We start from the raw sequence: 220,792 nt of genomic DNA, 5'->3' as shown, positions 1-220,792 counted from the left end.
TCATATAAACCCCTTTTTTTCCCTGGGATGTTAATGTTGGCATATAGGTGTTTTCTATCAACCTTCTCCAGAAAATTTAAGTTGTTCTGAAAAGGGAATTAAGTAAGGAAGATTTACTACAGTTTAAAAAAGACAGCACTTCAATGCACAATCCCAAAAGAATGCTTTGTGATCCAGAGCATCATTGCCTATCATTACATTGGCAATTCTTCCTTAGTCAAAGCCTTTCCACGTTTCTTCCTAGGATATTAACATGGATTTAAGGATCAGTTAAAACATCTAGTGAGATAAAACTTGCTTGTAAAAATGGGTTGAGTGGAAGGGACATCAAGTTATTTATCTTGCATTTTTAGTGGTATTTTTTGGAGCATTGATAATTATGCAGGTTATTGGTTTTGCCTCCCCTCCAATAACAAGGACAAAATTTGGAAGTGTTTCACACTGGTCTTGGGAGAACAAGAACAGAATGTCTTGTTCCCTGCATAAGATTCATTCTAAATTCATTGTTATTTCCAGGTAACCTCTTCATCTGGCTGTTTCCCCTGCTGTCTCCCTGGCTGTATGTTGTTAACCTAAAGATCATTAGAGATAGTTGCAAGGTGGCTCAAACTTTACCATCCTAAAGGTGAGTTAATGGAAGTAAGTGACACTTTTTCCAACTTTCTCAACAGGAGCGCCGCTTGCCATTACCACGGCTGGCTGTGTCCTTAAACCGCAAATCAAAACATTTCCAGAGTCTGGCGTCCTTCTCCAAGGTCTCCAGAGCCATGGCTGTGATGGCCAGGGCCGTTGCTTGGTAGTACCAAGCTGATGAAAAGCTGTCAGTCGTCAGCCCACTCTACATAGACACACCAGAAGTCAGCCGTGAACATGGGTGACTGTCTCCGTGAGCCCAAGAAGAAATGTGAGTGAGTTTTGTGCCGGCACATGCCTCGGCAACAGCCACACATCAGAGGTCTGCAGCCCCCTTCCTAGCAGGGCATGGAGTGCCCTCTAAATTCAGGTGACTCTTGCAACCCCGGCCAAGATGAGGCTTTAGAGTGGCAGATGTATTTTAGAAACACGAGTTTCAAATTATTGGTTATCCCAAACTTATTGCCTGCTACGGACAGTCCTAAAGGATAGGTAGAACCTCCTCTGTCACTGCCCTCTCTGAGTGCACAGAGCATTAACCTGGCAGGAGCAAGCCTGGGTCACGCACAGCACTGCCACTGTCACAGCGTCTGAAGCTCTCCCAGGCGGCAGAGCAGGGCTCCTCTGCCCGAGCTTGCACTGAAGTTGTGGAGCAGGGTGAGCGCAAATGTCATTTCAAGGGACATTTTTATTTCTAAGCGACCTGCTGTGGCAGCAGCTGTTACTTGCAAAGCAAGTTTTTTCTGTTATGGATTTTTTTTTTCCTTTCTTTGTAGTTCAGTTAAAGTAATCGTGGATGTAAGTGTACAGCTGGCTTCTGTATAAGAAAAAACCACACACTGTCTGCTGCAAGCAAGAGGCTGCCCTGTCAACGCTGCTACCCAATGCAGCCAGGGCTGGCTTGCCCACAGACCGGCACGTCCCCATCCTCAGCCTCGCAGCGGCGGAGCCATCTGGGGTGCTTTGAGCTAACCCCAACTCCCTTCAGCCGCTGCCAAAACCCTTGCAGGCCCAGTGTTGTCCTGGTATCATAGCGAGAGCCCTTGGGGAGGTGGTCTCGCGGCTCCCGGCGAGCGTCCCCGCCAAGGCAGGCATCACCTGGCCGCCCGCCTTGGCCGCTGGGCGATTCCTGGCAGAGGTGACTCACAGGCAGGGAACCCTGCGAGGGCCCTGGCACATGCCTGCACTGAAACACTGCCTACAGCCTCCTGCCTCTGCCCAGCTCACCCTTCCTGCCGCCTTTCCCCCGGGGTCCTAACTCCCGACTTTGTTGCTCTATAAACATAATAACAATAATTATTCTCTCATTGGACACATAGCCATCTTCTTTGTTTGCAGGCTTAGATAAATATCATTCAAATCATGGAGTCTGATTCATAAGTCAGGATGATGGCAGCCCTCCAAAATCTCCTTGCTCATGGAGAGTGTGTTTGTGTGAGAGAGATAGAGAGTTTCACTGTATGAAAAGTAAGAAACTGGAAGCCAAGTGAATTAAATACAAAGCAGATAATTATGTGTAATTCATTTACTGACTAATGATTGCACCTGGTACGGAGGTTTATGAATTCATTTGACTCTTCTTAGGTTCTCAAAAACAGTCTCCCTGCTACAAGATAAAAACTAGGCTGACATTTCTTAACAGACCAGTGTTTACATTAGTGTTATTGTAAGATTCTGCCTTTTTGGCTCGTTTCTTATTTTCTCTCATGACATTTCACTTTTCCTGGGTTCATCTGGTGTCTCTTTGACAGTGACAATTGCTCAGTGCTGGTTGAGGCTGGGTGTCACTGCAGAATGAAGCCATCACTCCACTCCTGAAAGCCGTGCAGTGCAATTAGACACGGCACTTATCTCCCATCTGCTGCAGCCAAACCTTGCCACAGAGACTGTGCCTTTGGCAGGGGAGCGGCAGGTCACGCCCCCCCTTTCCCCTCTGCTGGGATCACCACCAAATTGGCACTCTTTTCATGGTGTCACCCAGTTGTCGCCGCAGCCTGATGCCATCAGCTCCTTCCAGCTCAACACCAGCAGACAGTACCAACCTTCACCTGCTAACTCCTGGGTTGATTTCAGGTTGAAGACCCAAAGACAAAGCCTTTAATGGGGTGAAAAAGCTGGTGCTAACCCAGTGAAACCCAGCAGCGATTCCTCAGCGTTGATGTCAGCCTGAAGAATGTAGCCTGTGTGACACCACTCACACCTGGCACGCTCAGCCCCGGGTGACCTGGGCGAGCAGTGCCTGGGCGCTGCATCTGCAGTTCCAGAGTGGAGGTCTGAGCCATGCCAGGCAAAGCAACGTGCCTGAGGCCTCGCTCAGTGCTTGCAGCAGCAGAGATGCTATGCAAGGTGCTGTTCTTACCAAGTGGCGGAAACAAAAGAGCTTTTCCAGTTGTGTTCCCCGTGCAATCGCTAGGCATAAACTGGAGCCCCTCTCCCAGCCTGTTAACGTGCTAAAGGCAGCTCACCTTCATCATCCCCTCCACCCCCCCAAATTACACGCTCAGTTAATTGCTCAGGTCCTCTGTGATGGTGGTTCGTCAAATCAACAGACATTTGGCTGTGTTTCCTGCTGAGACTGTCTGGACCATCGTATAACTGGGATCCATTTTTTTATTAGTCAGTTTAAGCACAGGGTGCACGAGAGGTAAATGTACAGCGTTTGTGCACGGGGGAGAGGGCTACATCTGCAGGCACTGGATGAATGCACATTTCTATGAGATGCCCTTTAAGACTGACTTTGGGAAGGGAACAAAACAAGAATGACATATAAGGGAAAGGGGAAGTTAGTTGGCAGTTTGAATAGAGGCTATTTAATAATTAGATGATCACACTGAAGGAAGAAAACCCAATAAGCTGATTACACTTACATACACTTTCTAGCATTATTTGCTATTGAGTGTTTACCGAAGTGTAACACGGTGGAGCTGAGCTCATGGCTGCCAACAGAAAAGCTGTAGCGTCTGATGTAACTCCCATTGCTGCAAGAACACATATTCAGAAGTGTCTCCTTGGAGCTGTCACCAGCCTCAGTGTGTGGTGATGGGAGAGTGACCTGAACTCACTGCACACCCAGCAATCCCTCTGCACGGCGCCGAGGCTGCGTGCCGGGTCCCCAACGGGGTGCCGGCCCTGCGCCTCGCAGCCCTCTTGGCCAAGCGGCGGAGGTACTGCTTTCTCCATCCGTGGCAGCCAGGTAATGAAAACATCAGCAACAACAACAAAGTAACCCTATGCTCTGCTATTTTTGATTTGAGCGATTTGTAATTAGAAAAGCCAAAACCAGCTCATCTTGTTCACGAGTATTCCCATTGACTAAAATGCAGTCAGCATGCGCTTTAATTTTGAACCTATGCAATCCTTTCCCGATGAAGATCTGGCAAGCCAGAACAGATTGCAGTCTGTGAGATACTTGCAATATGATAGTATTTTACCTGTAGGTGGATCCTCATTTTAGATAGTGAGATGCAGAGCCAATGAGCCTGATTCACTGCTGCGTTACTCCAGTTTTTCAGCGGAATAACATCACTGAATCATCAGCAAAGTTGAAATAACAAATGATAAAATGGGAGCATTGTGTCTAAGCTTGCAGCGTGTGCATGGAAATGACTAGCTCCTTCTTGCAGAACCATTAACCAATATGGATTTTTTTCAGTTCAAAATGTATCAAGAATATGACAATGTGTCTAGGCTAAAGTTTGACATCTCAAAAAAACAATTAAAATCTAAAGTAACAGCTAGTGTGGGACTCCCTCAGTATGTCGATGTGGTGATTAATTTTTTTTATTATTCAGAAAAAGAGGATTTTTGAGAAAAGAGCTTAAACAGCTTTTGAAAAGATGCAATTTTTGGTGCAGTTCATTTCTATGCACCAGATGGGCACCGTGTAAAGCTTAGAAATAGGATAAGTTAAAAACCTAGTCCTGGTTTCTTTTCAGTTTATGAAAATACTCACCGAGCAATTAAAAAGAACTGAGTAATTGTGATCTTTCTGCAAGTGATGCTCTGGAAAAGCCAACTAAAGGCAGTAAGCAAGCTTGCAATTAGTAGTTCTAATTATAAAGTGTATACATAAAACAATGTAGCATCATAAATAAAGGCCAAATTCAAATGATGCAATAGCAACAGTAGAACATCATATAAAGATGGACAAATGATCCAGCAAGAGAAATGCTTCTAAATTATCCACATTTTTCCAATAATAGCAACAACAACAAAAAATAATAGCAGTGCTTTGTTTGATTTTATGTAACTTTTACAGTAACCCTGTCTCAGTGCCACCTGATGCTCGTGCTTCTGTTGTAGACCAGAGTCTTCCTCGGATGACGGTCACAGTCACAGTGTCAGACTCAGTAATGAGCAACCGTCACAAGCTGGTGTGGGAGCCTGTGGGTCAAGCAGCGGGCTCAGATCATCTATGTCATTTGTCTTTATCAGGGGACCGCTTCATGACTCACTTCCATTTCCATCACTGAAAGCAGCTATCAAATGCCACAGCTTTTTTTTTTTTTTTTTTTTTTTTTGAGCTTGAGCCCGTATGCTTTCTAGGTAAGCCAGATTTATGTCAAATGCAGGCTATGGAGCTTGAACAACAACTAACTTAAGTACAACGCGGGGACCGTGCTCAATAGTCTGTGGTATGTTTAGGTATGTGCACACCCTAAGCTCCACCAAACTATGACAACGGTTTATGTACTACACGGGAAATTTGAAACTCCAGTGTTGTGGAGCAGCATCACCGTAGCTCTCCTCTGACTGAAGCATGTGCAATAGCAGAGCAGGATTATATGCTGCACTCCTAACAGAGCTGCTCTCAAAATAAAGTCCTGGATGCAACTAGAGAAGATGAAGAGACATAATACCTTAGGGAAATGTTTTTATTTATTCTCCTTGGGTGCATACATGGCAGTCACCCATGCAGCATGATCCAGGATGTTGAAAACCATTTCATTATGTTCTATAAATAAAGGACTGATGTGGTTCAATTGTATCAATTATGCAACGCTCCTAAGTGGTGTAGTCAAGGGTAAATGCAGGCATAGGGCACTCCCTTTGTACCTACTTCTACTCTGGGCACTGCTAGTATTTACCTGCTCCTTATATACCACAGACAGATGAATCTACCCACTTTTATTTACCACTGTACCACTGACTCCTCTTTGGTCAAGAGCTTTTCCTATGCACAGATGACACAATGAAATAGAAAATGGAAGTCAAGACACTGCTATGTGTTAGTCTGTTGTGTAAGATGTAAGTGTGGCTGTACAGTAATTTTGAGCAAAGCATCGGTTTCAAACAATGTTTAAACTGACACCATTATTATGCAATATAGTTAATTATGGCTAGAAGGGCATTTGAGGTTAGTTGGCGCTACCTTTGTCCATTTTACAATTATACCAAGAAGAGGATGACTAAGTTGTGCCTAAGCTAATTGTATCCATTTGGTTTTATCCCTCCTCTTCAGCATTGTAAGTCACTTGCGTTCTGAACTGTAAGTTTTTTTGAGGGGTTTGGGTGCATTTGTGCTGAATACAATGAAGCTCAGCGCTGACTGGGAAGCCTCAGGTAATATTGCAATAGTAGCACTAACAATAGCAATAATAACTACAGCTAGTCAAAGTGATAAGTACAAAACAAATGTCACTTTTTCCTGCTGCTGTTACAGTTACCTGCAAGAGACTGATCCTTATCTGCTCCTGCTCTGTGTGTTCTAGAATGCGTTTGTGCAGCTAGAAGAAAAAGCTTCGCAGCATGATGTGATGTCCTCCAGACGTGCTGTGAACCCAGCAGACACCTCCAGAGAGCAGCTGAGGACCAGCGATGGACTGACGCAGCACCACATGCTGTGGCCAGCCCTCTTTCCGAATGTGCTGGGGGGTTTCAGAATTCAAAGGATGCGCAATACAGCTCAGCTGCCCGGGCTGACGGAGCCGGGCACCCCAAACAGCAGGCAGCCTCCTGCTCTTCAGCCCGCCCCAGCTCCCATGGAGCCAGCTCAGCGCTTTCTGCACCGTGCCTGCCAGCGGTCCCCAGCCCAGGCCAGCGGCTGCAGCGCAGACGTGGCACTGCGTGAGAGCTGCTCCTCTGGACTAGCAGTTTGCTGCTGGTGTCAGAGCCACGGTGTGGACAACAGGTTACCTGGGCTCTGGAGCCAGGCTGGCTGCCACAACAGCCCAGCCGCATCCGCAGAGTGCCGTGTTTGAGCTAAGTAGCTGCCCTGGACCTGAGCTGGCAGGCCTTCGCGCACCAGCCAGACAAGCTTCCCAGAGGTAGTGGCGCGTAAACTGTCTCTTTTGAATGTTACCTGGCAGTGTCAGGATTAAAAACAAACAAACAAACAAACAAACAAAAAACAACACCAAAAAACCAAAAACCCAATGACAATAGATTTACTCCGGAAAGGAATTTGGTAATGCATGGTCTTGTTTGGCTATGACAAAAGGCTATAGTCTTCAGTTGATGGCTGGAAACTAGATTGCACTTATGTAAAATAGAACTGCCTGCAAGGGTTGAATGCCATAATTAACAGGCAGTTTGAGAAATTATTGGCTAATGCCATTTAAGAGAAATACTGCCAACTATTGTTGTAAAAACTTGTTTTGTTCCTTCGGTGGTAACATAAAATGACTCAACCCGGCTTCACTGGGAAGAGATACCTTTGTCTGTTACATATCATTACCTACATTTTTAGAGTGGTCTAATACAACAATACAAATTTTGAAATGTAAATATATTTCCCAAAACTAGAGGGCCAACTGCCTGCTGAGCAATCAATATTGGTGACACAACCAGGCCTATTTATCATAACGTGGCATTACTGACCCAGTCCCGCTCCCACAGCAGCCAAGGTAGCTTTTGCCACTGACAGTGTTTAAGCAGTAGTAAGTTTAAACGTTTCTGTAACAGGCAAATATGTTCACGTAAGCCTGAGCAGCTCCATCTGGAGCATTTCCCTTGCAGTGTGTACAGCATCACTCAGAGAATTAATCCACATTTTTGGTAACAAACTCTCTGCACCGTACTGGAGGATACAGGTAGCTCTGAGATAATGTGCTCGCCTCATGTGATGCAGCTGTTTTATCACCTAAGAACATTTTCACAACGCTGCAATAGTGACCGAAAGGTTATTTCTCAAACCTTGTCACCCAGAAGGTACTAGCTGAAAAGTTTCTGTTTGATTGCTAAAGAGTAGAAAGCAACAAATGAATATTGGCAAATCTTAGATGAGGCATGATGTGGATGTTGCACACCTCAGCCTAACGCCCACCTTCACTTCAGGGAAAAGAGAAACCAGACCTGCAGACACGCTAATCACCTTCTGGTTTAAGAGTTCCCACTCACCTGTTTGGAAATGAAGTCCAGAACCTCACCGCTTTCTATTTACTGCTCCAAGAGCCAGTAATCGCATAGTGCTTCCAAAGAGTCATTAATTGCACCCTGATTACAGCATTTTATAATGCCTTTTAATGTATAGATTTACAAGAAAAGGCAGTCCATGTGGAGATTGACCTTTCTGATACAAGAAGGGGAGGTAAAGTCCTCTCTCTGTTCAGCTGGAAGTAGCAAAAAGGTGAGGCACCACTTATGTTTGGGAGGGCTCGACAGCGTGGGTGTCTGACCCGCCAAACCAGGGTCACCTCACCTCAGCTGCAGCGCTGGGCTCTCAAGGGCAAGGCTCAGGCGGTCAGATGGTGTCAGACAAAAACAGAGCTCCCAAAGCCTGGTTTCTGGCTGCAGCCATTGGTGAGTTTAAGCACACAGACTCTGTGCATCCTTTCAAGGGCAAGAGCATGTTGCTGTTTCTAAAGGCAGGCACTTCAGAGCACACGGGCATCGACACTCAGAAATGCTGGTGGTTGACACCTTCCAGACATGCCTGAAGTAAGCAAGACAGGTATGTTGACAGCACCAAAGGGATTTGGGTACACCATCCCACTGGCTTTCGGTAGTGCTGACCATGACAAGCTCTTGGAGAACCCTGTGAAACCCAGCCCACTGTCCGACGCAGGTTACAGCCCCCCGAAGCTGAAATGCTGGTTAACATGTATGCAACCTGCACTGCACTTGGAGCAGCTGTTATGCAGTAATCCCAGTCAGCAGAGCACAGTAACTTCCCTGATTCCCTTTTGCAGACCCACATACCGGCCTGCGTACGGTCTCAGTGAGGAGCAGAGCCTCAGAAGAGGAAGGCTGGCCCCAAAACACACACATGGGTCTGGAGGCTGGGTAGTCCTAGTGCTGGGGTCAGAAATGAAACTGCTGCTGCAGTAAACATTCCAGTGTATTGCATGGCTGTTGCTAACCTTATCTGCGAGCCTCCTCCTCAGCAATCTCCCCATTAGTTGACATGTCGCATGCCTGTATCAGATGACACTGATACTACAGTGCTTATAAAGGTGGTGAAGCTGGTATATTAACAAATAATATTGAGTGAATTGATTTCCCCTTCCTGCATTGCTGTCTCTGCTCTATTCCCTCCATTGATCTAGGCATTAAAAGACAATTTATTCCCTTGTCCAGACCCCATGTATCATTGTATCAGGAGAATTCTTGTCCACCGGCTAGAAACAGTGAAGATGTGAATGCACCTTCTCTTTGGAAATGTTACTCCATCCTCCTACACCTCTTTCTTTTTCACTAACTCCAGTCAACCATCCCCAGGACCTACACCCACTCTGATCCCAACTCACTGATGAATATACATGAAAACAGACCTTGCTAAATAGATTGCAGCTCCCATTCCATAGCTGTGTTTATAGGATCTTTTGGATACTACATCTGATCCATAAATGAGAGCCCACTGGTTGGGTAAGGACTCTGGGGTTTAGCACTCGCTCCATGGAACAGGTTACTCATCACCAGCACTCGGCACCGCAGCCCTGAGGTGCTCCAGGACCTCAGGACTGAGCCAAGGGGAGGCTACACCTGGTCCTGATGAGGTGTTTGGGAACATCCACTAGAGCCCCTCACCTCGCTCCTCCTGCCCTCCCTCCCAGGGAAAGCCCTGCACGCTGGGGGCTGGGGCCCTACAGGCTTGGACTCGCTTCTGTTAAAAGTGTTCCACTTTGTACCAACAACCTCCTGCGAAGATGGAGGATGCTGAGCAAACAGAAAGCTTGGCGTGGGACACTGGTGCAAAAGAGGTTTCGAAAGGTGAAGGGAGGAAAAGTTACCTAGCGTTGATAGTATAACGGATCAGCACTGATGCCATAAATAAAAGGAAGTGTGCTCAACATTTTATTTTGCTTGTGTGGTAAACTTTACAGTTAGAGTCTGAATAAACCTCTTCTGTCAATTTTATTACCTTTCTGATATAAAAATAAATAAACTTAAACAAAGAAGGAGTGGAGACCCTGCCAAGCCAGCCTGGTTCAATAAGAACTGCACTGACAAGGGAGTAATTCTGTCCTAAAGCTGAGGGGACAAAACGGTAAGTTTTCAGGAGGGGAAAGCCCCTCCAGAAGAAGCTGTGTTTTACACAGAAGGATCTAGAATAAAAGAATTAAAAAGAGGACTCTTCCAAAAGGAAAGGAAAAACCAAAAATGCCATAAAATTTTTGCTACCAGAACTGCTTTCTAGTTTGATGGGAAGGCTGCATGCAAATAGCTGCTGAGAAATAAATAGGAGCGTGGCAGGATAATAGCAATTAGGAGCATTTTAATGATCATTAAAAAAAAAAATCACAAGTACATGATACAGTGTATTAAGTAACTTCTACTAGGCTGAATATAAAACAGACATCAAGAAATCATGTTTTTACTTTGCAATTAATCTCAGCAGTGAGTTCTAGGCTTACCACTCTGATGCCAACATGGGAACTTCCAGTAGGCAGCAACACATAATTACCGCTGGGTGGAGGTGAATCAACCACTTTCCGTCATGTAGCCAAGGAGAGACCCTCAGACCATCTGCCAATGGTGGGTGGGTGGGTGAAGAAGAGTGTTACTTTCTTGCTAGACTCCAGTCAGGGCACCACACCTTGTGATAGTATCTCCGTAATAAGCAAACAACTTTAAATGATATTGTGTCACTGCAGGAGGGTGACCCAGCAAGTCCGGTTTCATTAATGCACGAGGGACTGCAGCGCGTAGGTACTCACACTTACCTTGGGACCCTGGAAACCTCAGCCTGCTGTGCAGAGGAATCTACACTCTGAGATTGTGTCTCCTTCATTAGAGGTGGACATGGCTCCACAGCAGCGTTGTCACTACACAATGTCCTATTTGCTTTTCTGTGCATCACTGTTAAAAGTCTTCTAATGTGCTAGTAAGGAGATTATGAGTGTAAGTCCATCACAGAAATACAATCACATTAGTATGGGTACAACAAAAGAAGATAGGATTATGTATGTTTCTTCTAATTAGCGAGACATGCCCGATGCTGCATGCCCAAGTGCTCCTACAGAGTCATTACCTCCCACCGTTGCGCCCGCCTCTTTCCTCAATTGCAATTACATGGTCCAGTTCCAGTCACATGGGACGTGTCTGCTCTGCCAAGCTTTTCCAGCCATGAAGGCCCCAGTGAATCCCACAAGGCTTTCCGTGAGGCCGGCCCAGCGCTGTACTGACCAGCATTTCCAGGAGTTTTGTTTTCTACAGAAAGAGCGATTCAGGGGACATCACAGATGCCTCCCCGGCTGGGAGCAGGCGCCGTGGCTGCAGCCAGGCCCCTGTGGCAGGAGTGAGCCTCAAGCCACCCAAGGGCATGCCAGCTTGGCAAAGCAGCATTTGTCCTACTCTGGCTCCACAGTCAGACCTGGTGGATTTCCAACCATTTTGTTTCTTACTTTCTATAGTAGTACTTACCTCAGTATTGTACTTCAGACCCCAGTGAACCAAAGTTATACCTAGTGAAACTCAACTGTCTTCTGTGAATTCAAACTACTATAGGCCATTGTGCAAATGTGTATTTTGGCAAGTGCCTGGCCCTTCCTGTTGACTGAACTACTCATGCTCTCTAGAAACGACCGTGCCTGTCCCTAGCACTCTGTGCAGGGACTCTCTTTCTTCTTCCTTATTTTTTCCTTTTACTTAAACTAGTTGAATCCTTGCCAGGTGCCAGGATCTGACACTACCATGCTCTACTGTCCATTGGCCTGGTAGCCTCATTCCTCCTCTTTTCCCATTTCCTCCCCTTAGGGCTCCTGCCCTGAGGTAACACAAAGGCCATGGCAACAGCCACGGGAAGATCGTCCTTGGTGGTGAGGCTGGGAAGAAAGGGATTCCCAATGGAGGAGAAATAGGTGTGTCCTGGTTAGGTAGCTTCTGAGTTTGACCTGCTCAGACACTCCCTACCAAAAATTCCCTCAACCAACACTGCAGGCTCATGCTGAAGGTCTCACAAACTCAACACATGTAATCAACAAACAGGCTTCTTCCGAAAGGGATTAGCCAAAGCATTAGCAAAGATGAAGATGTCTTACATAAGATATCTGTACATTTTTCCTGGGAATATTATGGAGCAAGTCCACACAGAAGCCATGTCCAGATACAAGAAGGTAGCTACAAACTGCCAGCATGGATCTACTACAGACAAACTGTACCCGGCCAACGTGGTGGTCATCTGCGCTGGAATGACAGGCTGGATGGACAAGGTGGGGGAAGCAGTGGATGCCACTTACTTTCGTTTTAGCATGGCCTTTGACATTGTCTCCCATATGGGCCAAACTGGGGCGGTATTGCCTGAATGGATGGACCACAACCTGGCTGAAAAAAGCTCATGGCTGGGCCATGAAGGTCAAAGGATAATAATGGTCAACAACTAGACATTTAATTGGCATTAACAGATGGCATTCCTCTAGTGACAACGCTAGGGCCAGTCTTCACCAGCAACCTGGATGACAGAGCAGAATGGCTCCTCAGCAAGTTTGTGCAGGACATTGAATTGAAGCTGTAGGTCATTGTGCTGGAAGACCAGGAAGCCATTCAGGTGGTCTTCAGGAACCTGGAAGACAAGCTTGAAAGAAATCTTCTGAGATTCAGCAAGGACAAATATAAAGTCTGCACCTGACACAGAATAAACCTGTGCAACAGCACAGGCTGGGAACCGAGCGGGTAAAAAGCAGCTTTGCTATAAAAAGGACCTGGGGTCCTGGTGGACAAAAAGCTGAAGAGGAGTCGGCAGCGTGCCTTTGCAGTGATGACAGCTAACGGCACTCTGGGCTGCGTGAGTGAGAACAGAGCCAGGCTCTCCGCAGAGGTGCACAGCACAAGAGCAATGACCGTGAGTTGCGGCAGGAGAAATTCCATTGGACATCATAGACGAAATTTTTCAAAATAAGAGCAGTTAAAGTGGAGCAGGTGCCCAGAGAGGTTTGTGAAATCCCCATCCTTGGAGATTTCAAAAATTTAATGGACAAAGCCCTGAGCAACCTAAACTAATGTTGAAGTTAGCCCTGCTTTGAGGAGGTTGGAGTGCAGCCCTCCAGATGTCCCTTCCAACCGATATTATGTTGTGCGTTGTTTTGTTGGTTTTTTTATAGCTGTTGATCAGGGAGACCTGGCTGGAGTTAATGATTCCTCAAAAAGAATGAAAGCTGTTATCTCTATAGCGTCACCTGCCAATTATTTATTTATAATATGAACGAATTCTGAGTATGCATCACAAGTCCAGACAGTCAAGAGACTTCACTTCAGAGATTTTATGTGTAAGGATCAAAGAACCGAACTTTCTCTCTCAGATCTTCAAATTAAGCAGAAAAGAGGTCCTGCCATTAACACACAGGAGTCAAATTTGCAAAAAACTCCTCAGTTCAGAGCTAGCATGAGAAAGACTATTTCTTGGCTTTGTTTTGGATATATGCAGCTCTCACACATTCTTGTGGTGGCAACTTAACGTGTTGAGAGGCTTTCTGATGAAACCATTGTTTTGGCCTGAAATGTGAAAGCAACGCCTGAGATCCAGCCTCCAAACCCAACCCCTGCCTCAGTATTTGCCTCCCACCATGATCTGTTTGGTTCAGACAGAAAACCATGGCCCATCTCTAGTCCTGGATCTACCCTGGCATAGGGGTATGAAGCAGCCTGTGTACTCGGGTATGCAGGGGACAACCTTCCAGGACCTGACACAATGCTGGGGGGGGACTCTATAGACCAGGACAGATAAAGAGCATGTACGTGCGCAGTGCAACCCATCAGTGCAACCCTACAGCACACACGGGTTGCTACAGTGCATGTGGCTGAGTCCCATCCAACACGCTGTGCTGTGCACTATTTATGTGCAGCCATTTGTCCAGCAGCCCAGGCTGCCAAAAGTTCAGAAAAATAGCTAGCTGCCACGAAAAAAAAAAACCCCAAAGTTGGTTGCGGAGTCTCAGCAGAACCACACTGCAAATGGGGGGCATGGGTCCATGAGACCATGCCTCCAAACAGCACTGGCTGCAATGCCAGGTGTGTCAGCACAGCAGGAGAAGCAAAGGACACAGCGCTCCCTGAGACAGGCCAGGATATTTTTACCTGCCAGTCTCTGGAGAGACACAGGTCACTCCTTTGAGTCACAGCCCCAAATGCCCCCCACCTCCAAAGCGCCAGACGACCCAGCCCTTCTGCAAGCTTCTTGTTGTCAGAACAACAACGAATGCTCAGAAAAGGCACCAGATTTGTCCCCTATCCCTGCACCAGTTAGGTTCTGTGACACAAACACAAAACTTGGGCCAAGAAGGAACAAATAAATAAATAAAAGCAAAAACCCAAATGTATTTGAAAGTATGTTCAGAAACAAACAAGCAAAACCTCTTATCCAAACAAATCATAGTTAGATCTTGGGTGAGACCGTGTTTATGAAGGTTTAGCCAAGAAGCCTGCTTGGAGATACTTCTCCAGCCTTAATATAACACTACCAGCCTGGACAAGTGCTACTAGAAAACACCTCATTAAAATGCTGTTGTGGTATTTATTTATAGATAGTAATTTATATCACACCCATCATACACAGCGATCTGGCAGCTATGATGGGCAAATTGGACTGCTTCTCCCACAGCACTCCCTGCCCCAAATCCACTCCCCGATACCCCCCACTCCCTTACCAACACAACTGCTTCCCACTTGGTATCTGGCATGTATTCAGCGTGACAGCAGTGTCGCTCTGAATAAGCCTCTCTTTGTCCGCATTTATTCAGCCCTGCAGCACTCTCCAAACATGCAGGTGGGGTATCAAAGACGCAACAGCCCCATCAAGAGCCAGACACACATCTGTGGTGCTTTGTAGCTAGGTATTCTTGGGTACAATCATCAGCCACTACAGAGCTCATCCCTGGAGTGGACAGGCAGCTGGAGTCTGCATTTGCTGGAGGGTCCAAGCGTCCAAATGGCTTTCAAATGCACCAAGAATATCAGAGAAGCTCATCTGCATGTCATAGACACTAGTGCAACAGCCAGTGTGATAAAACACCTCATAAGAAAGCATAGGGTGCGTCTTCGGGGGGGGGGGGGGGGGGGGGGGGGGAAGGAAAAAAAAGAAAAAAAAAAGACTGGCCAAAAAAAGAGGTTAGATGAGGTAGCTGGGACTGCCAGGGGCAATCTGAAATCAGTTTACATTAGAGCAGGTTGCTCTTGATTTCGCTACAGCAGTTGTCACGCTTGGTAAGAATAACAAGCTATTCATACGGCAGCCACCACTGTGCAGCTCAGCACATGCAGCCTAGTGGAAACAAATCCAAGCAAATGCAGTGGCTAGGATGGGACTTCTTTTTTTAAAAAGCACATAAAATGGTTATGTAAATAAGTTTCCACTTCAGGAATCTGTGAGAACAATTGTTTCCCTGTAAGAGGACTTTGTTACTGGAGCACCTGATGTTTTACCCTAAATCTGCACTTTAGATTGAAATGCTGGCATATACATCCCATTGCAGCTCCTAGGTCCTTCCCACTATCTGGCCCCTTCAATCTCCAACTTTTTTTAATACTTTCAAGCTCATCAGCTATCTAGAGTTTCACCTTTGTGCATGTCCAGAACTGCCCCAGTCCTGACAGGGCCAAGCAGCTCAGCCCAATTCACACCTAAGTCTGATCAGGATCCAGAAACTGGGCGTTGCTTTGCCTAAAGCCCCTGAGGGCTTTGATCGGGGATTATATGTTACCTGGTGACTGCTTCATGTAAAATGCATAAACAGTCCTGGGAGCAGAGTCCAGAATCTCAAACTCCCATGTGAATGCTTGAACCAGTAGGTAAGACAGCCATGCTCCCCCACATGCACTTGCTTTCCAGCCCAATGATTCAACAGCGCGTTGCTGTAGAGCAGCAGATCCTCAGCAGAGAGTGGGCTAGGAGTGTCCAGCTCCTTGCCTTGTGGTTTGGGTGCTCTGCTAGAGGTGGCAGATGGGAACAAACAGCCTGAGGAGAACAGTGACCCTCTTTGTCACTTTCTGGCTGCTGGTAATCTGTGTTTCAGATTAGACATCTTTGCTGTGACAGAAAGGCTGTCTGTACTCACCTTCCAGAGGAGCTGCTGGGCTGGGCCACTGCAGCAGTAGCATTTAAGACTTAAAATTTCCCTATTAGTCTCTCCGGCCACCATGCTGAATGTTTTGGTTCTCGTGTGGAAGTGCCAGTCTTGCCTCAGGCACACTGCAGGGATTGCTGGCTCTGAAGTCAGAAGCTGGGCACTAGAAATCAAGAAACACAGAGCTTAATACTGAGACATCAAAGTACTCTTGGGTATAACTTCACAAATTTGTAATTGCATCTGCAAATGGCTACACCACATATAGTTACTCAGGCTGGGCACTCAGGTCTTGGTGCGTAACATAAGGAGTTTGATGAATTAGCATGTGCTAAGGGAGAAAGCCACTGGGAAAATCTGTACTGCTGCTATTGCTACAAAGAAACAAAGTCTTAACCTACCCCAGCAGCACACCAGCTCCCTCCCTGGTAATTCTCTCCCTAACATGCATTGGTGCATTTGTCTCATCCAGCACAATTTTGGGGAGAAAGGAAACAGCTTTGTTTTGTTTCTTCTAAAAAAGGGGGAAAATTGTATTTAGATCATTAAATAGCAAAATGCTTTCTGTATCTGTTTGCATTGCTCATAGATATTAGAAACATTTTTTCATGAGCAGAAGAATTATTTTACCATAAAAATGCACAAATGATGACATTTCTCTGAGGAAACATCCAACTGGACAAGCTTCCATTGGGACCAAATTCATGACAATGTGCAGCTTGGTCTGGTTGTTTTCCATTTTTACTACACAAATTATATTTGCGACAGTAGAAATTGCTAATTCCACCCTGGACCAAATACACGAAAATGCTCTGGAAAATGCCATATTTTGCTCACAAATGCAAAGCAAAAGTTGTTTCTAAGTTTCACTTACTGCAGCAACTGTTCCACAGTGAATTTCCCCATTTGCTGCAGTGCTCAGAAAGCTCCTTTGGAAACCACTCAGCACACCCAGTACACACACAGAAAACACCAGGAGAAAGCCACAGGCCAAGTCGCTTCTAGTAAATGCTCTCAGGCTTCCTTCTGTCTGAGATGCCAGGATAAAGAGCAAAGCTGTTCACATTGCCCTCATGCCACGATCTGGGGGCAATACCTCCTTCTGATACCTCAGAAGAATGAAAAAAGAAAGAGAAAGCCGGGAAAATGCTTCTGAATTGTGTACTTCAGCCAAAAGGAGGCCCACCAGGTTTTTACCACTAATGCCACAGCTCATCTTTGGATTTCCATTGCGTTCGCCATCGCGGGCAACGTTAGGGACTCTCCAGCTAAAAGCAGGGGCAGGTACCAACCAAGCTGTAAGGCATTACAGCTGCTGCTCTAAGAGATTCGTCTCCTCCACAGCTCAGCACAAAGCAGAAGCAGAAACACAGTCACTGGTGGGTCCAACCCCAAGACCACCATTAGCTACAGAGGGCTATGGATACCGCAGGGCACATAAAGAAGGCTGACACTCGTTGCCATGAAGATTGGTCGGTATTTTTATTGTCACACACATGTATGCATTGGTCAAATTGTAAGGGTCAAAGGGGACAGCAGACAAGGAGTAGTCTTAGCCCTTGACCCCTAAAATAGCATAGCCTTTGTGTGGTGATCTTGGGCTGCTCCTGAAGCATAGCTAGATACCTGAGTATCTCTAAATGTATGCAAATACGGCAGTTTATGAGCAAGACCTCTCTTTATTAGACGGGCTATGGGCTACAGAAACTATATAGAAGAAGGCCGGTGGGTAAACAAGAGGGGCTCACCTCTGCCACAGGCTGAGGTGCAGCAAAGCACAGTGTTTATGGGAAAACAGAAGAACTTTCTCTGAGGCTGATGATCGCCAGGTGCCTGAAGCTCCAAGGTACAAGCTGAGGAAGGATGTCACCATGCTATTTCCTGTCAGTGGAGCTTGCTTGGTCCAGCAACAGCAGTGCAGAGCTCTGATTCACAGCACTGTTTGGAGGGCATTAGTATGCCACCCCGTGCAAATCAATAATGGCTTCAGGGGAAAATTAACAGATGGTCACAGGGGAAAACTCCCGAGGGTTTTTTTCCCCTCTCCTCTGTGATAATAGGCTACTTATGATTTTCTGAAACCACCTGCATATTTTCCCAGGCATCCTGGCTGGTTAGAACAGAGCGTGTGTCTCTACAGTGGTGTTTGCAGCACTGGGCTTGCTTTTCATTAAATGCCTCTCATTTGTGTGCTAAAGACTGTGCAGTCCAGAAGTTCACTGTCGTGATGCCACTGAGGGGTGACATGGCGGTGATGACTAATGCTCAGGCTTGGCTTCAGGGAATATTTAACATTTTCTAGCTAATCCCACTGCTTCAGGAGAGTCATCTGATGTCCTGGTACCCCAGTTTTCCCGTTCCTGTAAGGGTGTCCTGGTTTCAGCTGGTATAGAGTTAATTTTCTTCCTAGTAGCTGGTATAGTGCAGTGTTTTGGATTTAGTATGAGAATAATGTTGATAACACACTGATGTTCTCAGTTGTTGCTAAGTAGTGTTTATACTAAGTCAAGGATTTTTCAGCTTCTCATGCCCAGCCAGCAAGAAGGCTGGAGGGGCACAAGAAGTTGGGAGGGGACACAGCCAGGACAGCTGACCCAAACTGGCCAAAGGGATATTCCATACCATATGATGTCATGCCCAGTATATAAACCGGGGGGAGCTGGCCGGGAGGGGTGGATCGCTGCTCAGGAACTAACTGGGCATCTGTCAGTGAGCGGTGAGCAATTGCACTGTGCATCACTTGTTTTGTATATTCTAATTCTTTTAGTATTATTATTGTCATTTTATTATTATTATCATTATAGTTATTTTTCTTCCTTTCTGTCCTATTAAACTCTTGTTATCTCAACCCACGAGTTGGGGGTTTTTTTTGATTCTCTCCCCCATCCCACTGGGTGGGGGGAGTGAGTGAGCGGTTCCATGGTGCTTAGTTGCCAGCTGGGGTTAAACCACGACAAAGGGAAAGAAGTAACTCCTCACTGGTCTTTAGAGGAAGAGTGCAGTGTATCAGTGTTGTTAAAGACTCCTGCAACTCACTAGGCAACTCAGAAACAACAGCTGTCACCCAGAACAAAGCGCAACAAGAGGAAATAGCACAACATCCAGGGACAGGAGCAGAAAGCTCCACCACCCTGGGTGTACACTACTGTAGAAAGGCAGGGATGGGCAGTAAATGCGTATCTCATAAGTAATGAACACGTGCAGTTTCATGTGGCATCATCATTCTGCAAAGGCTGCCAGCTAGTAACACTTACTGCTCTCCCTGCCACAATGTGTGATGTAGGGCATGGCCACGTGCTTCTTCAGAGCAGTGTGGAGGCACGGGATCTAGGACTTTATGCTGCCATCCTCTTAACCTTGCTAAAGCGACAAGATATTTGCCCAGATCCCGAGCTCAGCCAGATTTTATGCAAGTGAGCATCAATTCCACTGTACTCCCTGCTGCCCACACCAGGTGTTCTGGGATGAACATCCTGCACACACCAGATCAGTTCAAGGATCTCTGTGAACTGTACTGCTTGCCAACGACCCAGCTGCAGCTCATCATGCAGTACAGACACGCAGAGCAGCACCAGCCATGCCTGCTTCCCCAGGACACCGTGTGTCCTCCACTCCCCTCCTCCCCTCCCCTCCTCCTCTTTGTGTCAATAACACAGAACAGTAAGGCAAACATGAGGGCTCTGGGGCATCCAAAATACCCCTTTCCTGGCAGCCAGGAGCCACTGGTGCTGCCTTCTGATGTGTGTGAGCACTCAGTTGCATGAATCCTCTTTCCATCCCACTACAAAGACCCTACAACAGCTCCCACATGTGTTCTTCCCTGTATACTGTTTCCTCACATCAGCATCTGCTGCTCAGCCTCACTGTCTTCTGGTTGGTGCCAGAGGGGCAGCTCTGTAGAAAGCCATTCCTCCCCTTCCCTGCTCGTGTGGCCCTGCCTTGGGTGGAGGCAGGCCCTGGTGCCCTCTAGGACTACAGAGCTCAAGAAGACTCTTTGTTAAGGCTCTGGCACTGGAAAGATGCTCTGAGCTCACAGCCAAACGTGACCTGCTCTGCAGGGAAAATCTTTCCTCACCAACCTCTCTCCCTCCCCCTGGGTTAACAGGCAGTTGGGACTGCCGGAGCAGGGGTTGTTGATTTGTTAAAGGATCATTGCCTTTCAAAATTGCATTTCAGGAAGCTAGGAATTGTAGTTCGCAATCTGCATGGGTTTTGTTTCCAAAGGTGACCTCGTGCTTATGTGTGTGTGTGTGCCCCTGCTACCTTCCTTCAAGAAATAACTATGCATAAGGCAAAACACCCTCACAAACCGGCATTGCAGGTGCGTGCCAACAGTGCCATGCTGTCTGCGCTTTGGCTATGTCTGCTCTAGCACTGTGTACATCACATGCCCTATTTTGAGTACTAGATGTGTACCTCAGGCCAGTACAGTTGAAGGACATGAACACCAAGGGTTACAAATGAGAAGCTGTGGTTAGCTGGCAGCTGGCACAAGAATTGCTTTTTTGATAAGGACTTTAAGTGGCTCATTAATGGCAAAACCTTTGCTAGTGAATCCTACCTGCAGCCAGTAGACGAACCACAAAGGACAGACTCCAGCCCCTTTCCAGAATACTGCTCAGTGGCTAAAGGCAAGTGTTGCTTGGAAAATGACCTTTTTTCTTTTTTTTTTTTTTTTTTTTTGCAAAAGACAATGACAGGGCAGGGGTTGCAATGCATAAAGTGCACATATGCTCTTGGAAGAAGGATGTTCTCTAGCATCCATGTTTGAATTTTAACTGTTGACTGTGAGCCAGATTCAGAGATGACGTAAGTGGTTTTGTAAGTTACGTCAGTAGCTTAGTGGGGTGGCTGTAAGCGGGCCAGCTACACCACAGCGCTTGACTGGCACAATTCCATAAGGAAGATGCACAGGTCTAAGCCTAAAGGAGAATTTCCCAGGAGATAAATAATGCCCTATCTCATATTTCAACCTTGGTTGCCTACAGTGTCCTGAGACAAACACTGGCAAAAATATGGAAAGGGGTTTTTTTCTGTTGTTGCTGTTGTTCCCCGGTTACAAATCCTCTCCATAGATTTGGAGATGTTGAAAATAAACTATGAGAATGTGGATTATTTTTGAATTGGCATTTTAGTCCAGAACTGGATTGGAAATAATGGTGATGGAAGAAAAGCTAAGCTGGGCTGATTTGTTACAGTAAAGCTGTGTTGTACTTTAGATTACTTATTAACAAACAGCAAATGGGCCTCTGCCTTGACCTTTTTTCATTTGAGCAAATATACTCTTCCTGCCCCTGGTAAACAGCAGTTACTGGTAACTGAGTCACGTACCCCCGCACATCACTGGACTTAGGTTTTTTCATCTGTGGCAAGGATTTTAGTCAAATTGAATTTTGCCAGGCTCACTAAGGTTATTAGCAGTATTATTAGTCTTAATAATACCAACAATAGTAATAATACTCTGGATCACCATAAACCTGAAAGCATCTAAGTACTTCACAAATATTAATTAACAAAACTCAATAGGAGGTCTGAGAAATCAGCAAAAATTGTGAGCCTCGCTTCAGAGCTGAAGAGCTGAAAACAGAGCCACAGCAAGCAGAAGTGCCTGTTTGCTTGATGAGTTTCAATTAATGGCTGTTCCTTTGGTGTCATGAAATGCCAGGTGCTCTGTGCCTCTGGCAACACTGCCAGGTTAAAAGCAGCAGCCCACAGCACATATCTGGAGCAGCAGAAGTCAGTAATAGGGTTGGGAACAGGAGTCAAAAGGTTATTCCACTGAAAGCTGGGCTTTCAGTAGCTGCGCTGCTTAGAATAGGACTATCATCGGATGTGCCCCAGGTGTCTTGTGCCTTGGGATCCATGACCAACGGTTCCTTGGGCACTTTGGAAAATCCCACTCCTGCTGATCGTCAATGAAGCTGAAGACCAAGAACATGCCTAGAATCTGCACATGTCCCAACAAACTATGGATACCCACTCCTTTGTCAGCCTTTACATTAAACCTTTCTGAGTGGAGGAGGCAAACTCTGACAACCACAAGGAACCCCTCTGCAATAGCTGATGACTACTTTTCCTACCTAATTATCTCCCTGGCTTCTCTCTACTGGTATTAAAGCTCCAGTGGTGGCCAAATCATGACAATGGCACGAAGGGGTTTGCAATATTCATCTTGGTTGTAAGTTAATTTATCCTGCAGATATCACCCAAATCCATTCTGAATTGCACAACATTGGGCACTCAGATTCTTAACTGGTGATGTCTAAGAGTCTTTGCAGCAAGGGGTAATTACTTGTATTAATTGCAGACTCCTCTAAGGTACATTATGCCATAGCGTACAGAGAATTGGACGTATAAATTGCAGGAGTGAATTTTTGTTTCTTTGATTTATTCAAAAAACTTACCATTTGTAGGCATAGAAAGGACACAGGCAAAGTCAATCTGGATGTGTTGTTTGCAGTCAGGAGGACGCAGTGCCAAGAGCAACAGCCTCACAACTGAGAGATCCAGATGCAGTTTCTCACTCTGACACAGACTGCTCATGTGATCTCGAGCATGTCATGTAACCTGTCTGTCCCCATCTGTAAAATTAGGATAATAGTAGTTAGTTCATGTTAAAGCCTGAAAGATGTCAAAACCGTAAGAAAAAGTGAGTCTGTCTACACCGAGTCTTCACCCATCAGTGTCTTCTAGGAGTTACAGAAAGCACTGTGACCAGACTGACTCCATTTCCCTGTCTATGATACAATCACTGGTCTTTGCCTGGTGAGCAACTTTTCACTCTGTGACTGTGCTCACTCCCTATGCTCTATGCCTTGTGAAGACATTCTCTGAGAACCTTTTCTCTTCTCTGGAAAGGTGGATGGCAACCAGCTGCTTTAACTTCACAGTCATATTCATCCAATTTACTCCACTTAATGCCCTCAAGTTCTTTACAAAGTTAGGTTAGATGTTCTCCAACTTTGCAATGAATTTGAAGCATCTCATTTGCTGACAATAAATCCCAATGTCTCACATGTTCCTTTACATCTCCTGTGACACCCACTATAATTGCTCCTTACAAAAAAGACACAAGCCCTACAGGTGAAATTTTGTGAGGTGTTGCTTTTCGGGGCATGGCGGAGTTCATTTTCCTCCACTTCCCTTTGTCTCAGCAGCCCCAGCACCAGCTATTCCTCTGCAGAAACACACTGGTGTCACAGAATTTTTCAGTCATGTGATGCATAGTAACTTTAATAGGAGTCCCATAGCTGCCATCCCACACAGTGCTTTGAAGATCCAGGCTCTGTGTTTCATCCCAGATATAGACAGTCTATAAAAGTCTCACAAACAATTCAGGCACAGTCTCTGGCTTGGCCAGCTCTCACCACTGACATGTTATCCTACAACAGAAGCAGCCCCCGGGCTTACATTCGGGCAGGAATGGAAGTGATGCCACGTCTCTTTGGGAGTCCTCCTAGCCAGCAGATCCTAGAATACACAACACAAGCAAAACAAGGCAAGGGTCCTCTGCACAGCCCTCTGGTGTTACACTCTCCGGGCATAACATTTGGCAAACATCAAAGAGGGGCAGGAAGAATCCCCCTCACACCAGCTCAGCAGGAGTTTTGGGGGTTTCTGCGGGGTAAGGCACGCTCCGTCCAGGCACACACCCTTGGCCTGCAGTCATTCACAGAGCCATGGAATTATACAGTGCTTTCTGAAGAGCTTTTGTGACTGTGATAGAAAAAAAAAATCAAGGGCAGAATGAAGGGAAGGCTGCTTGAGTCTGCTGAGAGCCTGAGAGGACTCCTTTGCACAGGAGAACTTCCCATTCACAGGTTGGGGACAGCTTTGTGTAACCTCTGCTTGCCATGGGCACAGCCACTCCGGATTTGCGCAGACCCCCCTTTCTCCTAGCTCTGTCTCACCCAGCTGTGAGCTCTGTGCTCTACAGATATGGTGGCCTCCACTACCGGCCCTGTTTCCCTCGCAGAGCAGGGAAGGACAGACAATCCTACAAGCAGGGAACAGGATCACAGTGCGGGACTACAGTAAGGAAATCAGTACCCTGATGGGTTGCTGAGGTCCCAGACTCATGGGCACATGGATCCAATGCAGGTATCAAAGAGCAGGATCGCATCACCACAGCTTGCTGCATCCCTCTTCCTCACCTCCACGCATCCATCAGCTGCCAAGAGCAGCTGCCTGGTGGGGCAGGCCCGCTCCACGCAACCCAAATGTACAGGAGCTGTTCTGCACCTGCAGCGGTGCAATGGTGCAACAGCTAGTGTCCTCGCCTAACCCTTCCTTCTTTACCTTTATCTCAGACACCAGGCTTGTCGGTAGCTGTCTCCTTTACTGAAGAGCACGCCCAGGTGTGCTGCCAGGTGAACTGGGACACAGGGAACAGTGTCTCACCATCACTCTGTTCTATGGCTCTTGCAAAGCTGCAGCAGAGGGTGTAGGATGACCATCCCTGGGACTAGCTCAGTGCCCAGCACCTCAGCCCTCTCCTTCTCTGTGGCTCCTCCGTGGAGGTCCCCCTCAGCAGTGTGAAGGCAACAGGAAGGATCTGGAAAGCTCTGTGCTGTTTTCATGTCTGTTTACACGCATTACTCTCTGAATGGGCAGAGGTCTGTGAAACTGCTGATTCATGAACATCTTTGCCATCCATGGCCTCTTCAAACGAGAGTTCACCCTGACCCAAGGATGATTTACTTTTCTTGGCTGTTCATCTCAAACTGATGCTGTCTCCAGTCCCTCAGACTTCAAGGGGTTTGGGTAAAAATAAATATTATTGAATCTCTTGCGAAGCTGTTGAGTTAAGTCTGAGCAGCGAAGCATTCAAGTCTCCGATAGAGAAGGGAAAGATGTCAAGAGTTAGTGCCGGGGGATGACTTCTCACCAACTTCATACCCAGCCATCTCCTTCAAACCTACCAGTGTCAGCATATTTTCAAAGCCAGAGTTTGGAGACCACTGAAGAACGAGCGAGAGCCTCTGACACTCAAGAGCCCTGAGCTGGGTCTGAGCATGGATTGGAAACGGAGGTTAAGCTGCCAAATACCACACATGTCCATCCCAGACAGGCTACAGCCACCTCCTGTCCCATCACCAGAAAAGCTTCATTTCCTTCTTCCTCACCCCAGCCATCATCAGCACCTGTTTTTTGCAGATGATTTCAGCTTTAGCCCTACTGCCTTTCCCTCCTTTCTTTTCTCGCTGTGCTCTAACAATCTGTTGTTGCCGATCTACTTTCCCATGAATGGTCAGTCTCACCAAGCAGGGCAAAGCTGTGGTCAGTAAGACCTCCTGCCAGGGCATGTTATATGACACTATTGTGGGCAAGCAGCTGCCCCCTTTCTCCCCCCCAGCTACGTCTTCCTACTTGTGAAACCATCCCCTCAGAACCAGAAGAACCCGCTCCAGGGTAAGGTGCCTGAATAGGGCTAGCAGGAATTGGCCCTGAAACTTTGTTATTAGAGCTGACACCAGAGTCCAAAGAGGTGCTGCTCAGCTGCACCTCCCACTAACGTCACCAGTGTGGAAGGTGCTTTGCATGCCTCAGTATTAGCCCCAGCGTTATCACAGGACAAATCATAACCATCATAATAATATTTTGCAATAACCTCAGTTTAATTAATAGTAAGGAGAAAAAAGTCCTGCCAGGCCAGATGGCAAACTCTTAGTTTCTCACGTGATGACTGTCAAATTACCGTCTCCACAAAAGAACGTCACAGAGCACATTTAATAAACCTTGGAAATGTTTATCAAAGCAGCAGTAAAGATCCTGGCTGATCCGCCAGGATCTGTCCACATGAAGGAGCCAAATGCAGAGTTGGGTTTTAAGGAGCTACCACCAATAAAGGACTTACTTAAGTGCATAAAACTAGGCTTTAACTGAACTCAGGCACTGAAGTCCAGAGGCGCAGAGGTCACTATCTCTCAGCCACCTGCACTCTGTAGTGTCGCCTTGGTTCACATACAAGTTTTCTGCTTCCACACCTGCCCAGAACAGCATCTCCAGGGAGATGCACTTTACGATATCCTCCATGGGCATCCAGAGATGAGGCGCCCCTTCTCTGAATGCCCTAAGGCATGGGGTCTTGCAAACCAGCTCCAAAACCACCAAACGCAGCCTCAGGGTCCTCACACCATGAAGCTCTGATCACTTCACTCTAAAACAGAAGCTGCCGACCAACAGTGGGATGGGGAGAGCGAACATCCTGTTAGTGGAAGGCATGGTTTCACTCTGAAGAGCTTCACCCGGAATAGCTGATCGGCTGGCAGTTAGACAGTCTCATGGGAAGTGAGAGACGAGCATTCTCAGATTGAGGAACGCATTGAACCCAGGTCTCCCACTTCCTCAGTGAATGCTCTAAAATAAAAGACAGTGACTTAGAAGACAGACACCAGCAAGAAGGAAGGAGCACTACTCTCTTACTTCCAAGGTATTGCTGGCACTGTCCTTGGGAAGAAGCATGCCATCAGAGTCCTTATAGGATTCAGGCATGAAGTCCTGAGTGAGGTTTCTGTGCTCTGATGGGATGGCAGGGATGTGAGAGTGGAAGAAGATTTCTGAAACACCTGTATTTTCAGTCTGCCCTCTAGACATCAAACATGCTCTCTGTTTGGGAGAGAGATGTCTCAAATGTCTAGGTTAGGTCTGGATATAGCCCTGATGTGAACAGGGCGAATGAGGGGGAAGGAAAGGCTAGACCATTGTACCGCATTTCTGCTCTGGTCCCTGGGAACACATGCTCATCCAGGCTACAATCTCCTCAGCCCGTCCCAGCAGCCTGGCCTGCTGATTCCTCCCTGTCCACGGGCTAGGAAGCCTTGGCACAACAGCGCTGCTTTTGGCTCCAGGGTCTGGCTCCTGAGGCTAGAGACGGCGGCACCTCCTGTTCAGATACCTGTGCCCTGTACTGAGCCTCGCACACCCCGACCCACAGTCAGTTAGCACGTCTCTTATGGCTCAGGGGACTGGGGTGCCTGGGGGGCACTATTAGCACAAGGGTCTTTCATTTCACCTGCTCTCTTTGGATGAAAGGCTGTGGTTCACTGAAGCTTTATAGGTCTTTCGGCTAGTGAACGGACATGTTCTATGGGAATTTGTTTTGGCTCTTCTATGTTTTTGTCTTCTGGTGGGACAGGACACTTTAAAAATTGCTTTTTCCCCCTTTGTAGAAAATAGGAGAAAAAATGACTTGACACTTTCACGCTGCAGTAAAACACTCTTTAAAGTGTACTAAGTAAGTTCTGCCTCATTTGGGTGAAAGTGCATTGTACTTTCATGGCCTTATGTGTTATCTTGCAATAATAACAACAACAAGAAAAGAAACCTTCCATATAAAACAAAGCAATAAAAGTGCATCAGTTTCAAGTGTTGGCTGGTAATTCCACATAGAGCATTTTCAGGCCTGTCATGAAAAAAGGCAATGTAACACAATTTTTTGCAAGCTGTTTCTCTTGGCAGATGGCATTTCCATTTTCAGTGTAACTCAGAAGGCTGAAGTGACTGACACCACTCTTAACTTTAGTTAAACCCTACCATAGCTGCTGCAGCCACTGCAGAGTTCTGCTTTCATGTTGCTGCTAGCGCAGGGAGTTTCAGAAGAATTTTGGATTGGCTTGGATACAAGTCTAGCAGGGTGCTACAAATAGAAATAGCAGAAGAAGGTAGTAGAGTAAAAATATGCAGTGTTAGATCACGGGTAGAGAAGTAGCGCAGACAGGAAGTCAATGAAAGGGATAGGCATGCTGTTGCTCTCTGCCACTTGCTATGATTTTGAATGCGCTCCATTTCCAAATCCCTGACAAAATTCCCAGTTGCATTAACCTTGCCTCCCTCCATATTGACATTGGTAGCCATTCTGCATAAAAAGGCAGCCACACTAGGATGGAGAACGGCTGCTTTTAAACCTGCCCTTTCAAAGCCGCCCTGTGCATTGCATAATATTTCACATGGTCATCACACTATAAAGTTTCATCTCACAACAGGTACAGTGGGGCTGAACAAAGAACCCTGCACTTGAACCTTTCTGACCTTTGGGGATACATGTTTGCAGTCTGGGCTCAATCCATTCATATGGTGGCCCACATCTAAAAATCGGGGTGCCTGCAGCCAGGCTTTGTTGATGCACCTAATGGCCTGGCTTGTTTTCCAAGGTGCAGACCACGTCCAGTTCCTACTGACTCCTGCGGGATTCATCAGTCACATTAAGGAATCTGAATATGGATGGGGTTTTCCACTTGGGGTGGAAAACTTTAGCCAATAAGACTGCACAATCCTATTACCATGACAGCTCGGGAATGTGAGAACTCAGCAGTTTGGAATAAGGCGCCACATTAAAAATAGATTAAACTGAAAAAAGCCCTTACGGCCTACGGCACCTAGGACAAGTGTCTGCCAGCTGAAATGCCTCGCAGGTAACTGTTTGCTAGTGAATCAGGTGCTGGCTGAAGGTGCCCACAGTTGCCTCAAGACACAGACAGATTTTTTTTCCAGAGACACTGTATTATTTTTTTTTTTTAGCACCATATGAAAGTCGGCAGCTCCAACCCTAAGGGGATCCATGCAAACCTCCTGCTTGCTCTGGTTCCCATGGCACTCACATCCACTGAGTTTCACTTTGAATTTCAGCCTCACAAATAAACTGTGCCAAGCCTAGGCTCCAGCTATGGAGCAGGACTGTTCCCCTTTCTTTTAACACTACTGTATGAAACAATGGAGAAACCAAGTCACCTTACTGTGACACAGGAAAAACATGATCAGCATCCAGTGCAAGGTGTTGGGAGGACTTATTTCCTGGTCTGTTTGCAGCCTGAGGGTGAAACAAAGGGTGAGCTTGTCTCCCTGGCTGGCGTCTTCCTCCTAGCCAGGGACAAAAGTCACTTGTCCCTTTGGTTCTCTTAGATCTGTCCAGTAATGACCACAGAGATTTGCTGACCTGCCGGTGGGCACTTCTGACAGTTGATAGGGTTGCATTTCAGTGGCTCTGCGTTTTCTTCTCCGACAGCTCCCAGAGGACAGTGATGCTTTTATCCTTAACATATGCTGTCATTTTGTATTACATCTTTTCTTTGGAAGTAACTTCATAAATGACCAAAATAAAACACAATCCCAAACCCCAAAATCCAAACACCAAAGAAAGCTGAGGAGTGCTGCAGACATCACAAATGAATTACTGCTCCTTCAGCTGACATGGAGTCAAAAGAAGCCATAGCCCTGCCTGCTTTACAAGAGTGATCTGCCATAGAGTGGTGGTTACTGGTCACTAACATTACTTCCCTGGATTTCTGCTCTTTTTCTTCTCCAGTCCCATGATGTGGTGAAGCCCTTGATAGAGGCTTTTGCTGCTGTATCAGCATTTGTGGCATAAAAAAAAATTGTGACAATAGAGCAAATCTTTGGATTCCACAGCTGGGTTGCTTAAAGACATAAATGACCATGCACAACTCCAGCGCCTAACTGTCCTCCTCCTCCTCAATCCATCCCTCCATGCCTGATTCATGCAGCAGTCACAGAGTGACAGCAAGGGTTACAGTCTTGCATAAAGAACTGACAAATGACTTGCTCAAAGCAGACTGGATGTATTCACATGTAATGGCTCAATGTGCTGGAATAATATTACAAGCACACTCCATCCAATTTCATCTTCAGCTGAGTATAGTAACTCACTGAATATTGCAATACACTTGACAGATTAAGAAACCTTTTTATTTTATTAGGTTTAATTCCCTGCATATCTCTATTTTCCCTGCAGGATTGTTTGGGAATGCCTTACAGTAACAGGATCAAGAAAAGCATAGTATATACCAGGTATGTGAATAACTAACTCTGCCCCATGATAAAAACAATGCCTGAACTTTGGGGGGATTTCAGAGTAATTTTATTTCTGTAGATACAGGTTATCATCTGAAAACATCATTGACTAGGTTCTAGTGGAACAAATAAAAACAGGTAAGTGATAGATGGGGATATATCTCCCCAAGCCCTAGGGTTTTCAAAGACATCCCCTACTCCCTACACTCTACACACAACCTATATATTTTAAGATCCAGAAGGCACCTTTTTTCATACGTAACTTTAAAAATTTACACTAGACTTTATAATCCTAAAATACCTCTGTGGCACAAAGCCACATATGCAATACGTGGGTGGAAAAGCTGTCAGCATAGCGGAAAAAATATTCTGCTGAAACTCAAAACTTTGCAGAAACAGCTGAGTCACTCTTTCGCAGTTAAGGTAGTCTGGGCTTGTTACCCTCTTCTATGCCTCTGGATGGTGTCTGGCACACACACCCATCCCCTGACTGCCAGTGACTCCAGTACACCTCTAAACAAGAACTGCCTTGGAAGTATCGGGCTGACTTTCCTCACACAGGTGTATCTTGTCATCCATGTACACGAAGTGAATGAATGCTGACTGTCCTGGAGACTCAAAGCCCTTGGGTACACACAGCAATGCAGGTAGATTTGCACTGGCCAATTCATATACATCAGCTCTACTCTGGTATGCAAGACAAAACTCAGCAATATTGGCAACTTATGATTTGATCAGTTCTCAAGGCAAACAATGTTTTCCTGACCTCCTGAGAATTAATGCTTTTTTATTAAAAAGCATGCACATAGTGAAAGTTTGAAAACCTAGCTCAAGTGCACTAAGCTAAAGGAGTGAGACAAAAAATTGAAAAAAGATCTCCTCATTTATCGTTCTCTTTTTTCCTTTTCTTTTCCTTCTTTTTTTTTTTTTTCCTTTTCTTTTTAAGTCTCCTGATTCTTCAGTCAGCATTATTGTTTTGGCTGGGAAGAGGGAGCTGCCCATGAGCCATTTATTAGCACATAAAATTACTGAAATTGCAAAGGTCCAGAAGTCATTACTGCCAACAGATTATAGACTCTACTAATGCAGTCACATATGAAATCTATAAAGCTCATTTTAAAAGGAACTCTAGTACAGCCTATACATTTTGATCCCCAGAAAATATAATCTGGCTTGAAAATCTTTTGATCCTTTGACCTGCATTTTAATCAGAATGCAAGATTTTCCTGAAAACTTGTATTTGTGTGTCCAAATCAAAAAAGTCTACATACACGTAAACAACAGCTTAATTTGTATGTGCAACAATGTGCCAGATTTTCAGCATGTAAGAATAATTTTCATATGAGCTGCAGCAACAATATATACTCATTAGCTGCACTGTACACACACAGCCATGCAAATGCTATCACTGGGATTCACAGTTGCTTATGGGCAAGTTTGCCACTGTAAAATGGCAATATCGGAAGGTAACTTTTGCATTTTAAGCCCTATGACGACAAGCACAGTCTAAGTGACAAATCTTCCATAAAAGCTTATTTCCCAGTTTTGTGTTACATGCTAATATGATAGCTGCTAGCCAGTTTAACTTGCATCCATGTGTTTCCTCCTCCAGTGGGAGAATATATTCCATATTGTACATCATAAAAGGGTGCCCAGGATGTACACATACCCTGAACTTGAATTGTTCCCTTACACTGCTCTCCCATCACACTGGAATTATGGGTGGGACACTTGTGATGGAAGAAATGCAGGGAAGGATTCCCCTATGTTTCAAAATTTCCTGAAACTTTTCATGTTGTTCTCATATTTCACAAAACCCAGCAGTCCTCCAGCAAGAGCACCTTGCTTTTCATGGGAAATGACTCTGACTGGGACAAAACTATGCTTTTCTAAATAAACAGATTATGTTATATAGCATGAAAACTAAAAAAATAAAGTAGCCTCAGCACGCCTACACCCTGCTTGCCATCACCAAGCACACATATATGCCCAAGCTTTGGCTGGATACCATTTCAAGCGCTAGGCCCTCCAAGAGCAGATGTTGGACAGCTTGTTTTCTCTCAGGCCCTCTCTCTCCTTTTCCTGGATTCCTCTCCTTGAACGTTTGCTCCCAATCCAGTTAAACTCAATGCAAATTTTGCCACTGGCAGAATCAAACTCTAAATATCCTCACTTCTACATCCTAACTGCAGCTTTTTTCCTTCTCTCTTCTCTAACTTTCCCTCAGTATCACATTTTCTTCCAAATACATCCCTCCTTATGTCCAATGGCCTTGTTTATGCTTCTGCTCACTGGTGGCTGCCTGTAGCTGGCCTGCAATGACCTGTGCTGTAGCACCATGCTCACAAAGGGAAACCTGCTCTCTTGTTCCCATATGTTTTACACACACGGCAGCACTGGAGACAGCATTGCTAGGCTCATGTCAGATTCTCACTGTGCTCGTTTGTTCAGCCCTGTTTCCTCAGTTCAGAGCACAGTGCCTGCTGCAGCATGAACAAGCAGAGCTAGGACACCAGCTGAGCTTCTATCACTGTCAACTGCATGATTGGCAAAGGGAAGAGCAGCCACTTGAATATGTAAACTTTCTCCCTATTAGCAGCGTACCCAAGAAAGAAAAGGTAGACACAACTCAGTGTCCTTCCAGGAAGCTCCCCCTGAGTCAATCAGTAATGCTCAGCGAAACCAATGAAAAGACACCTGTAATCCATATCGGGCATGCAGCAGGCATCTTGCACAGAAGTATGTAAGCCTTTAAAAACCATTGCTCAGTTATAAGCATGAAATACAAATACCACAACATATACTGTTCAGCTACCACAATATATACTGTTCAGCTGAGCCCTAAAATGTTTTCATTACTTGAAATCTTCTCCTATCGGCTACTGAAAGGGGAAGAGTAAATTTCACTCGATTAAATGAATACATGAAAACTCTCTCTCTCAGCCAGTTGCTCATGAGCTCTTGCAGGGATAATCCGGGTCACTGATGTAACACTGAGGAATATATCCAGCTACTGAATAAAAGTCATGACGAACACCAGTCATGTCAAGAAACATCTGCCACTGTTTAAAATTCTAAGGAAATCATCCTTACATTGATGAGCTAATAAAAGTTACAGTTATATTACTGATAGCTAAAAAATCGGACTTCCTACACCACTTGGTAATCAAATTACAAAATAAATTACATGAGCTAAATTAAAAATGTGAATGACATTCTTCACATATTATATAATGACCTATATATTGTTATGGGTCTCGTGAAATATGCACTTGGAATTTGCCTTAGCAAAGGCCGCCTTTCAATTGGTTTTATCAACTCAGAATTCTTGATGTGATATTTGCAAATGTTATTGCTCACAATGCAAATATAAAGTAGTATACCTAGAGCTTTATTTATTTACTTTACCTACATGTTCACTTAAAATCAGAACTTGATGCTTTCATGTGGTAATCATATACTGACTTTTTCAAATAAATGTTGCCAATACAGTTATTATATACATTCCTCACTTAGCAAGCCAAATAATACAGTGCTATTCTTAAAACTGCAGTCTAGGGAATTAAATCCTAGTTTTATTGCAGTCAATAGCAACCCCCCTCGCCTCCAGAAACAACTGGAATAAACCAATTCTGTAACCAATAATAAGATAGGTCAAGAAATTTTTGGTATGAAAACCCTGGCAATCCCATTCTTTTGATATTTAACATGAGTTCCAGTAAACACAGGAGGGTTGCTGACTGGAATGAAGCAAGCAGCACTGGCACACAGCCTTCCAAATTTTATATTATTTTATGAGAAGTCTAAATGCTAATTTGCACAATTATGAATCAACAACAGACACTCATTTCAGCCTGACTCTGTCATCAGGGTTTTAACTGAACTGGCATGTCAATAAAAATGTGAAAATAACTTTTAAAAAGTTAGTGAATATACATTCCCAGTCCACCAAACTGAACTTGGTTCCACCGAAGCAAATTAAAACCTAAAGTATAAATGACAACATAATGAAAGTAAAATGTATATGTGATAGAGATGACTATAAGATTGTATATAAAAGCTAGAATACGTGATACTTAGTGACCAACAGCAGGTTAGGCATTCAGCCCTGATCTCACAGTTGCTGGTTTGGGTGTACTTACTGGTTATCCTTCGCATCTTCTCCTCTCCCTGAGGGACTTCAGTACAAATCACACGGTGGATCCAATACATATCAGCAGCCCAAGATTTATTTGGTTCTTGAGGCAGGTTTACAGCCAGATGCATTAGAAGCTGTGGAGGGAATACCCAGAGTGAGAAAACTGAGGTACAAAAGTTCCCCAGTATTCAAGAAAGTCTGAAACATTTTGAGGCATTTATTCAGCCAAGACTTTCCCTGACTCCAGTGGGATTTTGCCAGAGAAAGTGGTTTGAATGCCTAAAGTAGGGTTAATTCCTAACTGTGGTTCTTTATTTTAAATGTAAATAATTAGAAATCACAAAACCCTGCTCAGAAAAGGTGCTGTGCTAATACCTCTCCACAGGCACTTGCTACTGACTCTCAGTAAAGCTGCACTCAGAAAAGCATCCATTGCTGCCTGCTACCAAGCATCCTCACATTTCGAAGGAGAAGTCAAGTCATCAAACTAATAAAGGAAGGAGTAATGCCTAAAACTAGGGGAGGTCTTGAATCTCTCTGTTGACTAGGAACTGTTGTTAAAATGTAAGAAGTTGCCCTGCTGCACAGAAAATACAGTCAGTGCAGGTAACCAGAGCCAGCTCCCACCGCATGGGCCCAATCCTGTTCCCACTGAAGTCAGTGGCAGAACTCCAACCTATTTAATGGGAACGGCAACAAGCTTTCTATCTGCTTAATATAAATGAAGATACACATCTCCTCTTTGACATATTTTGGGCTCAAAGCCATTGGCTGACACTTGTTTGGTTCTCTGCATGTATGTGACTCATGGGATAATAAAATGCCTGATTTCCATTCCGCCAGACCTGTCTTTCTCCGTGGTTAACTATTAATTTCAGAGGCAAGATGCAATACTGCAGTAAAATAGGATGGTGTTAAACTAAGAAAATTGCACTTAAATATTTAGAGTAAATGAATCGGATTCCCTTTTGTGAGGATTCCCTTCCAATTAAAGAGGTATACTCACATAGCCCTTAAGACATCAGCTCATTGCTCCTGCATAGAGAGGGAGTTTGCGGAAGTCTCTAGCAAAGTACTTGGGAGGCAAGGTAGTGTAAACACACTGCCTTTACCCCACCAGGACGGCTTGAGGAGAAACCTGATAATGGAAATGACATAAAAAAATCTGTATTCCAAAGAGCTGATTTTTGTTTCAGGCTACCTACATAGAACTGGGTTACTCTGGACATACAGGTGCTCAGTAAACTATGAGCACATGCTGATTTTCCACCAGAGTTGTAAACTCTTCGGGACAAGGGCTGACTTTCTCTCTTTGGATCCATAGCCTAAGTTTGAGATACTAAATAGTACCATAAAAAAAATTTAATAATATAATATTGGCTGGAAGGAATTATCCGAACAAACTTTCTGATTCTTCTGAAGTTTCTTGTGATATGCTTATTATTACTAAGTGTTGCCTCAGCTTTAAAATGCAGTTACCTCAGATATGATACAGCAAATCACACTGAAACACAGATATTTCCATGCAAGGTGTGTGTTTGTATGCGATTTCACTTGTATAAACACGGCTTTCATCACAGGGGAAGAAAGAGACGCCCAGAACCAGAGACGTCAATGTATAAAACATTATTTTTTACTTAATCTATTATACCAAGAGAGGACAGTGGGTCTGTTCCTCCACCCTTTACTCAGCTAGATATTTGCCATTCTTTTCACCACTGAATTGGGTAAAACCCAATTCAACCAGTAAATTCAAACCAATAAGCACAAAGCACTGAGAAGCACCTGCTTTCTCCTAACAGCAAAGCATCTTCCACCACCCCCCTTCAGTGTGGAAATTCGTGTGGAGCACTCGAAAAACTGTTCCTATCCTCCAACCCCCTGAAGCAGGTGGATGAGGCAAGGTCCTCAGGGGCAATTCACCCGTCGCAGCGGAAAAAAAATAAACCACTGAGCAATCTTGACATTCCTCTGCCACCCCCAACCTGCAGCAGGACTTCGCTATGGTCGTGAGCCATCTCTCAACTCTGTACACAGTGCCAGCAGACAACTACTCCCTTCCTCCCCAACATGTGATTACTCGCTCGGCCTCTCAGTCACTGCCCACTCCCATGTCCCACCCCCTCCATGTCCCCAACTCCATGTCTGGGACTGGCAAGGGTGAGGGGTGGAGAAGGAAGGACTGCACAGCCACACTTGTGTGGCAGGACGGGCAGACTCTGGCAGCATCGCAGCAGTGCTGCGTATAAAAGGAACAGGCTTGGTGGGAAACTTTCAAAAAGCCACCCCGCGGTCGTGAAGACAAATGCCGCCGAGTATATACACACCCACGGCACCCCGCCCAGCGCTGGAGCTGCTCAAGCCCTTGCCCAAGCCAGGATAAATAGTCTTGGTGCAGGGAGCATGTGTGTGGGGAGATGAGTGGGAATGCCATGTGTGAGGCCAGCCCCCACCCACAGTCCTGCCACACTTTTACCTGCTGCATCCACGGCACACTGCAGCAGTGCAGCCGCCGCCTGCCATCCTCTTCTGCAGCAGTGTGGACTGGCAGCTGTTTTCACATGAGCGTGCTGGACTAGATGATCGCCAGAGGTCCCTTCCAGCTCCAGCTGTCCTGTGATATTTGGAGTAGACAGTGCACAAAAATCCTTTCCACCACCCAGCGTTTATAATGCGTGCCTAAATACTGCTGAAACAGGCAAGGCATGGGGTCACGCATGAGACCAGAGCGTTGCAGTACTGCTCGCTTTGACCCTGGTGTTAAGGCAAACATCCCTGAACACGCTGCTGTGAGAACTTTTTCATCTGGGCAATGACTTAGGGACTTGTCGAAGGCTCAGCCGTGTGCCGGGGTAAGGGTTCAGTTTGAGAGGAAGAGAAAATGCAGAGCTGCAGCTGGGGAGGGCTGCAAGGGGGCTGCCAAAGCAAAACACGGGCTGCAAAGAGCACAAAGAGGCTGCAAAGAGCGCCGTGCTGTGAGAACTTTCTTGTCTAGGCCACAGCTGGGGGCCTTGTCGAAGGCTCAGCCTACAGTTAGGGTTAGGATTAGGGAATGCTGCTCGCTTTGGCACTGTGTTTAAGGCAGTGTCTCTAAACACTTTTCTGCTATCAATAATTCACTCTTCGTAATATTCCAGGGCATGCTGTGTTTATATAACTATTGAAACACCTATGTGGTAGATAGGTGATCTTAATTTTGAATCATAGAATGGTTGATTCTTCTGCCACTGAAGCCCTGTTTAATCTACAGTTCATTTAAATTAATGGAAAAATCTGCTTTGTCTGAGACCATAAATGAGTTGCTGAAACCACACACACACACACACACGGTGAGTCACAGTTCAGAACATAACTCAAACGACCAAGACTGTATTCCCATGCTCTAACCACTAGATTACAGTCCCTCCCACATATACCCTGCAATAATCTTTGCTCAAATGATAACAGCGTTTCCCCACTTTACACGTTGGACAGCATTGCTCAGTAAGGCACATCATACCCGACAGGAGTACAGCTCTGCAGGGCTGGGGGAGGAAGGAAGCACAAGTAAAAGTCATTATTTTCGCCCAACACCACTAGAACTTAACTCTTCCCTTGGAAAATTACCAGCTCTAAATCCCCCAATTTACACCTAACTGAAAGATAAAATCCTTAATCCTGATCCGCACTCATCTTTTACCCATCTCAAGCAGCAAATGCTTGCACACCGACTGTCACGGTGGATTTTGGACGAGCAGCCTTACCTTTCCTCCACTCCGCAGACTGGCACGAACCCCGCCAGGAAGAGGCAAAGCCCCTGGGCACCCTCAGAGCTGCCCCCACTGACCGTGTGGTGGGGCAGCTGCCAGCCCAGGGGGCCGAGCAGGAGTCACACAGCTGCACCTGCACCAGGCTGAGGTGCTTTGGGAGTCCTTATGAGGACATGGCCTGCCTCATGGCCTGGGCATCACCGGGTCAGGCACCTGTGGGTCCAAATCTCTCTTTGGGGTGTTTAATTTCTGCTGTTGATGTGCCACGCTGGACACACCGTGGGGGCAGTGAGTGATGCGGAGCTCAGTTCTCCTGGGTGGATCACCCTCCCTGGGAAAAGGTGGACACAGGTGCTGCTGAAGGGGACGGGACCCGGGGCAGCTTTTCCTCACACGCCTGAGGCGCAGCCCCAGCCCCGCCGCGGGCCGGCCGCCGATCCGCCGGGCAGGCGGCGCCCAGGCCCGAAGCCCCGGCGGAGGGGAGGACGGGCGGCGAGCGGGGGCCCCGCAGACCTCCCCACACGACGGCCAGGCACCGCGCCACAGGCCGGGCCGGGCCGGGCGTTACTTCACCTCAGGGCCGGCCGCCGCCACGGGGCAGCTCCGGGACGGCCCGGCCGGAGCCGCCTTCTCCCTCACGGCCGCCCCTTCCCGCCTCACGGCGCGGGGCCCTATCGCCGCCGGGCCTCGCGCCACCTCCCCTCCGCGCGCCGCTGGCCCCGGCCCCGGGGAGGGCAGGGCGGGGCGGGGCGGGGCGGGAGCCCCCGGCGGGGCCGATCGGCGCGCGCGGCGGTGCGGGCTTGTTGCGCGCAGCGCCGGGACCCGGCCGGAGCAGCCGCTGTCCGCGCGGAGGGGCCCGGTCGGAGCCGGCGCCGGTGCCCCCCAGAGCCCGCACCGTCCCCCACGTCCCGCCGACACCGGAGAGCCCCGGGGCGGTGTCTGTGGGCCCGACCCGGCCGGGGCGAAACTCCCCGGGGGAGGGGAGGGGCCCGGGCCGCGTCTCGCCGGGAAGGGACGGGCAGCGGCCGCGCTGACGGGCGAGCGGGGCCTGGCCCTGCCCGCGGCCTGCTTTCGCAAGCCCCCGCCGTGCCCTGGGCGACAGCTTGTCCCCTGCGCCCCGCTGGAGACCCACGGCGTCCCGGGGACAGGGCGGCGGGCTGCCAGGCCGGACGGGGCCCGTGGCTGGGGCAGCCGGCGGCAGGCCCCGAGCACGCGTGCGGTGGGCTGCGTGTCCTCGTCGCCCGGACGCCTTCCTCGTCCCTCCCGGCTGCCTTTCACCGCGTCCTGAAGCCCGGCAGGGAGAGGCGGCAGGCCCGTCCCAGGCTGGACGAGCCCCCGGCCCAGCCACGGCGCGGGTGGAAGGGTGAAGCGAAGGGTGACTCACAGGCACACATCTGACACCACAAGTATTTAGGAAATTGCCGTTCTCTTAAAGGCAGCCGTGTGTTTATTTCTCTGGGGCAAAACCGAGGGAGTTGTGCTCCACGAAGGTGTTTCGGTCACCAGTCCTGGCAGGACAAGCGGGTGCCGGCAGAGAGCGGGATGCGTGGTCCAGAGGAAGAGGAGGGCTTTCGCACTCCTGCTACAGAAAAAGAACTGGAAACACACAGAGAGGCGTTATGGTAGAATATATGCTGTTTATTTATGAACGTAACCAGGACTTCTGACAAACTTTATATGCAGTTCCCACCCCCCCAAATTCAAAAAAAACCCCACCAATGTGTGTGCATATACATACATGTATACATACCCATACACACACACCACATACGCACACAGCACGCGCATACACACGCCCCCAGCACTGCACTCCCACTGTCATGCTTTCAAACAGCTTCACGTCTCCACCTTGTTCTCCTCTCCCATCGTGACTACTTCAACTGGACAAATTCTTGTGCAGCTACGACATGAGGAAGAAACGCTCTGCATGGCTACCAGCACTCCCTGGAAGGGGGCCTGTTTTTGTTTGTTTATTTTTCTCTCGCCCTGGGAGAAGCTCCAGAGTCCAAAGGTGCTGCAGCACCACAGACGAGCCTCCTCGTCCCACCGCAGGCGTCCTGCAGCCCCACGGCCCGTGCCCCCTTCCAGGCACCCCTGCCTTGGGGTTGGGAGGCAGCTGCCAGCCCAGAACAACATGAAGAAGGCAACACACGCTCACACTCACCCACCCACCCACACAAATAATAAAATAACTTTGCAGCACAAGGGCATAGTCTCTGTCACCAGATAAGAAAGTCGTGTGATGGCAAAGATCTAAGTAATGCAATAAAAATAAAGTGTAGCTAGTATACACGGAAAGGCTTTCACATTACATGAGGCACAGCTTGGACAGACAGAGACTTGGAGAGGAGCTAAATGTCCTGGAATAAAGCAAAATACACTGAAAGTTCATAGTAAATACCCGCATCGATAGGTATTTATTCATTTGTGCTTCACCACGTCGTGACATACAGTACAAGACACTGCAGCTCTTCCTTTTGATGGAGGGAGCTCACCACACTCCCTCACAAGCTGCTGCTCCATCAGTCCCAGGCTGTCCATTGGTCCCGCAGCGGCGGTGGCCCCTGCCCCGCTCCCAGCCAAGGCAGGGGACAGGGCTCGGCAGAGGCAGCCCAGCCAGGCTGGGACAGTCCTGGCAGCAGTCCGGCAGCTGCCCCACACCTCAGTGCTCCAAATGGGCGTCTGGCACTGCATGTCTCTCAGCCTCAGCCCTCTTCTCCTCTCCGGCCTCCCCGCAGCTGCCCCTGCCTGCTGCACCGCAGGCCAGCTGGGGGGGGCCTGGCCGGCACCCCCAGACACCCCGTCCCTCAAGCCTGCACATCTCTCACCCTTTTTCCTCACGCCCTGCCAGGCTGGGGGGAACAGATAGCCCCAGAGTTCCTGCAGCCAGCTTCTAAGGCACATCTGGATTGCTATGCGTGCTTTATTACTATTATTATTATTATTGTTATTTACCCTGTGTAGACACGTGGGCTTTTTAATTTCTTCCTTCTCCTCGCCTTTCTCCTTATAAAACCCACCATGTTTTCAGCTTATTCGTGTGTCATCCCTAAGGCACAAACCTTTTAATACTACAGCTGCCTGGCTTCTTGTATTGGTCGTTAATTGTTAAAAAACAAACAAACAAAACAAAAAAAAAAACAACCAAAAAACCCAACCGCCCCCCCCCCCCCGAAACAATCTGCGATCGCAGCGCTCCGGTACGTATAGTATCTATAGGTGAGCGAGGGCAGCCCGGCACCGGGCGCGGCGGCCCCGCGAGTCCCGGCGCGGCGCGGCGCTAGGCGCAGCTGCCCATGGCCTTCACCAGCGAGCTCTCGGGCAGCTGCCTGAAGATGCCCCGCAGAGTCTCCAGCTCCCGGGTGAGCTGCTCCACCCGCTTGCGCAGCCGCTCGTTGTCGGTGGTGAGCTCCAGCACCTTCTGCTGCGTCTCCACGTTGCGCTGCTTGGCCTTGTCCCGGCTCTTGCGCACCGCGATGTTGTTGCGCTCCCGGCGCACCCGGTACTCGTTGCTGTTCTTGTCCACTGTCTTTTTCGATTTGCTCCGGTGGTCCGCGGGCATCATCTTGAGGGCGCCGGCGGCGGGCAGGCCGCCGGGGGGGTGCGGGTGGTGCGGGTGGTGCGGGCTGGGCACGGGCGTGGGGGGCGGCGTGGGGTGCCCGGGCTGGAGGTGCATGGTGGTCTGGGCGCAGTGGGCGATCTGGTACTGCAGGTGGGACGGGTGCTGCTGCGGAGCGTGGTGGGGGTAGAGGGCCGACAGGGCCGCCGACTTGACCTCCTCTTCCTCGCGGGGCTCCTGCTTAATCACCAGCGGCCGCAAGCCGGGCGCGGCGATGCGCTCGTAGAGGGGGTCGAGCTTGCCGTCCATGTAGCCGGCCACGCAGCCGAAGAGCGGCTGCTGGTGGTGCTGCTGCTGGTGCCCCGGCGCCGAGGCGGCGGCGCCGGCCCCATGCATGCTGTGGAAGTCGAAATCCCCGGCCAGGATGGCCTTGGCTTTCTCCTGCTGCTGCTGCTTGCTGTGCTGGAAGAGGTCGGCCAGGAACTCGTCGTTGAAGGCGGCGGGGTCGATGTAGGCGCTGATGTCGATAGAGTTCTCGTTCTCGCAGATGTCGCCGAGCTCCGCGCCGCCCGCAGCAGGTGCCGCCGCCGAGGGAGCCTCTCTGTAGCTGTAGGCGTTGCCGGGCAGGGGAGTCTGGAGCTGGTGGTGCTGGCCGCTGCTCATCGGGGGCCGGGAATCGACCTCGTAGAAGTTGGCTTGCTCCATGAAGCACCTACAGTCTGCCGGGCATGGTGAAGGGCTCCTGCAATCCAGGTTTCGGACGGGGCGGCGGCGGCGGCAGCGGCGGCTCTACCAAGCCCGCGGCACCCCGGCCCTCGGCGGCGAACGGCACGGCGGCACGGTGCGGCGCGGCGCGGCGCGCCCGGAGCCCGTCCCCCGCCCCAGCCCGCCCGAGCCCCGCTCGCTGCCTGCCTGCCCTGTTGCTAGTGGGTTGCCGCGGTCCTGCGTGCCGTATATATACACCCCCGCAGCAGGGCCGGGGATCGCCCTCTAGTGTCCAACCTCCTGCTGGGAACCTTTGACCACCGCGCAGCCGGGTCTTAGCGCCCCGGCAGGGCAGAGCCGCCCGGCCGCCCTCCCCCGGGAGCCGCCGCGGGGAGAGCAGGGAGAGCGGCCCGTACGCCCCGGCCCCCCGCCGCCGCCGCCCCGAGCTCGGCGGGCGCAGGGCGCTGGGCTACGCCCGCCGAGGAGGCTCCGCGCTGATAAGAGGCCCGGGGAAACCGCGCGGGGACTTTGCGCCCTCCCTGCCCGGGGCCGCTCGGCGGGGCAGAGCGGCCAAAGGCGGCTGGTACATTTCCACCGCCCGCTCCCACCCCTGCGCCGAGCGCTCCGACCCAGCGACTCCCCGGCCGCGCTACAGAGAAAGTCTCAAAGTTCACCATCACCCGCGCGTACTTACAAATATTTGGCCAGTCGGGAATATTCGCCCCGCCGTGTTTGCCTGCGGGACCCAAGGCGCTGCTTCACCGGCGGTGGTTACCTGCCGGCAGCGCCCCGTCGCCGGGCGGGCTCGGAGCAGGCCAGCGGGGCGGGCTGCGCCGCATCCCGCTGCGGCCCGGCTTCACCGGCGGGACCCGCGGGGCTCGCTCGGTCACGGCGGGACCCGCGGAGCCCGGCCCCGAGCGGCGCTAGGACCCGTCCGGGGATGGCGCCAGGCGGGCAGGGGCGGGGACCTCGGGGGGGCAGCGGAGGCTCCCCGGCTCCGCTCTGCTCGGTGGTGATCGGCCGGAGGCCGCCCTACCCTCTTCTGCGCTGGCTGTCGGTCAGTCAGGCCCGGAGGAGCTGCGCTCCTGGGACGGGACAGCCCGAGCCGGGCCACCTGCGGGCCAGCGGCCCCGGTGCCGCCGGCCGCCCCGCGGCGGGAGCCCAGTGCGGTGCGCTCCCGGCGCCGGCAGCCCCGCGGCTTTCGCTGTACGCAGGAAGGGTGGGATAAACGCGCGGGTCTCCCCCCTCAGCCCCCGCACGAATCAAGCAGGTAAATTTAATTACAGATTTCCCAAAATGCACACACAGCAATCTCGACCAGTGTCGAGCGCGGACCGACTCCCGGCGTTTACCCGAGATAAACCGGGGCGCAGCCGGGCCCCGCTCCCCACGGCGCGCAGCGCGGCAGTAGCCAGGTAACGCGGCGTGTGCCCGGCCCCGCGGCGGCAGCCTCCGTGGAGACGCTGTTTGCCTTCCCAGCCTCCGTTTCCTGGCGGCTTCGGAGGCGGCGATCGATGTTCCCGCACCGCGGCACTGGAGAGAGGAGCTGCGTGTCTCAGCCACCGCGACTCCTCTCCCAGGGCAGCAAGGGTATGTTCCTACAGCAGCTCCTGTGTAAAGCCACAGCCTTCCTAGGAGCCCCCGTTTCAAGCTTCAGCTCGGGAGGGGTGAGGATGCACCTAATTTCCTCCTGCTGCGATCCCTCGCAGTCTGCAGAGCAGATGTATCTGTCCTCCCTTGCACACCTCCCAGGTGCACCTTAGGAAGCCCCACGGGCATTTAGCTCTGCTGGTCCAGAAGGTCCCTTCGAAACTGGCATAGAGAAAGGACAAGCCAAGGCCGCTGGAGCAGATGCAGGCTTAAAATTGCTACAGGAAGATTTGCAGAGAAAATGATTCAAACATAGTGATGGCTGGAGAAAAAAAAGTGGCTGCAATTCTGTTTTGGATGTTCTAGTAAAACAGAAACTTGTGACAGTAAATTCCTTGCTCAGAGCGGGTTTGACAGATTCCTTGCAATTAAAAATAATTGACAAAGTCTTAAACAGGAAACAAAATTACAGTGTACCAGGAACCCATGTTTTTGTATCACACAATGCACAGGTGAACCTCTGTTTCACGAGCAAAAGCAAGGCCAGTGGAGTCAGTTGGCTTTTGCATTCTAGTATCCTCTTAGGAGAATGGATTCTGTAATTGAAGCAGGGAAACATATTAATTTACAGACTACAGAATATACTTTTCACCTTTCACTATCAACAGGAAAAAAAAATCCTAAATTCTTTTTATATACAGTCAGTATTTTCTAAAATTACACGTTGGCTTCAACGCAGCAGGAGTGCCTCGCAGGGGTGCTTCAGTGGTCCATGGGGAGCTGTAGCACTGTCTAAACAACCAAAACACTAGTAAGAAGAACTCTGAACAAAGTCATGACACAGAGGAAGAGCCTCAAGTCTGTGACAGGAGTGAGTTTTGGACACTTCAGAGTGGAAAGTAAAATGTCCCTGACTGCACCCCACTGTCCAAATTCTGCTTGTTCTACTCAAGTGAACCCGTTCCCAGAAAATGGACAAACCCAGAGCTGGACTTTTTGCCTGCTGGGAGAAATATCATCTGGAATAGTAGCTGGTAAGCAGTTTATACTTGGAGCTTTCGAAAGGCCTTATCTGACTCTGAAGTCAGCAGAAACCGGAATAGGCCATGGACATTTAAAATAAAAGGTCAGTGCTGCATGAAACAGCAGACGCATGTAACTAAGTTTGTCATTTAATAACAATACCTACGCCTCTCTACTCTTAAAACGCTCTCACATTTTATAATCATTCTGAAATTAAGGCCTAACCACATATTAAAAGAAATTCAAAGTAAATCAGAAAGTTTAGGATCAGATTCCATTCCTAATTACTGTAATTAACGAACAAGTCCCCACAATTTAAGGACTAGTTTGCTCAGTATTTTTTTTTACATAGACCCCTTTTATCTAAGCTAAGAACTTTTAAATAATCTCTTTTTACATGAAAACATAAATTCCTGTTCAAATTGTTTTAATATGGTATAAAATGAGGTTCCTAGACTTAGGCAAATAAGACAATTCTTCATCTTTTTATTGTCCCTCCTTCTTTGAAGGCAAATAAAATGTTTAGAACCTGATCATCCCTCAGACAAGCACAAATGCGTATTTCCACATTCATATCAACAGTGACTGATACCAAATATTTCAAATCTTATGTCAAGAGAAAACTTTCGTTCTCGTTGCTTCAGTTACATGTGTCAGGGAGTTAATTTAACTAAAAGAGGAAGGATGTGTGTTGCATACTATGGATCCCTGAAGCAGTGTGGCTGTCAACTCTTGAGGGTGCTATTCTTCCACCTCAAAGCAGATCTCACTGTCTAGAAGCTAGGGGAGGACGGGAGAAGTGCTCCACAATTCAAACCAGCACCAAAAGTCATTTATACAAAGTCAGCTGCACTGGTTTCTGCTAGTAGGGAAGGAAACTGAATAGAAAAACATAATCGTGGAGGAATGTGAATCTCTATCTGCTTTATATAAGGTGAATTTTGTGACCGCTAAGAGTTTTTAATTGCACTAGAACACTGAAGTCTCTTCATTTCACCTGAACTCGGCTCCTGTGCTGTTCTCAGGCCTTTGACTCCCACGGGCTGCAAAACAGGTTACCTGGCTACAGGATCCAGGCTGGTTTTATAGGCTGTGTGCACAGTACAGCGCTCTGCTTTCTGATCCAACAGCTCGGAAGTATATACAGAACATGGCATGTGGCAGCCCCATTAAGAATCAGAGTGCTATTACACATTTATTTTACTACCTTGTTAAACTAGAATATTTCATTGCTACTGACAATGCTCCAGAATGTCCTGTCTGCACGCAAAACTTCTTCGGGTGAATAGCAGCATGGCCCAACCTCTCCTCTCTCCCACCTGCCGAAGGGATGAGGGGGAAAGGAGACAGATCTGGCTAGGGCAGGGACAGGCACTGTGGAGCAGAAAGGACAGTACAGCTGTCCTGGAAGTGACAAGGGGACATTATCCTCAGCGGGGTGTAGCACTGTGCCCCAAGTGCACCAGGGAAGTAGGCAGGGATGGAGCAGCAGTAGTTTCCTATGCGAATAAAGAGCTGTCAATCTACCATCTTACTTCTTGTGGTGTAATGAAACACAAACTTCTCCCCTCTCCTGTGTTTTCTGCGCCAGGGAGAGGTAACATGATACTGCACATAAAAGCTGCCACACATGACAATTTTCAAAGGAAAAGGCTTTATGTGCCAAAGCCCTGGAGGCCGGTAGATCAGTATGCAGCATGGTATGACAAGTCAACCAGGACCTTCCCTTCAGCTGGGCAAGGCAGCTGGTGACTGATTACCATTCTTGATGTGCAGTTTGGTCCAATGACAGATGATTTAATTACTTATCATTACAGCTTTTCTCCTTTGGAGAAACGCTGTTTACAACTCCAAAGTGAACCAACTCAAATCCATGCTATCTTTCTCTTCCCTTTTCGTATCATTCCCCTCGTCTTCAGGGTCTCTATGACTGTGTCCTCAACCCTTGCTGTCCTTGTGCTCTACTGACTTCTGGCTCCTCTCCTGACAGATCAGTCCTTTGCAACTACCAAGCTAGCTGACTGGGAGCATCTTTTCACTTCCATTTGCCTGATTACTGCTCACCTCCATTCAAATGGCACTCATAACCCAATCTGTTTCCAACTTGTCACCTGTAATCATGTACAATCAGTCTGTGAAGTTGTAAGTGGTTTATCCGTTCACAATTTTTGCATGGTTAATGAGCGATTACATACATAGTTCCTGTTTTACAGTTAGGACCATATTTCACTGACCATATTCATGGTGCCCAGAACATTCCGAATGCTTTTCAGATACAGGATTAAGTTCTGTTCCAAAGAACATACAGTTGAAATACCACAAAAAAAAGGATGTGATAGTATCGCTCCTCACCTCTCACCATACTGTTTTCTTCTGCAGTATAAAGCCATCACCTTTGCCTCAAGACTTCCCCAAATCGTGTTTACAGTTCTCCTACTGGTATGCATCAGTTACCCCTTTGCTCAATATTTGGCCTATCCACAAATCATCCATCCTCTCTCTAGTCTTTTACCTCAGACTAAACAATAACCTCCCTTCTTTCACACCTGAATTTACTTTCCAATCTTCTGTCTACCTTACAAACTTCAGTGGTTTCTCTCATCATGAATAGCTCACAATCTTTAATTCATTCATGGTTACATCTCCCTGGGAGGTGGAGCAGTGTTGTTACTCTCTATTTGACAGCTAGAGAGCTGGGAGACGGAATGACTTGCCAAGGCCATACAAGAAATAAGTAGCAAAGCTGAGAATTTCATCTCTCCTATGTCTTGAGCTAATATTACAACCAATGCGCATGCAAAAGTTTGACTACTGCTTCCCTACAAATGAAACACTTTATTTTTCATACACTTCCTTGCTATTTTAAAATTTTTTTTAATGGAAAAGTTAAATTAATTTTTATCTTGAAATAAATTTATTTCTGAAGTGAACTGCCAAGAAAACGTCATTCTTTTCTTTTTGATTTTTGCTGTTGTATCCTTAAGGGAGCATATAGGAAATACAGCTGAGAGCATATAGGAAATACAGCTTATTTTTTTCTAGATCCTAGCCCTAGTCTATTGAATTGAAGACTCGCATTGATCTCAGTAGGAACTGGTGCAGACCCTTAGCTGGCATACAAATTATGCAGCAGAATAGTAATAGGGTAGTTATCATACTCCAAACTCAGTTCCCAACTCTGCTTTTAGGGGCAGAGTGTTCTCAAAATACTCTCTGAAGATTATAACTCCTAGAATATGGCTGGCTACTTTTGATGGCATCATCCAAGATGTAATCCAAAAATGGAGATTTAACCTCCTGTAAATTCAGAAAACTGGAACATAGCTTGTACTTGTGTTTGCACACAGGTGACACCAACTTCAGGCATTTATTTAGATGCTCTCAAAGTGCCTACATAAGCTATGAAAGGAACTTAGCCTCACAAATCTCAGTGTCCTGAACTGCACCTAAAACTAGATACTGAAATAACAGGGTCTTGATAGTCTTGTCATGCATAAAGTCAGCTGGACTGCACACCTGGGTTAGCACCACTATTTAACAAAATCCTGCTAGTTAGAGCAACAGCATCTCCTCACTTGTAGAAGTAATTCACTCTGATACCCAAAGCATATTACGATTATCAGCTCCTCCTAAAAATACTAATTTGCAATACTAACTAAAGTAGCAGCTAAGGCTGAACATGTATATTGGTAACTGTTCCAGAGCACACCTATGTGAACACTGCAATGTAACACTGAATCACACAAGAAGAAAATACTCGTTTGTCTATTATACATGTGTTCTGACTTTGCATTAATCCTTTGAAAATATTCAGGTTGTCATCCTGTAACATTATTCACACCTGTTCTTTCAATGCAAAAGGTAGTTTATTGGGGTAAGCATAACTTTGGCAATGTGTAAGGAGACCATGTATAGTCAATCCCAAATCATCCAGTTTTCACAAGGTACATTTACAAAGATGGGCTAATACATTTTGAGAAGGCTACTTAACTAATGAGGAACCTTGCCACTGACTTAGATGTTACCTTTTGCTGACCTCAAAACACTTTCAAAAAGAAGATGGTACAGCATGGCTCAGGCTTCATCACTCTAAGTAGTTCTTGTTTGCACTCTGGATATTATTCTGGCAGTATCTGCAAAAATAAAATAAAAAGATTTATATTATGGAAATACCAGAATATGTTAGGCACTTTCCAGAAGTATAGAAAGAGACCCTTTGCTACACAAAGAATTTACAATCAGAAGAACAAGATATGAAAAGTGAGAGTGATGGGACTGGAAAGGAAGAGGAAGAGCAGCTTATAAAAATAGAGTCATGCCATTTCTTAATTATGTATTTTAGTATGTGACACATCCTGTCACAAAACTTAGTCCCCGACATGGACTAAATTCTATGTTCTCATCCTCTCTAAATCAACTTTACTCCCCTTTAGGGGAGATTGTTACAAGGATCAAAATTAAACTGAAGAGTAAAAATGTGGTAAAAAGTTACATTCTGTAGTATAGTACGGATATGAAAGCCTCATGCTGTCCTTCCACAGATGAACACATTGCTGAATCCATGGCAGACTTCAGGATGAGAACTGCACAAGGCCTCTCAGAGAATTCAAGGATCTGGTGGGCTTTTTACACTTCTCTTACATTGAAGCTATTGTGTGATTCACAAGTCAGACAATGGGATAGCCTCGCTACCCAGTAGCTCAGAGTTTTTGATTCCCAGCCTGCAGATATTCGATGCTTAAAGTATCTACGGAATTAAGGACTAAGACCTGGAAATATGAAGATAATACACCTTTGGTGCAACCCTTTTTTTATTAATGTCATAAAGCATTTGACTTCAGTGGCAGAAAGGTTTGGGGCCACACTTGACTCATATTTTAAAATGTCAGGTTTTATAAGTATTGACTCTATACTAATAGAAAGCACTTTTACTGCTCAGTGTGGATGCCGTCTTGTATCTGAAAATTTGACCTCCCTGTTGAGTTAAACTCAGCTTTCTCTAATTATCCCACTGCCAGCCCAGGGATTACTGGCATGAGTAATCTAAGCAGGAGTTGGCCTACTAAATGAAAAATGTCAAAGGCAGCGAGAGGGAAGGGAGTCACAAGGAAGCTCTGCAAAGTTCTTAAGAGTCACTCAGTGACATCACCAATGAATCCAAACCATGATCAAAGCAACTGCCAGCACCGGAGAACAACAGACGCACAGAGGAAGGAAGCAAGTCAGAGGCAATCTCAGCTTGAAAACGATTGCAGTTTTGTCATCAGTTTCAAGCTAATAGTAGTGATACTTCTGGCATCAGAATTTCCCTGACTCTCCTAAGAATAACCACTGCACAAAGATGAGACTTAAAGAGGCAGCTTACACTTACAAGCTGGCATACAGTGCTGAAGTTCCCATCTGCAGCGTGTTGACCCTGCCACAGAGTGATTTCACCTCAAGACTGACCATGCAGCAGGCTGACGGGGCAGCACCGGCTCTCCTGCAACCACTGGCAGGTGATGTGAGATATGGCCCTTCATTTCCTGCAGGGATTCCAAAGGTCATTCAAAAACATCCAGAGAAAGGATTTGGCACTCCTGCCTGCTGAATTAACACCTATTCCGCCTTCTAAGCCTTCATAGAAAGAGAAGTTGCACACAATAACATTCAGCATGCCAGTCCTGTTCATAAAAATAAGGAGACATTACTCACTACTGCATGAGTTCCACAAGACCTTCATATTTACATTTTTCTGTTCAAACTGGAATCCTATGCTTTAGGTAAAACAAGTCTTAATCTTAAGTGCAATAAGAGTTAATCACAAACCAGGTGAGTCAAACGATCAGCAGGTTTTTCCTGAAAGGATCACAGTCCCATAAAAATCTAGAAACTGAAGTTGGGAGGTTACAAGGACATTTCAAAGTTTTAGAGGAAAACAGGACTGGCTACCTCAAATTATGATGCTTGGAACAAAGCATTCCTTCTGCTTAGTTTTTAAAGGCAGCTGACAGCTGAGCTACAGAGTGCTTTAAATAAATATTATCAGAATTCATATGAATAAAATCAGAAGACTTTTGATGGAAGCCATCATCTTTTTCATTCATTTTAGGGAAGCATAAAAATGATATTTTGTTTGCAATAATATTTCAGAAAGTAAAAAGCCAGTGACTGCTAGGCTGTTTGCAAGATGTTTTGGTATCTAAATCCTCATAAAGCAATGGTGAAAAGGCACTGCCCTTCAACTAGGAGGTAGCAACGATGTCATGTGACATGGCCGTATAGTTAACAGTGGAGCTAGGTATAATCAAAACTTAGTAATTCAGCAAGAGCCCAGGGCTGAGAGGTTTCTAATTCCAAACAAAAAGTGCATGCAAACTACTTGTGTTTCTAAGTAAAAAATGAACCAGCTATGAATTGGTTCCCATACTGCAAAAATGTCTGGGTTTTTTCCTTCTACTGCTGTAATTAAAGATAGGAAATGGGAGTAAGTTTTTGGAGTCTAAATTATTCCCTTCGAATAATTCTTTCAGGCCTAAACAATTAAACTAGATGTTAATTTTATGCAAATTACATGTAATATATTAATATGAACATAAATCCTACATTCGTTAACAAACCCCAACATTCTATTAATGGGGAATATGAGCAGTACAAACTGCTCACATTTATGACATAAATGTGGTAAATATAACATTAAGTGAAATTTAACATGGCAAAGTAAAATTTAATTTTAGGAAAATAACTCCTATATTCTTTAAAAGCAGGCAAAAATTCCAGATTTTTAATTACATGAGTTGCACAGTTCTAAAAAGAATTCATGCAACATGTTTTAATGTTGGGTGCTACAATACTGGATTTTATTTTACTAAAACATAATGATTTTAAAAGGAAGATGATGATTTAAAAACCTGCATGCCACAGAACCCATAGCATGGGGAGTATGAATCCACGCTTGTTGTCTGCAATCTGACACTCAGTTGCCAAAAGTGAAGCACAGAACCCTGTTGCTCCCTGTCAGAGAAACAATTGCTGAGAGTTACCACAGCCAACACAGCTGGTATTTAGGTTGAATAAGACAGGACAGTTGATAGTGGGTCAGTATTTTCCATTAAAAAAGGGGCTGTTCCACACCAGCATGAATGTTCTGGGGCCTTTTAGAAAGGCTTACTAGATGGAAGTATTTATATAACTAAGTGCAGGGCTTATGGATCATTTACATTTAACTTAAGTCATCAAGAGATCATTTGCATCTATGGTAGGGTCTAGACCACATGGGAATTACTTTTCTCCTTTATTAATTGTCCTGGTTTCGGCTGGGACAGAGTTAACTCTCTTCTTAGTAGCTGGTACAGTGCTGTGTTTTGGATTTAGTGTGAGAATGATGTTGATAACACACTGATGTTTTAGTTGTTGCTAAGTAGCGCTTATCTTCAGCCAAGGACTGTTCAGTTTCCCGTGCTCTGCCAGCAAGCAGGTGTGCAAGAAGCTGGGAGGGAGCATAGCCGGGGCAGCTGACCTGAACTAGCCAAAGGGGTATTCCATACCATGGAACGTCATGCCCAGTATATAAACTGGGGGGAGTTGGCCGGGAGGCGCGGATCGCGACTCGGGAACTAACTGGGCATTGGTCAGCGGGTGGTGAGCAATTGCATTGTGCATCACTGTTTTTTTTTCCTCCCCCCCCCTTCCTTTTTTTGTTATATTCCTTTTTATTACTATTATTATTATTATATTTCATTATTACTATTGTTAGTATTATATTTTACTTTAGTTATTAAACTGTTCTTATCTCAACCCACGAGTTTTACTTTTTTTTTTCCTTTCCTCCACCCCACCCCACTGGAAGGGGGGAGGGGGAAGCGGCTGTGTGGTGCTTAGTTGCTGACTGGGGTTAAACCACGACATTAATAAACTGAAATAAACATCACTTACCCAGCTCAGGATGTCATTGATAACAGTTTGAGGCTCTCATTTCCTTCTCTTTTATGGAAGTGCCAGACACTGTGGGTCTCCTAACTATAGTTGCCCCTTCTACGCAGCTGTGCAAGCTCAGCTGCTGATTCCACTGGATATGCAAAAATTGGTGCCTGTATTTTATGGAAGACTATCAAACCCTAAATATCTGTGTCCCTATTATGAGAAAAGGCTAAATGTTCAAACTGTGGGAAATGCTGCAGGTAGAGCTCAGATCTTCCGACACATCAACTGCAAACTCAGTCTTCAGGAAGCCAGACTTTGCCCCAGTGTCCCTTGCCTATTTGTTTCAGTGGGCTCAGAGCTATTCAGTCAAATCTCTCTTGCAGCACTGAAATATTTCTAAGTCCTAGGATCTACATATTTTGGTCAGGGCTAAAAAAAAAATCCATCTGGTGGTAGAGTATCAGGACATGTGATGTATCAAATTTTAAGCCTACTGAAAATCTTTCCAGAAATCTATTTAAAAACACTCAGAAAGAAAGTAAAAGCATGCACGCTCTTCAGTTTTCCCATAGCTCAGCTACCAATGCTGCTATAGCATGAGGTATCTGAGAGCTGTCTGTGAACTCTCACTAAACCTACGGCCACAACTAGTGTGCCTTCACATGATGAAAGCCAAAGACATATAGACTGTTTCAGAATATGCTGCAGTATTCTCTCCTGAAGCCATACACTAGTGTTGAATAAATGTCCCTACATTAAGACAGTGTTCACACAAATGAAATATTTTGTTATAAACTTTTTGTGCTTAAGGCATTGGCATTTGTGCCTGAGGTTTTCCAGTTATTATGGCACCAGCGAAGCACAACATTCCACATTAGCTTGTTAGCAATAAGGTAGTCTCTCATAGCTAGAGTTCTCTGGGACTGGCTGCCTATGTGCATATTCCTGCTAGGAGTACACGTGCACTCATCCTGTCTTCATTTTGTTCATAGGAAGGAAAAGACCAGCACATGCATTACACCCCTCAGTTTTGTCCTACCTGCTGAGTCCCTTAATGTCAAAGGGCTTTACCCAAGAGGAAAAAGAGAACGTGAGGTGAAAGTACACATAAACAATGTACCTCGAAGACTTTCATTTCCTGGTAAGCAAAGTCCTTTTCTCCAACAGCCAAACAACACTTCCACTGGGACTGTGGGTGACTTCAAAGCAATGCCTGTACTCCCTGGAGGAGGGCCTCGAAAACCTGCATAAACGATTGTGACTTTTACCACATTCATTGTGCGCTTTGAAGGTTTCTACGATTGCGTACACCTTGGTAAAGTCCTCTTTGGAATGTGTATGTTCAGCAAATATTGGGTATGCAGAGAAACAGTCTTCAGGGAAGCCACCGTGCTTTAGTAGAGTAAGTCTCAGTCTCTGCCAAGTGGCTGTTGGCATTATATTGATTGCCAGTGCACATGCAGCACTGGGAGTCTACGAGAGCAGGTTCAATATGTTTTGAAGTGTTCTGTGTTCCCATCAACTTTTCCTTTGCATGTTACTCTTTTTTGTCCCATATTTTCGCAGACAGGCTGTTCCCCTCTAAGTCACCAACATCAACTTTGTTGTAATATTGCTGATTCTAAATTCTTTCCTCAGGCAAAATTCCTGATAATTTCAGCTGGTGTCCTAATTATGTAAGAACTTCTGACCAAATAAATCATGCCTGATGCACGAAAACCCCACACAAAGGCTAAACAACTCAGAACAAGGAGAGTTTCCTCTGTACAGAGATTTGCTGAGTTGGTTTTTAAGGCCAGGGAGGTGCAGAAACATGACCTCAAAAGACATGCTGGCGATGGAGGGAGCATAAAGCTTCTCCCAACTATCAGAGGGAAATCTGATCTAGTTACTGCTGAGAGGAGAGAAAATCAGATGAGCCCTTCTCCAGTGACATTGTTGTCCCTGGTACATGCTATGAAAGTGGCTTTTTCTACAAATTTGGCTGCAGTGTTTATATTCAATAGGAACCTAACACTAGATTGTGTCTGGTAAGTTCACTATGACAGAGATATTCAGGCGCCTGTAAGTGTAATTGCTTTGTTCTTCTGGGAGTCTATAGTATGGTAGAAGGTATGCACAGCCAAAGAGCAGAGCCCTACTGTTTCTTTGGAATTTGCTTCCATTTCAGGAGGCAGACAAATTAAAAACAGTTAACTCACCAAATGCAGAGAATCAACTCTCTGGAAGGAGGATGGCACTGTTGAGGTAAGTACTTCTTTTCTGTTGGGGACAAGAGATAGACTCTACTTGCCTGATGAAAGTATCACTGTCACTGATTATCTAGCACAAAATTCTCCTAGATATTAGTAGCAGGAGGTCAATGACAGACGTGCTGTAATTGCCAATACACGTTCTCAAATTGTCCTCCCACATATTTTGTATGATGCAGGCATAAATAACTAATTTTCTGTTAACTTCTATGAACAGAAGTGAGGCAGAGTAAACAATCAGGTGGACTATCCCCCGCCAGGTGACAAGCTCTCTGTTTCTTTTTTCTTTTCAAGTGGCTGTTCATTGAGCTTTTTATGGTATTTCAGAGGTCATATAGGTTGCAGGGAATAATAATGCCATTGATAAGAAAGAAGTTTGTGTCCTCATTCTCCCAACACCATGAGACTGAAGAAGAAACAGAGCTATGCTTCTCCAATTTCATTGCTTTTCTGGAAGGGTGTCGTGGTTTAACCCCAGCCGGCAACTAGGGACAAAGGGTATTTATTTTAGGCTTCTGTTCTGAAGAACCATTTTGAAGTCTGGATAAAATTCATGCGTAAAACTATTTACTCTTTTCGATATCATATGAATAAGGTAAAGTTCTTCACTAGAGTATACCCCATGACAAATAATGCCCTAGTAATTATGGGTGGGGATTTTCATGCAGTGACTGATGATGCCTTGGAAGAGAGCCATGGCACTGTGCATTCAGAAGCTAAGCTATCTAAATCCTTGCAGAACTCATTTATGCTTTTGGGAATATAGGACAGGTGTGGCAGTTACTAAACCTGGATACTTGAGAATTCACCTCTTATTCACAGGTGTGGGCCATTAATTCTCGCTCAGACTTGTTCAGTCCTAACAAGTCTCTTTTGAACCAGATTTTATATGTGCACATATACGCACACGATACATAGCATTTTCCTTTCAATCCATTTATCTACTTTGTTTTTACTCATCTTTAGCTGTGCAGCCTCACCTTACCTAACATTTTACATACACGTGGCAGCAAACCCCAATATTGATCAGTGGCAGTCTACAAATCCCTGTCACATTCTGTAGATATCAGAAGACTCACAACTTGCATTGTTTAGTAAAATTACTGAAGTTCAGGTAAAACTCAAGCCAAGCCCCAGTGAAATTCACAACAATGGCTATATCGATTTTAATTGGATCACTAGACTTCAGAGCAAAGCCAGAGAACACTCAAACACAAACACAGGTTGATAAAAACTGTAAAATCCTGTAAAAAACTGTAAAGGAACGTGGCACTCCTTTTTGTTAGATGCTCTTCCAGAAATCTGAACACTTTGGAGTAATGTGACACACCTAAAGCCTCCTCCCAGACCAGGCATTCTTCAGGGACACACTTGATATTTTCAAACTCAAATACCTACAAGAAAGCTTCTAATTCCATATTCTCGTATTTCTATAGAAGGTCACAGATAGTAACCCCAGCTGCTTTGCTCACTTTGAAGGGACTTGTGGCTACTGAACACTAATGTATATCTGGTCATCTTTATTTACTCAAAATACGTTGGTCATCTTCTAAGCAGTCTTCTGGAATACCATGAAGAGAGGGGATGATATAGTTACATGTTAAATTTTGAAAAAGCACACATTTTTGTGACAGTATTTTTATGTGCAGAGAATTGTCACAAGACGATAACGGATTACTTGGGGTAATGAGATGGCCTTCTACCTCCAAATCCCTCAAGAGGCCACTGCTGTAGTGGTACACTTCTCAGATCAAAGTACCATCTTGTGAAATGAAAAATCGGTATTGGAGAACCTGAGCTGGTTTGGCTTGAAGCACAAATTCCTGACAGCACGAGGGATAAGCATAGGCTGGGTAAGAGTTTCACTAAAAAATAAATTTATCATCAACAAGTATTTTGTAGCTATGAAAGAGATGCCTCTGATATGTGAATGTTAAAGAACCCAGCCTACTAACCAGAATAACATACAAAAAAGTGAAACTTGCGAAAATGGGCACACCTTTACCTATGCAGCTGGCTAATTCTAAAAGTGCTAGCTAAAAGTGTCTGATTAAAAAGTTTAACTTCCTGATAATGGCATGAAATGAAAATATGGCAATTAAGGAACTAAATCTCAGGGCAAAACTATTGCAGATTCTACCTAGATCAAACCAGTCCACCAGGCATGAAGTACCAATCCCGCACTTAAAACTGTAGAGGAAATGGGAACAGCTGTAGCTGGAGAGAAGTGTGGCATGTAACACCTATAAAAGTGACATTTTTATATAGAAACCCAAAACTAGTGGGTTTCTAGTAAAAGTGATCATCGATATATTAGTTTTCTCAGACACTGTAAGATTTCTGTGTTAGCCTGATTCATTTTGCTATCACCCAATAGCCTGCTGAAGATATGGAGGAGAGAACAGCTGTCTTTTTTTTTTTTTTTCTCCTCCATTTGAGAAACATTCCCTTTATTCTGCCCATGTAATTGAGTTAATCTCTTTTCAGAAACCAGTATAAGTAACTCTAGATATCTGGATAACTTTAAGATTTTGATAACTGCAAATAAAGGAAGTAGTACTGGAAGATGCAGAACTAGAAACTGGAAATATTTAGTTGCAAGACTTATTAGCTGCATAGAGAGAAAGAACAAAGGCATTGGATTTTTCCTGTAAATGAACTCCAGGCAGTGTTACAATAAAATGGATGTTTGCTATTAGAACAGAATGGTTCCTTTCTTTACTTAGTATTTTCTAGAACAAAAGCGCTGTAACTTTCCAAGGCTATAGTGAGTCAGTGCTAGAATTAGAAGTACAATCCTGAAATAGCGGTCACCACTAAGCAATGTTTCCTCTCCTTTCTCTTCACCTATTCAAAAAGGCTACCTCTGACAAATCATCTATTAATAGACAAGTTTCTCTAATTTAAATTATTAAATCGGATTGAAAAAACACTCAGAAATTCTGTGCTTAACAAGTATAAGCTTTTTCAAACAAATAGACAGAGGTATTCATTATGCTTTTTCTTTCTGAATTTTATTTTTTTGAAATATAGCCAGATTCCTGATAAATGAAACTCAGCAATCCTTCTGCTTTCTGAAGCTTTTATAACCTCAGCTCTGCAAAATTTAGATTTCTAACAATAGATTTTGGTCTTGGTGCAGGTCAGTCCTGAATGTGAGAAGTAATTCTTGTAATACCAAAATGCAAGGGCTATTAAGAGAAGGGAGGTTTGCAATAATAAGATTAGGGAGAACCTCTATTACAGACTTCGTATTTCTGGGATATTCCTGAATGAATGTCATCTGCTTGGTGATCATAAGGAATGCAATCATATTCAGTGAGTCTTTCTATCCAGTTTTGAACAAATCTAGGTTGAGAGAATAGAGGTAGCAGTTACGAAGAAAAGCTTTTATTTCTCTAAATTCAGTGCATTTGCCCTCAAATACATTAACACACTGTAGATCACAGCCTGGAATGGTGTGTTTTTACCTAAGGGGCCTATTTATTTCCACTTGTAAAATATATATACAAATACATTTATTTTCCTCTCTTCTAAATCACTGGAAAGGAAATGACTGACTTCTCATCTAGAAGAATTCAAAGGCACGGATGTTAGACCAGAGGGAAAAACTACACAGTAGCATCAAGTGTGAAAGTAAACTGTTAACAGAAATGTGCAAGTCTGAAGTAAAAAAAAAAAAAAAAAAAAAATCCAGTGAAGGCTTATCCATGAGGGAAATAGACGCAAAGAACTGAATGCTTCCAGAAAAACGTATTTTTTAAAGTGTAGGTTGTAGTCCAGGGTGTTTGTATGGTTTTTATTTTAGGACAAATAATAATTGCCCATGAAGACAGAGGTAACACACATAAACAGTGGAATCGGACACAACAGAAATGTTTCAAACAGCAACAAAATAGTTTTCATACTGTAAGTGGAAGGCTGCAGAAAACTTCTTAAATGTTTTTGTAAGTGTTAAGGGAACATACTGAGTGGGTACTAAACAGTGACATTTACCCCAACAGGCTCCTCTCCCCTTTCCACCTTCTGCCTCCAATTCCCACAGTTTCTATTTCCTCAATAGCCTTTCTGCCTCTAACTGTGATTTCCTGTGGATTACTTGAAGGTGCTGAATACCTGTGTAATTTTTTTCAAGGACTAAAGTCTTTAAAGAATCATGAGACTGAATTATGCACATGAAAATAAGATACTATTACAATGTTATCTATAGGTAGACTGTTGCTATAGGAACACATTCAGAATCACAGTGAAAAGGACTCCACCCCAGCAGGGACCAGCCTGCTTGCGACACCCGACTCCAGAGCTACTGCACAGCTCACATAACTTGTAAATAAGCAGGTAAAGTGTGTATTTCAATGCCACATCTCAAGAGCAGTTGCCCATATATTTCTGTGATTACTTTTTAGATCGCTTCCATCATATTCTATTTTTACTGTAATGCTGTGGGAAAAAAAAAATCCTGCAAACCCTGAAGTACGCCGTGTGATGGTTTTCCTGTAATAGGATATAATGCCAACCAAGCACTGAAGCGCCTTACGTGCTTGGAATTATGTGTGAGCTTTAATGTTTGAAATAATCAGACTCTATGATAATAAGTTGGTCTACATTTTATTTTCTTCAGCTTTCTTTGATGAGGATTAATGAATGAATGGTCATAAAGTGCTCTAAAATCCTAGGAAAGCATTCTAAGAGCACACACTTACTTAACTATTGTGAGCAAAGGATAATGTTTAATGCTTACCTGGAATTTCGCTCTAGCTGTAGATGGATGAGTCATTGTCACAGAAAATGTTACAGTTTCAACTGAGAAACAGAAAAACATTAGAGATGTTAAAGCAAATACTTGATGACTGACAAGGAAAAGTATCTTCATGGTAATGAGCAAGTAAAACTGTTTGCCCAGACTAATCCTCAGAATTCTTCTGCAAATGTGGTTTATTTTCCACAGGGCTTTACAAAAACAACAGCAAAACCCCTATACAACATCAGACAGCCATAAAAATAACAAATACAAATAATTATATCTACAATACTGAGTTCTGCAACTGTGTTTACAAATCTGATTCTTCCAACATCTTTTGCAGACATAAAACATTTCCCAAGCAGGTCTATGTGCTAAACTGGAGTAGCATACAGATTGGTACTTTTTCTCTCTGCATTTAAACAAAACCTACTTTTTTCACACTACTGTTTTCACTCTCTGCACACCTAAACTTGTTCAAAACTTGCTTACCTTATAAACTGATGATTTGCAGAACTGCCCACTGCAAATATGCACACCTATGTATTGAAGTGTGTGTTTCCCATTCGAAGAGCTATAAACACATCCTGCACACATATAACTTAAGAGATGCGAGCATATATATTTTTATACTGTGCTTGTTTAGGCAGAACTAAAGTGATGTGAACCAAAGTGTCTGGAAAATATTAAGTGCCAAAAAAAATTCTCTACAAAAAGTGGAATATTTTATAATAACAAACATATACCAGTGAATCGGTGCATAATCTTCCTATGACATTTAACTCTATGATCTAGATGTTTCCTAATCTGCTACTGTTTAGCTTTTTTTTTTTAATATGTTTGAAAAGGAAAATTAGCTAATAATCTATGAAATTTAGGAATTTGCCATAATTTCTATTATCAAGAGAACAGCTAAAATTTTTATTTGGTGTCTTTGGTATTCCTTCCACAGTATCTCACAACATCCTACAGATGCAAACCACACAGCAGCTAGATTGAGATGGAAATACACTGCCAGGTGTTAATTAACAGCCCAGGAACAATTAAGAGATGCCAATCAGTACAGAAACACAACACGATCTACTTTGATGCCTGTGGGGCACTGGCAAGCTTCGTGCCAGCTACCCCCAAGAAACCACCTAGCCTGGCCCGAGCCGGCGGGAAGGCGGCAGCAGCCTCCGGGGGGACCGACACTGCCTTCTCCCTCACGCGTGACCGGGGGATGAGCTCCCCGCGCTGCCTGTGAGGGGAAGTTACCGGGGAAACACGGGTTCGGCTTCTTTCCCTCAGGCGGAGGGCAAAAGGGAGGCGTGGGGCCCGTCTGGAGGTGCCATCAGGCTCCTCGGCCAGGAGGGCAGAGGGCGGCCGCCCAGCTCCCCACAGGCCGCGGGGGACACGGCCACCTCGCTCCCCTTCCCGCCAACCCCCAAGGCGGGAAGGGCGGCCTTTCGACGCCTCCTCCAGCTCTCTCCCCCGTTGAAGAGGGGAAGATGGCGCCCGCAGGCTGGGCCAGGGTGCAGCCAGCCGCTCCGGGGACACGCGTGGCCGCGCAGCGGGTTTCCCTCCACCCTGGCTGCAGCAGCACGGAAACACAAACCCAGGGGAGGCCGTGACACCCCTCGCGCCCTCTGGGCTCCCAACACGGCGGGCGGAGCCAGCGGAGCCAGCGCCGCGCAAGCACGGCGCAGCCCCACGGACACGCACCATCCGTTCCCCCTCCCCTCCCCAAACCCCCACCACAACACGGCCTCGCCCTTTAAGAGGGGCGGCGGCCTGATTGGCCGCGCCGGCTGCCAATCCAGGCGGCTATTGCATCATCCCGGCGGCCAGCTGGGTGGCGATTGGCGAGGGGGCGGGCGGAGCGGGAGGGTGTCGCAATCGCCGCTCGCCTGCACGCCACACTTTAAAGAAAGAGGCTCGGGCCCGGCCCGGCCCCTCCCGCCGCCGCCACCGCCCGCTCGCGCCGCCACAGGTAAGCGCGGCCGCGCGGGGGCGGCGGGCCGGGGCGCGGGGGGCCGGGGGGCCGCGCCGGCCCTCGCTCGCCTCCCTCCCGCCGTGTCGCAGCGGGTGCCGCGGCGGGCGCCGCGCATGGGAGCGCATGATGCAATCGGCGGGCGGCCCTGGCTCCCCTCCCCTTCCCTCCCCCGGTGAAGTCACGGCTTGGCAGCGCCGGGCACCCCCGCGCCCCGCACGGGCGGGGGAGGAGGAGCAGCGCGGCCGCGGACGGGCGGCCCCCGGGCCGCGGCCCGCCGGGGAGGGCGGCGGCGTCGCCGCTGCAGGCCCGCGGGGGAGGGGCGGGCCGGGCTCGGTCCCCGCGGTGGCTCCGGCCCCGCCGGGCCTCCCCGCCCCGCGACCGGGGGAGCGAGGCCGGGCCGAGGCGCCTCCAGGCGCTCTTGACAGCGGGGTCGGGCGGTCGTTACGGCTTGTCCTCGGCCACCTCAAGACGCGGCCGTTAACGAGTGTGCCTGGCCTAGGGAAAGGTCTGCCAGCGGGGCTTAGAATCCCTCCGATGCCGTTCACCCCGCTCCCGGGAGCGCGCAGGGCCGCAGGGATCCCAGGGGCTGCCCTGAACCACGATAAAATGCCGTGCTTTAACAACTGGTATTGCTCTTTTCTAGCTTCTCAATGGAGTTTTGAATGTCTTGACAAATCTTTCTGGTTCCCAACAAATTTTTATAGCTCCAGATGCAACTTTCAAAACATCTATCACAGAAAGCTTGACGTTGGCTTTAGCTCTGACATCTGGTGGGAAATAGCAGTCATTAAGACAACTCAATATTCCCCTCAGTAATAGTGCCATGCTGGTTATAATGCCTCTTTGGAAAGTATAAAAATCCATAATTTGAAAAACTTTTGGATTTAAGGAATTAGTTCATCTTTAGAAATAGCTACCTTCATTATAATTCAAAAGACAGAGTCAAATTGATACCTCCTTGCCTCCTGGCATCTGGGATTGTTTTTGATTCTGTCATCAACGCTGCTAGCCTGCAATTAAAATACATACTTTAGATGTTCTGAGCATATTTTTTTTAAGGATGTTGGAGTGCATTTTTCTTGTAAAGTGTATGAAAAAAAAGGAGATTCTGAGAAAAATATGGGAAAGTGATGTTGTCAGCTATGGCGACAGACGATAGGTTTGAGCTACTTAGTCTCAAAAAAGTTGTTGCCTAGCCTTCAGGATGTGAATAACCTATTGCTGTTCAGATTGGGACTGATTTTGCATTAGACAAGACAGCTGAGTGAATTTGTGCAATAAAGTAATCCTGACTAATGATCAGGATCAACACAGTCACATCTCAGAAAAGGGGCAGAGAGAAGCGCTTTCTATTTTTTGCTACTAAGTAAAAAAAAAAGATTTAATTAACAAATTAAAACACATCTTTTGTTTTTTGCCAAAACAAACATTTGTAAGTTTAATTTTTTGAAAATTTTTTGTGAAAGCAAAGATAATAAAGCCCTTGATTTGCTTGGGAGTCTCTGTGGTCCCTGAGGAGTGCTGTCAGACAGTAAGAAACATCTCTCTGCCTGAGAAGACACCTCTAAGTTACCAGCTATTATGCTGTAGTGGGTGGCCAGTTGGTGTCCTGGGTGGCCAACTGGTGGCCCAAGGAGAAAACAAGGCAGTTCTAACTGGCCACTGGAAACACTACCATGTGCTGGGTGGAACCAGCCTAGGGCTGTCTCTGAGCTTAAGCTAATGAGCAGCTTTATGGGAACAAGATGCTTGGAAACTTGGCTGGCTCTCTGAGGAGCTGCCTCCTGCTGTGCTGGGGCTATCACCCATTCACAGGAAACCAACCTGTTTGCGGAGAGGAGCAGACCAGCTGCATTTGTGTGCGCTGTGTCTGAGAAGCTAACTCTGAGACCCATCTGCCGTCCCACCCTCGTGGCCTCTCCCCAGTTACTGTGTCCTTTACCTCACCCTTCTTGACAGCCCCTTCCATATGTCTCATACCTGCTGCCTTTAAATCTCCTTGCAGTATTCCCTGAAGGATGCCCCGTAGCACCTGTTGATATCGAGGATATCCTTCCCTCTTATTTTTCTGTTGAAGAACTGACAATTGGTAATAGGGATCCAGCCTCCAAATAACCAGGGGGGAAAATTAGTTTCAAGCCTCAGCTGTTACCACTCCTGGGTTATCTGTGATGCAGTACAGTTAATGCTACTTGCTCTGCATAAATATTAGTTGGAACAGGACAAGAATCCAGGTGTCATCTCTCCCAGGTAAGTGTTCTCATCATCAGGCCAGATAAGAGTGTGTCTCTCAAGAAACAGTTGTTTGATACAAAATGGATCAGTTCCAGTGGGAAGGAATTGAGGGAGATCTGTTCTAGCAGGGCTAGAATGCTTGCTTGAGAGCTGACACCGGTTCATCTTCTCTGCTCATATCCATGTACTGCCCAACTAAAATATTCCATTAAAATTTGGTTTAATGGAACAAATAATTTTTCCTTTGAATTACAGGGGAATTTGATAGATATCTGAAGGGAATGTTAAAGCATTATTAAATAGTTTTGATAACATAGAGAGAAGTAGCGCATGGAACCTGGTGATGTGAAGAAACTTGTTACATGTCGGGTAATGTGCCTGCAGAGGCAGGAGCCACCCCTTCCTCTGTGGTATCTCATGAAGCACAAAAAGCAGATCGTGAAAATGGTATGGGTTACTTAACTGGGCTGTCCAGATGAAGTTAGCAAGCACTGTAATGTGTTGAAATAGAGGGGACAGGAGAGCATTCTGTCTGACTTTGAAAAGATGCCAAAAATCAGTGGAAAAATTCAGTTGTCAGAGGCGATCTAACAGCTATATACTCTTTGAGGGCTACAGAAATCCTGTATTTAAAAATAAAGCTGAGACAAAGCCAGTATATGCTGCAAGAGGAGCATACACTTGCATCTTGACTAAAAATGTCTCTGCCATCACACATGCACAGCTACTACAACTGGCCCTGCCAGTTTGGTATTTGTGCACAGTGACATCTTGTTAGCTGTATAGTCAGTTTAACTGCTGAACCAAATAGCTTATTCAGTCAGAATCTAAGACTTAAATGTGGTTTGCAAGAGTTGCTTTAAGAGTTGAAATCAGGAAAATACTAAATACAAAGGTTAGGCATGTATGTATATAGATTTGGCTATACAGATGTCAAAAAGAGTTGATGGTCTCTTTCTGCCCTGAAATATGAAAATGAAAAGATTTCTTGATAGGAGGGGTGTGGGTGTACTTGCCCATCTTCACTTGTTTTAAGTGAGAAGACTCTCGGTGACAGAGAATGTTAATTTTGAATAACACTTACTAGGCTTTTCTGTGAATTTTACTGAACCACACTCTGCAGCTGCATCTTGTTCTGGCTCCCTCATTATGGAAGAAAATTTGCAATTGATCTAGACAGTAGAATTTTAACCTTTTTAATGATACCCTAGCAGAAGGTAAAACAGCAACTCAGACTGCTGAGAAAAACAAACAAACAAGAACAGTAAACAGCTGATGAACCTGTGAGTTTAGAATGACCAGTGACACACAGCAGCTTGTTTACAAACATCTCGCCACATCCATTCATCAGCTAGACACAGGAGTGCAGTCGTCCATCTCTTGTGCTGTTACTGATGCAAGCCATAATCCCTGCACTGGACACTGCCGATACTGAGCGGTTATCATTGCCTGCTGCTAACTTCAACTGCTTGCTTTCCCAGCGGGTCCTCTTGAGGATTGGCAAGGAGGATGTTGAACACTAGTTGTGTGATACTGCATGTTTGTGTGTGACAGAGCATAGGGCTGCACCGTTGCAATGCAGGCTGATCTTGGAGTAGGATTGATTTATGCCAGTTAGATACTTTTCTTTAACATGACAAGAAATCAACACTCATTTGACTGATCACAGAGTACTTTTCATTGGAGCCATAGGTAGGTGTTTCAGGAACTTCGAACCACCCTGTTGCCCTTCCCCTCTTCTCTCCCAAACTTCTCTCCCAGATATTTAGGAGGTCATCCCGTGAGATGGGAAGAGAAGGGGAGCAGCTGTTAGCCTTGCCAGGGCCGTGTCCCTGCAGCAGCTGTGGTGGAGTCCTCCTTGTGCCACCAGTAGGGTCAGGAGCAGGCTGACCTCAGCAGCGGGAGAACGTGAGTCAGGTGAGAGGGTGTCCTGCTTGTCAGGCCTGTTTGTCTGCTGGAAAGGAGAGTGGACAATGACCGGTGCAGGAGCTACAGCAGGGGAACGTATTTTGTGGACAAGTCAGCTGTGGCTGCTGTCTTCCTATGGGTGGCAACAGTCCCGTCTTTGCCGTGTAGTGATTCTCACATTGCCATCACCCTGTGTTCCTGTCCCATGTGCTCGTTACAGTATCATTACAGGCTTAGCTTGTCTTACCTTGCTTGTGGTTGAAGGGGTTCCTTTGATGTCACTCAGTCACAGCCTTTGCAGCAGGCTTTTTACCTTTTTCCATAGATTATTTTTTTCCACTCAGTACTAGTGAGACCTTAAAACAGTCATCAATTTCGACATCATCTTCAAAAGCAAGTGCTGTAAGATGACTGAGGAAAGGTGGACAGTCTGAGCACCCTCACTCCAGAGAAAAGAGACCAGGGAGGAATTTGTGCAACCCAGAGGGATGGTCTGAAGAGGACAAGGATCAAGTACTCCTGTTGGTCAAGAGTCAGGCTGTTAATAGGTTTAAGCTGCAGAAGGAAAACTCCAGTCTGAAAATTAAGAAAATTATATAACTGGAGGAAAAGTTAGACAGTGGAACCTGTTGCCAAGACAGAGGTTGTGAAACTGGAGATATTCAAGGCTAGGCTAGACATCCATCCATCAGGGATGGCTTTGGAATAACTGAGTAAAGCCAGTGAACAATGCAAACAGCTTGACTAGATGACCCAGTAACAGTCCCTTCCAATCCAAATACGTTCGAGAGGCTTCTGAAATGTAGTTGGCAGCTTGTCCACTTCCAGCACAGTTGTGATGTGTTATTGCCAGATGTACCATCAGTACCTTATGCTAAAGCCAGTGATGTATAAGATTGTAGCTGAAGACAGCACCTTTAACAGCATTTTTTTTTCCTGCTAGGTTCACCTTGCCCTTAATCCATGTGAAGACCTGTTGGAAACACCTTCCAGAAACAAAACAGTTTTCAGTCTTCTAATCCAATTCTGTCGTGTCCAAGAAGAGCCTGTCCAAATGAGCAAGACATCCCAACAGAACACCGCTACAGATGCGAACGGAGTAAGCGTGATTCACACCCAGGCACACACCAGTGGTTTGCAGCAGGTTCCCCAGCTGGTACCCGTTAGTCCTGGTGGCGGAGGCAAAGCTGTGCCTCCGAGCAAACAGGGAAAGAAAAATTCCTTTGTGGATAGAAACAGTGATGAGTATCGTCAGCGCAGAGAGCGAAACAACATGGCAGTGAAAAAGAGCCGGTTAAAAAGCAAGCAGAAAGCACAAGACACACTGCAAAGGGTCAACCAGCTCAAAGAAGAAAATGAACGTTTAGAGGCAAAAATTAAGCTCCTGACCAAGGAGCTGAGCGTACTGAAAGACTTGTTCCTCGAGCACGCGCACAATCTTGCAGACAATGTGCAACCTGTTGGCACTGAAACCACCACAACAAATCCAGAAAACAATGGACAGTAGACACTGTTGCAGCCTTATGAAATGAACTCTCGAGGTGCAGCTTGTCTGCAACGCCCATGCAGTAACCAAGCAAAAACTCTGTTCTTTTAACCATCATTTTGTGGAATTTTCTTGTTTTTAGGTTTAACACTGAAGATTTGATACAATTAAACCAGAAACTGCTTAGGGTATTTGTTTTAAATATTTTTTTCCTCTAAAAGATTTATCTAATAAATGCAGATCTAAATTCATAGTCAACAAGGAACTTAGTATTAGGGAAATAGCATTTTCACAGAAATGTTCACTTACTTTCTTATAGTTTGCATAATGGGAGGAATCCAGCAAGATGGTTCACTGTAGTATCAGAAACTCATCATTGGATAAAATGTCTTTTAAATACCTTTTAGTGTATTTAAGCCCATTGTTTTCTCCATTACATGTTACAAAACTGCAAAGGCCATGGAGGGTGTGTGCTTTCCTGTTTGATGGATTACTTTAAATCTGTAGAGCAAGTCCTATAAAGCCCCACTTACTTAGGTCTTTCCTATCCAGTTATAGTTAATGGGGAGGGTGTAGTAATAGCGAGCTGGGATGCTTACTGATGTTTTCTAGAAAAATAGCAATATACTATCATGATATATACAGGCAGTTGGCTTCCAAATGGCAAATGAGTCTGAAGCATCATGTACGAGAGGTAAAGCAGCACACTGACAAAGCCTTTTAAGCCTGTGTTCATGTTGCTCACATAGTGACTGGGGCCTTATGAGAACATGATTTTGGTTTTCAGAAAATGTCAAAATGCTACCAAAAAACTGCTCTGCAAAACTGCATTCTTGCTGGGGTGCAGGCATCAGGGAGAACAAAATGTGCAGCTTGGCTAAGCAATGAAAGGGGTAAGACAGCATCTGTTCAGCCACAATGTATGGATCACTGCTCGTTGACATTCATCTCCATTTTCATGGCTGTTCAGATTTGCAACCAAGATCTTGCAGAAATTCACAGTGATGTTAAAAATGGCCCTAGTTTGAAAAACTGATTCAGTGGAATTTCTATAGCCATCATATAGTTGTGTTAAGGAGTATCTTCAGTCTTGTTTTATTTTCATAAAAGTTTTTCTATAGCAACTTTTTTAATGCTAGTGCTAAGTCTTTGCCATGATCCATAATGCAGTGGTATGTACTATATTGAGGATTTAAACAATAAAATTAAAGCAGGAACTTTGATGTAACCTTAATTTATTTTCATTTTTAAGTATTTCATTGACGGTATGGTTGTGTTACATTTAACCTGTGTGTCTGGCTAGTGGATTATTACACTGTCTTAATTTCCCTCCTACACTACCTTTTCCGTAGATTATTTTGTAGGATGCTTGTTTGCCTTGTATCTGTACTTAGGAAGAGAACTTGGATATTATTTCTATGAAGATGCTGTTAGAAAATGAAACCTTGAAAAGTTGTTTTTTAATTTAAACTTCTAATACATGCGGAAAACGTTTATGGATTGTTTTGGATTATGGTAGTCTTTTTACAAAGATATGTTTTTTGGTTCTAGCTGCAGCTTAAGTAGGTAGGGTTGAAGTATGAGAAGCTAATAAAAACCTTTTGCTTCTAGTGGTGGCCTCATTTTTCCTGTCTCTTTTCTATTTCCCTCAAATGCAGAGGTGCGCACCACAAGCAGCTATCTTTGAGAAATCAGTGCAACAGTCTCCATTCCTGTCTTCCACTCGGGTTTTTACTCAGTGCAAAGAATCAGAAACTCGTTACAGTTTTGGCTGAATTACTGATTTAACAAAAAAAAAAAATTAAGACTGAAAATATAGTGCAATTAAAGGGTGTGTGTGGGGGTGTGTGTAGGAACAGCACACCAAAAACTACAAGGAAAAAGATGACCTGAAAGTATCATCTCAATTGTTAACTGTGTACCTACTCTGGTGCAAAAGGCAGAAGCTAGTGTCTTCCCTGGTTGTCTGCTCAGTGAATTGGGACTATGTGGCCCTGTTGTCCTGCAGTTGGTTTGACAGGCTGATGTGGGGTCCTCCCCTAATAACCAGAACAGGGGCTCCAAACCTCTGGTATTTGCTTCTGATTTTGGTGAAAATTCTTAAATTTCTTGGAGTGAGAGTCATACTCTTTCTGATGCTCTGGAGGGTGACTTCTCCACCAGTTACTCCTGACAGCTCTGATTCCACTTCCTTCTTGTTTAAGACAAAACCACTGAGTTATGAAAAGTCATTTGTTTGCACAATGACATTTCTGACTTAGCAGTCTCTGCACTTGCTTTGTTTGCCTAGGGAAGCATGTAGGCTGTGTGCAGCACATCACTTTAATATGTGAAGCCATGGACCCAAGATTATAACAAATTATTATTTTAAATCTACCCTCAGCGAGAGTTTGGTTGCAAGAAAGGTGTGAGTCTATTATTCTAAGACCCCTCCTGCCAAAATAGCTGTCTCAGACCCCTGACGAGCAAAGGCAGAGGCGAGGCTTTCCCTCTCTTTGCCCCAACGTGGAGCAGCCCAGGCTGTGTGACAGCAAAATGCCTCATTCTAACCCCTCCACTGCAAAGCATAGGAGAACACTCATACCTAGGTGACTTGGACGATTCCCTCTTCTTCCTAAAGAAAGGCTGGAACAAATACACATCTACACAACAAAATTTCAGTGTAGGCCTACAAAAGTTAAGGTTTTGCTTTTGACACATTTTTCTTAACAACTATAGTCTGTGACAGAATACAGTGCCTGTCACTACAAGAAAGAGCATTACAGCACTATACGTTTCACCAGGAAACCTTATTCCCATTTTCTCACTGCACCACTAAGAGAATGCGTCTACTCTAGCCTCCATGAGCACTAGGAGGCTCTACCACTTTAACTATACTCTGTAGCTGCAGCAGCGTAATTGGCGTGACAGATAAATCCAAAGTGCATCCAACCCCAGGGAGCTGAAGCAATTTAAATATATCAGAAGTGCTCGGACCTTTCTAAACACAAAACTTGCTCAACATAACACACTCTTTCTATTATTTTGGTGCCACTCTATTAGAGTCTGTTTGCACCACAGGGAAAAGGCATTTAGGAAAACATGATAGCTAACAGCCTAAAATATCCTAATGTAGTCAAAAAGAAAGTTTGCCGTAACCTGTATTTTCCCCTCACTAATACACTTGAAGTGTATTAAATATCACTTTGCCTTTTTTTAAAGGCTTACTTCCCTGCCCTCCCCATGCTAATTTAGAAAAGAGTTCTAATTCACTTTTTGCTTAAGTGGATAAAAATTATCATAATTACAGAACAGACTTCTGGAAGGAAGAATGAATTTATATTCACCAAGTTCATGGGCCTGTTTATGAAGGAAAATGGGAGACGGTGCACCATCCCAGACCAAAATGCATCCATGTCTTGGGCAAGCAAAACAACAGAGAAGCCAGTTACGTGAGTGAGTGCTTTCCCCGCAGAACTCGTGGTAGGGTTTGTTTGCTGCTACATGTCGAAGCAGAACCAGTTCTGCCTCCTGCAGCATGCCAGATTGCTCGACCTGTTCTGCAGCAGCAGAGCCCAATATTTGCCAAGATTAATCACAGGCAGGGAAAGGCCTATTAACTAGACTGAGGTTACGGCTTAGTTGAAACAATTCCAAAACTCTCTTTTTTTGAAAATCTGTGCAGTGTTACTTTAAAATAGTAACTGCTATTGAACCCAAGCAACAGCAGGTTTCAGAGTGCCCAAAGCAGTGAGTGATCCCATGGGTGTGTTCAGAGCATGCCACAGGAAAGCACTTGGACGTGGAAGGAACAAGGCTGAGGCCACGAGCACCGCCTTGCACTGAAACACCTCCCGAGTTTTAGGGGGAAACAAGTCTGGAGCAGCGCCAGTGTAGTTTCTGTGTTCTTGTATCTGCAAAGCTAGCAAAGCAAAGCCTGATGTCCTCTACACAAGTACTACATTTCAGAGGTACGAGACTCGCAGTCGCCACAGAAGGAAGCCTCAGCGCAGTTGCACATACAAGCTGCTGATCTCACACCCTCCCCTCCTTGCCCCTTCCCCTTTGCAATTGAGACCTCCTGCACTTACCTCTACAAACCAATACCAAGCAACCTTTAAAAAATGTAAATTGGCTCATTTGTTAATAAAGTGACATCAAACATAAGGAGTGAAGGCCCCTGGATTATTTCACAATGTGTTTCTTCAGTCTCCAACATGCAGTTTCCTATTTAGCAATGGGTCACCAAGCTGTTACGAATAAAGAGCAGGTTCTTGTCACACACATCAACCCAATTAGCAAAAAGAGCTCTCTGTAGAGCAAAACATTTGACAATTTTTAAGGAAATTATTTCAGACCTAAATCCAGACCCAGGTGGGGGGCACAAAGACAGCAACACAGTAGTTTTTGACACCGTTCAAGCCCATGTTGTGTTGTATGCTCCATGTAAGACAGGCACTTGCAGGCACCCAGAAGCTCACAGTTGGTCCCACTGCCTGCGTGCCAGCTTCAGGATGTGACCAACAGAACCGAGATGCTGAGATGATCAAGTCAGACGATCCCTTCACAGGGGGAAAATCCTCATCTGGCAAACGGCAAGACTCAGAAAGGCCCTGACATCCTGCTGTGACTTCAGTTCCCCCTGACACGGCAGAGAGATGTTCTGAAGTGGCTTTGCAGTCAAACTGTGCAGCGGAGCCTGAAGACCAAACAGGAGTTTTGATGTGTTCATAAAGTGAGCAAGATTATTTTTACGTAGTTACAGCAACTAGTGCTATTTTATGATGCAAGAAATGTATTTATTCTCCTGCAGGCTGATGAATACCTACAGTACAGAAAGGCTTCTATGGGTAATTTAAATCTTGCATGAATGGAAAATCATTTTATGATCGTTATTAATATGTTTCTGGTGTATCCAAATAAAATTTACATGATTTCATTCTGAACTGGCTAACACTGGACAGTTAAAAATAACTCTATCATTCTGCACAGCATATACTGCTGACTGACCCTGAGCCCTGCAGCAAAGATACTCCCTTCTTGCAATTCCTAAGGCTCATGAACATCACAGCAATCTACGTTTTTAAGGAACAAATAGATGGACAAATCTAATAGGCATCAGGCTGTGTGTGAAGGATCAGTACACCCACTACCCAGAGCAGAAAAATCTGGCTAATGAAGGGTCAAAGTTTCCAGAGCACAAATTGGTAGAAAGGTCAGATAACGAAGGAGGAACGGGAGCAGAAGAGCATGATGATCACAAAATTGTGAGCATAAATGATGCCAAGGATGAATTTTAATAAAAATTTGATTCTGCTTACTCCATTGACACTGAAATAAGATCCATAAGAAAAATATAAGTGTCATTATGTCCACTGAGAACAGCTTATTTCTATGTTTTTTGCAGTACTTATGATGAAGTTTAAAAAAGGACTTGTATTGTTACAATTGCTGACAGCATTCAGATAATCCATTTGGTATTTTAAAGAGTCCCAATCATCAAAATTCAGATTTAATGGGAAGATACATCTGAGCTGAGATTTGACAGAAGTATAAGCCCCACAGATAATGCACCAGGGTTATTCAGGTGGCACTTGGTAATGTAAACTGCTGATTGCAAGCAGCAGCATTTGAGTTACCTGGATATCAAGTGCTGAAGCCTTCTACCTTCATTTTTAATGAATGAATCATTCCAGCTAATAGCCTGCCTGCCTCTCTTGCTATTAAGAATTGCATGCATTTTATTTTATATGCTGCAGCATTAAATCAGAACGATGACTGATTAGTGTGAGACAGTAAGTATCATCCTGAAGTTTACTGCTTTTGGCTGGAGAGGCAGTCAAATGACTTGGCACTGCTTTGGCCTTCTGCCATGAAAGCCTCTATTTCTTCAACAGTACGTGGGACGCACGTTAGCAGCTCCATTCCACTGGCTGTCACTGCGATATCGTCCTCGATCCGGACCTGTTACAGAGAACACGTGGTTACCAAGGTATTGCAGCTGGGGATGAGAAGCACATCAGGCAGCGACAGCAGCGAGAGCACAAGGCGTGTTTCAGTCTGTGGTGCTGATGCAACACCAGGCAGAGCAACATACTGCAAGCACCGGAATTGTCCACCACCACCAGCACCGTGGCGCAAAGCTGTGTAGGGTCCAATCCCCCTTGGGCCACAGGCCCCTGCCACCCTCCTGGGATCACACAAGCTCCATGGTGACCCCCGGCAGAGCAGCCCCGCAGGTGACTCAGGTGGTGCCTCTGCTATGTTGGGTACACCAGGGACAGGCTGAGTGAGATGCTGCATCAGGGAGCTCATGCTGCGTAATTACATGGGGCCAATAAATCTGAACCCCCTGACATCAGGAGCAGCAAAAGGAACATTCTCCCCTGAATTTGCCTCCAGCCTTGCTAGCGCATGGCTTGCTAGGGACAGGTTCAACAGCAGTGCCTCCTGACACCCGAAGTGCCTGTTCTCAAAGCAGTCCTGTTGCTGAGCTGCAGTTAGTTGCTCTTTGCACTTACACATTCTCTTTTCTCTAAACACAATAAACTTTCAAAGGAGGAACTGCAACATGAAATAGCTTGTAGCTGATATTCAAAAAATTGATTTCTGAGCTGATGAGAAAGTCCTAAGCAGGTCAGACGTTCCTTTTAAAATACAATCACTACATTTCAAATCATGCAAAGAAAAAGCAGATCCTCTCAGTTTCCCAGCTCTTGTTCTGTTAAAATGAAAAGTATGCTCCATTTCTGTTTGACTCTAAGCTCTTCTTACCAGTAAATATGCCTACACAGTCATTTCCCGTTATCTTATCAGAAAAATGTTAGTAAGTCGCTAAGCTGCAATAAAAGCAATTTTAGTAAGGTGTAAATCCAAGAGAACACAAACTCTGGGGACTCCCACCTTACAGTTGCTTTAATTGTTTCTGACCTCTTGACATTTTCAACTAAAAATAAAGCTGGTTAACATTTGTACTTCTGATTGCAAAATAAGCCATTTGTTCAAACAAAATGAGTCATCCCGTCCTTATTAAACTGTTTAATGATGTCTTTGCCAGATTACTTCTTTTACTTGGTATCAAGTTAAGTGTATTATAAAGCAGAATTAAACAAACAAACTCCATCGAGTTCACACATTTGATTTGGACAGCTGTAAATTTGAAAGCTGTGAGGCTCTTTACACTCAGCATGCCTGAAAGGCCGGTGCCTTGCTGCAGAAGAGGAAATCAGCAACACATTGAATGACTCTATGCACTTGAACAGATTTTACCAGGGTGGCTTTTTTGATTCATTGCTTCGAATTTGGCCAGCTGAGCAAAAAATAACCCAAGGATTCAGCAAGATGGTTGCATTGCATCTAAAGGTGAATCATGCCCTCTGCCTCGCAGCAGCCCCCAGCATCTGTCCTGCCGGGTCTTGGGGCCGGGCACAGCCTGCCTGGGTGGACCAGCCCCTGCCAAAAACCTGCTGGTACCAGGCGAACCCTGCAAAAGTGCCAGAATCCAGGGGACAGATCTGGTGACATGGTAAAAGCCAAAGCATCACGTTGGCAAGCACACCAGTGTAAATGGAGCTGCGCCCAGCATTGACGTGGAAAGCCAAAATGTTAGTGCAAAAATAAGTCTTGAGAGCAGAGGGGAGGCCAGCCAAAGCTAGAGCTGACTCTGCCTACGGAGACAGCCTCTTCCCGAGCACCACCGGCTTCACTAACCTTCACCTGCTTGAGCTGAAATTCCCCAGTGTATCTGCTACAGAGAAATATCAGCCATAATTCATCTGCTTAACCAGTAAGATTAGCAAAAAAAAAGAAAAAAAATTGTTGGTGTTTTCCAGTTCAGTGTTTCATGCCTTCACCAATACCTCAGCACTCTTTGAGAGGATGGACTGACTTGAAAGCAGAGCAGATGCAAGCAAGACTAAGAGGGAGGGGGAAGAACAAGTGGGACAAGGTGTCTGTCAATGCTGTGCCCTTTCTAGGCCACAAGAGAAAATCAGGATGGGGAAGGAGCTGAAAAATGGAGCTGGAGTGATGAAAGGAGCCAGGGGAAGGAAGATCCAGTGAGGCGAGACAGGACTGACAAATAATGGACAAAGAGAAATGGGGCTGGCTGAGGAGTCCAGGAAGGGAGATCCTGGTGGAGGTAAGAAGCGAGACACCCTGAATGAGGAGAACAGAGCAAGCTGCTGGAGCCACCTAAGCCCAGGAGCTGAGAGTTACCAAACAGGGGACGATGGGGAAACCCATCAGTTTGGAGTGCCACACACAGCAACTCATCATATAGGAGAAACATTGTTAGGAGATCATATAATCAATCCACAGCTGTGGATTGCTGTGAAAAGCAGGAGAGCCAGCACCATCACACCAGCCTGCGCACTATCAGCAACTCCAAATGATCTTTGGGATGTAGCTGGAGGCGCACGGACCCACCGCTCCCATGGGGCCTCACACATCACTCCTAGGAAAGCTCCAGCTCCTTCTCCAGGATCTAACCATTTCTCTTGCCTGGATGAATCTCACCTGAAATGGGTGCTTGCCATAACAGAGAAGACAGACTTGTCACTCTCAGTGCACATTTTCCCTTCGCCTAAAAGCAACACAAGTGCAGAGGAACACAGGTTCTCAAGGGGGAGGAAATTTTTGCATTTGCTCTTTTCCTTCACACCCTCCATGCTTCACCCTGAGCTTAAACTCAGCAGCAGCAAGAAGCAGCTTCAGTGGACCTGCAAAACCTTCCCTATAGGAGAGCCCAGCATTTGGTCTTGTCTTCTGTCCAAATGGACAAAAGATGCTGGATCTGCCTGGCAAGGCTCACTGGCTTGGGACTGCCTTTCCCAGTGGGGGACAGTGGTTATGAAACTTGCTCTCAGAGCTGTCCCTGCTTGCAGGCTCTTTGTTCAACAGTGCTGCTTGTTTCAGCGCTACAGAGTGGTTTGGAATCGAACACGGCTTAAAGGAACAGCAAACTGAGGTGTGAGGTTTGCTGCACCAGCAGCCTTCAGGGCACTCTGCAAACACCCCAGGGGAGGCTTTGCTTTTTCAGTGTGAAACGGCATGCTTCCAAAAGCACTCCTGCAAAGGTGAAGTGGCCAGGAATGCCAGGACTGTCCCTAAAATGCCTTTTTCTTATCAAGGGTAGTGGCATGATCTGTCTAGATAGACCTGATTGCACAACTGCCTAACGCCAGCAACAGACCATCATGTGGCTCGACTCAATGGACCCAACTCTGTCCCAAAGCAGAGTTGTGCGGGCATAGCCAAGGACAGCACAGTAGTTAAATACCAGGGCTGCTGTCAGCTATATATACAGCCTCGCACTTTGTCCTGACTTACTAATAGTCATGCTCCCCAGAGCCTCCTGTGTTATCTTCCAAGGGAAGGGGGTTGTAGCACTCATTCATTTCTTTTGGATGATGATATATATAAAAGGCTTTTGAGAATCAAGAAACAATTTTTGCCAATTAAAGAGTCCAGATTTGCATGATGACAGATCCCAGATGTGATTAAAAAAGACCACTGGTGACATGTCTCCTTTTTTTTTTAATCTATTGAGCATTTGTTTGATTATGGCTGTGGAAAGGAGCAATACTATTGCTGCAAGATCTTAGAGTGGGAGACTCGCCTGGGAAATGATGACAGGACATGGGCCACACATGTTACCCCACAAAGTAAATCAGCACACGTGCTTCTGTCCGGCTGAAGGATCCACGTATCCTGTAGCTGGTATCCTACAGAGGCAGATCCATGTAGCCAAGGGGACTTATTTCGACTCAGCCATTGACTCACCAATAATTTTTAATAGAGCAAACTTACCACAAGCAGGGTTCGACTTCTGTATTTCAGGGGGACTGGTTAGGAAATAGAGCTGCCCTTACGTCAAACCCAGGGATAGGCGGGTACCTTGCAGGGTTGGGGAAGGCACTTTCCTGTTATCACATCACACAAAGTGGCAACGCCAAGATGTTTTCTATAGAGGCTAATATGCTCTGTGCTACACAATGACTCTTTCTCATCCCATGCTGCCAGTCTTTCCCCTTCTTATTCACAAGCAAGTCCTCATGTCAGGCACACTTTATTTTAAAGGTCCACATATAAACATTTTATAAAAGAGGATCAAGATTAGTAGGGTGAGGCCATGTATTTTATTAGATCAACTGATACAGCTGGAAAAAGAAGCTTCAGGCACACAGTCCCTTCATCCAGGCTCAAAAAGAAGCAATAAACTATAAGCTAAATACAGGTTAGAAACAACTGCTCTTACTTTAACATAATTATGTCAATTAGACAACTTAAGAGAAAAGGGATAAAGAAGGTTTATAAGCAACTAGTCACTGTTTTTGGGTTGCCTACAACTATCACTTCTCTTACATAACCTTAAAGAAAGCTATATATTTCATTATGACAACTGCTTTTCTATGAAAACTTTTCCAAAAAATGCTGTGTAGCATTATTACTGCTGCATAATATGAAATGTTAAAAAGCAGATGAGCATAATGTTTATTGCCTAGTAAACTATTTCATTCCACAACACACATTCACCATAAACCCAGAAACAGAGCTCAACCTTCTGAAAAATAAAAATCAGGACAGAGACAACTGCATGGCTCTGTGAACCAAAGGTAGAAGCAATTAAATATCCTGCTTTTTATTTGGTTTAACATTTGTTCCTGAGTAAGGGAAGTACTATTGTTTTGAAAAATATTGTAATATTAGCGGATCTTCAAGGTCCTGAGCTTTGTAAATCTATTCAACTTTTAAATGAGAAAAATCTGCAAATGAAAGAAAGTAATGTATTTAACATTTAGCTGTCTTTCAGCATTTTCTCTAAGTTGCATAGAGTTTTCACATACTAAGTCTAGTGCTAGTTCTACAAATCCTAGGGAAAAATAAAGCCTGAACAGAGACTGAATATTTAAGGCCAAAAACAGATTGAATGGTTTTACTGGGTCTTTGAGAAAACATCATATGAACTGCATGAATCAGTAATCAGCTTATGCAGAATGGAAATGTCAAACCCTAAAGGGCAGCATTTGGAGTCAGTATTTCCCCTTCCCTGAGGAACTGGCTGCTTTTCCTGAGCAATATATACAACCATATACACACACCTCTATTTGCACATCTATGTTTATTTATGAGAGCGGCGCGGGCAGAGTCCAGGCAGAGCAGAGGTGCCCTGCGATGGGCACTGCGCCAGCGCCTGACGGCAGCCCTTGCCCCACAGAATTTATGACCTCGGTAAATTGGATGTTAGTTTTGCAGATGGAGAACTGAAGTACATGTGACTGAGTGACTTCCTGAAATTGGCTGAGGAAGCCTGTGAAGGAGTGAACTCAACAGCTGTAAAGTAAAGAGTTCAGGGCTCCAGACAGGGCAGCCCGTGCTCTCAGAAGCAGATCCCCTAGCAAAACTTCTTGCCTCCCTCCAGAGGGATCTGTATTTGACCCAGAACAGCTCTTGTTTGGTAAAGGCCCAAATTACGAGGTCCCTGAGCAGCAGTTACAGCCACAAAGCCTGGGTGTCTGTGTTACAGGGACGCAGGAAGGCTGGGCTGCCGATGGACCTGTTCTGAGTGTGCACAGGAGCTGTGCTGGTGCTGCCAGCACACGCCCCGCAAGCTGGCAGCAATGCAGAACGGGCAAAGGAAAACCTTGTGTTGTCTCTCATTCTTTACTGCTCCTCCAGCTTTTACAATCTCTTTATGGCTAATACCAGGCAGCATGAATTACAATAAATGGCTACAGTCTTGCCATTTTTGGCACGGCAAAAGAGTTTCTCTTCTCAATGCGGAGACTTGTCACAGTCAAGAAAATTATCCAAAGCCCAAAAAAGACATGAATTCAAGGTGAATTCATTAAAATCCACAAATCCCCGGTGTGGACAGAATTACAGCGGTGTTACTTTGGTTAATGTAAGTTCATTTTTGAAGTGAATTAAACTAAACCAAATTAAGAACATTTTAATTAGTGCTGAGCTCTGCAGAGGGAAATGGACTACTTATTTCCTTTTGTAGAACGTATTTTTCTTTTAAACTTAAAGTAAGATTGGACTGGCTGTAGCAAGCTCTTTAGCTAGAACTGACACCAATACTAACCCCTGTACTCTTAATATCTGTCAGTAAAAACACTGGGCTTCACAAGATCTTTTTTAATCACGTAGAGAGAAAGTTTTCTGACATGCCTTTGAGAGAAATACTCACTCATTCTGGATAAACTAGAATGAACCAGCATGTAGATAACTAAGCACACTACACAGCACAAATTGCATCTTCTATTTATGCGGAATCAAGTCAGAATTGTAAAGATGGAAAAACTCATTTTGATTGCATTATGATTCAGCTTTTGTGTTGAATTCAGAAATATTCGGATGTACTTCAGTCTCGGATTTTATTTTCATTCTTCTCCTGGACAAAATCAAGTGACAACATCTGGCACAGGGTATGTGTGTATTATTATTTTTTTCTCTCTAAGTAAAATGTATTGTTCACAGGGGGATCGGAGATTTAGATTTTTGCTCAATCGTTTTTGGGCAGCTCCCCCTTTTAGCAAAGTTTGTTGGCTAGCTCTCCTTACAAGTCATCATTATAGGAAGCTAAGCAAAAAACAGGGGAGAAAGTTAGACTTTGCTTGAAATCTCTGGAACAAAAGTGCCTGATCCAGCAACTTATTACCAAGGTAGAGATCCTGTGCTGTCACTCCTATTCCATGCAAACACAGGCAGCAGGTGAGCCACATGCACGCCTCAAGCTGCAAAGCTGGAGTGAGCATTCACAGCAAGCCATGGAAAAACGTGGGCTTTGCTGAGCATTTCCAGAGAAAGCTCACCAGGAATCAATTCAACTGCCAAAAAACTCGTACAAAGTGTTTACAAGGAAAGCAAAGATAGTTAAACCTGTTTTTGTTGTGGTGTCAAGCTACACAAGTGTATTACAGTGTTCCTTTAGAATATGCTTCAGCATGCGGTGCCATATATAATGTGCTCACAGTTAGAAAATGCAGAGGTAGCTGCCTTTCGTTACCAGTATCTCAGTTGGCTGGCTGGCAAGTCTTGATAAAGAAACATCACAGAGACAGGTAACATCCCAAACCTCAGCAGTGAATTAAATACCAGCGAGAGTAAAGTCCCACATCTCTCAGTAAGGCTGCACACACATCATATGGGCAGTCTCCACGGGCGGCTGCCCAGGAGCCCAGCTGGTTCACATGACTGGTGATGGCACACACAACTTTCCTGTCAGGGTTGGTGGTTCAAAGCCAGCTCAGACCAAAAGCGTTACAGTAATTACCCTCTCATGGCTGGCGTACAGTGATAAATTAGTCGATGGCAGCGGCAGACAATTCCTAATGAATGACTTTTCATACCAGAAAGTCACCGCTGTTGCCAGTGATTGTTAGCTTTGTTGAGACTTAGCAGAAAAGCCATGAGGAGGATGGGGCATTGCAGCTGCCTGCTCTATCTTCTCTGTGCATGAATACGGAAGCTCGGAGAACAATGCGGCACCCGTCAAATGCTCGGCCTGCTAAAATGAAAACCCACTGGAAGCCACTGCAACTGCTAAATGCTCTGCGAGGGCAGTGGCTTTGAATGGGAAATGTGCCCTGGAGAGCATGGAGAAACAAGGCCCCTCTAACTTGTACAGCAGCTGCCTGCATGGGAATGATCGCGCAGATCATGGCTACATCCAGAGTCAGCCAACCTTCCTGCGTGCACACTGCTGCCTGAGCCTGCAATGTGATACCTCGAGCACGGGTGCTCCTGAAGACTATTGGCCTTTCCCTTGGAAAACAGGGAAAGCTTTACATTCACAAGTTTCGCGCCGTTCTGGCAATAGTCCAGTAAGAGCAATTATTGCTGTTTTTCTCTACGGCCTCCCTGACTTAAACAGTGTCAGGCTTTTCTGCCCTGGGAGGGAGCACCGGACTGTGCTGCTGTCAAGGAAGCTAACTCTGGAATATAGATCTCAGTCTAGTATTTCATAACATACACGTTTCACACATTAGACAAAACACCTACCTGGCAAGTCACTGTACAGTGCTGAGAGAAGGTATTTCAATCAATGGAAAAATATGGGTCTATCGTTAATCAGATATCGCAAATATAAAACTGCATTTAAAAATAACAAAAAACCCCCCAGTTTGTCTGCAGGGTCAAATGGCCCAAGGTGCTGCTTCAGGAACAGCCCTATGTGCAATACATTACAACTTCCAAAAGATTTCTTCTCAAGTACATAGTAAAGGCAAACATACAGAAAACCAATTTCAGAAAACCATCTGGTTAAGAATTACTCACCCCACCAAATCCTCTAAAGCGCTGCAGGACGTCATTGTTGATGAAACACGACTGCGCAGGATCATGGAGAGCTTGGTCCAAGAGGTGGTCGATGAAGTAGATGCCTGGCTCGATGGTCAGCACCATGCCCTGCTCCAGGCTGCGGGCAGTGCGCAGGCTCCTGAGCCCTGGCAGGTCAATGCGCTCTACTCCCTGCGGAAGAAACACTGGTTCTGACAGACAGAAAGGCAATCCGTGGTGACCTTTTATCAAGACCCTCCTACACTGACTGCTCCATAAGAGACCCAAAATACAAAAAATAATTGGGAAGTAGAGGACTGAAACCGTCCTGTACAGTTACCTCTCTCTCATCAGTCCCTCATCTAGCTTTCATGTACAGCAATGACCAGCTTTCAACTCAACACCCAAACTGTTCTTTGCACCACAGAAATCCTGGCTTTGGATATGCTTGGTACTGTCACGCTCTACCTTGGGAGAAGTACAGCAGTATGGACCAAAAATAATTACTTGCACTATTTCTTTCTATACCCTCCCTTGCAAAGTACAATATTTTAAGCGACGTGTAAATCTTGAAATGTCCCCTCCACCTCATGGCTGAAGTAACTGAACTATGCAGCAGAGAACAATTTCTCCAAGGATATGCAAATGCTTATTCTCACTGAATGTTATTAAAATTACACATTTATGATCTTGATTCAGGAGCAATGAGTCTACACATGACCTCATAAAAACAGCCCATTTAAAACTAAACTTTTGTCAGATTCAGACTTTCAGGCAACATGGTGCTGACTGATATTATTAAAAACTAAGTCAAAACAAGTCCTGACTAGCAAAACATTCTCTTCTTCCCAAAAGCTGGTGAAGTAAAATGATATATGAGGACGTGCTTAGTCAAGGAATTAGAAACACTGCAAGGACTAGTTCAGGATATTAATTTTCTTCCCCCAAACGTGCCAGGTATTGCAACATCGGAATAAATACATCTCAATCCCATTAGCTTTTTGAAAATTCTTTGCAACTGTAGCAAAATTTCATCAACAACATATCATGATGACCAGTAAACAGCTCACAGGCCCACTAGCTTGCAAACATGCACGCACACTTTGCTCATGAACACTTTTCCGCTTCAGCCAGTAAGTCAGAGGTTAAGAGGTCTGCAAGACCAAGGTGTTATTTATCTCGTCTCCAGGTAGCATTCCCAAATCTTGCTTCTGGCCAAAGTCACGGTAATTTTCCTTGCCAGCAGAAGGGGCAACTCATTTCCGGATCACTAGCAGTGTGACTGGTATCATGAGGATGAAACATCCCCTTTTCTCCAGGACAAAGCACACTGCCCAGTGATACCCTCAGTGCCTGACAGCCAGGGCATCACCTCCCAGCATGGCTGCGCTGCCGTGTTTCTGCCAGATCAATGCAGGGGGGTGGAGGGAGGCAGGAGCATACCCTCCAGATGAGCCATGTTTTCGTCTCATTGAATCATTCACTCTTCAAAGTGTATATAGCCCCACAGTACTGTTTGCTCCTGAGCTCCACTTTCAGTTCAGAGAAAGCCTATTTCACAGAAATCCTGCTTGCAACTGCCACTCAGCAGTGTTTGTTTTATTCTCACTGGTCACCCAAGCAATACTGGGGTTGCTTTTTTCCCTTTGCAGAACTTCTGTTCCAATGCACGGCATCCTAGAACAGCCAAGATGTTCAGAGCTCACCAGCCTGGACATCCACGGGTAGGTTTGCCCATTTTTCAGAGACACGGAGCATTTGCTTGCCCTCGCAAGCCAGCAAGTGTATCCTGACCATTTTCACTGTGTATTCAATACGTTTTATTTCATATGTTTGATCTGAATTTCGCAGAGCATTATATTACACTAAAATAAGAAAGCACAATTTTGTTTTACTGAGGCTAGGAAACAAGAATACTCTGATATTAAGCAAGGCACTTTGCATTTATATTCTTATCAAAACCCAAAGAGAATCAATATATTTCTAAACTTGAAACAATAACTGCACTGAAATGGAGCCATTTTTCTTTCTGCTGCTGCCCCATGGGGTTTGGCATCTCACACATTCATTGTAATGCGTAAAGGAAATGAGGGCATCCAATCTTGTGGATTAATCTCTCCATGAGCTGTAAACAATTAGATTAGTGTCTGGACCTTTTGGTGTCTTGCCAACTTTCTATCAGCTGCTTTACAACAAACAACCCATATTTGGCTTTTAAGTACACTTCTCTTCAATTCTACTTGTAAATGCCTTTTCTGAGGCAGTCAATCCAAGACAGATGCTAGAAAGATGAATGTGCAGCAAGGAAAACAATGGCAAACATCCTCTGAAGGCAGCCCTGGCACGGCATCCACATTTTTTTGCCTTTTCTTAAAACAAATGAGGTTTACCACCAGGTGTGACAATCAAGCCTCAATGCCCACTTCATGTACCTCTGTACAGCCATTAAAGCAATGTGTAGATATTTTGTCTGGACTGCTTGCAGTCTGAGTCTGCTTTTACTACTTCCTCCAAGAAGCTAATAACACAATTACAACCCAGGAGCAAGACCCGGGGATTCACATTTGGAAACCTCCTTCAGCAGCGCAGGCTCCCTGGGCTGTCAGCAATGCAGGGTGGGCCTCTGGGCACCTGAATACTCCTGCTCCCCCAAGAGTAAAATCTTAACTTCTCCAGAAGGAATTCACAAACTTTTTTTGATATTCCCCCCATTCTATCTCAACTTTAGGTTGCGTCAGCTCTCGGTTTCATCTCCAGATATTTGGATTCTGCAGGCACTGAAGTCACTGTGTAAATGGCAGCAGCTACATCTCTTCCATGAAAGCATCTCTAACGGGCCTTCAGAGAAAGGGTAACACAGCTCACTTGTCAAAGACAGCAAGGAGAACACCAGTGGGTGGACTTGCGGCGAGGAAGCCCTACGCTCTCTTTTAATGGAGGCTAGCAAGGTGTTCACCAAGAGATGGGTGAAATGGATGAAGAGAGAGACAGGTTCTGGCTATCATGTGTACATGGGCATGCATACCCAGAGCAGAGGACAGCCCCAGTCCAACTTGCTGCAAGGCTGAAGGACAACGTGAGCTGGGACAGGGAACGAGCAGAGTGGGGAAGGGGGAAGCTGACCAAGCAGGGGAGATGACAAAATTCCTTCTTTTGAGAACAGCACTGGATTAAAACATACATCAAACGATGGCTTCAGCATCCCAAATGACGTCTGATCTCTGGGCACTCGTGACCATCTCGGTAGCCACCACGGTCATCAGGTCCAGGAGCTCACAGTTCTCAGCTCTCAGTCTGCTTCAGTTCTTTATGAAAACTAGAACAAACTGAGGATTTTTTTTAATGACAAGCACCACCACCCTCCAAACAGAAGGTGACAGGTCTGAAACAAGGACATTACCATTTTCCACCAAGTCAAACCCTGTTGGGAGCAAAGCCTCGCACTGTCATCCATCAGTATGAATCTTCTGCCATTAATGGATTTTCTTCTTTGTGAGGAAGAAACTTCCCTATATTTTGTAGCATAACAACTAATGCCTTGTTTTCAACAATAACCATGATGTTGTTCTGTAGTTAAGATGAAATGAAGAGTAAAAAATGTGAATGCTGGCGCAGCAGCTGTGTGGATATCTGTTTCTATTACTGTTACATCCTGGAGGCCTGGCCACGGAGCAGGACCCTGTCACACTCAGTGCTGTACAACTGTAAAGCATAAGCTGGTAATTTGCCTCAAAAAAGTGTAGAGAATAATCTAGAAAATATTAACACCTAGGCATCTAAAAAGAGACTCCTAGTGACAGCCTGGAAAAATCACTTTTCGAAGAACTGTTTATTTTCCTGTATATTGCAACAACAGACTATATCTGAAATTGTTTTCTAAGACATTTTATTTGGAGGTTCTGCTCACATTTTAAAATTGAGACACTCCCCCCACAGTAAGCACAGATGTATGACACTGTCATTTGTGACTGTACTCCTGCCAAGAACATCAGATTCCAATTATTGGTTCATGTAAGGTAACAAAAACCAGCATGTCTAGGCAATAAGGACTATCAAGGGAACAAAAGAATTATTATGTAAACTGATTTCATTACTATGTAAGCAAAATAAAAGTTCAAATTAAGTGTGCAGCAATATAAAATATAGATCTATTTTTGGAATAAGCAGGGAATCAGGAAGTATGCAAATATTCCTATCCCCCAGAAAAGTGGCTGTGGAAGACTAGAAGTTGCAATATCCTCAGAACACCTCAATATAAGGATGAATTACTGCCTGCTCCTAAGCAACTCAATGGTTAATGGGGATATATGTTGCTTTTTCCATGGAAGAACTGCAATGAACACGCTGGATCTTGTCCCACAGACACCAGCTACCAGGCAAAGCTATCAGAAGCAGAAATAGCTCCAGGCCCACTCGGGTGAGTCTGATCTCGGGTCTGTCTTTGGATCAGGACAGAAGAAAACCACAGGTGATGTTTCTGTGCTGGCTGGTCATTGCCCACAGGGCCATTACACTAGCTAAGGATGCGCAAGTGCAGAGATGCAAGGACATCCTCCCTCCTGAAACCACGGGCTGCAACGCTTAGTTGGCATCACCCAGAAGTTTCCTCAAGCCAGCAATGGCAGCAAAACACGGCCACAGCAGAGATCACCAAAGCTACTCATAACTGCAAATACTGAACCACAGTAAAAGACTCATGTAGCGACACAAACTAGTTTCTGGTACTTTTTTCCAGCTAAATCATCATAGAACTTTTTTGAGCATGACAAATAGACTGTCCCAAGTGGACCACATCCAATACAGTGAAGTCCTAACCACTTTACCAAGCTAAGTGCAATCAAGTATTTAAATTAGTCAGAATACTAACATTATATTTAGACTATACGAAATCAACACCGAAGCGAAATCTCAACTCTTTCACTCTTCCCTATTCTCCCACTGCGTATACCCAACTTCTAATTAGCTCATTTATTGTAAAAAGAACAGAGCCCTATGCAGCTAATAAAATAAAAGTCTTGAATTCCATTTCACTTGTCTCCTGGTCCCTTCTCTCTAAGCCCTTGTTTCTCTTGCTGAGTGCTACTAATGAAGATTAGTTTATGCAATCTATCCTGCTTTTTCCCAGCAGCTTGAGCTGCCTACAGTCACCCGAAGGAACTGCTCGTCAGTCTTGCCTTTGAAATCAGCAGCAGGTTACAGGAGAACATGCCCCAAGCATCACATACCACTTGTGGCATTTGCAAGGCAAAGCTTCCACTTCTGCAGGAAAATCTAATTACTAGCTGGAGCTTTTGGGACACAGCTCAAAGTTAATATTGGGGGAATGGAGGGCACATGATGTTTAACTGGCTATTTTTATTTGAAACATTTTTGTCTTTTCCTAGGTATTAACTCTGGTATCAGGTTTAAGCTGCCTAATAACTTTCCTGTTATTGCAGGGAATGAAGAAGAATCACCTGCCACTTATTTGAGGCACTGCTGCCTGCTCTGAGTCAGATAGAGCTGAATTTCAATCCATTGCTACAGCATGGTTCTGAGCATAACTTCCCATGTTATTTTTGCTTCCTGATCCTCAGATGTCACCAAGCTCCGCTGCTATCATAATGGAAATAATAAAACATACAGATTATATTTTTTTCTTTTTTTCTTAAAACCTAACCATGAGAAAAAAAAAGGAATAGCAGATAGTAAAAATCACCAAGTTGACAACTACAACATAATCCTGGAAGATGAGGAGAATACTTAGACGGAGAATATTTAGATAGATAATTCGTAAGACATGAGATAAAGAATTGCAAAAGCTACCAGCAACACTGTTTTAAAATGAGACCAATGACAAGCATCGTTCAAAATCTAATGGACAGGTTTTCTTGTGACACACAGAAAGCATACACAAGCAATGGCCTTAAATGAAAGGGCTTTTTCTTTTGTGATCTTTTGATACTAATATTAGTGGAAATAGCATAGCAAAACCCCTAAAGCATACCTATGATACTTTTTATACCTTACTTTTACATATAATGGAAAGTAGAACTGTACTATTTTGGTTTTTCTCTCCTCCTGCACCTAGAATGAACTGTTCAAAAACACACAAGCTCTGTTAGTCTCTGCTAAAATTTCAGAAAGATTTGGACAATAAATATTCAGATAAAAACTCTCTTAGCACACAAAGTCTTTTGCAACAAACTTCAACAAGTAAAACAATCATAAGCAAGTATCTCCTTCAAAAAAATGAACCAGAACTAATGAAACCCAAACCAAGCAACAAAAAAACCCCAAGTACACAACACTTTCTTTCTCAGAGGAGGAGGGAAACACTGTGGTACGACAGGGCATGGTCTGCACCACAGCACAGCACTGATACAGTACCTGAGCCTTCCCTCCTCTTCTGCCTCTGCTCAAGTCCTAAGCTTCCATAAACACCCAAACTCCAGCATCTGTCCTCACAGGGAAAAGCTGCCGGGAACCAATTATAATTTTTCTGAGCACACGTAAGATGCCGCAGCAGTGTAAGAAGATCTATTAACCTAACTCTGGGAGGGGTTTAAAATCCCACAGGAGAATCTTACACTGCAGGAAACTCTCCTGGTTGGTGTTCAACCCAACAGATAACAATAAGCACTATGGATTTCAGTGCTGCTCTGCATGGAAATGCTGTAGAATTGAGTCTTCACCAATTTATTTCTTGCCTGCACTCTGCCTGCTCAATGGCCCACACAACCGTATGGCTCTGCTACGCAGGACTTCAAAGAATCAAAAAGAAAGTGATTCAAGGGGACCCCATAAAGTAGAAGCAGTATGTTTTTTCTCCGAATCTTTTCTCAAGGTGTACAATCGCTTACAAGAACAAAACCTAGAGCTAAAACTGGTGAAAGGCCCTTTTATTCTTTGCTCATATAAGCGCCTACCATACAGGTTCTTTCATGCTTGCAGGTCCTCGGTACACACAGCTAGAGCAATGCTTTGCAAGGTTATGACCAAGCAAAGCAATTTGCATCACTGGGGCTCTACATAACAGCTTTAGGCTTCTTGGTAAATTCACCTCATCCTCTGCTTCTTAAAGGAAAAAACATTAATGCATCATTTGCAATGCTAACCACAAAAAAATGAAATCTTCTGCTTCAGCATAAAGTAGGACACATAAGGAAAATAATTTTCGCCAGAACAAGAAAGAGAACAAGATTATTCCTGTATTCTCTAGTAGGTTTGGTGACCTAAATCCCCAGACAGTCATCTGGGATCTGGGAGCAAGCTTTCTGTTAGAGCCAGATGCAGCTTGTACACCTCTCTGAGCAGCAGAGATGTTCCCCAAGCATGCACAGTAATGGAAGGACATGGATAACTCCAGGATCAAAACAAACCTCTAACCTTAATTTGCTGATGCAGAATAGCGATGAAAGGATCAGCTTTTCATGAGAATAGAGAATTGAATTAAAACTTTAAACTAAGGTAAATCTTATAATTTTAAAAGACAAAACAAAATGAAACTCTTAATTCACAAGATGTTAAAATCACAGTAGTTATTAACCTAACTTAACTGGCTTATTATTATAGAAAGTCATCAAATGTACTTAGCATTCTTTAGAGCCTTACAGTCAATTAATATAACATGAAATTGAATCAACTCAAGCATCTAGAGACGCAGAACCTAGATTTAAATGAAAACTTCAGCCCCATCTACCTCAGGGTCTGAAAATTTGGGATCACCTACCACATTTTCTCCATTGCAACAGGCACAAACCCTCATTTATATCCCATATCGAATTTACCCAGAAACAAATGAAAGAGTGTGGGAAAACCATCTCCATGATTAAATTTTACAGCTGAAGCTAAGCCCAGTGGAGTTTTCACCCTTTGAAGCTAGCTCTGTCTGACTAAGGGCCAGATTTTCTGAAGTGATTAGTACCACTGGGGCCAAATTTTCAGAACGGCTCAAGTTGTAGTTAGACCCTTAAAAGAAGCAGACAGATTTTCAAAGAAGTGTTCGATGCTTGGTTTCCCCGCGAGGAATACCACGGTACACTGCAGGAGATCCGATTCCTGAAGGAGCTCCTGACTGCTGAGTACTTCTGAAAATCAGGACATTTACTTACATGCTTCAATGGGAAATACTGGTGGTTACAGTCTTTCAAAAATCTTGCCCTAAACATAGTTGCTAAGCCGCATTTATTGCTGGCCAAACCCAATTATTCTTTATCATGGCAAAAAAAAAAAAAAAAGGAAGGGAACTTATATTTTTCTCATATCCCAGAGTATCCTTTGCAGAAAATGTGCAAGTTTTTTACATTGTTTGTCAAAGAGAAAGAAAGTGCTTGTTTAATGCTGCATGTGAAAGCAGCTTACTGGAAAAGATGAAAACTTATTGCCAATTTTGAAAAAAGAAATCTTTGGCTACTAATGAATAACTAATCTAAGCTAACAATGTCTGGAAATAGTTTTTTTGGAACACACAAAACTTTGTGATGGATAAAAATTAGGAAATTAAAGCTTATTGTATTATTCCAAATGTAACTGTTTACACTTGAGGAAAAATAATGGAATAATATCCACTTGGAAAGTTTTTATTTTTAAAAAATCCTTTGTAATACTCCCAAAAATTCCCTCAGCCAAAAGCAAATAACTTGCTTCTTAACCAGCTAGGAAAAAAGAGCATGATACTACAGGCATGGGCTCAGTGTACAACAAACACACAAATGACTTTATGAAATTCCTTGTGAAAATCTCGTTAGCTGGTAAACTTTTAAAATGCACCAAAAATCACTCCACAGCGTACTAGCTGTCTTCAAAATGTGTTTTCTCATGAAACAACGAGGCATAGATAAAAAACCTTCTCCCATTTAATACAGACACGTATCACACTCGCACAAGAGGTGCCCAATTGCTCACGTTTAGATTACCCGGGGAAAACCACGTCCCCCAAAGCCTTCCAGTGCCTCCCCGGCCCTGCAGCCCTACGGCTCCCTCCTGCTGCAGGCAGGGACCATGCCTCCCATTAGACCTTCAAGCCCAGAGAAGCCTAATGAAGTTCACCCCATTGACAAGCTTTTGATGTGGGTTTTCCACCATCAGGTGCTCTGACGCTCAGGTACCTCACCTTAGTCAAATGACCCAAAAGCGCCTCATGCTTTGGGTCAGAGAGAAGTGACAGGTCTAACAGAGGTGGAATTAACGCTGCAGAGAGAATTTAAAGGGGCTGCTCTTGTGCAGAACCCCAAATTCATTATTTTTCAAACTAAGCTGACGCCACACATCCATCTACGTGCACATTTATATGCAAATACAGGACTTTAGCTAGCTGTTTGTGAGCTCGCATACACGCTTCCCCCATATTCAGGAAATTTGTTATTTAGGATTGGATTTTGAAAGTAAATTAGCCATGCAAACATTCTTAATGTAAGAATGCAGTTGCATGTCTACACAAACAAATAATTTTAATATTTGCAGGTGTAAAATTCTCTATCTGCATAGAGCTCTGGTATTTTTACACACATTAAATATGAAAGTGGAGAGCCTAACTCATTTGATAATACAATCCCTATATCCATTTTTATCTATAACAGGTTGCTCTTTCAAAACTGTGGATAGATTGGTCTGCTTTCAGAAAAATGACCCTGAAATTATATAATATACCAGATAATTAACAGTTATAAATTTGGTCATACGTAAATAAAAATCAGTTTCAAAAACTGATTCTGTTGCTCTTATGCCACACTACTGAAACCTGCTGGGAGACGGAAGGTATACAGGGTCCATTGCTCTATACTCGCCCAAAATCAGTTCCAGAAATCTCCGTTGAAATTAAGGTACTTGCTCTAACCTTCAAAGCATACAGTTTCTAAGTAAAAACCAAGCATGGTACTTTTCACTCTCACAATTCTTCTCACTTGTTCCTAAAATTTAGTTATCTCTTTACCCTACCAAATCGTGAACATGTGCTCCAGTTTATGTAAGTCCACCAAATTCAGAAAGGTTATTCATAACACAAGTGAAAACAATCTAAGCAAAGGCATGCAACATCGGGATCCTGGATTTTTAAGTCCATGAACTCTCCAAGTAATCACATCCCTTGTGCTTTGCTGAACGCCTCTGTTTGTACACAGAGAGAATGCACTTGGGAGAGATAGAGGGGCAAACATTCATCCTTTCTGTATTAGCTAGTGAAGAAACTTTAAAATCAGAATACGGTTGCTTTTGATTTTTCTTTTTTATTACATATAAGTTTATTAGCTGATGCCAATACATTGTCATCACAATATTGTGTCTCAACAATAATTATATTGTGAACGTAACAAGTACCCTCAAATATTATATACTGTTTCTTCCCCGCCTGCAAAAGTGAACACAGCAATAGCAGCTGTTACATAGCCTGTTCGCCCAACATGAACAAGCTCCAAAATATGCTTAAACTTTACCTAAAAAGTTCTTAGTTTCTTTTTCAGGTTCTTGTAAGAGAACATCTTACATAACAGAGAAGGCAAATGATCCATTTTCATACTGTATTATTGAAAACCCTTAAACAGTTAGCCTCAAATAACCAAAACATAACACACAGAAAAACCTTCTGAAATCTTTCTGAAGCTGCTGCTGTAAACTTCCTTTCTTTATTCAAACCTGAACTTCAATTCCCCTTAGAGATTTTTTTGTTTTAGTATCATTGCAAACATCTTACCATTCATTGGTTACAAAATTTTACCCATTCTGCTTTCAGACCACAGTCATGAACCATCATGTTAATTCAAGGAAAAAGGTAATAATTCTGTGTTTTCTGCAGAAACTCAGAATACTATGAGGTTATGCTTTCACATTTGCAAAGACAGGAGGACTTGATGGATTTTTTTCTTTCTATTCTCATTCCAGGACAACACATCTACATTGGTGCCCATGTTAACACTGGAGACAGGAATATGAGCCAGCTTGTTTCCATATGGCACAGTGTTGTGGTTTAATCCCAGCTGGCAGCTAAGCCCCATATAGCCACTCGTTCACTCCCCCCACAATGGGATGGGGGAGAGAATCAGAAGAGTAAAAGTGAGAAAACTCGTGGGTTGAGATAAAGACAGTTTAATAGGTAAAGCAGAAGCTGTGCACACAAGCAAAGCAAACCAAGGAATTCATTCACCACTTCCCATCGGCAGGCAGGTGTTCAGCCATCTCCAGGAAAGCAGGGCTCCGTCACACGTAACGGTTACTTGGGAAGACAAATGCCATCACTCCGAACATCCCCCACCTCCCCCCCACCCCCAGCCTCACATTGCCAAGCATGACATCACATGGTACGGAACACCCCCCGGTCAGCTGGGGCAAGCTGTCCCAGCTGCGTCCCCCCCCAACCCCTGCGCACCCCCAGCCCACCTGCCGGTGGGGCAGTGCAAGAAGCAGAAAAGGCCCTGACCTTGTGCAAGCACCGCTCAGCAACAACGAAAACATCCCTGTACCATCAACGCTGCCCCCAGCACAAATCCAAAACACAGCCCCATACTAGCCACTATGAAGAAAAACAACTCTATCCCAGCCAAAACCAGCACACACAGCCATCGGGATTTACTAGCCTAGGTACAGCACCGGGCTCCCACAGCTGTCTCACATCTGGAATGGAGCAAGTGACTCTTCCCACTACAGGTCTCGGGTAGACTGAGATGCTCTCTGCCACAGCATAGGATATGCTTGAGTGATATATGTTATAGCGGTGACTCATGGAGGAACAACACAACGTATGTAGAAATTGAACAGACTAAGAATGCCCGAAGGGCAGCGTCAGTTGACTTCTCCCCGTAAGCAATTTCTGTTTTAATGAACTAATAGATTCCCTTACAGTAAACTGCATAAAATACCACATCCAGAAAAAGACACACTTAAATGCACATCTGCTCCACCTCTGAGAAGATGCAACCAGCTAATGATGCATAAACTAAGAGAAATGCTGATTGAATTGAGAGGGGTTAATCTGCAAGGCAGTTGAGAATGGACTGACACTAACCTCTGGGTAGCCTCCAACGTCATGCACATCGATTCCAAGTAGATGTCCAAGTCCGTGTGGCATAAATATTGCACCCAGATGAACCTTCACCATGTCATCTACATTGCCTTTCAGAATGCCAATTTTAGTCAACTCCTCCAGATGGACTCTGTCAGCCAGACGGTGCATATCAGGCCAGGCGACCCCTTAGAGAGCAGAAACAAGCAGCTGAGTTAACTATTGCTAAAAGTTTATAAAGATAACTTTCAAAAAGCAAATGTAACACGTGCCCTTTGTTTACATAAAAAACAAAGGTGGAAAGAGCAACTACATTAGCACAAAAATACTTCAAACAAGACAAAATTATGTTAACATGCATGTGAAGCACAGAAAACGACAAGAGAAACAGCAGCACCTTATAATCCAGATCCACATGAAAAAATGTTAGACACTGTATCTAAGCATGTCTATGCAGATGCAAATGTATCAGTGAGTTTCGTAAAAGAATGTCAACTGTAAAATGCAGTTATTTAAAATGCAGAGCAGAAAATATGACTATCCTATAATTTTCAATAATGATCATACCCATTTAGAACATTTGAGATGGACAGTACTTTTCTACGTACGTAGAAGATTTAAAGCCCACATCTTTCTGGCAAAGACACTCTCCAGAAATTAATGATTCCCTTGTGTTAATGGGCTGTGTAAAACACAAGTCCTCTAATACACGTACTAAAACAGCATTACAAAATACTGTTGGTTGACTAGAGGCAGAGTGCCAGGATACATTAGATTTCTATTATTTTGGTATAGGATACAATTCTGTTTGACAAACTGCTGGGGGGAGGAGGGAGGAAGAAAGCAGCTCTTTTGTTAGTAACACAGTACTGTCTTAATTAGTTCACCATGGCTTTGAGTCATCATCAACAGAGTGGTTGCAGAGTCAAGACAACTAGGGCTAAGGTACAGTAGAAGAATATTTTCCTTGTTCAATTTTGGCATGATTAAACAAATAAAAAACGAGCAATTTTTAAGGCCAAAACCCCATCAAGTTCCATTTGCTTTAATCCGGTTAAACACGCAGCTCTAGGGTCTTGTAAACATGAATGCCATATCATAATTACATTAACACTTTTTGCTGAAAGTACTGAGGCTTCAAAGGCTGAAATAAAATAATCCTATGGGAGTGCTTAAATAAAATTCAGTTGTCTTATATGGCTCTGATATACAGGTCAGAAACAAACTGAAGAGCAAGTTGCTGCTCCGTCTTGCACACCGTCCACACAGAAACCGATGCACCTTTACGCTCCCATTAACACTGACTGGGAATCAGCTCAGCATGTAAGTTAGTTAACAGGCAGCCTCCTTTTCCCCATCAGATTACTCAGAGATCAAGCTTTTTAGCCTCTTGCATGCATGCAGCTGAAGAAGCACCTTCCTTGCCCAAGCAAGACCACAAGACAGGTGTGCAGCACAATACGCTGGACAAACTCTTGGTTGCTGTTTCCTCACAGAAGCCAACAGTGCCCAAGTGAGTGATGCTGACCCACAAAATGTGTGCAGTCTTCCCCTTCAAAATGTACTATTTTTGTGTTTTCCCTCCTTTAAAATGAATTTAGATTTTTCCTTCAGTAAGAATTAATGCAACTATAACCAGTTGTTCTCTGCCAACTATGTTCAACATGATTATATTTTACAAGAATTTATCTATCTTTTTGAACATTGATTGTATTGCAATTGTCACTTCTCTAGATTCACCTGTGTTTCACAGCTATCTCACAATATGCTCCAATCTATTGCATGATAAATTGAAATCATTACAATCTATCACATCGATATTACAGAGATCAAACTGGAAATATTACCGAATCACAGTTGCTTTCCTGTTTATTTTGTAGTTGTGGGAATACAGAATTTCTGTGTGTAACTCCCAGTTCAGCTTCTGCACTTTGTAGTCAACTCGTAACTGCTCTAAAAGTCTTTAATATTCTTTCTGGGGACACTAGATGTTCTTTTGAGATCTCTCCCATGATTTCTTAGCTGAGTATTACTACAAGTCTTCTATTTTCGTCGCCATGACTGCAAATCCATATGTAACGTCTGACCCTGGTCAACTATTTGAAGCCTCACCCTCTCTTCATATAAACGAAGGTCAGAACTCTGTTGCTGTAAGACAAAACACAACCATATCTTGGATGCTCTGAATCAACTTAAGATGAGGTGCCCAAGAGAACTGAAGATGAGGTGCCTGTTGTTTGCAGTACAGCTTCCCTCTACAGCTGTGCTGGTACTATTCGTCTCAATCCAAACCCACAGACTCCACTCAAAGAGATACAGTGACCTTTATCAAACTAAGGAAGAGATACAACTAACAGGAGATACAAAGATTAAACTGATCAGAAATAAAAACACCAAAAACACATATCCATTTGTCTGCAGAAGTTTAACAGAGCAAATGAATGACTCTACTGCCCTAACTGAAAAGACTGCTGTGGTTCTAAGTCCTGAGTATTTCTGGGCACTGAGCAAATCTATTAGAGCCCCTTCTTCCCTCGCCTCTACTTTTTTCTTTTTCTCTCATTGACAAAAAGCATGACTATTTCCCCTCTCCTCTTCCCGCCCAGAGCTCTGTGTTCTCCATATGGTTTGGTTTTTATTCATCTTATCTATTTCATTAGAGATTGAGGACAACAAAAAGCTCCACCGCGAAACAAATAATGAGTCCTGTTTGATATGAGCTGATGCCCATCATGCTAGGAATAAACTTTAATAATAAGGTATTTTCCTTACAGGTTTTCCCTCCTTCTTTTAAACAGGCAATTTGACAAAGAAAGAGGACCTAAATGCAAATCTTCAAACATTTCCTAGTACCCTTATAATCTTAAAAACATTAACTTTGTTAAGAGAAATAACTACAGTAATAAGGCAATTACTTAAAAGTACAGAACACAATTTACTGAAGAAAAGAAGCCACCCTAATTCAAGAAAGATCTCCTAGTCCATTTTATACATAAAGTGTATTCATATGTTGTATACATTTAATGTATAGTAAACAGAAATATACAACTCTTCAAATTTATTTTAAACCTAAAATTGTACTAGGTTTATCTGGCAATTGGAATCTTTACAATACAATGGCCTGTGCAAACCCAGCTGTCTCTGGGACTGGCTGGCATGTCTGCACTCAATTGTGATTTAAGTTAAGTAGTAAGTATACTTGAAGAGTGGAAGTCCTCAAATTCTGCTAATGTAATTTTCCTACATATATACTGAACTTCCAATAATTGTGAAAAGCAGAGAAGGGAGGAAAAATTAAGTATCACAGCTAACTTGACTAGGAAAGCCATGAACAGAATTTTTTGGTACTCTCACATGATGTGCAATTCAACAATCTGGACGTGCCAGAAAGACCTGCAGTGAGGATATGTGAATTCCTGTGTTAAAGCGCAGAGAGATCCATATTCTGTTCAGATGTCTGTGTGCACATCTACGTGTGGATAGCTTTAGCATGTTAAAACAAAGAAAATGATAATAAAGAAGCCTCTGTGCAGGCAGCCAGGGAACAATCTGCCCAACAGGACAGCATTTGCAGATGCGAAGAAAAAACACTAACTAAACAATGCTGAATGAATAACATACAAAGAATCCTTAATTCATGGAGGTTATTTGATGTTCAGGCACTTCAGTTTTTTGGATTAACAGTGGTCCAGTGGAGAGCTCTGTCACCTGCCACAAGCTGACGCAGCAGAAGTCAAACACGATATTAGCATTCTTGTAGCAAGAAAAAGCAGTTAAAAAACAACTAAAACCCACAACAAAACAACTTCCACCAAGTGGCTCTAACATGAGTTATGTGAGTTACCGCAACGGCTGACTGTTTTGCAACACCAGCCTGCGCTAACCTCCCACCACCAATCACCCACTAGGGTATTTTACTCATATATTATTCAGGACTATTATTTTTAAGCTTTGGTGAAGTTCATCATAGTTGCAGACATGTTTTTTGTGTAAAAAGGTTTATCATAGTTGCAGACATGCTTTTTTGTGTAAAAAGGTTAGTTCTGTTATTATCTTCAAGCCAATTTATAAACCAATTATAGTCCACTGACAGATGAGGTTTAGAAAGCTAGATTGGAGGGTCCTTGGACTTTGACAGCTTGTGCCAAAATGAGTCTGCACTCAGGAAAATCTGCTGATGATGTGTCTGCTCCATTCTTAATTCTCTGCCAAACGAGATACTGGGTAACACAGGTCACTGAACCAGCGACTGGCTCCCCAGGAAAGCTCAGTTACCAAGGCTCATTAGGTTGCGATCCGTTACGTGCCATGCAGCATGCGCTTGGCTGAGAGGCCAGGACAAAAAGCACCTTTTACAGCAACCAAAGCATTTGAGATCCCTTGAGATACAGAGTGAATGAACTACATAGCAACAACCAGACAGTGGATATGTCCGATAATGAAATGTGACAGATCATGGATTAATTAAATAACATATAACTACAGGGGCTATTAGTTTTCAGATACCATGTAATCAGTATAGCAGAGGTTTGCAGACGTGTGAGGTACTGTGTTTAAAAACAGCAAACAATGTATTAAGTTTACTAAAAGGGTTTTTTTAAAATTTATTCCCATTAACCTAAATGTTATCTGATATTCTCAGATACTACTGTGACAGAAAAGAAAAAGATAAAATGAGTACAGTTTTACTTCCTTGAAAATATTTCCTCTCTAATTATCTGTTTGCCAAACCCACCAAATTTCAGAAAAACCACCATGTTTCAGGGACTCAGAAACATCATATAAGGATCTCTGCAATAATCTGTGACCTCTTTGATCACACCATTGATAGGGAAGATTTTTGTTCCCAAAAAAATAAAAAAAAAAGAAAGAAATACTTCTAGTGAAACCAGAAATCAAAAGCATCCCTATCTTTTAACGAACATACCATAACTTTTTAAACAGTAGAAATAAAAAGATGAGCTGTTATAACACATCACACTATAAACTGTTCCTCAGTTGCTGTTAACTCACTGGTATTTTCATTCCAGTGATTATTTTCTGATGTTTTATTAGAAGCTATTCGAGAACATAAAGTAGAAACAGCACATAAAAGTAATTTAGAATTACTGCATGGTATTTAGCCACTTTGGTTGGAAAGTGCTCTGAAAAGGCCTAAAAGGATTTTTTTGGCCACTATTTAGGGTACTTTGTGGTTGTAGTGTGACAATGATTAAACCACAAATGATTTAGCAGGGTTTTTTTGTGTTGTAGGGTGGGGTTTTTTTGCCAGCACAGATGTCACAATCTTACTAAAAAAATGAGTATGGCGAGGTTGTAGTAATTTCTCCCCAAATTGTGCTAAGGTTAAGTTACATTTAATTTCTTAGTGTCCACAGACAAGGGCAAAAGGCCCGATGTCCCCTGGCAGTGCCACTGAAATGCAGACATAACACGCAATCCCTGTCCAGCCAGCAACCCACTGGAACAGATTAAAATCTGCCAACACGCAGTGACTATATCAGACATAAAACAATAGGTCCTTAAAAATTCCAATCAAACCCAGTTTAAAAACCAAACCAAAACATCATTTAAATACTAAAACCAATTATTTCTTTCCTCTTCACTTGGGTGCTAGAGAAGAATTTGTTGTAGTTCTGATTTTCATGCTTTCCTTTTGGCCCACTAGATAAAATACTCACTAGTTGCTCAGTTTTCGAGCTTGGTTTCTTGCAGCACCAGGTAAGGCAACTCTGCAATGGGGCGAGGAATCAGCAAGTGAGAAACCAAAATGCTGTACTCAAACACTGACAATATTTGGGCAACAGTGAAGCTGTTCAAAGCTCCATATACTGTGTAGATAACTACCTGTAAGCCTCACAGAGTCAGCATTAGATGGCTATACAGATGCCCTGAGATGCAACTTTAGCCTGTATTTTACAGTGGTGGCATGGCTGCAACTGGCTGCCATATGATGAGAAGAGCCCATTAACTTCCCCATCCTAAAAAGGTGATGGGAACTATACTGAATTTGCTGCTGTGTCACACCTACAGATACCTGCAGTACTGACTGCAGGGATTACTAGACTTTAGCCTGCTCTGTGTCATGAGTCCCAGTGCCACAGCTCCAAACCAGGATGGACTCCTTCAAAAACCATCTCTCAATTCCCCAGTAAAATGCACCTGTCTGACAGGAGTGGGAGCTACCAAAGGGAAGCAGAGATGACTCCCCATTGCCTCTGAAATTCAGACCTCTTCTTCAAAAGGCTGAATAGCATTGTGCTATTCGGTTGTACCATGATATTTCTTTTGCATCAGTATGATGGAAGTTTTAAGTGGTAAACCCATCCTCCCCATTATAAACCCTGGACATGATGATCTATAACACATCAGAAGCAACATCAAGATAACAGTCTGCCATACTGAAACCTTAAGAAAAGCAATTTGAATACATGCAGATGTGGAGCAAGAGGAGGGATTTTTTCCATGTCTGGAAAGATGCAGCCCTGGGATTGAGCAGCGCTGGCAGACACTATGGATTATACTGCATGTTCCTTCCAAATAGGTGTACGTTGAAAAGAGGAGGAAAAAGATTGGGGGAAGGAGGGAAGTGCTTGGAGGGAGGGACTGCAGTGTGGAAACTTACCAATCTTTGAAGCTTAGAAAAGACTCTGTTTAGATAAGATTCAGGGCAAACAGCATAATCTGCGTCTAGCAGGTTTGCACTGTGACAGCTACAGCTGATGCAGTGTCAAGATCGAAGGACTCACGAATGTTGTACTTCAACTCAAATTACAATGTATAACGAGTGCATTTCCTGAATACTGAACTGGGAGAAAATCAGTGCACATCAGACCATGTAAAAGCAGCTTATTCCCCCCAAAGTCACTGTTAAAATTAGAATTCTACATTACAATATTACAACCTATCACAATTAGGAAAAAAGGATTTTTTAAAAAAAAAAAAGCCTTAAATCAAAACCCATTCACGAGAGAAAGGCTAAAAAAACCTCCAGCCAATTTAGGCTCTAAGTCTGTAAAGACTTCTAAAACGTATTTGCTTTGTACAAGCAGCACCTTTGAAGAACCACTGAAAGTAGTGGAAAAACCCATGTGAGCAGTCGGGCTGGAAAGCTGCAGGTTTGCCCCTGAACCACAGCAGCTCCTGCAGACCCTGCCCCCAGAAGGGCTGCTCAGAGACCTCCACACAACAGGGACTTCAGGGCAGAAAGGCCCAACTGTTTTGAAGTGCCTGGTTTTATACACTTGGAAATAACTCTGTTATTTTAGTCTTCCTAACGTTGCAGTGGTCACTGTATGCATGGGTCAGCTCCTGTGCATTAGTCACAAGCGGGGAAGAGCAGCTCCCAGAAGGTTTGCAGTCAGACTCGCAGTCTGAAATCTTGCATTTCAACAGATTGCTGCTTGCACAGAGGGACTGGAGGATCTGCTGAATTTGACAGAAAATACTGCCTTTTTCTTTCACCTCTTGCCATAGGTTACTGCTATTCCGGGCAAGGTTAGGTTATGTGTCCAACAATGAGAGCTCCAGTAATCAATGACACTGTTTTTATTTAATAATATCTTGCAAGAATTAAGGATTGCAACTTGATTGTCAGTATTGTCTGTGCATCCTTTAGTTCCTTCAGCTTTTATTTCCTAAGTGATGGCTGATGCTTTAACCATTTATACTGACAAAAATGGAATTAACTTACCACAGAAAGCTGTACTACCTTTTCTGGGTCAATCTCAGAGAGTTAGTTTTCAAAGGGAAACTTATTTATGATCATTAATGCTAGCAAGAAAAATACAGCCAACTCCGTTCAACAGAGAAGAGAGAGAACAGACTACAAATAGCTTTTTAAAACATATATCGACAAGATTTACTTTCCAATCTGTCTTTAACACAATAGCACATTCTTAACTGCAACGGGGGAAAAAATAATACTGCGGTGTCATTCGGCAGGATTTGTGAATATCAAGTACTGGTTACAACATGCCCTGAAAGCATTTTTTCTTCAGAGGAATTGGTATAAAATCTTCAACTTCTGTCATTAATGTTTTATTTCTGAGAATAATTGTTTTGCTTCAGATATTACAGCACATTAAAAATGATCAGCAGCACTTTGCCTAAAATATGACAATCTGAATGGGAATAATTCATACGGGCATTTTGAAATTATACAAACTGTAAAACAGATTGTGCTCCCACACCCTTCCCTGTTGTGCTACTGTCAAAAAGTCCAGTTTACAGTGCAATTTCTTTCTAAAAATACATCAAATTAGCTACTGTTTTTATACAGCACAACAGAGAAGCATGCCCACATGGTGTTCTAAGTACAACTCTGGACTACATAAAACTCAAATGACTTGCAAAAACCTCCCACTGCATGTGAATGAGAACCTTGTATGTAACTTCGAAGGAATAAATCTTAATAACAGTTACAATTATTTTCTTTAGGTATAATACATTTTAATCCTAGTTGAATACAGTGACAATTACTCTAAAGCAGTATTCAAAATAGTAGCAAACAAAAATAAATCTGAGTTCTAAAGAAGTTACAGAACTGTCATGGACAAAAAGTAGTAGTAATCTGTGAAGTTGCAAATTTTGAATTTGCATATGTTCCTAAGCACAAATCCACTCAACTTAATAACAGAAACAACTGCCAGTAATATGATCTGCTATGTCAAATACCCTAGCTATTAGTTTCCAATTAAACAGTTCTTTAATTATTTGGGTTGTTCTAATCCCTGGTCTTAGTACTATCCTACCTGAGCTAAATTCTTCGCTATTCTTTTTTTGTTAGAGAGATGTTATTAGAACATAGAACAGGGAATCATACTGCTACTCTGAATTTAAATCACAGCATTTTCTGTTGTATAAAATAGGTTATTTATGAAACTGGTACTTGTTCACTGAACCTACTTCCTCCTGACAGTCTCACTGAAAGAATCGTGCCTCAGTATTTAGATACCAAAAGGTTTTCAGGAGTACGCACCATCCAAAGTTTACATTCTGCTGTACATAAATAAAGACCATTCACCCTCTAAAGTCCCTGGGCTTCTATCTACCTCCATGAGCTTTACTACTTGAATCCTTTAGCAGCAGACGAACAGGGAGGAGGCTAAACACTGGAAAATAAAGCGGCTGCTTTGGTTTGTCCTTCTAATTGACAACATTCCTTGGAAGGATGTACATGGGGAAACTAGCTAAGGCAGGCCTCTCCGTTGCAAAGTGGTTAGGAAGCTACACCAATGAACGGAAATTGAAGGAATCAGGAGAAAGGCACAAAAAGTGGGCATAGGGTTTCACACAGCAGCTCAACACTTGTGCAGTTACAGCTGCCCAGAAGACAAAGATCAAGACCTTGTTTAGCATCCTGCACCTACAAATACACAAGGCTTTCTTTCGTCCTCTGCCACCAAGGGGAAACCAGAAAGAAGAGTGGCCAGCACTCAAACTCTAGGCACGACTGCAGCAGCAACCTAAAAACTAACATGCTGAGCCTGGTTTTAAGGTTGCGTATGGCAGGTGGCACACCATGGAGTTATCATGTTTCATCCTAGTGAACTCCCAAGGACCTTTTCTCCTGGTCTTTAAAGGAAGGCCTCAGAGTTAGACCTACAGAAGGGTCCAACGCCCTTCTCTGAATCATTCTGCACCTCACACAGTTTGGCCTTAAATCTACTGACCACAAGAAAGAAATGCCAGAGTGCTAACTTGAGAGAAACACCTCCAGACACCTATTCTCAACTGCAAAATGCAAGACTCGACCTGGTGAGGCAGGGACCATCACCTACAGAGAACTTTCTGTAGTCTAAGCCAGACAGCTGCTGGCCTGCGCTCACTGGCTGTTTGCTCCAACCCTCTCCCCTTGGCCTCTTTACCTCAAAAGACCTTAGTCTTTTGGGAACTACTTACTACTTTGCATTTACTCAGCACCTACAGCAAAAGGAGACCCATTCCTGGTAGGCTCTAAGGATCAGCTGATATCTACATGATTAATAAAAGGATGTTTTATTTGCTGGACACGTGGGTTTACTTCTTTGCCTGAAATGTTTTTGACTGCACTTGATTTTGAATGATTTTGAAGTGTACTTGACTGTACTTTCTTGCTCAAAGATTATATGGCAAACCTGGCATCAATGAAATCTGCAACGGCTGATCTTTGATCCTGGAAGAAAGGATTTAAGAGCTTAAAGACCCCTTGTCGTTATGTGACACGAGTTCTGGAAAAAGCTATAAACAGGCAAGGAATCTTCCAGCCCCAATATGGAGAAACTTCCATCTTCCATTATCACAGATGTTAGTCCTGGGATGGAGATTTCTTTCAAGACGTTCCTCAACAGCATTTATCAGAAAAGCAAAGCCTGAAAGTCAGAGGCAACACGATACTTACTCTCTTGGATAGTAAAATGCAGGACCTGGGGATATGCATATAACCCTGAGCATGAGCTCCAACTTGAAAAAATGCAGAGATACATATCCTATAGGGAGACCCTATAGTAATGTCAGCATCCCGAGCAGGAAAGCTTTCACACTGCACATAAGCTGACTTGGTGAACAACAACTTCTGTGCATATTTGGAACTATTTTTTATTTTTCATTTTATTGAAACAAACAAACATCAATCAGCCAATATTCCCAGCTGCACAGCTAAAGTCTGAATGCAATTTCGATTCAATGGGGACTTTGGATATACAAGCTTTTTAAATTATATAAATGTAGAGATAGGGAATTGAGTGGCTGCCAACCCGGCCTTACTCAACTGTTCCTTGGGAACAGTTTGCTAGACAAAGAGATTTTTTTTTAAACTGGAATTTAGGACAATAGACCTTACTGATGAAGGTGTTTTAATTCTTTTTCCCTCTCCCCCCAAATACTAACATGTATAACTTAGAGATTGAAAAAAGTTTTTTCTGTTCTTTTTTTTAAACATATGCAAGTTTTGCAGTAGTACCAGGAATGCTAAGCACAACAAGCTCCCTTCCTTCCCCTTCTCCTGTGATTTTCCATTACTCTACAGAGAAGACAGGGAGGAATGTTCGGAGGTCCCAGTGTGCAATTGCAAAGGGATGAAAATGGAAAGTATGTGATTGCTCCAATGTTTAGCTCATTAATCTTAAAGACTCTGTTGATGATCTAGTGCATTAATCCAAAATAGCTTTTAATTGCAAAGCAACATACTTCCTTTTTATTTCTTCTCAACACAGTAGCAGATTTAATATATTTGAGAAACTTCAATGTTTCTAATAAATAGAAACTGTATATAGAAACTTTCTATATGTAGAAACCATACTGTCCTCATCAACTAGGAATTAAATTTATAGAACTCCAATTATTAATATTCTCTAAATGCTCAAGATAATAATCCAAATAATAAATAGCAGAAATCACTTGAGAGGCTGGACATGGTATAAATACACAGTCATTTGCTAAAGAATAAAAAAGAAATTACTCCACAGCAACTTCCCAAACACTATCGGACTCGTATGTATCACTGACAGTAAAGCATCCACATGAGAACAAAGTGATACTCAAAGCTGGGTTAAGTATGAATGCGCTTCATACACAGAAACTGAAGCACATCACTATCTGTTGGCTTGCAAAGTACTACCTCCCCTGTTAAGAGCTAGAGTTGAGCACACAGGCATTGATTCTCATCAATATCTCTTTTTCTTACATCACTGACATTTTCATTTGCACGTTTCAGAACATATTTAGAGTCATGGACTGATTTAGGTTAGGAGGGACGCCAGGAGGGTATCTGGTCCAAACCCTGGCTCGGAGTAGGGTTAACTTCAAAGCCAGATCATGTTTCTTCAAGAAGTTGTTTTCTAGACGTTTCAGAGAGGGACTTTCAGCAAAACCAATTATTTTACATGTTTCTTCAAACAGATTTATATTAATGACAAAAAGCAAACAATACTGGTCTCCTAGGTGTAACTTATGACAAATGATGGTTAATAAAGCTATTACATTAACATTGGATCTAACTTATGTGACTGGGATAAAGAATGGAGTGAGACAGGATTTGGGAACAATGCACATGTGCCCTTTCAAGTTCTTCAGATCTTTCCACTATCAACAGACATGTCAAACTTACTCACAAAAGGGTCTAATCTACCCCTGCAGTTCAATCTTTCAACTGCTACCATGACAGTTGTCCATTGGAGGTACTACAGACATTAGAGTTGAGACCTCACAGCCTGCCATTAACCATTACACTATACAGCCTTATGCCTACTGATGTTGTGCTACACAATACTTTTTTTTTCCACCACAGTTTGCTTTTTTAAGCCTGGGCAATTACAGGGGTGGGGGAGAGCTACACTAAAAGCAGTATTTTTATGGTTACACCATCAAGGACTCCAGAGTTAGGCAATAACAATTGATACTGTCTGTGCGAGCTTTGCTTGGAGCTGACATGTTTCGGTCCAGTCCTTTAGTTACATGACCATCTGCTCCTTTAGATGAGATTTCAATAGTAGCAATGCCTTTTTGATGATGATGCCTTTTTCAGTCCTACAATAAAACTTTTAAAACCTTTTGGAGATTTTCAGTGACACTCACCAGAGGAACAGACCCAGTGCTACATTTTGTAATGTAGGCAGCTGGCTAAAAGACAGAAGACCTGATGCAAGCAAAACTGCAACATCCATTCATGCGTTACTACAGACAGGAGAACTCACATGGAGGAGAGCCTCAGAAGTACCTCAGCCCAACCAAAGCTTCCTACCAACCACAAAATCAAAATCCACAGGAAGCCCCAAGTTCATTTAGTTCCAGGGCTACCTTATTTCCAGAAGACTCTAACTCCAAGGCAAGCACAGCTCCTGCTAGACCACTGAAGATATCTGTTCCTCATGCAACTCCTCTTCCATCTGTTGCAAAAGCTGAAAGTGTGCAGGAAAAGAAATGAGGGACTTCACAAAAAAGCAAGCATGGCAAATGCACCTGAGTGTTGCCACTGGGAATTAGCAACCTTTCTTGCATCAGACTCAGACTCCCAGCAGGATGCTAGGCAACTTGCTTCAAACACAATTTTTTATTTTTATTTATTTATTTTACATTTGTTCATTAATATTTTTCTTTCATTTTACCAGTGTCTGGCTTGACAATCTGGAGTCTGATTTGCAGAAAGGCTGGGCGCTCACAGCTGTAACAGAGGTCAAAACAGCTGGGGTTTGAGCAAGAGCAATGTTCAACTCCCTTAAAAAAAATCTCGAGTCTGATGAATTTCAATCTTAGAATCCCAAATGAGTCAACAGATTTTACACTAGCTTCTCCAGCCTGTCGCCACTGCCTGCAGAAGGGGAACCGCTGCACACTTCCACATCACTAAGATGAAGTGCAAGCGAACTTACTGCCTGCCAAGCACCTGCATACTGTTATGATGAGCACTCTGAGAAAAATTGGTGAGGATGTTAATAATTCTGGATTCAGAGCAGGTTTTGAACAGTAGGCAATAAACAGCTCTGGGCCATGCATGGAACAAAAGGTTAAAGTAAATTACTGAATAGCTGCTCATTAGCTCAGCTCTTTCTGTTATACGCATTGCATGAAGATAGCAGAGGGAGAAACAATGGATGTATCTACAAGAAGATTTTAATTCCAATCATCCTTGGAGGTGAAATCTCTTGGTTGTTCCTACTTACTGTGTTTTGGTTTACACAGTGGAGTTTTGAAGTGCATGAGCTGAACTAATTTCAGATGAAAGTAAACTGGGAGATGTGCTCCAGGAGTGCACCTAATGTGCCTCAACCAATTTAGTAAATCTAATGAGATTAAAAAACAATGCAGAAGTGAGACAAATTAGGACACTAACTTCTGGAATACTCCAAGTCAGGGATACTTGGCTTTACAATTTCACTCTTTTTTAACAATTCTTTTTATGTAGAATATCTATGTAAAGACAAATTGTTTCTCAAATCACTGTTCTGAGTAAGAAGTAGATGATGCCTCAGCCACCAAAGTGAATGGAAGTGTCAATATTCTGCACATAGGCCCCTGTATTTTAGTTCTGTGGAAGAATAAATTTAACCTAGATGGACTTGACACATTAAGAATATCCTCTAAGTAGAAATGCAACATTCCTCTCTGACATTTTGGATCATGAGCCTGACTTCGTAGGAAAGAGACAATTATCCCACTGCCACACAAGCACGCCTTTTTGACTCTTTTGCTTCAGCGACAAGCATCGCTGTCTTCATATGAGATCCATGTTCAGTAGATTCAAAATTGCTGCTTACGCAAGACTGAATATGTCTTTCTCCCCTTTTTTTTTTAAACAGATTTGGTTTGTGGCCGGAGTTGTGACGACTGCACTGAACTTGGGCTCTAATCCCACCGAGAGCGTTTCTTAACTTTCGAAATATATTACTTGCCTCGCAGAAGGAATTCTGTTCTTTCACTTGGAAGGTAGGGAGACCCATGCATGTGATTTGAGCTGTTTGCATGTTTGGACCATGCACAGGATGTAGTCAGACAAATACTTTTCTACAATAAAATACAATGTTTTGGAGTATTTTTAAAATTATGACAACTGTTTGTATATAGAAGTATAAACAAAATGTATTAAGAGGTCTATTATCTCTCAGAAAGTAACTTCACTCGAGAGTCAATTAGGTTCATATGAGAGCCAAACTGAAAAAAGAAATGCAAATCTCTGAACTACACACATCTATAGAAAATGTTTAAGGTTGCTAGCAAATGTGTGTTCTTCCATACACAGTTATGTAACCCAGTATTTGGTTAGTGACTCTCCCTAAAGTACTCGCTCCGTATCTTGCAATGAGAAAGACTCTGGGAATCATTAACCTTCTGAAGACAACAACTAGATGTCCCCCGTGACCCTTTGCCACAAGGCATAATTAAGGCCCCAATTCTGCAGCGGGAGAGAAATACCATTTTCTACAGTTGCTGACTCTGCTGTGTACACTCTTTCTGCGCAGCCTGCCCCATGAATGGTTACTGCCATGTGAGCCAAGTCACTTGACTGTCTTTGATCTTAGGAAACCTGGGAAATGAAGACAAACAAAAATAATAGCAAAATGAACAATTGCTTCATAATTCAGAAAATCTGACTAAAACATGATGGGGCTGGGTTTTACATTTAGTGCCTCTAAACCCACAAGCTTTTCTGCCTCCTTTTCTGGAGACCTAAAGTATTAACTTTCCGTCAGACAGGGAGAAGAGACACTTGAGAGCTGAATTCACATCATCCCTTCCTGCTCCCCTCTGTGACAGTACCCGGCTCCCCCAGGAGCGGACCCTGGTGCTTTAGTCAATGAGCTAACAAATTAGGTTTGTTCAGCGAGACGAAGGGGGCTGCAGCCTATCCCACAGAAACAGCTTTCTCTGGGCAGCAGTAACAATACATTCAGTTTGCATCCACCCCTTTGAGGGGCTCTGGGGTTTCTCAGCAGCCTGAGAAGTATGTGACACTAACCATGCTATGAAGGTCAGTGTTCCTATTTCTTCTTTTTCTACAGCAGAATATTAGCCTTCCAGGAGATCCAATGCCACTTTCAACTAGCAGTCCGACAGTACATGACATGGCAGTTTTTCTGTCTGTCTCAGTGTTCAACTAAAACAGCTAGCCAAAACATTTTAAAGGAATTTGGTGGAAGCTACAAAGCAGATACATTTCTTTAAAAGGATTTATGAAAGCCTTTTACAGAAATGTCTTATCTCCTATGTCCCCTTTAGTAAGAAAAGGAGTGTGATTGGAAACAAAATAACTAAGTAACTATTTGAATAATTTCTGATTTTTAAAATTATTTAAAGTTGTCTATAAAAGAGGATCTCTCTCTAATCCAACTCATCATTTCAGTTTGAACTGTCTTTAGAACATTGTAAATTCATTTCAGACATTGTAAATACTTTTCTGCCAACTACCTATTTTAAGTGTTTCATACCAATTTCAGTAGTAAAGAGTCTTTGGCCTTTGGTGTGTTTTTGAGAGCACATCAGAGGAAAATATAATAATATGTCAGATTTTTTGCATCAGTGGACAGATGTGTTAAAAGCTGCAAAAGAACTAGGGTACAAGCCATACGGACCTAAAAAGCAGACTTTTCCCGGTGGTGAAAATTTTTGCACATTGCAGGACTCTACCCAGATGTGTAATTCAACAAAGTGTGCAGGGTCCAGGTTGCATTTCACTACACAGATGTACCAAACGAACCAAACCAATGAACCAGTCCACAGAACATGTTTAACCTGCTTTCTGTAGCCAGAAAATTCATGATTACTAGTCTCATAAACAGCATAAATGTATTTGCACCATTCTTCTGAACAGGCAAGACAACTAAAGCACAGTAAGAACAGAAAGTTCAGTCCCATTTGCTGCCAGACATTAAGAATGTTTTCTGTGTCTATGAATCTCAAACTCCCAAGGCTAGTAAAGGATCCTTGCAACTACTTTTCAGAAAAACTTAACTTAGTATGTCCTTATTTTCTGACACTGTAAATGAAGTGTTAAGTAAACTGAGGAATTCTCTACACCATCGTGAGTACAGCATCATATTAGCTCTCAGGTTCTGAAGATAGTTCGCAATATTGCCAAAAATGTTACATGAAATTAAAGGCGGCACTGAAATGCAAAGCAAACTATGAAGAGGAAAAGGAACAAGATTCTGCAGGGGAGAAACAGCAGATGGAGAATGCACATTGTTATTAAAATGGCAAAATATCTAGTCTCATTTTGCAGATAAGCTTCAAGTGTTACTGCTCCCTTCGAAGCTGCTCAAATGAACAGTGCTGCTGCCAGCTTGTAGAACAGGAAAATTATGTATGTTCTGACTGGCAATCCAGAAAGCCCATACACTCAAGGCCTGATGACTGAAAGCTAATATGGTAAATTTAAAGGGTAAGTGTGCTTTGTGCATTAAGTACATTTTTCTCAAAGCTGTTCTATTAGTAATACTGAGAAATGCTCAAGTACCTTCACTAGTGAAATACTCAAAATCACAGCAGCAGTTACCTCTAAAAGCATTTATTTGCTGCCCTGAAAGCAGAATCGGAGAAAGATAAGATTTTCATCAATCCAGGCAGTTGTTTCAACTATGAAAATGTATACTTGATGAATTAGCTTGCCTGCAATTTAAAGGCATACAGTGAAGTACCAACAGCCAGTGCTTTCTAAACCTTTTTAAAGCTAATTGAGTATCCTTCCCAAAGATGCACACTCCATCCTCTTTTTCAACAGAAGATTTCTATTGAGCTTACACGTAAAATACAGAAAATGCTTGAAACAAACCGAAGCACGACACACGTTCACTCAAACTCTGACTTGAGTCTTTGGCATAAGTTTCCTGAAAAGATGGCTGCCAGTGTAAACACACACCAGGATAATAACTGCCACCACTAGATTAAAGGAATTAAAAAAAAAAAGTGGAAGATTAAAATACCTTTTTAACTTATTAATAATTGTTTATGTGTTATTTCTTTAAAAGTGTTGTATGGAAAATGTTGTGTGTCCTACCTCTATCCTCCATTAGGAGCTGTTTAAACACGGAAATTAATTTTGTCATCTTGTTCCTTTCCAGCACTTTCTAGAATCCAAACATAATTGTCTTGACAGCTGAATGCTGCCATCAAGCTCCTCAATTCCTGCTGACATGTACTGATCTTTTACCTGGCCTGACTGCTTTCATTACAGCCCGTGATGACTTCAGCACCGCTTCATAGATAGCCCTCTGGTCAGGAGTGAACTTTCCATTTGCAGGGAAGGTGCAGGTGATGTCGGAGCCGTAGCAGTAATACTCTCCTCCCATATCGAACAGGCTAAAAATGAAACAGAGGGGGAAGAAGTGAAAATTTAATTCCAAAGAAATAGTAGAACAGAAGACATTTCTCTTGCTCCGCACTTAAAAGTCATCTGCATTTTGGTAGTTGGCCATATAAGCACCACCTGAATGCTGTTCCTAAGTAAAACGAGATGAGTCCCTTGGAATCTCCTAGCAGAAGGGTATCTGCATTACATATGGCTTAAATGGACACCCTTAAGGGCTGCGCTGGTCCTGGATGGAAACACTGAGAAAACGCATGAAGGAAGATAAAAAGTACATGAGGAATCCACTTCAAGCTCTTCAGTTCCAGTTTCTAGGACCTCTCCTCAGAAGAAAAAATACGTCCTTTTTTTCTTTCCTGAGAAATGCTAGTACCACATAAAGGGTCTAACCTCAAAACTTAACAGAGAAATGTTTATTAAATTATGGCCTTTTGTATCTAAGTGTCAAAACGCATCTGATGGTTTAAATAAAATGTCCCCAATAAAGGTTGACTGCCACTGCTCACAATATAAACTTTCCTTTAAGACAAACTTGCCTAACAGGGATTAAAGAAACAAGGATTATGCGAAGATCCAATCAGAAAAGAACATTTAGTACAGTTTTCTGCATCAGAGGTAGAAGAAAAAAAATATTAAGTGCTTTCTTTTATGGGGACAAAAACCCTGGTTTACCCCTTGAGAAGCATATTTATCCTATACGTGAATCAATGATTCACCACTGATTGCTCAGCTGCCAGAAATCAATCTACAAGAATAGCAAGTGGGTCTCTACACCCTTGTAGAGAACCAGGTTAGACATCTGCAATACTATGCTTCTTGAGCCTACCTGATAAGGCACTGCACTGGTTTCAGCAGGCTCAAAAATGAGCAAATACCCAAATAACCATTTGGACCAAGCAATACTCAAGCAAACAACCCCCTTAGTTCATCATATATTGATTACAACAAGGCACATTTTACATATAAGACTTTGGTCTTGACACACAGTGTGACCTCTTGATTTCATAGGTAATGAATCAGAGCTGGTATCTGCTAATTTAAGTCTTCTTCCAACCACCTCAAACAACTGTATGAGACTCTTATCATCATATGAAATATAATTTTCCTTCACTGTGTTTGAAAACCTTGGATTTTTCTTCCTCTTACTTCTGCTTCACAGCAGGGTCGGTCAGACAACACAAGCAGAAGGAAGGACACTCCACTGAGGCACCCCCTCTGCCATCGAGTCCTAATTACAGCAGTAATTAGGAAAACCATGCAGCGTAGCTCTGTCCCCAACCAGCATATATGACTAGGTAAAGATAAGTATAAACTACCACAAAATGTGCTACAGCACTCAGCTGTAAATGTTCACTGTTTCCAACATAACTGCCACTGAAAGCAATGGACAATAAGTAAATGAAGGCAATCATGATAAAGCTAAATAATATTTCAGCAGGGTTGGGACTCTAGCTGCATTGCATACACAGACACATACTCATGAAGATTTATTCCAAGAAATTTTAAAATCCACCCTACAATTTCCTCTGTGAACAAATCTTTGCACTGACTTCAAGCCCCGCTGAAGTCATCGCCAGCCTCCCCAAAGTGGGCAAGGTTCACCTGCAGAGAGACTTGCAGGACTGGAACTTCAGGAACAAACCCGATGGTTTACAGATGCGGAACTGCACGAGGCTTAAAGCTACAGGAGCAAACTCCTTAGGAGAATGCTACAGAGAGAACTGCAAAGTTATGTATGTACATGCAGAGCTAATACAAACACCATATACATTCATGTAGATATGAAATACGGTATGTTAAAACAGTTGCTAATTGAAAAAAGATACACAATAGACAGCAAATGTCAGACCCACAGGGTAAAAAACCATGCTTCGACACCAACACAGCAACTGTAAACCAGTGTAGCCAAACCTCAAAATCAGAAACCCCTTCAACACTGCCTAAGTTTTGATTTTATGGTTAGACTCACTTCTAAAAATAACTAATGATACACACAGAAAATCTAAGGATACAGAAAACTAGTTGCAGCAACTAAGAATCATGTAAGAAGCTGCTACATTCTCTAACATGCCAACAAGATACAGATTTCAGATTAGTTATAAATCTGTCAATCTATCCCAGACTGAACCCTTTCAAAATCACAAATCAAATTTCATGGTGCTTTGTGGGATTTGCAGCAGTTTTGTGGCCTAACTCTGTTGCATTTATAAGTGTAAGTGTCTTTTCAGCATGGTGACAGTAAAGCTGTGACCAACTTCCAAACGCCCTGTCCATGTCTACTGGAAGTTGCTATGCTTTCTATATTTTACCTGGAGAATAGTTATTCTGAACTCACCACAGGCAAAATTTTAGCTATGTCTTTAACCTTACAATTATCAGCATTTTCTCAAACCCATTCATCACTCGGTGGTTGTTAAATAGTTTTTCGAGTTACTGGAGCACTGAGTAATGGAAAAAAAATATCGCGAAAATGATGGTACACCAAAACAAGGCTCACAAGCTAGGAAGCAACATGTGTTCCGGTTTCTCGGCTTCCAGACAAGAGGAGACATGAGGGAAGATGATCTTTCAAATTCCACCTCAGAGCACAACACACTATCCAGCCTGTATGCTTCAGTGAAAAAGCATCCAAACCAAACTGTATGCTTGGGAGATATTTTGGCTCTTATTGGGAATTCTCTTCCATTTAACTTCAGTTGGGAACATATCCATTAGTTAAAATGTTGCCCAAGACATGGAAATAGCCCAAATATTGTAGTTATCCTGAGGAAATAATGGGAGCCTGAGAAGATCCCAGTTTCGTATCTTTGCTTGCCAGGCAAAATAAGTGGTGAAGCACATTTAAGTCGAATAAAATGTATGTGAGCTACTATCTTCTCCTGTTGACTAACTGGAAAAAGCAGGTTTCTAAAAGCAGGTTCCTTAAATCCTGGTTCCTTAGAAAAAAATACATTTATTTTACCCTGAAATTAGATGGTAACTGCTAGTAAAAGAGATTTTACTGATTTATTTTAGTACATTCTCAATTGCATGTACAAAATTACCTGCCTGATAATGCAGTCTTACAAGGGTCATGTACAGAAACAACTACTTAATGTTATTTGGACTGTTATCAAATGTAGTGGCAATCTAAACAAATTAAACGTGCAAATGAAAGTAGGCCTTATAGGCATCTTGATCTATGGCTAACCTTTTAAGAACTGTTTAATGTAGACTAACATAAGCAATAATATAACAAAGTATCTCCAAACTCTATTTCCCTTTTAGATAAATTAAGTGCTACACATCTAGCAGATTGTATATGTTGTTCATTACAAAACTTAATTGTGAATTCAGTTTTCTGTTGAATGAAGAAAAATTTCATTCCAGAACAACCCCCTCCCCACTCCTTTTTCAGCAAGGATGCAATTGTTAATTGCTGATTTCAGTGAATGCAGAGATGATGTGTCTGAGGTGGTCAGGTTTCCAAGGCATCTTGAACGGGAAGGCGGGCAGAGAAGGAATGTCGCTGATCAGAGAGAGGTACGTGGTTCTGTGTCAAAGTTCTCATTGATTTAGCTTAAAGCTGATGAAGTCTTTTATTGCACAGCTCGATCTCTTTCAAAACCTTCTAAGAGAGAAGCTAATCTTGCTTTGCATCACTTTGTTGGGAGCAAAAGCAATGCAAACCTACCTGGCTTCATTTCAGGGTGAAAAGTGCATGATGTATACAGCAGATTTAACAATCAGAAGACCTGAGCACTCTCTAAAAATTCCATGTTACTGTTCCAATTTGTTTTCTAGAATTAATAAGAAGCTATACCACAAATAAAAGATGCATAGCAAAAATATTCCAAACTCCTTCTTGGAAGCATGGGCATAGCTCTCCTAAGGGAGGCTTCAGTTCTGTGTATAATCTTTTCTCCCAAACATATTGCAAAATACTGTAAACATTATTAACTAAAACTGAACAATGCAAAGTATGAGAAAAATCAGATAACCTGTCAGTTGCTCTACTGACAGAATGACTTGCTTACATATCATTAATACAACATTAGCCAACACCATCAAAAGTTGCCTTCTGCACCTGTTTTAGAAGTCCCCTTCAAAAATGACTAAGAGCATTTCATTCCTTTCACAGGGAAAAGATCTGACACCACAGCTTAAAATAATTTTGTACATAAAACGGTATCAAGTTGAAAAGAAGCAGAAACAGGTGTCACATGCCACAGCCTTGCAGAAAGGATTGGCTGGATGTGCACCTCCTTGCAGGAGCTTCTCAGCCCTTCCCCAGCAGGTCCCCAGTGCCACTGGCAGCGGCCCTTCTGTGTCTGACTGAACTGGGCTTCTGCTCCCCGCGCAGGAACCCAGGACAGGAGTTTGGAGAAAATATTTCAAGTCCTGTTGATTTTAAAGTGAATACAGGCTTGTAAGTCAGTACTGTAACTGAAATGCTACATGACAATGCGCAAAAGCTCTTTTCCCCTCCCGTCCCTCTGAAACAATACAGATGAGTAAGACGTGGCCGTGTTACTTCCACAGAATATTGGCACCACAAAATGCAAATTTATAGTTACATGTTTGGCTTTCAATCCCAGAAAATTAATACGCATTTTGATATCGATTTTAGCTTTCTTAACCTCTGACTGTGAAGCATTACAAAACACTTTGCTTAACACCTTAGATTTGAAAACCGTGGACTATAAACAGCCATGGTTCTTTTCTTCATAAAGTCACTGTATACTATTTTTTTAAAAATAAAACATCATCTTCCTCTAAGCATGTGTTTTACTTTTATAGGCTTGCTGACACTTTTATTGTCAAATAATTTGAAACTGCCAGGCAATGAAGCAAATTACGGCCAATATCACAATGGGAAGTAACACTTTATTTGGGATATCTGAGCTATGTGTATGAATCGTAACAACCCAACCACCAACCCAACCCAAAGACAAGCTCTCGCAGGCATTTCTCAGGAAGCGTACAGCTACTCCTACGAGCTAACACATAAAGCTGTCACCTTCCTGCTCTACAGATCTGCTTGGTCTGTACACTCAGAACTGGATCACCTCACGATAGTTATAAAAACAAATCATTCTTCTGCAGTTGTTAACACCACAGAGCAATGACTGCGGTGAAACCCAGGTGGATTTACTCCTGGTGCAAAACACTCTGGCACGGGGTTGTACTGAGTGTCACCCGCCTGCAACCCACGTCCTCCCCAGTTTCTGTTCTCTGGACAAAACCTTCCCTTCCCCCAAGTGGGTTTGCAAGACTAGCAATTAGAAAACTGATATTGCCGTATCTTACTGTGCCCTCCTCATACCTCAGGTTAAAGGTAAACAGCTATGAATGCTGATGCACTTTACTCAGCGACGTTTACTGAGGTTTTAGGGTTTTGAGCCATTATTAACCAACATACCTATGAGCAGCCACACAGATCAACTGGTGCCAGCCCAGTCCTAGGACAGAAGGAATAAAGGTACACACCACCTTTTCCTCCTCTTATTGCAATAAGCGCAAGTCATCCCCAGCTGGAGATTTTATTCTGTGTGATCTCACCATACTCTGCTCCAAGTTGACAGAGAGCGCTCTGTGCTTTACACTTCATGCAGCAATTAAATCTGTAAGTATTCGTGCACTAACAAAATCCGACCATTTGCTTCCTTAAACACTTCTAAGGCAATTTCAAGCTTAAGGAAACTAGGTATCAGCATTTCTATGAGATACATCTTTGAAAACATGCCAAGTGATTTGGAAATAGAGTGGTTTAATAGCAGACCACAAGAATGAATTATAGTAAATGATATCACAAGTAAGAAAATGGAGAGTTAAGTGACACACACTTTTTCATCCACTTGTGTCCTGACTAGCCAAGAGTTATCAATTAAAAAAGCAACACCGAGTAAGATAACATCGCAAACCCCAACAGAGAACTGGAACAGTATAAAGTCCTACCACACTCAGGAAAGTGTTTTTTGTTTTTTTTTTTTAAGAGGTGCCCTGCTGCGACCAGCTTCCATCTGACATGGTACAGAGAGAGCTTGTACTGGCTCTGTCTTGAAGCCAGGCTTGGTTCACTGATTTAAGGCCAGCTTTTTGTTGTCAGCACCCCTGGAGTCAAGAGTAACCTTCGAAAAATGCTAAAGAATATTTTTTGTGTAGGAAATGGGGTTCTGGGTATTCACAAGAAAACATCAAGTTTTTGTTTAAGCCTCCCGTTCAAAAGAAGATCCTGTAGCCCACACAGGTAATGCAATTAGAGAGACACAAAACGGCTACATGACTATTCTTCATCTAGCTGCGATTTACATAACCATGTGGCCCCATATTTTTTGTGTTTGTCCTCAGCCGTCTTTTCATCTTGTCTATCTTCTCCATGACTTTCCCATCTTTGCCCCTCTTGTAGCACTGTCTCACTTAAGGCTTTCCCAGACTATTATAGATAATGGGAGGCTTGTCTCAACCTTCTCTCACAGAAGATGACAAGACGTGCCACTAAGCTTTGCTCAGATAGGAAGGGGGGGGGGGAATCTGTCTACATTGAATTTTGAAGGAGAGAAGATTGCATGCCTGTACCTCTACAATGCCAGCTACAGAGACTTCACTGGCTGTAGCAAGACTATACAAAAGTTTGAGCTGACTGGGGGGGGGGGGGGGGAGAGAGGGAGAGCGCGAGCGCGCGCGTGTGAGTGAGCGAGCATGCAACCAAACAAAAAAACTTCTCCAGGTGTTCATGGCCTGCACTGCCAGGGCTTGCTCTCACTGCAACAGACACAGAGACACTGGCTCCCAGAAGCAGGGCAGCAGCGTGATGCAGAGATGAGCAGCAGTAGGTAGGTGTGCCCCCTCTGCCTCGCCGTCACAGGGAAGGTGTGCCTCTGCTCTGCTGCTCCATCCCCATTGCTGAGAAAAAATGGTTTCCTCAGCCAACAACAGCGTGTGGGAGTGTCCTCTCACAATGATTTGAGCCAAGCAGAAGAACTTCAGATCCATTTATCTCACAGGCTATGAAATCTCAGTTTCATTGAATACACCAAATGAGCTGCACATAAGAGTTGGTTCAGTAAACACCCACATATTCTAGTAAGGTTTTATGTGCTATTTTCACACACAGGTTAAGAAGGAGTCCCTTGCTTACAGTATTTATCTCTTGAAGAAATCTAAGACAACAGCCTTAAGCTTCTGCACTAAATAAACCAATTTCCATGATCAAGTATAACCCCTCTTCCACCCCCATGCAGTTCGCATTAATACCTTATTAAAAATGTTAAGTTTGCCAGAGCAAAGAGCCAAAAAACTTTTCATTGGCTTGTTCACAGCTAAATTTGCCTGAGTGACATCTCCCAGTGTTTCTGATAAGCAGAGGGAAGTCTCTAATCCAGAAGTGCTGCATACAAATAAAGAATTGGGAACACCAAGCTAGTATTGCTGGGTTAGGAGAAGGAGGCGGCAGCAATGGAGGCTTCACAAGATGCAGAAGGTAAAGTGTCAGTACTGCCTACAACATCTCTGCTAGACCCACGCAGGCAACATGCCAGAGATCAGGAAAAGTCTCAAGTGAAGTTCTGACAAAAGGGTTACCTGTTTGACTTGTCTGTTTGCTGAACGGGTGATTTTTTTCTGGCTCTATTATCCTAATTATTATCCATTTTTAACTGGCATATTTACTAAGCAACAGTACGCTCTTTAGCAGAGACAATTCTTTGTTGAAAAGTCAACCTAACAGAGATGGCAGCAAACCCCAAGTTTTGGCCAGTTTCCATCTGTTAGGAGCCTCCCCATTAGAAATGCAGTATCTGGGGCATTCACGGCTCTGGCTGACTTGCTCAAACAAGGAGCAAGGATGTCAGAGCTGCAGGGAAGAGAAGGGAGTGTGCAAGGAGAAACCTGTATTAGCAGCTGAGTACTTCCCAATCAAACCGAGGACAGCAAACCTCATTAGCTTCTCACCAGAATGCGAGATAACAACACAGGGTAACAACAACACAGCTACATTTCAAGTTACTAAAATTTTGCAGTTAACTAAAACAGTCCATTTCTAGATGTCTACTGAGAAGCAGAAGGTACTTACTGAAAGTGAACTGTAGAAGTTTGATACTTCCAATGCAGGCCACCATTCTCAGGTGCTAACACTTGGACTTAAGAGCCTTAGCTTTCAGCAGCTGTTTTTGGACACTCTGACCTGTGTTCCCCAGCCTGGACAACCACTGGAGATCACAGAAGTAGGTGAAGTGTCAGACCTTACTTATAGATTTTTATTGTAAACACTGTCAAGTTTTCTTCTGTGTGTATGTGCACATTTACACTCACACATGCGTCCATGTAAGTAAAAGGCTAACACTTCCAATTTTTTTCCATGATGAAAACTGGGCCAGTGTCCAATGGTACAGGTTCATTTAGTTTTTTAGACATCCTATAGTTGTTCTTGGGGTTGTTCAAGCAACCTCCAAATTATCATTTCTCAAATGGAATCTACCAGACAGGGGTTTCAGAGTACTCTACAGAAGATGACATGCAATGCAAAAAAACAGACAAGACAGTTGCTAGCCTTTCCGTGGAGAGGTCCAAATGTTCAAGCCAAGTGCACAGTAATGAAGGCAGCAACTAGTATTTCAGAAAAGGAGGCTGCCCATTCCCTAGCCAAGCATGCTATTTTGCCAGTAAGAACATTTGTTTCCTATTCGGAAGAAATACCTACTCTTCATGGCAGCACCTCAAGTCAAAAGTATAGTACTGCAATGTACAATTGAAATCAGAAATATTCTTGCCTTAAAGACCTAAATTGGCTCAGCCTAGATGTGGAGCAGTATTACACTAGCAGGACTCCTCCTGAGGCCCCAGGTCTGCAAGACTGTGCCTCCACCATGGGGTAACAAGGGGTTCTCTGAACAGACACAAGAGAAGACCCAATGGTGCACTGAACACAGGGACTGGGAATTACATCTGGTTCAGGGGGGATACCCAAAGGGTGTGTTGGAGACTAACTGTACCTTCCCTCTGAGTCATACAGTGGTTCAATAGCCAGGCAGACTCTGTCTAAAATCGTATTTTGACCTATACAATTGAGTTCCCCACACCAAGAGCAAGGAGAAAGATTTTGCTACTGAAATCCATCCAAGATGAGCAACATCCATCAAGAGTACTTCTATCATACTTTATGTATATCTGTATTAACAAAGACCACCATAAAAAGTGGATTACACTAAATGGCATTTATAAATGATCAATATTAAATCAACAACTATTAAAAAAATATTAGGTTTTACCCTGCTTGTTTTCTTTAAAGAGATGAACACCCTAGTCAAATCAGTCCAACAGCAGCCAAAGCAACTTCACGCTCTCAGGTTTTTTTCAGATTACGCTGGGAATGCTAAGCTAAAACTACGACAGATAAAACTCATTTACAGGTGACAATTAAAAAGACATTTCACATACACTATACAGAGCATAAAATTAAGAGGCAGACCATAACACAGCACTTAAAGGAAAGCTAAAATTTGTTACAGCAAACACACTATTAATACTTAGCGACCTCTGCTTTGGTTAAAAGGCTTATACATTTCTGACAGTAGGCAACCTCATAGCCTGAATTAACCAGTACTAACAGAACACATATTCAATTAGAGCAAAATTATTGTTAATTCTAGCAAATATATTTTTATATTTTAATCAAATTCAATTTGTCTAGATTAGCATAAAATTAATATAGTCTATAGGTACAACAAAAAGAAAAATACCTACACTTGATGAAAATAGTAAATATTAATCAAACCAGAGGAATCAAGCCAAAGGAATTATTTCAGAAATGGATAGCCAGTTGATTTTGCAATCAACCAGTAAGTAGTAGCAATGTACTTCGTATTATTATTAGAAACAAAACCATAACTAACAACAAGTTGTTTCAAAACTGCAGACTGAAAGGTTAAGGCTAACCGTAATTTTTGCATATTATTACAGCACCAAACTTCAAAATGCATCAAAAGTGCACAAGGCCAAATGAAAATACTAGTCTTACCCACATAAAATAGTTGAGCATTTAGATCTGACACATTAATATCCTGGGATCTTAAAAGCAGTGCTTTCAAGAAGTAATAAATACAATATTTTGTTCCTTAGGATAAATTGTTTTAATAGCAGACAATGAAGTACTTGGGGTGGAAAAGGGAGGACTTCTATTATCTGATGCAAAAAGATTGGTCAGTTCCTGCTTTTTAATGCAACATTGCCCCCACCTGGACAAATGAATTTTGGTTTATAGGTTGTCATTAGTATTGTAAAACTTGATAAAACACAGTGTACGTTCCAAAAGAGAGCTTAGAAAAGAGTCAGAGCAAACTTCTATCATCTTTTGTAGTATACTTTTTTCAAGCTCACCTAAGTCTTTTAGTTGACTTATTGAAAGTCTTCTCAACGTTTTCCTGAAATAAATGATAGCCACTCAGTACTCATAGAAAGTCCTTTTATATATTTACTCATTCCTGCAAAAAAGAGAATAGTGCATTTTCTACAAATAATACTGTATAATATTAAGATAAATATGCTGATATAGTTTTAATGCAATACGTATACTGCATATGCATATTGTGTGTATAAATAAAAGATAAATACACATAGCTTATACAGAAAATGACAAATCTTTGATTGTAGAAAACCATATATTATGCTTTTAGATCAAAGAAGTAAAATTAGCAAAGTAACTTCTATTTTACCTAATAGAAGGCTTAGCCTTCATGAATGACCATGAACAACTGAATCTGACCAGTTCTTGCAATAAGCAACTTTCTTTTGCAATATTCTTCACACACCTTGGAGTGACCAACAACTCCAGGAAGCCTGAAAACTGTCCGTCATCTCTTTTGAGTAATTAAAAAATAAAAAGCCCCAAATACTTAGCATCTTCCCTCTCTGTTTCATCCAGAACAACCTTTTGCAACTACCTCTGCTTGCAGTCAAGAAAAACTCCCTATGATGAACAAAGCTTCTGAAATGACAAGAGGAGGAGCGCGAGAAGTTAAACAGGATCTTTTGACAGCACCAGAAGTCATAATAGTAAAACATTTATTAAAAGGTACATACAAATGCCAAATGGAAGGAAACAAACCCAAGTTTAACACAATTGGAGTGGAATGTACATTATACACATAAAGGCAGTGCTCCTGGAAGGCTGCTGTGTCTTTGCTCTGGCAAGTACAACATGTTACCAATATCAAAACATGGGACAATCATCATCTCCTTCCAGAGAGCACTTAGTGCCCCCTGGTGTCAGTATTATTCTGATGCCTTAAATGTGCATTAGGATATTAAGGAAAGAAATAGAAACAAAAATATTCCTCAGAGTTAAATTATTCTGATAAAGTCCTTTTGCAACACTAGACTGCTTTCCATATCCCCAACTCTATTATTTGACTAAGCAAATAACACTACCTGTTAATATAGCCAAGACATATTTAAAACATTTAACATAGATACATTATTCTAAGATTGTACTTTCATGACAGGATGTGTTCGATTTCGTGACACTAACAAAACTTCCCTAGTGCTTAAATTCTGTTACCTGAATGCAATAAAACTATTTGCAAATAAAACTTGTTTTACTGCCATCACCAGTAGGTCATGGAAGCAGCAGTGAACTTTTGCAGCAGGAAATGTCCTGCTTCACCAAGGATACTGTACTCTTCCCAACGCTTTCACTGAAATCAGTAAGCTTAAATTTGAGAGTGTTAAAAGAAGCAGTCAAATAAAATGAAAGACATCATCTGATGATCCAACCTGCTTCCATTTAAACTTCTAAAGTTAGTTTTATTTTATAAATAATAGATAGTCCCACTGTGAATACAAGGTTAATGGTCTCTCTCTCTGAGGTCTGCTGCACTCCACAAGCAGTTGATGCTGTACTCCCCTTATTTATGCTTTCACCCAAGCCCTCTTAATAAATTACATTCTGGCCCTCGCTCCAGGGAGGACTAGTATCCCCCGCTAATTGCTCATGCTGCACCGGGCCCCGGACCCGCAGGTGGATGCACCAAAGCACCCGTCTTCCTCGGGGTGCGCAGAGCAGACACAGCACAGCCTCGGGGCTCTGCTGGTGAAGGTGCTCCAAGCGGGACCTGCCCATGCGTGGGGAAAGGAGACCACACCACACATCTGGCAGACCTTTGTTAACATAGGAGGATATTTCAAAATGTTAAAAATGTCGAGTGCTTCAGCAGAATAGACAGTTATTTTCAGTATTTTGCCAAGCCAGAACGGACCAACTAACCCCCAAAATGTCATCAAGTGCTTGAAGGTCAGTGAACCTGCCAATAAAAGTTGCTTACTAAGTGCTGAATTTTCACTGAGACACATTTGTCAGATGCCATAAAAAGACCAAAACCTGCAACTCATGACACCTGCAGAAAACCATATCAGATAATAGCAGTATCTATTTCAGTGACATCTGGGGTCAGGTTTATTTTCTCACTTTTCTATTATTTAAGCGTGAGCTTCATCATGAAGAATCAATCTTTATTTTAAGATCATAGAAGCATTTTCTATTTGTCAAACATTGCAGGAGCCCTGCTGATCAATTGCAATAAAACAATCAACTCCCGATGTGCCTCCGGCGTGTGGCAATGCCAAGAATCCAAAGGCAGTCTCACGAACCGCTAGGCTGCAAATTGAATGCAATAAACTATCATTTTCCTGAATACTTTCTCAAAATCAAAATGTGAAGTACACACTTCACATTCAGCACCTCCGATGGCTCCTACAACAAACCATCGAACCACAAAGGTGAGAAGAGACGTTTGCCTTGCCCCAGGCTTCCTCTGCTGCACCCTATCTATTTTGATGGCCAATTTTCTCCTTCCCCGACAGCCATGGTATGGCTCCATGCTGCTGCACCAGTAGGGCAGGGATAGAAGACAAAAGGGAGGACCCAAGGGGATTTGCTTCCTTAACTTTTAAGAAAGCAGATGCTTTCATTTTTCAGAAGGCAAATGCTGATTTGTTGAGACCAATGCTTTTCACAGAAACACACTGGCTTTGACTGAACTTTTCACGGACACTATTTCCCAGGGTCAAGTCATAACCTTCCAGCCAAAGTCAGAGATCAATTTGAGGAGAGATGAAACCAGATGTTTCCGTCTCCCACGAGGGCTCTCTAACCACTGAACCAATCTCTTTCCCCAGTGCAAACAAAAGCAAAATAGCTGCAAAAGGAGAGATCAGGAGACACTTGTCCAGGAAGAACAAGTAATGCAGGGGATGTCATTCAACGGACAGGAGCCCCATGTGCTCATTTGCTCTTGATTTTTGCATAGCAGGGAGTCGGATCTCTACTCCTTGAATTTATTTGGGTTTTTTTCCTTCTTGAGTAGCAACTTTTAATTTCATTCTACTCCCCACCAAACTTTGAAAGACCTTTGGTTATCCAAACTGGATTGCGGGGGCTGGGAGGGTGGCTCAAAAAACCCTAGAAAATTTGGTTTGGTTACTTTCTGGCTCTGGCCTTGATGGAGGCCTCTCATGTACAGGGTAGGAGACTGCAAACTACAACAAGCACTTTTGCTTATGACTCCACTTTCCGTATTACAAAACGTAGTTACAGCCACCCTACAGAAACAGCAGGCGTCTTGGCACACAACGAGTAATGTAATACCTTGGGATAACGCAGTAAACCTCAGTCTTGGGCTCAGTTTCTATCCAAGCTGTCACAGGTTTAAGATGGCAGAAGAAAATCAGTATTTGTACGTTAGCCTGACTGTACGTCATCACTGCAGGCCATGATTTGCAATATTTTGAGTAGAAGATTTTATTTAAAGGTAATACCAAGTGAAAGGGTAGAGTGCCTAGAATTGCGATTCATCAGGGTGGTCAGTCTACCCATTTATCTGCATGACCTTTTTGACCATGGAGACAATAGACACTTGCTTAGGAAAAGTGTTTGGTTTAGACCATATTGATCATACTATTTAAATGTTCACCACATAGATGTTATAGTACATGCATTATTTATATAAAACACTGACTTTCTGTTATTATAGTATTTACTTTTAATATCAGTATCAGTTAAGTGCACATATCTATTGAGTACCTAAACTTCCTTAAAAATATTGATTTCTATGTCAATCATAATGCTTTGTGTTAGTTAGCTATTTTGTTTTTAATATTTAATAGACCAAAAATGACAGCCCTGCTTAGCAATACAGTCCATATTAACAAGAAGCGTCAGAAATTCTCTTTACAGTCCTTGCCTTGCACTGAGATCTTTTGGCACAAAAACTGTACCTGTAAAAATGTGGATTACGATGCAGTATCAGAGATGTAATTCCATACCAGTTTCTTATAGAAGCAATAAATCCATTTGATGTAGATTAATTTTCAAAAATGAACATCACAAAACCCGGCTGTTCTAAACCTGCCACAGTTTTTAAAGGAAGAGTCAGAATAACAGTCTTAAAAAAAATAATTAAAAATGCAATAGTGCAAGTATTTTTGCCTATGATCTCCTGTTGATAGTACCAAATCCTTGTAACTCATAATCTTAAAAGAGCAAACAAAGCATGTACTTCAGTGTTTCAAAGAAGCAAAGCATTAGTCTTCCAAATGTATTTTTTCTAACATTCAGGTGCTTTGTTGACTTATTTACTAACACTTAGTGCACTGCACTGCTTTGTACATAAAAAACCTGAGCAGTAAATTTCTGCAAAACTCTGGAATGTTAGTCATATCCACTAAATAATGTTAAGAAAAAGACATGAAATTCTACTGAATAATTTAATAAAAATCATACCAAATACCCAATCTTCCGATTCTATTACACAGAAGTATAGGAATCGTTAAATTAGATTTATACCAAAATACTGGCAGAAGCAGAAATAACCCTTAAAAGACTTCTATCTCTTTTTCACCAAAAGTAAAGCCATTTTTTCCCTATGTTCAGGGCTTCCTAAGATTATCCAACAGAGGGCTCCCAGTAGCTATTAAAAAGCTTAATTGAGAGCCATATATACAAACTCTAACATATACATACAAATCAGCATACTGTCATTTTAATAACCTATCTGTATGCACATACACGTGCACCTACACCCAATTTAGAAATTTGTAAAAGCATACAGTAAAACCATCCAGGTAGTGCCCTGTCATAATTTATATGCTGCTACAGTACGCTAGCTCAAGATTTTTTCCAAAGCACTGTTTTTAACTGTGGAAAATGAGTGTATTTTTAAATTGTCTTTACACAAATGAAATTATATTGTCTTATAATTCCTTTACTCTCACTTGAGAAAAATACTAAGAAAATCATGTGGAGCAAAGTTTGACTGCTATGTGAGTATCAGCCAGTGGGAGAGGCAAGGGCAGAGACTGAAGCCCGTGTGGATGCTCGTGCACACAGAGCACTTATTCGCTAAAGCCAATCTACACCTAACAAACTTCACCTCATCAAGACGAAGATGCAACTGGACCATTTCAGCAAGAGGATATTTCAAACTAGGTTAAACCTTGTTCTCTTTGTTGAGATGGTTACAAAGTGAGGTTGCAGTACAGTAGTTTTGAAATGCTTAAGTGATCAATGTACTTGGTAGATTATGCTCTTCTGACATTCAGATATCTGAGGCTAATAAAACACAAACATTTTTTAAAGATTTTGCCAATACAGCAGGAAATCTGAGTTTGCAAAGAGTCTTGGTATATGCTCTCGGGGTTTAGGAAGGACTTCAGCCATCCACTAAACTGTCCTCAGAGACTGTAAGTAAAAGGGTCCTATATATACCCTTCAGCCTGAGGTCTCACAGTGTGGGAAAATAATGGAAGATTGGCGAGGAGGACTGTAAACACGCTCGAGTGACTTGCAGCTGGGGTGTCAAAAAACCACGTATATCATACTAATTCCTGTTTGGCCTTGCGTGTTGGACAGTGGAACATCTGTCTTTAGATAACATAGGCCTGTGATAGACTTAGAGGCACCCTATCAAACATGCTTGAGATTCCTGCCCTGCTGTGGGAAAGATCAGAGCACAGTGGTAAATTACACTTGCACAAATCCCTGAAAAAGAGGCGCAAACAGGAGGTTTGGCGATCCTCTAGCAAGGACCGAGCTCCGTGGTGCCTGCATCCCCGCTTGCGTGCCTCTGCCCAGGTACTGCTTCAGGGATCCCCTGGTTGGTGAGGTAACGAAAATAAATTTACTCTTTGCACTTCAGCCGTGGTTTTGTGGTTGTTCCTGCGTCCTGCCTGTGCTGACTCACACACCCAGTAATACTATTCCCCTCACCATTTACAGGCCTTAATTTTAAATACAGGACATCATAATGCGTTGTGGCATATCTTCTCTCAGTAACATATGCTGAGATTTCCTGTAGGCTACACACTTTTTTTGAAAATTTAATCAAATGCCGCAGCCAATACAGTATCATGTTGGTGTGTCCTGCCTGATCAAAAAAACCTCACAGCATATTATCTACTCAAACACAATATGGTCATAAGTCAAAGCTATTGTCCTGCAATAAATTAATGTTAGTATTTGATGGGTTTAGTGAGCTGTTCACCAGATGAAGATAATACATAAACTATTGAACAAGAAGCTTTTAAAAAAGTTTTCACAGTATTAAAAAGAAATTACCTATCCGTAATGCAGTAAGTTCATTCCGTAGCACTTGCAGATGTGCCCAGAACGCTAGTCAACAAGGCATATTTTTTTACTTCTGAGATTCAATTTGTTTTCCATAATAGCTTTTGAGCTTATCTATGATAATACTAATTTGCTTTCCTCCACACCTTTACATTCAACTGTGAAAATACATACCTGCACCCTTTTTGCACATGCTACAAAAGTAATCTAATACGTATCCTCCACTGAATGTCAGTGATTAACTCCCCTAGAACTAGTTCTGCACTTTTATAAATGCAGGCTTTTTGACCAAAGTCTTAGGAGGTGAAGTACAAAAGCTATACTCTGCTATGTTACACACCACATAATTAGGTTTGTCTTTCACTTTATAGCAATGTATTTAGTGCTTTCATTCACCTTGCTTTTACCTGCAGTGATACTGCGAAGCATGTGGACATGTAATGCAAGTAGAGAAAAATTTATGGTACTTGCAACTGTACTATGGCAATGCTAAACTCTAAGCAAAGTCTTTTTAGAAATTTTCAGCACAATACGCAACTAGAAGCAGCCTGCCCTAACCTGAACTGATGAGTTTGATCTCCTCACACATTAAAAAGTCTACTTTCAGGCCAGGGTGTCTGCGTGCAATTGCAATTTGATGCAACTCTTTAAAAGTAGCCAACACTCTCTCGACCCTCCACCCCACCATCAGAGCTGAGGTTTGGATCTGAGGTTAAAGAGCAAACTCAGATGCCAATTTTTGCACTTGTACTTAGAATACAGCCATTTCTTAAACTAAATTCTAAGTGCCTTTGGCACAGAAGTGTTTGAAAAAACGACAGTCCTTTTTGGCGCCAAAACATGCTGTACCAGCTACTAAGAAAAAAATTAACTCTATCCCTGCCAAAAACAGCACACTGTTTCAACTGGAGATGCAGGTATACAGGACCTTTGGAAGAAATCAGAATAGTCTGGCATGCAAAATTACACACTATTTTAAAGATTCAGACTTTCATCATTATGCAGCCATCATTTTACTAATTAACTCCAAGAATACATACAAAGCATGTATGGAAACAGCAGTAGTGTAACAAAAATATCAAACAAACTCTAACCCTTTACTTACCACAAGTCTCCGTCTTCAATTGTCTTATCATTTGGGGCTCCAGCATGGCCATAGTGCAAAACAGATGAGTTCTCCCCACTGATACGCAAAAAGAAAATTCAGTACAATTAATGGAAGAAGAAACAGTAACACACACAACATGAGAAGGAACTTTGTAAACATGTGACACTGTAAACTTTAGTGTATTCATATATTAAGCACGAAATTTTGCAGCCTGTGAGAACTGCCACAGGCCCTGCCCCAGTGGGGGCTGTAATAGTGTACCTTGCAGCTTGCTCAGCAGAAATGGGTATGGAACGGGCATTTTGCTACTCTGGCTGCAAGATATGACCTTTCTGCAGAAGGAACTTGGCACAGTTCATATAAATGTTTCCCACATCCATGACAGTGTTAAGGAAGCAATTATGCATGAGTAATTTTTCAACCTATACCCATTTATTGCCTTCTGGATTTTTTTTAATTACTAAGTGATGTGTCTCCCTATTTGAGGTTAAATATTCTGAGGCATAAAAAACTAACTTCCATTGGAGTAAAATCCAACATGTTTCAAATGCTCTAGGAGTCACTGGGACCGGAAAAATGCAGCTGTCCAAGTAAACAGCTCCAGTTCACCTCTGGCACAGCTACACGTGATCTCTGCTGGAGCGGAAACATGGCACGCTGCTTAGGGAGCATTTGCAGCATACAATGTCAGCAGCAGTAACAGGCACGAGAACTGTCACTCTATTCTTACCCGCTTATTAAAAATCACATTACAAAGAAAAGATTTTTATTCTTGGAAACCTTTCAGACTAAACTGCTGATTCACAGGAATAAAACATCTCCAGAGGAGGACGGATCCTTGTTCTGCGCTTCTGAAGCTCCACAATCCACTCGGTGACCTATATTTGGCCTTGGCATCCTCTCTTGTCTACTGGTATTCCCCCAGGCCTATCAAACACCAGTTAAAAGACTGGTAAAGGTCTTGAGCTCTACCTGCTTTTCTTTTACTGTTCTCCTCAGATAGATGCTCTCTCTTTTCTCTTCAAAAAGCTAGAAGAATTATATCATATCCAAAAACACATGTGTTGGGACAGGGTTACTGCGGCATCTCTCTGACCTCTCCAGCTGACCTGCCAGTCTGTATCTCACCTTTCATTAAAATCGTATTGGTCACCCTGCTCAAATTTGATTCTTTCAAGTTGTGATGGCGGAACAGCTTCATATATTAGGTGAAAGGAATCTGAGGCTCAATTTCAATAAATCTTTTGTGGTATCTCAAGTAAATGTGCCATACTTCTCATATTAGGCTTCTGATATGTGCAATTACAAGAACAGTACACATGTACTGTATTCAAAAAGAGATTACCTTCAAGACACTTTAAGTACTTGTGACCAATTAGATATTTAATAGGTCATTGGTCATTCAGATATAATAACTCCATAAGCAACGATTATGGAGGAAAAAGTAGATGCAGCCTTAAGTTTCTGAAGGCTCTCAATCTAAAGGGCTGGATCATGTTAATATTTTGAAAGCAATAAGTTTTTATTCTTAAGTATTTTTTAGCATATAAGAATCGCTATAAGGCAGTGAAAGACAATGTTTCAGAATAATGGGAATGATTTTCTGATACAAAGTGTATTTCTTATAATTATACACACTCCAAAGGGAAAAATTAAAGTTGTTAAATAAAGAGTTTAAAAACCCCACAGAATTAAGGCTGCAACAAACTTGTTTTGTGATGCTGGTCCAATGGCTTAAGCACAGTTTTACAACTGGCTACTAGCTGGCTGCTTTTTAGTTCCTGGACGCCTAACTTGGGAACCTATGCTGTTGTGCAGATAACTAAAACCGGCCCCATAAAGCTTGCACACAAGATGAAAACAGATGTGAGCTTCCTTCTGAGAAGTCCTGTCTCCTGGCCACTGGTGGAATAGTTCCTTCTGGCCACAATTCCAGTTGTCCATGCCAGGACACTTTCAAACTTAGTTTGCTCTGTCTGAAAAAAAGATCTATAATAGGGCAATGGACTACAATGAAAAGAAAAGGGCCTTCTGTGCTGGGTGATGGGTATGGCGGGAACCGTGTTTCCAGCCTCAGCTGTCTCCTTTCATGTGCAGGTGACAGCAGTGGAGACAGCTCCTACCTCTGTGTTGGACTATCAGCCTGACGAGAAGAGGCAGCCATCATTTCCTGCCTGAAGAACTGTTTCCCAGGTGGAGAGCTACGATTTTGGGGGGGCAGCATTTGGAAGCAACTGGAATGACCTTGGTGGTGAACCCACATGCTTGGTGTTTAAGGAAAAACACAAAAATAACTAAAAAACCCAACACCTGGCATGCACACACACGCTCACACACACATGCTCCACAGCAGTTTGTCAGGATTTTAGCTGCAGATACTATTCCTTATCTCCCTCTAAAAATGGGGATAAAGCAGGAAAAGCAAATAGCACATGCACATATTTATGATCAACTTTTAAAAAATCATCATGAAGCTTAAGGGCATGACTTGATGCTAACGTATTTGCAGATAGCTTGTTTACTTATCATCATATGCTAGCACCCTCGGTGTCATATACCATACCAGCTGCATAAACAAGTCATATATTCAAATATGAGCACTGCACAAATGCTTTCAACAATAGACATTGCAAATACAAAGATAGGGGACTTCTTTTGCACGTTTTAATGTAAAGGTTTTAGTTTACAAAATATTTCTGTAAGGTTCGGCACCAACTGCTACAGAAGATGCGTGAAAAATCTGTTTTTGAGCACTGCTAGTGAAGTGTTAAGCAGCACACAATCTTTCTTGGCATTTGGGACTCCTTGTCTGTCACACACATCTTGGCTCTGTTGCATAAATGGGATCGTAACACAGAGAGCACAGTTGGTGCTGAAGACCAGATATGCACACCATATGCATTTCAGGTTTTTTGTCTGTTTGAAGCGATTGGGGTGAGGAGGTCTGCTCATTTGGGACTCGCTCTGGGCAGGTCCCCCAAGCTGAACGCCCGTTAGCAACCAAGGCAGAGCAGACCTGCTCCTGAAAGCTCTCCCAGCTGTTTTTCACCCAAAAGAAATCCAGCACGTGCACTGCAGGACTGGTCCCTGGCTCCGAGCAAAGCCCCGCAGCTGGGGACGAGTGGGAGATCTTGCTTCAGAAATGCACTACCGACCCAAATTAAAACGCTGATGTGGACACATCTCCAGCCCGTTCCTGACAAGAGGTGCAAGCCCAATCTTCCTCACAGGAAGTGTCTTTACCACCATCCCGAGATGAAGGCAGGAAAGCTGCTTTAGGAGCAATGCTACAGAAATGATGTGTACCCACAAGGTAAATACTACAGCTAGCCAGAAATTGTTCATAATGATTCAGTTAGACTTTCAAGGTGGCTTCAAAACATTTTAAACAAAACCCCCAGCCACTGGCAAAGCAAATGAGCCTTCCTGTAGAAGCTATTTCTTTTCTTCCCAAGGAGCAACAGTTGAAAGGTCTGGCATTAGAGTGCCAAAGTCGGGTTTAAAATGAAGCGCTGTGGGGAGGTGTGGATCACTGGCAGCTCTGCTGCCTTCCTGGAGGTCAGCACCTCTGAAAACCACCACACGTGGGGATGCCGATGTCTGCCTTCAGGCAGCCAACCTGAAAAACTCTCTGAGAGATTTCTGTGTATCTATTTTTATTCCTTTAATAATTTGCCTCTAACTTGTGCCAAAGACGTGTTTGTTACAGAAAGAACTGCGTGAAGCAGCGGAAAAGAAGCAAATTAACACCACTGAGAATGCAAACAGTAGGAAGAGATTCAGATTACTAGGAAAGGAAAAACAGGCCCCAAAATACATTTTAGATCAGAAAACACCCTGAAAACAAATTATTAGAAGAAAGAGAAAGAGGAGGAATGCCAGCAATATTTTAAGAACAGGATTAAGCTGAGCATCAAGCATTACAAAAAGTGCAGCTATTAGCTCTACATTAAGAACATCTAAAGAAAAACCAACAGACCATTAACTAAAACAGCAAACTATTTCCATCATGATGTGAATAATGAAATCAACCCAGAAGGAAGCACTAACAGCCTTCTCTCCACTTTTTCATCTAAGAGATGAAATCTTAAAAAGTTGTACTGAAAAGAAAGAAAGAAAAACAGATTCAATAAGTACTCTAATCTTATCCAAAAAGCTTTACTTATGGTGATCCTCAGATAGAGGAAGGCATTTTACTGTACTATGTTATTCTTAATAACTGGTATCATCTGCTGACAGCTGTCATCTGCCTGGAGACATCTGTCAAGAAGACTTGAACCTAAGTCTAAGATGCTGCAGTATCAAGTAGCAGCTCACCATGGCTTCTGTGGTGGTTGCAGAGATACTGATGCCTCCACCTCCACCTAACTCCAGCTGGAAACTCTGTGCCTGGTTACCAGTGGATGCCATCCATCGTAGGGTCACCAGGACGCACTGTGCATGTAACTCAACCTTTGTTTTCCCCTTTGTAAAAATGGTTACTTGGTACACTAAGACATTGCAATGAATAATGCATTAGCATTTGAATACTACTCAGAAGTCAACACTTTGTAGATTAGTGCTAAATATATCCAAGTACTCTTATCAAATACTACCATTCTCATTTAGTTGCACTTACATGAGGTCTGTTTGCTCTTCAAACCATTTACAAGTTAACAGTGTTTGAAAGCATTGTTAACTACAGGACTAACCTCGCTATGTGACGACCTGTAATACTAATATATGTATGTTATTATTCTCAACTGATTGGAGAGTGAATACATGCAAGTGAATACATAAAGCATACTTGGTCACACCAAATATTCATTTACCATCTCCTGAAGAGTGTAACACTGGACAGGGACAGAAAAAACGCATGCACTCAATGTGTGCCAAGTGATTTATTTCTGTATATTTCTGAAATATAGTATTGATTACTCTTGATTGCCACCTTAGTGAGCATCTTTTCTAAAATCTGAATAACAAACTTGTTTTTTATTTAAAAGCATGATTCTCTTCCATGGAAATTATTATCAGGCCTGTAATCTAAAAAGGAAAGATCCTGTCAAAATGTCACAGTTTTAAGTGTCAGGAAAACAACAAAACTCAGCATGAATAGAATAAGACATAACTATTCAAAAATCCTAATTGCAAAAGCTATTTTTAATCAGAAATGTAGTTAAGTGTAATATTTACAATGCATGACATTCTCATGGTAATAAAAAATGCCTATTATTTTTGCCATTATTATGTTAATTGAATTAACCAAATAGATCTATTTACATTCATTTTATTAGGACCTTGCTTAAAACTGTTAATATTATTCATTCTTACTTCGTCACTCATAGTCAGAATGTAGAAATTTATGGACAAAGGCCTTTGTATTCTATCTCATGTAATTATATTTTTTTTTAAATCAAGTTTGTCTGCACTTTTAATTGTAGTGGTAGGATACAATGCCAGCTCCCAACTATAACAGTGAGTCATGTTATTGTTAGGATCTTGCATTTCAAGGGCAGCCCTTCTCCATGTATTAAATCCTCCAACAGTTCAGAGGCAGCTCAAACGCTGCTCCCATGCCCTGCTAAGCCCCTCCAGTGTGGTGGGACAGGACATCCAGGAAGCTCCTGTCGTCACCCACTTCTGAACTACTATTGGGGCTTTCCTCCTCCTGGGTTCCCTGAGTCACGTAATGCAAGTCCTGTGGAGAGGTCACAAGGACCCACTACACAAGCATACAGTAGATGTTTCTATAGGTTTAGCAAAGCCATTGATGTTCTCTAGCACCCAAACCAGATCCTGCAGCATGGGTTCTGATTTACTGTAAGTGAATGTGAAGTCTGTACGGCTGTGAAAAACCATACACAGAGACAACTTGATTTCACCATCACAGCCTGTGACAATACCATAGAGATGGAGTCTCATTTCAATGGGATGTTAATTCTCAAGTTATACGATCGTACTTAAAACAGGAAACTTTTCAGACAATTTAGATGCACAATTTGCCATAAAACTGCTCATGCTCCTACTGCAATTTTGCATATAAATTGGAAAATTGCATTTACAAATAAGCAACTGAGTAAATAGCAGAAAGAAGCGAAGACGCTAATTGTCCTTATCACCTCCAAAGCAATATAACATTATTGTCATTAACGTAAAAATTATTTTTTATAAGTGTATGTGACTGCAGTGTAGGGCAAATGTTTGTGAGTAGCAGCAGATCTACAAGTGGAACATATATAGCAATGTATACGCCTCATCTAACTGTCATATATGTCTGATTAGATTAATTCCACTGACGAAATAAGATTAATCTCTGCACAAAGCACACAGCTGTCCTTCAACATGTATCCTACGCTATTCTCTTGAAATTCTGCAAATTAAAAATGTGCATTTCCACAACTGCAGGGAGAACTTTTATAATACTTTCCCAAATACAATACCTTCAACACTAGCTGTTCAGCAAGAAAAAAAGAGAGAGCAAAAAATGTTTAAATTCCAAAAAGATTAGTTTAATCGCATCCTAACCTTTGAGGCAAAGAATTTTGAGGATGATATGAAATACTTAAGGTGTATTTCAAAGAGAGTATTTTTGAGCAACAGAGAATAGCTCTAAAGCCCTTCTCCATAACGCTATTTAATAAAGAAGACAATTGCAGCACAGATGTGAGCATAAACATGATCTTGGCAGTAGCAGCAGTCATTGGGGAATCTCTTGAGTGTAGCAGAATCTGTTACTGAGTTATTTCTTTAAGACACAGCGCTAGCCACCTTTCTTTGGCTTTTCCAGAGGAAGGAGTTCAAAACTCACTCTGGCGGCACTTGCAAACACATCATGTGCCTAAAAGGAACAATTTTACGTATATCCAGTGGGAAACTGACCATAAAGACTGCAACAGTTCAGTATAAACCATCGACTTACCTGCCACAGATGCAAGTGTAGGAAGTGTGGCGCATGCCACCTCGAGCATAGCAGTAGTGCTGGAACAGGCTGCAAAGAAAGGAAGGTGGTAATTAATAACATATTCAAAACCACCACAAGACAGGGAGAAAGGCAAGTCTTGCTTGAGTACAGCTGTGTTGGTGTAAATCCCTGGCTCCCTGACAAGGCTCTCTGCCCATTTCTGCTCAGCTGAGCACTCAAATTCACCCACATCCACAGCTCAGCAGTCCTGCAGAGCATCACACGATTTTCAAAAAGCCCATTAAGCAATTCTGCAGCAAAGAAGAAAGGCTCAAGCGCAGCTCGCTAACTTCAAATGGCAAATTGCTTTCCTTAACAACTCAACATCGAAAGGCAAATTATTGTTGGCAAAAGGTAGATCATCTGACCATAGAACGAATGGGATGGTAACAGTTAAATGCTGAAGCTGGCCAAACTCTCTGAAGTGGAGTTGAGAAAACCACTTCTTGCTGCGTTTCAGGTACGCAATCACAACCATGATCCTTATTTTCAACCCTGCTGCCTTCAGTCTACACCGTGTAGATTCAGCAAAAGTGAAGTCCAACCAATCCTTCACGGGGAAGGAGCTTGCCAGACAGGGCAAAGCTCTTCTTCAAAATAATTTCAGCAGAAGCTCTCTCATTTTTACCACCTCACTGATACCCTCTGCTGAAAGCTGAACTAAATATCCCTACATATGTAAATGTATCCCTACATACATCCCTAAATATCCCTGCATCTGACCGTGCTGTACACCCTCCTCTCCAGACAAGCCAGCAGAGTTCTCCCATTATGTCAAGCCAGGCACTTTCTGCTAGCGTCACAGTCCATGCCGGAATGGATGGTCTCATGTTTTCTTGTCTGTAGCACAACAGACACAGAGAAAACATAAGACTATTCAATTTCAGATTGTGGTACCTAAATACCTCTATGATTTTCCCCTGCCCAAACATGGAAAAAAAATTAACACAGACTCAATCCCAACAGCAAGAAGGTAACGTGATAACACTAAGCTGAGCTCTCAACAACCTATAAAGAACATTACAACACAACATTGTTTGCTTTTGTGTGCATGAGGGACAGGGAAGGGAAGGGAGAGCAGCCCCGTGCTCCCCAACAGTACTCCTCCTGCACTGCTGTCCTGCTGGAGGAACTGTTTGGCCTTAGAAGCATTAAAACATTTTCATGTTCACTGTCAAAGTCCTCTTCACATGAGGGCAGATGTGCCCAATGCATGATTAATACAGGATTAGGTGCTTTAAGAGCTAAGCACATATCATGGATCCTTTTATTCTTTTTGAAATATGCTCTAATTACAATCCAATTCCCTTTAATACCGAATGAATTTCAAAAACTCATTTGTTGTAATACTGAAATCATTTCATTAACACAGAGTGATAATGGTGCTATTCAAAGAATAGATATGTTGTGATTTTGTCCTTCTGCAGCAGCAATCCACAGAACACAATTCAAATTCTTTGAAGGATATTAAAGACATTACATGCTTGTAAATCCAAACCAGATTTTAAAATTACACAAAATGACAGTATTTAAAGAGAAACAAAACAAAACATACAAATTAATCACACAAGGAAAAATAAAAGCCTACATTTAGACACTTAGTAGGGAGACCTAGTTTACAAGATCTCTTTTCTGCTCAAAATGCTGTGGTTTTACGAAGTAGAAATACTAATTTTGTATTGTCCCAGAAACTAGTAATGGCAAAGAGTAGGTCAAATGACAGAGAAGCTAAGGAGAAACTCTGACACAGTGAAAGCACAGCAGAGATATCACTAAATTGAGCCAATAAAATTTATCACCTAAACTGTCATTTGCTCTGATGCAGACATTTTTTCACTGAATGGACATTTCATATGGAAACAAAGTTACAGATCTGCTCTTCCCTAGCACGCTTGCAGGCAAGGTTTACTCTGACACTATGCACAAACGTTTTGCACAATAACATATTATACTGTTATATATGTATAGTTACATTTTAGGAAGCAACTTTTAGTGTATTTTATAGACCCTTCACCTTAAATGATTGAATAAACCTTCTCCTCTAGACAGCAACTTTCAGTAACCTTCTAAAGAGCTTTAAAAATGAAATAATGAAGGTTGTAAACATCTTTCCATCATCAGTGATGCAGGGATAGCAGGGTTTATTTTTCCATATGACAACCGATCACATATTCATGGTTGCAATTTATATGAAACTGTGCAGCCGAGTAATAGTATTCACCTTTTGCAGTACTCCCTGATTAGCAGTAAAAAGTGGTAAATAAATTAAGACATGCTTCATATAATCCAGCTGTTGCCTGAACTTTGTTTCTGTTTTCTAAAAAAGGAACCTGATTGTTTCATCAAACATTATGGACTTTCTTTTAAGTAAGAAGTGATTGTTTACGTGACTGAGCTGACGATCGTACAACTTTGCCAGGTAATGAGTTTTCTGCTAGTAAAACTACTCACATCACTTTTTTCAATTTATTTTTCTGGGCTACGACTCATTAGAAACATGTTCATGCAGTTGGAAAAAAAAATCCATTTCTATCAGAGACAGCCAACATCCCTGTATAACATGGCTTAGGTAAGTGAAGGATGGCATATCCCTTTAATGGCAAATGCTGGCTCTTCAAAGTTGAAAAATGTATATATAGAATTAGAGAAGCTGCCAGTACTTTGTAGTTAAAATCCTGGTTCCACTGAAGTTAATGCAGATTCTGCCACCAGGATGTCACTGTCTACACACTGCAAAAGCCTTTATCCAAAAGTGTGACACAAAAGTATGAAGTCTGAAATAGTTGGATGGAATATCATTTAATCTGGCACTCCACATATATTGCAAATATTGCATCTTGAACTTTGCCTGGTCTTTTTGACTGGAGGACATGTGTGTTTAGGGAGTTCTGTACAGAACTTGGAGGATTTTCCGTCTTTTTTTTTTTTTTTTAAATAAGTAGAGTTGGAATACGTAGGTGAGTATTAGTTATCTGTGCACCAAGTTACTTTTGAATTACAACTAGAATATGCCCTTATACTTTTGTACTGTGTAAATATCAAGCGTAGCCATGAGACAGGCTAAAACCCAAAGCTTTTTTAAAGAATTCACAAAAGGCCAAATTTTCCAAAGCTGATCTCTCTATTTATACCAGGATTGAAAGTCACTGTTTTGATCATTTAGACACAAATATCTTCACATGAGAAAGCTATAAAGCCCAAATAACACAAAATTGTTAAGGCACAGTAAATATCATTTGTCCATGATATCTAAAGTATTTATACTTAGCATCAAAGTAGGCTGGAAGAACCGCATGTATGGGAAAGAAGAGGCGGCGTCAGTAACAACCCATCAGTGGATATACGAGCAAGGTGAGCAGTGCTTCCTTTAATCCCATGCTAGACACTGTGAGGTTCTTAAATACAGAGCATTTTTCTTTGTTAACCAATTTACTTTGGTAATGTCATTTATTTTCCATGGGCAACTAGATGCTTTAAGGCTTATTTTATCTAATCCTATTTTCATTTAGTTCAGAACACAACATTGCAGTATTACAAAACACGTCAGAGGTTGTTTTAATACAAAAAAAGTCAGTACTTTGTTGCGAAAGAGTAAAGAAGGGGAGTGGAGAAGAGTAGGAGAAATAATTCAGTTTACTATTAATGAACAAACGGTGGATTACAAACTTGCACCAGAACAAGAAAATTAGCACTATGAGCAGATGAGCAAAGGTTTCTTCTACACCTCAGAGACAGTATCATTAAAGATTTACGAAAGCAGTGTTACTATTTAAGTGGTCTACATGACTGGAAATTGTTTAGAACAGAACTTACTGTTCCATGAACAACAGGAAACAAAACCACTTCTATGCATTGACTTCGTAAACCTGTTTAGGCTACTTCTAATGAAAATTTTAGAGATTCAAAAAAATGGGTTATTTTGCATGCTCATGGAGTGGCGCTGCTGAAGCTTCTGCATCAACCAGAAATACTGAAAGTAGCTATACTTTGAAGCATCTCTATTTAAAATTGTCCTAATTTGTATCATGCACAAGCAGAAATAATGTGTTATTTTTTAAAAAATGTTGATCCTTTTGAATTCCAACATCTAGATTCTGTTCTCATTTTTGGTGTGTCTTCTTTAACTAAGTTATTTTTATTTATATGCAGCAAACTCTAGATAAGAATAGGTCCTTAGAAGAGAAAAATGTTATTTGAGTTCAGCAGGGATACAAGAAATGTAACTTTAGCAAGCAGGTAGACACATGAAACTGGCATCATATTAATGTAGCTACAGTGCAGAACATCTATTATGAAATAAGGAAAAGCTGTGTAGAAGCAGCATAGAAGTGAGTAGTCTCACCTTTGTAATCAAAAATTCACGTTGGTATTTCTAAATGTGCTATTTCCCTTTACTAAAATGGATGACAAGCCAGAGCTCAGGGCAGGAACAGAGGGTAAGATTACCCCAAAACGCAGATATATTTTAAGAATACAAAATGACACAGATCAGAAGGAATGCCATTCCGTCAGGAAACAAAGCCCACCAAGGCAAAGCCATTTCACCAGCCATTAATGCTACCTGGAAACCAGAGACACATTAAACAGAAAGTCCATAAATAATACAAAACTCAGCGCTGTCACATATGTCATATATGATTTGCAATGATTGAAGGTAATTGATAATCTCAGTTCAAGAACAGAGAGTTTAGGTGAGGGGTAATTAGCATTTTAATTGCATAATTGGGAATTATGAATTACCTGTCTTATGTAAAGAATAACTGAAGAGATTATATGACATTAGCTGGTATTTCATCTTTTTGGCTAAACTACACAGGTTGGTGAATTTAGAGAATCTGGAATTGCATTTTCCTCACACACACATTTTCTTTTTGTTTTTTAATTGTCCTTTATTACCACAGTTAACTATTCCACATGAAGCAAGTTTTCCCCCATCATTTTGCAAACCTAGAATTTTTGAATAATTTTTGGGACAGAGAACAAAGAAACAACATGACTCTACGATACCGCAGTAGTTTAAGAATGCCTGTGGAATTATCTCCCCTTCTCCCTCCCAGACAGATTGATATAAGTTTCTTCTAACAGTTCTGAGTCTAAAACCCCCCCCCCCCCCCCCCAGTATGAGGAAAGGGCAAGAGTTTTAACAGATGCAGTTTTAAAGAAGTGCATATACCCACTCTCACTTGATTTGTCTTTCATCTAATTCTACGCTGGTGTGGCATTTCTCTACCTCACTCTGAAAATTCATCAAATTATGCATTTTCACAGCAGTTCTTCTAACCCATTTCATTACCAACGTTCAAATGCAAACAATGATTATGTAAGTCTATAACCTCATACTCAGCTGCTGCTTTTCCAGAAGCTTGGCAAGACAACTGAACAGGTACCCTAAAGACGGGACAGTTGCCAGAGTGCTCTGTAAATACATGTTTTCAATAAGTCAATCTTTAAATTAACACTCAAGAAGCCTTTTAAGAAAGTCTTCAAGTATGGATGTCAAATTATTATTTTCCTAAAACTCTTTTAACTCTACTAGGAAAATTCACCTATCATTTGTCAGAACTGTTTGATTCATCTGCATAAAAACCAGCTGACTTACGGATTCAAATATTATGACTACTGAATATTGAAATCCTTACAGTTACTGTTCCATAGCAATTAAGCTGATTAAGATATTCATAGTACAAACCTGCAAAGATTTTAATGTTAATTCTGACAAACTTGCAAGTCAAAGTCTACCTCACTGTCTTGTTTTTTCATATGCAGAAGCTCAACTAGCAGTGTGTGCGTGCTCTGTCAGCAGAGGAACATGCCTCTTCCAGAGCTGCTAAGTCTGCCACGGGGCTGTTACAGAGAATACAAATAAGGTTTACCCAAAGGATTGCATCAGAGCTCCAGTGAATCAAAGAACCACCATTAAGTAACTGACAAAAAAAGCACAAATAGTACAAGAGATTGCCATTACTGAGATTCCAGCTATGATTAAGACCATTGCAAGTAATGAAACTGAATTGATTTGAATCTGCTAGTGACAGAAGTAACAGACCCTGTGTGCACTTCTTGAGTCTACTGCAACAGCAAGTAAAACAGTCAGTCTTCAGCTGCCCTCCAGCTGGGTGGTTCAATACTGGCACCAGGGAGAACACAGCCGTAGAGCATGCATTTTAAGGTGGGAACTTGTCCTTCTTCAACACCATAACAACATCACCTTCTGTACGTTGCTTCATGCTCCTGCCTGCCTGTCAGTCTGGAACTCCCCATCTGTTGTATTTAGGTAGCTAACACAGCAGCTGGATCTCCTCGTGCACTGCTCCTGTACAGCAATGTGGAAGCTATAAAACTTTGAATCCAGGATTTATTTCCATCCATTTTCTACAGCAGAAGGATTTTAAAATGAGTTTTCAATCTTCACCAAATACATAAATGGAAAACAGATCTCACTGCCACACTACAAAGCAATGATCATGAAGAAGGGTCTCTGTTTTATTTCTTCACCAATTCTAAAGTCCACTTGGAGTCATGTCCATTAGTAACAAGGCAGAACTAAGTTCTGCACAGGTCTAAATTTCATACTTAAATCTAATATTATGGAAGGAGATGGCATGAATTTTTCTTAGACTCGTTGCTCCATTTCCAGCTCCAATAATTCTAGATCTCAACTGGCATATTTTAAATTAAATTTTTTGTAGTTTAAGCCTATTTATCAACAGCTAATTAATGAGGTCTAAATCCTTTGATGACAGAATGATTAAACTGCGTTTTAACTAATCCATCTTTAATTAAAATGCTGCCAGCAAACCATTTCTGGATGTGTAAAAAGAACACATTTATAGATGCTCACTCTTTAACTATGCATTATGTAACACCAATAATTAGAAGAACTCATGATTTCAATTATGTTTTAATTACTGTTACATATAAAACATGCTTTAATAGATGTAATGCAATACATTTTCTTTCTTTACAACCCACTAATCATTCCTATTGGGGTGACAACCAAATAAAAGGAAGTTTAATATATGCGCTAGTACAGGAATCTTGTTTTAGCTTTGAGCCAATTCTCTCTCCATTTCTTCTTTGCAGCAGAAAGGTACTTAATTATCTCCAAACCTAAAACACAAATGAATCCCTATAAATCCCTGCTAAAACTCTAAAAGGAGATTAGTGGTAACTGACCATAATAAAGAGAAATGCTTTATCCTTATTATTATACTTGCATGTCTTCGAGTTTCTTCAACTCAAAACACCTGCTAGTTAAGGAAAAAATATAAGGTGACATCTGTACCAATTTTCCTACTTCCTTCCTTTACAATTTTAGGAAACAACATGAGCCAAGAGATAATTTAGTTATTGCAGGAGCCATGAATTTCCATTTATTTAGGGTATCCCTTTGCCTCCATCTGGGAGGGGAAGGTGGTAGATTAACATAATGTGATGACTGCAGCCAGCTCCCCATTATCTGCATTAATGGGAGGCTGAGACTTTTAAATATGAAAGTGATGGAAGTTTAACTGTTCTTTACTATGGCTAAGTCAGTTTTTAATGCAAATATGGAACAAATTATTTCTTTCTGAATCACAGAGAGTACAGATAGCTGGTCAGGAACACTCAATATCCTGTAGCAATCCAACCTTTAAAACTGCATGTTATTACAATAGCTATTTTTTGCTGAGACAACCTAAAATTCGATAAATTACAGTTATTAAACATGTTTCTAAACTCTGCATGTACCAAGTAGTTGTATAATACAGGAAATTCAGTCTTAGGGTTTCGCTGCTTTCAGTGATCTGAATCTGGCAAGAGGAAACTAATAAGCTTACAGCAGAAGCCTGCTTAATTTACCCATTAAATTGTACTTTACAAATATTCAAAAAGGTGTATTATGTTATTTCTACTGACTCAGATATGTTAAATTTAATTTTCATAAGCTGATTTCTACTGTTTGGATAGATTAATGAAATTGCTGATATTTCAGTTTATTCCAAATTTTCTCTAAAAAATATTTAGCATTTAACAAACTCTGATAGTAAGATGCTGTCACATCACAGGTGCCTATGATGAAGTCACTGAACATACGGATATTGAAATATCTGCACAAGACTTAAGCTACTACATAGTTTGATTTATATAAATGCTCTCCTCTCATTTCCCTTTTTGTCTATTTCTGCTTATAGAGCAAACTCTTGGGGGCAGGGAATATATTTTACCACCTTTTAAAGTGCACTGCCCATTTATATTCTGATTAAACAACAAGAACAACAGCTTATTATGAAGAGTATATGAACTGTATCTCCTCGAGAGAGAGCATATCTGGAAAGGTCATTTTGAATATTTAAGTATTCATGCTTAACAGATGTCAAGAATAAATGCTGATGTGGCAACATGCTTTATCAAGGTTTATCGAGAACACTCCTTACTTTTTAAAAGATTACAGTAGATCTACCTTGGAAAAAAAAAAACCAAACCACCTCTTAAATTTATTATATGTGGCATCCAATTGCTGTTCCATCATGTCAGGAGTCTTGTAGCGTCAACACAAGTGACAAGCAGACAAATGAGACTGTACCTCCTCACATCACCTGTCCTCCCAAGTAGGTTACTGTTTTTACTGTCTCTTATGGTGCCTCCCAGTATGAGGCCAAGGACAAATATGTTTAAGGACTGCATGTACAGTAATATTAAATAAGAATAAATATTCAAGAAGAAGAAATATTTTAGCCATTAGAAGCGCTGGGGAAGGACAGTAATAAGGCCAATACCAGAAATAACATTATGATAGAAGTTAATCAGATATATATGGATGAAAGCAACAGCTTGTCTTACTTTCAATTTAATTTCCTGATGTATTTAAATGCTAACTATAGTAACTGCTTTTGTTTTAAGATGGCACTTTGGCCACTAAGTGCTATGATTTCCTTCTCTGTCTGCAGAGACTTTCTACCGAAGCAAGGACACAGCACACAAATGCCAGCTGCCTACTTGCTTTCATGCTGAGCGAGTCGAGTATACCAGAGTAATGCAGGAAGGGAAAGGTGACTAACGTTTTCTCAGGCAGATACTTTTTTGGAGGAGCTCATGCCAGACAATTTTACTTCCCAGAAGGCAGGACTCTGCAACCCTGCCTGGATCTCCCATATGCTTTCTGGAGTAACGCAGTGCATTGCTCCTTCCCTAGCAGAGAACACGCAACCGAATATTGAAAACCTGGTTAAGCATTTCAGAATCACCTAGTTAACTCCAGAACACTATCCAAACTTTTCTTAAAATGGCATTTTCCCCGCCCCCAGAAGCCTAGAGTAAGATGGTGCGTTTGGCTGGGTCTGCTCCCAGATACTGTATCATCAAAAGAAAAGAAAAGTTTTCCTGGCTTGTGCAGATAAATGACAGATCAGAGATGTCCTTCTCTAATCTTTCTGACCATGTTTCAAGGGTCCTGGTCATATAAAATGAGTGAATAGCTGCCCAGAGGACTACACCATTTACCACAAATTACTTCTTTATGGAAGAATCAATTTTATACTCTCCTGAATTTCAAACACTTGCCTCTTCAATTCAGTGGAATTACTCTTTTGAGAGCCAAGCCTGAGATAGATGACTCCAAGGATCTACTCTTGGGGCTATGAACTATCTGTTATAAAAATCTAGAGAGGACTTATAAGTCTTTGAGAAAGACTCCGAGTAAAGAAAACATGTATCAACACTTTAACATTATATGGCTAAAAGTGTCCAGATTAATCTGTTGAGTCTCCAACAATCTTCTGTCCCAACAGACCAGAAAGCTAAATTCAAGTCAATCTAATACGACAGAACCAGAAAGCGTTTTCAAGAGACAGAAGAGGCTACGCTCCCCTGCATGCTGTCCTGGAAACTCCAATATGCGTGTTTTTCTGCTCATGCAGCGAGAATTTTGCAAAGCTGAACTCATGAGAATAAAGCTTTAAAAACATATTAACTAATTTCAACTCCTAGGAAGACAATACGCAACTTTCAAAATAAATACCATTGCAAGACATGGGGAATAAAATGAAATGTGTTCAGCAGAAATGATTCCAACAGCTCTCAAGCTCTTGCAGTCTCAAGAAAAAAATCCATAACACTGATCATCGTTCCCTTAGTCCACGCTGCAGAGTACGAATCATCATTCAGGTGAAAGCAAAGGGAAAGTACACCCTGAACAGAACTTTCAACAATTCAAGCTGTCATGCAAGGCTTGACAAATCCACTTGCCTGCTCATAAGTGACACACAGAAAATTGCCCAGCTCAGTGCTCATCAGTTTCTGCAGACCTACTGCTTTTATTAGAAAGAATTAAAAACATAAGGATTAGAAAGATGACATCAACCAACTATAAATGAGCCTAACATTTCACTGCATGCCTAAAACTCTGAGGATGTTTTGGTTACTCCACTCCTGCCATTGCAGAGCCTTTACTAGCAGCAAATAAAACAAGAATTCCAGTACTTGGCCAACAGTAGAATTTTTTGATCTGTCAAAAAAAGGAAGGAAAAAGTTTTGTCTTGATGCTGCACGTATACTTAGGGCTCGAAACTGCTCGTGTCAAGATGTGAAACTGCATAGCAAAGCCACATCTGCCGGGAGGCACAGTCATGCTCTTGCACCAAAATGGCATCATCTGTTCTCTCTGTATAGAAGATTTGTTACTCACCAACGACGGCTCCTTCTCCCTAAAGGAAGATGAAGGCACACAGGAAAACAGGGCAACATGCAGAGGCAGTACTTGCAGGACAAGAGCTCCCAGACTAACCCCACAAGGTCTGCGGTGCTTCCTGCTGATGTAGATGAACACGCCATCACATCCCCAAAGACAGTGGAAAAAGATCTACATAGGCACACTGCCTTAAAGCATGCCCCAGGGTTTAATGCCACATCCAAGCAGCAGTGGGTTGATCCATAAAACTCTCAACACTTATTTCTTGTCTTGCAAATCTCTGCTGCAGGGATGTGAGCAGCTCCAACACACAGTCCAGGATGCCTACAAGCCATAGGCCCTAACTCTGCCAGGAATATAAAAAGTGTTTTAAATACTTCTTGATTCAGCTGGCAGTTATCTTTTCACTAGTATATTACACCTTTCATCTCCCTCTGGAGGTGCCTACACACAGAAGATGTAAACCTCTTTCACTGGATTCAGTAAACTTACGTGTTGGGTTTGTGTAGCAGGGGAGGGGCTATGGGGCGGCTCCTGTGAGAAGCTGCTAGAAGCTTCCATGGCTCCAAGTCGGACCCGCCGCTGGCCAAGGCCCAGCCAGTCAGCGACGGTGGTAGCGCCTCTGTGATAGCATATCTGAGAAGGGGAAAGACTGCTAAAAGAAAAGAGCTGCAGCGAAGAGAGGAGTGGGATGTGAGAGAAACAACCACGCAGACACCGAGGTCAGTGAAGAGGGAGAGGGAGGTGGTGTGCCGGAGCAGAGATTCCCCTGCAGCCCGTGGAGGACCCCACGCCAGGGCAGGTGGCTGGGCCCGGAGAAGGCTGTGACTCTGTGGGAAAGCCCACGCTGGAGCAGTTCGTGGAGGACTGCAGTGCATGGAAAGGACTTGAGTTGGAGAAACTCATGGAGGGCTGACCCCCGTGAGAGGGACCCCACGCTGGAGCAGGGGAAGAGTGTGAGGAGTCCTCCCCCCGAGGAGGATGGAGTGGCAGAAACAGCATGTGATGAACTGACCGCAAGCCCCATTCCCCGTCCCCCTGCGCCGCTGGCAGAGAGGAGGTAGCGGAATCAGGAGCAAAGCTGAGCCCAGGAAGAAGGGAGGGGTGAGGGGAAGGTGTGTTTTTAAGATATGGTTCTATTTCTCATCATCCTACTCTGATTTGATTGGCAACAAATTAAATTGATTTCCTCTTTTTCCCCAGGTCAAGTCTGGTTTTTGCCTGTGACCATAATTGCTGAGTGATCCCTCCCTGTCCTGGTCTTGACTCATGAGCCTTTTTATTGTATTTTCTCCTCCCCATCCTGCCGGCGTGCGGCTGCATGGTGCTTTGTTGCTGGCTGGGCCTAAACCACAACAGCTTACAAGAGATAAACAGAAATATGGGCTTTATTTGCCATTCCTCACTGACAAAGCGAGTATCAGATGAGATCAGTGCTGAAACCCCATAAGCAGGCTATAGGAGCAGCCACTCTTACCATCACATTTGACAGGTCTCCACAAACACAAGGCAAAAAAATCTAGCTCATGCCCCAAGCGCCAGACAGAGGACCAAGACCAGGGGGGATGTTAGAAGATCAGGACATGTTGTTGAAGACCATGGCACATCAGGGAGCAGTGAGGGCTGCTGAATTCTCTGAATTCAGGGTAAAGTTTAGGAAACATTGACCACTGGTTTCCTCAGACACATGCGTTTTTACACTTAACTTGCTTAAGTCCTTACTTAGAAAAGTCTTTGCCAAAATAAGCTGGTTTTCAATTTTAAAAGTGTTGATTTTGTAAACAGGTAGAAGTCACCATTTCCCTTGTTTATGGTTTATATCTTACCTATGTACCTCAGTTTCTATTCAAGTTTGTCTTGCTTCACCATACAGCTACTAAACACGTGGGGGCTTTTTGTTTAAGTGCCCAAGTTGCCCCCACAGTACCTGTACACTCTTTAAAGGATTGCCTATATTTACTAAAATTACTATTCTTGGATAATTCAGTGTGTAGGCACTCTTATTTCTCAAGGAAAAGGTGTTCCTTGCCATCACTTTCAAAATGGAGCTGACATTAGAAGACATTAGCTGTGACTTGCTACACAGACATCAGACACAGAAATACTACAGAGAGAGATTTAAAAACCATTACCTTGGACTAGATTCATTCCCCCTGAGGTAATTAAGCCTTTGTTCTGATGTATATATAAAAATCTCATTAGCTGTTTCTGAGAGAGTTTCACTACACAGAGGACATGTTCAATTGTTTGCAAACTCTCATGTCTGAAGTCCAGTATTCTCTAGCTTTCATCTAAATTCTTTCTTCTTAAACTTATGACCTCTCTCTTGTCTATATTAAAAAATTTTATATTAATAAGCTCAGCTGATCAAATGATCCAGATCTTACTGCTCAACTTTCCCATCATTTTGATGACCTACTAACTCTCAAAGGTCTACATCTATATGATTTATTGGGATCTAGAAATTACTTCTAGAAGTAGTCAAATACCATCAGATTTAATAATATCAACTCCTTTGTAACCCCACTTGTGAAAAAAGAACAAGCATTAGAAGATGACTCGTTCCTGACAACTACTTCTGTCAGCCAGGTTTTAATCCATTTAATGTGTAGCTTATTAATATTGTATACAACTAAACAGAATGTTGTGTAATAATAAATCAAATGCATTACTGAAGGCTAAGTATATTACAGCCATGGAGTTAACTTTATCAACTAAATGTAATCTAATTTCAAAAATTAAATCCAAGTTTCTTTAATAAGATGTCCTTCATAACACCACATTAACTCAAATTAATTAAATACTTGTCCTCCGTTACTGGAACCTTGTATCAGCACTGTCATAGTTGCCAAATAAGCTTCCCTCATCAGGAATTGAACCTGGCATCTCCCATAATCCCAGTCTGCACCTACTGGTTGTTCCCTTTCCCCCTGCCCCAAGTGTAAATCAGAACCAGATGATCTGCTAAAATTTAAGCCACTTTTTAGATCTTCCGTATTGCATACATATATCAGTATTAAAATAGTTAGGAAACAGTAACAGCAAACAAAGATCATTCATTTCCTCATGAAACGAATGTGCACATTTTTTCACTTTTAATACTACATCCACTGGAGAAGAAATGGAAGTGTTAAATGAGATCTGTCTACATCATGGATTCATTTAATAAAGTTAATCATGACATGATTTTTATATTCAAGAACATAAATGTGATATATTAAAGCAATTGATAGCTAAAAAGCTAATTTTAATTCTTCACTTTTCAAGTATATTTTAAACTGTATTTTTTAAGGGACTACTTATTTAACTACAGACATCAGTTGTCTGGTAATTCCACCAAACGAATGACTCTTCCCCTTCATTTTTGAGTTCAGTTACTTTTATTTGTCCCCAAGTATTCAGCCGAAACCAGTTACATCAATAAAAAATGTCAATTTTGATCTGCCTCATGAGATGCAACAGCTCCAGATAGATTTTCAGTCAGAAAACAGGGTGACTAGAACAGCTATTATTAACAGCCATTAGACAGAGTGGCAGGACCTGAAGACAGCTCCCTAGATTTAGGCTGGATTAAGTGGATACTGTACGCAGACAGACCTTCAAGCACTGTAAATAACTTTAAAACTCTACATTGTGGTTGAACTCTCTCTGCTGTCAGAACTGGTTAGGTCACATCACATGAGATGGTTTACAGCAAAGTGACAAGCACTTTGCTAAACGGCAAACTGCATATGGCTTATCATAAAAAATTAAAATTACTTAATACAGGTACTTGAGCAAAGGTCTACAAGAACGAGTGAGGTAAAGGAGATTGTTTGACATAGAACTAATCAGAAAATCATAGGAAAAGAGAAAATACAGCAGCTTTGCTAGACTTATCACTGGCTTTTAAATAACATTTTCTGCTTCTCCCCTGTGCTATCAAATCATGCTTTGGTTTTATGCCATCTGTACTTAAAATGGACTAGACAAATTGAAATAATTTTTTATTGGGCAGATGCCCAAGTTTTATGACAGATAAAGCATCATGAGTAAATACCCAGTTTTCATGATCCAAAGACAGGACATCAGTATTACTCATATTAAGAAAGGAATCAAAGCAAACCTTTGCAACTAAGATGTTATGTGGCAGTTCCTGATTTTGTTTAACAAAATGCATAGTGATCATGATAGCATTTAACTTTCCTTTTCCTTTCATACTTGTTTCATTTTGTTTCTGACACATTTGCCACCATCCATTTCAAAAAAAATCCAAACCCAAACAAAACCCCATATAGAGCAATATAAAACTGAAAAGGACTCCAAACCCAAATAAACTTAACCCAAAACAGCTACTGGAGAAGGGCTCAAGTGATCACAGAAATGCTGCCGTTTCTTCTTTATTATTAAAACTAGGACATATGTTCAAAGTCCCCCTTATTGCTCTCTGAAGCTCCAGGTTTGTATTCTGTAGCACTGCAGCATTCGTAATAGAACAAACAACGGGAAAACTACTTTTAATCAAGTATTTAATGCTTTTATGCTAATTACCTCTGTGAACTTCAAGACAGACCACTTTATGCAGCATTCTCCTAGTGCCAGAATCCTGCTCGGGACAAGATGCAGGAGCGGTTCTTCCTGAAGACCTGCCTTTGCCTCTGAGCTGCCCCATGCTCACTCCACCAAAGCGGTAAACTGTGTGGTGAACCTACGCTGCTGCTCATTGGCTTCTTTAACGTGGTACTAGGGAAGAGGACAGCAAGCAGATTCTTCTGCACAAACTTCTGCCATTCCTTTTCATCAGGAGCATGTCTTTATGCCCCTCCTGGATTATTACTAAGGCTTTTAAATCAAGACTAGCTGAGAAGATACAAGGTCATTTCAGAAAGCATCTAAATAACTTGGAAACTTAAGCCCACATCCCCAAAATACTAAAGCACTGATCATACTCTACCCAAAAAGATACAGTTGCCTTTAAAAATCCAGCCTTTAAAAGCTTAAATTCTACTGAAAAGGCACTATGGAAGTGGGACTACAGCACCTTTCAAAATTAAAACCAAGGTCTTTCCTTACATTAGCAGCAGCTCCTTTGATAATCTAAGCTGAAAGGAATCCAATACATTTTTTGCTCTCTAGCCTTACTTTTAATTCCCTGTTAGCTTGGATAACGAAAACAGATGAATCCATTTCACTCACAGCTTCTTGTGCACCAGGTGAGCTCACCAGCCCCCAATACAGCCTGAACCTGCCTTTGGGAAAGCATAGCTCCTCCAGGCTTCTTCAGGCAAGTGAACTGAATTATTTCTACCAGTCTTCATTAGAAAAAATGGGAAGAGAGGCTTAAGGATAACATTTAACAATTGTGGTGACTCTGTGGGAAGAACACAGATTTTTAATTTCTCTTTTTGAACTTCTAATAATTACAACTGAAAACAGACACCTTTGTTAAAATGCACGCAATATGGAAATAAACTGCAGTTCTCCAAGCTATTTTTTTTACTTTCCTACAAAATAATCAACGCAATAAAAGCTCTTTAAATTGCTACAAGTCGTCTTTTCCAAGTGTACAATCATTCAGATTTTCATATTCTTGATCACAGCTAGTCAAAACAAGACCAAGATGTACAAAGCTAACACAGCTAAAAAAAAGTGGTATTTTTTCTTTGTACTACTATTCTTATAATACGTTTTATCATGTTTCTCTTAAGTGAGTTTTCTACATAGTCTTGCAAAACTCCTTTACAAATACTCCAAGCTTTTGGGGGAGAATAAAAAAGTTTCACCTATTTATTCCAGCTGCTTTCAGTACTTGGAGCAATTACCGCACTAGGGTGAACTGCAATTTAGAGACTATCCAGACTCATGTTCCTACTCCATCATTTACCAGCAGTTTAATTTTGTTCGCCTTATATTCACTAACTGTGTTAAGAATCTTTAAAAACAAGTCTACTGCTCCTTTAATTAGTAATTTCCTGAGTTGTATTCTGCTTTTATTTCACCTCTTAATGACTAACAACAACAAAAAAAACTCGTAATAAAAGCAAACCTTATTAGCTTAACAGAAAACTGGAATTCGACCTTAATATACCGAACAAGCCTAACTGTGGAAGCTGTATATTGCATTTGAAAGGGAAGTGTGCCTTCCGGGTGGCTTTTAGGGCACATTTGAATATTATCACAGAGGAGTAAGAGATCCAGCTGAGGCTGGCCATTTGCTGTTACAGGTACTGTATGGAGAACTGGAGCTTCTGCTCTGTCTCCACAGAGAAGAGAAACAATGAAAAGAAAAACATGAGGTGGTCAAAGAGACTTGTTTAGAATCTCCTGGCAGAGCTTAGTACTGAAACACATTTTTAACTTCTGGTCCAAGCCTTAGCCCCTGGATATGCTGATCCTTGTCCCAGTTGGTTGAGTTGGCGGTGTCTCAGCTGGCAGCTTTTTTGACTTCTGTTATTAGATGAGCATTTATTCTAATTCTAGTCTTCTGTTCTGTTCTCATATGACAACTGTTGTGCAAGGCCAGTTCATCTACCTCCATTAATGAATTACCTGTATTAACAGTATTAAAACCCCAAATATTTTCATACCACAGGATGTATGGGGGAAAAGCCTTCATAAGGCTATGCATTGTCACACTGGCACTTAGTGATGTTTTGATGCACTTGCACCCAGGCAACAGCAATCTTCAGCCTTAGAGAAAATCATACATTTAGGCCAATATGTAATTCATTTACTAAGGATTCTCATGTGCAATAAATCCTTAAATAGCGAATAACACTAGACTTTACAGGAAATTAGTCTGATACAGTCTCCTAGCTGGAAAAAGATAAAGTATACAATATTCTACGAACTACCTATTTTTATTTAGAATAAAGATAATTATAGAAGCCATATACAGCTTCTGAGTTTGCTTTCTACAACTACCAAACTACCTCCTCTCTTTGAATCTTCCCTGAATAAAAAGGAGGAATAAACAAACAAACAAAAAAGCAAACAAATAACATCTTACCAACTTGATGAAATCCTAGTGGCTTCTCACACTCTCAAAGGTAAAAAGCTATCCTTTTGCTTCCCGTTTCCCACTCTCCTTTCCTAAAAACCCTGTTAACATGAGGAATCTGCGTTTGTTTTTACAACTTCTTGATTTACTCTACATTGAACTTTTCCAATAACAGTGAGTTCATGTAAAATTTGTCTGTGTAGATTCTTTGTTGGCTAAAGATCATGTCTATATTTTCTTGTACTTGCTATTAGATTTAGTAGCCTTATAAGCATTCCTCTTCCCTAATCCCTTTGGACTTCTGTATCTTTCAACGAAGTCTCTTTGTAATCCTGCACTCCAACTTAGAGCAGTATTTGCTTTCTCTAATCACTCTGAAAATCAAGACCTTTGAGTGAGATTATAGATACTGGTTTTTATATTGCCTAGACTTCTATGACAAGAGATCAGAACTACACACCAAATCCCCACTAAATCTTTGTGTGCTGCTGAGGCATTCTCCTGCAATATACCATTCCCTCTTTTATTTACTTATACTGAAATCTGGGGTGTGCTGCTTGGTTCTTCTCATTTCAGGGGTCTTCACCACTGTGCTGCAAGAAACAACCCAGTGTTCACAGGCTGTATACGGCACAAACATTTTTTGCACACTTAGACACGTGTAACAAACCCTCGGGTAGGAGTGAAGTATCATGGCAATGGCCAGACTCACTGGCTTTTTCCTTCTCACCTCTGCAGACACAGATGTTTAAGAGTTTGTTTAACAGCCCTCTGCCAGACTCTTCCATGTAGATCAGGAGGGATAAATGGGGAATAACGGGTCTTGCCAAGAAAAATTTGGCAAAGTTCATGTGTCTTCTCTCCCTGAAACTGTAACTGTAGGATTGGGACTGCAAGAATCTTCAGAAGTTGCTAATAACCCCACAGGGCACTGCTGCTCCCACAGCCTTTTGAAAGAGATGTGTTTCATACCTGTAACGACAACTCCCGAAGCTGCTAAAGCCTCTAAGACATTGTGCTCCATCAGGGCTTATTTAAAGCCATTTTAAATATTATATATAGAGGGTGGTGTGTGTACATTCCCTATAAACTGGAATACATACAAATAATATTTTAAACATACACAGAACCTGGCTAGAGTACCTGACCTTCATTCTTCTTTCACCCACGCAGCCTGTTTCATTATATCACACCTTTCAGACTTTCCATGATCAGTATTTCTAATAACTTCATCAGTGATGAAAATGCATTTTGGAGGCTAACTAGTGCTATTTAAAAAATAACAGTATTCTTTTTGGTCTCTTTCCACTCAACTGGTATAAACCCTCATTAACAAAGGTTTTGACAGCCCGTGTATCTGCAGAAAGCCCTCCTGAATCTTTCTGCACTTTGCAATATTGAACAGAGCAAGCTCCGTGCCAAGTACCCAGATCTTGAAAACACTCCTGATAAATTCTGAAATAAATTAACAATTCAAAAATCACTATTTTTCAGCTCTTAAGAGGTCTTAAATTCTCCCTGCAACAACAGATTGTCATTACTTTACGCTTTTAGAAAGACAACATGTTGAATGGGAACAAATAAAAGATCAGGCTGATAAGCAAAATTCTGAGCTCAGGTATTTTTAATTTCTACTCTAATCTCAATTTTTTTTAGCTTCTCTACTTCATAAATCATTTTTTTTACCAAACTCCTTTAACTGTTATTTTCTGAACTATCCTCTCAGGTTCATTACTGCCTATTATAATCTGTCCACAACATTTCTATAAAACATATATCCCAAATAGTGGGACAGATACTGTGAGACACCTGTCCTTGTTTTAGTACATTGCATGTGGCTAAAGAAAGACTAAAAAAAGATCGAAAGATACAAGTGAACAGGGAGGGAAGGAGGAGGAAATAAAGATGCTTGCAGACTGGCTCTCTGGTGCAATCTAAATAGCAAAAAGGGAAAGAAGAGTAGAAAATAAAATTAAAAAGAATAAATACCAGTTATTAGGCTGGTTCTTCTGAAATAGCATGTCTCCATAGTCATTTCAGAAATGGCTGCCAGCCAAGTATTTTTAAGCTATTTCAAAGAAACAAGATATGAAAACAGAGATGTTAAAAATGAAGCTGGACATTTAAACTGATGTCTAATGCCATTATAAGTCTGGAACGCAAGAGAAGCTATAGTTTCAGCCATGATTCTTTGCTGATACACGTGTACAGGAGCCTCTCCAGAGCTCTGCTCCCTGCTTCAAACTCCATGTCAGCAGCTGGAAACACAATCGTGGCTGGTACAGAATTTCCACATTACCTTTTCTATACATCCTGTTCAGAAAAAAAAGCAGCATGTAGCATGCATGTAAAAAGCCCTATTTTGAATTCCGAGCAATGTACATTCAGTCCACTGTGCAATATGATTTCACATGTATTTTTAGAGGAATATCTTGCAAGACAACAGTTTGAAGTATTTGTTCAATGAAATGTCATTCCTATCAACAGTCCTATTCTTTGGACAGTCACATCAGACCATTCTTTCACAGCAAGAGGTAGCATGAGAGTTTCAAGGCCAACATTTTTTGCTGAGTCTTTTGCATAAGATCAAGTTGGTATTGGAAAAAAATACAGCTTATTTTTCCCCCTCCCAATTGTTAACAGCTTGCTTTTTTTTTTATTACTCCTTAAAAATGTTCCTCAGCACAGATTGAAAGCTTAGGTTGTTTGCACTCAGACCAGCATTACCATGCAGGGTTCATACATATATCTCAGAGAGGCACACTTCTAGGGAGTTTAACAGATACTTTGTTATAACAATACAAATCAGCAAGACTAGTGGCTTTAAAAAAGTATTCTTGTTAGCAGTATGCTGTGTGAACATTACTTTTATCAAAACCATGTGCCAACTCACCCTACAAATAAATTGCAACCTCATAAAATTGTCAAAATTGTATCCCTTAGGAACAACAAAAGTTTGATTCACATGCACTTTCTGCATTGTAAAATATTTCATATTTTGTTTCTCCTATGTAAAGCATAATAGGCTACATAATTTGATTTATACTTTGGGGATCCAGTACATCTATTAACTATGTAAAAGACAGCACACCAAATATTTCACAGTTTATGCTCCAAGTTTCAAATATTCCTGATACTGAAATAATGAATGGGTGCAGGCAAGAAAGCATTGGGGGAAAAAACCAAAAACCCAACAACAAAAAAGAATTGTCTGCTGGCTATTGCCAGCCTAAATCATTATAGAGTAAAGCAGGAGCCAGACTGGGGAAACTTTAAGAGCTGAGAGACCAAAAAAAAAAAAACTAGCTTCCTAAGGAAGTAGCAGCTTTCTAGTATTGGGGTGAGGAAACATTTTCATTCATGCCTATACCATCATTTACATTGAAATTAATATTCTTATATGAACTGAGAAAAATTATTTTATTATGAATAAAACATAATTGATTAATTTGAAATATGAAGAGGAAATAACTCTAGATAGATTGTTACTATGAATGAAAACCTTACCTCAGTTCACAAATTACTAATTTTGGAAATGAAGATCATATATGCAAGTTAGTAGCCACTTTTCAAAAAAATCCCCCACAAATCCTTGTTAAGTCACATCAGAAAAGTCTGTCACATGCACTAAAAACCCCTGACATTATGTGCACGTTAATACAGGAACAATGACATTGACAGCACTCGGTGCACACGACGAGTTAAACCTGTACTTTTGAACAATTCTTTCCATTTTTCAGATGATGAAAACACAAGTTTTCTGGATTTTAACAGTAAATAAATTGTTCTCAGTAATGGAAACAACTGCTATAATACACATATTAAAACTTTAAGATCGGAATGATCAGCTCTTCATTATGTCCAAGTTTTACGCATGTACCAAAAAAAGCCTGTGCATGTGAACAGTAAACGCCCAGGCCCCCAAACAACAGTATTGCCCCCCAGCTATAAAAATTACAAACTACATCCACAGTTGCAGTACACCCAAACTCTGTAACAGATTAGATTTAAAAATGAACAATGCACCAAGGCAGCTATTAGTCTTTCAACTCAAGTGTCAACTTCAAACAAATTAATGACCAAGCAGTCTCAACCAAATGGTGTCTTGACAATTACAAACTGCATTTGTAAATCCAAATTCCAGCACAATATTCCTAAGTTTTCTGAACTGTAGTGATTTACTTGAATAAAAAAAAAAAAAATACTGCCACATGTAGTTCTGAAATATTCTGCAAGCTATCGCATCCATTTCACCATCCAATTCTTTCATTAAAGACACATACTGGAGATGAAAGAAAAGGAGATCAGAGCAGGAATTTGATATATAAGAGCTGAAAGTTACATCCCACATGCAATCCTTGTCAAATTCTTCCAACTACACCTATCTACACATAATCTATAGCTAAGATGAAACTGAATATTCTCTAAGAACCAGCATGATGTGAACCATATCTCAGCTTGAATCTACAAAGGAATTGACCAACAGTTGAGACTTTTGCACACTATCATCCATTTTCAGCACACATTCTTGGAATTAGAGAAGACAAGTAAGCAGACAGTAACAACTAATTGTATGGCCCTTCCCTTTCCCTTAGAGGTTTATATTTTTCTCTTCAAAGCTTTATAGATTGATTGTAAAGCCATGCTGTAAATCAAAAGAAAGCCACTAGTCATTACCTAGTTAGAATTTCCTGGGCTCTTACTGTGAAGCTATTTCTCTGCTGTTTGATCTCAAGGCCACCAGCAATGTCTACAAGCACACTACCTATCATGGCAGCTGATACGCATTTTTTCCCAGATCCCTTTTCAGCAGCTTGATGAATTTCCACCTGCTTCCAGTTCTAAAGAGAACCACCAAGACAAATGATTCGTGGATTCAAAATACTTCTTCAGGTTGAAAAAAAGAAAAATATATGTTAAATTAGCTAGGAGTGACTCAGAGTTAAAGAAAATTGAGTGCATGGTCTACTGGTGTAGACCAACATGCCCAGATGTGATTGCCTATGCTCCACCTGAAAATATAAAGGAAGTAATGCTTTTTTTTTCCCCTTCAGAAAATGAAGATTTAAAACTACTGTTGCCACTGTAAAAGTTATCCCCCAGCAAGGAAAAATACATAAAAAGACACATGCTTCCTGCTCATCCCTATCAGCTTCTAAATTTCTTCCTGATGTATGAAAGATAGCATGGAAAGTTTTATTTTTGGGTTTTTTTAATCTCTGAAATACCAGGAAAGGTCAAGCCTCTTCTTTCCAGCGTTACTGGAGGGCACTGCTCAAACAATCCACTTCTCTTTTCCAGTCCTTCAGCAGGCAACAGCACTCAGTCCTTCACTCAGGTTCTTTCTAGATAAAAGCAAATACTTTAAGCCAAGTTTTCATCACTGCCAGCTTTGAGAAGCCCTGTGCCTCTTGTTTTAGTACACAGTGCACAAAGCTATGAACAGCAGGTCCCCGCCAGCAGCCCAGCCCACTGCCGCACAAGCCCTAGCAGCTGTGGCTCGGGCTGGGCAGCAGCAGCCCTGGTTGGATGCAAGAGAAAGTACCTGTAGGAGTTTGAGCACACCTCTGGGGTCTGGGGACTTGTGCTGTGAGGGGCACTGGATGCTAGCAGAGGGCTAACTAGCAGGTGTGGAAGCAGTGAAGGAAGATGAATGGCAGCTGATAATGATCTGGCATTTATTTGGAGTGATGTCGTGTTTTAACCCCAGCTGGCAACTAAGCCCCACACAGCCGCTTGCTCACTCCCCTCCTCCTCCCCCCCCCCCCCCACGGGATGGGGGAGAGAATTGCGGGGGGGAAGTAAAACTTGTGGGTTGAGATACAGACAGTCTAATAGGTAAAGCAAAAGCCGCACACACAAGCAAAACAAAACAAGGAATTCATTCACCACTTCCCATCGGCAGGCAGGTGTTCAGCCATCTCCAGGAAAGCAGGGCTCCATCAGGCATAACAGTTACTTGGGAAGACAAACGCCATCACTCCGAACATGTGTCCCCCCCCTTCTTCTTCCCCCAGCTTTATATGCTGAGCATGATGCCATATGGTATGGAATATCCCTTTGGGCAGCTGGGGTCAGCTGTCCCGGCTGTGTCCCCTCCCAGCTTCTTGTGCACCCCCAGCCTCCTTGCTGGTGAGGTGGGGTGAGAAGCAGCAAAGGCCTTGACTCTGTGTGAGCACTGCTCAGCAATAAGGAAAACATCTCTGAATTATCAACACTGTTTCCAGCACAAATCCAAAACATAGCCCCATACTAGCTACTATGAAGAAAATTAACTCTATCCCAGCCAAAACCAGCACAAGTGACAATGGTGTCAGTTGTGATTTGCCGTGATTTGTAACTGTAAGTTGGAAGCCTGGAAGCCTCAGGTGTTGAGGATCAATGTGAGGCCACCAGCAGACTGTCAAAATGAACTTGGTGCAGAGCACTGGCTGGCATGGAGGAGAAGGACCCCATACTTGAACTGGTCCCACTAGCACCCTATGAGCTCCCAACTCAGCCCCACTGACCATAGCCAAGCAACCTAGCAAAGTACAAACCTGTAATACGCACCTTTGTCTCACACATTAAAAAGTAAAATACTTGAACAGTCTCTATCTACGCACACTTACACCTATTGATTTTTCCAAGGTGTCTTTAAAGAATCAAAGCAGTGGCAAAGAGCATAACCCTACCCTTCCTCTCCGTGTCACCTCACTGAACAGGAGGGGAAAGTGGAGCAAGACAAAATGTATAGACTGAACCCTGAAGGAATGAACACACCTAGCAAACAGCAAAGTAATTTAGCTAAAAATAACACACAGGGATCATGCTCGCAGATGGAGGTACAGCCAGGGTGCCTGTAGAGAAGCAGTACATTTTGTGTAGAGCAAGTGGGATAACGTGCAGAAGGTTACAGAGCTCCGTGTAAGATCTGGCCATCTCACCTGAGCTCCATAACATGGCACATAATCTCAGGGCAGTGCATTTCCCCATAATATTTTGGAATAAACTTTTCGATGTTTGTCACAATATTTTGGAATAAAGTTTTGAACTGCTGAAAGGCCTCACAAAAATCTTTTAAAATTACTTCTTCATACAATTATGCACACTAAGCATAACTGAAACCAAAACCTAAGATAACTTTCCTCCAAAAAATTTGTCAGATTTCAATGGAAGTTGTACACAATAGCCAAAAGATACCACTTGTGTCTGCCCACACAAATGAATCTGCATCCTTTAGCATGAGCCTAACAGAAAAAACTTATCAATTTTTACTTGCAAGGTCCTCTCTTCATTTCTCACAACCAGAAGCTCTTCACTTAATGTTGCCTGAGACTATTTTGAGTATTATCAATATTTTAAATTTAGAAAAGTACCAAACAATGTGATAAATACAAATCACTGAGAAAAAAAAAAAGTACAAAATGAAGGTGACCCTTCCTGTCCTAGGGTTCACATATTTGGGACCGATTTTGTCTTTATGCCTCACCACAGTATTATGGTGAGTGAAAGGTGCTTCTGCCCATCTCAGACTTGAACTTCAGAGATAGGTAGCATAACAACCCTCTTAGCATCTCACAACTACTTTCACTTTGCAAAAGCCTTTGAACACATGATGCAAGTTTTATCCGTTTTATCACAGTTAATGACCAAACTGTACTCAGCACCGAAGAAGATACATGAGAAAATAGAGAGGGATGGGGGCAGGAAATCTGCTGGGTTTGGATCTGCTATTTTAAGTCATAGAAAAATATTATTTTAATTTCTGCTAGGAATAATGCACATGCTTTGATTGATAAGACTTAAACAAACACACACCAGAATTAAGGAAGTGAAAATGCACACGTTGCATCTCTTCAAAAGGAAGCAGACTCCCCTGAAGGCAAGCATCAGCTCCTGCTACCCACTGCTTTCCACAGACCGATGGCTGGAAGATGAACATATTGCTCTTGTTCACCAAAACATTTCACTCATGCATACTGAATATCAGATGCTAACCCATGTTCCTAAGCAACCCCACGCTCACTCCACATTCTCCCCTCTCTGCCACCGGCAGACAAGAGGTTTTAATCATCAGTTCACACTGCACCCAACATGCAAGAATCCCATCGTGAGAGGCTTGGGCACAGCGCTGCATTAAGCAGCATCAGGCAGCTTCAGCCCCTGTTTTGTCTTCACCAAGGCATGCAGACTATAACTAAAAGACAGCATTGTTACCTTTGAGTTGTTTATAAAGACAGGTTTTTAAAAAATCCTGGCTTAAACATAAAATGCTTGCAAATACAAGCTAAAAATTTATATTCTTGCCAGCAGGTATGGAAACATTCTTTTAGAGGTATTGAGGGTTAAACTTTTTTCTGACATTTATAATATTCAGTGCTGGAAAAAAAATCTCTGCAAAGAATAATTGCTCCCACAGGGACCAATCCATGGGTCACAGTTTTTTGCACTTGACGGCAACAGAGCCTTGAATGAGATTTTCTATAAAACCTAGACTTAAGCTTGCAGCATAATCACAACGTTTGCCCTAGCTCTAGAAGCCAAACTAAAGCACCACTTCTACAGTGTAATTATTCCACATATGTTCCAAAAACCCATGGGGAAATTTTATTATTCAGAAGAATAAATAAGGTAAAAATAAATGGGTTTTAATTTTAGCCAATTTTTACACTCCTTATGAATTTTCATTTTTCTTATGCAAGTTTAAGTCCATGGAAGAGAGGATTTGCCTTGAAGAAATAATTAAACTTTCATCTTCAGTTATGCTTCTTAGCAAATACACAGCCACCCACATAGCACATAACACACAAGTGCTATTCAGTGACACAGAATGCCAACATAATCCCCAACGCTTCATAATCTTCCTTTCAGTTTCAAATTGAATATTTGAAGTTTGAACTTCTGTTCAACAACACAGAGTAAGCAGAAGCACAGTAAGGGCTTAGGTTAGAAGGAGGTGGGGGTGCCAATATAGAACTTAATTTGCCCTCAATACTTTTTTGAATACTTGAACTATTCTTAGAGAATAATGCAGTAATTTCTTATATGGGATATGTAAACCTACTACCTTAAGGATAATAAAAGATTATAACACTCAATTTATGATGACAATGTCTGAATCAGATTTAGTCAGCTGCAGAAGTCAGAATTTTTCTGGGAAGGGAAGCTGAGGAAGCAGAACTCCATCTGGTTCAGGAAGACGCAGGCACATTTTGCGACTAAGTCTACCCATGACACCTTCTCCAATTCCTGGGAACATTTCAACGCTCCTTTCTTAATGCAGGGGCCAAACAAATGGCTACACAGGTACTCTGCAGGCAGGTCACAAAATCTGCACGTCCCCAAGCTCATTCGCAAACAAGCTGCACCCTGTTCACAGGGTCCCGCTGATCCGTTCACTGGCCTCAAGCCACACACTATCTCTGCAAGTGCTGCTCCTTTTTCCCAGAGCTCAGGCTGTTTTCCAGCACCTGAGCTGGCTGAAGAGAAGGGTAGAAAGACCAAACACCAACAGTGGAAATCAGAGGTTAATGCAGACTGATGGGCTGAAATATAAGAATGGATTAATTTTCAATGCTTATTCTAAACTGCACTAGGGACCCAGAGAGCAGCAGTTTAGCAGTCTTCCTAAAGATGCCAAATCTAGCTCCAAGGGCCTATCGTAGGTGGCAAAATCACTACACTGATCCCAAGTGCTAGAATCAATATGAAAATGAAGCACAAATCCAGAAAACTACCAGAAAGAAGTTACAACACCCCTTCAGGAACTCTTTCAAGTAACAGAGACCTCCTTGCTCCACGGGCCCCAAATAACCAACAGGCTCACCTGATCTGAACAAATCCTAGACCCCCTAGGAAGGTCTTATGGACACAAGCCTCTTTGATCTGCAACAGCAACAGAAACAGCATTGGCCAGGACCTTCCTCAGTTAAATGGTTTCTTGTCATACGATACCGACTTCCTTCTCACAAAGACAGAATTTCTGATGGAAACCAGATGACTCCTCCCTCAACACAAACATCTCTGAAATTCCCCCAATCTTGCAGGACTGGGAAGCCAACTCCTGAATGCTGTTGCCATTCCCAACCGAAACAACACAGTAGTCACAGACATGTTCTCCTTCTCCTCCTTCAAACACACAATAAAGAAAAAAAATTTATCCTGGAGAGTTGACCCAATCTAATGTATTACACCCAGTGTCAAACTTCCATTACAGAGCAAATCTAGAGATCAGACAGGCAAAAGGTTCTTAATAAGTCACATCTAACATCCTAAACTTCACACAATCCGAACATTTACAACCTATAGGTACACCTTGCACCCAAACAACTTCACACAATTTTTACAAATTATCTGCTAACCAGAGACTTAAGAATGCCTGCCCACCTCTGCCATTCAGTGCTGACCAAGAGAACATAGCAGATTCATTTTGAAGTAAGAAAGAGCAGAAATCCAGTTCAATACTCCTGAAAGAGATGACATTTTACAAGAGGATTGTACCAAGTGAGAAGTGATGGCAACTGTACCTTACACCATCGGATTAACTTGTGGAGCCTTCAAATATCACATATCTCATTGGTTCTTTTAAATATACAGGTTTCAGTAGATGAATCAGAAGACACAGAGTCAGTTGTCAGCAAAGCTCTTCGTATCCCTCACTGCCCAAGACTGCCTCAAGGCTCAATTTGATCTACTCAGGAAAAGCTGTTGAAAGCAAAATCCAAGTAACCCAGAAATGATGTTGGGTTTTGAGGAGTTCTCAACAGGGGCAAATTCCTTTTAGCAGAAACATCACCTCTACTGTCTAATATGATTCAGGTTCCTCCCCAATCCTAAGTTTCACTTAGAGTTCATTTTCCATCACTTCCGCCTGGCAATTCAACTCTATTCTGCCCTGCTATATGACTCAACCTCAGTTACACACGCCGTCTTCAGCACTTCTCGGACAGCAGAAATGCAGCACAGTTAGGCATAAAGACTTCAGCACTAAGCAAACTCCAGTACTCTGGCATCTGTCACTACAGGCAACCACCTGCAGCTTTGTCCTTTGGTGCCTTCATTGACTTCCCATACACATATTTTTTCAATTATTGTTTGTAATCGCAGACCTTAATAAGCATCAAGTGACCTAAGCCTACCATCTCCAAACAACACTTAAAACCCCACAACCAAGAGCTTCGTCAAAAAAATTACAACACTTGAGAGCAATACAACATTCTGCAAATGAGACCAAGCTCATCTGCATGGAGAACCAAACTAAAAAAGACTATCACATATCATCCTGTAATTATAATCCTGACCTTGTGTTTTTCAATACTGCTGATAATGTGTACACTAAAAAAGCAACCACCTGCCAAAATAGTACACAGTTCTGCACAATTCTTCCCCTAGAGAGATGATGCAACAACAGAAAACCAAACAAAAATCAAACAAACAAAAAAAAGAACCGTCAGGATAGATGTTAGAAATGCTGCTTAATAAGCTGGAAGGTGGCACTTGCACACCACAGTGATGAGGATGCTCTCAGAACCAATTTGGAAAAGAATTTATGCAGGGGGCATGCCAGCAGCAAGGAACAGAATCTGCTCATTTTCTTTTCATCTGCGTAAAATGGTTTTGATTTTCAGAAGGTCAGTGTGCAACATCATGTTATTAATGGACAGTCTTGGTATTCTACCCATTTCCTTCAAGTTGGGCTTCTACCCTCTGAGCATGATCGTGCAGCAATTCTGGTTATCAAAAGATGAGGTCCAACAAACACAAAATTCTGATCTCTCTGCTTTGACAGTAATTAGCAAAAATTATTGAACTAAAGCTCACAATGCAGATAAAGCCTCACATATGGTAGAATCTTTGCTTTTGACTTGTCTGAACAAGCATGAATAAAATCCACAGCAAATAATAATCAGTTCAGCCTGCTGTCTTTTACAATGAGTTCCATTTCATGTATCTCCAATCTTAGCTCGTTATTAGTAATGCTAATTAGTTCACTATCTCAATGCCACGCTAGATTCAGTAAAAACTGAGATCATTGCTAATTTGAGAAGAAAGCTTGTTCTTCCCTTAATATAAATAATAGTAATAGTCATTCTACAAAACACCCACAGAAATTAATATTGCTTGTAATTTTCAATCAGATTCAAAATTTAAATAAAAATTGCGACTACCTTTTGATTTCCAAAAAGCTAATAAAAGTATAAATACGAATTATCACAGCACTAACTAGATTAACAACCCTGTAAGGACATACAATGACACAGCATTTAAATTTGGGTTATATCTTGCTATGCAAGCAAGCCCAGTTCTGTACTCATGCACATTGCACATCCTTCCACAGCTCTCTCTCTGAAGGGAGCCATTTTCTAACACCAGCATGGTAATTGTTCTTTGGTATCTTTGGGCTGATAGAGGGTTTTAGTTTAAAGCTCTCATACAGTCTGATTCCACAATTTTTTTGTAGAAGATAAAACCCAATTATGTGGAACTTCAATCACAAGGCACAAAAGAGACCTGTGCAATTAAACAGCACTCTTCTACACAAAGAGCTAATTAAAGTGACACCCAGGAGGTGAACCAAGCTGTCCTCTACTGAAAGTGAGAACATACGAGCTTGCCACAGGACCTCCTGCCAAGGGAAAATGCTGAGAGGTTACTGGGAATATAGTGGAACTGCTGTGCTCCCTCCCAGCAGTTAATGGAGTCCACCAGCAACCACCATGACCACACAGACCAGCAGTTCAGGCAAATCAGGTCTCAGAGGTTCCAGTGCCCCACGCTCCCCTCCCCAGGAGGCTTCTGCCCCCACATTTCTCCTCTCAGCTGGGGAGAGGGGGAGAGCAGGGTGACTGGAAACAGGTATGTGTTTGCCAGGGCTGGGGCAGCTGGAACCTCTCAAAGCGGATTTACCACAGAGAAGCACTTCTCCTAAAGCAGATGAGGTGCTGAGACAGGAGGTCTCCATGTTCAGGAGGTAATCCTCACCCTGACTTCTGCTGAGTCGAGTGTGTGTACATATGCATTTGTGCCTCTGTGTGTCACAGAAGAGGAACAATGCTCGGGGGTTTTCTAAACCAATTTTTAAATTCAGATTTATTTTAAGACTATTTACAACCTTAATTCAGCTGGATTAGGAAATCAGCGGAGACAGCCTAATTTAAAACATCAAAGGACCAGCTGTACCTGAGGGAAGGCAGGCAGAAGAGGAAGGCTGCAGGAAGTGTCTCTCTGAATCCAGTTGCTCTTCCCAGCAAAGATATTATATCTGACTTCCCTCTGGGCACTGGACACCTGAGATTCAGTGGCTCACTCAACCTAAGCAATCAGCAGCTACCCGACGTGTGCTGTCAGAGCTGCACTAAGCTGCCTACTTGGCCCTGGACCACTGTAGGTCATTTTGTACCACCATTTTTAGGAAGTTCTGGGTGATCCCGAGCTGCTGTCTGCCACCAGGTGCTCCCCCAGCACAGGTACAAAACCACCGGCTCAGCTAGTCGCTTCCCCGCCAGCCCCAGTACGATCTTTGTTGAACAGAAGCTCCTGCGCTGCTGTTCAAGTGCGGACATTTTGCTAAAAACAGAAATTGCTGCCGATCCATTTCTTCCTTCGACCCTTCTACTAGAAATGGATATAAAGGCAAATAAATACTATTGTCTTAGTACCAAAACACCACCCAGACAGCAGGCAGACACATACACCAGTCCTATCACACAGGCATGCAGAAACAAAGGAATAGAGTGGATTTTTTTTTTTTTTTTTTAAAACGTGGGGAAAGGCCACCTTCCTCCTCTCTTTCAGATGTCTTTCATGTATTTTAAAGATTTAAATCCAGCCTTTTGATAGCACTAACCTATTTGATAGCAGTGAGCCATTTTCAGGCTACACAATGCTACCAACTGTTTAAAAAAAATTAAAGGAAAAGGAAATCACATTTCAGTAACTGAGCAGACTGACATGCTGCTTGAGATTAATGGAGTGTTGGTCTCTTGTTTAATAAAAATAAATCCTATACACAAATACCGGTGAGGGTCATGGCACAATTCAACACCATTCCCATGTCAAAAAGCAACTCTGAAGAATTCACCCATGTATTTTTGTCAGCTGCAATGGGCGTTCTTGTTTACTAACCACACATACACATGTGAAGGACTTGCAAAGGCTATGCTTAAGCTGAAATTCTAGATACAAAAACTGGATCATGAAAAAAATAGAAATAGTTTTAAACATTATTTGCTACAGAAGTCAGTGACTTTCTCAAGAACATTCAAAGAGCAAAACCTATCAGGAGATGGTAAGTGGCAAATCCTGATTAGCTAAAATAATCAGCATTTCACTAAAAGGAAATACCCAAAGGAAAATAAAATTATTCTGGCTATTTTCTCTTTTCTAGTGAAATAACATGTATGTTTTATTTTCAGTTTGTTCCACTGGAGCAGAAGAGAGAGAGAGAAATGAAAGCTGAGAGCCATAATCCATGAGAGCACTCTCAGACTTCTACAGATAGTGAAATTTAACATTGACAGATATGACAGCAACTCATCTCAGAGTCTAAGCTCTGCTTTGGAATCAGGGACAGCACTAAAAATAGGGATAAAGAACTCGTATCAGCCTCGGCTGGTAAGAGAGGCAAGGTGTAAAAATAGTCTGTAAGCATTGCAAATCAAGAAGGAAAAACCTCTGTAGCCACCTTCTTGCCGTTTTATTCTCTAAATTGTTGCTGTTACAGCAGAGTGGAGTTTAAGTTTAGTATTAACTACTACAAAATCCCCACAATTACTTGTATGGTTGTACAGACCTAAAAGATCCACTGCACTATATACAGAGGGGGCATTTGTACAGTTGGGCAACAAGCTGTTGACCTGGCTGGTACATGCTCTGAATAAACTCCAACTCCCCCCTCTACAACTGCATCTGGAGAACCAGTGTCACACCCAGGAACCTCTCCAGCTGACTGGTGGTAACTGGCTGCTGCAAGATCGTATGGAACATATATTGCGCTCCATCACTTGTATCAGCCTTAGCACCAGAACATTTAAAGTCATAAGAAGGAAATGCAGGCAAACCTTACAGAGAGGAAAACAGACACGTGGAAATGAAGTGGCTTCCCCTAGCAAGCCGATAATAAAACCAACAGTGCCTGAGCAGTGCTCAAGAGCTACAGGATCACGCATCCTCTGAGCGGGTATGGTCAGATTCTTCTTTGCTGCTTTTACTGATAGAAACAACATGCAAAATACTGTTACCCACCTCTGACACCGCACATCACACTACCTGCCCTTTACACCAGCTAATTGCTCCTTTGTTTTGAAAGAGCCCACTCTACAGGATCAGGATCCAAGTTTTTGGATCCTGTGTACTGGAATCACAGTTATCTGCATGGTACCATTAAGGTGCTCCTGTGTTCAGCAGTCGCAGAGAGTTCAGAGATAGTCAAATAATCTAGGAAGATCTTGGAGAAGGGAATGAGCATTTAGGCCTGGCTTAGTGCTGCCCAGCATCATCAAGGCAATGACGACTACATTATCATTTAGTGAATTCAGGACTGTGCACACACTCCTATCACAGGGCTTTCAGTGCTATTAAGAACAGGATAAAAACCCACAAAAATGGGCAATGCATACAATAGCTACGTGTCCAATACTCTTTATGTAGAAAGTTGCTCTTCTGTTGCTACAGCATACACTTTCACATCATTGCCCAATCAAATTAACAATTCCAAGTAGCCATCCCGATCTTAAAACTGTTCTCTTCAATAAAAAAAGGGAACAAATGAGAAAATGCACAGAAGGCTCAAAACATCATTTGGTAAATACTAAGCAGATGAATAGGCAACACTCTAGAAATTGATAAGCACTGATCTAGAGAAGGTATCTCCAGCGCTTTAAAGCATCCTGAAACAGATGATTGTAGGTCCTAATTAGTACTTTCAGTGTGTATGTATATATCAATATATATACACAAAATATTTTTATTTATATATACACACTTAAAACAACTTAGCTGAAATCACAGATTTTTTCCACATACCTCGACCTGAAGAGATTTCTTTTATCATTTTGCTGTATTTTAACAATATATTCACTACAGAGCAGTTTCCTAATTAAAAGCCTTTAATTAAAGAAGATTAATTAAACATGAGATAAGCACAAATACTAAACAAACTACTTAAAGAAAATCCAGTATCTGACCTACCAAAATTACTTCATATGCAATTACACATGCTGTGAATTACTGTTTGTAGATAATTGCCTTGGCTGTCTCCTTAAAGTCAACCAACCACATCTTAAAGTTAAATAACATCAAACCAAAAAAAGAAGTCAGGGCTGATTGGACTTGCAGTTAAATGTGTTGATTTTTTTATATACGTCAGCATTAATGCATTACTGGTTCAAAACCATTTACCAGTGGACCTTAATCATAAAGAATAATTCCAGCACATTTCTGAAGCTAGCTTTCAACCCTCAAAATAAAAGATACTATCTTATCTAGAGATTTCTCCATAATTTACTTGTTTTCCTTCAAATTACTTCTCAGAGAGTAATCCCAATCCTAGAAATATAACTAGCTTTATATGTTGCTGACTCTTAGATACATTTCCTAGAGTATTTTAACATGTTCTTGCTGTATGATACCTTAGAAGTGACTTATTTTTTGTAGGAAGGCTGCTTAACCGAATGAACAAAGAAAAGGCAAGGCTTAGGTCCTACTAGTAGGAACGGAAAGTTTTAATTGCTTTTGGGATCTCTTGCATTATTCTTCCTAGCAGACAGGGTCAGACCAGCTTTGTACCCAAAACCACACGTTATACTCCACAATGTCAAAGCATAAAGTAAAGCAATATCAAAGGGGGTTTATTGGCCACATTTCAAGAGATATCTACATTCATTTCAAAAATTCACGATTTCACAGCCATCAACTGCAAATGCCCCTGGGGAAGAGGGCCACACAATTCAGAAAGCTTTCAAAGGGACTGGAAGCCCTAGAAACATTAGAAAATGAAAAACTTCATTAACTTTTAATTGATCTCTTAAATACAAGTGTGAATACTTTAGATAAATCTATACAGACTAAGAATTTTGGTGCTCTGCACCCTTAGACTTCAGATGTACCAAAGCTGCCGAATGCAAGCTATCTAGCCTGTTGACAAAAAAAAAAAAAAAGGAAATATTAAAAAACTCTACTATTTCAATGAAAATTGCCTATTTTTGGATGTTACCTATTTTTAGGTCTTTGAAAGTTCCCTTCTTAGACTACATTAATGGGTTTATCTGCATACAGAGTAGATATTGCCTAGATTGTTCTCTAACTTCATTTATAAACATTTCAACTATGCGTTTCTGGCCAGAAAGGTGCGGGAATGACAGGTTTACATTTTTAGGACCCTTTTCCCCTAAGCAATAAGGGAACAGAAACCAGAGCAGGGACGAATTCCACCAGCAACAGAAACTGAACTTCTAATTATAGTCTCCAAGGCAGACGCTACAGAGGTAGTCTGCCAAGACCTCTTTCATTAGTGAAATAACTTCAAACTCTTTCAAGAAGTGCAATCTATCAAGACATATGGAAGAACAGAAGGCAATTTTAAATAGGTTTAATAGACAGTTGCCTAATTTATTTATTTTTTAATTGAAAGACACAAATAATCTTTTCAGAAGGTTGATGTGTATGGAAGAAGCTAGCCAGAGAAGAATGGAAGGCCTGGAGTGAAAATGCAATATATCTCATAGACTTACAGAAGAGTATATATATATATATATATATATATTTGTTGCATGACATTTAAACCAAACTGCCAGGATCGTGACATTTAAAAGCACTTGAGAACAAACTCTGCTCTATGGAAATTTTTGATTACTATTGACTTCCAGAGCCAAAATTTCACTATCAGCATATATAGGATGGGCAGTGAGTAAAATGAACACAAACACAAGGTTCGTTAATAAAGTTAACGGGGAAACGTATACAACATATTTTTTTCCCTGTTACCTGGTGGTATACGTAACTGCAATTTAAAGCACAGTCAAATTAGAGGCATGAGCCTATAGTCTGTAGAAATTTAAACTGCTTAAATGTAACATTAGTTTTTCCATATTGCATATGTTCTAAGGGCATTATTTGTTTTCTGAGCTACCTTGAAATCCTGATGACAAATATTGAGGTCACTTTATTTTCCCCTCACCAGGCGCTGAATTAGCCTGCTTAAGAATGTTTGAAAAATTACTGTCAAGAAACAACAGTAACTGAGGTGACTGCTATTTCCTATTTCTTCATTATGCAAATACTTTGAAAACTGAAAAAACTGTATGCGAGCTAAAAATAAATGGACTTGGTGATCATAACCATGCTTTATAAGATAGGCTGCTGATGATCTAATGTAAATATTGATTTAAAACAGGAGGCAATGTTTTCTTCGTATGTAGACACATCACTACTGTAACAGTTAGGAGCAGCCAATCCTTCCTATATAGGCCTGTAGAGCATGTTTTCTTCAACAGAAGAGATATGCTGTATTCTTATTGACTTCTTAACAGCTGTAGTAACATCCATTACATTTGCGAGATGAGCTCCTTGTACAGGCTAAGTACAGGTAATGCTGACTTGTAATTGCAGGCAAAATGTAATTGAACACAGCCTTTTATAAGGTTCTTAAACACTCATACGTGCAGCCTTCTAAGCGTAACAAGCATAAGGGCAATGTTTATCCATAAACACCATTTTATTGGATGGCTTCAAACAACAATAACAGCTATTTCGTAAAGCTTCTGTAAATTACTAAAAGTCCATGAAGAGAATTATGCTACACTAAACCATCACCAAAAAATAATCAAATGCATGTTTGAAACTGATGAAGTACCACCTCAAAATAATAAAATAATGCTTATAACAGTCTTCAAACAGCAATGAGCTCTCAGTCTCAACTGAATCAATGCTACTGCTTTGCCTCAGCTATTGCTTCTACCCCTACTACGGAGAGACTTTCTCCTTTTTATTACAATTATTGAAAGAACTCTTACCTCTCCATCTCGTATTCTTTCATCCCTGCTTTTACTGCCTTCATTACCTGTAAGATACATATTAACATGGGACATTCATAGCAGAAGGGAATCTCATATTTATGAATTTATGACTTATGACTGAGTATCTCCAGAGGAACCTGTATTACAAAAATATCACCTGTACTTCATTTAAATTTACATCAGTAGATGCATTTTAAAACTACACTAGAAATCAAACTCATTTTAATCTTTATAAATGCCTGCAGTCTCCCACAATAAAGCAAGTTTAATTGCCAAACTACTATATCCTAATGAAGTGAGGCTCATCAAAATATCAATGCTTAATTCTGAAAGCTCTGGTGAACTTGGCAGCAAGTCCTTTTGTTTTACTTTTATGAAACACTAGCAAAACGAAACTGTGAACTGGAATACACTACAATGGGAGATTCTCTTTTATACTTTGCAATCTGAATCAACAGAAAACTACTAGAGTTAACACTGTTTTCCAACCCATAAGTCTGATTTTTGTTCTCAGATTTGCTGAGAATGTGCACCAGTTTTACTCCTTTGCCTGTTTCTGTATTATAAAAGCTCTAGGCAGCTGCTCTATGGAAGAAATTCTCTCAGATGTGGTAAGACTATTCAAGGACGATGAAGGACCAAGGAGAATGAATGTAAATGACTATCCCTAGACTTTGCAATTCTAAGACATTCACTTTAAAGTATTTTTACCCTTCACAGTTCAGAAATCTGAGGAGCAGGAGCAAAGACAACAGCTGAGTCAGTAACCTCATCAGCTACTTTTACCTGAACTCCCTCTGGTCATCGCTCAGAACTCATGGCATCTCTGCATCACTATATGGAGTACAGGATTGACACTCAAGTTAATTTTGTCATCAATACCAGTACAGCAATATGACTCCACTGGTACAGTGCTAGGTCCAACCTGAGTAGCCTTGCTGAGAGCCTGGATTTGTCTTTGCCACTCTGCTATGTCAACAGAATAGCATTGTGAAGCACTGTACTGTGGGACATACCCATCTCTGAGGAGCAACCTAAGGAATCCTTGCACTATCCTCCACTGTGCATGGAAACACTCCTTCAGTTTGTAAGGATCTGGAGGGAGTAACCTGCTAGTTAAACTTTTCAGAGCTGCACATGCTGACACGGGCCAGAAGAATAATCTTCTTGATCTCTTCTTTCTCCATCACTATATAGGTATTTGTGCATACAGGACAGATAGATTGCAAGCAGGTCACCTTCTGCTGAGGCTCCAGTTCTTATGCAAAACCACACTTCATTTCTCACACATCACAAATGCACCAGTGAGTTCAAGGACAATGCAAGGTATATTACTGGGCTGTAATAGGAGGGTTATTATCCTCTTATTTCTATCCAGCCTTTCCATTATTTTATTACTAAGCAATTCAGGGTTGCTGGGAACATTTTCTGAGTACCACTGCTACACTAAGAGCAAAAATTATTAACAGTAAAGGATCCATTACCTCTTTATGAGCTTCACTGGAGATTTTATTGGTGTAGCGCAGAACTTCCAACTCCATGTCTGTCTTAATCACACGACTTAAAGAGAAGTAGAACAGATATCAGGTTAGGTTGCAACTCACAGCTTAGGAACACGAAATAAAAAAACCTGAAAATAACATGCATCACGTATGGTAAAATTAGATCAAGCACACCTCAAGAGTGAAGAGCTATTACAGTACTCATGACAGCAAAGTTTTGTTGGCATTGATTCACCATTAGCAAAACAATCTTACAAAGGGAAGTCACAAGCACTTCAAACATCAGCCTGCGTTATTTTAATACTAATAAACAAGTAGTCCAACCAACATTTTTTCAACTCATTCTACAATACGTTAGGAACAAAAGCAATGTATTTCTGCACTTTTCATGGCTCAAACACTACTTCAAACAGAATGTTTCTACAAGCATACTTGATTTACTTTTTAAACACAATTTGAAACTAGTTTACATAATGAAATTCCCAGAGCTCCAGAATTTCTATTCAGCACAATCCCAGCTCCCACCTATTTGCAATACCTCAAAAGGCAGCGGGGTCGGGGGAGGAGATGTGAAGAAATGCTATTTCTTTTGGTATTAAAAAACCCAAAACATGAAATTCAGAAACCACAGCAGCAGTAACTACAGCCTTGATGTCCATCCTCTTTCACGTGCTTCTGGAGGAAAAAACCCAAACCAAACAAACCCCCCAAACCCCCATCCTGTTCTTCATGCCTTAAGAGATACTGAATTTGTGTCTATTTATCAGCCTTGATACTCTGTTCTGAACTCATCTCAAAAATTTACCATTAAATTCTTATCTACTTGCACTGCCTTCTACAATGTATTTCAAATAAAAGTAGCTATTTAGTGTGACATGAACAGGGAAATAGAGATAGTTCCATACCTTCTATTAAAAATCACTACTCTTTCCACTGCTACACATACTGATTTCCTAATGTTTCTCATGCCCATCTCAAAGGCAGCCGTGAAGTACATACTTACTGTTTACAAAGAACAAAACTACATCTATTGAATTGCATGAAAATATTTATATTGTATTTTCCAGCTCCACTCCAGAGCTTGCAGCAATTACAAAGTACCATAACTGTTATATTTTGAAACTGCCACCAAGACACCCCTTTTTTATTCTAACATGCTCCTACTCACACTGCTGTAGAAAACTATTTACTGTATTTCTGCTCCTGTAGTTTGTTTTAAGGAGTCCAGAAACGGGTTTCTCAGCTATCAGTGCCTCTGATGTGTGATAAGAGCATCTCCCACAGACAGCAATTGCATCGCTATGCGGCACAGCCACTCCCCTTCAAACACAACTTTTCTGGCAAGAGTAAAGGTACCTTTGTAAAAATGCTGATATCAATCAAAACGCTCTTACAAACAGAAACACAAGTGGAGGGGAATGGATTCACATTCTTAGTCAATTGGAATATGACATAAAATAATCATTATGCACATCGAGAATGAGAAGTACAAGGTTTTAAAATGCGCACCGAGGTGAAAATATTACACTGGGATGGTATAATCTGCTCACCATGGGTGAGGAAACAAAATTCTGCTTCTGCCATTCAGCCAAGACAAAGAACAGTGGCTCAAATATATTCATGTTAGAATGAAGTAGCAAAGGCTTATAGATTTTTTTTTTTTTTTTAAATCCTGTTCTTCGGAACACTGCATGTGCTAGCAGGATAATTTAATACTTGTTTGATGTGCCTTTCTATTACTTTCAATATACAGTACACATCCCTGATCTGCAAGTGCCTGAAAAACAGGTTGTTTCATAATTCAGTTGTCTAATCTCTTTATTGGGATCTGCTAGTAATACAAGTTAGTAACTGCTCAACGGCAAGTGCAAACAGTATTAGAACCTATTGTGTTTGACTAGGTCATAAGGCTTCAGGGTCAAGGTATTTATTTCCGATCATAACTTCTCAGGTATCTTTTTGTATATACAAATTCACGCTCAGCCTCAGACAGACTTTTTATGCAATGCATCACCTTCATTTACATAAGGTCAAGCACTGAAACATTTTACAGAAAACGTTTAGTCATTCTGAGACCAACAAAAACCACTACCCAACCATTAGTAGGGAAGAGAGGGAGGATGTACAATTGTGCAGGGAACACGGTCAACTTCACCCTCCACTAGATACCAAAAAGAAAAAGTCACTGGGTTCCTATGTTGTCTGCAGTGGTACTGTTGATGGAGTTCCCACCAGCATATTTGGGTAGCAGAAGGACATGTATTTCATCACCTTCTCACTGTTTTGATGGCATAGAAAACAACACTCTCAAGCCAGGTTTAAAGCGTTAGTCAAGCACTGTGGTTAGCACTGTAGGGCAATCTTGTGGGTGATGAGTGGTCCACAGTTCTCATGATGTTTTCCCCCCACTTCCAAGATAAGGCTAGGAAGAAAGTCCTACCTTTGTCCACAAACGTGAACTTCAACGTTCTATTAAAAACAGCTCTTGGACCAGTTACACACTCTGCATACATTCATTAATATTTTAATGGGAACAAATCAGTTCCAGGCTCCAGCTAATGCAATTGCAAAAATGTACAGATTCAGCATGTAACACAGTTCTCAGATTAACAGGCAAGCCACTCAATGCAATCAAGTTAAAATAGAAGCACAAGTCTCCTACTGTCAGGATGACCTATAACTTTTAAGTATTTTTTTTTCTTTCTCCATTTTACCAGTATAAAAACATTTCTTCTTCCTCACTATCCTCTTTTACATACATTTTGTGCTTTTATTTGCACTTGACACATGAGCAGGTGATCTTTTCATGCATGTCACTCATCCAACAGAAGAGAGAAGCTTTAATCCAAACAAGTATCATTTCAGTCCTGAAATTAAGTTTGGGCATTTTAAGTGGCTGGATACCAAATTTCATGCACAAGCTATTTTCCATTAATCAAGTGGTCAAGAGCATACAGAATTCAAGGCAATTATGAGGCTGAAACTTGCATAACTTAACTACATTTTCCTAAACCAGTGCTTTCCTCAAAGATACACAAATGTTTGCTTCTCTATGTGCATTCACCATTCCTGATCATACTGCTAGAAGTATCTGTTCCCAGTTATCAGCTCAGCATTTATCAGCTGTCTTGTTTTGATGTTTTTAGTACATGCCGTGCAAACTTAATGGCTGCTTTCTGTGACATGCGTGGAAAATATCTGGGTACGTCCACTCCTCCTTGTTCTTCTGGGAACATTACGTTTACAGACCACCTAGTAAGTATAGATGCTGCCCACTTAGGCAGACTCAAAACACAAAAAGCATATGCCCAGCTTTAAGACATTAATATACAGATCACCTTCCCCAAAGAAACAATTATAGCTTTCCATCAAAGTAATGCAAAATACAGAATATATGAAATCTTCCACACATAACTATCAAATCCCATTTTCATTGAGGTTACAGGAAAATACCGTATCTACAGGCACAAAACCAGCCGTACATTGCTAAATGTTTATCTTCTAGCACCACCACGATTATGGTAGACAGTCACTAGTATACTAAAGTAACAAAAGGCCATTTTGCTAAGTGCTAGTGTAGAAGAATTTCCTTCTGATTACTAGGGAGATAATTTGGACAAGTTTGGCGTTTGTCTTCTGTTAGATGACATTTTCTTTTCAAAACAGTGAAATCAATACTTAGCGTTTACATTCGGCATCAAATTTGAAATGGGAGCCCTGAAATTTAAAATGAAAGTGTTTAAATGCGTTTGGAAACACATTCATGAAATAAAAAAAAAAAAGTGAAAACACCCTCTGCAAACTGCTGAAATCCAGTCTAAGGTCAAATTCTTATATGTTTTACTCTTAAGTTTCATAGCAAGTCAGAAAACGTTGAGATCTTGAAAAAGGATGAGTAAGCAAGGGAGGCAACAGATCCTTAATGACAAACGCTTTGCCCCTTGTCAGTATTGAACCATTTTCTCTGCATTTTTTTAGAAGACTGTATAATACTAGAGTTGCCTTTTGTAGCTCACAGTTCTCCCTGGCTGGTTCAGAAAGCTCAGCCATTTCACCTCTTGCTGGCTGTTTTGACAACATGGTATAGATGGGAGTTTTTCTGACAAGTATCATGTGAAACAGAGCAGTTCAGTGCTGAATTTGAAATTATATGCATCCATGCAAGTGTACGATTCAAATGAAGACATTTTGTACCATAGAATATAACCCTAAAAAAATTCACCTTCCTAAAAGAAAAATATTCTTAATTCTAAAAATATTATTGCTTTCCAAAGAAAGTTTCTTGGGCAATAATTTGACATTCCAAGGAAATTTTTACTTTAGGAAGTTTTAATACACATAGCCTGTCATTCACATATTGATTTCACCAGACACTTAAATCCCAACAACGGTCTTTAACATACTTCTGACTTAAAATGAAAGCCATCAAACTCAATAAAACCTTTTAAAACGCTTTTGAACGCAAATCTGAACTCTGGCTTCACTTAGAATTCCCCTTCCTTGAAACCCAGGTGGAGGGAAGGTGCATACCAAGCATCTCTCCCCCGTGAGATCGCAAGGAGGACAAAATCAGGCTTCCAGGCTAGCACTCACAATTCACAGAAGAGATTCTCTCTACACCAAAACGAACAGCTCCAAGTGCTGCCTTTCTACTGCCTCAATGCTCTATCTATCCCAGTACAACCTCAGGGCATGGACCTCATATGTTTGTCCACCCCTGAGCTTCCTGAAGAAGATTTAACCCCCGATTAACCCAAACCAGAGGGGAAAAAAGCTTATCAGGTGACACCTTGGTAAGGTGGATGGAACCAGAATGAAAGCTAACTTGGGAACAAGCTTGTAGCCCTAATTCAAAGCCTTCTGCAGCTAAAATTGTCATCTCTCCCCCTGCAGTGCTGCTGTATCTACGGATCAAAGCTTCGAAGTTAGACCAGGCCCTCTTCAGGTCCCCTTTCTTGCCCCTTGTCTTTCTCTGCTAACAAGAGTACAAAAAGGTGGGCAAACAAGAGGAGCACAAAAATGACACTGTCAGGTTAAAGATGTAGCTCCCTCCTCTGCTCCTCAAACAGTGTCAGGTCACTCGGAGAATCCTCCTCTGGCTGCTGGGCACATGATAATGAAGTGTCAGAGGCTGAAAGTTCCCAACGTCTTAACAAAGAAAACCCACGCCCTACACCAAACCAACCAACTAGAACTCAGGAGCAGCCACCTCTGCAGGAAAATAAGACTTTATGAAGAACTTCTAACTTGACTTACCCTTCCTATTATTTTTGTAAGCAACGTAGTATGGCATCAGCAGTCTCAGAGCATGCATGAACATTTCTAGATCTTCCCTATCAATATCTGTAATGACAGAAGCTTGACTAATTAAAACTAATGATATTTCAAAAAAAAAAAAAAACCAACCAGGTTTTGCTAAGCTCCTTCTTTACCTAATTGTGTTTAATTTGTGCATCTGAAAAGCACATCCCTACACATCAATTTCTGAGCTTGTGTTCTGTCTACATTACTCAGGACTTTGCACCTCAAAGGCTGCACCAACTCTTAAATTCAGAAATCAATTCTATAAGATAACTTCTTTATTTGGACCCTTCCATTTCCAAAACCCTAGAAGGACAGAATAGGCAAGATTTAAAAACTGGTACCCTGAGCTTTCTGTGTTACAAAGCACTCACATTCCCCCTTACACTCATCAGCAGGATTTGCAAGCAATGAGTCCCACTACTACACATCTCCACATCCACCCATGACTCAGTGACGCAACAATGTCTAAGCAAAGTTTGCCCGCTTCCTACTTCCCTTTTACAACTTTTTTATGTCATGCCAAGCAATGAAAAATGGCTGTAACAACAGAAATGTGACCTATTAAAAATTCTACACGTTCCAAAATCACCTTCATATTCAAAAAACATCCCCACAGTTTTCAAGCTGGCAATTAAATGTAGCTGAAGACAGTAGAAGATTGTTCTCAGCATATGTGCTAATAATAAACGTTAAAAAGAACAATATGTAGTAGCATATAATACAATAAGCTACAACAGTGGTAGTCAGAGTGTACAGTTCCCTGTTTGTATTTTAAGACTTTGAGCTCATCTGTCTTAACTAAGGATTTGCTTCCTCATTCTAGATTAATACAGTGAGAAAGCTTAGATAAAAAACTAATTCATTAACAAAAATCCATTATGTTGTTTCTTCAGTTAGTTTCCTAAATGGAAAACTAGGAAGCCCTAGCTATGGAGCAATCCTGAGGACGAAGTCAGCAATGCTGACCAAAAGAGGAAAACTGGTAAAATGCAATAGCTTTGCAAGCTACTAATACACTTAGTCACACTCTCTAATTTTGTCTGTTCTAGATAAGCTACAGCAGAATTCCCCTAGAATTACAAAGTATAGTTACATGAATAATAATTCAACAAAATTAATGCTGTTAAAATAAATCCTAGAGAAGTAATAACACCTTATCAAATATTACCTGTTCAGACACAGTTTTCATCTCCCTTCGATTTCTGTTGCTAGAATATGAATTATCCTCAGTTCTTTTCCTGTTCGTACAAATTCACATTTACACGAATGTGACTTAACTCCTAACACATTCTATAAAAACGTATATCCAGACACAATGCTTAAGAAATGTTACACAAATTCTTCACTTTCCAATGCTGTTACCTAGCCCAGTTTTTATCTTTGTACGTTATTTCCTCCCCATATCGTGAAATCAGCTTAAAATTAAAACTCATATAGTAAGGTAGGAGGCTTCTGCTGAGGGAATCTCTGAAGCAATGGTACAGAATATAAGCACATTCAACAGTACTCAAAGAGAAAGATTTTATGCTACTCACCATTCTGCAATTTCAGGATGAAGGATTTTGTTGTTCACATTAAATCTACAAAAAACCAAAAACCACAAATATTAAAAAACAGCCAGACACAAACTAGCAGAGACTACTTTTTTTTTTTTTAAACTGTGTCTTCTCTGAGGATGTGAAAACTTGTGAAAGCAAATATTGTATTGGAATTCAGTATAGATCAGTATAGATCCCAGTGAGGAGAATGCACACACTCATCTTCACTGTGCAAGTATTTAATTTTGAAATATATGAGACTAAACCAGATACGTAATTTTAAGAATGAGCAGAAACCAGAGTAACGCTATGTGCAAGACATGTTTATTAAACTTTTGACAAAGATCAAATGTTATCAATTCACTGCTATGAGTGTGGGTTGGACCACATCGACCTTCAGAGGTCCCTTCCAAATTGTTCTGTGATTTTAACTTTGCTCCTCAAACTCCCTTCAAAGAAATTAAACACCATGAATTGCTAATTTCATCCTTTGTTTTATGCCTTCCCATTTTTGTGTGCACAGAACGTGGCATGTGATAAACAAGCTTGCTTAGAGGACTGTGAAAGGGAAAACAACCTCTCCTTGCCTCTTCCAATCTACAGAAGAGGCAAAGCAAAAGCTTCCATGTCACCTTGGCCTCAAACACTTCACTATTTTTCTGTTTATTTTCTACATTAGCAGTTCATGTAGTCTTGGAACAATTTTGAGGCTCTCTAAACAATAACATTACAGTGGCCAATAGAGTAAGAAGCTGAGTAATTAAGTGGAACACAAATGGATTTTCAAGCATTGTTCAAGGGGTTTTTTGCTTACAATTTAAATGCCTAAGGAGTGTTCTGCATCAAAGATATTTTTGTCTGACTCAGGACTGTTGGCTCTTCAGTTAGGGCATTTAAGAGAATTAAAATGCTCCAAGGCTCCCAACAGATATTCAGAAGAATGTTATAAGGCAACAATTCATTTTCCCACATTTTTGAAGGAAAAATTAAATCTATTCCAGGTTATTAACCATTCTTTATACCTCAGAAGGGACCAACTAAAGCACAAATCCAATTAAAAAAAATTATTTAGAAGTCACTTCTAATTGTACCAGGGTCTTCCTGCATCCTCAGATAGCAGAAAAAACCCCTATGTTTCTCTTTTTCAAAAGCATATGCTCATAAACTTATAAAATCCTAACAAGGTGAAGGTTAATAGCTTTGTGTTCCTACTCCAAGACAGAAAACAACAACTTATGACAACATTCAACAAGGTCAAGCTGTATGGTATTCAGTATTATGGGTATTAATTAGGAACCACTGGAAAAGCAATACAACACAAAAAGCCACAAGTCACAGAACAATGCATTATTATAGAATAAAGTTGGTCACTTGGAAACAAGAAAGTCTCATAAAACCAGAGAAAAAGGGCACACTTTCAATTTAATCACCACCATCCCAACAACTATTACCTATGTACACCAATGCAGAAATAATTCTGGAATGGAAGAGCCAGTTAAACACAAATTTATACAGAAGAAAATATATGAATGATATAGTAAAATCAATCCATAAAAATTCTAAGAAACCGAAAGCCTGAGCTCCTTGTTCCTTGGAAAGCATACCAGCTGACACCACCACAGAAAACCAAGACACAGAAGAATTAAGCTGCAGCTGCAACAACAGACCCGAGGACTTTCAATAATTGTCATGAGTATGTCAGACAGAAAACAGATCAACGAAGGCAAGTGTAAGCAGACACTGCAGCACTGCAGAAAGCTCCCACACCAGCTCTACGCAAATAAGACAAGTATAAACTATGGTTTTTATGAAGTAACAAAAGAAAATAAAGGGCAGGGAAGGGCAGGTACAGAAGGCAGCTGACTTAGACTCTGAAAATTCACTTCTCTCAAGAATCTGACACGCTCACTTTAACCACAAGCACAAACAGATGAAACCAAAAGCAAATCCAATGAGCCAAACATGAATCTCACAACAGAAGACTGTGTCTCATCTGAGCATTAAAAAAAAAAGGGGGGCGGGGGGGGGCGGCGGAATTGTACACCAGTGTAGGCTTATAATAGCACAAATAATGCTCTTTTAGAAAAGCAATTTCAGCTGAGAGATGTACCATCTCGGTTGCAGTCCCTGGATTTTACCTTTCCTGGCCCTAAAGGCTCTTCTTGAACAGTCTTTGTGGTGCCAGAAATGCAAGTTTTACTTACTGGCTGGGACCACATACTATGTGGCAGCTCCTTAAAATTCTAGTTGCTGTCAATTGGGGATGCTAATTAAATACACAGAAAGGCAGAAGGATTGAAACAAGAGGGTGCTGGGGGGATGGAGAAGAGGCAGGAGGTCATCAGCCAAACAGCAGTTTTATCTCTCACCTGAAAGACAGACTTTCTGATATAATGTCAAGTATAAAACAAGATCTTAGACCTCCGGGACACAGCATCAATTCAGATTTGGAAGAGAATCTGATCTACTGTATGTAGCTTTTTCAAGGAAGCCAACGATTAAGGATTGAACTGTCTCAACTCCACTTAACTCGTGATAGTTGTGGGTCCTGTGCAAGTGGATGCAGGGCCACCTGTTTATGACTGCTAGACTGCTAAAGCTCATGACTCAAATTATGCTTCACTTTAGTTACCAACAAGGCAGCTAAACAAGCCACATCCTAAAAGTTACTGGTTAAATAACAACCTCAAGGGGAAGAGCTTGTCATCATCCACAGAAGTACACAAACGGTGTTTAATTCACATAATTTGTGCACAAAGTCCTACATAAAATCATCCTACCTTGTCCTTCCAGCAAAGTTTTGATCCTGCTAGACAATAAACAACTTACTCTTAGAAAACATGTACTGCCCTAGCGTTAAGAGGATCATGTAGAGCAATCCAATTTTACATTTTCCTGCAATTTGCAAATTGACAATACTTAGATGATGAGATATATGGTCTTGAGGAAGAAAACAAATTGACATTTTGCTACAGTTGCAATCTAACGTATTAATGCTCCCATTTAATCAACACAGAACTAAGAAATACTACACTGAAAGGCATGTCCAAATTGATTTCATACTCAGTTGTCCTTTAACATGCGAGACAATTTCATTAGTTAAAAAAAAAAAAAGCTAGAATTCTACACCTCCTGTATAACAACACTGTATATGAGACCCTTTTTTGTCAGTTTAACAAATACACTTTGTGTGTATATGGTGATAAAAATCTAAAACATATTCATACACAATGTTAGAATTTTCTACTCTTCTTCAACACAGAGTCTTTCTCCTAACGATTGACTTAGCTGAGCAATAGGGAAGAGGCCATTTAGATGGTCTTCACTGTCATACCCAACAAGTGCAGTTCTGAGGCAAAGGAATTCACTGAGAAACTTTAAACATTAGGTACAATTGCTTAAACTGTCCATCATTTACATCAATCGATTCTGAGGACGAAAAAAAAAAACCAACACAGCAAGCAAAGATTTATTCAACAATGTTTTAAAGTATATGGCACATTACTGTTTAGCCATACAGGTTCAAAATCCATTTTCTGTATGGTGAGTTGTATCATCTCAAAACATTTTTACAAGTGCTACATAACCACCACACGATTAGATTTAAAAAATTCCTGCACATTTTCCAGTCTGAAAAATGGGTCCATGAATGGGGGGTGGGAAAAAAATGGTACTAGCCTTTATTAGCAAACAGAAATACATATTTCTAGAAAACAATGCATTAGAACTACTTTAGAAATCTGCCTTCTACACTTAAGCAATCTGAAGCAAGTGAGAGTAAGTCACTTCTGTAGGATTCGTAACAGCTGTAAACAAAGCTGACTTGAGGGGAGTTACCAGGAACAACACTAGTAAATGGTCCAGGTCTCCTGTCTTAAGTCCCTGTCCCAGACTGCTCCCTCCACTGTACTACCCACTGCTGAGCAGGGCAACCTCCCAAGTACCACCATTCTCCATTTTTACAGCTTGCAGCAACATACAGGCTCTTTGTAGTACAACATACTTTGTTATATGAGAGAGCTATACATAAACTAATGGGAACCATTATATAATTCACTATTATGGCCTCTATTATCAGCATAAAATCAAGTTTGATCACTGCTAGCAGGACAAAAATAACTTAGGGGTGATCTTCAGGGTGAGCAAAGAAACAACCCCTGACCATAGTAGTCATTTTGTCTCAAATGACTATTTATTACAGTGGAAAAATTAATCAAATAGTTTAGGTAATTTTGTTCCAGAAGAAGTTCAAAACGTTCAAAAAGTAAGGCAGGGAAGTAACATCATTAGGGCAAGAAAAAGGCAGCTTCTGACAGGAGCAGATGAACATCCTGCAAGGAGAGCCAGATTCAGCTTTTTCAGGAAATGATACATTATTTCTATTAATATCTGTCACAAAAAAAAACCCAAACCACCAACCAAAAAACAATGCACCAGGGCACAGTCGGTCTAGGAGAAAAAAGACAAATGGGAGCAGGAGGAACACAAAAGGGCCCTAGCAAGCAAATACATCTTGGCCAGGTAGCCAGAAAATGGAAACAAACAAGAACCCAGGAATAAAATACAGCATCATAGCTAGGGCAGAGCCTGGCCGAGTGGAGGACAGAGCGCGCCAACAAGGCGCAGTCATGGGCAGACGGGAGGGAGCGCAGTTTGAAGGAACACATTGCTTGGTATAAACTCCATGGTTTTAGTCCTCTCGGAAGAGATCAATACACGCAAAATACCTGCGTTTCTGTAAAGGAAACATTGGGTACAGGAGAGGTGGATAAGCAGGAAAGCAGGAATGCTGAAATTGGTTTGGGTCTGCGTCAAAAACAAATATAAAATGGAGTGATTTATACACACAGCTACAAAAATCTGAGGAGAGCAGAGTCTAAAAGGAAGCTCGCCCCCTACTCCGCACCCTCAATTAGCAGCATTCACTCTCCACATGCCTACCGCCGGCACGGAGACCAAGTACGCTCTCACAAGAGATGTGACAGCCCCGGAGAAGACAGAAGCAGGAGTCAGGGAGATCAAGGGAAGGCTGGAGTGACGAGTGGTTTGAGGGCACAGTATCTGTCAGAAGAGGGGAGTGGATCTTCAGCACATCCAACAACAAAATCAACGTGTGCTCTTCCATACCGTGAGCACAGGAGGGGAAGACACCAAACAACAAAATCAACGTGTGCTCTTCCATACCGTGAGCACAGGAGGGGAAGACACCAACCAGATCTGTTAAAGGTAGCAAAACAAACAACTTGGTGCCTAGGGATGGAGAGGGATGAGCGTATCCTGGGTCTCAAAAGAGAAATATCTGCTAAACAGCTGGCAATCACCCCTAAAGAATGGAGAAGCACTCCTCCCGGAGTACACCGACAGCACGTTTACCGCAAACCAGGAAGCCAGTGATAAAATATCATTAATCCCTTTAAGTGTTGCAGGAGACATGCTATTAAAATCCCAAATCAAGTGTTAAATGGAGTGGCTTCCTAACTTAATGTTGACTAGTAATAGAATGTGTTACTAATTAAACTCTAGTGTTTAGTGAAATTCAGGGGGGAAAAGGGCTTTTTGGTACTTCAAACTTTGTACATCATTCTCATAAAGAATTGCTGCTGGAGTTAATAACTGTTTATATTTCATGTAGAGGTGTCTCAGATAAAACTGGAGGTATCACTCCACAGATTTTAGAGTCCACCTGTACCTGGAGAGCGTAAGATAACTGAGCATCTACTTGGTCAAAGCAACAGAACATCATACTGCTGTAACAGCAGACAGGACACCAAACAGTCATTAAAAATGGCTTGCTTGTATTATGGAATATTTTATATTTATCACTGGGCAGCAAAAGATGTCTAAATGTCTGCCACCTTGGTGCCCAATACCTCTGACAGAATCACTAAGTTTCCATTTAGGTTGTAGAGGGGAGAACAAAGTAATTATGGAATCAGATTCCAGATTTCAGTTCACATGACACAGAGAAAAGATGATCCCAGCAGAAAGCATGCTCTCAGACTATACAAATGAGTGCCCAGACTTGCAGCAAATTCTGTGCATTATGATCTTCACTGCAGAATTAATATGCTGTCGACAGAGGTGGATGGAGAAAAATACAGCAGGGTGACTGGGAGTCAAGGATCATAAAAAAAAGGCCACCTACTCAACATCTCAGCATGAGCGTTTATTTTAACAGGCTTTTTGATGGGGGGTGTATGTTTCTTTTTTGCCATACACTTGAGCTAAAATGGAAAATGATCTCATTTTAGGATATCATAACAGAATAGACAGTTGTATTTCATTCAAAATTGAGGCCATCATCCTCACATCCCAGAGCAGCCTGTGATGTATTATTTACTGCCTTTTCAAAATACCACACACAGGAAGACGTTTTCACCCCACTAGCAGCCAAACTTCATAAAGAGACAACATCAACGGCCACTAAAAGATCACATCTAGGCAGAAAACTGATCTTTTATTTTACACCTGTAATGCGACATCTTTTCAGAAGATTGTGCACACCAGAATCCCTAATATCTATCTTAATACTGTACAAGGAAGTCAGTAAGAGAAAGAAGCTACTCTTAAAGATTAGCTTTTCCGAAATCTGAAAACCAAATATTCCAATCCCAAAAGTGGAAATGGAGGTAAGGGGGTGGGTCTGTTTGGTTTTAGATACTTAAAGCAAACACAGAGAAACACTGGATGATCTTAGATGCAAAAGAGATTTCCAAAAAAACCACCACTGTATTTCAAGCCATTAGAAACATGTCAAACATTTCATTTCCAAAGAAATATCGATACATTTGATCTGCCATTCAGTATCCTGTCATTAGGAAAAAACATCATTTAATGTGAAATATAAAACAAATTCAACATAACTATGCAACAATTAACGTATAAAAAAGCCTTGTCACTTACTGGCTGATTCCCTCAAACGAAGCTTCTTTGGAGACATTTCCACTATCAGTATTAACACCGCGCTGGGAGGGAAAGATTAAAAAGACCATGATTCTGAGCCAAACACAAGTATTTAAAATTTAAATCATGCGAAGAACCTGATTGCAGTAAGTCTTTTGGAAAACTTATACATAAGTTTACTTATATCACTATAAAAAAATCTATAAATAGGTTTAATAAATATAAATAAATCTTCACTTGAATCACTATAAATAAAAATTGGTTGTTCAAATGTAGACCAATATAAGAAATCATCGGTTTCATATGAGACCAGTGTAGAGGCCGGGTTAGGATGTGCTGCTTAGGAAAATGGCAAGCTTTGATTTCTAATTCCCTTATGTCTTGAGAGGGAGCTAGGAGACCTATATAATAATAAAGGGCAAGAGAATAACAAACTGGCAAGGTTTCTTCTAAAGTAATTTCATTTAAAAATAAATTATTACGCACTGCCTTGGCAATGCTTACTATTTAAATTTGCATGCCGCTCCCCGACAGCTTTGCATTCAAGCAAGTAGCATAAGCAAGAGTATTTTGGCTGCTACACAGCAGATGAACACTTCTGGCATGTGCCTGGGAAACCCTGTGGAGCAGCGTTACAGCTCTGTATCTGGAATGAGACCACAGGAGGAGAGAACCAAGTTTCCATTGAGCCAGCGGAAAGAGAAGTGCTCTTCCCTTCTCTATATACTTCTTCATGGCAGTGGGAGGAATGTGAAAGCATCACAGCTCCATCCTCTCAGCCAAAAATTAGGTGAAAATTCCTGATTACAACAGGATACTCACAGAGTGACAACTATTCAACAACTTGATGGTGCAGAAACGCACAGTAAGAAGCACAAGATGGTCAAATATTCCCTTTCCCACTCATTTCTCTTCAAGAACATGACAGAAAGCTACAGGGTCATCTTTTATATGTGTGTGTGTGTGTGTGTGTGTACACAAATATAAGTGGAAGAAAGACTGAAAACTATTTAGGGCCTCTGTTCTTAATGGATAAAGAAATCAGATCTCATGCTATGTGACTGCTTAAGGAGGGATTTTTTGTTAAGACTTCTGTCTGGCAACTATCATGGGAAAACAAGAAATCCAGGATCTGCCACTGCACTTGCTGTAAGGGAAAACTCAGAGTTAGCAAATCATTTCTTATATAGACTGGAGACAAGAAATCAGATGCTCTTAATAGTGAGGGGTTTACAAAAGACCTGTCAAAGAAAGCAGCTGGAGGAGAGGTGAGGAGGATGAAGAAACTTGCTGGCTTTACCTCCACTCATTCATCCTTCTTCCAGAGAAATAAGCAAGCACCATTCAAAATACCTGGCAGGCATTTGATATCACTCCCTCCTCCCAGAAGTTGTTCTTACCAACCCACTCTATGCAGAAAAAGTATTCACTGAATCCTTGTGGAATTCCCACAGAAAGGTCCAAACATGCTCATGACATGACCAGAGCAGCATAAGAGAAAAAAGGAGTTTGGAGTCATTGTACATAGGCTGGAGGTTGACGTTAGATAGGTTTGTCATGTTTTACCAGAAAACAGATAAAGCTTTTGGCAGAGAAAATACAGACTGGAAGGCCAGAGGTTACAAATCTTGAGATCCTGGAGGGGCCAGAAGACTAGATGACTGTACACAGGTGGCCTCAAATTTGAAAAAGATGGGGAGGAAAAGATAGGGAATGACAGTGCAAAGAAAAGCTGACTAAACTGATCTCCTTATTGAAGAAAATGAGTAGTTATTCTTCGGAATAATATGACTCACCAAAGTAAGGAGCACAGCAGGTTTCTTCGAAGCCAAGACACTGGATATCTAAAAAGAAGTTTTAGATTGCTATTATTTTTCTTTCTTGCCTTCTCATAATCACATCGATACCAATTTCATCAACATTTGCTGTATACAAAGTAAACGAGCTGCAAAGACAAAAATGCTCCTCTGATATCTTTCAGATACTGTAGTATTACCCAAGACATACAACAAGAGTCAGTAGGTCACAAAATATTCAGACAGAAATGCAGTGCTTAAGTTGATGGTGTCCTTTAAAGACATAAATACCAACTATAACTTAAGATTAAGTCTACTGTCATCATTTGGAAGACAGAGGCAATATGAGCAAAAAAGCCGTAATGTCACACAGAAATAAGGAACAGGGTACTCTATCCTCAGCGCACTACTGCATATAAAACACACATGCATTAATATCAGTATTTAGCACACTGTAACATAATTAGTAATGAATATTTACTGTTACTCTCACTGGCTCATCTTTTACTGACTAATACTTCTATTAGGCTCCTTCAGTATCTTTCAAACATTTACAAACTGAGAACAAAATCATTGGGCTTGTAGAGAACTGGGCTCTCAGAGCAGCTGCAGAAAGGTGGGCGCTGAATCACACATTTCTTGAGGCAATGAACAGATGACATAATTCCATGGAGCACAGTTCTACCAACTTGAAACCAGCTTAATAGCACACTAATAATATTAACAAAAGAAAGCATACGACAGTGAGGTTTAAAAATACCAATTCCACATGTATTTTATTTTTCCTCCCCATGAAATATCAGGATTACACACTTACACAGGTTAGTCATTTGTTGACATAAAGCTATCCTGTAAATAAGGCCCCTAGTGTCCTGATGGTGGAAAACCAATTCCTTGGCAAACCAGGCAAAAGTTATAGAAAGAACCTTTGAAAGCTGAACAGTTTCATTGCAAGATTCAACAGCTTCTAACTTCAATACATGTAGTCCAGGTGGAAAACAGCCTTTATATTGGGACAATTTACTGGTCCACATAAAGAGCTCTTTTTCCCCATCAATGAGGTTTTTAAGCAGGAAGGAAGCAGAGAATAGGACTGCAATAAAGGCATTTGTTGATGGAAAGTGACCCAAAACAACTAAGGTGACCCAAAATAAATGCAATTTTTAAAAATAAAACATGTACTTTCCACTTGCAGTTTTCACCATCTGACAGATGAACATTGGCGCGCCTGCACTCTACATGACTCCAACTCACACACGTCAAAAAGCAACCTCTCCACAGCTTCCTCCACCCCCAGCTACTGAAATACAGGATCAAATTCCACTTCATAGCTGGACTCATTATGAAAATGAAATGAAACATCCTCACAGCTGATGAGAGCAAAATTTTTGGTCTAGTGAGTCAGAGTTAGTGCTCTGCAGGGACAGAAGTATCAGAGTCTTCCTTTTCAAGCTGCTCTCCATGAAAATCACCCACAGAGCTTGGCAGGAATACTGCCCTCACCCTGCTGAGCCTTCCTACCAAAGAAAAGATAACTGGCCAGGTGCGTAAGTATACAAACATCTGCTCAGAAATGAAATGAGAAACCTAACTAAGCAAGTCATACTTGCATTTAAAAATATTAATATATTTGCTTATTCAAATATTAGAATGATTCAACATAAACTAAGAGTAAGGCAGGCAGCCTTTCCTCACAGCTGTTTGGAAGCATAAAATAAATGTAGGCTCCTAGGACATGCAACCTTCCTGACAGCAATCTCCTCAAATCTCCAAGGCATTGCAAAATATGTATTTAGTAACATGTTTCTGATGCATAAAGACATAGACTGACAGGTCTCATGATGCACAGAACATGTTTATGAGACTGTCTTTGGATTAAGACCTTAGTGTTCAGCTCAAAATGGCAGCCTTTTTCAAAAACAAAAATTTTAAGTGCTTTATAAGAATGAAGGACACTTTCCAGTAACTGGGGGAGGAAAAAGGTCCCACCAAGTCAGGAGACATCTGGTAAGCAGTGGACTAAAATTGAGCAAAATCATTGCCACATATTGATTTTATATTCACAGAAAAATATTCAGAAACACAGACAACTCACCTCATTCACATAGTGGACTTCATCCACAGCATATTTTTTCTTGAAGAATTCAGGGGGATGAATCCTTTGGAAAACAACAAAAAGAAACATTTGGTTTTAGCTTTACTGTTATATTTAATAAGGCCACAGACAAAGAAATAAAGTCCTCTGCTATCACAATAGAATCAGGTATGAGGAATGTTTTAATACTTATCCTTGACTCCATTTCCCAAAATAGGAGATTACGCAGAAAGTTGCCACGGCTACAAAAAGCAGTTTGCTTTAATCCAGTCCATGCCTGATACTTAGATTTCATGGTCTCCTCCTGAATTAAAGGGGTTTTTTTTCCCATTCACTCTACACAAGACAGTTTTGTTAAAGATTTTTGCCATGCCATTTGTATACAACTTTCCAACTCACCAGATGTTGGAAGGATGTGGCAATAGCAAAAGACTGGTTTGCCCTGTGTTATATTCAAAGAATGAACAAAACATTCATTTTCTACCCTGGTAATCCCTCTGATGCGGAGACGAAGCAGACTGCAGGCTATCAAGACATGGGCTCTGCCGCCTCTATTCCTCAGGACACCAGAGATCCTCTAACTCTGGTCCTCTAACTCAACAGGGTGTGCAACTTTACATGTCCACGTTCAGAACTAAATCACTTCTGCTGTTTTCTCCCGATATCCAACCAGAGACTTTTTTCTAAATGCAACAAGAATGTGAAAGATCTGCTTGCAGTCAGTCGGGGCAGATGCTGGTATGGATCAGTGCTCCAGGGCTCACCCACCAGCCCTCATACCAGTGGCTATACCATTGCTCATTCCTTCACTTTATGGTAGCAGCCAGTTATTCATGAGACTTTAGTCTCTGATTACAATCTCTATCCCCCTGAAACTGAAATAAATACAATCAGTGTAATTCTGAAAATGTAATCTCAAAAGGAAAAAAGAAAAAAACCCACCCAGCTTACATCCTTCCACAGAGTAAAGAAAACAGGAGGAAAAAAAAACCAAACATGGTTGGAAGAGCTGGAGTTTGGAGGATCCTGTGCATTTTGCTTCCTGAGAGACAGCAGGAGAGCAAGTGGTGTGCGCAGAACTGAACCTTCAGCTGTTTAAACGTTGGACTACAGCAGCACAAGACCAATTGGGGAAAGAGTAAATTAGGCTGGAGATGGAAGAACATTTCCAACCCTTGCAGTAAGGAACAGCAGAAGTGGTGGGACAAACAGCTCAGCATCTTTAGGAGGCGCTCCATAACAAAGGCATGTGCCGTAGCTGCCCACAGTAACAGGTGGCTAGAGCTCTGATTTACATAATTTTTTCAGTCTTGTGCACTTGTTTTTCATTTTACATTCCTTTATGCTCCAAACAGTACTGGGCTGAGACATGAATGACAACATGAAAATGTTTATGGTGTTCTCAAGCAGTAAATCATAGATTTTTTTAAGTTTATCTGTGAAAGTACTACTCAAAAGTAACACAGAAATATCTCATTATATGTTCCCTTCTGCAATGCTCCTTTTGTGGACTCTTCCCATCACCGTTGCAGATTTCAAAACAATTATCATCTATCTTCTCTCCCTGGCTAATTTCAAATATAATTAAAAAAAAAAATCACTACATTCTCTTATCTTTCTATACCCTGTATTTTATAGTTCCCTTACCTCCAACTTTTGCATACTCTTTCTCCTACAGGCATCTCCTTTTCCCCTTCTTCATTCTTCACATACTGAAGTACTTTAATATTCCAGAAACATCACGAACAGATTTAGCACTTTCCATTTTTGTTCTCTTTTACAGTTTCAACAATTCATCTGGTATCAGAAGAATCCCAACTGTAAAACCAGATAATTTATGGCCAGTGGTAATTTATGGTAATATATGCTCTTTAGAGCAATACCTCCAAGTACCATTTACAATTAGCTGCATTGTTTGAATCAAAGAACTGTTTCCTGTAAAGTAAATATTTCTTAAAAGTATGCCCACAAATGTGCTGGATTTTATTCACTTCATTTAACGCAGTTTAAGTTGGTCTCATTTTCCAACACGCCAATAAGAAAACTTCTGTCTTTTCACAAGCTGTTTTTCAACTTTTTTGTTTGTTTGTTTGTTAGTTGCCTCCCATAATTGTGTGGTCTACAGCACACTGCTGCTAATTGACTTCTTTGGTTATGGTTAATATTAATCCATTATTGATTCCATTCCAGCTGTAATCCCTCCAACATGTCTTCTTATGTACACTATCACTCTTTTGAGGAACAAAAGTAGCTCACCATCCTCTCAAGGGTGAGGATTTTTTCTCTACTTTGAGAGAAAGAAAACAGCACCTTCCCACAATCCTCCATCCTCTCTCTCAGTTATTAAACCAGGTCATCTTCCAGATACTTTTGACTCCATCACACCTAAGGACAAGCTGCCACTTTTCCCAGATGTGTACCTCCTTGCTGGTCTTGTTCTTGCTACCTTGCTCAGAAGTCAGCAAGACTTTTAATAAGAAGTAGAGTGCCAGACTTCTCAGCTCCTCTCTGAAGCACTCAAGGCTCTGCCTCAGTTCTTTTCTTCAGCCATTTAGCACCTCTGACTGATGGTAAAATAAATTCACATACACTTCCCACAAACTACTATCTCCTGCCCATCCCACGGGAGCCACGATGCTTCAGTGATGAAGCCACCTCTCCCACTGGGAAGATTTCTGCAAAGACCTACCCTACTGCAGAACCATATAGGTGGAAGGAAAAAGTGCACGTGAAAGCCTACATTAGAGCAGAAAAATTCTCTGCTGTCACATATAGAAAAGCAGTAGAGAAGGCAAAAGCTCAGGGAGAAAGAGGAGAAAAGATGATCCTCATTGAGACCTTTCTATATTCTCTCCAGTCTCTTCAATTTTTTTCCCAGTTTAGCGGGGACCTATGAAAGATTATCATGCACCAACATGGTAGTTACTGTAAAAAAGTACCAGTGCAGAGTTCCTTAGCAGATACAGGGCTCAGTATTCATTTTTATCCAATTTAAATGCAAAACAGGCTAAAGTCTAGCACTGACCATCACTGTCACCGGGAATGGTACCTTCCACAGAATGCTCACTGGCATCATGAAAATCAGAAGTTACATTCAGTTATGCTTATTTCAAGTACATCTGATACTTCACAGAGATGAGGAGTACTTCTCTCTACAAATGACTCTCAGGCAGGTAGAATAAGTTAATTGGTTACAATTTTTAGGTTTGGCTTTGTCTTTTGTAACGCTGCTATGGGCTGCCAGTTTCAAAATTCTGATTAATCACTGCAGAGACTACACGCAAGAAACCCCACGGCAAGTCATAAATTAATTAGAAGGATTACCCAAGTGGAAGATATGATCCCAGATATTACTGAATCATGTCTCTCCTTACCTATCAAACCCCCCCCCCTTTTGTAAACAGATGTGAACAGAAGCAATGGTTACATTTCTACAGGCTTTTGGGGCTGGGGGGGGGGCGCCGGGGGGAACGACACACACGACGTGCAAAAATTTTTAGATTCCTCGGCAGCATACATTAGCAAAAACCTACAGAGAATAATGCACGTCAGCCCTAAAAAGGCTCAATATCCTTTCCCTATAGTTTTATAACTCCAGCCAAGCAAATACCAGTGTTCGTTAGAAATGTCAATGGTTCTCTTCCAGAATAGTACAAGTCATCATTTTATCTTATAATGGAAATAAACAACTCCAAACTCCTGGAACAGCATCATGCCCAAATACGCATGCCCAAGTGGATAGGCAAAAATCTGGCATCTCATAGTTTATGGCCATTAGAAAGAAAACGTAAGAGTTCAGCACTTCTATTTATTTACAAGAATACAGTCTTCATTTTTTGTCACCAAAGGATCCCTTAAACAAGGGACTGTCTCTAGTTCACCACTCACAATTCATCACAATTTCCAGTCCAGTGAAAAAGCTTGAGTTATTTTGGGTTAAACATCAAAGCTGCTTACATTCTGCTGATGCTTCCTACATAACTCTTCCCTTTTCCATGTTCTTCTACCCAATCTAGTTCACCTACTTGGTTTCCTACTCTCAAGATTTTCATAGCAATTGGGAAATGCTGAAGAGGGACTGTCATGGTTTAAACCCAGCTGGCAACTAAGCACCACGCAGCTGCTCGCTCACTCTCCCCCACCCAGTGGGATGGGGGAGAGAATTGGAAAAAAAGAACCTCGTGGGCTGAGATAAAGACAGTTTAATAGGACAGAAAGGAATGAAAAATAATGATGATAATAATATGACAATAGTAATACTAAAAGAATTAGAATATACAAAACAAGTGATGCACAATGCAATTGCTCACCACTTGCCAACCGATGCCCAGTTAGTTCCTGAGCAGCGATCCACCCCTCCCAGCCAACTCCCCCCACTTTATATACTGGGCATGATGTCATATGGTATGGAATATCCCTTCGGCCAGTTTGGGTCAGCTGTCCTGGCTGTGTCCCCTCCCAACTTCTCGTGCCCCTCCAGCCTTCTTGCTGGCTGGGCATGAGAAGCTGAAAAATCCTTGACTTAGTATAAACACTACTTAGCAACAGCTAAAAACATCAGTGTGTTATCAACATTATTTTCCTACTAAATCCAAAACACAGCACTATACCAGCTACTAGGAAGAAAATCAACTCTGTCCTAGCCGAAACCAGAACAGGGCCTAAAGATGGGAAGCTACATTTTAAAGAGAAGATTCAAATTCTGATGCCCTGTCTCATTTTAACAGCTAAGGTTTTATTAAAGCACCAAATATTGAAGATTCACCTTTCAACCATAACAAGTGACAACTTTATTACAAAGAAAATTCTACTGATGTAGCAATGGGAAAAAGAGAAGCAGCAGCAGCAATACTTTCACTATAAAAATAGTGTGAAACATTAAGTCAGACAGTAAAGTAATATCCCACGTTAGCTATACCTCATTTCTCTTATACATTGATCAAACACGAAAACCGCCAGCAAAAGAGTAGTAGTATTAAAAACTAGTAACCAGGAATTCCAGTCAGTCAATCAGCTTAGTGAAAACTTCCCAGTTTACTCTAAATTCTTCCATTTGGTTTAACTAAAGTCACAGTGGTACATGATGGCATGTTTAAAAACCAAGATGCTTCACCAAATCACAACCTAATCATGCCAGTGCAGATTTTGCCACCAACTTTGACAGACCACAGTATTATGACTGGCTCCACTTCACTGTGATCCTTCGAACAGGAATGTAATATTGACTCCTCTGTTTATGCATCAGTAAGATGAACAGCTCTGACAGCCTATCTATAAATACACAAAAAAATATATTTTGAAGCTTTTATATAGTTGGACAAAATCCAAACCTCAATTTTTTTTGCAGTATTTTATTAACCATCTTGTGTTTCCACTTTAAACCTAATAAAAACTTGGTCTCATTGTCTAAAATCATTTTAAAGCTGTTGTTCATTACATTGCACAAGAATTCATAACAGCAAATCTTAAGAGATTTGTACAAATTTGACATTACCGTAAGAATTCCATTAAGCAACATTTCTTTGTATTCTAAAGGACTCTGGAGCAATAGCCTTGTAATACCAACACGATAAAAGTGTGTTCTAGTTTTCAGAACTGCATTCAGAAGAGAGGTACAAATGAGATGGATCTAAATCACAAATGCCAAAGAAAAACTGTGAACAGAATTTATAACAGCTGATAGCTATTCCTGAAAGAAACACATCTAAGCCAACTGCTAATATATTTGCAACCTAATTGCCGATATACATTCATATGCATATGTTTTCATTTGCATCTAAACGTTCTTCCAGACAACCTTCAATATATATAACAACTTTTTCCTACTGGTCGCTTTGTACTTGCATTTTTTAATGCTTCTAGGACAGATTTTCACTTTTTAGCTTTTACAGTGGATCAGGTCTAAAATGAAATGCAGCTTGTCCTGAAGTAGTCCAATTTAGCTTTTCTTCAGCATTTCAGTTGGAGTTCCTAACTCAAGATTATTTATCTTTCTGCATAGCCTAGAATATAAAACTATTCCTGTTGGAAAAAAATATTCTTAATGGTATGTTCATTACAAAAATTTGAGAAATTCTAGTTGGGACTAATTTCAAAACATTTTCTACACATTTTACATTTTGTTACTGAACGATTACAGACACACACTCAAATAGATACGTATGTATACACCTCAGAAATGACCTGAGCACCTTTAGCACAGCAAGTCAACAGCAGGAGGTCCCAAGCTTCCTGAAGTGTGGCAAGTTGACAGCATCGTCTCCTCTAAAAGTTGCATAGGATTCCTCCTCCCCACAACACATATTAATCAAAAAACTTTAGCTTTCTGCACCCTGTTAACACAAGAAGCCACACTGTTCGCTGCGTCAGCCAGTTCTGCACCAGTTTGCTAACAGACATCCAGTCTAAGAAAAAGTCCACTGAATTGCAAGGTCCCTCTACAGGGCTGTCTTAATTTCAGCGCTACTTTTACATACCTTACATTTCCTAACATATCTGCAAGTGATTCACAGATTATAAAAGCCAGGAGGCATCAGAATAAGCACATGTATTTCATTTTTAGTTTGACTTCTAGATGCTTTCATTTTCAGACATCTGATATTGTTATATGTTCGACTGTTAGATTTTGCTAACAGCATCCTCTCTCTCTTCCCTACTCAAATTCTTACAGCAGCCTAGAGAAGCCCTTGGTCAGCTCTTTTAAAATATTTGGATAAAAACATGACCTTTAGGAGCTACTTAATTTTCTCTAGGTTTACTGCTGGAATAGAAACTAGTTCATCGCCATCACTTTGTGATGCTTCACATATTTTTTGTTTCTCTCAAATACAGAATGAAAATACTTTATTGAACATTTACCTCAATAACAATGCAGAAATGGCAGTTGCACCATTTCCATCTACTAGCAGAAGCTGTTTGAATTGTAACTGCCCTGTTTGCTTTCTCTTTCGTGTTGTACTAATTCTTTGCCTTAAGCTTGTCCTGTCATCCACTTGGGATTGTTCAGAGCTCCCCGTTAGCTAAGTTTTCTCGTGATCAGCTTGTCACAATAGGCAGACACATGAGAACCATCAGCGCACTTATAATTAGTATAGGTTTCATGTTCACTTATACATTACAAAAAACAGTTCTTCATTTCTGTTGCTTTACACCTACACAATTTATAACAAACCTTCAATATTAAGATCTGAATGGTTTTACAGAATTCCTTAAGTCTTCACATCTGGCCTTGTTTGTGTTTTGAAGCTATTCTGAAAGAAGGATGCCTTACTGCACTGTTACATATAAGAAAGCAATAGGTGTATCCTAACATAAGCTCCAATGTGAGGTAACTGTTCTCCTGCAAAAGGAAACACTAGGTTAATACCACATGGCACAGACGACAAAGCAGTATTCCAGGCTGTCTGACCACACATGCTATCAATTAATGTATATTAGGGCCAAATAATGAGAATCACCTGCAATTTTTAAGCACTGAATCTGGCTTTAGCCAAAAAAAAAATTGGCATTAATTTAATGTATTTTTAAAAAAGGTTCAGTAGGAATCTCTATATGAAAGTCAACAACCATTCTGAGGATCTCTTAGGACATCAGGGAGGAAGACAGCAAGTACTGACACAAAGCAAGACATGCCATACTAAAGACTATTTCCTGCAATTAAAATACAGATCCACAAGTCCTGTGCACTACTTATTGTCTTGCAGATCCACAGCTCCTGGCAGTTACCAGAAAGTGATGTTCTTACAAGAAGTAATTAAAAGTAAGAATTAACATAGTTGGAACAATAACAGAATAAGCAAATATCAAAGACACTATTCATGACAAAGTCTAAAGCAAAAGGGTTTCTACACAATAATGTTCAGGGTACAGTGCTCTCTTAAAAGATCCTACAAGTATTATTGCCTAAAATGCATGAAAAACTGTCCAAGCTCATATCACAAAATCAGAAGAGGAAGATTCTTGATGCAGTGAGACAGAAAAGCTAAACTAGCAAACTTCACAGTAAAGCTTTGTGCTTTAAAGGGGTACAACAGTATTGCTTCCTCCATTCCACCCTAACTTTCACATTCAGAGTAACAGATATAAAACGCCACTTTATGGCAAACTCGCTTTGTCTTGAGCAAATAGTCTCTACTAAGCAAAGTAAATGCCTACGTTAGCCTGCGCATACTGCCTGTATATGGCACTGCGGCATGCACACATTTACTGCCAGCAAGTCATTGCATGACTTACATCGCGTTTTTCCTCATTTACATGAGGGGAAACACATGCACAAGAAGTAAGTTGGACAAGCATAGTCTTCAGCAATTGAAGTTCTACACAGTCAACAACTCATTTCTCAGGCCTTGCTAGAATGAGCTTAAAGCAGAGTAAAAGTTTCAGTGAGACTGCATACAAAGAATAAGAACCTTGGCAAAAATTAAAGCAGATGAATAGAAACACAGCAGCAAAGCACGTAGAGCTGAATGAGGAAAAGGGATACAAGAGCAATGTTTTAATGCTGTCAGATTCACCAATAAACTCCCTCCTCATTACAACATCATCAAGTTAACAGATGGCAAAGCATTAACCAAACAAGAGGGTGTCGAGAACTGCTAGGAAGAACAACACAGGAGGCTTTACAAGATACCAGCAGATGTTCCTGACTTTGTCCAAAAAAATGCAATCACCAGTATATCCAAAAGGAATTTCACCATCTCAAACAAGAAGATTAAAAGGCATCAAGCTAGATTTAAAACAAAACAGTACTAATGGGCTCACTGGTATCACAGGCAGCCTCCAGCAATGTCTTGACTACCTTAATGTTACTCCCTTTCCACATTTCTCTAGATTTCTGTTTTATCCTTTGAAAGACAGAAGTACCTGCATACACATAAACTCAGACTCCTTGCTCCTTTTGATACAGTCCAGAGCAAGATCGATTTTGAGAAAATAACAGAACTTAAAAGAAATTGAATTGAAGATGAAGACTCAAACTGATTTGACTGGAAAAGGCAACCAGGGCTGTAACTGAAGCCACGTCTGGCAGAGGGACAGAACGGTAGAGTCCACGTGCATGATGCTGTACACAGGATGCTGGGTATATGATACTGGACTTCCCACTGCTACACACAGATTATGCAGAAGCAGAATAACTATGAGCAACATACAGACCAGAAATCAGAAATAAAGTATTGAGGAGACTCTCACGGTTCTTCCTAATAGAAGCCAAGCTCTGAACTACCTATTTCATCTACTTCAAATATACAGTCTCACTGCTCCTGCTCAGCTATTCCCACCACAGGCATTCCCAAAAGATGAAAAGTTCTTTAGGCTTTCTATAAATTCTACTTCAAGAGGCAGTGCCTCAATTAGACATTTAAGAGATACTATCAAGAGCTACCCAAAAAAACAAAAACACAGAAAACTTGCAATTGGTAACCTTTGCTTTATTTCTCTGCAAATAAAATTCTTCCTTGGAGAGAAGGGCTCTATACTAGTACAGAAAAAACTGTAACAAAGGAAATGTTTATACACTGAAATCCCTGAAAGATTTCTTGTAGCATAAGACTGCTGACAAATACTCATTAGAAAGCTCTCTTCCCAAAAAAAGAGCACAAAAAGAATTACAGTGGTTAAGAGGGTAAGTACAATTTCTAGGTCACTATGTAGTAACCGTGTTCCACTCAAACACTGGTCTCAGTTCATGCTTCTTAACTGAGAAAGTTACATACTAAATCTGTCAATAGCAGATGTTCTGCTTTTACTCTGGAAAAATGCCTATATTGGGGGGGAAATGAGCAATATTTTATGTCCCACACATAAAAGCACTATAGCAAGCTCTGGAATGCGTGTAGCATGTCCCACAGCTCCCATATTAATCGGTAATAGCATGAAAGAAAGCAGTACTGATGTTTACAGTAGCATTAAGATGACCTGAACAGCTTTAAGAAGGGGATGATAATATTCCCATCTTACAACTTATAAAGAAAACTAAACCACAAAGAAATTAAAGGAACTTGCCATGACAACTCATTGGGCATAAAAAAAAGGCAGAACCTACCCATGCAAACAGTGCCCGATCCACTATGCCACGTGGCATCTGTAAGACAAAGAAGTACCTGGCATCCCCCAGGACTAGGGTCAAGGCCACACGCTCTGACACCCAGAGCTCCAGAAAGCACACAGGCAAAGGGGTACGCTGCAAGTAAAACACAATCTGCCTGTTTTTCACTCACATGTAGCTTTTAACAAGCATTAATATTCATTATGCTTTTCCCTATCCTATTTTAATAAAACAGTTGGGATTGTTTTTTCCTCTTTCAGAGGAAACAGAGACAACATTCTTTCAGGGAGTCCTTCCTGAGCATACAGAAAGACACAGCACAGGTCACAGGGAATAAAAAACCTAAAGAAAACAGTTAACATCAAGAGCTGAGAACATGGAATTTTAGAAGTGCAAGAATAGAGGCACCACTGTAGGTATTTCACTGGAGAGTTTTTTCACTGAAGTGCCTTCTCAAATCCAGGCCGACAAGAAGCAGAGAGCTCTGCACCCAAACCGGGCAGCTGCACAGCAGAAGGCAGCGTAGAGGTGCAGAGCCTTGTTGGAGCACTGCTGGAAAATCCCCATGGGCATTCCTTTTGCTGCAGCTTACCTTCCTACCAGCAGCAGCTGAGTCCTTGGAGGAAAAACACATGGCATACCTGATCAAAAGAAAACTTGGATGCTCTGATACTTCAAAATGTTACCAGGAGTTTACATCACTGAACTCAATATTCCTGCTAGCGCATTAAATAAAGTATAAAACAAGAAATGCCTGGTGGGGGTTATCAACATTTCCTGTTGTACCACAGGAATGAGACGTGCATAGGCAAGACTTAACTTTCTCATGCTGTGGTTTGAAGCCACATCAGGATAGTAAAAAACTCTGGTGCAGCATTGTCAAGCAGATTTACTTAGTGCCGGTTCTATTTCTCAACACACTCGAATCAAAAAGAGGAGAGGAAGAAGAAGCACTTTAACACTTACTAAATCACCAACTTGTGCATCCAGTTAAATGTGCATGCTGAGAGAGATTGCAAATCAATGGACTGATATAAATTACTATTATTGTTTAAAACATTCTCAACAAGAAATACAAGGAAACTTAAGCAGCTAAAAAGCAAAGATTTATAAAAATAATTACTGAAGTAAAAGTCATAGAAACAATACACATTCATCCTGGACCAGCAAGGCTCGTGGACAATTAGAATACTGGGACAACGACTAAACTGATCATTTGAGAAGTCAGAGCATTCGAGCAGCACTGTTCAGGGAAAAACAATCATCAGTAAAGTGGCAAGAGCAATCCGGACACTAATTATTCTGTAAAAGTAATTTTTATCCACAGAGAAATACTGTAATAAATGAATGGGAGACAAGAAATGGAAATCACTGTACTATGGAGAGAATTGGAATCATGGAAAATAAGCAGCATGGGGAATTGCACAAGTAAGTCTCGTCAATCAAAAGCAGCCAGCTTTATTGTACGGTTTCAAAAGGATCAGATGAAGGGTAAAGCAACAGATGTACTATCTGAATAATAGTAAAATATTTGATAAAAATCTCTCTCAACACTGTTACTTTCCAAAATCAACTCAAATGGGCTTAGACAGGAACACTACGATGTGACCTGAAACCCAATGACTAATCATAACAAAAAAGCGAAAAGTCTAAACCAGAAAATAAAAATAAATAAATAGATAAAAATATGAGCTTTTCAAGGGCTGGGAAACCCTCCAACCACCACACCGAATAGCGCTGTATCAATTTAGACTGATGTTCTCAGAAGTTAAAGTGATAAACAGCAATGGACTGCAAGTCTTGATTAGTGGGATACTGCAAAGACTGAAATTCGTTCTGATGCTATTCAGAAACAGAAGCAGGACTGAATATGTTCGTGAGATCCACAGATGGCATTTGCAGGTGGTAAAAAACTTTGCAGATAAATTGCAATTGCCAGTTGGTACATAACAGTAATAAGATGACCTAAAGTGATTAAAAACTGATTTTTTTTTAAACAGCACAATAAAGATTCAGTGGGGGAAGGGACAAATGGCGGGAAGAGATCAAACCAATAGACATGGAAAAAGAAAACACTAAACGTATTTCATTTTAGAGAAAAAATTACAAGAAAAAATACCAGGGGATGATATGCAGATCAGTTCAGAAGGTAGAACCAAAGACCCTTTCAGAGTATACTATCTGAATACACAGCTCCAGAGCATGCTATGGAGAAGAGGACCTGTATGCACCACATCAATAAAACTCATCTAGAAAATGTCCTTCATTCCTGCAATATCTACATGAAGTAGAGCAATTAAGGTGATTTAGAGTTTGTTCCCTACAGCAGCCACATACACTCCATTACCTTTCCAAAGAGTTGTCTCCAATTTCAGCTTGCATAGAATGGGCTTACTACAGACCTTGCCTTCTTGTAGCCAAGCCTAGGACTAATTAATGCACCAATCTCAGCCACCATGCTATAGTCAGGTAAACATACCGTGCTGTACACAATCTAATACTCACAATTATTCAAAATACAAATGCCACAAAATTTCACCGATCCCCATTAAGAAAAAGAGATCAAGAAAGCAATTTCTTAGCTTCTAATTTTCATGGTCACATACAGTCTATATGGGGAAAAAAGGTAAAAGCCTAAATAGCCTGAAAAGCTCTTTTTTTTTTTTTACAAAAGCATTTGGGGGAAAAAAGCAAACAAGCAAAAAAAACCAACCACATACTTCTGCACTTTTTTCCAAAGGCAGTAAAACTTCTCAGCTTTGCTGAAGTCAGTCAAGTTTAATCACCAAAACCAAAGGTTGATTTTGGTTGTAACTTACTTAGAAAATGATGACAATGTTTAAAAAGCTTCCTCATTAGGTCACTGAGAAATTATTAACATTTGCAAAGCATTTCATTGTGCTTTATTACAGCTCCAAAGAGCCATACCAAGGTTCACTTTGCAAATACAGATAGCTTCCAATCAAATTCATGGAAAACGTTACTTACAGTGGATGCAACGCTAGATTAATGTTGTTATACTTACCAATCAGCCAGCAGGGCTTCGAAGAAAACACAGGGAATTGCACATAAATATTGCTCTGCCCCATTTAATACATATTTCTAAAGTTAGAGCATGAAAGCGTTAAATATTTTTGTTTTCCATTAAAAACACTCTTTACGTGGCAAGGCAATTAAGTTATTTTGGCATCCGCTCCACATAAAGCAGCTGCTGTACAGTATGTTTTACTTTATAAAATATCTTTAATCAGCACACTGACTAGTTCTGTCATTTATAATTAAGGCGGTAAATGGCAGGTGCAGCATTAATTAGTGAAATTAAAGTCTCTGTGCAAGACATGCAGTCATACCAACTTAATGCTTCCTAGGAATAGATATGATTGCTAACAGCTTTGCACCACAAACTTGACTAGGTAAGACCATGCCGAGAAAGAGGGGCATTTACAACACAGTTACGCTTCCGAAGCCTTTACAATCTTATATGACCAGATTCATTTCTTAAACTCTTCCTCCGAAAGTAAGACTAGAAAAACACTTCAGGAGCGCAAAAGTCTACCCACTAAGCCATCCTGTGAGAGTCTTTGGTTTTGCCTTACAAACAACGGGAGGGGCAGGGGGCAGAGGTACAGATCAAGAGATAGGCAAAGCGGTTCTCTTAGTTGATAAGATTTTCCCAGCCAACAACTAAGAAAAGGGCTAGCCCAGCATTTGGAGAAATGCCCACACTTGTAATTTAAAAAACAGCAACTGTTGTTGCAAACCCTTCCCAACATGAAAGTAGGGCCACCAGTCCTACAATTACCCTCATAACAATTCCGTGATTGCCACCTTAAGAGGTTGTGGGTTTTTTGGAGAACATCCATAGTCTGTGAGTTAAATTAAATCCCTCCTCCCTTTTAAAACTGCAGAGGCCATTTTGGCTTGAAGGACTTCTGAAAGGTAGCCTTACAGCTATTTACAAATCTTTAGAGCATACACATTCAGCAAGAAGTCCTACAAGATGAGTTACACTTCCAAAGAAGTGGTAGTCACCCTCAACACCGGTACAATGTAGTGCTGGGTCTTTGGCAGACCACAGCCCAGGGTGGTACATTCATCATCTCCGTGTTCACCTGTTCTGCAGAGTCCCCAGACACCACCTCAGCATGCAAAACTGTTCATAAAAACAAGTGCAGTTGGTGAGACTAAAATAATTACAGTGTTCATGGTCTCATTTGCAAACTAATAGTCTGCTCATCTCCAAGCAAATGCTCTCAGACACTTCATTGGTTTTGGCCAAACTAAGACTGCAATGTGAAAGAAGCCAAGAAGCCCCACTTTTGCGTTACTTCAAGGCAAAAAGGTTAACCCTTCTGGCTGCCACATTACCTAAGCTACATTTTGAAAACAACTCAAATACGTGTCCTTCAGAAGTGAAAGCACACCAGTACATCAAACAATACGTTTAGTAATACAGCGGTAGTAAAATATTAAAGAGCCTTCTGCATTTTAAGAGAATCTATGCATTAGATTCCCACATCTGTCTTAAATAGAAAGCAATATAAACACCAGGCAAAGCAACTGCACCCTGTGCTATGAACTAGAAGACCAGCTGTAGACCTCCGTAAAATACCAACTTCGCAAATATCATACAAGGCATTGAATTGATTTGTGCTTCATTGATGGTAAATGAATGTTTCTTCAGTGGGTAGAGAGTGCCTTCCAGATGCACAGAAACAAGCACTTCCAAGGCAAACTATAGTAGATAAACAGCAGCGGATTGAAGGCAAACTTATTTGTGTTTTTCTTTCAGTGCTAATTTTGTCTTAAAATTGAGTCTTCTGGGAAGGAACACAATCCCTAGCTGTGTGCAGTACCCCCTGCCAACCAACTTATGAAGCAGAACTGCTACTGACTCACAAATGAGTTATTCATCCATCCTGCTTCTGACAAGCAGAAAAAGTACATGACCACGGCTGACAGAAGAGAAAACAAAGATTCAAACAGAGGGATTCAAGAAGGGTAAGGAGGAGAATTTAGAAAACAAGGATGCTGTGATAAAGACAATTTGTTATACTCTGCAAGAAGACACAACATCAATAAACCACTCTTAACCAGACTTATAATTCTGTAAATGAATGAATAACGAGCACTGCACAAACAAATAAAAAAGGCCACCATTTATAAACCCCACAATATTTTGTTTGAAAATGCAAAATGAGATGGTGGCATTTCAATAATATTTTTAGACCTTTTCAGATTAGGCACAATCAGTGTGGGTATGAAACAGCTGATTTGAACTAGCAGAAGAGAACTTAGAGGGAGGAAAAAGCTTTGCCTATAAATGGGAACAAGCACCACAAGGGAACAGACTTTAGACAGTACACGTGGGGGTTAAACAGAACTTACCCTCCCAGACAGGTGCAGCCCTCAGCTGAAATATTTCAGACAGCAGTATTCACATTTTTATGCTATCACAAACAATTTCAGTTCGCAGGCAGGTCTAAGAGTGATATTGATATAAACTCTCTGAGAAGACAGCAGCCGTGCCCTACCATATGGTCTGGCACAGTTCAGCATATGGGATTGGTTGCCATTGTTTTCCTTTTCCCAAAATTAGCATTAAAATATAAGTGATAGCTTCAAATAGAAGTGAAGCAACCTGACAGTAAATTAGAAGTAATCCAATGTTCTGAGACAATGTAGACAACAAAAAAATTTACAGTTTGTTAGAGGGTATAAATACAATCAAGACTGAGAAAAGAAATGAACACATAAATAAATCAATTTCTCCACTACTATGGCACTGAGCAATATTTACTACCAATGTGGATAGAGAGATGTTTATGGCATACTCACAGAACAGAATTAAAATCACATTCCCCAGTCTGTCAGTTCATATCAAAAAAAGTATCAAAGAGGCTAAACTACCTTCTGCCATTCAAAAAGCTTCATTAGCTAAGGCAGCTGCAAACTGGTAAAGCAACTTGAAAAAGTCTGCTTTACTATTTAACTTGTTCAGTCCTAACACAAGACTTCTACTTTTCTTTATGGTTCAGCTTCCTTTCATGAATACCATGAGATTCATGGGTTCCAATTCTAAAGGTATTCTCTACCAAATGGTGGTGGATCATTTGATATCATATGATCAATACCAATTGATCACGTTTTGTATCATTGTATGTACATATCACTACAATTCACATTGAATGATTTGGTGGAACCTGATTAAAATGAGATACCATTCCAGCTCTACAGACAGTTACGTTATATGAAGTACTCAGATACATCGGAACACAGTTAAAAGATATGTCTTACTTTCCCATCCAAACCGCATAGCTTTCAGGGAGCTGTGGAACAAAAAGCATGGATCTTCCAGTATCAACATCTACTGCTCCAAAGCAGCCTGCTTCAGTTACTCCAAAAGTCCAGTGAAAGTAAGATTCCTAGGTCAAGACAAAATATATTCTTAAAAGAAAACCCTCACTTCTACCAGCTCTAAAAATACACTACAGTACATATTAATTCCCACTTCCACATATCTGAAAGAGATCTCTTGCTTTTGGAGGGGGGGAAGTGGTTTAGGTCTAAAGCTTTTCAGACTGATTAGTTTTAGGTTACAATAATACAAATCCCTCTGTTGGCAACTGGAAAGGATCAGAGGTTAATAAGAAATAAACAGGTCAACTCAGCACAATAAACATACACCACACAATAAAATACATTCTTCCAATCTAGAATTAGGGACTGTAGCATCAGGAAGAAACAGTCATGTCACATGAGACAAGGCAAAAGCAGAGTGCAGATTCATCGGGTTGTGACGACAGAGTGCTGAAGAGAAGACCCAACCTCCCCCAGAGAAGAGAAAGCTGCACTAAGAACAGCCTTTAGCCAAGAGTTCCTTTAAGAACAAGCAAGCAAACAACAAACACCTAGCAATACAGAGATGAATTTTGGTAAGGACAGACATATGCTCTGATACTCTTGAACAGTGCATCTCCTCTAAAAACAGACCAATAACTACATTAAGATATGTGCTATCTAGATTAAAATTTATTGGTTTTGTTTCTCGTAACATACAACAGCTCAATTAAATTCACAAAACAAAGTACTGTAGCAGCCATGCAAAGTATGGGGTATGCATAATTAGACTTCTGTTATGCCAACTTCCCTAAAGAATGCGTTCGGCATGACATTAACAAGTTATTAAGTCCTATTTGTGACAGAAGAACACATGGGTACTTAAGGAAGAGTCTAATTTGAGAAGACACATGTTGTAAATTCTAAGATACATCCTGCTTTGTGGAATATACTATTTATAAAAGTATTTATAAAAGCTTGAAATATGCTTTTCTATGAATTAATTCAGTTTAGGTCCACTGTAACATGTTTCACTACAGAAAGGAGGTTATTTTTTGGGTCACAGACAAGATTGAGAAAACTAAGAAATATTCCATTGCTGTCTTTAATATTACATTAATTACTGATAGGCAGTAGGGCCTTGAACAGGCTCAGGCCCTTTAAACCAGATAATGAGCCTGCATACTACAGCACTGAAAGAGAGAGCAACTCGAAGCTGAAGAGGCAATGTTATAAAGAAGCCAATTTATTTAAGTGAAGCAAGGCAATGCACACATGAAAGATAAAGGGAAAATTAATTAAAAATCGTTTAAAAATTCATGCAGTTGAAGAGAGTTTCTTAATTTGATTTGAAGTTTTGATTCAGCTCTTACCTGCCGAAACACAATACCAGTATCAGTACAGTATCTCTGGGTTTCTTCACCACCCTGCAGCAGAACAACCGAATTCTTCTGAACATCCTTATTCTGTCTCAGGCGATCACACAGTCGTCTTCTATTCAAGACAAAAAGCGCTACAGGCACTTTCAAGGTCTCATTCCCCAGCCAAAAGGAGGGTCTAGAAAAGATTTTTTTAATTTACAATTAATGGAAGACAAAGACAGTGGTTAGCACGATTCAGACGCACAGTGTTTGTTACTTTAGTCTAGAACAGAAAAGGAAGTTTAGTTCAACAAGATGCTAATCACTGAAGGGGAAGAGATGCTGTATACAAGCATTGCTCTTGAGCGACGATCAAACATTGGTCATACGAGTACCAAAGGAAAAGACGGCAACAGGGGACAGGGCTGGCTGGAGCTATGGCCCACAGCATGTCACTTGTCACTTTCCTTTAGGTAAAGCAACACGAAAAGTAGATGCAGAAAGCAACAGCAGCCTAGGTCGGCTGAGTAAAGGCAAAACAGGAGAGAAGAAAATGAGTTCTGAGTTACTGAAAACAGAATTGGAAGGTTACATTAAGTCTGGCAAACTTGAGCAGGTCCTTCTGGAAAATGTTCAGTAGCTGAAACAGGGACTGGAAAGAAAAGATGACAGATACCAGACGCAGGACAACAGCATTTCCCATACTCACACAGTATCTGCAAATTTCTTTCCTATGTACGTATGTTTATTCTTGCATGCCTACAAGTGGCTTCAGCAAGTGACTGAACTCACATACGTGGCCACAGGAGCATGTCCCGGGTACCAGTGACCTCCTGCTATACATCACCACCTGCCCCTAAGGCAGCACAAATGTGCTGAGACAGCCCGGAAAGTTTCTGAAAGATTGTACTCAACAGAGCCACAACTGGGAGAATACAGTTTAAAAGTGGAGAGCTCTCTCTTAAAATAAACTGGTTATTAAGTAATTTAAGGTGTTTAAAGTACTACAAGAATATATTGCTGATTCATTCACATTTGTTATAGGCCCATACCTGCACTTTTTGGAGCTCTGCCAGTAGAAGCACAGTAGCTTGTTGTAGGATTTTTTTTTTTTTAAATCAGATGAGGAGAGAAGAATCTAAGAGCATTTCCCTTTTTTTTATGTTTAATATAGCAAAGCTGTGCTTTGGAGCTTCAGTATTACAGACGAATACTGTTTTATCAATAAAACCCTATGATTTAAGTCCAGTTTGTCCCTCCACCTCAGCTTCTCTCAGCTTCTCGAAGACTGACTGGCTGGATGGTCATTTTCTATCAGATATGCTTCTAGGGGAGATGACAGAAAGGTGCAGTTAAATTGTTACTATGTTAAGATGACAAGAAATGAACCACCAAGGGACTTAACCTTAGACGAGCAGAGCTCCACATCTTAATTATTATATCGTTTTCATAGGCAATCTGAAAGGTAACCTTTGATTTATAGCTGCATAACCTCCTGAAAGACTTTATCAGCATCAGAAATGTAAACCCTATAATTTCTTACTGCAGACACAGCATAAAAGAGCTAATAAAATACTTTATTCTACTTGTTTATAACTACTTGATATAACAGCATAAGTAATTTTGGAAGGTGAAAGACTGCTCTTGCTAATCTAATTTTCAGACTATCTGCCTAGGAGTTCAGCTGATAGTGCACAAAACCCAAATGTATTTATTTTTATTAATTCCCACACACACCTGATAACCCAGCACCACGGCAAGTGATCATTACAAGGGCCGCAGACTACCTATTGCAGCACATCAGCGTAGCATGGAAGCACAGCATAAGCTTTCATTTTGGGGTACCCATGCCTGCAGGAAGAATGAAGCAAGTTCATACAATCCTAGCAAAAGCTACTGAAAGTTTTAAATCAGATAGTGAACCTTAAACTAAATATGGGCAAGGCCAGATAGCGAACCTTAAACTACATATGAGCAAGGCTTTTCGGGTGCAAAGCTGTGGCTCAGCAACTCAGCAATGCACAAGAGGTTGAAAACACTGTTATTCAAGCAAGATCACCCCCTGGAGTAACTCCATGCAGGGGCCTGGAAATCATACGCTCACCTTACTGCACGTATAAAAGGGAAGAGAGAACATCATCAGATACCCTTATGCCATAGGTTGCTCTCAGATCTTTGTATCTGCTGACAAAAAAAACAAAACCAAAAAAAGGCAGAGGTGGTAGGACAAACCATCTTATGTTTTGCTTCAAAGGAAGGAAGAAAGTCACCTTCATTGTAATTTTACCCTCTTCACAACTTGGGGTTTTTTTTGCTGTGATTTGGGGGGGGGGGGGGGGGGGGGAGGGACTCTGACCTCCCTCCTTCTCCAGGCCTATTCCTACACCCTGGAGCTCACAAGAAGCTGCTACAAAGGCACATTTTCATCTCCATTAAGTTTACTATTAATGCTTTTATTGCACTTAAAACCTTTGACAACAAGACACAAGGAGAAATAATGATGTCAGGCAGCAATTCCTACTGGTAGTCTCACTAAGCCACTTTAAGAGTGTCTTTTACTGGGATCTTAACACTGGAGCTGAAATGCATTCTGGTGCAAAATGACAGTTCTTCTGCCCATTTTATCTAAGCCCATGGCAAAACTGTGTTCTGCCTTATATATAACAGATCCCACTTTCCCTGGTTGAATTTGATGCCACAATATTCATCAACAGCAGAATTTGGCCCTGTATAGTTGTTTTAGACTTGCACAGTTTTTCCACAGGCATAGCCTTGGTCTCTATTTTAAGGCTACTTAAGTCACAGCAGCTGAGTATGCTAGACCCTGCAGCAAGGGCTGCAGGACACAGGAGGGCTGGGCTGAGTGTGTTGCAAATATTGCTCTGTTCCTCAGGTCCTCTGCTGAGCACTCATATGTTAATTCATGCCTTGGACAGCACGAGCTTGCCAAGCAACAGATCTACTTTCACAACTGAAATTCTGCAGAGAAAACCAGCTAGGTTTCAGAGAGGACTCAACTTAGAGAAGTCTGCTTCCTCCACAGCCTTTGTTCTCTTTCCTCCTGCAAGCACTCAGATACCAAACTGACGGCACCCTCACGGATGGAGTAACAACACGGCAAGACACCCACAGGTCCTGCTTTGCCTGCAGAGATTGGGTGACTCCGCATGCATGAGCCCAGCACGAGCTTTCCACAACTTACACAGAGAGCTCTTTTCAGAGATGAGCACTGACAGAGGAATTTAAGTCTTACAAAAAAGAGTATGGCTGTACAGCTGGCTTTCTGCTGCAAATAATGATTTGGGAAGAGAACTCTCACAGTACTCGATCACAAGAAAAGTCTTCACACACAGGACTGGCTGTGCAACCACTGCTCTGTTGTGACCATTGCTCTGTTACTAAGAAATACATGGCAGGTAAGTAGGTTATAACTGGTCTGGTCTTTTTTCCATATTCCTTCCAGCCCAGCTGTTACAAACTCCTGTGACTATGCAGTACTGTCTACGCCATGACTATTATTTAGCACTTTTTCAGTTTCAAATATAAGAAGTCATCGCTATGCCACTTGTATTAAGCTGAGTGGGTACATGTATGTAACTGCCTCACATGTTTATCAACCCCGCAAATACACATGCAATTACAGCATAATTAGCATAAAACTCTCTGTTATTTGCCACCTAGCAATACTACCACAAAGTTCTTTCCAGAGAGGGAATTACAAGCTTTCAATTTTGGTCCGTGATCTCTAATCACTCAGTTTGTATCACACAAGACACACAAATACCAGAATTCAATTAGTACAATATATTGGCTGGTCCTTCAATGTCTGTTTCTTCTGTTAGTGCAAGGACTCTGACGTCTCCAGCCACAAACTCAACTCAAAACTCTCATGTAGAGTTATACATTTGATAATGAAGTGTATTTAATGCAAGCACTGCTTTGTGGTGCATGCCTCTTTGAAGCTATGCAAGCTTCTACAAATAAACATTAGTCAGTGTCAGAAATGGCTACTTGCAAGACCAGGACAGGACAAGTGAAGCTCAGCGTCCTCATTTTCTCTAGTCTGGTACCAGAATTCAGCCGTTGCTCAGTCTGGTAAAGGCCTCCCACAGTAGCTGACAGTTTCCCTGCTGGCTGTCACACACAATTTTTATGATCACTTAGGCCCAAGCCCACACAAGAACTCTTTTTATTTTATTATACTGGAAGTGAAATGTAGCTAGGAACATTAAACTACATCTGTTTCTTTAAAGGATATTTTTCTTTTGCCTGGAACTGTTGATTTTCAATGCTTATTTCAGAAGTTTTATATTTTCAGAGAGCTTACATTCTGTTACCGTATGATCCATCTAACATTTTGGATTTGTTCTGATGCAACCACCAGAACACACTGGTAACCCAAAATCCTATTTTATTTCTGGTTTTCCCACCATTTTTCAGTTAACCTTTCATACTTCTGTTGTTTCAGAAGAAAACTCATGGACTGCCATTTCTGTTCTACTGAGGTCACGCAAACAGGATCCAGATCTCAACGAAGATGAGAAACCACTGAAACTACTTCTCAAGAAGTTATCATTTGTTTATTGACTGGGCCTTATTTATTTGTTTGTTTTGAGCAACAGAGTCATCAACATCAGCCTGAATTCTAGCCAATTTTTAATGCTGTTTCCACATCAAATATGTGAAGTGCAAGAGGCCTACGCTAACAGCGGCACAAGCAAATAAGTGATACAAGGGAAAAGGCAGAAGCAACTACCACTGTTTAAGGCGTAAACTGAATGTTTTCTTCACGGCGAACTCAGTGCTCCTTGTAAATAAGTCAACAACTTGAAGTCCCAGCCCCGTTCGATGTCCCACCTACCTACCCCAGCCCACCCTTGCTCTCAGGAGGGCCAGGCAGGAGCATCCTTGGACAGGGAATGCCCGGTCAGCGCTGGGGGAAACCAGGGGCAGGAGAGGACCTCACAGGGGAGCAACCTCCACCCAAAGATGAAAGAGTCAGAGCCAAGTCCCAGCGTGACCTGGTTTTGGCAAATATGAAAAGTTCCCCCCTCATTTTGATACATTTTTAATGGCACCTTCTTAAAGCACTGGAAGAAATGGCTGAATTTAGCTATAGAATGTGGGACAGACCTTGCACTAAGTAATCCACAGCCACCTTTAAGCACGATTTCCCAAACCTAATGCAACTTAAAGGATAACCCACGGCTCGGGGGAGGCACTGCCGAGCCGACTCGGCGGGCAGGGTGCCCGTGGGACCCTCTGCAGCTCTCTCGCCGCCCCACGCAAAACTTGCTTTCATTTCAGGGAGCCCCTGCTCCCGCGCAGGCAGCCCGGCCTCCCCTGCAGACTGCACGGCGACAGCCTGCCGCCCGGCCGCCCCGCCAGGCCCGGCCCTCCCCAGCCGGCTCGGGGCAACCGCCGCCCTCCAGCACCCCCCACCCACCCGGGCCCCTCAGGGAGACCCCGCTGGCCTCGCACAGCCGGGCCGCCGCCGCGTAGCACACCGCGGGGGGAGGCAGGGGGAGCCGGTAGGACGCGCAGCCTCGCCACGGGCCGGGGCGCTGGGCCCGGCGGGCCCGTGAGGAGCGGGGAGCGCCGGCGGTAGCGCGGCCGAGGAGCGATGCTTACCCCGCCGCCGCGGCCATGTTGCCTCGCCGGACTTCGCCTGTCATGTGACGGCGGGGCCGCGCGGGCCGGGCCGCTGCGGAGGGGCGCGGCGGCGCCGCCTCAGCGCGGGGAGCCGATGGCGGGGCGGGGCCAGGGGAACGTCTTCCCGGCCGGCGCTGTGAGGGGAGCGGGGCCCGCGGCCCACAGAGGCTTTCAAGGCTCCCTCGGGCCTTGCAGGCACTGACAGGCCACTACTGCTCCTCTCCTCAGGCTTTCAGACGTAGATCTGGCAGCGGAAAGGCCCGGCGACGGCCGGGACTTGGGCTCCTTGTCACCTGAGGGGTGGTGTCCATTGGGAACGCTCTGCAGCTGCGTCCGAACCGGAGAGGTGGTTTTGTAACCATCACCTCATGTGTTGTCTTCTTGTACGAGGAACAACTAGAGTCCTTGAAGCTAAAAGCTGTATAATGGAAATATAACCTTTTACAGGGATTGCTGTCTTTTACAACAGAGCTCCCCTAAATAAATGGTTGCTTAAAAAATCCATTTAACGTGCCGTGCTGCTATAACCCCTGTAAGAGATGCTTGCCACTTGCATTTTGAAATGGAGAAGGTGTTTAACAACAGCCTTCAGGCGTGGTCTTGCTGTAGCCAACGCCTGTCCTTGCACTCGCCCCACTCTGCTGAATGTTGCTCCCATTCACACAGATTTCCTCAGAACTCGAGCTCACCTGTTCTTGCCTCAAAATTATAAGCTACCTGAAGAAACCAACAATTCATAGGCCAGGGTTCACGTGGCCAGTAACTGCCATATAGCAGCAAAAGAAAATACCCAGAAGCATGAAACACTGGATAAAGAAAGAGAGGAGCTCTCCTCTGTGACCTGAATACGTTGTTTCGCTGCTCTGTGCCTCAATAGAACAGTGATAAGTACTGCTCTGAGCTGGCAGCTCGTCACAGGTACCGCTGCCCTCCCTTCCTGGAAGGAAAGCACAAGTCCTCGCTCTGCTGCTGCTGAGCTCTGTTGTTCTGGCACTGATCTCAAAAGAAAGTACTGCGATACCGCAAAATATTTGGCTGATGCACCTGGTGGGTCTGCTTCCACCAAAAGCGCTTGGGAAAGAGACGGGAATGCAGGGCAGTGAGAAGAGGGGACAGGAGGATCATAAAATACATGGAGCTTGAAATTCATGTTTGTTATAACAAATCAGTGCACTGTTATTAAGAAATGTGCATGATTAAAACCCTTTTTTGGTTGGCCAAATTGTCTGCTAGAAGCTGGGAGAAAACTGCAGCTACTCATGCACAGCTGGCTCTGAAGTGGTGTGTGAAAGCTGCATGGCAATCACAGGGAAAGATTGATTTCAGAAAGTCTGGAGAGGAGTGTGTAAATTAAGAAAACTAGAAAAGTCATGTAGTCATCCTCTAGCTCTTTATTTTTTATGCCCAAGGGTCACAGACCTTTACTACAAAATATATAATGACAGAATCGGAAGCTTCTTTCACAGACTGCCCATTTGACAAGGAACAATACTTATTTTTGGCTCCAGATTAACAGATAAAGCCCCATTTTAGACATCACTGATAAGCTGTTGAATTTCAAGGAACTTCCTTCAGTTTATGCAGACTGGAAAAGTTTTTTAACGTAAACTGGAGCAAAATATTTTACCGCTTTCAGTCCCCTAGGGGCGCTCCCTTCTGCTTAGACTCCAGCAGAATTAGTGGGAGGAGGCACGGAAGCTCACTTTGCCTTTTCTTCTCCTGTCAGGAGCAGAGAGAAAAGACTAAAGCCTTCAAGGCACTCTTCCAATACTGTTATTAGTGGCTTCGGGCATTCATCCTTCCCAGCTCCTCTTTGCCTACCCATACACTTGCCCTTCTTAGAGAAAAGGTCTCCTGCATTGTAGTATCTGCTCTCTAAAATGGGTTGTCTGGGTCTCTTTGTCCTGTTTATTTTAATTTCCTCATCTCTTCCCCTTGGTCATTTTACCCATCTTCCAAAAACATTCACTGAGATTCAGAAGAGTTACCTGCATTGTATTAAATCTCAGCAGAAAATAAGACTCCATTCCTTAGGAAAAAAAACAAAACAAACATGTTTTATTTTATGTTGTTTGTTACCAAAAATATCCTGTTTTGATTTGAAAGAATGAAACTTCTGCACTATGCACAAATTAAACTCATTTGCAAGGTGACTATACTGGCAGCCAGTTGAAATGCCAGCCACAGGAATGGTACTGGCAGCCAGACTGGGAGCAAGACCAGCTTTATTGCACACATAGATAATTCTGATTCCCTCTGCGCTGCATTTGACTCTGCAACTGAGATAATGCAGGGGCTGACCTTAATCTCTGACAGACTAGTTTAGAGCATTTCCCTCTAAAACAAGGTTTGACTGACCGTTACTGTCACTTATCTCCCAGTAGGACTTCTCTCCGTGGTCAAGAACATGGTTGAGGGCCTGATTTTGCGCTTTTGGCATCTTCAAAAGCCCCACTGTAGCAGTCTGGGTGCACAAGAGATGCAACACTGCAACACCTGATGGGATTCTGCAATGGCCAGATTCTTGGTCAAAAATCTGGTTAAAATCTGCCGTGTGAGCACACCAGACACATGGTAAGGGCTCTCAATCTGTAACCGTTATTCAAACACTGAGTAGAACAATGTGCTGCTTCAACAGGGAAAATTCAAATCTGCAGAATGAGACAAAGCAAAACAAAAAAGCACCTGAACACAAGCATCCCCTGCCCTGTTATGTCCTTGCATTGGGGAGGGGGGAGTAACTGCAGTCCTGCAGTCTTGCTCTGAATCCAGCCAGTGTCTTTCTGAATTACATCCAGCTGTAGACAGTCCCCGCGGGTCCCTAGGAAAATTTCCATTCCCTCACCTCTGAGACTCAGCTGTGTATCTCCACTCAGCTCCTATGCAGTTTGTACTCCTGCTCCTCGTAGGACCTTCTGTCTCTCCTCAGCCTATGTACTAGTTAGCCAAAAGTAACTAAATTGCATAAGAACCTCTTTTTATTCTTATTATAAAGATTTAAAACAACTCAAATTTTCTCACGTAGACATTCATTCACCTGGCAGAAAAGACTTTGGAAATATTAACAGAAAAGTTACTGTAACAATTGGTCACTTCACACCTAGACAAGAAACCAGCATTGATAAATTGGTACCAGTACTTTTCTATTGCTGTCCGTCCCTCTATATTTTAAGTGGTTATACTGCTGTCCAGGCAGGATCTTAGAGTTCAGCACCATCAGTGAGTGCATTTACAGCTTCTGTTATCCTAGCTGAAAAGAAATAATGTTAGGTTAATAAACCTTCCTTTTAGTATATGAACATTACATAACTGTTGTGAATACAGGTCAAGATATTTTCCCCTGGTGTTACAGTACGATAGATGAAAATCCAAAGTTAGCAGGGGCAGATGCAGTCCAAATACAAACTGGGCAAAAAGGAAGGATGCTGCAGCTGCGATGACAGCATGTGCTAGGGGAGCATCACCCCTCCTTTCTGCCCTCCATCCCAGGTTGGGTGTCAAAAGAAGAGCTAAGTACTCTCTGACTGCTGCACAGTGCTTGAGCTTCTCTCCTGCTTTGGGCAATTGCAGTTGGCGAGAGACTTGATCATCTGGGGCTGCCATGAGGGATCACAGAGCCACACTGAGAACATGGTACCACAGTAAGAACTCTTGAGCTGCCGCTGTCATGACATGAAATGGGGAACAGAGTCTAATGCTGAGTGACTAAGGTCACCATAGGCCCTCCTTAGTAAATCCTTACCTGGATATATGATCTCACTACAAGTTTCAGCTGATTTCCTAAATATCTAGAAAGCTTCCGTATTATACGTGCCATCACAAAAACAGAAATAAGAGGAGATGCTTATTTATCAGCACAGAGATTTTTCTAAGTTCAGCTTGATCTGTTTTTCTGCTGATTATTCCCCCAAATTTTTGGAAGCTAGAATATTGCTGGCTGAGATTCTCTGTGACCTTCTTCACTTGGATGGGAGAGCACTGGCTAGGCAAAGAACAACAGATAGAGTTTGTAGGTATATGAGTGAAAGTATTTTATACATTGTAGAATCAGCTGTTAGTCCAAAGTAATTATACAGTTTCCTATGTTAAAATGTGTTAATACTGTTTTTTTCATTGAATTACTATACATTGATCCCTAGCATTTCATCACTGAAAGATACATGTGCTGCCTTTGTTTGATACAATGGCCACAAGTCTTTAACTTGGAATTAAGATTACAAGGTCCCTTCAAAGTAACAGACTGAACAAAAGCATCTGCCTTTGGCATTTTCATCATGAAACAATTTTGAGTAAATTTTCCCTCAAGCACTAAATGTATACTGTTGTATTGATCTTTTGGATCTTGAAATAAAAGTGTGATTTTCCCAAAGCCTGCTTGAACTAAATTATTATAAAAGACAAGAAAGGTAAAGCATTACATTGCCTCATTACTCTCCCCATTGACTTTCACTTCAGAGTAAGAAAATCTAGTATAGTCAAAATGTGCCCGTCAAGGATCAGACAGTCTAAGGTAGCTTCTCCAGCTATTGATTGATCTTTACAAAATTTTATAATTTTATTTTGGGGGGTGTTTTTTTGCAGTTCCTTAGTATGGACTGTCATTGTTTCATTTATATCGATCTGCCCATCTGTATTTATAAGTTGCTTCCACAGGAACCATTATCTCATAAAAATGTATTAAAACAGCACTATCAAAACTGCTTGGAAGACTTCTTTTTAGTGGGGGTTTTGGTTTGTTAGGTTTTTTTAAGGATTAGTGGCCAATGTGATGATCTCTGTAATGTTTCTCTAATATCTCTGGCAGCTTGAAAGAATCAATTTTTGTATATTGCAATATATTGGTTTGCTTCAATAAAAGGAGTCTTCTCAATGATTTTCAGTCTGTTTGCTCATATATTGCTTTTTTTGCTAACCCACGGCCATGAAGGCACAGTTTACACCTGTCTGTGTGTCCTTTGCATAGCGCCCAGCACCATGACTCCTTTTTTGTTTTTCTAAGAGTTGTGCATACTTGTACTACATAAAAAATGTGCTGTGTGATGCGAGTGCAGTTCAGTCATGGCTAATTGCCAGGCGTAAGAGATAAGCCACTATCCTGTATTTTCTTTTTTATAACTGTTACTAGTTAGTATGACAGATGGACATTTTTGTTTATTCTAAGTAAGTTTTACAGAAAGTGCTGTAGTGAAATTTTACAACACTGGGTTTAGGACATGAATGTAGTATCACTGCAGCCGTTACCCCAACAGCATTACCAATGTTACTGTGGACACATCTAAGGACAAAATTCCTTCGCATTACTCATGATTTATTTCCTCAGCATTTCTCATTTTCAAATGCACAGCCTTTTTCTACGGAGAGGAGTGGCACACTGGCAATATTTTGAAGGGCAAAACCAAAGGTGCTTTGCACCATCTTCTAGAGTAGAAGCATGGGAAGAAGCTGATGGAGTTCCTGTACTGTGTGACAGAAAATTTCATCTAGCCTGCATGTATGAATATACGACCAATTGTACAATGGGAAAGCATCACTCCTCATGCAAGCTCCCGGTGGTGCCACAAATTTACCTGAACTTTTGCAATATATTGTACAGTTATAATACAGAACATGTTTACAAATCTTAATTTTTCTTTCATTACTGTCTGCATAATGTACTCTCCACCCAGCACATAACAAATCCCCAAATAAGCTTATAATATGCTTATGTAAATATTTTCTCAAAAGATTAATGCCTTCAGCTTTTTGCAGATTACGATTCATATCTTCACACCAATTTAAAGTCAGTTTTCCCACTTTTTTGGGAAGAAAG

The 220,792-nt window shown here is 41.9% G+C and overlaps 3 protein-coding genes and 2 long non-coding RNA genes across 11 annotated transcripts in view; 2 read left to right on the top strand and 3 right to left on the bottom strand.

Moving 5' to 3' along the window:
- LOC127021025 (uncharacterized) overlaps positions 1 to 597 on the top strand; it is a 9,256-nt gene extending 8,659 nt beyond the window's left edge. Inside the window, exon 3 of the long non-coding RNA XR_007767151.1 lies at positions 517 to 597. This is a non-coding gene — a long non-coding RNA (uncharacterized LOC127021025). The remainder of the gene's footprint in view (positions 1 to 516) is intronic.
- A 40,347-nt stretch (positions 598 to 40,944) lies between these two features.
- On the bottom strand, positions 40,945 to 42,122 carry CEBPA (CCAAT enhancer binding protein alpha). Its single transcript, XM_050903932.1, has one exon. It carries the CDS (start codon positions 42,028 to 42,030, stop codon positions 41,047 to 41,049), a length of 984 nt encoding a protein of 327 aa, XP_050759889.1. The 5' UTR covers positions 42,031 to 42,122; the 3' UTR covers positions 40,945 to 41,046.
- A 1,958-nt stretch (positions 42,123 to 44,080) lies between these two features.
- On the bottom strand, positions 44,081 to 53,782 carry LOC127021026 (uncharacterized). Its single transcript, XR_007767152.1, has 4 exons — positions 53,666 to 53,782; positions 50,015 to 50,168; positions 48,669 to 48,776; positions 44,081 to 44,216 (listed from the first exon to the last, which is right to left on the bottom strand). It is a non-coding gene; the product is annotated as an uncharacterized LOC127021026 (long non-coding RNA).
- Positions 53,783 to 61,462: 7,680 nt separating this feature from the next.
- On the top strand, positions 61,463 to 68,752 carry CEBPG (CCAAT enhancer binding protein gamma). 3 transcript variants are annotated; one of them, XM_050903933.1, is made up of 3 exons: positions 61,466 to 61,510; positions 65,510 to 65,665; positions 66,600 to 68,752. In XM_050903933.1, the coding sequence occupies exon 3, from the start codon at positions 66,711 to 66,713 to the stop codon at positions 67,161 to 67,163; it is 453 nt and encodes a 150-aa protein (XP_050759890.1). In that variant the 5' UTR covers positions 61,466 to 61,510; positions 65,510 to 65,665; positions 66,600 to 66,710; the 3' UTR covers positions 67,164 to 68,752. The 3 variants fall into 3 exon arrangements, with proteins under 3 accessions (XP_050759892.1, XP_050759890.1, XP_050759891.1); XM_050903934.1 differs by lacking the exon at positions 61,466 to 61,510 and adding an exon at positions 62,961 to 63,763; XM_050903935.1 differs by lacking the exon at positions 65,510 to 65,665 and having other exon boundaries at positions 61,463 to 61,510.
- A 3,650-nt stretch (positions 68,753 to 72,402) lies between these two features.
- Positions 72,403 to 215,008, bottom strand: PEPD (peptidase D). 5 transcript variants are annotated; one of them, XM_050903925.1, is made up of 15 exons: positions 214,963 to 215,008; positions 209,344 to 209,527; positions 207,929 to 208,056; positions 191,587 to 191,650; positions 189,492 to 189,539; positions 187,696 to 187,757; positions 180,790 to 180,834; positions 173,933 to 174,008; positions 172,446 to 172,492; positions 135,764 to 135,832; positions 128,860 to 128,937; positions 111,002 to 111,150; positions 93,382 to 93,566; positions 81,405 to 81,596; positions 72,403 to 73,085 (listed from the first exon to the last, which is right to left on the bottom strand). In XM_050903925.1, the coding sequence occupies exons 1-15, from the start codon at positions 215,004 to 215,006 to the stop codon at positions 72,936 to 72,938; spliced, it is 1,521 nt and encodes a 506-aa protein (XP_050759882.1). In that variant the 5' UTR covers positions 215,007 to 215,008; the 3' UTR covers positions 72,403 to 72,935. The 5 variants fall into 5 exon arrangements, with proteins under 5 accessions (XP_050759882.1, XP_050759884.1, XP_050759883.1 ...); XM_050903927.1 differs by lacking the exons at positions 128,860 to 128,937; positions 135,764 to 135,832; XM_050903926.1 differs by lacking the exons at positions 172,446 to 172,492; positions 173,933 to 174,008.
- Between the last annotated feature and the right edge of the window lie 5,784 nt (positions 215,009 to 220,792).

Source organism: Gymnogyps californianus, chromosome 12 (assembly GCF_018139145.2).
Source record: "Gymnogyps californianus isolate 813 chromosome 12, ASM1813914v2, whole genome shotgun sequence".
In the NCBI taxonomy this organism is placed as follows: Eukaryota; Metazoa; Chordata; class Aves; order Accipitriformes; family Cathartidae; genus Gymnogyps; species Gymnogyps californianus.
This window is presented reverse-complemented; position numbering and strand designations above follow the sequence as displayed.

Coding starts and splice junctions, on each gene's coding strand:
- CEBPA (XM_050903932.1), bottom strand. CDS start 42,030: ATGGAGCAAGCCAACTTCTACGAGGTCGATTCCCGGCCCCCGATGAGC.
- CEBPG (XM_050903935.1), top strand. CDS start 66,711: ATGAGCAAGACATCCCAACAGAACACCGCTACAGATGCGAACGGAGTA.
- PEPD (XM_050903925.1), bottom strand. CDS start 215,006: ATGACAGGCGAAGTCCGGCGAGGCAACATGGCCGCGGCGGCGGG. Junction 208,057..209,343: donor CTGGTATTGTGTTTCGGCAG/GTAAGAGCTGAA, acceptor GTCTTGACCTAG/GAATCTTACTTTCACTGGAC. Junction 93,567..111,001: donor AATGAAAGCAGTCAGGCCAG/GTAAAAGATCAG, acceptor CTGCTCTCTAAG/GGGTCGCCTGGCCTGATATG.